At 38.6% G+C, this 283,164-nt stretch overlaps 1 protein-coding gene across 10 annotated transcripts; it reads left to right on the forward strand.

The window, feature by feature from the left end:
• Positions 1-11,397: 11,397 nt before the first annotated feature.
• ARL15 (ARF like GTPase 15) lies at positions 11,398-236,965 on the forward strand. 10 transcript variants are annotated; one of them, XM_075137599.1, is made up of 8 exons: positions 24,920-24,976; positions 35,894-36,002; positions 36,249-36,325; positions 36,888-37,020; positions 89,384-89,528; positions 92,569-92,628; positions 102,592-102,800; positions 231,476-236,965. In XM_075137599.1, the coding sequence occupies exons 4-8, from the start codon at positions 37,003-37,005 to the stop codon at positions 231,626-231,628; spliced, it is 585 nt and encodes a 194-aa protein (XP_074993700.1). In that variant the 5' UTR covers positions 24,920-24,976; positions 35,894-36,002; positions 36,249-36,325; positions 36,888-37,002; the 3' UTR covers positions 231,629-236,965. The 10 variants fall into 10 exon arrangements, with proteins under 10 accessions (XP_074993696.1, XP_074993701.1, XP_074993697.1 ...); XM_075137595.1 differs by lacking the exons at positions 35,894-36,002; positions 36,249-36,325; positions 36,888-37,020 and adding exons at positions 11,398-11,725; positions 24,208-24,298; XM_075137600.1 differs by lacking the exons at positions 24,920-24,976; positions 36,249-36,325 and adding an exon at positions 11,399-11,725.
• Positions 236,966-283,164: the final 46,199 nt, after the last annotated feature.

Below are 283,164 nucleotides of genomic sequence, written 5' to 3' on the forward strand. Positions count from 1 at the left end.
TGCATATTTAATGGTGCAGATCTACTGCAGAAAGTCTGTCAGGAGGGAGCCTTGTCCTGACAGAAATCTAGTCACACGTTTCCCCATCCTGAGTCCCAAAGCAGGTCAACAGAGCCTGAAAAGTGAGAGCCAGTGGTGAGGAACGCTGAGAGATGCCCTGATTCAAGACAACTTGCTTGTGCCCACGAACAGAAGAGCTTTTTTAGGGTTACTTGCTGATATTTAAAACCAGCTATTTGGCACCTCCATTGTCCCTTTGAATCCCTTTGGTTAGAAAATACTACACGAACTTTTTAATGTAGTAATACACTGTGGTTTTTAATACAGTGACTAATTGTGATTATCTCGGACAAAAGCAGTTAACACAGATCTGCCCTTGGCCATAGTAAGAGCAAGTTTGCATTTAATGTAACTGTCAATTAACATCTTGATTAATTCGGTACATCTTCCCAGTAAAAACAAGCCAATGACAGCAGAGCACACTCAGATTTCCACACAGAATCCTTCCCTGCCAGTGACCACCTTCTCTTCTCCAGGGTGAAGAAGCACTTGTTCCTTTGTTAAATGGCAATAAGCCTTAGTCCATGCTTTTGTATGAACAAGTCGTTACATATGTTTCACACCCTTAAAAAGTCTAAATGTCATAGGTAATATACTAGGGAGTTACAACAGGCTTTGCCTCTAGCTGTTTTTTACACCTAATTTTATACAGCACACATAAGCGGTTTAAATAGTGTAATGCCATGCAGCTGGTTCAGTCAATAATGTCCTTAACTCTTGCTACACCGTATTTTTCCCCAAGGGTTATATGCGGTTTACCCTAACTATTATTTTGCCTTGTTTGGGAGGGGAAGAAAAATTTGTCAAAAATTTTATTCTGCAAGGAGCAATAAAAAAGAACATAAACAATGTATATACTGTTATATGTTCTAGCAGCTGACAGAGGCATCTTAAAACTGCTGTACAAATACCACCAGCATCCAAATAGCTCTGCAAAAAGTAGCAACGGCAATAAAGGCTTCCGTGACCTTCCTCCAAACACTCAAGGAAAAAAGGGGCTTGCTAACAAACCGTTCAATCTTTACTCATGGAAATCAGCTGAAATCTGTGGAAGCTTTTCTCACCAATACCAGTGGCAACAGGCGAGTTTAATTTCCAGGCACAGCCAAAGTAAACGACAGTATGTGACCTTGCTACCTGTTTTGCTAGATCTTGCTGGGGGTGAAGCTGGAGTGTGTGAAGTGTGGGCTGTTGGTGTGAGACCTGGCAGCGACCTGCTGCTTATTTTTGGCCGTCCCTTCCCTGCCCAGTCCGTGCAGAGCCAGGTGAATGCTTCCTCTGGGGAGGGTGGGAGCTGACAGCCATTCAACGGGAGGAAGAGGAAGGAAGAAGAGGCCTTTAGGTTTTAATATGGGAGTGGACTGTGGAGGCAGGAGAGGCTACTGGGAAGTGGGCGAGGCAGAAGGACGTCTCCTGTATCCTGTCCTCTGAAGGCATGAGGGCTAGTGAGTGTGTGGAGACTCCACAAAGCCCCAGAACTTCCCTTATGCTTCTCCTTCCTCTTTCTATAATCCCATTCCTTTCCACAGACCTGACTTTTTCCAGCCATCCTTCCCTTTGAAACCCCCTAAACTCACTCCCAGTTCCTCTTTCCCTGCTTTCAATCAGTTCTAAGGAACAAAACCCTCAAATACACTTGCTGAACCCTGCCAATTCTCTTCTTCACCAGAGCAGAACCTGATACTGATTTTTTTCCATTTATTACTGATCAATCTTGAGCTTCTGAGACTTCATAAAATCCTCTCTCCGACTCCCTGCAGGTGCCTACTCTGGCGTGAGAGCTAAAATATTGATTGTAATCCTCCTATGACATTCTGTAAGTCAATGGATTTAAACACGCAGAATCCAAATATTTTATATCACACTTTATCCCAATACCTATCTGTTGCCATTTTCCTATGTTGAAAGGATACAGAGGCCCCACTGTGTGCTGTTATAATCTGTTCTCACTCTCGGACAGTGGTTTCTAGTCATTCTGGAACAGTATTACTGGAAGGATCTTCTGGGCAGGGAACAAGATACAGTAGAGAGAGCTGTCAGAGTGACGGCATTTCAGGGTCAGCTGCCTGTCTCCCAACAGATGGTGTTTTGTTGTCTCTCATTAAAAAATCTTCCATGCAGAGAGTAACAGTGTCAGATCTTGTCATGCTAATTTAGCCTAAGTTCAAAGATAAAATATGTATTCAAAAAATACACAGCTTCAAAGTGCAAAACACATCTTTTGATCGATGTGCTAGCTATGTGACATGTAATTATATCACCTCATTTCCTTTTGCAGTTTAGTTTTGATTGGACCAACACATCTAAGGTACTTCACTTGTTTGCTTTACATTTCCCTCTTGGCCATGGATGGGGTATGCACTACCAGAGTGCACAGACATGACGCAGTATGGCTCAGAGCACTCAGAGTATAAGGATTCTGGACAGCCAGGAATTCAAGAACAGTATTTTTCTTTCAGGTCTGCCTAGTTGTAAAAATGAGCACATAAGGCCTGTGGAAGATCCATATCAATTACCAGGAAAACCTCTGAACAAAAACTCTTTACACAAAGGTCAGGTAGCCAGTGTCTTGCTCCTATTGAAAGCAGGGTTTCTACTGGGAACATAAATTGGGTCTTCAAATCAAGTACCTGGATCTTTGTAAAGAGGGATATAGGCTTTTCTGCTTTTCCTGAGACAGAGGGTCCAGTCTTCCAAAAATAAGATGTTCTCATTATTGCTATAATACATAAAGATTATGCTGAAAATGCAAATACTGGATGCAAATGCTGTTTATGTTTTTAAGTAGCTTTCTGCATGTGATTTCAGAATGGGCAACCATTCTCATTATGAAGATCACTCATTTTGCTTGGGGTTCCTTTCTCATTTCCACTCACACTATCAGAAAGAGTTTCTTAAAAATCTGTTATATAAAATAAATAGCAAGAATTTGACCTGTGAATTTCCAAGAGGAAGTTGAATTAAGAAAAAACTTAAAATTAAGAAGAACCTACTTAATATTCTGCTTCTATAAACATTTGAACTAAGGTCTTTTGAACTTACTGGTAATTGAAGCACATACTTAAGCATCTGTTGAATAAACTTTTATAAGGTGGTATGTTTAACGGCCTGCTGCGTTCAACCTTAGTTACTCATCATAACCTTAGAAAAGACAATAGGTAAACTTGTTTTGACATAAACTATCCTACCTTTCCCACATAAGTGGGCCCAGTACTGAAATCACTTTGTATGAATTCCAGCATTTGTAGAGTAGCCAGCAGTCAACAAAATCACTTTATGGAGAAAGCAATATAACCGGTCCTGAATACCTCCAGTGTTATATTCCACGTGTTAACCTTCCAAGAGCGCTGCATGTGAAGATGGAGGTGGTTATGCAGGTATTTAAGTGGAAGCTCCCAAATCTAGACAGCATGGTGCTTCAGAAACATTTGGATTACCTTCAGTTCACGTTATTCTTACGGTACAGATGCCATGCAGATTTGTGCATGTGAGTTGCTTTTGGAAACCAAGGAGACAACTGAGTGATTTAAAAACCCAAGTTATTTACTTAATAGCCCCAGTACGCAGAGATTAGTGGAGCTGAAAAAGAAACAACACTTTGTTACACACAGTTGCTTTCCTTCTTCCAGACGTATTTTCCAGTGTAGCTCAATTTTCTTAAGTTTCCAGCTTAAAAATACATCTGCTGTCCTAGTGGGGGAGCATGAAGTTGATTTAGCTGGATTCTTTTGGTGTATCATTGCTTCAAAATTTTATTACCTCAGATGTATAGAACTGTACCTACAGAAACATCACAAAATGCCTCAGGAACAGTTACAATTGAAACAAACCCTTTGGAGAGATACGATTTGTTTCTAAGACTTCCTAATTACCTTGTTGGTTTCAATTCACAGCATCTCCTTATTTACAACACCTATTTTTTTCCTCAAGAATTAGTACATTGGCCCATATTTCCTGCTTTTCAACTAAATGGGAATCCTTTAAAATGATCTGCAGTTGATATAACCTTTTCCCTATTCCTTGTCTTCAAAAAGTGGCTGAACCACAATCCTTTTGGTAAATATGTCTGACGGACATAGGATTCTCCTTCTGGACTGGTATTGTTCAAGGCTTGTTGTGATTTCTTGAGGCACTGATATCTATGCCTCAGATTTTGCTTCCCGTCTCTTATGCTCTGATTCTGCCTTTTAATCCTGTTTCAGCTGTATGTTGATATGCGTGCCTTATCATTAGTTACATACTTCAGTTCATCAAGAATATGCAGCAAAGCATTTAAGCATTTAAGCACGCTTTAGTCAGTAAGACTTTAGGACGTGCTTTAAAGAAAAAAGAGCTCCTAAGGATATGCTACATAGCAAAATGCAGGTTTAATTATAACTTGTGTTCACATGCCTGCATAGCTTAAATTAGCTAACATGAATAAAAGAATTGCTTTTGTGTGAACTGGTAACTGGAGTTCAAACTCTAAGGCATGTGTTACTACTTTGTCCTTTCTCCTCTTAATGTACTGCCTAGATGAGGCTAAAACCTGGCTTCATTTCTGCCATAAAGGTATATCTGTACCAACAAATTATTTCTTACTCATTTTGAGCGTTTATTTTATCCCTTTTGCTAAAGGCATTTTGCTTTTCATTTAAGATTCAGAAACCAAGTAAGTTAAAATGTAGAAAAACTTCAACCACCGAGACTTTGTATCTGGTGTTCATTATTTCCAGTGAGAGATGAAATGGTCATTTCCACTGACAGCTGCAATGCTTTGCTGAGCGTATTCGTAATATACGCTATATTTAGACTACAGGCAAAGTTTAGTTGTACAGGTTTATAGTCACACTGACTTCGCGGGAAGACGTGACTGTTAAGGAAGATACATATAAGTATATAAGATGGGTTAACGTGTTTAATATAAATATGAAATACAAGGTCATAAGCAGAACGCAATTTCTTTTGTTTCAGAATTATCTGTTCTTTCATTTCTTTGAGACTTCATAATTCTTCTCACCAATCCATACGTGCCATTATTGAATCTTGCTCTTTTAGAGTGAAGAGAAGACTGATGCTGGCAACACTCAGACCCATGTTCCAGGTCTCTGCGCAGCTTTACTTGAGGCACCACCTTCCTCTCCTTTGGACAGGCAGACCTATGGGGTGGGCATTGTTTATCTCCAGACACGACAGAGGTATTACATAAGTCGTAAGATATTGCCTTTTGCTAATGCAATGGCATTTTTTTCACACCTTCACAAGACAATGATTTGAGAAGTTCTGAAAATATGAAGAATTTTCTAAGACCAAATGGGAAGGTGAAAGGCTTTAAGGACTGGATCCAAAACCAGCCCATTTTATAGTTTGAATGAGACAGAATATTGTCTCTCTAATGTTTTTAGAGGTAAATTTGGAACACAAGTGCAATTCTGACCTAACAGAGTTCTCATCATGTGGTCAAAAACACAGGAAAAGGCTACAGATGAAAACATGTATTTGCATGTTAACGCTAGAGCAAAGATCATAGCATAACTGTATTGCTTCTATTTATTTATTCAGCAAAAAGACAAAACAATCTGAACATGAAAGATAAATATTTGAATATTCTGAAAACAATATTCATACTAGAAACAAATGTATTACAAACATTAATTGGAATTGTAATCCTCATAAAATGTACCGCACTGAAGTCACAAAAACCCAAAGGTTCAGCTCATCCCAGAAAGCCAGACATTATGTGGAACGGGATTAGATTTCTTAGTGTTTGCCGCCTCATTCATTCTCAGCAGGGACATGAAGGTACAACTTCTAATCCATCTCTTGAAGGTATTTCCACAGTGCCCCAAGCAGTAGAGGGTTAAACCAGATCGCAATTGTGAATTTTTTTTTTAAATCTTCACGACACCTTACCATAGAAAAACACTGTTTTCTACATTTCACAAAAAAGAACCAAGCTTTGTTAAGTGTGTATGAGAAGAAACTCTAAAGCCCTAAATCTAGGGCTTCCAAATTCCACAGTTTCTTAAACACAGAACCCCTGCTACCAAGGGGTTTCCCTATCTGTGATCATTTAGTCCTCAAACTCTGCTAATAATTCTAACAAGGTTGCCTGTTTAGAACCAGGACTCTTTAACTATTGTTTTTATTGCTGTGGGACTGTTTCATGATCTTCCATTGAAGAGTCATGAAATGAAAAATGAGTTCACAGCATTACCAACTTGGGCTGGGGTGACATAGAAATGAAAAAATATCATATGTAATTTCCAGTCTGCTCAGCAATAATCTATTGACTAATCTATTCAAATTTCTTCATGCAAATCTTCTTGCATTACTTTACCAACAGTAACATTTTTGGTGTACAGGGAAGAGTAAATAACCTATATAAATCAACTGTAATATTACAATTACTTTATTCATATCCCATAAGTTTAAACTAATTATTTATTAAAATCATACTAAATTTATATCTGTGTAACTACAGTCAGAAACTGGTTTCTACTTTTGACCTTTTTTTACCATTAATCTTTGCTTTTATACTGCCCGTTGTTATTTTGCCAGTAAGGTTACCTAAAGGACAGACAAATATTTCAGGAAACAAGAAAAGGGAGGAGAACAGGTGAAAAATCCTTTTCAAAATCTGCTTGCTTGCTTTCATATCCACGTGTCCTTTTGCAGGAAAAACACCTAACCATAGCACACATGGCAGCATAATGTCAGAAGGCAGCAAAGCATTAGAGCACACAGAAAGAGGAGGAGAAGATTTTTGAGTGAGAGGTCTTGCTTCTCCCATAGCACTCATTCACCTTTGTCTGTAGTATCTCTGCATGTTGACATTTTTCAATTTATCAGATGAAGAGTTCCACATCGCTTCAGGTTTTATTTACTCAGAGCAGCTTCTCCCTTTCGCCATTTTTATGCCCTTCCACATCTTTCTAGGAAATACTTTTGGTGACAATTGGCCACGCACTGTTTTGTTAAAATTTACTGTTAAAATTTATACTTAGAAATCTATTACCATTAGACCATTCAAATATGTTTTTTCCATCAGTTTTCCAGCTGCTGAATCTCAGAACTCCTCTAACTAGTCTTACTTATCTCCAGCTTCTTGTCTGTTCTTCCAGTGAAGTCGGAGACTGTTTTATACATCATTTGTCTTTTTGAACTAACCACAATTTGTATTTTTTAAGGCATCCAATTCTAAATTTCTAGCCATGCCCAATAAAGAGATTTTGTAGCATTTGGGAGCATTTACATTACTGTATGAGTACCCCGAGTCAAAGTGGTCCATATTTTTATGTAAGGCTCTTCTCTACAGATTTTATTATTCCAGAGTAAGGATATGGTATTAACATGAAGCTACATGTTATAATGTTTTGTTTCCCTGCTGCTACCTATCCTATGACTTGCCAAGATGCGAGTTTGTGTATGTCCTCGGTAACAACCTTGTACCATTGAAAACTGAATGTTAAAACATAACACAGTATGAGTAAGGTAGTCTTTTTCAGTATTTTCAGAGATATTGAATGCTTTATCTCTGTTTCCTAACTTTAATTAGAAGTGTAATTTTTTTTTTCTGCAATTAAGCTTCTTAAACAGAGCTATCTGGGCACCTTGTATCAGTAAAAACTGAAGATTAGTACAACTACCTTCTTGCTAGTCAGTCAGTCAGTTGCCTTTCACCTAAGGTTATTAACAAGTACGGCAATTGGGCAGGATAGGGGGATCAAGGGGAGAACAAACCATACACTTTGTTCTCTCAGTGAATGAAATTATTCTGATGTGGCAAAGTGGTTTAGATTGTCCCAATCACTGATATACTGCTAAGTCTTTTTGCTTTAGGGCACCTTTTATAAAACACTGGCCACGCTGTTCCTATGTACCGCTACTGACTGAATAGCACTGCTTTCTGCAGTACTTCTATACAAGTATTATCTTTGCCAGAATCTATTTAACTAATGAGACCAGAAATTAAAGTGGTATGGCTAAAAGATGTACTAAAGTATGCCTGTCCCTCAAGTTGTTTTCCAAGATAATGCTTGCTGGACACCTTGCATCTATGCAGCTGACTATACAATTCTTAAAAAAACCCTACTAATTCCATTCAGATATGTTTGGAAATAGGCATATTGATTGGTATTTACATTTTAAATTCCCATTTTGCTAACATCTACTAGCGAACAAACAAATTTTACGTCAATTCCACCGTCAGAGTTTGTGGACTGCTCGTGCCGTAAAACCTTGAATTTGGCAGGTGGCAATCATAGGTTAAAATGTTCAAACTCATTAAATTGCACTGACATAAACAATAGATGATTAAATGTTGTGCTCAGCACTTCTCAGGGTCAAAGCCTGAGTCCAAGATTGATTATTTTTCATACAAGCTTTACAGAAGTAATTTTTGCAACAGGCACTTGCGTTTCTGTGAAGCAGCTTACTTCACTTTTTGGAACCAGAGTTATTACCTAAGAGCCACCACATGAAGTTTTGCCCCATTAAACTACTTTGATCTTTCCCCTTCTATCTTGACATGTTAGTTCCTGCTGACAAGCTTCTTTATAAAGACAGCTAACACTGCATTAGGTATATATTCCAATATAAAACTGAACAACTTTTTAGATGAAAGAAATCCTACAGGACTTGCTAGAAAAATCTCAGCAACCCAATGACTGCTATGTAGGCTAGAAGACGTGTTGTAGGACTTGTATTCTGCTTACATTCTGCTATTGTTCAATGTTAATCTTTGCTTTATGTCATAAAATGAATGCGCCATAAGGCTACATAATGACTCGTGTGTTTATAGTGAACAGAATGACTAATATCTAAGCTTAGGCTTGGTTTCTCTCTCAACCAAGTTTGTGGGATTTGCGGTGTACACATTAGAATTTTTCTGATTTTGTAAACTGATGTTCTGTTCAGCTCATGAGGACTTGTCTATAAGCTAGAAAGAAAACTGCATGTATAAAATAGTCATTTGTGAATAAGTATTTTTCTTTGTGTGTATAAACACGTTGCATCTTCATAATCAGATCTATCAGATTCATATAAAACAGAAGGGTCTTCTAGTTAATTTTCTCCAGATCTAAATCAGTGCTAACTAAACCACACCTGAGAAATGTTTAGGTAACTCATAAGCACTCTCAGAAATTCTATTGCTTTTGGTTGTGATGTCTGTCCATGCTTGATTATCCTTCCCATTAAAGTGTTTTTCAGTGTCCAACCTAAATCTCCCTTGCTGCAATGCAAGCGAATCACTTATTTTCCCATCACGACATCCTCTCTGCAGCAACTCTCTACATATGGATTCTATTTTCCTCTCAATCAGCTCTAGAAGAAATAATTCCTAGTTCTTTCCCACTACTCTCATAGGAAACAGTTCTGAAATCTCTGCTTGTTCTTTAGATTCTCTTCCAGTCACTCTTCATTTAGAAAAGCATCTAAAGGCAGCAAGTCTCAAGACTGATGTATTACTGCTGCTAAAAAGAAGAAATAAAGGGTTTTAAAGGTTAAGGGGAAAGCACTGCAGAATGTTCAAAATCACACGCAATGACAGACGAAGAACGATGAAATCCAAGTTTCTCGCAGCTCCTCTGTTATATTGAGAGGTGTACTTGAGCTGTTCATCCTGTAGTTCCCATTGTCAAAAGGACATCTCGTGATCAACAGAAAGTTGCCAGTCATGGTTGTGACTGTATGGAAAACAGTCAGAATACTGAATAGCAGGAAGGGCCAAGCCTGTATCCCTCCTTCCATCCCTTAGCTATTAAAATACTAAAATTAGCAAATTTCTTAATGATTCAAAGTAAACAAATTCATTTGTACTCATCTAAATTAAAGTTAATCTGCTATGCAGCTGTGTTTGACATTGATTCCCAAAGTATGGTAAGGAGGGTCAAAGGAAGCAAGTTCTTTTCTAGACCATGAGAAAAATGAATTATCCATTGACAAGAACTATATGCCTTTTGGGCAGGCGGGGGGAACACCTTATCAACACACTCTGCCACTAACTGGTTGTTGTAACCGAGCCTGTTTGCAGCAGGCCTTAATTCATTACAAAAATCAGAGCAGCAATTGCAATTACACTTCCCCCACCCCAGTTTAGTAAATCTAGGCCAACTGCTTACTAATATCCTTACAAATACACATTCCTGTTTCCTCCTGAATCCTCATTTACTCCTTCTTTCCTCTTTGCCTCTTTCCTACTTCTGCAATGCTTTTTATTACACTGCAGGATTTTTTTTAATTATCTCACTTGATACCTTCATTCTGTATTTCCTATCCCACAGCCTCGTTGAGAAGTTTGCTTCCATTTCTCCAGCAAGAGAGGTGTTACTGCTAACGCCACGCATTGGTGGGAAAGCCCACGGGCCAGACGTCGGCTTGCAGTACGAGACACAGGTGGCTGGGGGAATTATGCCACAGGATAAAGAAAAGAAACTTCTTCCCTGCCTACACCAAATTCCCCAGAAGTGAGTTTACTCGGCGGTTCTGCCGGGCGCGGTGTAGCTACTGCGGTCCCCCCGAGCCGAGCGCGTTCCTTCCGCGCTCAGTAGCAGAACTCCCGTCCCTGCCCCCGGGAACAGGCCCGCGTTTGCTCGCGGGGAGGAACCCCTCCGCCCCCAGGGCGCTCCCTCAGCCCCCGCGGCGGGGTCCGCCTCAAGTTCAAACCGGCCAGCGCTGGAGCCGCTTAGAGAGCGGCGGCGCCGGCTGCCCGCGGCACGGCCCGCGGCTGGGCGCCCGCCCCAGCGGTCTGGGCTTGCCAACCGCGCACGGGACGGAGCCCTGGGCCAGGCACAGCGGCTCTGCTGGGGGCGCGCCGCCCCCTCTCCCCCGGCCTGGCAGCCCCCTCCCGTCTGCCCCGGTGCTCAGCGCGGAGCTCAGGAGCGCCCCCCGCTCGGCGGGCGCCTGCGGGCTCACCCCGCTCCTCCTCCCGCAGCGGGGCCGGCTCCAGCCCCCGCCTCGCCCCGCACGGGACAGCCCCGCTGACCCAGCAACGCACAGCCCGGGGGGAGCCCCGCCCTTCTTCCTAGGGCGGGCGCAGGCGGAGCGCCGGCGAGCGGAGCACCGGCCGCCCGCGCCACCACCGCAGTTTCCGTGGGCCCCCCCGGGCGCGTACGCCTTTAAGAGCGTCCACCTCGCGGCCCACGTGTGCGATCAGCTGATAGGGACGTCGCGCGGGGCGGGGCGGGGCGGGGCCTCTCGCTGCTGGCAAGTGCTCGGGCGCTGCGGGCGCCGGGCTGGGGTTGGCTGCGCCGCGGCCGCCCGCCCGCCGCGCGCCCCGCCGCCGCGCGCCCCTCCCCCCCCCCCGCCCCTCCCCCGCCCCCCGCGCGCGCAGGGCGCTGCGGCGCGGCGCGGCGCGCTGAGGTGAGGTGAGGCGAGGCGAGACGAGGCGAGGTGCGGGCAGCGGCGGGCGCGGGCGGCTCTGACAGCGCCGCCGGGGCAGCGCCGGCGCCCCCCGACCCTCCGCTGGCCCTCGGGGCGGCGGCAGCCGAGCCTCCCCCAGCTCTGCACCTTGCGGCGGCGGCCGAGCCCCCCGCGCCGCCGAGGCGGCGGCAGGAAGCGCCGCTCCCCCTGTCGGCGGGGCTCCCGGTGGCCCAGCGCCGCTGTCAGCCGGGCGGGCGCCCGCGGCCCCGGAGACCTCCTCGGCAGCGCGGCGCCCGGCGCCACCCGGTACATGGATTACCTGGTAGGTCCCCCGGTGGGAGCGGGACGCCCCCCGCCGCGCCGCCCCCCGCCCGTCGGACATCTTACCGAGCGCGCCGCGGCTGAGGCGGTGTCCCCGGCGGGGGGGGTGTGGAGGGGGCAGGTGGGGCGGTGGGCGCGGGCAGCGGCGGCGGGCAGCTGGGGAGCGGCTGCGCTGCCTTCCCCCGGCCCGCCGGGCTGTTAAAGGGCGATAAACCGGCAGGGTTCCGCTGAAGCGTGCGGCGGCCCCGCTCATTTGGCCGCTATTAGATTGCTAAAGCCGTGACCCGGGTCGCTGTTTTTTTCCTAAATGCATGAGCTTAGGGTACGCTTGAATGAACTAAATTGTCACCCTGGGCGGGATCAGCCCTGCGCCCAGGCAGCTGGTATTCAGGGGTAACGTTTATTGCTCTTTAATGAATATTGGCTTTATTCGCCTGCGAGAGATCGTATCGCGGGCGCGCACTTTAGGCTGGGGTCGTGGTTAGTGTTCAGGCTCACTGAAGTACACTCGGCAGGTAAACCCTGTGGCACGGCGAGGTAATGAGCTGATGACTTTGGTTTAGTTCGGTACCTGCTTGCCTGGTCTTTTCAGCATAACAGCAGGAGAGTGTAATGGGCCCGTCCCATCACTCAAGTTTTGTTTCTGGGTGCGCTAGCCTATAAACTGTGCCCCCTCCTTCGTTGTGAAGTGCTGTGAAGAGTCAGCTAGGGCAATAAGGAGTAGGGTTCTTCTGGCCACCCCTGCTCGCTGCTGGTGTCTGGTGCGACCAGTCAGGGAGTACTTGGAGTCAGAAACTTGACTCGGCCTTTTTGGTGTCCTCACATGAGATGCGCATGGGTGTAGGTTTTCGAGAGAGGTTCATCAACCAGTCAATAAAATCTCAGAAGATGCTCTTTTTAGTGAATTGATTTGAAGATTTGCTGTATTGAGACCAGAGCTGCATGCAGTGGCTGACTTTTCCTTCTCTGGTGATGAAATTAACTAAATCAGAAATACATTAAATATTTACTTAAATATTATTCTTGTGTCCATGTAGCTTACATTTATTTTGGGGTTTTCAGCTTTATACCAAAAAAATGTTTTAGGCTTTCCTTCCTGAATTCGAATAACAGAGAGAGAATAGAAAATGGGTCCTGTGCGGCAGAAATGGTAGGTAGACTTCTCTTTAAGAACCTGGTTAATGAAATACTGATAATGTGCCAAGTGCAGCCTTGTAGCTCCTTGAGAGCCTGGAGCTGTTTCTTAGATATTTTCCTTTATAAACTTATATCCAGATGAAACTGGCCATCTTATACTTTTTAAAATGCTTGCATTAACCTTTGTGACTGCTACAGGCTGTTCTGTGGAAGGCCAACCACTCCGAGAACAATAAATTTAATAAGCCTTGGAAACTGAGAGCATGTTTTTGTATTAACTAAAGGGGGGAGGGGATTAAATAGCTCTACATTTTTTTTCCCTTACTCTTTTTCTCCAGTTGATCCATTTCGTCTTTTCTGTTGTGTGGCCTTCTTTGGTGCCATCTCTAAAAAAAGTGAATCTTCAAGATAATGATATCCTGAGTGTTCATGCAATTTTTGCTTGATGTTTCTGTTGTATCAGGGAGTATCTCTGAAGACAGACTTTCTCAAGGTCTCATCAGTCTCACAGTGCATGTTATAGTGCCATATGAAACATAAGGGATTCTTTTGATGTAGAAGTTTTTATAGATCAGCCAAGTTATTTTTTATAGATGGTGAAAGCCAAGGGTTGGGAATAATAGTTTAAAGAGGGTGCTGGTCCACTGATGCTCCGGACAGTCCAAGATCATCTATCACTGACCAGCTTTTCTTGCTGGTGTTTCCATACTTCTTGTACAGTAGGAGTCCCTTGATATTTGGAATACTTGTTGCAACTGGCATCAACTCTTTTAAACCAAAGGAGAAAAAAATAGGAAAGTTTTTAATTTTTGCATCTGTGTATAACTTGGAAAGAAAACAAATTTTGTTTGGCAGTTCAAATATTTTCTCATGCATTTGTGCAGAGGACTTCCCCTTCCAGTCCTCATCTTCATCAAATGCAGGAGATCAGTCCTCCTTCGCCTTTCTCTGTTAATGGTGGTAAATGGAATGACTCTTCTTGGTAATGAACAGCGGGTTCAAGCACCTTAGAAAAAAACAATCGATGGTGGTAAGTTAGGCAAGTAGTTGTCTACAGACCACTTTTAGTCTGGAGGACCAAGCTGTTGCCACAGTCTGCCCTAGCGTAAAGATGGGCCTACTCTTTATTTATGCAAGACTTGCAGTTATAGTATGGACGTTAACCTATAGATGTAGAACAACCATCTCATTATTTTCATAACAGCGGTAGCAAAAAACTGTATGTGTTAAGGAATTTTGTGGTTTATGCATTTATGTTGGGACCTATGTGGCCTTCAAAACTCCCTTTGGTGGTTCCTCATATTGGGCACCTGTGTTGCAGCCTGCAGGCAGGTTTTCTCCTCTGCCTTTAGTGTGAAGCAGACAGCAGGGCAAAGGATGCCGTTGTTTCTGGCTGCAGTAGTCCCTTGAACAGCACTAGACAAAGTTTTTCTTAGCAGTGAGGCTGAATGAGGGAGTTTAGTGGAAGAAGGAGGCTGGGATAACTGAGGTTTGCTGCCGCACGGGCTCTGAAGTCATTCCCTCTCCACAAGGAGTCTACCCTCAGCTAGCTCTTCCTGGACTTGCATAGGAAGGTTCTTTTCCTGATTTTTCCTGGATGGGGCTTACATTGATGGAGACTTTTTTCTCCTTTAAGGAGCTGATCCCAAGAAATAGTGGACATCTGCGGCACCTGCTAATATCAGCAGGTTATTGAACATGTTTAAAACCTGGTCAAAGCCAAGACAATTGGAGCCAGCTTGGACTATGGGTAGATACCCAGAACCTGTGTAGGATCTCTCCTACTTAAAAGGATCACTACTGTGATCCTTGATTTATGGTTAATGCCATTTGATAAAGAAGAGTATCTTCTGCAGTGCTCTGGTCTGGTTTTGCATTGTAACAGAAAAGTAGCATTAGCCCCTGTATCTTTAATAGCTAGAAGAGGCTCTTGAGCCTGGTGCCTTTTTTATTTTTGTATTGATATAATTACAGTGTTAGGAGTGGTGTGATTTTTTGTGTGGTTTTTTTTTTTTTTTAATCAACATAGCTAAATCAGGTTCAACCTCTAAAAAAGAATCCATCTTCACTCATTTAGAGACACCTTTTATTCATACAGCTTACTCTCCTTGTTTTGAAGTTAACTCCTTTAAAACATACTATGCGAACACAGCTGCATCAATGTAGATTTGTAGGTTTTTGTGACCACGTAATCCTGTGCAACCTTCTGCTTCATTCTTGCTGCATTGTGTCTGGAAGGATTATAGTGCATACATGGACTTGTGTTGGCTGGCCTATGTTCAGTAGACTATGCTTTATTTAAGAAATGACGGCATGATGCATCTTGTGAAAAGCACGGCATGTGACCAATCTTACAATTTTTGCTTGGAGAACTTGTGGGAAAACAATAGCAATGCTTCAATTTTTCATATGTGGTACTTGCAATGCAAATGTTAAGTTACTGAGTAAACTTTCACAGTATACTTCAGTGGTATCCTCTGCCCTAGATAAGAATCTTACACTGAACAGTTGCATGTATCAGCCTGATCTGTGTAGAGCTTTTAAAAGCTACCTTAGAGGACGATGTAGAAATTTGAATCAGTGTGACCACAAAAAAAGAAAAGGTCTTACGTGTCCCTGAGATTTTGTAAGATAAATTTGATAACCTGTTCAATTTCGTATATTTAGCATTTTTAGTGTGGTAGCTTATCCTTAAATTGTATCCTATACTATCCAATCTTAGTTGCATATAAGAATGTTTCTTGGGCAGGTAATGAAGAGTATATTCCAAGCTGAACTGGAAGATAACACTTCTTGCATGAACAACCATGTCAGCTTTACTGACTTTTTTTTTCCCTGTTCTCCCCCCCCCCCAAAAAAAAAGTTAAGCGTGAACATAAGTACTGCAAAGTCAAGAGAGTGTACACTCTTAGGGTGGTAGAATCCTTGTTGCTTTGTTCGGGATTGTTTTTTTAAGTATAATAAGTTTGGATTTTTTTGGTTCTTTGTACATTTCTTAGCTGTTATGAACTATTTTACTTCTGTATGTGTGCACACAGAAGCTAAAATTTGGGTAGTTTTTGAGTAAATTGAACTAAATTTTCAAATTTTAGATAAATAGGCCTTGAAGTGACTTCAGAGTTTCTTAGTTTCTTAGTTTCTTGACCTCAAGTTCTGGATAGTTAGCATTCTGGCAAAGTCTTTCTTGACTGGGGAAAACTGCATATACCAAGTTGTGGTGTTCTTAAAAACATTAGGTGATATTAAAAGAAAAAAAAAAGTTTCTGAGCAACTTTTCTTTCTTGGACAGCTTACCTTTAAGGCCTTACCTTTTACTTAGTTGGACCCTTTAATTTAATTGGACAGGTTTGATTTGGAAAGTGGTAATACAGGATAGATCATGATCACTTAATCGTTCTGATCCGCTTCAGATCCTGCCTTTCTATTGCTGTTGCCTGTACGTTTGGTATCTGCAGGCCATAGAAAACATCCTTTTTTATACTACAAATGGCGTTATGGAGGCATCTGTTGAAGGTTAGAGTCTTTACTGAGGCTTTCTAAACTAGTAGCTGCTGGTCTTTGAATAAGGAAAGACGAGGGAAGGTCCATACTAGGAATCCTGGATGTTTCCTCTGAAGCACGTACAGGTGTTTGATATATCACCTGCAACATGAGCAACAAAGGTCTATGTAGCCTTGCCCTCTTCTTCTGTTTGCTAAACGTCCCTCTCATCATGTGAATTTTGTCTTTTGTCACATAACTATAAGGATTTTGGGGGCTGTCTGTTGACTTATCTATCAGCTATAAAATCCTTGACATTTTACACCCTCTGTAGAGCACAATGGCTTATATCTTAAGATACTGTCCCTCCTTCAGTTTGGGAAGCTGATTAGGCACAAGGAGAAGGGGTCTGACAGTTGTTTCAAAATAAAGATGAATGCAGGAAAGAAGGCAACTAACAGGTGTAAGATCAACTAGTGTACAGAGTGCATGCAACTGTATTAATGTTTGGATCAGATGTGAATTTTTGAAGTGAATCTTAGTCACCACTACTTACTGTACGTAGGTTAGCATTTCAGAGTGACCACAGATCACATAAACTTGATATTTTTCAGATGAAACCAGATTGGAAGATGCACTCAACTAATGGGTTTTCAGTGTACAGCATCAGATCAGAACTAGTCTGAAGTAAAACGCCTGAAGTATGTAGTATGAATTCTTGGTCTTCAGCACCAGCTCTTGGTCTGCTGCACTACTTGCTGTTACATACATAGCCAGGGTTACTTAATGTGGAGGTGAGAGTGCTGCTGCTTCTTACTGCTTTCTGCATCAGCATAGCAATGTAGGAAGAAACCTGAAACAAGTTTTTTGAGACCCTCACCTAAGGAGATTCTTGTGGCTAGGTTCCTATTGGTATTTCAGCTTTATGAAGCATAATATTCAAATCTAAATCAACTGGAAATGACAAATGGCATCAATTCTGGGAGACAACCTCCCCTGAATGAGCATGCTTCTGATTTAAGTAAGTTTGGGAGTTCAAGAACCTGATCTGGCTGCAGACCTGGGAGAAAGGTACTCTGGAAAAACAAATCCTCCTCCTTGGTAGAATCTAACCAGTATTGCAAACAGTTTTTGCTGAATGAAAGATGTAGTCAGCTACATAGAAAGGGCAATAAAAATACAAGTGGCTTAACTCACTGGAAATTACCTGGCTGAAGATAGATCAGCAAGCAGATACTCTACATCCTTCTGTATTCCTTTGCAGAAGGTAAAAGTCAAATCTTATATTTGCTTATCCTGCAATAGGAAGCATTATTGAATTCCCTGGGTAAACTTTTGATTCAGAGGTAGCTGTTACAAACAGTGAAACTTGATACAGCTGCCTTGGGAACACAAAAGAATGCCTCAATGTGATTGTAATTTCCAGCACAAGATTCTGTGAAGTCACAGGAGTATTGCAGTGCCAGAAATTTCATCCTCTTCAGATACACACAGTGAAGAAACAAGTGAATTGGCACGTTTAAAATCAAATTACTTTACCACTTTGCCTTTTCTGTGATGAGGATTGCATTAGAGTGGTAGATGTTATTATGTCAAAAAATGTGTCCCGGTTTCTGAAAATCTGCTAGTCTGTGTTACGAATAGCCCTATAGTGTCCTTGTGAATTACTGTCGGATTCAATATGTGTTGGGCCCCATGTTGCTCTGCAGTGTGCTGGTCCCGAATTCTTCAGTCAGAGCTCCAAGCTTGAGGCAGCACGGTGACGAATTTCACAAAAGGTTAGAAATGCAAGCTTTTAATAAGTGAGAAAATCTGCATATAGTAAGGACAGAATATTCCTTCTAATACCCCATGCTGATTACCATTTTTGGCTTGTTGTCAGTATCATCAGCTCATGTTTTTTAATACTGCCAGCTTGTGATGTTTATTCTCTTAAAGCCTGAGTTCTGAAGTTTTGTGATTATGTGAGATATCAGCTTTCCATTAACAAAAGAAGCATTTTTGGTTTCAAACTTAAAAGCACAAATGTGAGCCCAAACATCTGTAAAGCCGTAAGGAAAAAAACCATATGCAGTACTTAAAATCTTGTGATTGTTGGGGTTTTGGCTCATAATACTCCGGAGCATGTTGGTTTTGGTTTTTTTCACTGTGTGTGCAGCAAAACTTTCTGAAGTGCAAACTGTCTGACCGTGTAAAAGTCCTTGGGGACATAAATAGGGTATTTGCAGTTGAATAAGAGATTGGCTCATCTCATGCTGGTGCTCTTCAGACAACAGAACTTTTCTTTTGTCTCACTGGCAGCCTGGTAAGGTGACTATATTAACTGCCAAAACGAGGATGTAAGTAGCTTCCTGCTATCTGAGGAAGAGACACAAAGCAGGAAGTCTAGCTGACAAGTCCTCTTACGTTTAGACGCAGTCCTCCCCTATAGCTTTTTGGCTTATAAGGACAAACAGCAGGAAGGACATGAATCTTGAACAATGCTTTGTTTTCATGGTGTATGTTTTGGTGGAGCAGTAGAAAAAAATATTGTTCACAGGACCATATTAGCTTTTGGCATTGGAGAGTTTGGGGAAGCAAGATTGCATCCAAGAACTGTTGATATGGGGGAATTGAGTTTGCAGATCTGGTTTTTTCTTGTTATGACTTGGAGATTTTGGATGGGAGAAGCATCTGTTTTCTACGTTTTTATTAGCTTTTACAGCAGCTACTGCCTAGTCTTCCTTTATACGATTTTGCCTCTAATAGAGATGAAAAACTTCGAAGCAATTAAAAATGAAGTAATCATTCTGTAAACTGTCAATAGTAAGTTTCATTGATGAGCATTGGTAGAGCTTCTCCGGCAGTGAATAAGAGGGAGAAGAGAATGCAGATATTACAAGGGAATTTCATGTTTGTGTTTAGTTGAATAAACTGCATATGCTTTGGATGGGCTGATGCAGAGACAAATATTAAGCATGCATATGGAACCTGGGAAAAAAAAAATCATACTAACCCTTTTGATATTGGTAATAAAATGGCAGATGAAATTCAGTGTTGATAAATGCAAAGTTACATATATTTATAGTAGAAGTCACATGGCAGTAAAGATGCATGGATAGGCCCTAAAATACCATCAGTGCTCAGGAAAGGGAAAGAGGATCCTTCTTTAAAATGTCATCTCAACCCAGACATCTGTCAACAAGTTTAGAGTATTAAGAAGGAAAAATCTCTTTTTTACACTGCTTAAATGCAAGGTTTGCTGTTGTCTTAAATGCTGCATTTCTGGTTGCATCATCTCAGAAAGAGTATTGTAAAACCAAAGAAGGTACAGAGAAGGATGACACAGTAATTGAAAGAAAACAATTGCTTCCATAAAAGGAGGGATTAAAAAGTTACAGCCCTTCAGTCTGAAGAAGAGACAGCTGAATGGTGTGGGGAGGCAATATTATAGACATCTTTGAAATCACAAAGAGAGGGCAAATAGGCAATAAGTCATTTCTCCCAATGGAAGAACTTGACAACGGTTATAATCCAGGAACTGCTTGGTCCCACGAGTATAGTTGAATTCTGGGTCTTACTTGTGCAGTAACATTAGGGACGTCAAAATGAGTAGACTATGAATTTGTACAGTTTCTTGAAAGACAGGCCCATTGGTGGGTGGTATTAAACATAATGTTCAGATGCGGTGGTGGGCTTGTGGAGATCCTGAAGCTGTGATTGCTGGAACCTGAGGTTGTGTCCATGAGATACGATTCCCTGTATGTCCTGGTGCTTATGCTGTGTGCTAAGCTCCTCCATCCCTCCTCATGGAGGGGACAGCTAGATCTAGTTTCAGGACAGGAAATTGCAGTTAGAAAATGGAGATATTCTGGATGGTGTCCAGGAGCGCTCCCCAGTGTAAGCAGAACTGCATTGACTGCACAGGAGGTGAGACTTTTTAATTGAGAGATTTATGAACATACTTAATCTGTCCAGGGATATGTAGCTAAAGGGTTCCTTCTGCTTGGAGGTGCTCCCTTGACATACGAGCAGAGGCTATTGGCCTTCCAACATTTGTATCCTAACGATTTATGACTTTATATGTAAGGCCCACAACGCTGAGTGAACCTCAAACTGAATTGACAGCCTGTGTAGAGTGCAGAGTGATGATGCACTCTACAGTGAGTGATCTCTTCTCTCAGTGCTTTATTCTTGCCTAGAAACTTGCATAATTTCAGGTTTCAGCAAGACTGGAGAAAAGGTCCAGAATTCTTGAGAAATGTCTATGTCTTTCTTGCAGCTATTCATTTTGTGTTGGCCAATCTGAATCTTTCACTGCCTGAACTGTTGCAGTTCTGGGAACAGTCATGGAAAACTGTTCTGGTGAGAATACTGCCTAAAAGAGGGGAGAGCATTGTTCTCTGGTGCATCCATTTGATTACTTCTTATGATGACAAGAGAGTTCTCGGATCCAATCCTATTTCCTGTTCACATATCATTGCCTTTCCAGCAGCATCAGGTTTCTTCTGGTCTCTAAACTCAGATTTATTTTTGTAATGATTATGTACAAGAACGTATTTTAAAAATCTAATTATTCAGCATTAAAGGAGAATATGAAAATATTTTGTGTGTCTTTTATCTCTGAGAACTGTATTAAAAAAGGATTTGGAGAGTTTAAATTAGAAATGTTAATGGAATGTGCTAGAGGGCTGTGACATCTTATGCAGAAAGAGGAGCCTTTGAGTTACCACTTGGAGTTCAGTATACAAGCTTAGCAAACAGCAGTTCTGGTCAAGGTTCCTGCTACCTGTACAACTACACTTTTGGGTACCCACATGTTCTTTAAAACACATAAGCGCTGAGAATTTCTTTCAGGCTCCATACATATAGGTACCTTAAAATCTGCATATTGTTTACACTTGTATTGCTAATTTTCACATTTCTTACATGCTGAAAAAGATGCAGATAAGAATGGAGGCGGAAAAGCTTTTTGCCTGGAAGGTCCAGTAATTCCAAGTGATTACTGGGGTGGCCATTTCTTTATAAATGAGCAGGAGGGTATCTTAATCTTTATTTTACTAAAGGGACATATCACCAGGAAAAAACCAACAACTTCCTTTTCTCATATTGCTTTCTGGTTTTGTGGTCTTGGAACTATATTTAGTGCCGTAATTTATTTAGGATTATGGCAAAGCAAGCTCAGGTCAAGGTGAGTATTTCTGTTGGTTGGCAGAATTGAGGCTACCAGCTCCTGCAGTTCTGGCAGGTGTCGAGCCTTTTGTGTCTTTTCCGAGAAGCTGATTAGGATCCCTCCCCGCCTTTTGCCCACCAAACTTCTTGAGACTAGTGCTTTCAACTCAGTGATTTCAACTTCAAGTGATCAGTTGCAGAACATGCTCTATTAATCTCTTCAAAATTTGCTCTCTTGTAACTATTATGGGTAGGAATTTCATTTAGTATTTGCTGAGGATATAGATATTAAAACAATGAATTTGTGTGGTTGCAGACTAATGTGTGCCTGTATCAGAGCTGTATGAGGTTTTTTTTGTTTTAAACACCAAATACTGAAATTGTTTTGTACTGATATTTGTACTGATAGCTGAATCCTTGAAAAAATGGACAGAACAAATGCTTGTTGTGAATGAAAGGTTGCACAGCTGCAAGGCAGACATCTTTCTAGGTCATTATGAACAGTCACATTTTTACAATGTATGATTAAAGTAACAAAGTTTTGGGCAAATATTTATGTTAGCCATAAGTTTAGTTTCCAGCTGGAGAAGTTATTTAATGTTTGTGAGATGACCCTTCGCCTAACCAGAAGGGTGCATTTTGGCAGAGATGCATGCTTATGTTGTTTGACATATTTGACCTGACGACTCCGTTTCTCACTTTAGACATGTTAAGTGACTTCTGTTAAGAATAAGTCTTTGTAGAATTGTATCAAACAAGGTATCTTTCTTTTGTAATATTTGTAGGTATTTTTTTACATTTTTTTTTCTTTTACTTTCATGCTTACCACGTAAAATCCTTTCAGAAAGCAACAATAAACTGTAAGTAAATTAAATGCAAATTCTCCCACAATTGTTTTGTTGCCTAGTTGTATGGTGCAGAATGAGTTGCAAAGCCAAAGTAATGAAAGGTTACAAGTATCAAGAATAAATTCTCCATTGTAGCAGCAGATTATCACATATACCGTAATTCAGTGATCAGAGTGATAGTCTGTAGGATAGTATCACTAAACTAATTATTTAAATCATTTCCTGACACTTCTTCAGTGATTAAACTGAAGTAATACTGGGGGGAACGTAAATTTTTGGGGAGGAGAGGGGGTGAATGTAAGAGAGAAGCTAATAACAGCATTGGAATTAATGAGCTTTTTTAACACTATAGACATAGGCATTATCTTGGAGGCTTGGGGAAGGGATTAGCTTAATATTTCATTGGGGAAATAGAGGAAACATTCACTGGTACTGTGCGTGATAGTAGGAAGGGGAGGTAATTTTAGGATTCATGCCTTGTAATAGCTTGTTGATTTCAAAACATTAACAGTGGCAAACCCAGCAACAGATGAGTAAGGTAACACAGATTTGGCTTGCTTTATTCTACTGAAGCAACGGTCCACAGACGCTTGCTGGGGAATTTGAACTGCAGCTTAGTTCTCCCATGAATCTATAGCCTGGAAGTACTGAACAAAAATTAAAAAAGGAAAACAATTTATAATGCTGCAGTTGTCTAGACTAAAACCAAATTATATACATTGAGAAACTGTAATGGTTTGCTGCTGCTGCATGTTTACTTCCCTTGCAACCGAAGTAATCTTTTACTTAGTATATGAAGTTGGGTCTGCCATCAACATAGAATCTGTCACAATACCGAAAATACAAATTACTCTGTTTCACCCTGTGTTTAAGTACAGGCTTAAATTACAGCAGACTCAGGTTAAACATTAGGAAACTTTCTAGTAGGGAGGGTAATGAAGCACTGGACTAGAATGCGTGGGGAAGTCATCCATCCCTGGAACCTTTGGAACAAGGTCTGCAAACACTGTCAGGTGGGGTATGGGTACGGTTTATAACCCCATCCCACCACTTTGTGTAACATAGGATTTCTCAAAGTCAGTTCTATTCCTATTTTTCTGTGACTTTTTCTCTGTGGAAAACTCGGAGCACAAGTCATGGAATTGGATGTTTGTTCTGAAAGCTGGAAGGAAAAAAAAAAGAAAAAATATCTTGGCAATTTAAATGGCACTTTGAAGTAGCATTTCCTTGTCAGCAATAATATTCTAGATTGCTTCCAGTAAGAAAAGAAAATCAACCATGCTGTTGAGGTTTGCTTTCAGGTTTTTGTTTTGTGCTTTTTGACTTTCAGAGAGTTCAGTGAAATATTGTTCGTTTAAAATACAAATTTAACAGTTACAGCAAAAGAAAAATCTTGCTACACATTTTTTTATTTTTCGTAATTGACAAGAACTGTTCTTTTCATTTTTTAAATCACAATTCTAATTAAATGGGTAATTAAATTGTTTTTTTGGGAGGAGGGTAGAAAGCAAAGGCTGGGGAAAAAAAAGAGTTTTCATTGATACCTTTTGAAATCTGTAGTATCCAGCATATCACCTTCAACATCTTAAAATACATGCAGATGATGTGTGAACTTGTTAAACATATAGTAAAATGTTCCACTTGATTGGCTTCAATTTTTGGCTACAGTGACTTCTCAAATACCTTATTTACAATAATTTCTCAATTACTCTTCTGAATAAATCATTGTAAGCCTGGTTTATTGTGCCTGACCGTATATAAAAAATGGCAAGCCTATAGCAGGTTTTATATTGGTGGTGGGGAATTGCACTTATTTTCTGGCTTCTTTATGCTATTTAAAGAAGGTGTTTTTCATCTGTTTCATCAGAAATTCATAGTCCATCCTCAGCCTCTCTGGGTGACTGCAGAAGACATAGAATTGTGGCATCACAACAGATTGGAAGTTGAGCGAGTTGAGGGTAAAAACTTTTAATATATTCACAGCTGTCAGAGCAGATTAAATAAAATGTTCAAGACAGTAGAGAGTTCTATTTTGAACATGAAAATCTCAGAAAACTAAAGGAGTATGATTTCAGAAATGTGGTAACGTAAAGTTATATGCAATATTTTGGTATATAGAAAAGAGAATTTGAATGATGATACAGGGATAATATTTAAACATGGAAGCTCTTTACAGTCCACTAAGAAGCCAAAAAGCACCTTACTCTATTAAAATGTCTCTTGCAGGTTGTTTTTAAACCAGAGTGGATAAAAATAAATGGGACTGAAAGCTTGCCTGCAAAATGTTAATGTTGCATACAGGCATTTTGGGGAGCATTAGGTAATTTGAGGCCTATTGTGAAATACTGAATTAGTAAGTACAATTGTGTTGGCAGCTGCTTCTGTATGAAAGGTAATAAGTATCTGCATGATCTGAATTTATATGGCATGTTTTTCAGCTTGTTTAATATAGCCTTACAGGAGAAACATAAAGCAATATACCATCAGGTGTTTCTTTGAGGGGAGAGGGGAGAGATGGGAAGAAAACTAATTCTTAATAAATAGCATTCTTGGTAATGTCTTTATTTTAATTTCTTTAGACTATGTCTGAATGTATCCAGCTCTCATTTGCTGTTTGTAGAATTGGCATTTACACGGTAAGGCAATGTTCTAACTAACTAAATAATTTTTGTTAGTGCTAATGCCATTCAAGTGAGAAGAAGTTACTTAGTTTTTTGGGATCAGGATTAAGTAATGCAGTTAGCAAAAGGGATTTACCATATTAGCTTACATAAACAGACTACAGCATGGTTTTATCCTGTCGAAGATTTACTAATACCAGGACAGAAAAAGTATTCTCCACTTTAATTAAAAAGGTAAAGAAAAATTCAGCCAACCTCTTAAGGTGTAAGAAAATTTGGAATTCGTGTATATCAGTTGCTGAGAATTCTGACCTAATGTTATTGTTGAAGGGCTTGTATACATTTGCTTTTAAATATCGATGATGTTTGAGTAATGTGATATATTAAAACATATTAGCTAAATGCACATATTGTTGTAAGCTTTGTCTGGAGTGCCTTAATGTTTTCCAAATGCTGTTAAGTTAAACTTCCCAAACCTTAATTAAGTTATATAAAAGAAAGATGAGATTTTCTTCAAACATGTGTCCCAAATATGCTAAGTTATTTTTTTTGCTGTTCCCAGTTGTTCCAATTAATGATGAGAACAGTTAGATGAATGGGGTGTTTCGTAGAAATTCGTTGTGTAAGCTCTGCTTACACAATGTATAAGACACTGTTGCTCAAATTCTGGAGCTTTTGGAGTGAGAGTGCTGCTCCTACTGTTAATACTTTTCAGGACGAAGCCTGGCACATACCACTTCCCATTTTATTAGGCTGTACAGTCAAAAGTGTAGGTGACTTTTGAACAACTGTGATGAGGACTATGTACCACCGGTAAGTCTTACCTGAGGACAGAATTGCAAAGCTTAACATTTGCTTTTATTCTTAGAATTTGGTTCCAGGTAGGGTTTAAAATCTGCTTGAGGTTTTTTCCCATGACATTTGCCTGCATTCTGTTTTCAACATCTAAAAGACTATTTTATAAATGGTAGAAAATAACAAATTTGGGTAATATGGAGAAAATCCTCATGGAGGAAACTGCAACTTCCAAAGTCAAAGGCATATTTTCCTGTGGTGTTTAAGTTCCTTAGGAAGACTTTCTCTGTCCAAATTCGGATGTGATAAGAGTATGCTTATCTTGAAGGATCAGAGAGGGTTACAGTATGAGGTTTTAATGGCTGCAAGCTATGCAAACCATCTGCCAGCTCTTTAGAAGGCTATAGTAAGTTGTCCAAATTAATTTGAGAGGATGTCCAAGTATAAATGTGTGTGTATTGCAGAATCGGTATAAGCAGGTATAATGTATAGCAAAATACACCCTCTGACAATAATTGGTTCTGTTTTAGTTTAAATTAGGTAAGTGTGGTGTGTATACTGCAGTGCACTGCTAAGTTGTGGTAGCTGTAGTTATAGTGATAGTTGGATAACTGGTATCTCATTGTGACCTTTTGGACAGCATAATATTTAATTTCATCAAACGTTTTAAATTCCAAAATATAAAGAGCTAGCTTCATTTATGAAAATGCTGAGAGGAACTGATTTCATTGACTGCTGGTAGGAAAGTGAGGAGGATGATGAGTAGGCTTCAGAGCATCCAGAGATGCACTGTTGTGGCCACAGTGTAGAGCGAGGACATGTATCCCATGTAAAGTGCATTTGAAGGCTAAAACAGTTCTTTCAGGAAAAGGCTAGGCGCCGAGAGTACTTGATTATATAGAAATGCCTGCCTTTGGAAAGGCGAGTTTCAGGTGATCTGACTGGCGAGTGGGTTTGGGCAGCTTTGACGTCGAAGTAAAGGGAGAGGCCTGCTGAAGTGAGAGCTATGCGGAAATGCAGCGTGATAGTTCCTCCCGCCGCACTGTGCCCTGCTCATGCTCGGTCATATAACTTGGTTACTGGATTTGTTGCTCAGGTCTGCGAGCAATCTGGCAGCTAGCAAGTACGGTGCTCCCTAGTGATATCAAGAAGCAAAACACAAAACTCCTATTTATATTTCCCATTTAATTAATTCCTTATATCATGTATCGTGTGCTTTATACTGCATGCTGTTTTGCAGATTTAATAGAGGGTTTTTTGGTTAATTGATTGATTTTTATCCAAAAGCTAAGCAGTCTCTCAAATGCCAGTCCTTACCAGCACTATGTGTTCAGTTTGTACTGTATTACTTGGACGCTTCTGTTCTGCACATCCTTGTTGTACAGTGCTGCAAGTATCTTGCAAAGGCTCTTGGTCCTTCGGACTACAGACATCTCAATTGTTACTCTGTTATCAAGCTGTTTATCAGTAACACTTTTGAGCACCCATTACTTCAGCTGTACTAAATAGACTTGCTGGTTTTCAGGCCTGTACAGACTATGAGATGGAGGAAGGGTTTATATAGTTATCTATGGCAGAAGAGCCTGTGCCGCCTTCGGCTACCATGACTAAGAGCAGAAAGCTTTGTTGTCTTGAGCTAGGAAAAACATAGATCTTTGCAAGAGTGCAGAAAGAGATGTGATGCCCATTTTTGGGGATTAAACCAAGTGTACTTAGAAGTGTACACCCTTCCCCTTCTAACGGGGGAGTAGAAAAGCAGAGGTAGTTAATATAAGAACTGTATAGATATTTGTAAGGATCTGAAGTTGAAAGATGTATATCCTAAAATGGAAACATTATCATAAACTTAAATGAAAGCTTTTGGGATTAAAAAACCAATCAACCAGCCAACCAAAATAAAACTCCATTTCCTCTCTGTGTTGCACAGCTAGCACCTTCTGGCAGAAGTACCAGTCTTTTCAGACGCACATTTCTGCTTCTTCCACCATACTGGTGTCTGGCTCAGATGTGTCAGTTGGAAGTGTGGGAACGGGCAGATAAATTACTTCTTGAACCTGCATGACTGTGGAGATTGTAAGCATATGACAGCTTGTGGCAAAGCTTATCATTATATTATCATTAACTTCCTTTCTGTTTCTGATTTAATTTTATTAGCCAGGTAAAAATCCTATGAAAATAATGATGGAGAGTTCAACCTACATGAACTTCAGAGGAAAAATAATCCAAAATTTGTTGTCTTGCAAGACAGTTTTTATGATGGGACGTTTGCCACCTTTATAGATAGTTAGGACACCACCTCAGAAACGGTGTGCATGATTGTATGCCTACATATCTTCTCTGGAAGGTTCTCTGATACTCTGTACTAGGCTTTGAGACTTCTTTTCTTCTCAACTGTTTGCATATAATAGTAAGCTTTTTTGAACAGGAGTAATAAGGTATTTTTTCCTGTCCCAACCCCATAAATGTGACTCCAGGAGTAAGCAAAAAGTAATTTTCCTGTTGTTTGGGTAATAAAACAAGGACAGAAGCAGTGGTGAGAACCATACAGAAAAACTAAGGAGACTTAGTGGAAGCGTGGTCCTTTGCTGGTATGCATTAGGAAGAAAAATACTGGAAAAGAACATTTTCCCTTCTCAGGAAATTAGAAAGTAACAGTTTTCCTTGATTGCAGAATATGTCATCAATAGATAAACAATTAGAAAACACTCATTTAAAAACAAAACAATAAGGATAACAAAAAGCCCTCTGTAGACGTTTTTGCTTCTCAGATGCTGGGTATGGCAGGAGTGATGCGCTCTAGCAGCATTGCGTCAATGTTGGCATCTTCTTCCTGAAGATGATGAGTAATGGGGACTTTGGTATTAGTAGCCTCTTGGCTTGAATTTGCACAGTGAGATGTGGAAATAAATGATGCATTTATACAACTGTGCTTACTATAGTTTATATATGGTAAGTATAGTAAATAATGCAAATGTGCTTTTAGTTCTCTGGTTTACTTTGGATTAATTTATATTTGTCTTTGTTTATAATGATAAATTCATGTCTTGGAATGGTTTGACTGGAAACAGCTGGTGTGCTAAGGAATTTGTCCGACATTAGAACAAAACAGAAATAACGTTGATTCATGAAGTGGTGGAGGGAAAGCTCTTACGAGAAATGAACTGAGGTGGTAACTAAAGCCATGGAGTAGGAGGTGATCAATGGGAGCATGTTTGGAAAGGTTCAGGAGCCAGCCTGTGACTTACAGTATGGAAAGCTTCCTGTGAGACTTTTCCCCTCCCCAATGTGGTTTCCCATTGGAAAATGCAAAGTTAAAGTAATAACAGAGCTTATATAGTGTATCCTGTCTACTCCTCCCTTTCCCATGTCGTGTCCTTGACATGAGCAGCAAAACAAAGGCACAAAAGGGCAGCAGGAAAAAATCCTTTTATGTGCTACTCTTTGGGAAATGTGGACAATTCCATTCACAGTCACTGTTGATCTTGTGGGGGTCGACTGCTGGAAAGGAAAGGTATAAATGTTTTCAACTTCCAGCCTTAAATAAAAGGTACTTGCTATCACCAGAGTCTTGGCAGTAACTTGCGTTTGATGGGAGTATGTCCACTTTGTTGTTGCAAATCTGTAGTCAAGCTGCTTGAACCATGCTGATTGTGGTGTGCATTGCTACCAACCTAAACAGGAGGAAGAGAGGCAGAATGTTCTGATGCATGTGTTGTTCTGTGCATGTAAATGTTAGATATACTGTGATTTTTTTTCTGTAAGACTTTCCCTTCTACCTTTCTGAGATAAAGAAAGAATTGTGACTTTTTTTTGTTTTTCAAATGGAGAAAGTAAAGACAGGTGAAGTGGGAAATCATCAAGGCTGGGCCAGGAGTGAGGATCAGAGTACAATTCTCTACCCTTTCTCTCCACAGAGTTCATTGGTTAAAGAAAACGGTGCTCGAGTTGCTGAGCAGCCTCTCCTTGTGGCCAGGGCCCACATTACCTGCTCAAAGAGCTCAGCAGCTTGGTCCAATCAATGCTGCTGTGACAGCCTTACTTCCCTCGGCTATTAACCAATGTACGCTCTACTTACAGCCCTTTGACAACCTCTGACAACTAGTAATTGATTTCACTGGGAACGTTATGGTTTGCCAAATTAGCCTGTTAATTTTTGTCAGAATGAAATGTCTGTTTTATGAACTTGCAGGCTGGAATAGAGCTTTGTCCTGAACTAGGGACATTATGAACTCGGGTGGTGTTATTTCTGACTAGTCTCTGCTGTCCGTAGCCCCTTCCTGCTCTAGAAAACAACAGTGTTGTTCCACAGACCATTAACTTTAGGGAGGACTAGGAAAAAAGCTCAGATCCTCATTACAAGAGTCTCAAATCTTTTCTGTTCAGACAAGTTGCCATTCAGTTTGTATTTATTTTATGCGGTTAGTTATCCTGTACATAAACACTGTTTTGCGTCTTTCCTTTGGAAGGCAGGATTCCTGATCTTCAATGTTACTGTCTTTCCAAAATACAGTTGTGTAATATACTGGCAAAATGTCATGTTTTGCCTTCAGTGGCTGGTCTGCATGAAAGATAAACTACTCCTGTAGGCTCAAGTGATGCAGGGGGTGATTGTGTGAGCATGGAATTTTCCTGACGGCCTCTGCTAGCATCCTTTTTTCATACAGTTGCAGAATAGCCTCTTCAATTACAAAAATAAAAAATAATTCTTTTAAATTAATAATAGCTGTAAAATGTAAATTGAAGTACATTGCAAAGCAAAGGTATTCAAAATCCTGACAATCTCCTATGAAAAATATCACATGCTTGAAATTTGAGCTGCCCTGTGACTGTGGACTCAGAAAGATAGCAGTGAGGCATGTTGAATTACTAAATGGCAAGTATACAATTAGCAGTATCATTTTAATTACTGAGGGGGCAAAAAGACTAGAAATGGCTCTTAAGTGAAAGTGAATTTTTTCTTTCATATTCTGTAGTCCAGAGGTGGGGACTGTGCATAGCCATGAGGTTTGCAAAAAAGCAAGTTAATTTGCAAGGATTCCTGGGGTCTGGCTGCGCAATTCTAAATTGTGGTGAAAGATTGCCCTGTGATTATGCTAAAAGTTGCATGCACTGCCTGTGTGTGTTTGCAGTCACATCCTCTACTTTATACAGTGAGTTACAAATGAAATCACCTCTGTGCAGTCTTGCAGTGATGCTTTGTTTGCAGCAGTTCTAGCTAGCACAAGGTTGAAGCCAAATGCTCTCAATCTCTCACCATTTTGTGGCAGTGTGTCGGTGACCTGGTTTCGGAAACTCCTTGCCTCCTCAGAACTCCTGAACATCATCCAGGTGGTGTGGTTCTGCATGTGTAAGTTTTTTTGGTTCAGCTGCTAATGGAATTACCTCAGTGTAATCTGCTCATGTTTGTCACTGTCTTTTCTCTCTCATCCCACAGTTCAGTCATTCATTATTTTATCTATTTTCTACGCTCCCATCCTGTTCAATGGTCCCTTAAGCATCATGTTTGTTTTCTTCACCTCACTGATGTCATTCTACTTCATCCTGCCCTTCTCTGTTAGATCAGACTTCTTGCCATCTTAGATAAGACTTCTTGCCACTGACAAAAATAATGCTTTTTATTCTGTACAACTCACTTTCCTTGTACCTCAGACTTGTTTCTTAGTGTTGCTTTATTAATTTCCTTCAGTTTGAGGACAGAGTGCTTTAACTTCTCCAGTTGCTTGTCGCGGTGAGTGGTGGTGGTAGAAAGGTGTGTGTACAGATGAAACATTTTGAGGTAAATTGTATGCTAAAATCTCTTTCCCTCAAATTCCATTAAAAATGACTTTTTTAACCACTGTTCACACTGTAGTGTAGTCAGACAACATACACTTCAACTTCTGGGAGATAATTATTTGTTCCTCGATTCTAAAACTGCATGCATTTCCAAAACATGGGAGATTTCGTTTCTTAACCAGGCCTGTATTGTATTAGTGTTCTCTTGAAGATCTGCTTACTTCATTTTGTTGTCATTGTGGATTACATGGAACATATTCTAGTGCATTTCTCTGGATTATATACGCTTAAGTAATAACCCCTCTGTATAGGGTCATACCTAGACGTCCGACAGAGGTTGATACTCTGTTCGATTCCTAGCGTAGTTTCTGCTGTGACAAGTGGACTACAGGCGGATAGGGAACATATCAAACACAGCAGTGTGTATGTAAACCGTGCAAGTTCTGTGCCATGAGCGCTTCTTGTCTACGTGTGGAAAACAAGGTGGGATTTGTTGTGAAGTTGAATCTGTATAGACGAAAGATCCTGGAATGGTGAAGGGAAAGTGGAACGAGTCTGTAGAGTAAAACTTCACAAAGACACTTGATTATTGACATCAGGGTTTGTGTTTCAGATGCTCTTTATAAGAATTGTGTATTGTTTTTTCTCTGCTTGAGTTTATTGGCTGTGGAAGAGAATGAATCTGCTAAGAGAGAGGCTCACAAGAGCAGGTTGGGTCATGTGGGATGTTAGAGGGAAGTCACTCTTGGTTTCAAGGCTTCTAAAATGCTTTTCACTGTAACATCTCACTTGAGTTTGAACAAGAAGGTCACTCTGAAAGGACTCAAGTGTGGAAATGCACACCTTGACATACCAGATGAAAAAGCAGAAGCTACAGTAGCATGAGAACCCCAAATACCAGACCTCAGCCTTGCAGGCCAGAATAACATGAGAGTCATAAAAAGGAGTTCTAAATCCAAATATCCCATGAATAAGAAGGTAAAAATGTGTGTAAAAAAAAAAAAAAGTTGCTGTGGAATAAGCTATGCTGAGCCAGTGGAAATGTGAGGCTCTAGGACTATCGGATAATAAGCAAGAAAACCACAATAAAAGAAACGGAGGTTTTAGGTTTGTGTTCTGCTGAGCCTGTAATGTAATGTGAATTAATGTTACATAAGCTATCTCCTTGTAATAGTAATCTAGTGGATGGTAAATCAGATGGAGAATACGAATAAAGCTCTGAGTAAGTATGAAATCTGAATGTATTTGGAAATGCCTGTGGAACTCTTCTTCATGATGGTTTTATTATTCTATCTGCTTGTATTCCTGAATCTTGCAGCTAGTGGCTCAACTTTCAAACTTCCTGATGAGACGCAAGCTCATTTTTTTTTTCAGCAGGGTAAACTGAGGTGTAAATGCAAGCAATTTACTGTATTCCACAGCAAGTTCTAGACAAGATCTTGGGGTTCCAAATCACGGTGCCTTGTGCAATTCATGTCTGGGCATTTGAATTCTGACAGTAGCCTTCTGCTCTTTTTACTGTTGAAATTAGAACATAATTAAAAAAAAAATGTTGTGATTGCAAATTTTTTTGTGAATTCTAGCACAGGATTGAGAAAAGATAGGCTTGTCTTGTGGTTCGTTGTGTGTGAGTTAGGGATTTTTCCTTTTACAATTTTGCAGTGTAGGAGACTCTTTCCTGAGGAAGGAAGATGTTAGTAATTTGCTCTATTTCTTGAATAATATTGCAAAGAATACCGTTTGGTTTCATGTTGCCACTACTCTGTCCCCTTTCTGACCTCTGTCAAGCCTTCTTTTCAAGGGTTCTTTAGGTGAGATAGGTGTGCCAGGTAAGCTGACATCTTTTTTCTCTTAGCATAAAGTTATAATTAAGTAACCATTTTTTTCCATAGATGCTAACTGCGATATTGTATGTGAGCAGGGTTCAGGATTTTCTATTTTTGATCTCCCGTTCCCTTCATTGCTAGAATATTTTTGTTAAAGAAAAATTGTGTAATATTTCAGCATGTGTATTGCCTGCTTACCATAACAACTGCTGCAAGGAAGGTCTTCTGCTCTTAATAAGGAAAAAGTATTCAGTGGAGAACTGGAAAGAGAGAGTGCGTAGCAAATGTAGTGCCAAAACTTTTATTTATTTATAAAAGTCGTATATAAATTCTTACTATTATATGCTCAGTATGTTGAACTTTTGCAGGTCTTTGTGTTGCTGTTCAGGCACTAGGCACTGCTGTATTCCTTAGTTCTTAAACTGACTTCAGTTACTTTCTGATGGTTATGTCTGTGTTTTGTATTGAAAACAGATTCCTTATTTGAAGAGCAAGCTTTGATTCTTGGTGGAGCTTTGCAAGAGTTATTTGGTGTGCCAAAGAAGGCCTTTCTGTAAAGGTCTTTTCAATGGCTGTTTTGGATTTGTCAAGGTTGAAATGCCTCCTTTTTAAAGAAGGGATTAATCAAGCAAATCACTTTATAGACAAATGAATTAACGGATTAATGTGTTGCTGATGCAAGATTTCATGGCACAGATTGGTAAAGTATAAGAAGCCTCAGAAACAGAGAGTCTGCCCTGATGGACAAATGATTCGTTTTTTCATGTTCGCATGATAGAATCATAACAAATAGGGCTGAAAGGAGTGAGAGTCATCTAATTCATCCCTGGCTCAGAAGGAGGATGGGCTATGGCCAAAACAGCTCTGACCAGACTGGTTCTTTAGAAAACCCCAGCAGATTCCATAATCTGCTCTGGCAATGTCTTCCCGAGCTCGACTAGCCATTCTTCTACACATTGTTTTTCTAAGATCCAACCTAAATCTCCTGTTAATATCGCTTGCCACAGTTGAAGCTCCTTTTTATCTTACACATAGCAAACAGGGAGAAAAGTCTCTTCTGTTGTTGTTTGAAAATTGATTGTCACATACTTTTTCAGCTTTCTGTAAATTAACAGATGGGTTATTCTGTACAGAACCCCAAAGTTACAAGCAGAGTGAGGAGTTATTTGTGTGGCAGGTTAGAATTCAGAGGTGCTGCTATGTAGCTCCCCTTTGTTCTTTTGCCTTATTTACTTCAATAAAACAGGGGTCAGAAGCAGCTTATTATTTTCATGTTGAACATATTAAATTGCTTGATGAGGATCATTTACTGCGTAGGTACTCTTCTGTCAAGGATACCTGGAAAGTCTCTTAGAAGATAAGCTTCACCAATGTTACCACTTGATTTTATTGGACAATAGAAACAACATAAATATAACTGGATGTTCCTAGAACAATGGGTGAAACCATGAAACAGAGTGAACATTTTTTCCTTTCTCTTTCTTAAGAGACTTACCTGTTGTGACTCAGCACCTTTTCTATAGCAGTTGAGAAGATACGATTTTTATAGTAACAAGATTCTCTCCCCTGAAGAATAGTATACTTTGAACGAAAAAGCATTGCAAATACTTCCATCATTGGATGGTATTTGGTTGACAGGGACCTTGAATTGCTAGGAAATTAGACTTCAGGCTTTAACTTCTTGTATTACTTACAGACCAATTAACTTCAGCGCAGCTGTTTGCTAGGATCTTTTACAGAGAGAGCTCATTCTATTTCTGATTTAACAATAAGGAAGTTCCTATTTAAAACCTGGAAATCTGTTTATAGGGTTGAATCAATATATGTGATTTTTATGGAATGTAGTGCTGTTTCTGTCTACAGCTAAAAACGAATAAATTTTAACAAATTGTAAGTTTGGTTCTGCTTGCATGCCACCAAAGGCCAATGACTGGCTGTTAGCACTAGGGCTCTTGTCAGTTGATTCAGGACAATCTACCTGGTTGGATTTATAGTCTAGTAGGACTACTTCCTCTTTGGCTAAGCTTTTAGAAAGAGACAAGACCTGTAGGGCTTTCAGTGAGAATATATTTTGTTGCTTAAATTAGAGAGGGTGAGGTTAATGAACTTTTTATGCATAAGCATTAATACGGTTATGGTGATTAAACTGTAAATCTAAACGATTGGTGTTTGTTCAGATGTTTCTTGCTTCATATAAAACAAATTAAATGGTTTATTGCCTTGCTGCATTTGAAGGAGTAAACAAAGTACAGATTTCAAACCAATTAAGGTCGCCACTTTTCTACTTACTGTTATTTGCAAGTTTCCGTTTAGACTAATCTGCAGTCTAGAAAGTTTCTCTTCTGTCACATTTGTTTGCTTTGGATTTTATCCAAAAGGCACTTGCTTAAGTAGTTTCTCATAGCTTTTAGAAACCCACATTCCAACTGAAAAAAAAAATTAATTTGTTTATATTAATCTAGGTACATAATTCATAATAAATTCTGTATCTTGTCCACGCAATAAATGAAGTATAATGTCTATTTTAAATTTTCAGATGCCTTCAGTAACCATAGAAAGTGCATCAAGAAACAGATATCACCATCAGAATGCCAAAAATACTGTGAAAAGATGGGTATTTCTAAGAGATTTTTCTTGAAGAACAAGTAGGTGCATATTTTGAAGGATAAGTTCAGTTAGATGGCCTTCAAAATTCCAAATTATGCTTGGCTTCAGCTTTCAGTATTGCTGTGTATTCTCTAATAAAGTTGAGGGGTGGCAGTCAAAAAGGTTGTTAAATAAACCAGTGAGCTAGATAAACTAGCAAATAAAATGGGTATTTTAACATGTGTGAAACAGATAGCTTTCAAATACTTACAAGTTAAGCATCTTTTTGTTGATCTTCTTGGAAGCTATGAAGTTGATGTCATATGCAGGTTCTGACTGTGATAGGAAAATCTTCAGCTACACATCATGGGTATGTGCAAATGTAAGTGGTTTTCTAATGAAAAATCTTGCATTAATTTTTGAGGTCATGCTCAAGATGTTACTTGATCTTCCGACAGTTCTTGCTATCTTTCATAACTTAGTGTTATGTTAACATAACATTAGATTACAAAATTGTTACCAGTTTTCTAGGTTTTCTCTTAATTTGTAGTTTAATGTGGTCCTACTTATCAACTGCATTTGAATTAGAAGTTTAAAAATCTATTAGAAGTTTAGTAATTTTTCTTGGAAGACAGTTTCTTGATTTCTCTTGCCAATTTTGGATTGCTCCTGTGAGCTGAAGGGGCAAACAGCAATACTCATCAAAGAATGTGATTTGTCGGTGCTGTCACTATCAAAATGGCAAAGCTGAGCTATGTCAGATCCAGCTGGTTCAGTATGTTTAAGAGACAAGAGACTCTGGAACTGGTTTTAGAATCTCCTGACTTTGCAATGCTTGTATGCAGTCTCTGAGCAGCAGTTTCAAACTGGTTTATGTGGTGGAATTAATTTTTGAGTGCTGCATTTTGCAGGAAAGTTAATGTTAATTCCCTTGTTTAAAACAGATCCCAACAAACAACCAGAAGTGGAATGAAGTTCAAGAGCAAAGAGAAGAAGCAGCAAGTTGTTTAGGGAGAAGAAGAAAATACTTCCCCCTGCCCCCCATGGTGGAAGTGTGGAATGAATGCTCAAAATAGGGTAAAACCAAACCCAGAAAAATGAAAACCACATAATGAAAACTAATTTCCAAACAATAAATTTCTATTGGCATTTTTTGGGCAACGTTTGTAAATAACTTGGTTTCGGGCTAGTTCCTATACTGTAGAATTAAAACAGAGATAGATTGTATTGTTATATATTTATTATTATATATTATTATAATATTTAATTTCAAATGGCATCTTTATTTAAAATAAAGCCCAAGTATATTTTTAGAACTCAGCATCACACACATTTTTTTTTTTTTCCAAAAGCCTGAAAGCAGAATGTGTACTTCAGAATGGTGGTTTAATAAGATGAAATACATTTTACAATGATCATGACATTAAGATAATTTAAAGAAACATTCTCTGTGTGGTGAGGATTTAACAGTTGTGATTTGGTATTTTTGAGGGTTGTTTGGCCTTGGTGTATTTTTCGGAACTAGTACTTTTTTTTCCTCCCCTCTGCCCTGTCAGGTAAGGCTTGTTTTGGTCTTCTTTACAGAAATACAGTATATGAGTTGTACTTCAAATTGTATTTCTTGTGGTGAAATATAGGATTATTCTAGTTTTGGTCAGCCAACAATACTAATAAATGAAATTACGTATGGAGCAAGAGAGGTCCTATGCTAGTTTGTATCTGATGACTGACTGTATCTGCAGTACCTTCTGTGCTGTAAAAATGCTTCGGACTTATTTTGACTCCTTATCCAGGGTTGTCAGAATGTGGTATGAAATAAAAGTGGTCAGCTTTAATAGTTTATGTCCTCAAGGAAATATGAGTAAATATGCACTACTGCTGGTTAACTAACTTCTGTGCTGGTTAACTAACTTCTGTGCTGATTAACTAACTTCTGTGCTGGTTAACTTCTGTGCTAGTTAATTTATTTCAGTGCTGGCTGTTGTTTTCTGTGCTCACTCCATGTGGATGAGGGGGTTCCACTTGTGCTTTTCATCTCCTGCTCTGCTTTGGCTGGACTCTCTCTATTTCGTCTTTGACAGGAACCCAACTGCACTTGCTCTCAGAAATGTGCATGTATTTTCATTGAAGACTAACTTGAGTAATTAAGTTTGCTTCAGGCTCTAAAAAACCTAATACCTAGTCGTGAGAGACCATGCACATGTATGCTGGAATATCCTTGTAAGATAGTGTGAGAGTGAAGTGTGCTGTCCTTGCATAGTTGGCTTGGAGATGAGGAGCACCTGAATGTAAGCCATAACTTCTTAAGATAGTCTGCCACTTCAAGTAGGTGCTCAAAGTGCAAGCGAACTTCAATTATATTTCAGTGCAGTGCTGCTGTAATTAAGCCAGAAAAGGATCATTAGGCAGTCTCTGTGCCCAGTCCTACCTCTTTCAAAGGTTATGAGTCTTAGCAACATGCATAGAAAAACACTTCTGTAGAGCTATCGCTTGATGAACATAGCCTTCTCTGGCAAAACTTGGTTTTGGCTCAGTCAAAATATTTTCATGAAGTTACATAGACCTATAAACAATAACATGACTATTTTTTTCTATAGTTCAACATCCCCCTTATATTTCTTTGGTTAAAGCTTAAAACCAACTGCTTCATGAGGAAACGATAAGGATGGCTTTATTTTTGTTGGGGAAATCCAGGTTGAAGGTTCTGGGTTGCTACACACTGTGAATTGGAGGATATAAGTATTGGGGCCCTCCCTCATTTAGTAGAAGCCTTTTTAAAGCTTTACACAAAGGGGTCTACAAAACATGAACTAAACTTTTTTTCCTAAATGGCTAAACAGGATGTAGATATAAATAATAATTCAATACAAACTTATTTTGGTGGAGCTTTCTCACACACAGCTTCTTGTACGTTGAAAAATGTAGCTTCCTTTTAGAAAGAGTTCTTTCATTAGTTTCCGGACAGTGCTTAAGATGATGAATTCATTCCATTTAAAAAAAAAAAAAAATTAAAAACTCTTGTTCCAAGGTGGTGTAATTTCTCTATGTTAACAGTAATGCAGGGTTTTTTTTTTAATTTGGTGTTTTTGAAATGCATTGTTCTTAGTAAAAAATTGTTAAGATTTTTCTTAACTCTGCAAAATATTCAGAATGGTTGAGCAAGAAGGTGATCAAGTACTGGAGTAGAGACTTCTCTACATACCATGTTAATAAAACAACTGTATAGATTCTGTCTTTTTATAGCATTCCTATTCTGCAGGTGAACACAAGTCTACTGAACGTTGTCCCCACAAAAGTGCATGCCCATCTATTGTAACAAATACCGCTTTATCACTTTAAAACTGTTTATTTTTGTTTTGTTTAAATGTACCTACTCAGTAGCTTTTCTGTGGTCTGTTCCATATAGCCAATCTGTCTTGCTGACATGCACATTCTCCTTAGCAACAGGGAAATACTTTTTGAAGGTACCATAGACAGAGATTTAAGGCCAGTGGCAGAAAATGAAACCACTTCTAATTCTGGCTATATGCTTGACTCTTTGTTTAGTCTTTATGTTGGAGAGACTGTCCTACCTCGAGGGCAAATCATGGTTGATGTAACCTGAAGGAAATAGTAAAACCTGAGATTGGCTGTCATAGGGGAGTTGGGAAATACCTTTGTATGAAGGCAGGAAAGAAATGCTTGTCAATCTTGTTGATAGTATGTTATTACTTCTTGTTCAGACAGGCTAGTTTTGAATCACTGAGGTGTCTTCAGACTTAAAACACACTCGGCGTGAATTTGGGCTTGGTTGGGTTTAATTTGGTTTTTTTTTTTGTTTTTTTTTTCTCTCCAGGATAGTTTGTATCAAGTTGTTTCTCACTTGGAGTGGTGTTACCACACAACAGGCTTTGTATATTTTTATTCTTTTGTATTCTCCTATAAGTTTTATATTCTCTTATTCTGTAAAGTTAACTAGCTTTTCTCTGAAATGTTTCTTTTTCCACCCGTTTGCCTTTCCTGGTTAAATTTGAGATCATTCTCACAGCAATACTATGCTTGGCTAACCATATAGGTTTGCTAATTTCCTGTCTAATTCCTTCTCCCATGGACCATCTTGTCTCAGCAGAAGTGGTTTCTCCATCTAGTCAGGACTAGTTTATAACGCCTACCTCTTTCATACGAATATCTGAATTGCTGAGGGGAGCCAGGATCACCTTTTCTGTCAGTGCTGGTAGGGGCTTTGTGCTTTGTCTTCTACATTTGCTTCGGTTGGTGTTAGTGAGTTATGTATTTATTTTTGCACGTCCATGGCTCAGCTTCTGCTTCGCTCAGGCTCTTGCTTTGATGGCATAATATATTTCAGCCTTCTACTTCTTGAACTGTGTCTAAATGGAAGGTCTCTTGTGATACTTAAGCTAAGCTGTTTTGTTTGTGGATCAAAATCATGCTTCATTATTGCACCTCTATTGTGTATATACAGGGGATTTTGGGGAGGATTCTGAGACCCAAGAGGTGTATGCATGCAATGTGCAGTCCTCCTTCCTTTGTCTTTTCTATGGTGGTTTCTTTTTCTTTTAATTGTTACAAATTTAATGCTTACTGCCTCAAGTGGGTCTGCAAGACGTTCGCAGCAATTTCTATGAAGGTTCCTTCTGTTCTCCCCTCCCCTCCCTTTTTTTTTCTTTTCTTTTTTTAATGGTCCTCCTTTTGAGCCAATTGCTTGCCTAAGCCCTGAGTTGTGAGGCTCTGTCTTCTGTAAGCTACTGACTGCTAAAAGTTCTCTGTGGCTCTTTAGTTATCATCTGTTTTTTCCTACCACATTTCCTGACTGAGAAAGAAGTTGTTCCTCAAAGACTTGTTCTGGTGTTGGCAAGCTCAAAATTGGCAATTTCTCCTTTTCTGGAGAAATGTTGGTTTTCTGGCTTTGGAATTTTTATACCGGCAGTCTTAAATCTACTGTGGGGAGCTGGGTTATAACTTGCAGCTCATGATGTGTGCAGGGAATGGGAGAACAGGACAAAGTGAATGTTCAAAATTGTTTGAGATGGTCCATCTTAGATCTTTATGTGGATATCTGCTTTTGTGGAAGGTGGAAATCAGTGACTCAACAGTGATCCTATCTAGTCCTGTGTTCCCACTGAAGTGGGAAGAGTCAGCACAATGCTTAATCTTCAGTTTATCAACAGTATTTTCTACCTAAAACTTAAATTGTGCTTATGCCTCTCTCTGAAGTTTCTGTGAGCCCTTATTCACAGCTTTTCAAATATGCACTGTTGTTAGGTTTTCTTCAATCTATAGTGAATAAAAACTTTCCCTGAATTAAGGGCTGTGGTTCTCAGAAGCTGATAACATGTATCCTCAGAGAAAATTTCTATGAAATCTGATAATGATTGTAGCTTTATATTTAAAAAAAAAAAAAAGGAGGGAGAGTGGGGGGAAAATTTGTGTTTCAGCAGCTTATCTGGTCATCTGTGGGATTTGGGGAAGATGCTTATTCTTGTGCTAAGCAATTGGTTAGTTTTATTGTAGCCTTTTCTGAAGCATTGGAAGGAACGTGGAGAATGGTGGACAGTGGTCTCAATGTTCTTAGATGCTTGCCTGATCTCTGGTTCACATGACTGGAGTCAACTTGACTGCTAGATCTGAGAACAAGAAGATGTTTTTTCTGAGGTCAGACTGTCCGGGGTATGTTGCTTCTTTCATTTTCAGTATGTTGGGAGGCGGTTTGCCCACTGGGCAGAGTATTTTACCTGCCTGTGCCCTAAACGTGGAGCTCAGGCGTTGATGATACCCTCATACTGCCATTCTCAGTTTGTGGCATTTGATCGCATCTCCAGATGGGTGAAGTAATTTAGTGTAATTGAAATCTCGGGGACTGTTTTACAGTAATATTTCAGTAAAATTAATGGCATACAGGTTAATGCATTGAATACTGTGGTGATCATTTCCATTTTTTAGCTATGTTTGGAAAATTTGTACCAGAAGCAGTGACGATACTTTTTGTAAGCAAATTACTCAGCTGAACACGGTCCGTTTTTCTGCCTGAGCTCCAGGCATTATTTTAGCTAATGCTTGTGCATTGCTAATTTGACTGTTTCATACCACGTATTGTTAAATTGGTGTCTGCTTCAGTTGTCTTGCTGCTCACTGTGTGTGCTGCAAGACTGGTCACAAAAAACGCATCCTACAGAGCTATTCCATGAAGATTGCATGCTTCTATACCATGCGGATGTTGACTGATGGCTTGACACGCTATGGTTGCAAAGCAGTCTTTGCTTGTTAAAACTCAGAAGAGATTGGCACTCGCAGTGTGTGTGGTTTCATGTAAAATTACTGAGAAAAATCCTGCTAAGTTTGGGAGAATGATTATAAACCACCAATTTCCTATGTGAGAAATGCTTGTGATTGCCCTCTCCCTTCCAGGAGTGTGGGTTTGGATACTGGGAAACTGTGTGGTCCTTCTCTGCCCTTAGTTTTCAAGTGGATGTTCAGCTATTAAATGTGTCGTTAGTTTCTTTTTCCTAATGTCTCCAAGACTTTACCAGAAATTCGTGGAGAATTCAAAAGAAGTAAAGATTACCTGTTGTCCTTAAACTTATACTGGTGTTTGTCAAAAAAATTTGCAGACTCAGTTGGTCTTTTGTATGTGTCTGTTTTCAAATAGTCCTCTCCATTCCCCAGCACTGTCTAGTGAGAGCTTACGTTACCAATGGTTAGTTAGCTTATCTTTAACTGCTAGTAGCAGCTTGTTTCTTCTAGGTCAGGAGAGTGAGAAACAGCTGCAATTTCTGGATGCAGGTGTAAAAGTTCACTCCCTTGTCCTGAAGTGGCCTAGCTGTTGCCAGCAAAAGGTAGGTAATTGTTCCCTGGATATTATAAGTGCTTCTGTAGCTATTGTGAGTTATGTTTTTTTAAATCTTGCTTGATATTGTTGAATGATGGACTCTGGGCATAAAAATTAAAACTAAAATGCTATTGTGTCTTTCATCAGATACTAAATGAGTAGGTACACAGAAGCTGAACAGACTGTGGCGTAAGTTGTGATACCAGTATTGTATTTGAAAGCCGTAATTCAGTACAGGAAGTGGGCTCTTGTAGATGACATTGAATTGAGCGCTATAAAAACATGGTCTGACATAGTCTTCCTATGTAAACCAATTTAGTTATAAATCAACTCAGTTGTGTAAACTGTACACAAAGAGATTTCGTACATACCAGTTCAATGCAGAAAGTTAATGAAACCCAGAAATTGGGTATGTTGCAATTAAAAAAAGAATAGATTAGCTGGGTTCTAAAGGAGAAATCTGTACCCACTTGGAAATTAAGTGCTTTGTGTTTAATGAATTTGAAATAAATGACCTGAATGCATGCTGAGTGAAATAACTACATGTGAAGGCCAGAACCATGGGGTTGTGTGTATGTGTGTCTGTGTGTGTAACTCAGGAAAATATTTCAGGGATGTTAGCTTGACATGCAAACTGAGAAGTGACAGAGCTATGACAATTCAGGAAAGTGGACTGCTGTCACCAAGTAAAGCTTACTAGCCCTTTCTTTTCTTTAGCAAAAAGCAAGCATGGATGCCAAAAATGTGATAGTGATGCAGTTAGATAAATAACCTTTACCTAAAGCATGACAGAGGGCTTTTCCCATCTCTCCTCTAAAAATGCTATGGAAATAAAATACCTCCAGCTCTCTTTAAAAACAAAAAACCTGACAATTTTTAAAATCTCTCGACTATCTGATTTCAGAGGCCACTGCAGGATTTGGAACTCTTTTCTTAGAATAGTGATATTAAAGAGGAAAAAGAATAATTTTTGTAGAGGCGATAAATCAGATGCTTCTGGATTATCTTTTTCAAAAAACGGGAAGACATTACATTTCAGATTTTTTTTTTCCTTTTAATAGATGTTGCACTTTTTTTTGTAGTATGTGGTGGAACATTATACTATAAGGCAGTTCTGGAGTTAAGAATTTAATAGCATTTGAAGGATTAAACGTTTATATGGGGATTTAAATCATATTTGCACTGAACAGCAAACATTTTTAGAGACGACATTAAATCTCAGGTTTTCAAATTATAACCTATAAACAGTATACATGTATACTTCAATTCTCCTTTGTACATTTTCTCTTAGCAGCCACCATCAGGCATAGAAACTTACCTGGAAATTAGCGTTTTGCTCTTCCTACTAAAACAGAATCCCCAAACGTCTGTCCCTAAAACCAATCAGCTTTTGTGAAGTTGCAGCCCATGTATACTTACTGAGCCCTGTTTAGCATTATCTACTGTCTTCCGAAAGTTCTGTCGTAGGAAAGAACCCAGGATTAGAGAAAAAAAAAAAATCTTGCCTCCCCTTTGACAGATGCATCTATTAATAAACTCAGCCCAGTTTTAACACCTAATCAGCCATCACTTTCTGATTATGATCCAGTGCAGAAGATACAGAATAACTTTTACAGCAGTGTCTTTGTAACTGGCAGAGATGTGTGTGATGTTCCGGTACTGATGACAAAGCACTTCCATGTCAACATGCTGACATCTGATTTCTTCTTGTTCAGTAACATCTATAGCTATGGTCATATGCACCTTTGATCTGCCTGGAATGGGTGGAGAGAGGTATGGCTGCCCAGCTTACCTGCTAGAATATAGTTTGAGTGCTCCCATATCTGCTTGAGTACAAGGTCAGCTGGTTTAGAGCTTAAAGCACTGTCTTTGATAGTTTACACAGTTGTCTCTTTCCAGGGAAGCAGGTGAGATTCTTCACATATTCCATTCTGTTGATTCTGACCTGTGAGTGGCATTCGCCACCAGAAGACCCATATATCAAACTCTTCCAGACCATTGGAAACTTATCTATGCCATTTTAGAAACAGGAGTTGTATACAGGAGACATTAGAACTGTCTGGTGGCAAAGCCAAGTTATCATAGATTGGGAAATGTACAAGCAAGTTAATCCTGCCTAATTTGCCTTCTGTGTTTCATGTGTGTTTTGGTGTAGTCGTTAATTACTTACTTTGCTTTGTTTTCCCTCTTCCTTTCCCCATAGGACCCATGAGTCATTCATTGCACAGGATGGGTGGTGGTAATTTAATTAGCTGCTGTTAACAATTGTGGAGAAAAACAGAGTTAGGTGTTGTTGCTTCATGTTCTTTTCTGCTATTTGAACGCTTTCCTGAAGGTAGAATTAGAACACAAAAATGGCCATATTGAGTCAGTCCAAATATGTCTCTTGACCAGCAATGTGTTTTACAATAGCCATAAACAAATGACTGTGGAGGAGTAAGAACAGAAGAAGTGTATGTGCTACTGTTACCTGATATCTTAAAAGTTTCCAACTCTTTTAAGCGCAGGCGATTTCGGAGTTAGTTGTGGTTTATGTCCTTATTGACATCAGTAGATTTTAATCTCTGAATATGTCCAGTTTCTTTGTGAAGCGAGGCAGAATCCACAGCCTCCTTTGGCAATGAGCTGGTGGTTCTTCAGGTGAACTACCAGTTACGTGACAAACCCCCTCTTGTCCTTTTGAAGCGGTCTCTGATGAGCTTAATTTAACGGCTCTTAATCCTTGTTCTGGAATAGATAGTGTGCACCACCCTCTAGAACCTACTCAAAGCTTTGTAAATTTGTCAGACCTCTCCAAAAAGAATTCTCTTTTCCAGAATGAAAACCCTAAGATTGCTTAGACTGCTTCTTGAAGGAAAAGCTATTCCATATTTTGATCATCCTTGTTGTTCTTTTAGGAACCTTTTCCAGTTCTGTTACCCTTTTTGAGATAAGGGGAATAAAAAATACAGTGTTAGGTATAAACATAGCTAGTTTGAAACATAGATTTATACAGTGGCTCAATGATGTTCCTGTCCTTTCTTCAAACACTTGATTTATTTTTTTGAGAACTGTCAAGGACCAAACTACTTTTCATGGGACTATCATAACCCCAATCTCATTCCTGAGTAATATAATGTTCAGCTTAGACCCATGCAGTTTTTCCCCCACCATGTAGATCACTTCGTTTGTTGAATGTCACCTTCCATTCTGCTGTCCATTCAGTCTCACAGTATCCCTCCATGAATCTTTAGTCTGTACTGTTTTGAATAACTGGATGTTGCTCACTGCTCATCTTTGCCACAGCAGATCCATCACAGATCCTTGAGAAATTTTGCAAGTGGCCTCCCTCCACTGCAGGAATTGACCATTTACTCTTACCCTCTGTTTCCTGCCACTTAACCAATTGCTTGTCCATACAAGTCTTTTCTTTTTCTGTCATGACCACATGGTTTTTGTAAGCGTTTGAAGAATTTTGTATAAAGCTTTCTGAAAATCCACCCTGACTATGCTTTTATGGGTCTTTCTGTGGCAGTCATGGCTACTATGTCTGGATACTTCACAAATGCTGAATTTTATTTAATCATATGTCTGTGAGGTTGTAAAATTTCTTCAGTTATGGAACAAAGCATAGAGTAGCTGAAGGCTAAACTGTGTAATAACTTAACGTGCAGTTTCAGACTCATACTAATTTTTTTTTCCTCCAGAATTCTTTTTTTTCCACAATTTTCAGCCTCATAGAACGTGCTGTCCATTCCTTGTATGGATCCATAACATTGACTGTAGCAGTGACTAGTTCTTCTCTAAATCACACTCCAGCGTCTCATGTTGGGTATCTAAAATAGCATTTATCTTTGAAATATGAGGCAGTTTTACAATGTGACAGCAAAGCATTTTTAAATCTTATTCACTGACTGTGCTTGTTTACTCTGTCCAGGATTTGTGTGCAAATGTTGGTGCTGTGTAAATGATTTGTGCTCTTGCATTTTGAACTACCCATATCCATCTTCTGAGAGAATTTAAAAGGAAATACCATGTTGAAATTTCTGGAGAACAGAAGGTAAAATAGAATGTATAACAGGAAGGAGCATGGAAAATTCTCATTTTCCCACTGTTTTATTGTAGTGGAAAAGCTGGGCTTGGAAAGAGGTGGGTTATGCACATGGATTTTTATTCATATCCGGAGTAGAACTGGATTTGATCACTGTGTCCTGACATCCTGAAATGAGGTCTTACCGTCCCCAGCATTGGTTGGCAGTCAACACGTGCTGGGGTGTGCCCTAAAGGTCGTGGTAGCCCAGCTGGTCAAAAGGTTTCTGCCTGATGCAATCTTGCAGCTGCAGGAAAACGATAAATTAAGACTGAACATAGAGTATATAATTGTCAGTAGGTAATAAAATACGGTAGATAGTTGTCTAATCTACTGCTTCTGTGCTGCAGGAGGGAGGAGGCACAGAGTGAGGGAATGGGTAGGAGGAAGGAAGAAGGGAAATACAGGTTTCCTTCAACCAGTAGCCATCCTCTCATGCTTCTGTTCTTCTTGGCATTTCCCCAGGCGGAATCTAAAAAGATTTTTAGGATTTTTATTAACATTGTAGAGTACATTAAGACTTGTACTGTTCCGGTATTGCCATATGTAAAGCTGTTTTACCACATGCACAGATGCAGTTCTTCATTGGTGTATTTAAAGTAGCTGAAAACTTACTGTAACTAGCAAAGAAAACAGGAAAGGAAGAAAAATAGAGTAAGGGAAGGGTAAAACAGGTAGATCTAGAGAGCATATGTGATAGGCTGATTTGTAGGAATGATCATGTACATGCATGTACATATTTGTACAAATATCTTTTTTTTTTTCTCCAGTTGCTTGCATATCTGGGACAATTTTTCCATTGGCAAAAGAGAACTTTCTACAGAGGGTGGCTTTTAGGATCTTCTAGTATAGGCTACATAGCTGACAGTAAAACAGGAAAAACAGGCAAATGTGTAGACTTTGTGCAACTGTGGGAGAAGACAGCCCTTCTGCTGGGTCTTAACATGCTGACTTCTTGCAATGTTGTATGTAGTTACTAACTTAGTTAAGTGGAATTTTAAATTCATGTGTAGATAGAGTCTGTCTAAGTGAAGAACAGGAAGGTCAAATACTAAATTTTATTTCTCATTTCCTCCCTTAATAATTCTTATTTTCCTAGTAACATCTGTTTTCGCCCAGGCTGTGATGGATGTAGGTTAGATACTGTACCTTAGCGTGGATGATGACTCACAAGTGGGGCTGATCTGTTACTATTGCTCTGCTTCTGGATGTTGGACACTGCAGTCTTGAGGTCGATAACCAGATGAGATGGTGATTGTTCCAATGGTGTAACGGTTTCTAGGGTGGGTTGGGAATATAGTGCCCGATAACTGGTAAACCCAAAAAAAGCTTCTTTTACTTATCAGTAATTAAACTGGTTGTGTGGTAGTCATTCTTCTTTGTGAGCCTTCCTCAAACTGTTGAGGATTTGTCTGTTATGGAAATGCTAGGTTGGGGTTTTCAAAGTTACCCTTACGGGTTGGTATTTATGCAGTCCCTTCCACTTGTTCTTTAAAATATGAGACTCCCGTAACTTACAGCCATCTCAGAAACTATTAACCGTTTCTCGCATCCCCTTGTCTGACTGCTGTAGAGCATGCTTGCTAGTTGACTGCACTCTCTCCGAACCTTCCCGCCCTCCTAAGGAGACTGGAGGATTAACAGGTCTTTCATATGCCACTTCTCATCCAAAGAACTTCATACATGCTACTAAGTTTTAGTCAGTTTACTTATACAGGAATCAAGTCCTCCGTTACTGAAGTTCAGTAATCCCTGGCATGAGAACTACACACAGCAGAACTTTTTAAAAGCAAGCATCAGAGTTCTGCTAATGAGTTGGGTGGTTTGAGGGAACTCTTACATGTCCCGTGTTGTTTTTTAAGAGTTGTGATGTACTTCTTGCTGCTGCATTGGCAATTTTGTTTGCTAACACAGGGGCTCTGTTATAACTCTGCATGCCAGCAGCACATCTGCTTCCTGTTTTCTCTGATATAGGTGAATGCAGGTCTTCTCATTTATACTCTGCTTGTGATAAGTTCTGTGATCTACAGAACTGATTTTTTTTTGGCCATACATTTAAAAGAATGAATTTAGGTTTGGATCCAAAAAAACTGTGTGTTTTGTGTCCAGTGCTGATTTTCTTGAATTTGTATTTTATACTGACTGCAGGTGGAGCAGCACTGAGCTCTGGCACATGTGACTTTGTTTTGCTGTTACTGTATTACCTGCTCAAAGAGTCGTGTAATTCTCTTTGTATTTCTGGTGAGCGTACACACAGGCAATGTGATGGTACTTATGAAAGCCCCTCCTCCCCCGTCTCCAAAAGAGTGGAAGGTGATACCATGCAGGCTTTTGGATACAAATTAGTAGGTTTTTCAAACTTTCTGTGTTTTTCTTCCATGACAGTGGCTTTGCAAAGATGCTGTCAGCTTACAGATTGGATTTGTTGTAGGATTCTGGTCACCTAATAAATTAACAGGTAAGATTAGTGTAAATGAAAGGTTAAAGAGCTCACTAGACTTTCAGTTTTGCATTGAAGCTTGACAGCACTGTAGACAGTGTCACGCCACGGTTAAGGTTGGAGGAAATCTTGGGGGTCTCTAGTCTGACTTCCTGCTCAAAGCAGAGTCAGCAAGGAAGTCAGACCCCGTGGCTCAGGGCTTCATGCAGTCTGTCTTGAAAATCTCCAAGAACAGAGACCGCACAGCGCTTCTGGGCAACCTGCACTGCTGCTGCACCGTCCCCGTAGGGAGAACGGTTTCCCTTTATCTCCAGTCTGACCTTGTCTTGTTTCAGCTTGTGCCCCTTGCTCTGATCCAGCCACCGTGACAGAGCCTGGCTCTGTCTTGTCAGTGACCTGCCTGTAGGCAGGCGGAAGCTGCTCTGAGGTGTTTCCAAAGCCTTCCCTTCTCTAGGCTGAAGCTGCCCCATTCCTCAGGGTCCCCTTGCTGAGCAGGTGCTCCAGCCCCTGAGCATCCTGGTGGGCCTCTGCTGGGCTTGCTCCAGTTTGGCAGTGTCCTGGACCTGGGGAGCCCAAACCAGTATCTTATCTAGGTGTGGTCTAAGAAGTGCTGAGTCAAGGAGGATCATCACTTCCCTCCAAACTCCTGGTTGTGCCTCTGCCACTATAGTGCCGGACGCTGCTGGCCTTTGCTGCTGCCAGCCCCAGGGTGGCTCCTGTGCAGCTCACTGCCCCCCAGGGCCCCAAGGACTTTTCTGCAGAGCTGCTGCCCAGGTAAGCAGTGTCTAGCCTGGACCACTGCTTGACGCTCTGACTTCCCAGGGGCAGGGCTTTCTCCATGCTGAACTGCACAAGGCCTTGTTCCTCGTCTAAGTCCCTCTGGATGGCAGCCCTGCTCTCCAGTGCATCGGTTGTTCCCCCCAGCTTGGTGTCATGTGCAAACTTGACAAAAGTGACTCCCCCTAGGTCACTGATAAAGTTGTTAAGCAGGACAGGTCACAGGTTGGGCCCCTGTAGTTCTCCACTTTGTTACTGCGGTCCAGGTAGAGCACAAGCCATCAATTGCTACCTCGAAGCCAATCATCCAACCAATTTTTACCCATCTAAGTTGTCTGTCTAAGCAGACTGTAATGTTTTTCCTCTTGTAGAGGTCTTGCTCTGTGACTTTCCCAGGGACCAAAATTAGACTGATCAGCATGTAGTTCCCTGGACAGTTCTGGCTTTTTTTTGAAGATGGCATGACATTGGCATTTTTGCACTTGTTTGGAACTTCCCCCATCTTGGTCACCATTGAGATCAGCCAGCACCATCTTTGGGTGCAGCCCTTCTGTGGGTAACAGTCTGTCACGTAACCCGTAACTCTGTTCTCACACACTGCTGGAAATTCTCCTCATGGACAGTCTGTGGGTGATCTTTCTAGCACAGTAGTGAGGACAGCTGTTTTTCTGAGGGGGAAAGGGATTAAGTGTCTTGAACTCGTAACGCGGGAAAAGAAGCTAAAGCACAGCAAAGAGGCAAACTTCAAGTATGGTCTTCTAAAACATCAACTTTTTTGGTTTATTTTCTGACCACTTTTTATATTCCCTCAACATTTTTATAATCTTCAATTTAAAGAACGTACCTGAATACGGCTAAGGTGTGTAGCTGATTCAGATACTTATGATACCTCATTGTTGGATTTAAATAAGTGAAAGCCAAGGTAGTTATTGGATCGTTCAGACTTCTTTCACTTCTTGGGAGGAAATCTTTGTGTCTTTACTTTTGCTGTTTTCTAATACTGACAGGTAAGACCTAAGAGACCAGGTAAGAATTTGTAGAAGATATTAGTAAAACTTGCCCACTTTCCTTCTATGTTAATAGAGTGCGAAGTGCTTCCTCTGGTATATACAGTAGATAGGTTTGTACGGTTGTCTTGAATCTCCTGAACATTCCACTGGGTTAAACTGAATTTCTGTAGTTGACTTTTAGAATTCCCTGTGTTACGGATGTGGCTTTGAGTTATGGATCTGTTCTGTTAGGAAGAGCTAGGAGACAACAGCATTAGAAAATTACTTAAGAACTTATTTAGCAAACTGTTATTTTTGCAGATTAAAAAGTTGTACACTGACAAATGCACTCCAGCAAAGACACAGAGAGAATTCAGCAGGTGAGTCTCCTAAGCAGCCTTTGTCTAAATACCAGCTCTCAGTCTTCCAGAAAGTCAGTCACATTTTGGTAGCGGACCACTGAGATTGCAGTTCACAAGTCTTATCAATTTAATGCATTTTCAGGGAGGTTTTTTAAAGTCTGTAAAAAAAACCCAAACAAACAACAAATAAACAAAACCCAACCCAACCCAACCCAAACAACAACCCCAAAAGCCCCCAAAGGATTTTTCTTTTGAACCTAACTAGTGTGGTGTGTCATCGTCGTCCCCCCCCCCGCCCTGATCTCTACCGAATCCATCCCTTTCCTGTGTCCTGTGAATAACCAGTTTGCTGTGTTCTTTTGGAAGCTGGACGTGGGGCTCGTCAGCCTGCTGCGGCGCAGCAGAAGCAGCGTGAGAGGCGAGGTAGAAGGGCAAAAGTACGCTCAGAGCGGAGGGGTCCTTGCGCGCCGCGACTGCCTTGTTCAGCCCCTCGCCTCTCCGGAGAAGGGGAGGAAGCCGCGGAAAAGGCTTTGTGGGGAGAACGGACGCGGGCCAAGCGCTGGGCGCGCCGCCGGAGCGTGTGAGGGGCGCGGTGCCGATCCGCCTGGCGCTGCGTGGGCTGGCGGGGGCGCCGTTCCGCAGCGCCCCACGCGAGGGCGCCGGTGGACCTCGCGGGGCGGCGGGCGGCTCGCAACGCTCCCTGCCTGCCGCCGCGCTCTCTGAAACGGTGCACCAGCCCGGCAGAAGAGCGCGGAGAGGAGGACCCCTCTGTTCTTTGCTTCATTAACACAGTTCACCGTCTTACGCAGCGCTTTCAGATTTGTCACTGTTTATTACTTCAGCATAAGGCTTCTTTCTATACCCGTAAAACATGGGATTATGTGTCTGTAGCCCAGGTGCAGCTGTACTGCTGCTGGAAAACAGTCAGAGTTGTAGTTAATGAGGATTCATGTTTCAGTGAAGACCTGGCATGCCACGTTGTTATGAAAACACTGCTTGCAGACAAACTTAATTTTAAGCTGTAGTTTAAGACATGGAGCCCTCATTCCTACTGGGAATGAACAGATTTTAGATCCCTGTCAGTGGGGAGGGTGTGACGAGGACGTTTTAGTGTTTGGAGAAGGGTGAGAGGAGACTGGGACAAGTTAAGGAAGGTGAACTAGGAAGCTGGGGCAGATTGGGGAAAGAAGGCTGCTTTTGGTTGTTTGGGTTTTGGTTTTTTGGGTTTTTCTCCCACTGTTTTTCCTAATGTTACTCTGCCTTCAGTGCAACCTGATAGCCAAGTGACTTGTGAGCATCTAGAGCAATTACTGGGAGACTGTGTGGTCTGAGGTACAGGAAGCTGGAGGAAGCGGGGAATAAAGCTTGGAAGCAAGAGCACCTGTAAGTGAAGGAGAAAAAGGATGGCCAGAAACTGTGTGTAGAGGAGTACAGAGAGCCTGCGAGGCCAGGGGCAGCTCACGGGTGGCGGTCAACAGCAAGCTGCAGAAAGTGAGAGCTAGCTCAGAGCAGTTCACTTGGGCATGTGAAATGGTTCAGTGTAGCACCTCATGGAAACTAGGCAGTTTCTGCATAGTGGAAGTCTGGGGGGTGTGGGCAGCTCAGCCTGGCATCTGAGAGCAACCTTTCTACCAGCGGCACACAACATTTCTAGCCTTTTGTCCTGTGGGAAGCCAAGAGAGAATCACCTTCTGCAGTGCTGCTGCTCTGCAAGGAGAGTGACAACCAACAGCAATCTTCCCCTTTGCCTAAACTGGGGAGAAAAGGGAGGAAGACAAATGCTAGGGAGGGTCTGCAGTGGTCTGTCTGTTTGTGATTGCCTTGCAGATCTGTATAGCTGTTAGGCTCTGTATGGTTTGCCTTAGTTTTGTTGTGTTCGGATTTTTTAAATTTGATTTTTGTAGAAGCAAAACACCTGTGGCATGTGAGTAATGCATCGTAGAGCTTTTACTCCCTGTAGCATTTGTGTGGGAGATAAGAACATAAAAACTGTCATACTTTGTACCTGTGATCTAGCCGGGAACATAGTCTCCAACATTCAGTAAAAACATAAAAAGCTCCCATAGTGGAAATGTGGAAAAATGTGCATGTGTATGAGGATTTTATGCAATGCCTAATGGTTAAATGTTGGTTTTAAACATTTTGTTTTTCTTAAAATCCGTCTGTTTTTGTCCTAGCATTGCAGCTCTCTGAGTGTGCTTGCTGCTGTGCAAATAGCTAGAACCTCTTTCATTCTTGTCAGTTACTGGATTCTATAGTATCTTATAACAGTGGGGTTTTGCTGTCTAATATTTTGTGTGTGTGTGGAAAAGCCTTTTTGTTCTTTTTTTTGTTTTGTTTTGAAGTAGCTTACTGAAATAATTGATGCTTCTTACTGTTTTCACAACTACTTCATCTCTGGATCATTGTGCAATTTTCCTTGGAGAAGGAACCTTATCCATCTTTTGTTTTCTGTTGCAAGAGTATTTACAGAAGAGAAAGAGTGAAGTTGTCACTGTGACTTTTCAAGGCAGGGTTGTTTTTACATAGCTAATTCTTTGAAATAGGTGCAGGATTTTTGAGGCGAGGAGAAGTTGGCTATGGCACTTTTACCTCCGCAGTTTGCCTTTCTGCCATTTCCATTATCTTGACTAAGCTATGAGGCACTCCTGAAAAAAGACATGCCAGGAAGATAGATTTGACTGGTTTGAAAAAAGAACCAATGTAAATCCCTTCTGGTTAGACAGTTGTGTCCTTGGGGGGGCAGGTTCTGAACTGTCTCACCTTAGGTCTTGGATTGCAAAGCTTATGAAGATGTAGTGCTGATGAGTGCCAAGAACTACAGAGAAGAAAGATTCCAGATATATTTGAGAACAAACAGAGCCTAGAGGAAACCTCAGGATGCAAACAAACAAGTTAGGCCAGCACTGAAATCCAACAGTGGCTCCAAATGAGAAAGAGAATGGGTTTTATCCGGGGGGGGAGGGGGGGGGAAGAGGGAGGGGGAAGGAAGCAAATGAAAAACAAACTCTTTAGTTAACACTTCATTGTTCAACAGTGAGTAAGTTTCCAGACTCGAGGGAATGAGAATTAGAAAAAGTATCTGGGCAGTTCTGAGCTAGAGCCTGAAGAACTCGTTGATTCACTGAAACACCTACCTATTTCATAATCTTATGCATAGCTGTCACATGGTATTTTCAAATTCTTTTCTAGATCAATGATCAAACCTGTAAAATGAGGGAATGGTTAGAATGAGGCTTCATGGGACAGCTGAGCTGCCAGAACCAGCTGGCTGCTGAAAGGGGAGCCTGGCTCCAAGGTTTATGACCCCCTTTTCCCCTTGCTTTGGCATGGGGGATAAAGTGTGTGTATGTGATGGTCGTACGCTCCAAGACCTGTTCAGTTTTCTGCCAGTTTAGCAAACTGGCTTATTTTTTTCACCCTTATGTTAGTTTTCTGACAGTTCAGTGAACTGAACCATCTCATATGAGGGATCAGATTAGCACCAACGGCTGGTGGCACATAAGGGGCAGGAGTATGCAGCTGAGAAGGGACACAGATAGGGGTGAGCCTACCTTTTTGACAGCAATGAGCTGTTAGCTGTCTCATGAAACCTTTTGCTGCATCCCTTTGAGTTAATATAGAGTGAAAAGTGTCCACCCCATGCATGCCCATGAAGGAAGAGGTCATCAAACTTTACTTTCAGTTTTCTGCCAGTTCAGCAAACTGGCTTATTTTTTTCACCCTTATGTTAGTTTTCTGACAGTTCAGTGAACTGAACCATCTCATATGAGGGATCAGATTAGCACCAACGGCTGGTGGCACATAAGGGGCAGGAGTATGCAGCTGAGAAGGGACACAGATAGGGGTGAGCCTACCTTTTTGACAGCAATGAGCTGTTAGCTGTCTCATGAAACCTTTTGCTGCATCCCTTTGAGTTAATATAGAGTGAAAAGTGTCCACCCCATGCATGCCCATGAAGGAAGAGGTCATCAAACTTTACTTTCACTGTAAATGCTCCATACAGCACCTGTTAGATCATTTGATGAACCAACACAGCGTGTGTGTTTGTAGCAGCACTTGTAAGTCCTGCATTCAACTTACTTGCAGCATGGTACTGAAGTTTGGACTTGTATTGTTCTCAAGATTTATGGAAGGTAATGCATGGTGAGGCTAGTTCTCAGGTTTTTGTGGAAAATAGTGAAAGGACAGTTAATACAAAGGAAGGTGATCAAGGGTGTTCTGTTCATATTTGTCCTGTTCCTAATGAATAATGTACTGAAAAAATGTTTATTAACACAAATCCTTCAGTTTCTATGAAAGGGAATAGTGAAGCCTTGAGACTTACTCTGAGAGATTATAAAATTACCTCCTGTGGAGGCCTTAGGGAATTCATTCAGCTGCTGAGTCAAGACTTGACTTACCAACATCAAGTTGCATTTCCACAAGCCTTATTCCTTTGTATCTTCTAGATAACCTTTATCATCTAGATGCTTTATCATCTGTTTCTTCTATCTCCTTTTAGTCACTGATTGTCCCAGAAACAGAGGTAAAGTAAAATGTCAAAGGTGGAATACTGTAACTCAGTGAAGTTTTGTTGCTAGAGCTAAATTGATCTAAAGATTTAAGCCCAGAAAACTAATCACTTTTGTTTATAGAGTTACTTTTCTGCTCACATGATTCCTATATGGCTTATGTAAGCTGTAGTGCTAGCAAAAGGGATGTGTTAGTTTTGCTTCTCAGATTTGTGATGTTTCAGATCTTGCTGTTCCTTCATACCTTGTTGGCTGACTCAGTAATCTCTTCAGTATCCATCCTGGCCCTTTGTTTTTCTGATAACCTTTATCTGACTTCTGTTATCTAACTGCTATAACTCCTAACAACAGAAGCCTTTCCTTATAAGATTATATTCAATGTTCAGAAGATTCTCTTAAAACTGTACTGTTACTCTTGTATGAAAGTGGGTCAGTCTTCAGGAGGCTTCCGTGAATGCTCTTGTACTTCTGGCATTTTCCAAATAAGTCTTGCCTGCGTGTTAAAAGCTTTGTCCTTGTTCATGTGAAGTGATGCATTGTTGATATTAGACCTAGAGGCATCTGGTCCAAATCAGGATGTTAACCAAGGCAGCATTCCAGTGCCAACTTTGCACCACCTGGCTCAGTATAAATTGCTGACAAATTTTCATAAGCTTTTCTTTCTTTCATTTTGGTTTCATGCTCAAAGGAGGAGCCTTGTCTTGAACTGGGCTGTTGTGTCGAGGAGACATGTATCATCAGTCAACAAGGCACAAATTTTGTAAGGAATGTGTGCCAAATTTTGTTCTTGCGTTACTATTTTGTTTTTTCCAGATCATGAACTAGTCTCCGTCTTTTCAGATTAGTAAGTGACAAATGCCATACTCCAGATAGGAATTGTTTGCTGGGAACTGAAGAATGTTCTGTGGCATTAATGTGTGCTAAATAATCCCTAAATAGTGAAATAAAACTCTGCAAGCTAGGAGCATATGTCTTCTATCTGCAAACTGCTGTCTCAAATATGACAACTTGGTTTCAACTTGATGATAAATTGCTTCAGGTAACATATTGAAGCTTTGTTGTGGAAAAAGTGTGGTTTATACAATTTTTATATGCAAGTTACTAAATGTAAACTTCAGGGGGAATTTTCTTAGAATACTGAATTGTCCATTTAGCCCCATCTTTTTCATTTTGCTACACAGAGAGGACTGACAACATTTGTTGTGGCTTGCTGAGAGCTTCATGCCAGGTAGAGTATGTTTTTGGGTTTTTTGTTTTGTTTTGTTTTTATCCACATTGGCTCAATTTAACCTCAGATTTATCTTATATTTAAGACTCTCTTTTGTTTATGCCTGTTTGGCTCATGAGAACATCTCCAAGACTCTTAAAGGGCTCTTGTAGCTCAGAATCATTCCAGGCTTTTCTAACTAAACTGTTCTGAATGTGACCTGAGTAACATTACAAATTACTTTGTGCATTTTTCAGTATTTTTTTTTAATTCCCACACTGTGCTTGGTACAAACATGATATTAAATGGCATAACAAACTAGAAGCTGTTGACATCGTATGTTTTTGTTGCTAGCAAGTATTGTTTGCATAAGATTTATCTCCTGAGAGGAGAAGGGATTGCTTTAGAGAAATACGCTTGCCTTCACTAGCCTAACAATTGGTAATCTGTTCCAATGTGGGTGTGTATACACACTCTTCTCTGAAATGTTTTCTCAGTCGTGAGGTTTCCCTATAATAAGTTCCCAGCTGGGAAAAGGAAGTGTGGTTTCAGCAGGAACTGGTCTTGTCTTACTTCTGAATGACAATTTGGTGACTGTTCTTCCTTTTAAGCTTACTGCACTTAAGGTGAATTTTCTCTACTGCATTGGTTTGAGTAAAAGCTGTCTAAACTGCTACCCAGTAATGGTCATCTATGCACACCATTTCAATTCTTGAGTTAGTGCAGACTTTGCAGACCTGTTTGCATGCACACATAGACGATTTTTTGATCTAAATGAAAAATTTATAGTTTATTACTTCTCTTCTCAAAATGGAGTAGATGAAAGCTATTACTGTTTAAGACAAACTGTCTGCTCCTTGTGTGTTAGGAGCTGGTTCTGCTTGCTTCACTGACTAAAATACTGCTGGGATTCTGTTCCTTTCTCAGCACTCCCAGAACAGTTAGTTCGCTGAACCCCAGTCAGAGTTAGGCACATCTACTAAAACCATAGGGATTGCATACATGTGACCAGCAGCATAAGTTAGCCTTGTACTATTTGACATAAGAGAGGCAAACAGCACATCTTAACTCTTGGATATGAAGTTCTCTGGAGTGATGCTTGCAAGCAAATCTGAATTTCTTCCACAGAAGTCTGGATGCATTTTCTATGGAATTTGGTGAGATGCACGAAACATGGAACAAGAATTTAATGTTTATAAAAAGCTTTCTGAGGTGGACAGCCAAATGAAGTACACTGAAGTCAATATGGTCCATCTTTTGGTAGGCAGTCATTTTCTGTCCTCCAGGCTTACTTCATTTGGCACGTGCGAGTGGAGAGCAAAATGCTTCTGAGCTTGTGTTCAGCTGCAGGGACAAGGGATGTGCTGTAGCTTCTAAACGGTAGCAGGAGTAGCAACCATCTCACTTAAACACCTGCAGGTCTCCTGCCTTTCCTTAACCAGCTCCTGCTGCTGGCTTCATGGCTGGAGCAAGGAGGGAAAGGGAAAATGACAAAAGGGCATTCCTGTTCCCTCTCTGCCTCCTTTCTTTTCTTCTTCCTCTTGCAGAAGTGATTTCTGCTTCTGCATGTTTTGCAGTCCCTGTGACAGGCCAGGTAAGCAGGAAGCTTTTTCTGCTGCTCTGTCCCAGGGGAGATCCCATCACCTTCATGGAGATGTTTGCTTTTCCTCTTAGGCCTGATGTGCACCGGTGTCCTGAAAGAGGTATTTCTCTCTCAGCATAGAAAAGATTGGGCTGCTGTGTTATAAATGGGGAATTGTGTTTCCTTTGTGCTGTTTGCTCTGTCTGAACTGCCATAAGTGAAATAAGCCAAATTCAGCCTATAGCACTTGTAACTTAGTGAACTCTGTAATCTCCCCGTTAGAGTTACTTCTGCTCTGAATGTGAGTTGATCTCCATGTCTGGGATGCTTCAGCATAATACAGGCATAATACAGCACGCAATGGCACTTGTGGAACCAAGCACGGAAATACTCATCTCGAGGACATCCACTGCCTTGTCTCTGTTTTAGTAAAGCCACAGTTGTTAACCAGTATAAATGAATAGATGTAAATCCAGAAGGTATTGTTTTGATTACCTTGTCTTTATTCATAATAAAGTCTATAGATATCCTCTAAACTAAAACACCATATTGGGGTGAGGATCTAAGTATCTAATTATGATTTGAATATTTACAATAGTAGAAAATCCACTAGAGTCTCGGCAAGACGTTCTAGTGTTTAACTGCCTCTCCTTTAATGAATGCCTATTGCATTTTTGATTCTCTTCTGTATGTTTTAAGGAAGATTTTCTTTGCTCTTTTTTTTTATAAGGCAAATAATACGAGTTCCTCAAGCCCTGAATTATCAGAGAATTTTTTCTAATCTTTCACTCACTCCAGTGACTTCTCCCTGACCTCTCTGATTCTATTTTTCTGCATATTTGAACACTCTTCTTTGGGGACATCAGGACAGACAACAGCAGTGCAATGGGAATTATTCTTGTGTCAACTACAGACATCATGAAACCTTTCTTTTCCAACTTGGTAATTCCCTAATCTCCAAAGCAGACATCAGCCCTTTGAGGCTATGACTGATCCTTACAGATGCCCTATGAAAATTTAGCCATGCCCAAAAGCATTTTCAGAGGCATTATTTTCTAGGGCAGAAAATACCGTTGTCTTTTTTGATTCTAGATGCAAATGTGCGCACCCCTGGGCTTCTTGTTACACCTACCATTACCTGTGCTCAGAATAGTCAACATGGCCTGTGATTTGCTTTCTGTGACCTTCTCTTCAAGAAACCCAGTGCACATCCAGTTGCTTGAAACAGGATTATCTTCTGTAGATTTGTTCAAGGAGTGTCTATTCCAAACTATATTGTGCTACTAGATACCTAGTAATGTATCGGCAAGCTGTCTTTTTCATTATTTATCAGTATTCTTTCTCTGTTGTTGATGATCTTGGGCTTCTTTGGGACAGGTGCTGTTAAATGTCAGACGGCATGGGCAGGTCCCATGGGATCACACTGGAAATGCATCACTTGGTGAAAGCTCCTTGTTATCCTGGTGCCCATAAATCAAACAAACTTACACAATTTTAAAAGTGCTTTGTTGGTATTGGATGTTCTAATGGATTAAGCAAAATGTCCTACAGTGCCAAAGTGAGTGTATTGCAGAAGACTAAGAATATTACATAAAGACATACTTTTTTAAACCCAGTTTAAAAACAGTAAGTCTATTGTCTGTAGACCTGTTGATTGGCTTTCATTGTGTAATTTAATTGAATTGTTCATAATCAAATCTTTCATCAGCTATTTCACTACATAAAAATTATTTTTCTTCACAACATCTACTTCAGGCTGACAGGTCTATAATTATTTAGGGCATCCAGTTTGTCTTTTGTAAATATTGACATGGCACTTCTGTTCTTTCTGTTCTTGTGAACTTTCAGTTCTAGTTTTTCAAAGCTTAATGACAATAAGCATTACCGGTCCAGCCAGTACCTATGCCATCTCTTTCAGCACGCTTGTATCCAAGTTATCCAGCTTTGCTGATTTAGAAGTGTTCAATTAATAGCTGCTGTTTAACATCTTCTTGAGTTACTGTTGGAATGGAAACTATTTCATCATCATCATAAGAATGTTGTTTGCTTTTTGTCAGAGAGATGTGTGTATTAAACTGCTCCTGCTTTTCTTTGTTACGGTCAGTAATCCTACAATTTCCATCTAATAACGGAATTTTTTTTTTGGCAGAAGAGGACACTTTAAAAACTGTTTATTTAACAATTCTAAGTACTCATTTCTCTTTCTGTTCTTTTTCAAATTATATAATTTCTTTTCAGTATTAATTACCAGTCAGAAATCATCTTGTGTTGAGGGAACAACTGATACCCTGTTAATGAAGACAGAAGATTTAATAATTTTTGCTTAAGAAAAATGAAATAGCCTAACTCATTTTCAATTTGAGCATCCTGTTGATAACTATTTCTTAACTATAGGTTGGATTTATTTCTCCTAAATCTAAACATAGAAGAAGTAGACCTGTGACCTTAGACGTTCATTTTAGAATGAGAAGAGTCTTGCTTGTTTCCTTTTACTGACTGTAAAGGGCTGTGAAGAAGTAATTCATTCTTACGTTTCTGATTTGTATTTGACTTAGGGTAGGTGCAAAGCTGATAATCTTTCTTCAGATATAAAAAGGGGGAACTACCAAGAGAAGCATCACCTAGATTTCAGTTTCCAAATTTTGCTTTTCTAAAATCAAGATGTAAAAAGTGGCTCTTTACAGATAGTGTTTGCCTTTGTCTCTTGATCACTGGTGACTTGTAAAAAAGGGAATGTAGCTTGTAAGAAAAAGGTAATAATTTGTATATATCAACCTGACATCTGAAAGTTAATTTCTTTGTGTTCCCTATGAATTTCTCCAGGTTGAATTTGATAGTCTAGCAGCTTGCAGATTAAAATCTGTTCCCAGATCTGTTGGAGAGAGAGAATGATTAATGTGGTTAGCACTTTCTGATCAGAACTGTATGAAAATTGATTCTTTTTAGCTTTCCAGTTCATCTGTATTTCTTTTTGTCTACCAGGTATAGAAAATAGAGAGAAGGCTGTGACTTGCTTTTGTGGGTTCTGCAGAGCAAGTATATTTGAACGATCTCTGAAGAACTGTTTTAACGAGAAAGAGGGGTAGAGTGGCTGCAGAGATCTTTTGGGAGAGCTTTTTAAATCTTAAGGATATCACTGAAAGACAAATATAAAAGAGAAGCTACACAGCAAAAATAGAATAAGGCTAGAAGGCAAAATCTTTGGGTGATCTTTGGCTCTGTGAAACAATGCAAAATTAAATGTTGATATCTTGGTTATGTTTTGATAACTGATTGTTCTGTTTAAGAAGTTCCAGGACCACCATACCTATAACATTTCTGCAGATCTCTAGGGCTAGACGGCACCTGTGGCTTCTGAAAGGTCATTCACATTTTGATAGAATCTGTCTAACAAAAACAAAAATCCAAAACACCACAAGACCACAGCAAACCAAAACCCTCTGGATGTGTAACTTCACAATATTGTAATTACAGATTTCACAATTATTGTCACCTTTTTAAAGTTATCTTCAACATCTGCCAACTGTCACCATCAACTCCAAATTACTAAATATAGTAACAGGTAACCTGCTTTTATTGCCATGTAATCTGTGAGACATGAATAACTATGTACTGTAATTACATGGCACTTGCCTTATGAGTGAAGTGATTACATGGCTATTTGTACTATGCAAAACAGTGATAACTTTTTAGTTTTTCATAATGGAGTGGTTCAATTTTTCTTCACAGTATTTACAGAAACTTAATCTGTAGTTTCATCATTATGATTATACTGTGTGAGATGTGTTCCATTAACAAAACCCATCATCTTTTTTCTTTAAGTTATGCGTGTCAGTTTCTAGATCTAAATTCGTTGTTGATTGGAAGAGCATTTTTGGAGTGGAATTCTCAAGTATAATCCATAAAACTTACCAGACGAACTTATTTTCTTTCAATGAGAAAGTCAGTGGCACAAATAAGTCCTCGTGTTTCTTTTTTACTGAATTCTTCATCATATCAAGATTATGATTGAAATGAATTAGGCATGTCAGTAACTCTCTGGCAATTCTTTCAAGCAGCTGAATGAAATATCTTTTTATTAGCTAGTGCATGGTTTATCTGCAAGCTTTATTTTAAATGGAGGTATGATTTGAGTCTGTAGCGTTTGGTGGAAATAAATTTGCTATACTAGAATTTGAAAATTAATGATTGGTGCACTTATAACACTGGGTATATAATTTGTGTAGCCTTGTAACGTTTGCGTATGTGTGAAAATTGATAGCTTTTCAGGATACAAACAGCTTTATGTATGTCTGTACTCTGAAAAGGGCTGAAAAATGGAAAAGGGGCTGTGTCAGTGTTCGCGGTGGGTACAGCTGCCTTGGTGGGAAAGCAGAAAGAAGAGGGCACCGCACAGCTGCCTGCTGACCCCGAGTGCCAGCGCCGCTCCGGGGAGCAGCTGCAGCGCTGCCCGCGCTGCGCTTCTGTGCTTCTTAGGCATTTAATTAAAAAAAACATGGCCTTTTAGTCTATGTTATGTAGAATTACAGAACTACTAGTGGAGTTGACCGGTGCAGGTGTCACCCCTGCGACTGGCTTCTCAAGGTTCAGTCTTTGATTCTGCTCTGTCTGGTGCTTAGGAGGGGCGGTGGTTTTAAGCCAGAGGCGACTTTTTGGAGGAGGTGTGTGAAAGGCTTCTGCGGCGGCAGTGAACAGTAGATGGCAGTGCTGTCCTGTTGCAGTGCTTGAAGAGGCGTGATCAGAAATTTTAAATCCTGCGTAACATGCCCTTCACAGCATGTCTGCTGCTGAAACATTAATAGTTAGGTTAAATATTGTTCTATCTAGAATTAGGTTAGTTCTCTGAAGGCAATTATCCACGTAGAAATTTGGAGGGGACAGGAGGTTATAGGTATTTATTTATGAATAGGTACTAAGTGCATATGTATTCTTTGGTTATCTGTTTTGTACGTGATTCAGACATAAAAAAGCCCAATGCTAGTATGATGCCATATAATGCCATGGCAAATGTAATGAGAAGTCACTGCGATATGTACACTCCTAACTTTTTTCCTTCAAGGGGAATTACTTGCTTTCTGCAGAAACAACTGTTGGTTCGTGATGCACAGTTCATTCCCGTAAATCTCCCACTTCCCTATATTGAAACATCTCTACAGTCTGAAAACTTGATGACTCATAGTTTATCAGTCTTTTGAGTCTTAAGTCAGGGCCAATCTCTGGTGGCTTTTCTAGTACCGGAAATCTTTTTGGAGATTTTTTTCTGTTTATCCATGAGCACACTTTGAACAGAAAGACTACTTGATCACTTTTTTTTTATCCTAAAGAGTCATCTGATTGCAAAAATAAGTTTTCTCTGGCCCCTCCCCGCCCCCCCCCCCCCTTTTTTTTTTGTTGGAATGTTAATCTTCTGGGAAAAAAAGATGTAACTGTATTTAATCTATATCACTAAAAAAAAAGTTACTAGAATTGGCCCTTCTGCTGGCATGTTAGCAGAAAGTTCCTCAAAATATTTCATCTCCGTAACAGTCTGAACTTGTTTCCCTTCTAAAGTTTTTATTAAAAACCATATACAGAACTTAGATATTTAAATTTTAAGACAATTGTAAATTTGCATAGAAGTACTGAATTAGAAGATCATGAGGACTGCAGAGTGTACTTTTTTTTTATAGTTGTATTTCAGTGATGCAACACAGTATAGCTATTGTATCTTTATAACTGTACTCTTACAAGTATATATTTTTTCAAGTTAAACTGAGAGTTTTATTAAATTATTTGTGTTTGGAAGTTTAGTTCCAGTGATTTTTGTGTGTTTGTGTGCAGATTTACAGGATTTTTGCAGGTTCTGTAAAGGATCTAAGGAGTTTATTTTTCTACATTAATTTTATTAAACATTATATTAGGGGTGCAGTATTTTATGACAGTCCGTTCTTGTTAACATGTTAGTTCTGTTTTTTGGGAATAAGGAAATTACTGACATCAGACTATAAGAGTTTAAAATGCAGTTTTGGTAGTTATTTAACTTGCATTGAACTGCTTATGATGGCAGGAATAAATTTTGCCACTTGTCATTTTTTAATTTACAAAGAAAAGTATCTAAGGAGCTAGGATTGTGGTTTTGCCCAAAAGTTTTCGATATGAAATACCTCCATATGAGTATTTAGATTGCTTTCAAAAGATTAGAGAAAAAGACTTAAATGATAGGACGTCAATTTTTAAAGATGGAGCTTGTATCAAAATGGTTGTTAAAACCTGCCTTTGCTTTCTGTCTTGATATATCTTCAGTATCAGCAAACTGGCTTCATACTGTAGTTTTTCCAGAAAGACTAAAGTCTGCTTGTTGTAAACTTTTAAAATTATAAAAAGAAAACAGAGTTAAATGGGAAATACAGTCTTAATGGTCAAAAGGCTGGGAACAATATAGTTGCTGGAAGCTTAGTGTTAGCAGAGGCTTCACAGAAAAAAAAATTTGTGGGTTTTATGACAAAGCTAAATGTCTTGTGCAGGTTGTTGAATTTGTTACACAATGCACTACATTGAATAAAAATTACAAGACCTCTTGAAGGGCAGTAGTTTAAAAAGAACCCCAGAAACTGTTGGAAGTGAGCTATGCAGATAAAAATCCCAGTAATTTTTTTTTTTTTTTTGAGTGGATGAAGCTTTGTCAATTTAAAGTTTGCAGTATGGCTATAGAGTACTTTTTATACCTTTATAAGCTGTGTCATGGGAAGCCATGTTTTGTTTTTTGGAAGCAGAAAAAAAATTGGCCTTACTTTTAGTTTCTGCATAGCCAGACTTGCTCTTCTGTTTGTAATATTTAGAGAAGTTCAATAGGGGGCCCTTGGTGCTTTGATCTAGTGCCATGGTGCAGTCTAATGAGAGAGGGGTTTTCAATATTGTCTGCAATATTGCAAATTCTGCCAGCTCTGTCTTAAATAAGAAAATGCGAGATTTACACCTCGGAAACCTTCTCATATTTTTTGGGCACTCTTTCTGTTTGAAACAGGTAATTACAAAAACCTCCGGATCAATTTTGTAAAGGGGCACCCTGATGGGTGCCATGACTGAAGTGTGACATGAGCCTTTTCCAATACAATGGGTGGCCTAACATTCCTCGGGAAGGCCAAGCTCATTAAATATTCTCTTCTTTTTTTCTGCTCTCTCCCCCTCTTCATGCACTTAGCTTGAGTTGCGCTAAGTCTGAGGTTTCTTCACTGAGGACTCAGGAAAATTGCATAGAGTTCTCAGATTGAATTTTTTATGTGTATGACTTCATGATGGCATTAGCATGTGCTTTGATCCATGTGTGAATGGCACTGGGTCGGCTCTTATTGCCATATCCAGATGGTGTTACAGGGAACAAACAGTTGTGTTTTAAGATTTCTCAATAGACTGTCTAGACTGGTCTTGCAGCAGACAGATACAGCCACCCATCAAATTAGCGTTTGTCAGATTTATGGTAATGGTTCACCAAAGCCTTCCTGTCATTGACATTAAGATTTACGCCTCCAAAGTTATTTTGTCTTCCGCAGAGTGTAAAGTCTGATCGTGTGTATGTGTGTGATTATCTACATGTAGATATAGATGCATATATAAATTTTTAACTAAAGGAGAGGAAAGCAACTGAAGAGAAGTAATTGCTATGGTAAGAGGCAGAATTTTTAAAGTATTTTTTTAAGAGGCTGATTCCTACAGCTGGATTGATCAGGGAAGCTTTCCCTTGCCTGTCCATCCCCTCCCTTCGATGACAATACGGATGTTCTGTTCCAGTCAGTGTCTCCCATATGCCCTTTTTGGAAAGAAAAACATGTATGTGGATTACTATGGCTAGATTCTGCACTTTCATGTTACACTGGAGTAATATGAGCTGCTCCCTGTACGCAGTGGGAATAACCTTTTGACAGGCAATGTGTCCATTCTCAGTGGAAATGTTTTTCCAAGTCTGGCCAGGGCTCCTTTGATCATGCCACCTCAAATGTAGGGGTCATAGCTACTATGCAATGTAAGAACCACTGATGGTTGACCAGCAGAGAGATGATTTTGAGGAGAGCATATTTAAAATAAGCCAAATGTCATGGGGTTTGAGGTATCTTTGTGTTTTTTTTTTTTTTAGGGCAGTAATTTGTGTTGCAGTGGGAATGCTAAGCAGGAGTGTTGGGGAAATTTTAAATTAAGCTGGACATGCTGGTACATTTGATGGTGGAAACGAGGTGGTGTAAATTTCAAATAGCTGAATTGCAGTGGCGAGCTTTGGGCTTGAACATGCCAGAGCATGTTTTGAAAATGTTTTCCTGTTATAAGGATATTTCAAGACCAGCAAAGGGAGTAATGGGATGATGAAAGGATCCAGATGTGTTATAGTAAACTGTATATTTGGGGAATGCTGCCACTTAATGAAGAAACAATTTTACAAAATACTTGAATTAATTTGCAAGTCGTGTCTGTGGTATGTGCTTTGGAAAGTCTCTCCCCTGTTTGGTAAGAATAATTATTACTGATCATGAATAAGAACAAGAATTGGATTAAATACGAAGCAATTTTATAGACAGTTTTATTCTCTGCTCTTGCTATTTTTCTTGCTTGAAGGAGCTTTGTGACGTTGGAAGAAAGTAAATATATCTGGTAAATATGTAAATAAAAAGTAATATATAAATATTAATTGACGAGAATCAGCTCCAGGAAGTCAGAGCTGGTTCTCCAGCAGGCAGTTCACTACTCCTGCAAAATACGCCTGTGTGCCTTGTGCACTGTTTTGGGGGTTCACAACCTCTCTGCTACACAGCAGCAGTGTACCACTGAATCTTGGAAAAAGCAGCTAGTTTATTCTTCACAAATCCATGGTCAGAGATTGTGATGGTGTAATCTTTGTTTATTGGGTAGATTTCTGTGATTTATGTGTCCTGAACATGTTTGACTGTTACACAACTTTCCTCTGTGCGAGTTCTTCAGTGAAAAGAATATAAGATATCAGAGAAACAAATCTTCAACAACAGAATAAGAATTCTTTTCCTTTATGCGGAGAAGGCTAGACCTGTTCTTTTTTCTTTTCTTTTTTTTCTTCTTTTTCTTTCTTAGGGATATTATCTATGGCTACTGGGACTAATAGTTTGTCAAACTTTGTCTCGATATTGTATTTTCCCATATCTCAGTGGCAACATCATTTTCTGACTGTCTTTAAGGAGAACAAGAGAAACATTCCTGGGTTTGATTTTTTTCCTGTGCTCCAATTTTATCAAAATAAGCATATGTTGCATTGAGATATTTTAATTAACCAGTTAATTTTCCATATAAACTTAAAATTAACTAATATTAATACAGCATTTAAACAGTTGAGTAAGCATTTTAACTTCACTGTAGTTCTATTCTGCTTTTAACTGGATGTTGTGAAACATGTACCTACATACAGTAAATACAGGTGTGGTTTTTTTTTTCCCCCTAAGACTCTTTAAGTTATACTTGGTTACTTTTTATTCCTTGTTCATAGTGCATTAGAAAACCTTACCCAGCCTTGGAGGCTTTAGATGGGATATTTTTCTTTGAAGTTTAAGAATTGAGATTTTTCTTTAAGTGTACTTCTGGTTTTATTTTGATATGGTGAAAACTTGGGATGAAATCTTACTCCATGCTGTCTTAACCTGTCTCAACTAACTAAAAGATTTTACATGGACAGTTTACATTTTCAAGAATGATTACTTCTACAGCAAGACAATAGAGTATTTATATAAGCACTGCTCACTTGAATGAACGTCGCTTACTGATTTTAACATAACTTTCGTGCTTATTGGAAGTGAATTTATCAGAGGTGGGCTAAAGGGTGCACACTGTGGCGGGGTTTTTTTGTGTGTTTTGGTTCCTCCCCACCCCCAAAGTCTCATTTTGGGGCAGCCTAAACTTACAAAAAGTAAGAGGGGCTAATAACAAAATATTTGGCCTGGCCAGCTTCCCAGCAGGATGGCGTGTGGTGCTACCCGAACTCTCAGGCGTGCCTGAGGCTGGTGTATTACAAACCGTTGTCGATTCTGAGAGGCAAAGACCCTTGGTGCCACAGCGAAGGACAGTCTGCTGCGTGAGGGTAGAGAAGGGCTGGAGTGGAGAAGGAAAGCTTGGGAGCTGCTGGTTGGTGGTGCCGGGGACTGCCATCGTAATGGCCAGAGACGCTCTCTCCCAGTATGTCCTTCTAGAAAGAGGTGGCCCACCGGTGTTACCTAACTCTGGAGATGCGCCAGCAGCGAGACTTAGGACTTTTTGTTGGGCTTTGTGCTTGGGGGAGTCACTGTCATTTTATTTTTTTGGAGGAGATTTTGTTGACAAGTGATTAACTAGGAAAGAAGGTGCTGCCATCTCCCCTCTCCTCTGAAAGTGAGGAGAGAGAAGTGGGAGCGGTGCGGAAACAGTCCGTGGCAACTGGTGTGCGAGGCATGGAGGCAGAGGCGTGGAGGAAGTGGTGAAAAGCAGGTGAGCAGCTGAGAGAGGGGCCTGGTTTTTAAGGGTAAATTGAGGCCGGCCTGCCCTGCCAGCCCAGAGGCGCCAGCAGGACCTGCAGCTTGCCTGCCCTGACAGCGGAGCTGGGGCACTCTGCCGCGGGGCGCTGGCTGGGCCACCGCTCCCGAGACCCCGGGTCCATCACCCTCACCCCAGCTGCAGTGCAGCCTCAGGTTCCTGCCCCCGTCCCTCGCGGCCTGCGTCTGTTCAGACCTCGAGGGAAATGGGGTGAGGGGGAGAGTGGAGCTGCTTGAGCTGACCTTGCATCAGAAGAGGAGTCCTTTAGAGCCACAGCCTAATTCCCCTGTCAACGCACACCGCCCTCACACCCAAATTTACGAGTGTTTTAAATCCCAGCTAGCTGGCCCAGCTGGGAATATAAACTAGACCTCAGGTATTGTTTTAACTCAGTCTGGCAACCTGCCCACTGTGCGAATGAGGATACCAAATAGATCCTTCAGGGCTGTCCCACAGCTCTCCCAGAAACACAGGCAGATGCTTGAAGATTCCTTTCCAATTAATATGGGAGAAGGTTCTCTTCCCCCCTTACTGTAAAAACAAAGCAAAAAAAAAAATCCCGTTGTCATACACCTCTAGAGATGTTTTCACTGGTAAGGAAACAGTAACTTGGGCAGTGGCTACTCACCCTGTGAGTAAGCTGATGCAGGTGCGTGGGTTTGAGCACCTGGGCAAAACTGGCAGTGAATCAACATGCCTACATTGGAGTGAGCAGTCTGTGGAGGTCTATTCAAATTAATAAGGTGTTCAAGCTCTTTTGAGGGCCCTCCCCACCGATGGTAGCTTTGTAAGGGCACTGTCAACTTACAAACTCTACTGGTTGGAAAATGTTGTCACCTAAGACTTGTGTAGATGAAAGATCAGAAGAGAGCTCTGTGGACTTTGTATTGCTTTCACAGGGCAATTGAGGCTGGAAGGGATCTTGGAAGGTGTGTAGTCCAACCTTGTGGTCAAAGCAGGGTCAGCTTGAGGTCTGACTAGGTTGCTCAAGGCTTTATTCAGCTTAGTTCTGGTCTTGAAAACCAAGTGGAAAAAACCGTCAAGGATAAGGACTGCAGAGCCTCTCTGGCACTGCTGCACTGTTCCCATGGGGAAAAAGTATTTTCTTACATCCAGTCTGAACCTCTCGGGTTTCAATTTGTCCATTTTTTCTTGTCCTCAGTCCATTTATAGCTTCAGAAAGTTCCCAGGGCATTTATCCAGATATCTCAATTGCTTTAGATCGTCTCGAAGATTATTCTGTGTTTGTACTGTGAGATTTCTTTTAGCAGAGGGTGCAACTCAAGACTGTAGTGTGATTTTTGAGCGTTGGCACATTCAGTATGCCACATGTAGTATAAGTACAAAATAAATTTGAACAAATAGAAATTTGTACTTTTGGCAATATCGTCGACTGAAACATAAGGAAAAAATGTGACACCTGATGCATTTAAATTAACAAATGCCTGTTCTGAAAGCGGGAAATCAGAATGGCTTTGTAAGTAACAAAGGGAAATGGATTTTTTTTTTTTTAGTATGTGCTGCATTTAGGGCTCGGAGTTGAGAGACTGATTTTAATTTCACATAGGAAACTTAGGGCATCGACAAAGACGCTAAAAAGCCAACAGAACCAGAAGACAGCAACATGTTAATATGCTACTATTTTCACATAGCAGGGCAGCCTGAAATTCATGTTAAAATAATCAGCTGTATGAAAACAGATGTCTTAATCTTTTCTGCTCTCCACGTAGATTTTTCTTAATGACTATCAAGTAGGTAAGTGGTGTTTTCAAGCTCTGTTCATAGATTTCTCTTTTGTTTCTTACGGCTTTTTGATAGTAAGTACATGCTGAGCTACAGTGTAGTGTATGCACAAGTTGCAGCTTAATTAAATTTGATTTAAAACCAGTTTAGGTAAGTAAGAACTAACCTGTGTGTGAAGATTCACTGACTTAAGTTAGGCTAACTTGCATCATGTATATATATAATGTACGGGAGTAATAAGAATCCACTTCTTCATTTATGTTTGCTTTCTCTTTGTGCATTATCTGTAAGGGCTTAAGTATCCCTTGTTTGAGTTAAGCTGTCTACTATGGCCTACTGTCTACTGAGGCCTGCTATGGCTGTGTAAGGTACATTACTTGTTTTATTTTTAATCAGTAAAACCCCACTTTTGAAAAGGGACAATGTTTTATGTTCTCTTCCTCTGCCTGGTCTGGATGTACTGGAGCTTTTGCTGTATTGCACAGGATCTACAACGGTTGCTTTCTAAAGCCTGTGCCTTAGGTAGTTGTTTTTCTGCGATGGTACAGTAGCATTCTTGATGTGCAGAGCTGCATATGAATAGCCAGTATTAAAAATCTAGCATCAAGGCTGCAAAATATTTTTTAATACAAGACTTGACTAACAAATGTACTGTTTACTGAAGTGAGTAGCTTCTTTAATAGAGCAGAAAATTAGGAGTAGCTGGAACAGGGAAGACACGGGGAATCTAAACTGTGGGATGGTCTCTGCCTTGTTTTATCTACTTACTTATTTTACCTCTGTTGTATTAACTGCTTTCCAACTGGCAAACAACAGAATTGCGTAAAATAAATGTCACCTTTTTTTTGGCCCCTCCCTGCTCTTACTTCTATGTAAAGCAGTATTTGTCGCATTTTTAGTAAGCTTTCCATGCAACTTCTTAAATTTCATTTTTTGTTCAGATAAAAATTTTGCAGGCTTACATGCTCAAAATACATGGTAATGCTATACAAGTGCCTACTGAAACTCAATGTAGTGCTCTGAGATGGCGCTTTCCATTTTTCTGTTTGTAGGCATTGAAACCGTTCCTATAATCACAATGCTATCGCGAAGGAAATTTTGCTGAACTAATAATTGTTTTGCAGTTGAGACACCACCACAAGTATTTCGCTGCTGAAGTCAGCTGCTGTGGAAATGAGCCTCCCTCCCCTGATTTGGCCCATACCAATGATCTCTCAACTGCCATCATCACAGAAATTCATGGGGAAACGGATCCACTCCCACTCATTAGCATGAAATCAAGCACCAGATCTTGGAAAGAATCTGGTAACAGACCAGCAGGCAGCCGGGCGCGGGTGAGCAATCTCCACGCGCCGCTTCGCAGGGCAGGCTGCCTGTCGATTCGGTTGGAACACCTCATCCATGGGGTGTAGCACTTGTGATACTCAGCCTAGGGGTGATGAATACATGGATAACTATGCTTGAATCCACATTCCTGGAGAAGGGGTGCAGTCTCCTGGACAGCCAAAGATGGCAAGAGTTTTTAGCTACTGTTACTATGTAAGCATCCAGGAGTACTATGAATAGTTCCCAATTAAAAAAACAAACCAAATTCCTCCTCTGCTTTTCAGGGTGTGTCAGTCCTTTCAGTAGTCTGATGTGGAAGCTGTAGCCTACCAGTGTCTAAAATTGGCAATTGCAAAAGAAAAAAAAGATATTGCCCCCCAAACAAAAACAAGCAAACCCCCATGAAGGAATGAGGCTACACCATAGGTAAGGTTCTCTTGTTCTTCATACGTTGGTTTTAGTGGGCCCTACGTACATGTAGTGTGTGTTGATACTGAAAATGAAAACTTGGCCTTTACCATGCAGTACAGCTTAACGTGGCATGATGTGACTAGGAGAAGCGCAACAGGGGAATAGCGACTTTTCAGTACTGAAACACTTTTCTTCAGGTGTTCGGATTGAAGCATTGACTGAAGTGAATTAAGCATAATTTCTTGTGTTATTAGGCTATATAAAAGTACAGAAAAAACAATTGGAACTTGCTGCAGTGTTCTAAAATCTCTTCCTACAGACTTATGCATTAAAAATTCTATAATAAGAATATTTGAATATTAGCTCAGCTGGTAAAGATAAAAGTTTAATCGCTAGATGGTACTACAGGAGACTTCACCGTCATGATACTGAACGTCTTTAAAACTTCTAGATGCTCAGATTTCTGAGTGAAACTTTCCACCTTGCCACAAGTCCCAAGTTCCATGTGTTGAGAATGGGCAAAGTTGCGTGCCTGTTCACTCATGACATGGAGAATATCTAATCCAATGAGTACGAAATGCTAAAAGGTACGGCTGACATTTCTGGGACGTAATAAACAGTGTAAAGTGGTTGAAAACTGCAGGATCGTTATGTCAATATTTTTTGAGGGGAAAACGTAGTTTGAAAGTGTAAACTGAGATTGCTCCCTGTGACAGAACAGAAAATAAAAGATTTTGCTCATTCATTTTTGAAATCTTCTCATTTCTTGTCTGTTTTGGAAGGGGAAGATTCTGCAGTGTTAGCTAAAGCAGTATTTTTTCCTATGCATGGGCAGTGTAGGAATCAAGAAAGATTAGGACATATGTTTTCTTTGTCAATATTTGTTTTCAATATCAATTTATAATGGCAAAAACGATGACATCAAATTCTTTAAAAACAAATCCATGCAATCTGGTTTTTGTTTTCACTGTCCTAAGATATCGGTGATGAAGCCTGTTTTTAGTAAGTAGGTAATAAGCCACTGAAATAGCTTTAGTTGCTGAGATTCTTTCTTGGAAGATTGATTAAATTTTTGTATATACTACAGTAACAAACTAGATCTAGAGTGCAACCAACACAGGAAACATTACAAGCCAATCAGTCTTCCACTCATGATGGTTCTTACACTGAAACTAATGAATACGGCAGAAATTCGGAATGCAGAATAGGACTGGTATGACTTTTCAAACATTGGAATTTGTGGAATGGTAAGCGTTAGTGATCTTGCTTGTTTTTTAACCCTACTGTAACTGGCAAAGTATTTCTTTTAAAGTTTTCTGGAGTTCTTACTCTGCTGACCAGAGACACAAAGTACACAGACCAAGCATATGGAGACGGTCTTATTCTGCTTTAGAAGGATTAATAGTTTCAAGTTAAGATCAAAAGAATGTCCAATATGTGTAACATATCATGCATCTTAATTTATCTTAAGCAAATACCACATATATAACATTCAAGTCCTTCACTTGGCATGTTATCGATGCAGAGGAGTTAAGAGTTTAGATTTTGTCTGAGCCACAAGGTAGTGTTAATTCTTGTTAAAATAAGTCATCCACAATAAGCACTTAAGGGAAATTCAAAGCTATTACAGCAGATGGCCTGCCAAAAATCTTAAGTCATTTCTGACAGTCTAATAATGTTAAATTCTTTGAACGTGTAAAAACGGGAAAACTTGCAGGTCTAATTCCTGAAAATGTGGGCAGCACAGAATTGTATGAGAACGCCGATAAATGAGTTGCACTGCAAATTCACACAGTTCTTTGTTAAGTGCAGTTTGATTTAATAGAGTGTTTAATTGTTGATAGAAGTTCAGCAATTCCTCAAGGGAAGAATATGTTTTTGTTCACCCTTAACGAGTGTCTGTGTGGCATCTGCAACGTAATTTTTTTTATCACTGTTTTTGTCTAGTCAGGTACCACCAAATTATTTTTAACCAGAAAATTATGAAAAGGACTTCGCTCTTCTAAAATTCCACATATGAGCTGTTTTTCTTTTCCAGATGAAACATGCATGATCGTGCAATGGTGCAGTACCATAATGCTGCTTGTGTAGACCTTTTCAGTTTCTTTTTACTGCAGCCGATCTTTCCCACAGCATGACTTTTCTGATCCTTCTGAATCCACATAGCTTTAAAATTATGGAGTGAAGTCCAAGTCACATGCTTTATACAGTTAAATTTTGCTAAAATGTCTATACTTTTACCCCATTTTGTATGCTGGTAGGTTCACTAAGGAAATTCTTAATTTCTTGCTTCAGTATTATTTCAACTGGAATCTGTGGTATATCAAGCTGTCCCTGAAGGATTTTCTTCTGTGTTTATCTGACACACAAGAAAAATTTTTCTAGGAAATACCACTGAATAGTATGGTTGATTGGAGTAGAAAATATGTTGCTATTAGGTTGGAATGTAATGCTTAGCAGAAGAGAAAAGCAGTAGACAGCAGGAAGAAGAATCATGATACATTTGTCATTAAAATACTTACAGTGTGCCTGGAAGTCCAAGCAGGTTTTAATGTTTTTACGATGGACTTCATATGTATGCTTAGTGCAAAAATATTTACCTGGTTTCATACTATTCACCACTGTGCTTATTGCTGTCAATGTGATTTTTCTAATGTGAACATTTCCAAATCAATTTATGGTCTGTTGGAACTTTATCTTCATCTTATTTGTAGAAGATTATTTTTCCTAGGATTTTTATTGGGATAGGACTTAACTGTTTTTACCATTTAAGGCTGCATAATGTCCCCAGCTGAAAAATCTTCAAACATTTAGACTACAGCTTGATAATTCATTTTGATTCCTGTTTCTGGGCAAGAGTCAAATATGAGACTTCTAAGCTCAGCTGTGTCCTCTTACAATAAACTACTTTAAATTACTCTGGTTTCCTTGTACTAGATGGACATTGCAATCATGTTCTTGTATTTTTTGTTGCCTTTAAGAAGGAAACTAGCACTGAAATTTGCATCTAGTCATTTTTTTAGACCATGTTTCTATTCTGAAGGACTTTTTTCTTTTGAACTACATATAGGTTGAATCAGTCCCAAAACCAAATTCCAAGTCTGAACAAAAAAATAAAAAAAAGCCATATAATTATTACTTCTCTTTTTATGGAATTTAGATTTTGCTGCTTTACACACATTGCACTGTGGTTTGGATCACATTGGACTTCAGTGGTATTTCAGTAGAAGTAATACATTAGTAACAACATAGTTTTCCCCCTTCCTGCTAGTATTCTTAGGTCTTTTTTCAGCTCTTTGGCTGAATTCTGCTGTTCATGCTGACATTATCCTTAACTTTGTGAGGTTAGCTACATTTAAAAATAGTTTTAATAAAATTTGCTGGCTTGTTTATAAGAATAAAGTTAAAAAATAACCCAACTCGCTGCTAGTTTGTCAGTTTAAAAATTTAGGCAGTGGCACATTAGTTTTGGAAATCACAGTTTGCCTCATAACAATCAAAGACCTTTCACTGTTTTTTAGGAAAATACATTTAGATTTGTGAACTTGAGACAGCATATGTTCACTAGAATTTCATATGTTTTTCTTCATCTTGAACTGTCTGCCTAAGTATTCTGTTCTTTTCCATCAAAGTATCTCCAGGTTTAGACAGTGCACTTAATTGCTTAGAAGATCTAAGGTGTTTTAGTTTCCTGTGGTAAGGAACTTGGAAAATTCAATAGGAAAACAGTAGCTGTTAACAAATTTTCAGATTTGAGCAGTGTAGTTGGTAGGGACAGGAGAATTTCTGCTTCAGCATTCTGCCTAACTGGATAAGGCTTGAGGAATGGTCAGACTAATGCTTTTTTTATATGTTGCTCCATATTTTTTAGTTTGATTTCCTTGGCATTCATCAGTTGAGGATAGTGACCTGACACAGATTGCAGGTGTTTCGGCTCCTCTGTTGCAGGAGACATAGAGGCTTATACTTTACATTGGGCACCAGAAATTTTGCCTCTTGCCAGAGAACTGCAAACAGCATGTTTTTCTCATTTATAGAGGCTTTATAAACTGCTTGTACAAAAATGAGTAGAAAACATTCTTTTGCAGTAACTACTTCCAATTCTAATCTTTTTGCTCTCGACCTGCAGAGCTGGAAGTGACTGGAGACTTGGAGGATCTCCTTTTTTTCAATTCCTTTGGTTCAGTATCTATCCAGAAAGTCCCCTCTACTTCCTGCTCGCTTGTGCAAGTCCAAGGAGGTTGTATGTAGAGGTGATGCCCCACTACCAACTCTTATTCGGTTGGGCTGTGGAGTTTGGGGCAGAGTTTTTGCTTTCTACTGCTCTGCAGAAGTAGTGTTTTGATTGGTAGTAGTATACCAGCACCTTGTGCTTGTCCTTGCTCTGCAAATGTACCACGTGAAGGTTCATCTACATGCATGATATGCATGATGATTCCACCTAGGTATGAGATAAGGATCCTGAGCAGCCCACTAGGAAACCAAGGTTTAATGTCTCTTAATTTCATGAATGTTTGTGATAAGACATTTGTTCTGAAATACTTTTTTCTTCAAATGTCCTTTTTCCCCTGCTTGTGTAGCTTGCCATTTCTTCCCGATTAAGCATTGATCTCTTTAAGGCATAATTTGTGATCTTTTGTAGTAATAAACTTGACAACATGAGCTTAAGAATTTCTTGCAAGGATGTGGAAATCTGATCATTTACATATTTCTTAAAGAGGAATATATTATTATTACTTAGGAAACTAAAATACTTCGGTACTTGTTCAGTTATTGTGATCTTTATTTGACACGTTCTAGCGCAGTTAGTTTCTTCTTAAATCCTACACTTCGTAATTTTATTACCCAGTAACATAATCAAACTGTGCTGCACTCCTTAATCCTTGTATAAAATGGTATGATATATACTATGCCTTATCATATCTTTTCATTGTTAAAAATTGGAGAAATACTGGTGAGCTGTGAATGCTGCTTCTTTAGTGAAAAATCTCGGTGGCATGAGAACTGTGTGCATTTCTTCTCATACTCTCTACATGCCTTGTGCTTCAGAAATACTGATCTAATGATATGTAGGTAATGGGCACTTACTAAAGTTTCACTGTAAAAGTTGTTTCCATATCATACCTTTATATTACAAAATCCTAGCTTCCAGTTCTTCATTACAATTCTTTAATAATCTTAGGGTCAGTCCTTAGGGAAGTGAATGTAAAAAATTAAAAATGCTTTAAACAAGAAGGTTGACTTAAAGCCAGTGTTCTGTTTTTACAACTAGTCATATGTCTTAGTCTCTAAAAGACAGCTATCTTCCATTTCTTAATGTCTCACTTTGAATTATGCCACCAGCTCCAGATTGCTTATGTTTCTCTGATAGACTCTCATCATTATGGCAATTCTCCCTGGTCCTCAGTGAAATTTTCTCTCTAGCCAGCAAAAGGAGGAGTTTGCCAGCTTGGCAAGATTTACGCTGGTCTAAAATAAATGGTAAAATTTTTGTTCCAGTAAGAAGCAGTGAGTCAGTTCTTACTCAGGTGTCTGCAGCCTCCTTAGAAAAAGTATTAAATCTCTCACAGCTGTGCGTTAAAGCAAGTGAGGGACTGAGCACCCCAGAGCTGTGCTCAGTTATCTGAATAGCATGTTGAGTTTATTTCTGCTTGGATTTATGATTGTATTTCATCAACATAAAGTATATTCTTAAGTAACAACCTGTTGCTTTTTTAACCTAAGAGAATTTTTATGGAACTATTGTGTAATAATTACCTGAAAAAACAGACACCCAGCACACTGTCAGTGAAAGCAGTAGCATTGGGAAAGGGGTGGCACAGGAAGGTTTCAGGCTGAGGGCTTTTACTCCCTTTTAAAAGCATGCATTTGCTAGAACTGCCTGGATGCTGCACCTACCCAAACGAGAAAAATTTGAATCCCCTCAAAAGGTTTTCAGCAGCTCTGAGACTAAAAGCTGATCTTTCTAACAAAAAAAAAAAAAATTCTGGCATAGTGATACCTTCTTGTAGTTCGAAGTATTTCATGCCCCTTAACTGATAAAAAGTGGTTGTAGTTTCACCAGGAGAAACTTGTTGGTTTGGGCTGTCTGCACTGCAGAGAGGACATGCTGACATACCCATGAGTAGACATAGCTGTATGGCAGGCTGTTTTGTGATCAAGGCCACAATAATCTGTGTTTTCACAAAAGATAAAGCTGGTTCTTGCCAGCTCCCATTTTCCCCAAAAAAAGATAAAATTCAGCTGTGGCTTTTCAAAGGCAGCTTAACCTTTAAGTGTGTCCAGAATTTATCTACAAAATATTCTTTACCTTTTCTCTTTTTTTTCCTGCCTAACTCAAGTAGATGAATAGGTATTGGTCAATATTTATTTAAAAAATCCTTGTTTGAAGAGATTAGTGTGGTGGTTGTGTGGGGTTTTGTGTTTTAGTTTGTTTGTTTGTTTTTGTTGGCTCACTTTAATGGTGCAAGCATATGAAAACAGCTTATATCTGTAGTTGACCCATTGCTCTGTATGATCCCTTCCCTGTCAGCTGAGAATCCCCATCTCAAATTGAGTTGTGTTCCCCAAACATTCAAGCACTAGAAGCAGAGCACCTGTTGGGTTTCTCTTAAAGGCTGCATAGTCCTTGATCCATGTGTGCTCAGCAGTGACAAATTTTGACTGTTGCTAGATGAACAAAATAGCCAATAGAGTCTTCATAAGCAAAAAGACTGGTGACAGCTGATAAACTTGGTCGTAGGTGCAGATATATGGCCAGAAAAAAAAGCCAGACTTGCAACTGGGGAGAGGAGAAATGCAAAATGACTGTGTTGGAGCATGAGATGTTTTCAATGGCTGAAGTTTCTCAAACCTAACTCATTAAGAGTTTGATTGAGGCAAAAACTGTTTTACATTCAAAGAGGCTCTCATTGATTAAAATTTGAAGAATTTTTAATGGTACTTGAGATTCGTGTGCCTTCCTCTAATTGTGTATTTTGGATTAATGTTTTTGTGTGGGTCGGTCTTCTGTTTCCTCCCACAGTAGTAATGTGCTGTGCTAGCCAAGTAAAAATCTTACGCTATATAAGGGGTAAGAGAGGTTCCCGTATATGTTACTGCATATTTCATATTCCCTAGGTCTTTTGGTCAAAATAGATATCCTCTTAGAGGTTCTTATTTTTATAAATATAGCATACTGAGAAAGCAAAATGAAAGGGCATGTTAGAGCAAAATCATTCATAGGGAGCCTAATGAATAAGAGATGCCCATAGCCTGCAACTATATAATACTACAAATTCAACGATGGAGATTGATAATGCCATGAACTGGTAATAGAGCACACCCGTTAGGTCTCCCATTTGCATCTCTGCCATGCTGGTGTAATTCTTACTCCATGTTCTAGTGTTGGAAGGCAGTCTAGTCTTCAGTGTTGCAAGCAGAAGAATTCTTTGGCCAGAAGACTGCACTGCCTGCAAAATCCAACTATCCTTGTTCTTCTGTCCACCTTCTCCTTTTATCTAAATTCTCCCATTACTTCTTGTTAGACTGCGTGTACACTAGTAATGCTTCTCACCCTTGTATTTAAACGTTAACTGCATAGGCTGTTTCTATTTTAGTAACTTTGGTTACATCAGTCCGCGCTGGTATCTTCTTTCCCTTGCCTCCTGATAATTACAGAGTAACCAAACATTCTTTGGTTTGCTAACTTCTTGGTTGGGTAATGCCTAAATTTGCCATGGTGTGCTTCTTGTACTGTATGAGCAAAGAGACAATTATTAGCTGGGACCCCTGAGCAGGTAGGTTTAAAAGTGACAGTTGAAACTGTACTTTTGTTTTTAATGTACTGTCACACTATAATAATTTTGTTTAATTTTGCAAAATAATTCTAAAACTCTTTCAGGCTTTTCCTTTGTCAGTGGGTCCTTCTCTCCTGTTCTGTTTTTTTTGTACAGATTTTCTTACTTTGACTGATAGCCACAATCTCTTTGTACTTACTATTCTACCTCAGCTATGAACATGTTCAGTAAGACCCGACTTTATAGAAAATAGTCTGGTCTGCTGTCCTTAGAGATTTCTCCTCTTTTTTCTCAGATTTGATGGTAAATGTTAGTTTTGAAATCTTTCATTAGAAAGAACAAGACATATCCTGGGGCTTAATCTCAGAGGAAACATTGCCTTAAGTAAACATTAGATACGTCTTCTTTTTCCCTCAAACACACTTGGAGTTTCTGTAAGTTCCTTTGCTTTTTGATACTTAGAGACATGCACACAGCCCTGGAGCTGTTTTCTTTTAGTTATGATTATGATGCCCAACAACTCTGGAACCGTGGACTAAAGCTGGGTGGAAAAAATTCTCTGGAGTTTGTCTGTTTCTGTAATGTTACTGATACAGTGGGTGGATGAATTCAGTTCTTGTTACTTTTCTCAGGGATGTATTAACTGGTATCACCTGAATCCCCCTTGAGATCTTCTGGCTATCAGTGCATTGAGGGCACACTTGTTTGTCTTACTTGGCCATTCCTTGTGCTTTTTCCAACTATGTTTCAAATGAATTTGTGTTTATTTTAACTTAATTGAAATTTTTTTGAGGTCCTTTTTGCTACATAAATCCTATTGTAACTTGCAGAAATTTCACTTCACACTTGATGATGGGTTTTACTCTCCCACTGTACTTTCAATTTGCCTAGCAATTTCAGAGTAGGACAGCAGCAGTAGCTTTTCTTTTTCTTTTCTTTTTTAATGTATGGAAAATTCATTTACCTTCCTCTTCATCTAGCGTACATCTGGATTTCTGTTTGCACCTGAAGTGGTTCTTTGATTTTGTTTCTTTGAGTTTCTTTGACCCATTTGGGCATGGGATTTGGATATATCACTGTACTGTTTCCACAAATCATCTTTTTTATATGGTTACAAAAGTAATACTATGTGTGCCATGTATATCAAATATGGATGTCCAGGGTCTTGTGTACCAAATAGTTTTTGGGGAGAAGAAAGAAACAAAGTGTGCTGTTGCATTTAGGTGACATGTAGTCAGCTTTAATTAGAAAAATCAAAGAACACCAAGTGGTCTGTATGCTTCTTTCTGGTTTTGTGATCCCATGTGAGCTTATAGAACACAAGTAATTATTCATGCTATGCTGAAGGGAAGAGAAGTGTTCTGTAAGCCACCTTGTAACACACATGAATCATGGAAAAGCTTTTTATGATTTGGTCCAGAAACTGTAACTTTTAGCAAGCCTGAAAGCTCTAAGCTTTTTTTTTTTTTTTTTGGGAGGGGGGTGTGGGGTGGGGGATATTAAAAAAATAAATAAAATCTATATATGTCTTTCATCCTTACTAGAAATTAGAAGTGACAGGAGGTGCTACATCCTTAACTTTTGCACATTTCAGTGGTGCAGCTACTGCCTTTTTTGCTGGTATTTTCAATGATTCTTCGGGCTTTTTTAGTATGGTTGTGTTTCCTTAGGTTGTGAAACAAACTGTTTGCAAAGGCTTTCGTTCATCTTTTTTGTTGCCTTTGTCTCTTGCTGTTAAATGTGAATGGACTTATGGGTTGAAAGAGATGCGTTACTCTTGTGCAGCAAAACAAATGGAAGGCAAACTGTCAGAGGAGAAACAACTTGAGCAATAATTCTACACTTGATGACACTTAGAAGTGTCTGACAACCCCCTTGGAGCTTAATTTGACACTGCAGTGAAGTGAGCGATTGTCTTCTCCTGTTCAGAGTAGCACCTGTGCATATGTTTGACTGTTTTGCTGGCTCAGCATTGCTTTGTCATAGCCATGTGCTATTTTATTTTATGTAGGCTTTTAAATCATACTACTACACTAAATATCTGAGTACATCCAGAACTTGATACTGTTTTTCTTCATTCTTTCTTCAAGCACAGTGTGAATGGAGTGGAGAGTCATAATTTGGTTTTGCTCTTCTTTCATTTATAGGGAGTGTGCAAGAGATTAAGGTCAGAGAGGCTCATTTTCCATTTTGGACATGAGGTTTTGTGATTTGTTTTGCTGATAGTAGGGAAAGGAAGTTGCCTTACAGCTTCTTCCAGGAAAGTTATATTTTTGACTGCATTTACCGAATTTTTGTGGTTCCTAAAGTCCTGAACTTCTGGATGAAGCCTTCACCCCAGAGCAGTCCTTCTGATAATCAGATAAAACAAATGATCTCCTGCTTTCTGTCCAACTGCTGTACAAACAAAGATACTGTCCTTTATTGTTGTGCAATGTGGCAACCGGCAGCTTGACCATCAAAAACTGAGTTGAAACATTTATTTTATCCTTGAGATAGTGAAGACTTTATTTTCTTGAGAAATCCAAAAGTTGTTCTGAATTTTGGACAGGATTCAACCCACTGTGATTGTATTATCGTCACTCAAAGGAAGAATGCATCGTGACCATGAAGTCTTTTGAAGTGATATGCTCCGAACAGCAGTGTCATATCTGGCTTGTCAGAAGTCAGACAGTTCTTTCTTCTTGACCTTATTTCCTCCAAGCCTTCTCTGCTGGTAGCAGAGTTGTCAAATATGTCGAAGAATGAATAGGGCTGTGTCATTTGTCTAGTTTTGGTACTTGAAGCTGTGTCTTATGTCTTGTTCAACTGGTGACTACACAGGGATGTTGAATGTCATTTGAGGTGTGATTGCTCATTTTGAGACTCCAGAAGTGTGGCTCCTCTGAAATACCGAGAAGTTTTTGACAGGGGTTGCTGAATAATTTCAACCAATGAATCCAAATGTGTTTCTTTTCTTAGTGGTGAAGGGATAATTTGAGATTCCTTCTCCAAACAATATGTTGCTATATAAGTGTCCTGTAACATTTCTATAAGGTAGGACATCACCAGGACTCTGTTGCTCTGTAAAACTGCCTCACTTCATTGAGAATTTGTTTCCCTCTCTCCCATTTTATATTATCCTGTCTTTAATGCCATATATTTATCTGTCTTCCTGCAGCACAGGCTGATAGAAAATTGAAGATGTGGAGGCGCGCGTAGAGGAAGAGTGCTTTTGGGTTCAACCAGCGGGTTGACCACGCACTCACGTTGAATGAGAGGATTACTTTGTCCTTTGGGGGGAGTGGTGCAGTGGGTTAGCAAGCCTTGAGCTGGGGCCCCTCTGTTGGAGTTTGGATCATTAGTCTGTATTGGGGGGAGGAGCTTGAGTATAGCGGTCACTGTTTAATGAGGTTGTGGGCTGTCAAAGAAGGTCATGATTTTAGTATTTTCATCTGCGCTAAACATCACTTCAGGAGAGCAGTGGCTATGTGAGTATTCATTCATCTCTGTTGGTAGCCACAAAATGAACAGCAATCTGTTAGGTTTTGTCCTCATTACTGTTGTCATATAGATGAAGATGAACCTTATCAATCTGATGTTTTGAAAAAATGAAAGCAGTGTCACTGGTTGTGTGTCTTAAAATTGGTAGTTTTTTCCTCCTCCTCGCTTTTCTTGTAGTGGTAAAACCACCTGTGCAGCAGTATGGAAACCGAACAGTCTGCAGCTTTAGCTCACAGGATCAAATGCATAGATTCTATTGTACTAATTTAACATTAAGGTATTCATACAGTTAAGATTGAGTTTATTTAGATAAACTCCTTTTTTCTCCTCTCTTCTAGCTGTGTATAATTTTATTCAGGTGCCTTGAATATTTTATTTGCATTCAGTTATTCCCCTGCTGTCCCCAGTTGTTTGCTATCCTTAATATTATAACTGTCTACCTTGGTTTTTCCTCCACCTTTCACATTATCTCTTCGAGGTTTGCGATTCCTTTGCACTAGTGTGATCTCATACATCATCAGAGCCTGCTGTGTGTAAATCTGACTTTTTTTAATAATGTCCTTGGGTTTTCATCAACAGCTTCAGGTGATTAACCAGTCCTCTGGATAGAAATGTGTGCTGGGTACTAGAAGTCTGTTTGTTCAAAGCTACCTTAATGGAAAAATAAAATGTAAAGGGAAACCATATCCATAAGTATAACCAAGAGGGGGAGGGGAGCAGAGTTATGGTTGAGCTTTCAGCCTTAATTCTGCATTTCAAGAGGTCTGAATGCTTGGTTTGTTAGCATTAGTGTTGCACTAACTTAGAGTATTTTTGCACGAGGATGTGTGTGTTTAATCAACTAAGCATGAAATCCCTTGCTTCTGTTTGTCCCTTTTAAATAGTGGCAACAAAAGAAACAGACAGGAGATGGGTCCAGAACAAAGCAGAAATAATGAAGTATTTCACCCCAAAAAGGAGAGTGAAATGAGAAGTACAGTGAGTAGGCAAAGACAGACTCAATGGCCGAAGGCAGTGTAATGTGTTGGAGAGAGTAGTAATTCAGGGACGTTTGCTGCCCAGAGCTTCAATCTGTGATCTCTGAGAGGCACATATATCAGAAGTGTATGGCCACCCTGCTATGGACACAATATTTAATGCTTTTCCTGGAAGAAATTGCCGTAGGGCTTTAAAGGGACACTGTCTAGCATGGTCAGCACCAAATAACAGATCCACCACTGATTCCATCCTAAAATGGGAATCATTTGGTTGGGATAGAAATCCCTAAGTAGGAGTAGGACTGGCTAACTTCTTCCCTTAGCTCTTGCTTATGATTATATGTGCATATGCAGCTTGCATGCACACATACAACTAAAATGAAAGTAACAGTGGTGCTGAATATTGCACAGTTTTCTGCAGACTGCAGCACCTAATTACTCCCAGTTTCCTGGATAAATACATCCTTTTTTCCAACACTGGCTAAACACATACATTTTTTTCAAGATACTGTATTGTTTTATTTTCAGTACTTTAAGATCTGCTCGTTCATTTAAAAAAAAAAAGAAAAAAAATTAACTCCCAACTCTCCCTACCTGCCTGCTTCTTCTCCCTATCCGATGGCTATAAAGAGTTTTGAGTGTCATGTTCTCAAAAATCATAAAACCTGACACTTTGTTTGACATGTCTCTCCCTTTAAAGTAAGTAAGGCCTTACCATGATAGGATGAAAGGGCTCAGAAAAATTTTGTTCCTTTTTTGTTGCTAGTAGTGAGGCTGAAGTGCATGACCATACCCCAAACAACATTTCAGTGACTATGCCAGCTAGCTCTGCTTGACCCTACGTTTGGGGTAGTCAAATGTTTTCTTTCTGTCCTCTCCAGCACTCCCTCTGAGTGGCCTCATTTGGGTTTGGAGTTTGTTTTATAATACCTAAAAGGCAGCCTTTTATTGGACAGTCACTCATCGAGCAAATCAGGTTTGCCAATCAATGGAAGAGACTTCCAGGTCCATATCTGACAAGTATTTCAAGACCAGTTAGGCTCTTAATTCTAATTTCTCTCATGCACTTTGGGTTGTCCAAATGGAGTGGAAAGTACGCTGGTTTTGGAAAGGACTGAGCCGCTAGTTGTGAATTGAACAACTCTCTCAATGTTTTTGATCTATTTGTGTTTTGGATTTCAGGGATGGCTTCTTTAGTTACTAATACACATTTCTTGCAGTTCTGTGCATTTCAAACTGCACTGTAATACGTGACGACATCTGAAATAATGGTGTAGCTCTAGTCCATGCTTTATAAAATATTTCAGGACGCATTTCCTGTCCATAACCAAAAGCAGAATATAGATTGTAATGTTATTTGCATGGTCAATGACCTATGAATTTTCTACTCTCCACAGATCTTGTGTAGCTACTAGATGCAGCTGCCAAAGTTGTGACAATAGAGGTTTAGTCTCTATAATGGATGCTTAAATAGCCCTGACTTTGTTAGGGGCCAAGTAACTTTAAGCTGCTGAGAGAACAGGAAGGCAGTGATTGGACTGTTTGTATAGTGATATTTCCAATGGAAGAGATGTTCATTGAGCTTGAGTAAGAAGGATTGTGAAGCAAGTTTATAAAATTTAAATACATTATTACAAGTATCCCCTGTAGAATTTCTCATGTCAGCTAGTGGTAAGTGCTATACAGCAGCTAAATTTCAGCAGCTTTTTGAAGCTAGCATATTTAAAGTCTGTTTGCGTTCCAACCAAACAAAAATATCCACTGAAGGAAATTAGCCTTGCACAAGGACAAAGTCATGAACATAACAAGGATAGGGGAATTGTATCAAATAAAAAATGAGAGTGGTCTGGAGGGAGCCATTTCCCTGTCTTCCGGGATTCTGTGTCTGCTGTATCTCAGGAACTTTCATACCTAACTGTGCTTGCTGGTGAAGGATGAGTGGGTGGGTGGTGGGTCTATGTATGCTGCTTTGGACTTGCAATTTGACCTGGATTTTTGATCATACATTTAATCAACAGCATGTAAAGATTGTCTAGACTAAGTTAGACTTAAGGAATCTGCACTAAAGAGGTGCTGAACTTCACAAAACCAGCCTGCGGAGCCCCTCTGTCACCCACAGAGCCTCCATAAGTGTTCTACAAAAAGCAATTATCTTTGACAGAGCTGCAGGTTATTAAACGTTGTCAGGGCCACAAGAGTCGTATCTGGTTGCGTAAGAACTGGTACAGTGTCTGAACAGACAGAAGCACAGACTTTCATCAGCTCATCTATTCCTTTATGTTTTTCAATATGACATCAAGAAGTTGTCGCAAAGATGCCATGCTGACAGGGACAGATTGAATCCTTTTTAAAGACTGGCTGCAAAGGGCCTGACACACAGCCTCAGGAGCTCTGGCAAGCTTCGAAGAATTTTATGTGGCCTTCAGCCTGATATCCATTAAGTGGAAACTCTGTTTGAAGGAGTTTGTGTTGTGCAATAAACTCAGTTAGTCTTTCTCACTTAAGTAACCAGAGTAGAATATTTCTGTGGCTTTGTAGAATCTGTGAGATAAGTGTAAACTGACATCAGTGAATAAAGCTAGAAGGCATTTTTACTCCATTTAGCTACAGACACATGTATAAGGGCAAACCTTGAAAAAAAAATTCTTGAGTCAAATTTTAATAGAGGCAAAGCTTTTTTTTTTTAAATCTGTTGCCTTTGTTCACCTTTACTACTACTGTAAATGTTTTTACTCCTAAAATCTTTCCTATCACATTTTTAAAAGGTGTTGAAGGAATTTTCGTAACTTTCCATGAACTTATCTTTTGCTTCTTTAAACCAATAAAGACCGTTCCGGCAGCCTGTATAATAACTGACCATCTATACGGAAAGAATCCAATAAAAGTTCTGCATTCAGTGAGCTGTCGTTTTATAATCACGTTCTCTTTGGATGACTACCTGAAAGGAGGTTGTAGCGAGGTGGGTGTTGGTCTCTTCTGCCAAGTAACTAGTGATAGGACAAGAGGAAATGGCCTCAAGTTGCGCCAGGGGAGGTTTAGATTGGACATTAGGAGAAATTTCTTTACTGAAAGAGTGGTCAGGCCTTGGAACAGGCTGCCCAGGGCAGTGATTGAGTCACCATCCCTGGAGGTATTTAAAAGACGTGTAGATGAGGCCCTTAGGGACATGGTGTAGTGGGCATGGTGGTGTTGGGTTGACAGTTGGACACGATGATCTTAGAGGTCTTTTCCAACCTGTATGATTCTATGATTCTATGATTCTATGACTTGCTCAAAAAGCCAGAACCCACTATTTGCAACAGTGCCTTACTGACATCTGTTCAGTTTCGCTGCTCCTCCGGTAGTGCTCAATGAGAGATCCTGGGTAGTCGCATAGACAAACTACGTTAAGGTTGTAAAGACTGGATTTCTGTACCTAATGCGGTGATTGGCTTGTGGTTGAGATGGAAGAAAAGAACTGGGACTGTGTAAAGACAGAATGTGAGGAGAGGAGTGATTACACAAATATGTTTTCCCTTCCTTGTTATAGCAGATGTATTCCTCTGATATGAAGGTGGCAGATATTGGGGGAAAAGGTATTTTTGTATATTGGATATCAGTGGGTAATTGTACCCTATACCTTAAATATAAACTTCCTAGTTTTCCCAGAATGGTACATTTTTAGATTTTTACATAAAAATTTTCCATATTACATATAAAGAAAGGTCTGATAAACCTTAGTAAGGGCTTAAAGGACCTTTCGGATAAGCTTGGCCTACTTTGGGAATACTGTTCAAGAGACATGAGCAGAACTCTAAACCGGCTTTGTGTAAAAGTTTTTTATTCTTTATATTGTGATTAATTTATACTTCTTCAGGGAAAGTGAGAGATCTGCATATTTATGGCTAGAACTATGTCCAGCAAAATTTATTTCTTTACAAGCTGTACTCTTCAACAGCTGATATTGTAAGGCAAAACATGACAAAGCAAGCCCAGGAAGGACATAAATGGAGCAAAGTTCTCTGATTCTTCCCAGTGACAACAGGTAGAGCTTGGCCAACAGCTGCTCAGGAGCTCCGCTGATGTTCACACTAGGTATTGTATGAAATTATCACAGGAAGCAAACTCATGCATACCCAGCCGCAAAGTTGAGTAGGGCATGTGCCTATCTTGCTGTATGTGCGCTGGTCATGCGATTTAGGAAATGGGTGTCACTTTCCTCAATCCAGCTCTGTGAGGTTTAGGTGAAAAGTTAACAGGTATACTTATGTTTTCTTATAAAGCTGTTCTAGATTTTAGTTGAGGTGGTCTCAGTCTATTAAGTGTTGATTTTGTCAAAATAGTAAGTTGGAATAATAATTTGCTTCTCTCCAGTGCCTTTAAATTCATAAATTTGATTTTTAGAACCGTTGAATAATTTGCAAAAAAAAGTAACTTCTTCCTTTTGTTTTTGTTTTGTTTGTTTTTCCTTACTTGGCAGTGTTTTAGAGCACTTTGCTGCAAGGGACCGCCACCACCACGACCTGAATATGACTTGGTTTGCATAGGCCTCACTGGTTCTGGCAAGACAAGTCTTCTGTCACAGCTTTGCAGTGAAAGCCCGGAGAATATAGTGTCTACCACAGGTAGGATGCTGCCTTTATTCCATGGTGTGCTGTAACGTTGCCCAAATGTAACTTTTGAAACATATAGCAAAGGTGGTAGGGAACTTCAGCTTAGTTATCTTGCTTTTGAAAGTACCTAATGGATTGCTTTGAAGCTACCATTACTTATTCTTTCAGTGTCTGGTCATACATTATGGAATATCCATGAAAACATACAATGTATGAATGTACTGAAAATCAAAAAATACATTGTGGTGTAATGAAGTAGAACCATTGGAAACAGTGTAGTGTAGACACACATGAAAAAGTTTCTTTCTTCTCTTTTTACTTTTGGTTTTTAAGCAGTCTTGTAATATGGACAGAAAAGAGGAGAATGTGCTACAAAATAGAATGGGACAGTGCTGCTCTGAAACTTAAGTTGGGATTTATTTCTTCTCATACTTGATCAGTACTGCCTTATGGTATATGCTAGCAACCAAAAGAATAAATGTAATGGAAATGTTTACTTCTGGTGGTAGTCCTTTCTTTTTAGATCAGCAAAGAGATTTGTTTATGTAGTAAGGTGTCATGGTTTAACCCGGGATGCAGCCAAACCCCACGCAGCTGCTCGCTCACCCCTCCCGCCCTGCCCCCGCTGTGGGACGGGGAGAGAATCGAAAAGGTAAGAGTGAGAAGAACTCATGGGGTGAGATAAAGACAGTTTAATAGAACAGAAAAGGGAAAAAAAAAAAAAATAATAATAATAACAACAACAACAATAATAATAGAATATACAAAATGGTGATGCACAATGCAATTGCTCACCACCCGCGCTGACCGATAACCAAGTAGTGATCGCTACTTCCTGGAACACGCCTACCATTCATATACTGAGCATGACGTCACATGGTATGGAATATCCTGTTGGCCAGCTGGGCCAGGTGTCCCAGCTATGCTCCGTGCTCCCAGCCTCTGCTTGGTAGGGCATGGAAGCTGTCCTTGACAGGGAACTTAGCAACAACTGAAAACATCAGTGTGTTATCAACATTCTCATATTAAATCCAAACCACAGCAATAGGATGAAATTTAACTCTATCCCAGCTGAAACCAGAACATAAGGGTGGATTGAGATCAGAGAATCAATTTACAAAAAGTTTCAGTGGCATTGAGAAGATACATAAAAACAGACACAACAACCGGAGTGAGTGTTGTGCAAGTAACTTGTGTTTATAGTTCCATGGCTTTATATTGTAGTTGTGGTTCATGGGCTTGAATTTTATGATTGTCTCTTAGCAACCCTAACTGCTTTTCAGTGTATCTTTGTTTAAATTACAAGATCATAAGGTTATTTAATACAACAGTAAGTAAACAATGTAAAAAAGGGACAAGAAAATACTGCAATTTTTTTCTGCGATGAATAATTAACGCATTGCCTTCACAGCGGTGTTATTGGGAATATTAGAGATCTGCCACTTCATTGTGTGAAGAAGGTGTCAGTGCCTAACTCAAAAAGTTAGAAAGAAATTGTAGAGTAATTCAGCCTTTTTTTTTTTTTTTTTTTTTCCCCTCTCCTGAACTTTATCTTTAGAGTTCTCCTGGAATTAGTGCAAATTATACTTCAACACTTTAGACCCTGAAAGAAATAGTAACAGCAATGTAAATAGCAGTATAGATCTATCAAAGGAAATAATGAAAATATGATTAATTTTAAAATTAAATTCCTTACATCTTTCTAGAGAGTTACAACAAAATACCATTATTTGTTAGGCAACCTGAGGAATGAAGATGGACTCTGGAGAAAACTAGGCAGCATCCAAACCAAAAAGATGCATATCTAGGCTATTCAATTTATAATAAATCTACCCATATGTACCATATCTGTGCTATATCAGAAAATACTATTGAGAATCCAAGAGTACAGTGTGACAACTTCTCCACTCAGTTTTCAAACTATAACCTGTATTTTTGCTTTTCTCATCAACGCCACTCAGGTCCATTCCAGTTTTTCCTCCTTTCTAGGAAGAGTTTAGGATTTGTTTTAAGACAACAACAACAACAAAAATATTTCATAATTATTCCCTTTACATTTTCTTGCACTTTCCTCTACTGCATCTAGCACTGACCATGGTTGGAGTACTGGAATATCTTATTGGTCTGATCTGGGAGAAAAAAAAAGGTTGTTTTTGTTAAATGATAGCTAATAAACTTAGAGTGAAGCATGTTTTTTCAAAACTTCTTTACTCAGTTCACAGTTGTGTAATCATGTTGAAACTGCTTGTGCTAGAGGGAAATAAATTTAATGTCTATCTGGACATTTTATGCTGAAAGAGCAGACATAATTTTTCCTATATAAAGTATTATATACACTTACATGTATGTATGCACTAAACATGCAGAATTTATTATATAGTATATTGATGGATTGCTGGGAGCCTTTCACATTCCCTTTCTCTTGGCTGTCTGAACTTTCCATTAAGGGAAAACATCACACTTTTTTTTAGTTTTATGCATATAACAGGCTAATAGAGGATTCATAGATGCTTCTAGTGTGCTTGTAACCATTTTAATACATACAGTTAGGTCTGTAAAAGGATCTTTCTGTTAATAACATTTATAGACAGGATTAATACTCTAGGTGTAACCAAAATCTGTGAAGTTTAAATGTAAGAAAACAGTGATTTGAATTGCACATTGTCTTCCACGTCTCCTAAAATTTGCAGGAGGATCACTTCATACTACTGGTAGCCTGAAATCTAAACTTTAGTTCCAGATGCATTAAAAGGCGGTTTTATGAAGGTATATTCCGTACTAACTCCTTACCAAATGGTAGATGGCCTGGATGGAAGTTTTGTGCTGAATGTTGTGTGCGCCAGGTATTTAATAGTATCATTGCAAATTTAATTGCTCATACTAATTTATTCCCCCCCCCCAACTGATATTTTTAAACATCATATTGAAACAATTTCACATGCAAAATCCTGGTTCTTGATGAAAAAAAGTAGTCTTTTCTGAATATATGCATTTGATTTCAAATGGCCTTTTTAACAAATAATTTACTAATATTATTTATTTCTGTTCTTAGGTTTTAGTATAAAAGCGGTGCCATTCCAGAATGCCATCTTGAACGTAAAAGAACTTGGAGGTATAGCGTTTATTCATTTGATTATAAAAACATGCAGTGTCTAAATCTCATCTGTTAGTTGTTTTAAATTTAAAAATGATAAATCAATGTGGCTGGAATTTAAAACCTGTGTTTCACCACAGCAGATAAAGTTGAGAAAAATTGTACAAATGCTGACTACAAAGAACAAAAAGTAAAAAGCAGGAGGAGCAGAAGGCGGATAAGTGTGGTGTATTTCCTTAATGTAATTTCTTGGGTTACAATGGTTAAGTTATACAGAAATACAAACTGGACTGTAATTGTAGTATGGCTCATGTGGCAACTCAAGGAAGTGTGTTCCCTGTGTTTATTGTATGTATAAGCTTTTACTTATGAGCACTGGCTCAGGTAACTGTGTGAACGTTTGGCAAAACCAATACATTTGCTGCACCACTGGAAGTGTTACAAAGGCAGCCAACTTCCAATGAGTTATATTCTTCGAGGTCTATTCTCTTGTTGGGTTTGTTGGGCTTTGGAAAGATGGTTGTTTTGTGGTTGTGTTTTTTTCATTGTCTGTATACAGGCAAGCAGTTTGGCTGCCCAATTCTGACCCTGAGTCTTAAGTGATGAAGAGGTAGCGCTGTTAAAATAAAGAATACACTCTCCTAATGAGAGTTCTTGTGGAGTCTAATTTCATCTAATGTTCTTCTAATTAAAAAAACATGTAGATCTTCTTTATAGTCTAGAATTTCTGTAGATCTTCTTTATTATCTATGTAAATATAGTAGAATAACTCTTGAGGATGTTCATTAGATTTTCAGCAGGGTTGAAACCTCTCTTAATTGCTCTGAGGTAGAAGTGAACTTGGTTCTTGAAGGAGGTTTTGTAAGATCAAATCAAGTTTCATGATGGTTGTCTTATCTGAAACTGTTTCAGGAAGGCTTTGAGATAAGCACATATTAAAAGGATAGCATTTCCTCGTTACTACCATTGGTCCATGGATTTAAACATACATGTTCTTGTTTGAGCATGTATCTTGTAAAAGAAGCAGAAGTTTTCTTTGGTAAACGGACCTCTCCACAGGGATCGTGTTGGTTCTGAGTGTGTTATCTGCATCATGTGCACTTAGGTCACTTTTTGGATTTTTTTTGAAATAGAGTGAATCATTTGCAGCCCAGTTTATACATTCTATGAAATACACAATTCGTATAGGTAAATGCAGTTTTTGCATCAAGAATTGAATCTGAGCGTTCTATAGCAGATCCTCATTAAAGTTTCTTCCTTAACCTTTTCTGATGATACAACTTCTATTTTATGCAGGTATGTGTATTATGAGAAACCTTATCTCAGTGGAGTGCTTTGATGTCTCATGACAGGATGTCCTGAAGTAATCCAGAATATTTGATTTGTTTTTTTTCACCCATATATCTCTTTCCAAAGACAGAAGGATTGTCAGAATTTTTTTACTCTACCTTTTTATTTCTTTTCCCTTCAACTATGGGTGTTTACAAGTCTGTACTTAGAAATGGTATCATCTGTTTTTTCTATGAGATACTGGAGAAAAATGCTAATTCTGATAGCTTTTCATTGCCTAGGTAAGGGAGCTAAGGCAAGCTTCCAAAAGTTTGTTTTTCTTCCAAAAGCTGGTGGTCAGTGTTTAATTTTCTAGTTGAGAGATGTGTTCCTATTTGATGAAAGTAAAGCCTGAGCTTTTTGGAGTATGCATGGTTTCTCTCTTGCTGCTGTATGAAAATAAAGCAAAGAATCTTACATATTTAATCACTGCTAAATTTCACTTTGGAATTTCTGCTTCTGGTGTTGAAGAGAAGCCTATGTTTTTGTTCTTATTCCTAGTTTTTGCCTTCAGTTGTTATGGTATTGTTATCTAAGTTCTCTTTACTGTAGTACACAGATCTGGTCCAGATGTTTGATCTTGGAAACTTGGAGGAAGGTAGAAAGGCATCTGTTTTTAACAATCACTGTCCGTTGTTGCATGCTATTCAAAGGGTGAAGTTCTATACAGTTTTAATTTTTGATGCTCTGTTTTAAAATTGTCTTTTAGGTTTAGGTAACTGAAAGCTTCCTATATCTTCATACAGCAACGTATTAACAGCCGATATTTAAAAAACTTAAGCAGAAGTCATACTGTTTAAGGTTCTTATATTCAGCAGCCAAGCAGTTATGTGAAACAGATGCTGACTGTGCAGCATCCTTTTTGTTTGGTTGAAGCAGTATTCTTCCTCGAGGTTGAAGATGGTGCTAGTTTTTACTGTGCTGGTTGCCTTCTGGAGGTGCTAATGAAGCCAGGTTTTGTTTCTTAATTTCTGTAGGGATTGTAAATTTTCAGGCAAAGCGTATAGAAGACAGTCTCTCTTCGTTTGTGTTTTCCTGGTCTGATTATCTCTTCATGAGCCTTTAGTATTAGGGACATGGAGCAAAGTTTCCGGTGCTCTTTTTGCAGAAATTTTTCTTTGAAGTCCATGATACTAGAATATTTTACAAAAATCCTAGTTCTAATTTTTTTTTTAAATTGTGTTTCTTTCCTAAGCCAGGCTGCCTTCCTACCAGAAAACAAGGTTTTTATCCAATTTCATAAATGTTAAATGTTTTGTTTAAAAACATTGAATTTGATCCTGAATAACTAAGAATAAATATATCCAACATAGGCCTGCTTGAATTACTTGAAAAAGAGGTCTTGCTTTATTTACTGACCAAATGAACTGACCGTTCTCTAAGTGCCTATTTTGATATACCAATAATCCCTTCCTGTTCCCTGAGAAATTTTAAAAAATTACCATTTTCTTTCAAAAAATTGAGTTCATAAATTAATGTGTGTAATTTAGATTACTGTGAAGATGTGCTGTGCCCTAGTCTATATTCTTTCAGAATGTACTCTTACCAGGATAACTGGAAAAATATCTCTATATCTTGCAACTCAGCTGAATAATGGTACAGAAAGAAATAACAAATTTGATGATTTCCTGTTATGGTACAGCAGTCTCTGGTGGGAACTAAGGATGAAATTGTGTACTATGAACATACACGAGAACGGGTAAAGACTGGAAAAATAAGGCAGATGATAATGTTTGTTGTTCAGAAGGTTCTAACAGTGTTTTGCTGAAAGAAGTTTGGAATGCTGAATGCTGAGGTTTATTCTCAAGTCAGGTAATGAAGGTGCAAAGGCAATAGGATGGTTCTAACAAATTCCAGCCTGGAGACACAGTGCCTGAAACCACCATTTATTTACTGTGTTTATTCAGTCATTTGCTGTTGTAATGCTGTCAGAATACGAAGTCGTGGTGTCTGTTGTGACGTAGATCTTTATTCAGGCCTAAATCAAGATTAGAGGTCCATTCTGGGGGTCAACTGATAATTTACAGTTGTTTTTTTAGAATAACTTATTCTGTTTTTTAATTTAGTTTGCTATCTTGTAAATGCGAGCTTAGAAACTACTGGTGAGATGCCAAATACTGAGCCTGGTCAAATTTAAAAGAGTGGTTCTGGGTGTGAAGAGCTCTTTTTCTTCTTACCAAGTTTAAAAATACTAACAACATGTTATAGCGCTTAGTTACATTCTCTGTTTTATGTACTAAAATATATTGTTATGTGTTTGTGTTACGTTTTTGTAATCCACCCAAAGGCCTTTTTTACAAGCACAGAGAATCAACATGTTGTGTAGTCATCTTTCAAACTTCATATAAGACAATATGTGTTAAGTGCTTAGCATGAGCGGAGTGGTTAATATCAGGAATGCTGAAGTCTCCAGTTGGTTGAGCATGCCCAGGAAAAGCGACATGAGAACTGTCCTCCCCACTGCTGTTCCTTCTTAAGCTTCATGACCAAAGTCATAAATTCACACTCTTAGGCCGACTAAATTAATTGTCTAGGTGAGAGCTTGAGAACAAATAACTTTAAATAGGATTGGTTAAACAAAGCATGTGTATTTTGCCTTAATTTGGAAGTAAAGAGCAGAAGAGAGAGTAGGAGGGGGAGTCACACTGTCACGCGATGCAAGTTGAATGGGAAATATGAACCCCTGGAGAAGATGGCAGCAGTTGGCAGGTAGTATCTGCCTTGTGAAAAAATGAGGGAGCAGGGAGAAAATAATGTTGAGCTATTAATTAGAATTTAAAATTTGAATAGTTATGGGAAACCACTCTCTTCCTTTGCTCTGTGGAGGCAGAGGGAAATACTGAACACCCTTCTAGCAACATAGCCTGGCAGAGCGGCTAAAGTTTCATCTCGTTAGTGATCAGAAAGCCGATCCCACAAGTAAATGCCAGCCTAAGTCATCTTCACAGGGATGAACTAATACAAAGCAATAAAATCTCCGTACTGTAATTGACTAAAAGGCAATTGACACCTCTACAAAATCTGGTTGTGGAGTGCATGCAATGCCATCTGTGACATAGCTGTGTCTAACAGTTTACAGAAGTCTTAGCAGATGAAATTTTTAGATGACCCTGATGAGCTGTCCAAGCTGTGAGTCGCACAGAGACATTCAGCTTCTGAAAGCATTAAAGTTAGATCTGTTTGCTATCAGTCATACTCAGCCTGCTGTTTAAATGGTGCCTAAGCCGAGGCTCTGTCACATAGTTTCCTCATTTCATAGATAAGAGAGATCATTTACATCTGCTTACAGATCTCGTTAACGTGAGTCCTGAGGAGGCTCTGGTAAGGATTCAGCATTAGCAATCTTTCCACTGATCTTTGGAAATACTGTTCTTTTTCTACAATTAGCTTTTTACAGTGTGAATAGACAACCCGCTTCCTATCTTACTCAAAACAAGTAGGAGCTATGCAAACAACGCCTATCAAAGCTATGTACAATATGATAAGCAAAAGACAGAATTTCCTAGTTACATTTTTTGTGGGGAGGGGGGCTGGTCGTTTTTGTTGATGGGATGTTTTGTGGAGAGAAAAATAGAACCTTTGGTTTGCTAAAAAGCCTCTGTCTCCTGTTGGACTTGCAACTCCATTTTATTCAGGCTGAGTCAAAGGGTAGCAGCCTAGTTTAGCATCAGAAATGATACCTACATTTTATGAACTCCCCCCCAAACAAAGAAACAAAGGTTTTAGTTTTGATTCTAGACAGAAAAGGCCTTGATCCTGTCAAAGGCTAAAGCAGATTCAAACTTCTGTGAGCCAGTCAGCAGAAGGGCTAGACAGACACAAATACACAGCTGTGGTAGACTTGCTGCTTTCTTTATATGCCTGCTAGTCTTAAGTGCCATAGAGAAAGATGTGTTTTGAGCATTATTTGAGTTTTCCTGCACTGTTACCAAAGGTGTGACTGCAGCTCAGAGGAGGAGGGTACATCTGAGCCTTGCTGGGTGCTAGCAGCAGTCGTCAGCCTGGGGAGTTGTGCCGCTGGTTCTGAGATCCTGGCTGTTACTGAGTCCTCCGGCAGAGGTGAAAGAAGGACAGAGGTGGGGTAATGGGTAGAGAGGGAACTAGCAGATGTTTTTCTTCTTGCCAACCATCCTTTGCTAGCCCTAGAGGACTTACTGTGTGTTTGTGCCTTCTTTTCGTAAGGTTTTCTTGGGGCAGGAAGGTAGGGTGTATTTAAAAATTTTGCAAGAATGGACAAGAGATTTCTTTTTCCCTTCCCTTCCTTCTTACGTCCCTACCCATGAGCCAGTCTTTCATGCAAAAAGATTTTGTGGCGCAGTGGACATATTCCTTGGCATCTTTTCACCTTTTTGCCAATTAGAAACTATCTGTTTAATATTGGTAGAGGAATTATCTATATAATTTTTTAATCAACTATAAAACCTTCAAAATAGGTAGGTGTCTTTTTTTTTCAGGTGAGTGGATGTTATATTTAAAGTGCTAGAAAAACTGGTTGCAGCCTGCATTCTTCCATGGCCCCAGGTTAACTGTTTTTGGGATTTGAGACTATAAGTTCTCCGGAGCTGTGATGTATTTTGAGGTGAACAAGAGCTTTCATGTGTGGGCTAGACTATCTTGAAGCAAGGGCTGTGTGACATTCATTGTGCTCTCGATGGACACTTGCTGCAAGTTTGACAAGTAACAAATTTGACACCTTTAAATTGCTTTCAGTGGATTTTTTCTGTAACTCTATGTTCTGTTCTCCTGAAAGTACTGAAAAGGAGGGAATTGAAGGTAGCCTCAAACTGCTGTGAATGAAGATGTAAACAGAAGTATTCATAGTTGAAAGGAAGATTTGCAGTTCTGCATTTTGCATGATATTTACAGGAGTGCATAATTGTGCAACTTGTTTATTAAACGGCACGTAACTCCCAAACTCTTCCCCCAGCTTCCAAGGGGCATTTGAGAGGGTACTATTGGCACTGATACAAATCATAAATGTGTTAATATGGACACACTATACCCTTGGCTGATAATCAAAAAGAGTTTATTTATTTTATATTTATAAAATTACAAATGAAAACGTTCTAAAATTTTGAACAGTTAGTTGAATAAACCTGTCCTGTAGTAATGCTGAATGATTGGGGTTTTTAATTATAGCACCCTGTCATTTCTCTGTAAGGAAGGTTTGGGGTTTTTTCCCTTTTATAAAGTAATTCAAGCCTGTGTTTGACTGAATATTATCTTTTCTTCTCTAATGAGTAGTGAGATTGTATTGTAGTGTGTTTCCCTCCCCCCCATTTATTTGTAATTGGGATGTTTTAGTCACATCACAGGACTCAACCCACTCTCGTGGGTTCATTGCAGAGGGAAACAAATCATACGGCTAGGCACGAGTCGTGGCTCTTGCCTGTGTCTGAGGGAAATACTACACTGAATGTCACGTTTTAGTGAACCTTTTGCATAGCACGTTCCTTAGGTCTAATGTGAATTGTTGTTACGTTTTTCTGGTGTTTTGGAGATTTTTACCTGAGTTACTTCTCATTCTTTTTCCTTTTTCTTTTTTTTTAACTCAGTTTAGGCATAAAGTGGTTGAAGAAACAGCCACATGCCTGCAAAGCTGTTAGAGAAACACATGATATTAGGCTGAGAAACCTAAATGCTTATCTTGTGTGTTACTATTGTTTGACATTTTTGGTACCAGTTAGGTTTCTGGTTTTATCTCAGCGGTCTCTGAGAGCCTGAGGATGTTTAATGGATGCATATTACACTCTGGATTGCTGAAGAACTCAGACTTTGAATTTCCCTGTCTTAGAAACCTTTGGAATAGATGGATAATAATAATTCATAGGATAGTCTGCGCTAAACTGCACTTTTAAAAACAACTACTTGCTCTGTAAGATTGAATTTGTCATGCTGTAAAGTGCGATGGCTGGATTACTATTCACAGGCCAGTGTTTTCTGCTGAGGGTAACTCCACAACATACTACCTAATGCTCTGGAGAAAGAAGCTGAGAGCAGGTTATGATTTCTGGATATGAAGAGTTAAGGCAAAAGAATGTAAGCTTATTTGTCATGTAGAAATTGTGATTTCCAGTTGCTGATAGGTTATTGATGCCAAGAATTATTTTTCAAGTGCATATATGCCAGAAAAACGAGTTAAAATGATACCCCAAGGTACAGACTTTCTCAGTCTTTTTTCTTGTCTGCTTACTGCAAATTTTTTTATTCTTAAACCTCAGGCTGTGATTTCCTCAGAATTGAAGTGTAAGCAAGTTCAGAGCAGGTCATTATTCTAATGGAAAATCCTGAAGGAAATACCAAGTTTTGTTGGACATTATTAGTTGTTTCTTACAACTATGCCATGATGACTGGCCAGGACTGGAGAGAAAAGGACTACTACACTTCAGTGGTGTTTCTTTTGGGACGGTTGATTTAGAGAAAGAAAGTTGAGCTGCTAAAGAACCTGAACCAAAAAGACAGGACCGTAGGGTCAACAAATCAGCGTACTGCTTTTCTGGCTCTAGTGTCCCATGTAGGGATCCATGAGCTGCTTTCATCCATGTGCCTGGATACAAGAGGTCAAAAACTCTGCAGTTCACCACACAATTTTTCTCTTTAGAAATAGTATGGTTAAAAGATAAGACTCAGGGTCTGGCAGCGACACATGATTGAAAAGTAGCTGGCTGAAGCTTAGAGTAAATAAGACAGATGTTATGTTGCTAGGAAAAAAAAAAGACCTTCAAAGAGCTGATCATGGTGTTGGCCTTTCAGTTCATTGAAAATGATTCTCCACCAGTTTTTAAAGTAATGTGATACTTCAGATGCCCGCGACACTGCTGTGTGTGGCTATGTAAATAGTATCCCTCTGGCAACTCTCTGTACTTGGTTCTGACATAGACAGCTGTTTGGAAGGGCTGGGACATCAAACAGATGCTATGAAATTCTTTACAAGTACAATTGATAGATATTCTGGTGGTACAGAAACATAGAATTAGCTTTCAGTGCAATCCCTCCTCTGTATAAGTGATGTTGATCTTCAGAAGTTGATGATAAAATAAATGAAACACTTGTCCTATTTGTGCATTGTTACTTTGAGTCTGGTTAAATTAATAGAGAAATTAAGCAAGGTCTTGACTAAATCCCATGACCATTTACCTTTAAGTAATCAACTCTTTAAATTTCTTGCAGAAAAAAACTGTTCAGTATGACTTCAATATTTTTTGTAGGAAAAAGTGTGTGTTCACAACATTCATTAGCCACCTAAATTGTGCTAGGTGCAGAATACAGAAACGGGGTGCTTAAGGTTCCAGTGTGGACGGTACAGAGAAGACAGTAACTCCATGGGGCAAGTTTTGATTACTTTGAGTTGGATGCCTAAAGCATATAGTGTAAATTCCTTTTTAGATAATTATTTCTTCACCTTTATTTAATGACTGTCTTTTCTGTTGCATAACGTATAAATTAAGTGAATATTTTAAGTATCATATCAATGTTATAGTAATTATGTTGCATTAAATTCTCATTTTGTGCCTACATGTTGGTCAGAAGTTTTGTGTAGTTTTGTCTCACTAAAAAATGGAGTTTTATTATTATCAGCACTTGATGTCTACATTAAAGTTCACTTCTTCCTATCTCAAAGTAAGAAAAGTGTCTGTTAAGGATACCTTCAGCACATTTCTGCAAATCACTGTCTTGCAGACATGTCAAGTTTTCTACCACAGTATTGCTGCTGCTGTTCACTTTTTAGTGTTAGTCCCCATGAGTGTAGTGCCAGATTCAGACATACAAAGAATAGCCCATATGCAGTCATAGTTTAGATAGTTTGACAGCTGTCAAATACAATTTTTTTTCCCTACCTCAATGTTACAACATATGCTGCTCTCCAGGGGAAACAAAAGCTTTCTGTAGATAACCTTATTGCTTGGCTTCTGTTGAGATGGCTGAGTGCTGCTGAACTGTGTCCTAAAAATTACTGTGGCATATAAGCCTGTACAATCACTCATGTCTACTGTTGGGCTCTTCCAGAATCCTTAGTGTGGCTGACAGAGCAAAAGTAGTTGAAATGAGTGCCTTTGCATGTTGTCACCATAGCTCCTCATTCACTGTTCAACTCTCTGTTGTATCACCATTCTCCTTATTAAGTGTCTAATTACTTTAATAGGCTTTCCTGACACCTTTTTTCCCCAATTATGAAGTGTTTGCCTCATGGTTTGGAGATGAACTGAACGACCTTATCATGCTCAGAAATGAGCCACTGCCGTGACAGAAGCTACGGGTTACGGCAAGGAGCTACAGGGCTAAGTAAAAAGCCATGGGCGGACGTTTAGATATTAGTACCAAGGTATTTCAGTGAGAAGGTATAGGACTAGACTGTGTGGCACTGGAAGCATGGTAGTTCTGCCAGTACTCATTAATGAAGCAGAAATTTTCAGGGATGAAGACTGCATTGAGTCAAATTCCTTTCTTATTTAAACAATGTTAATTTGAAATTTTGTGTGTACTTTGGATTTACGGTTGCTTTTTTCTGTTTTATTCTTTCAATGATTATTTAGGAGAGAAAATTCAGTCCATTGCTTTGCTTGTTCTAAGTGGAAGGGTTATCTTCAGTTAAAAATGTTAAATCTCTTTAATTATTCTTGTTTTAATTAGTTCTTATTATTGTCTTGAAAGGGGCTGACAATATCAGGAAATACTGGAGTCGTTACTACCAAGGATCCCAAGGGGTAATATTTGTATTAGACAGTGCCTCCTCTGAAGATGATCTAGAAACTGCTAGGAATGAACTGCATTCTGCTCTCCAGCACCCACAGTTATGTACTTTGCCGTTTTTAATACTGGCCAATCATCAAGACAAGCCAGCAGCTCGCTCCGTACAAGAGGTATGTTAACATGGCAGCATCTTGCCTGTTTGTATTTACTGTCTGCACACCACTGCCCCAGTATTACTTATTACCCTGACATCCTCGCTAAGGACTGGCCTCAGTTACTCTGCTGTAAGTACGCAGACGAAGAACAGTCCCAGCCCCTAAGAACTTTGTCCAATGCACTCTATACAGGCTTACTTGTTCTGGAAGACAGACAAGTAATACTTGGATACAAACAGTTCTCCTGCTTTCACCATATTTTGCTTAAGGGGGAAAAGATGTTTTTAAACTACTCTTATCACAAGCTGCTGGGACAGTGATTTTTTGTTTAGCTTGGTTTTTTATTTGCTATTAGTTTTAATCTTGCACTACTCCATTACTCCATTCTTTGCAACTGCTTAAAGCAATAGATTGCAGCCATAGGTTGTGTTTTATGTAAAGGCTTTTTTCCTGAACTGCTATGTACTGATGTGAGGGCAGAGTTGCAATTCCTGTTCTGAAGTCCTTAACTTGTTCTGATTTTTTTTTTTTTAAGGAGTAATGTCTTTGTCTAATTTGTAGCTGTCACATAGTAAATTATATAATTATCTATTCATTTTACCTTTTGCTCTTAAGTTTCTGAAAAATTCATCTTACCTACATTCCTATCATGTCACATACTTTTGAGGACATGCTGAAAGTTACTGATTCTTCATGAGAAGCTCTACTTACTCTTCTGAAGTTGCAGGAAGAAGTTAAAATTCGGTTGTGTCATTCTGTCCATAAATGTCATTTAAAGGACTCTTCCTATTAAAGATTGTATGTGAAATCTCCTGTTTGCTCAGTGAGTGGTGTTTTTTATTACAGCAGATACAGCAGAGTGAAAACTGTTTCAGCACCTTACTGTGTTGCTGCTTTGTATTTAAACTTGTTGCTTTCTTAGATGCACTTCTTTGCCTAAAATATGATCTTTCTGAAGAATGCCAATTCAATTCAATGCAAAACTTACTGATCTGTAGGATAACTGCTATTTGTACAGTATAGTTGTATTTACTGCTTTATTGCTATTTATGCCTCCTTTCTTAGCCAAGAGAAAGAGGATAAAAAATTAAGCTTATGTGTTAAGGAGAAGTGTAAATGTGACTGGAGTAGAGGGATGTTTTTAATATTAGAGGAGGAGAATAAGTGAGAACTGTGTAAGCTACACTATAAAATGTTTTATTAAATTGTTGGTCCCTTCCTCCAAGAGTCCGTGCTGGGGGCGGGGGGGAAGCAATTTGGATTTAGTATGTCAAGTTACATAAAAAGGTAAACTGAAATGATGCAGGGATAGAATTACAAGTTCTAGGTCTTGTTCATCTGAAAACAGTTTTAGGAAGAAGTAATGAATATTTAAGGAAATGTAATATGCGTTTTTATATATCAGTTTATTAATTTCTTCTAGTCTATTGTGCAATGTAAAAGCAAAGCATATATTCCTAAGGCTTCCACATAAAAAATGACAATATCCTGAGACACAACTGGTTTCACTTTATTCATCCAAATAGACCCAAGGTGTTTTGATTTTTACTTTTTTCATAGAGCAATGCAGATTACAATTTCCATCAAAGGAAATGTTTTTTTCGCATGATTTAAGTATTTTTTATTTTACTACTTTTTTCCTCTTAAAGTGGCCAGATTTGGTTTAAGGTTAATTGAGGATTTTGATTATAAATATCATGTAAGAAATGTTCTTTGTCCGGTTTCATAAGAGTGGTGAATACAATGCCAGTTAGTTTGCTTTACAGCAAATTATACATGTAACTCTCCATTTTGCAGTTGAGCCCACGTGGGTAGACTTTTGGGCCTGAACTGAATCTTTTGTGTATTTAGAGTTAGCATTTCTTCTCTTTTATTGGCAGTACCCTCATTTTCTCCTCATCCATCATTACCAATTGCTTGATATCTTGGTAGAGGAGTAGATCTTTATATGCTTAGAATAGCATTTAAATATGTTTCTACTGCATGCTCTTTAAAAAAAAATCTTTCTGTGTGTTATCATAGCAAACAAGTCTTGATTGCTACTTTGAGTCTATGTGAAATGCTGAATACAAGAATTTTGTTAAATGTGCAGAGCTTATGCATATTTTCAGGGGAAAAAACCCTGTATCAAGAGCTCAGTGTATGTCTTTGAAATTCTTTACTTAAGAATAGTGGAAAACAAAATTATAAAAAACTGAAGGAGAATGTCACAAAGTTGTTATTTTGTCCCTGAAAAAATGATGTCCTGGCCTTGCTGTGTATGCAAAGTGGGAGCCTTATTCGGTTATTTTTGCCGATGTTAAAATGGAAATTTCTTGCTTTCCTAAAGGATTTCCTGTACTGTTGTCCACATTATTGAGATGTGAAATGAAAGTAAAATGCTGAATCATAAGACCATTCCTTATTTCAAAAAAAGCATATTTAAGGATTTAATAAAAATAATGTGTTGAACATTGAGAGTTTTATTAGACATTTTTGCAGAACTAAGTCCATTAATTATAGGTATTTCCTTGCTTTTCTATGTGTCAGAAGATAAATGAATCACAGTTGAAATTTAGAAGTATGTATGCATTCTTTTAGGCAACAAATTGCCTTTCTTTAATGGATATGAAAAGACCCCTTAGAGTATAATTAAAGAAAATGTCTGAGTTGAGTGGTATGTAATACGAATTGTAGAAAAATATTTATCTACAACAAAAATCCTTCACAAAACTGTACAAGCGCCAAGCAGTTTGTGCAACAGATGTTAGTTACATTTATTGTTGGGAAGTACAGTGGTTTCAGTTTTTCAAAATTTTATATTTTATTTTAATGTGTTTTCTCCATCTATTGCTTAGGTAGAAATGATATGGTAGAAGCTGCTGTAAGTATTAAGCAATGTCAAGAATAGTTCAATTCAAAACTATAATGTCTATTTGTAAGAATATCCAAATAACTTGTTTACTTTATGAAATGTAACTTAACCTAATTCATTTTGCAGGCATGATTGGAGAATATATTTTATATTATTGAAGTGATCAGGAAAAATTACAGGAGAAGCTAAATTGAAATACTAATCAGTAAATATAATCTTTTTTTTCTGTGTTCAGTTGGTGGTTGGCTGTTTCCTAGGGTTTTTTTTTTCATTTTAAAATGAAATCAAGAAAGTAAATTTGATATTTCATTCTAGAAACTATAAATGAAGACGTCATTTTAAATATTGTGTCTCTTATTTCTCTTATGTCAACTTCTATGGTGTTTATTCCACCTTCCCATGTCAAAGATATTTGCAAGTTGTTGTTCCTGTGACAGTAGACATATATAAGTGTTTTCAAATAGCTGCTAAGTGATTTCAACTGAGCCATGCTGAAGTAAGACTGCATATATTAACCAGACTATAAAACTCAAGACAATCATATTTGAGTCGATAGGTGTGCTGCAAAATAACCTTATTTTAGATTAAAATTGCAATAATGAAGGATTAATCATATATAAGTCTTTTCTGACTGCAGTTTTGGAAACCTCCTGAATTAGGAAATAAAAATAGTTACAAGTGAAAGATAAATTTAGTTACAAAACAGATGGGAGTGTGGTGGCATATCAGTTTGGCCACTGTTTCCAAAATACAGGATGCAATTTTAAAACATATTTTTTTTTAACAAGTGTCTTGCTAACAGAATGTGCTTTTGGTTTTCTCTCACAAAAGTGCTTTTGATTATAACAAGTGTTTTTGATTAATCAGATTTCTGTTACAGGCTTAAAATATTACAGGAGATTTATGGTGATAAAAGCACTGTAAATTGTTTTGCAAGGGAACAGCAGCATTATTATGATTACCAACTTGTTGATTTTTATTTTGGAATATATGCTACTTTGTGTAATACTATTGGAAGCTGGATATTGCAGTGGATTCCTGTGATTTGAACCAGTATACAAACTGAGAGTCACTTTCCTCCCAGGTCAGAGCACAACAGAACCCAATCAAACCATGAAGCTTTGCCAGTTCAGTAGTGAAGCAGCTACATGTTTAGCAGTGCGTTGGTTTTGGGGAGTTTGTTTTTTATATTGAAGGCTGTTTTCAAGATTGCAGTTGGACTAGATGATCATTGTAGGTCCCTTCGAACTGAACTATTCTATTTTAAGATCATATATATGAAGACATTCATAGAGTATAAACTTTTGGTGGGTTTTCTTTTAGTTATCCAAAAGTGCAGGCAACTAATACATTTCTTTCATATCTATAAATTGCTGACCACTAATACCAGGGGAAATCATTGAAGATGTGTTCTAAATTCCCGTTTGAAAAAATGCTAGAAGTAGACAGTGAAACAAAAGTCTTCTCAGTCTATTTTAAGATTATATTATCTTTTTAAATATTGTTGTCAGGAAAAAAAAAGGTGAAAAGGTTTTGTAGTGTGCTAATCACAAGTGCTTTTTTTCTCTTGCATACAAGACCTTACTTAAAGTTGCGGTACTGATGGGCATGTGAAACTCCAGAGGAAAGTCTTTCCCATTTTTCTTTTTTCTTCGATAGAGCAAGATTAAAAATATCTTTGAATTAAAAACAATATTTTCAAAAGCAAGTGTGAAAGGTTGATCCCATGTTTACATAGATTGTGATGTATTTATCTATTTGAGAATATTATAAGGCATTTGGGTTTTGAATCACAGACGATGTTTAATTTGGTTTTCTGCTAGCAGAAAAGTGGAGGGTGACTCTCCTCGTGAGAAGAGCCACCTTAGGAATGTGAGAGCTAATATCTGTTACACTGCCAGTTTCTTCTCTGTTGTTTATGTCTGGAAATAATTTTGTAGATAAACAGTGTCTTCTTGATGCCTTAAGTGTCTTAAAGCTAAATCACCATTGCAGGAGAATCTCCAGGTTTGTCAGCATCTGCGGAGGCTCTTACTGGTGCCAGGGAGCTGGAGCGCTCTAGAAACTGCGCTTTCTGGGGCCGCTGATGCTTTACGATCTGAGATGGCTGCATATGACAGGCTTAATTCCAGGATGTAATTACTTCTTTTTATTTTGGCATCTTCTTACTATTTTGCCATAGTTCATGCCTTTTGTAGTTTCTGCAAGTTAGGGGAAAAATGGTTTCTTTTTGACAACCGTTTCAATGTACTAGTTATAGACATCGTTACTCACAATCTGAAAAGCTGCGTTGAACAGTGACATGTGAGGAAGTGTAGCTGCAGAGGGTAAGCAGCTAACAGTTTTGAGCAGATAATGCCTCCAGCAGCAGGTACTACAAAAACTTAGCCCGAAACCAAGAGTGAAAAGGGAAGTGCTCTCTGCAGTCTGTCCCGTCTTCACCCTGGTCAAGCCTCTCAAATTAGTTCACCTATCTGAATTCTTAAAGACCAGCTGTTGCAAATCTGTGTACTTTATGAAAGGCACATCCATAGCAAAGTTAAATTGAGGGCAGATTTTTAGTTCCTCAAGAAACTGTTTCTGAAATGATTTATCTTCAAATTGCTGCAGCAAATAGCCAAAATATGGATTCCTACCCTGTTTTGAGATCATAGTGACCTTAATGACCTTAATATTTGCAATCCCCTCACTGCAAATACTTCTTCTCGTCCAAGGTGTATCCCCTGATATTTGAAGATTGTTTTGGAGCTGGACTCCGCTATTTTGAGTATTGGCTGCTTCCTTCACAACTGTGGCCTTTGCGGGAACTGAGGAGTTATTTGTCAGACTTCAGTTATGAACACATTTGCAGGGAGAGGAGGACATTATTAAACTGATGTTTAGGAAATATTAGTTTTGCCATGTTCAGAACAATGCAGAAATAAGTCCTATTTACATGTGTCATAGGAACTCCCGTTCTGATTAAGGAATTTCTTCAGACCTGTTAGGAAGATGATTTAGATATAGAAAGATCCTAAAATAAAATAATGTGAATAAAATACAATATAAAATATAAAAAAAATTAAATAAAAATAATCTGTGAGTAGATGCTGTTTGTGAACAGCAAAACAATTTCATATAGTTGCAAGATTGTGTTCAATGTAAATATTTAGCAGGTAGTGTTTGCTTTAATCATTGCATAGTTAGAATGATCATATAATAGCAAACTGGGTAGTAAATATTATTAGTGCAAAATGCAAGTGACCGTATAAAGAAATTAAAATGAGAAACTGAAATCTTGGAAGAAGCTGGATTTGTCTGTTCTCTTTGAGTCAGTGGCATGGGAGGAAATAATGGTGAGCAAAGAAGAAATTCAGATGATCTGAAAAGGAATTGTAAAGTCTTCCTTGACAAAGAAATAAGTCTGCAAGGAACTGAGTTGAAAGAGTGTCCCTAGAAACTTCGAATTGGAATGACCCTTCTGAAGATAGAGACAAAAATGCTTGAGCACACCTGTGAATGTGCACATACTGCATAATGTACAGGGAGCTGAAGAACCTGAGTAGAGTAGCTAAGACACAGGAGTGGAAGCATTGTCTGCATACACCAGTTTCATGACATCAAACTGTCCTTAGAGAAGTAAATCTCTTGAACGGCCCTTGCAGCTAATGGTGCCAAGTACAGGTCTGCAGAAAAACTGCATGTTTTGGAGTAGATTTTGAAGAGTATTGCTGTGTATAGTTTCAACACCACTAACGTGATTTTTAAAGCACTTTTTGTGTCTGCAAATGGTTGTTTTATATGTATATCGATGGGGGTACTTGGAGTGTTTCTTTTATCAGCAGTATTGGCTTGCATGCTGGCCTCTTTGCCTATCCCATCCTTCAGGTGTGACAGTCCGCTTGTGTGACCATGTGATGAACTGGTTGGGGCATAAAAATTACTTAACTACTCCCCTCCTTCCTCCTGGTCTTATTTTCAAAAAGACTTATTTCACAAGACAATTGGACAAGTTAGTGTACAGACACAAACAAGAGGTGGGAGGAAGGTGAGAGTGGAAATGGTACTGGTGCAGAAAAACAGTGGTGCAGAACTCTAAAACCCAGTGAGACTTGGACCTTTCTCCCTACCACCTTTCTTACTCACCTTTTTTTGCTTATCCCACTACAGTGAACCTCAGTAGAGGAAGGTTACACAGGAAATTCTGGGAAATAAGTTTTCCCTATTACTTAACAACGAAGGTTCTGGAGTGGGTGTGCAAGTACTTCTACTGGGGTTGAGAGAGAAGTAAGAAAGAAGCATTTATTTTCACTATGTGCTTTGAAAAATAAACATCCTTGTTGTCTTCCTATCCAAGGAAAAAAAAAGAAAATGCCATTCAAAGAGAAGGAGTTGGTTGCGCTTGCAGAACTAAACAGAGTGATTGTGAAGGTAGAGCATAGGCTGTATAAATAACAAGTGAAGTGATTAGAGAAACTTTCAAATGCTTTCAGATACAAAAATCTGTATTCATCTTTTAGTAAATGTTTTTCGTGAATAATTGTATACTTACGAATGCTTATGTAGTATTCATTAAAGACTGCTGGAGCTGAGAAGAGTGCAGCTTTTTAGAGTTCTTTCTGAAACCTTTTTTGCTTGGTCAAAAGTTGCTGGGCTTTAGTAGAGAATTAAATGAAATCCTGAGGACTGTTGGATACACATCCGACTACATGATCATTATGATTCTTTTGGGCCTCTGTGATACTCCTGTTCAGAGGAATTCCTGACTGCTCAAAAATTTAATTACTATTTGAGACATTTTGCATGAGCAAGTGAAGATGTATTTCTTTTAGAATAAATAACTATTTCAAATGGAACAAAATACTAGCTATATAACTGCTTTCCAAATACAATTCTACAATTTTTATAAAAAAGGCCTCGGGATCAGATAAAAAAAAATGGAAAAGTATTTAATAATGCATTGGATCAAGTTTGTGAAAACTCTGCTATTGTATAAGTGATTTAGGAAGTGTCTTCCTTTCAGACATCCTTCTTATATTTATTAGAATGAATTCTTGAGTGCAAGAATACAAGCTGCTGCTCTTTAAAAGATGAGGACATATCCTTCTCTGTTTTTTTTCTAAAGAGAAAGTATCAGCATGTCGTTAGTGCTAAAATAAGTTTGCTGATTGAAGGGAAGTTAACTATATTGTGAACCTTCTATTTACCAAGCAAGAAGCTAGTTGAGCTTTTTTCTGTATCATTTATATTTAGTACTCAATATAACAGAAGTAAATTTTTAAAAATTTTTTTCAAGTTGATTATGATCACATAATCTTCATTACGTTATTGTAGGCATGAAGTATATGAAATATATTTCCGGTCTCAGTCCATTTTGCGGGAATTAAATACTCACACTGCATGGGAGATCATGATAAGCATCTTTATTGGTCATGCCAAGGACATTCAAGAATAACTGAACAGGAGCAAATCTATCCATTTCATGTCCATGTAGGTATTTAAAGTTGGAATTTAATTATGTGCCTCAAAAGTAGAAATTTTCAGCTGCATCAGCACTACCTGCACTGTGAAGTAACATAGATCAATAATGGCTGTAATTCCCAACATCTTGAAGAGCTTGCTGGGAACATGTGTGTGCAGAGTTTCTTTAAACCTGCGTCAAATAGAAGGTGCTCCGAGTTCAGCTTGGGTGTGGGATGCTTTTGGTGCCTCTTCAAACTCAGCATTTCTGAAGATGCTCGGGGGGAATTTCTCTTGAGTATGAGCTGTAGCATGAGGGAAAGCAAAACTGAAAATCTATGCATCATTGGCCCATCAGAGGCTGAAACTGCTTTAGATGGGTGAGCATAAAATTCCTATGAGAGGGAACGAACCATGCAGCTCTGGATGTGGAGATGATGGCATACAATGAGACTTCACGAAACATTGATGCGTTTCCAAGTGGCAGGATAGGGGAAGGATCATCTTTGCATCAGTGTTCTGGATGCATGTTACTGGGACAATGCTACGGTTGTCAAAGACCAAGAAGGAAAGACCTAATATTATAAGGTGAGATTAAATCCTTTGCTATCCATTCTCAGTTCTGAACTGTTTTTTTTCCCCCTGGGATTCCTTCAAGCCATTATGCTTCTGGAAGAATTCGTCTTCTGGAAGAATTTCGAGTGCTGTGTGGGTGTGAGGGAAGCCAAAGATTAAAGATTGTGCCCAGGTTATGAGCTTGTAGTTTTTGAGAATGGGATAATCCAGAGATAAGGAGTAACAGGAGGAATGGAAGGGGACTGATGACAAATCTCGTGCACCTCTTTCCCTACCACTTCCGAAGACTTTACTGGCAGTAAAGCAGAAGAGATGAGTATAGACCAATCTGGGGTTGAAACAGAAATGAAGAATGGAAGGGAGTTCAGCAAGTTCAAAAGCAGTGAAGGGTCCCACAGTTCAGGGAGGATGAGGATGGAGTACTGCTGAGTTTTTGCTTAAAGCAGTCCATTGGAGGCCGCCTTCTGTAGGGGTGTATGCTGAGAACAATGTCCATTGTTTCTTCAGAAATCTCTTCTGCCCGGTGCATAATGACATTTCGTTCAAAAAGAGGAAACCATTCTCCCATCCCCTTCTTGCAGTGATTCAGCAGCAGATGCAGACATACCCCTGAAGAAACATGAATTACCCACTCCTTAGCATCTGGGAACAATCGTCTTCGTAAGACTAGAAGCAGAGTTTTGAATATAATGACATTATTCTAATGATGATTTGTTGATACTGCAGCATATCATTAGTCATGCTGGAATCTTTATAAGCGTAAATGTTTTCTCAAAATAGTTTAAATGTTTAAAAACCTATTACAGCTGTCTGACATGAAACAGTAACTTGTTCTGCTGGAATCTGAACAGCCCAAAATTTTGAATTAGTCTGGAAAAGAATTATTGGTGAAGGATCATACAGATAAACTAGGAAATGTATTAAAAAAAAAAAAAAAGACAAAACTTGAGGAAATTTTTTTTTTCTTGAAAATGTGTTAATGTATTATTCAGATTTACATCGGTCATTCTTATTTTTTTTTCTACTGTTTACAAGAATAGAGTATTAAGAGTGCATCAAATAATCCATGGTGATGCATACACAAAATTTCTCTATATCTTTTCTTTTCTGATCTTCTCTGTTATCTTTGGTTTTTCAGAGCAGAAAGTGCTCAGATGCAGAGTTGCAAGGATCAGAAATACTGTCTTAAAACTAAAGACTCGATACATGTGTGTAGGCCTTTTTAAAGTTAATGCATGCTGAAGTTGCTTGTTCAAGTAGGCATCTAGCAAACTGTTAAAAAAACAACAAAACCCGCAACCTGCATTAGTGAATGAGCTTTTCTTAAAAGGCTGTTCGTCTCATCCACACATGTATAAAGGAGGATGATTGTTATATTTTTGCTACAGTTGCATTTTTTATTTAAAATTAAGTTGTCCCATCTGTTTCTCTGTCAATACAGGTTTGTTCTGTAAACTTTTTCCAGTATTTTTTCATAATGTATTATCACACCATTTGCATTCTCATTTTGTTTTTTATGTTACTGTGGTAATAAATGCTAAGAAATTATTTACTGAAATTGTATGAAACATTTGAGTATTTTAAGGATTTCTTTCCTTTGATTTCCTATAGCTCTGTTCTATTGCAGTAATACCTTTGCAACAGACCATATATTAACTACAAATCTACTACTAAATATTCTGTTTCAATTTAGATACCTTTGTTCCTCTTTCCTATGCCTTTACTCGTGGCTGAGGATAAAGGGAGTAAGAGAGTTAAATTTGAGTTACTCTCTAGGGCAGAAAAATAAAGCTCTTCAGAGTTGTAAACGAAAAGATGCTCTGTCAGCAATATGCAGAAAACATAAGCTGCAGCAGTGTCTTCATTGGTGGCAAAATGTATGTTTGTTGTTTTAAAAATACATAATACCCATTTTGAATAAGCGGAGTTATCTATGTGATTTTTAAAATGCATTATATAGGTTAATCTTGTCATATTTCATTAATTCTGGGTAAGTTGAGACTATCCAATCTTGCTTTCAAAAGCAGATGTGTGCACAGAACTTTGTTAAACAGCCAGTACTCTTCATTGAGTAATTGATCTGTTCTGTGTATCAAGATTCATTACTTACAGATAAAGTTGTTATTTTATTTCAAATTTTCTTTCTTCTGTTTTGGACTTTTCTGTGGTTTTCTTAGTTGTCTTTAATAACTTGCTGTATGTCCTTAAAAGATGAACAGATGCTACAGAAATAGTACTGCACGTTCTTCAAGTATTGCACATGCCTGCACATCTATGATGTACCAGAAGAGTTCAAACTATGTAATTTAGGTTGACTACTTTTTCTGTGGACATACTACCTGTATCATTTCTCATGAAGTTCAGAATGCATCATTTGTTTCAATTAAAGTAATAATTGAATGAAAATTGATTTTAACTACATTTTTGAATAATTAAATATTTATACGATGGAGAGAAAATCCCCAGTATTTTCTGTTATTATTTCTCTTGCTAGTTTTCTTAAGATGATTTTGAGATTTATTGAAATCTCACTCTTAGCTCTTAAAAAATAATATTACTCTTAGAAAATCTTCTGAAAAACAAGGTATTCCATTTTAAAGCCAAAATGGATTGTTGTTAAGGGGGAGAAAAAGCTTAGTATCTTTGTATTCTGATTTATTATACAGAAGGCTGTTTTTTAACAAAAAAGGGCTTTTTTTTTTTCTTTTTTCCCTCCACTATTCTCAGTCTCTTTTGATCATTGATCTGGGTGACCCCACGCTCAGGGTTTTTTTCTTCATTTGACATGGACAGATTTTTGAAGTATAGCTCTCCTTTGGGAACCTCGGGCAGTTCCACTTGACTAACCTGTGATCTAATGAGCAGTAATGCAGGGTTACAGTGACCATTTTGTTTGCTTTGAGGGAGGATGGCTAGACAGAGAGTGGGAGAGAGGCGGTGTCTGTGGAGAAAAAAGATGCAGGGTGATCGAACAGTGTGAAAAAGACTTGTTAGCCCACATTAGTGTGCCTGATTTACTTCACAACAGGTCAGGAAAGGCCAAAGGCAGGGTTGTCATTAAATTGCAAAGTTGAAAATCCTGGTATTCAAAAGCATTCAGATTTCTGAAAGTTGTAAATTAGGAAGTTTGTGGTTCATGTTGAATTTGCTAGGAAGATACACAGAAGTACCAGCTTCTCTAAACATGAAAGGTACATTATAAAATCGTGCTGTAAATATAAAAAGAAAACCAGCTTTTTAAAGTACTTTCATGGTTGCCTGTTTTACAATGAGACTGGGCGCGAAAGAAAGGCCAAACACTAACAAGGTCGTTGCACTTTCTTTATGAGCCCTGGGCACCCCTTAATTATGTGCCCGTGCTGCTTATTTTGAAATCTGTAGAATGTATGTGTGTGCGTGTTCATATAATATATAATTTTTATTTGTATTTATTAAATACAGACATATATGTACACATATGCATATATATATGTAAAAATAAAATTCTAGCACCAGTTGCCCAGGAATGTAGATTTCGAGTCTTCTGCAGCATATTATGGTTTTTTTTTCCTCATATCCTTTATTGTTTCTCTTGGAGTGAACATTAAACACTAATCTTCATGCCATTGGTCGTGAAACGAACACAGATTTATCTTAAATTTACATTTACAAATGCAGAGACCAAAAAAGCCATTGTCTTTATGTTCTGAAGAATTATTTTTCCTAATAGTAAACGTTGCTTCCTAACACTTGAATTGGACTTGACAGCCTGTCTTTAAGACAGGCTAATATAGTTCGTCGTCTTTGGTTAGTATTTGCAGATTTTTTACTGCTGCTTCGCAATTGCAGAAAGAAAAAGTTGGAGCTATGTATTTCTGAATTTACATTTCCTTTTCTGTTTCATTCACTTACTTGGCAATGGCCTGAATCTCCATGATTTGAAGAGTACAACTACCATGCGGAATATCCTTTTAAGCTGTTGCATTGATAGCCTTTAACTCATAGCAAACTCCTGTCATTGCTATTTCTGATCTGGCTGGCTTTAGTAAAAATCGAAGTGCAGCCTTTTAGCTATATTATCATTGTGCATTGAAGCAGTAGGTAATAAAACAAATGGGTGGTCCTACGGGTAAGGTACGTTTTTCTGTGTGCTACCAGAAGTTTCACTAATTGATTCTTACTCCTGCTGGCTGTCAAAAATCAGTTTTCCACAAGTGGCATACAACTGTGTTAACTTTTAGATTGTACTACGTGGGCAGAGTTTGTTGTCTTGATCTTTGTGTGTCTCATTATGACTAGTAAATATACAAAATTAAACGTCTGAGAACAGCTGACCATAATTAAGAGAATTTTTCTTATCTGACGTCAGGAATTGTGCTCCCCTTGATCATTCAAATAATTTCATTGACATTAAGAGAGTGTCTCCTTGGTTAAAAGGAAGAGAAGACAAGAGGATGTCAGGCTAATTATGTTTGACATTAACTTTTGGTTTTTGCTTGCATTGGGTTATTAATATGTGGTGCCAGATTATTTTTGGTTTATCTTGATCCTTTTTTGTTTCCAGTGAATGTATGGTATAGTTTTACCTCCTGATAAGCTGAAGTTTACATGACAGTTGAATGTGGGAAACAAAGTACGTTTTCTATATACAGTGCTGCATTTCTTGATGACTTTCGCAGAGTGTCACTCTGGGTTTTACCACATTGTAAAATTCACTTATTATTAGAATTTTTATATAGAATTAATTTATTTTGAAACAGCGTAGTGTCCAAAGTAGTTTAGTTGTTACTAGACTCAAAGACTAGTCTCAAAGAATTTTACAAGGGTACATTTCCATTTTCTCAATACTTTAACTGATGTTTAGTTGCAGCAACTTGGTGGAGATACATTCTAGCAAACTCCGCACTTGAGTAGCTTTCTCTGTAGCTTTAGGTCATGTTAGTCAATGGAAATTTATTAGGGCATAAAATGATGGGAAAATTTTTAACAAATCAGAATACGGAATCAAAACACGCTTAAGCTTTACTACTATTTTCTTTCCATTGACTTTCTCAATTCCCTAAATAACTTTGTGCAGTGTCTATGCATTCTTTATTAGCTCTTCTATTTGATTTAATTATTCAGTTACTCAGTGTGTCTGAATTAAGTCATCTCTGCCAATCAGCTTATTACAAAGCATTTGGTCAATGAGAAGAGACTAATGTCATCTCACTGGATTAATTTTTGAGGGTGTTTGTTTAGGAATCAAGACACTGGAGCAGTATTTCAAAATTGGTGTATAAACAAGTAAATCCAAGAGTAGATTAATGTACTGATACTGCCAGTCACAGGCAGTGGAAGAGTAAATATTACTTACCCATCTGAAGAACATGGTAAATTTTCATATATTCTTGTTGGCTTTCTTGAAAACGTGAATAGTTTTTGCAGCTTGGTGTCTGGACAGTCTTTTAAAAAACACAAAAATTTGCCGTCATGTAAATTGTTTTCACATAAACTTGCCAGGTATTATATGAAAAGATTGAGATCTTTTTTGATGATAATATTGTTGCTTGGTTCAGGAAGACTGTTCACAAAAGAAGAGGGGATATGGCCAAATGCGGGCTTTTGGAAAATTTTCCTTCCAGTTCATAAAGGCTCTGCAGAGGGACCTGGACAGGCTGGATCGATGGGCCGAGGCCAACTGTATGAGGTTCAACAAGGCCAAGTGCCAGGTCCTGCACTTGGGTCACAACAACCCCAGGCAACGCTACAGGCTTGGGGAAGAGTGGCTGGAAAGCTGCCCGGAGGAAAAGGACCTGGGGGTGCTGGTTGACAACCGGCTGAACATGAGCCGGCAGTGTGCCCAGGTGGCCAAGAAGGCCAATGGCATCCTGGCCTGTATCAGAAATAGTGTGGCCAGCAGGAGCAGGGAGGTGATCGTGCCCCTGTACTCGGCACTGGTGAGGCCGCACCTCAAATCCTGTGTTCAGTTTTGGGCCCCTCACTCCAAGAAGGACATGGAGGTGCTGGAGCGTGTCCAGAGAAGGGCAACGAAGCTGGTGAAGGGCCTGGAGCACAAGTCTTATGAGGAGCGGCTGAGGGAACTGGGACTGTTTAGCCTGGAGAAGAGGAGGCTGAGGGGAGACCTCATCGCGCTCTACAACTACCTGAAAGGAGGTTGTAGCGAGGTGGGTGTTGGTCTCTTCTCCCAAGTAACTAGTGATAGGACGAGAGGAAATGGTCTCAAGTTGCGCCAAGGGAGGTTTAGGCTGGACATTAGGAGAAATTTCTTTACTGGAAGAGTGGTCAGGCCTTGGAACAGGCTGCCCAGGGCAGTGGTTGAGTCCCCATCCCTGGAGGTATTTAAAAGACGTGTAGATGTGGCGCTTAGGGACATGGTGTAGTGGGCATGGTGGTGTTGGGTTGACGGTTGGACTCGATGATCTTAGAGGTCTTTTCCAACCTTAATGATTCTATAATTCTATAAATGCCTTTTAAGAAAGCATTTCTTGTAAGACAGAGATGTTAACTTTTGATATAGGTAGTAAAATGCAACATAGAAGTTTTTTCTGTTTATCTACATGTCGCGATACATAACCTGCAGCAAAACGTTATAAATTCGTGCAGGTTAAGCTATAGTTCCTGCAGATTATCCACTGTAAAATCCTTAATGGTGTGAAGTAGTTATGGTTTAATCCGCATCATGGATGGGATGCAACCATTAAGGTTTACCAAAATATGAGAAACAAAATATAAAAGTAGTTGCAGGTGCTCTTTTACTAAAGAAAATGGGTGTGCCTTCTTACATTTCTCTTAAATCATTATTTGTGTCTCTGGGCTATGTTTGAGAAATAATATACCTCTAAAAATGTCCTAAATGCAGTAGCTAATATGTTGTATAAAAATAAGGTGTTATGCCATGCCAATGGGCTCTGACAATTTAGATTTTAGTAACTTTAAAATGGGCTTAAAATGCTCCCCACATGTATTTGGCTACCTCTCCTTTTGGAAGTCATTCCTTCTGTGCAATAGGAAAAACATCCTGCTAAACTAAGAAAACGAATTCAATAATGCCACCCTTCCTTGCATAAATAAGAAGGTCGGGGTGGTAATACTATGGTCTGGGAAAGGAAGCAAAAATGCATGCTTGGATATCCCGTTGCCGGCTGTTGTAGGGAGTGTGCTTGCCAGCAGTTTCTGGCAAGCTTATTCCTTCCAAACCCTTTCCAAACTCTCCAGGCATTTAAAAAGTCTTTTGCCTGTTAGTCACCTTTCACTTACTTGTAGTGTAGAAGGAATGTTTATTGACTAAAGAACTGCCTGTTTTGAAATCAGGAACACTGAATTAAGTTTTTGTTTTGTAACACGTTAGTTCGTTGACATTTACTTGACAGCACTTTGGAGTTGGGAAGATGGCTGTTAGTAGTCAAACTGGGTCAAAGCTTAAAGGGTCTGCTCTTGCGGGTAATAAGGCCCAGGATTTGGCGGATTTTTTTGTGCATGTGGAAGGCAGCAAATCAACAAATGCCTGACTCGTATGCAGGGGGATGGATGCTTCAAAAGTGAGCTGTGTTCAAAGGGTAGGTCAGCAAAGCAGCATCTCCATTTTTGGTAGAACCTGGCTGAGAGATAATTTTAAAAACTACTATGACTGGCAGTGGGGCACATGGAGCCTCCTTGTGTTAGTTTGATTTAGTCATGGTCTGGTGTTTGAATCCTCTTCTGTGTACTATCGATCAGGATGTGCATGGGTTGGAATCTCCATAAGGCATTTGAAGACAAAATGAATAGTGTGTGTTAAGTATCTCTCGATAAAAATGTCATTTAGCGTCTGCAACCGTAACCAACACTCTGCTGGGGAGGAGACCGGATAGCTGAGGACTGTGCCCTAAAACACTGTTGTAGAAGCCAGTTCGGGCAGAGAGAGGTTTGAGCAAGAAAACAGATATAATGAGAGAAAAGGAACTTAACTAGTAGAACTGTGGCTAAGGGGACATTAGAAATCTAGCTGCTTGGATGCAAAGTATTTTGCAAAACTTTCCTTCTCAGGAAAGTTCAGATTCATAATTATATTTCTGTTCTTTCCACTCCATTTTATTCTCAGACACAGAAAAACTGAATTAAAGAGAGACCTCGGTTACACCTGGAGTTATATCTGCGACTGCACTGCCTCTTCCTTCGTGCTTTTTAGGCAGAAGACTGTCTGGATCTTTTCATGCATCTTGCTCCCCTTACTTAGGACTTTAACTGAAATAGTGGTGTAGTATTGGAACATATCATCTTTTAATGTATTTGCTTGTCGTCTTTGAGGTAAGGAAACAGTCTGCTATTCATTTTACAGAAATTTAAGCACTGGTAGACTGTCAGCTACAACCACAAAGCTAATGGCCATCTAATTATTGGTGATTCCAATGAGAGTTTGAGTCTGAAGCAGTAATTAAGAGCTTAATGCAGAAGTTTGGACAAACAGAACAGAAAACAAGACTATGGTGTCCCAACTGGTGCTATCACCCTAATCATTGAATATTTTCCAAGATGGCTGTGATTCAGCTGACATCACAGTGCTTTTATATGCATAAACCCTGATACATGCAAATTAAAGAACTGTGGTATCAATCATAAGAACTCTGGTCATAATGAGTCCTGCATTGTTACGGTCATGGTATTGTCTTCTCTGACTGGAGAAGTTATGCAAATCATTTAAGCAATAAACTGGTATGACAGTTTTGTGGTCCTGGACCTTTACAATTATTTAAACTTCTGCGTTCTGAAAAGTAGAATTTTAGTTATCTTGAGAACCTACAACGAGTAACTGAAAATGCTTGAGAATACAGTATGTGTTGTCTGGGTATTGTGATCAGGCAATGAAGGAAGAGTTGACTTGTGCTGCTCAGGATTAGCGTCAGGGACTCACTATGTTAGTCATTTGACTAAAGTACATTGAATGCTGGAAAAGTGTGCCAAAGCTCATTAGGTTATTTTAGTGTGACTAAAAAATAATATTGTTTTTTGAATTAAGATTGGATTTAAACTTTGAATTTATATTCAAATAGAATTTTTAGTGTTCTTACATAGCCTGTCAATTTGTAACGTGTTTGACAGCAATAGCTGCAAGTTAATTGAAAGAGATAGTGATGTTGCTCCGACACTTGAGCGTTGTGTCATTCAAAACCTTTTTTGGCCCTTTGAAAAAGGTTTTGATTTATTTGATATCAGTCTGGATTCTCTTTTATTGTAGTAATTGGAAATAAATATAGCACTGTCAAGTTCTGAAATGGCATTTCTGAGTTATCCAAGACATAGATAATATACAGTATCTCCTAATTAGTTATCTGTTATAAAGAAATTATTCTGCGTACTTCATTCATTTCAGTATGTACAGTCTGTTTCACTACCTTCTTATTAAGGATGTCTGACCTAGAAACAGTTGAGTCGTTCTCTGAGTTTAATGTTTTTTGAGATCTATGGTGATTTAATATTCTCTATTTGTGTGATCATTTTCCTGCTTGTTCATTCAGCTATGGTGTTAAAGAATGCAGAAATAGTATTCCTATAAAGTAATTTTTAGATATGTGGAACATGCATATTGAAGTGGTCATTTTGCTAGTACACCCATTGAAGACCATGATTTCCTCTGTCTTGTAGATAGAATTTAAAATTCTCTGTTACTGTTTAGATTATTTCAGTTGTTTCCATTTCTTTTGCTTGACTGTATGTTCTTAATGGAGTTTTAATTCATCTTGTGTGCAAAAGAACTTGTTCCTATTTAGAAGTATTTCAGAATTAATAAGTAAGAATGTAGGTGCTAATATTCAGAATATAAGCGTTAATACACAGAATGTAAGTGCTAGTAGGTAACAGCTCTTTAATTTTGTATTAATAGGCAAAAAGTAGTCTCAGGTAGTTTGTGTAGTGGAGTTGTTGCAAGCTTTGATAAAATTCTGAATTTTTCCAGACATGAAAAAGAAAGCTTTAAATCTGATTCCCAGTTCTCTTTTTTGGAACTTAATTATTGCTTCATCAGTGAATTTGTTCTTAGTTTAGACTGATGAGGCTCTTCAGGAGTCAAATTTATGGGAGTTTTATGAAGATTGGTATAAAGTATTACTGCTGAAAAGTGTGGCAATCCTATACCTATTAAAGGAATTTGCAGCCTGAGCACAAAAGACTCAGCAAGAAACTAATGTAGTTCTATAGAAATGGAGGAAAACTCTGCCAGAAATCCTGCAAAACACGGGATTCCACCAATTTAGCATTTTTCAACTGACTGCACTCTGGACAACTGCCCTCTCTCTACAACAGTGATAGATCTGATCAGGACCATCAATCTCACAACCTCTATCAAAGTTTTCTCTCTTGCTTTTTCAGACTTTGCTTAGATGGCCACTTTGTGCAGTGCTCAGAAATAGAGAAATGTTTTCTTATCTGCAGCTGTTGTTGCTGGGACAGATGTGAACAATTATTCATCACCATGATGTTTATAATTATCTTACTTGAAAGCACTCTGAAAGTCTTAATTTCTGGTGATAAGAGGAAAATGGAAGTCTGTTCTTGTTGAGCAAATTTCTACTTTATGGCTATTGAAAATAGTTGTGTTTCAAGAAGAGTTTGTGTTTGTCACCACATTATTTAAAACCTCCCCGATTTTAAATTGGATTTCTATATAGCTGCCCCTTTAGTAGAATACTTGCTATTCCTACAGATGAAGAGTTATGGATACCACCATCATAACCTTTCTGTTCATGAGTTTTGAGGCACTGAGGATAATTTCCAAAATAAAACTTCATCATCATAGTTTTCTGTGCCCAGCATGAATCAATACCAAAAACCGTCAACACCCCATACTACTTCTTGTTTAAATTGTGTGCTGGGTACTGGATCCTACAAGGTTTTACTGTGCTATGGTACTATATTTTAGGGCCATATCAGCTTTTTTGTATTTCATAGCACTAGGGAAACATTATTATTTACACATAGTAGCTAAAGTTTTGCCTTGAAAGGGCCAAGCCACATGTCTCTTGCAGTCTGTCTCTGGGGCTGGCAGGTTATTGTTAGAAAAGACAAGGTTTGGTTTTGTCATGCAGTAATAATCTCCTGCTTGTCTTTGCAGACCCAAGTATTTAATCTTAAATTTAACAGGCAAACAACAAGGGAGAAGAGATGAAGAGGAAAAAAGCAAACTAAAGTCCTAGAAAATTCCTCTTCTTTCTTCTTTTTTCCTCATGAAACTAGTTCTGCAGAGAAAAGAATATTTACAGACAAGGTGTGCCAGCTAATGTCACCAAGCACTGAGTGGGAAGAAGTATGCTAAAAAGCAGAAAATGAGAGCTGTACTTGCCTGTTTGCCTCCCCAAAAGAATTGAAATTGTCGGCACTTGGGACTTCTTGTCAGAAGCTCAGAGCCTCACCTGTCTGTGGTGCTCTGCAGATCTGCTCCGGTGACCATCACCCCTCACAAATGTGTGTCTGAGAGCAATTAAAATTTTACCAAAGAATACTGAAAAAAAAATTAGGTACGTGTGTGTCATGTAGTTAATGAATTCTTTAAAGATAAAAACAAAGGCCACCACAGAAGCAAATTAAAGCCCCTGGGAGCTGACATGGTTATTGAAAGCTTTAACAGAGCTGCCCTGCCATAGAAACCTGCTTTCCTATTGTCATTCATTTTGGTCTCTGAAAAGGAATTTATGATCAAAGTTTTGTTTGAGCACAACGTAATGGCACAGTTAAGCACTCAGATTAGATTTTGGCAAAGTTAGCCAGGGGTTTGGGTCTTTTTTTTTTTTTTTTTTACGTGACCCTCATCCTGTAGTGAGAAAAGTGTTTTACCCCTTAAAATGTTTACCCCTTAAAATAGCACTTTACCTGGGGTGGGTTTTTAAGACTACTTTTAATCATAGCTCCATTAAAAAAAAAAAAAAGTGAAAGAATCTGTTTACGATATTTTTCTTTAATTGCATTAGGTCTGTGTTTCTTGTTTTGTATCTTCTACTACTATTTCATTATAAACTCCAATTTAGAGCATCTTTTGTGGGTGACATCTCACAACGTAAATTAAATAAAAACTGTGTATATTTAAAATATTTTAATTCATAAGATGCTTCTATGTATAGTTTTCAACTTGGTGACTCTCCAGCAAAATCATTGAATGCCCGCTGTCCAATTTTTCAGTTGCTATCAGCAGAAAGAAGTTATGTTTTTGACAATTAATATACCACAATATTCCTTTTCATCATACAAGCTAATTACCAGTTGTTTCTTTTGATAATACATACAGTTTGCTTTAATCCAAGGGGGGCTTTTGGAGGAGAGAAATTAAGGTAAAAAAACCTGTTACTTACAGTGGGAGAAGTCATTAAAATTATTGAGATGTTAGGAAATACAGGTTCATTTCTTGTCTTTGCTGTGGACTTGCTGCACAAGTCTACAGTTGACTTTGTGGAAGTGGGTTATTTCTGTACTCCCGCTTATGTCCATATAGAAAAGTTACATAAATGCTCTAGGATGATAATGACAACATGTAGTTTTGAGTAACTTGGAGACCCAAGTACAGGTGGAAGAAACTTTGATTTCTGTGATAGAAAAACAAAGCTCCAAAGATCATGATGGTGAAATGAGTTATGTAAGCTGATGAGAGGTCATTTAAAACATGGGCAGGAAAAATCTGAGTGTATACAGTTCTCTTAACATACAGTCATGCTGGTGTACGCTGAAATTTTAAAAGTAGCTTTAGAAATGCTGTCTCATAGTGTGATCAAAGCAAAAGAGCAATCAGCCAATTTAAGTTTTCTGTCTTGAATGCCCATGGGGAATAGGAGTATTTGCCTAGTTCTGTATATGAGGTTTATAAAAAGAATGCATTAGAACCTAAATAATGGATTTAGAAGACTGCCTTTGGAGAGCCTTGAAAGAAAGAAATCACAATAGAGGTCCCCCTCTGCTGGTAGAGAGTTCAATGTTCAAGACATTGCAGTGTATCTAGACACTGAGGTAAAGTCAGTTGAGCCTGAACACGTTTATGCAATAAAAAAGCATAATCTACTGAAAGCGTTTTAAAGTGAAATACAGTACAGCTGAAGTTATCAAGTTCCCTGTCTATTCATTTTAGCTGGCACATAAATAATTCACGTCAAGTGCCCAACAGAGAGTGTACACTGTATTGTCAATTTGTATTATACCTAACGTGTGGCACTGCTCAGCTTGTTGTTTACCCATTTCAGTGCTGTTTAAGAATTTTGTCCTGTTAAGCAATCCTTTGCACTTACACTTTTTAAGAGATTTTAAATTCAATTTAATTAATAATCTGCTTAGAATATTGTCCTATGCATGCTTGTCAGGAGAATGTCTCAAGTCCTTCTTCCCTGATGGGAAACGGTTGTACCAAATTTTGCATGTTTACTTTGAGTACTCATACTTTTAGGGATACTGGAGACAAGAGAAGTAGATTATTCATGGTGAGAAACATGTACCATGATCCACTAAGAAGTGAACCAACAGGAAAACACAAACGAACAAACAAACAAAAAGCCATCTTAAGTGAATCTCTCGAAGACTGGCGTGGATTCCTGCTGCCTAGTGTGTTTGTCCTGAGACTGGTTGAAATCTGTTGTCCCAACAGCCCCAGCAGTGTGATGCTTTCTCTACCAGACGAGAGATGGCCCATCGGGAAGGGAAATAATTCTGCTGTCTCTTTGCTGGTTTCTTCCAGCTTTTCTTTTTTATATTTGGCTAGGTTAACACTCACTTTTAGCTCAGATTTAGTATTCAATAAGACGGTGAATTAATTCCTTACTTTAAAATGTAAAATGTTGTGGCTGGTTACTTACCTCTGTGTGTGTGTATAGGGGTGAGTGTGTGAAATAAAGTGTAAATGGTGACTACTTTCATAGAAAACATGCCAAGGTTTTAGGTTCTGAAATATATTCCAAAACTGTTTTATTTTCGTATGGCAAATATTAACATAACTTTGATTAAGTACTTGGAATAAATATTGTTATATATCTTAGGTAATTTCCATTTCTCATGAATATAATTAAGGCTCTGTTACAACTGTAAATCGAAACCTTTCTATAGTTCATGTATTCATATACTAATAAGAATATGAAAACGAGTTACTCTGTTGCACACAAAACACACAAAAATTAACTTTTTTTAATGAAGTCAAGCATTTGAATGTAAGAGTTAAATTTACTTATGCAGGCTTAATGTTCTCTCTGTACATGTAGCCAGCGTAAATGAGACAGAATGAGGTTCTATTCCCCTCAGAAATATAAATCCTAAGGGGACTGTGGATGAATCTAATATGATCATTCAGCTAAAGCTGAATGGAATTTCTTATAGCGAAGAAACAGCACCATCAGCGCCTTCTATTAAGCAATGGGCAGTCTTTGAATTCTTACAACATGGTTTTGTAGCTTTTTTTACATGAAAAATGGTAGGCAATGTTAATACTGTACCCCTTCTTTCCCTTCACCCCTGTGTTTAGTATGAGTTGAATGATTTTAAAGCAAGTAGGCTTTTTGCCACAAAATCTGATCTTGATTTTCATAGTTTTTAAATACTTCAGGATTTATAAAGGCCTTGTTGGTCATACTCTCTGTTCTTTTGAGAAAAATAGCTCTGGCTTTTTAATCATCTAATAACTGGTGGTGTCTGTGGCAAATATTAATCCATATCTATTGGGGTTTTTCTGTTTTGTTTACTTGTATTAGATGTAAATTAAGAACAAGCATGACTTCTCAACTTCCAGTTTTATGCTTGCCTTTCAAGATGGTGTAACCTCTGTCTGCCACTAATCTGTTACTTTGTTTTGGCCAAGAAAATTAGACACAGGGTGGCGTATTTTCTCATTAAACTATCACTAAAAATAAGCAATTAATGTTACAAATGAGGTTGTAATTGCAACTTTTCTGATAATTTCATTTTGTTTAATTTTCTGTGAACTTACCAAATTGTTTTAACCGTTTTCAGCTAAGTTTTGAGGCTGACTATTGAGAACTTGATTATATGTCTACTCTATATACTAAATATTAGTATACACTAAAGAAGAATAGTTGACTTGAAAATTTGGCTACTCCTATATGCATGGCGAGTTCAAAATTATCCCTGTTTATACAGCCTTTGGCAATTTAAACAATGTGTTTTGTCACCTGCTTTGCCGTCTCATGAAGCGCTGGAACATTTATGAAGAAATAGAAAATATGACTTTGAATTCTTGACGTCTTTTAAATAAATGCACATATTGATAGTGACAGATTGCTAAACTTGGCGTTAGACGCTTAGCTTTGTTTCTTGCCAAAAGTAATCCAGATGTGCATAATTTATCCGCCTGCCATATGTGCACTGACATGTCTTTCTATAATCAACTGTCTGTTGAGTATTGTTAAACAGTTAAATGTTCTTTATCAACTATCTTTTTGAATAATGCTAATAAGTCCTTTAAGGAATCAAGGAGCAGCAAGACCATAAAAACAGTTCTCTTAAACTGAAGAAGGCAAGTTTAGGTTTTTGATTGTCCAAAAGGCATGCATGTTCAGAAAAAATTCTGAACAGAATAAGTAAAAGAAGCTTATGTAAAGACCATTTTAGGTGGTGTTATACAACTAAGGAGGATTCGTATTTTATGTAATCTCGTTGTGATGGACAGATCATTGTGACAGTGTAAAGGAAGTTGCTCTGGAATAATAACATTAATTAATAAGGATTTTTTTTGAATGAGGTGCTTGTTGAAAGGAGAAAATGAACTTAACTTGACAAGCAGTAACCAAACATGTCCTGCTATTAAGTTCAGAAAGAGTTGTAGGAGGACATTGTGTCATTTGGAATATTTCATCGTATCGTCGGAAGAAACAACTCTATTTTATGGCATGTTTTGCACTGGGTGTTCGTTCTTCAGCTGAACTCAGAAAGGTTATTGATTAGTGGTATTACGTGACCTGAATGAAAAAATTCAGATGCAAAAAGAGTTTCTGACAAGGAGTTTGCTATCCCAAAATTTTGTTTGCAAAGAAAGCACTGATCCATAGAAATACTCCCCTTTTGTTTCCTATATGCTTATCCTTTCACCCCATTGCCATAATGTTACCAGAATATTAACATGGATAATCTGGCTTTCATCAATCTCTGAGTCAGATCCCAGTGTTCACCTTGGAGGTATATAGGAAGGTGTGTGGTGGTCATGTAGAGCAAAATGCACATGGTGTCTCATGGTTCTGAGTTTCCCCAGGGGAGAAGGGTGTCTGGCTCTGTCTGATGTTCCTGTGCATACAGGTAAGTATTTATCCCTACAGTTATATAGATATCTATCTGTTGTACATAGGCCTGTCTTTGTAGCAATCTGCTTTGGTTTTTGAACTCCCCCCCAGCAGTTGCATAACTTGTGGCATGATTAGCAGCTCTTCTTCATCATCCTGGGAGGTCTCAGTCATGACCTTTCCAACTGCTAATCTTCGTCATTAAGATGAGTATAAGTGTACATAAGCTATTGAGAGCACCAACTCTATGATGCTTATTTCCATAAGGTCATCCAGGTTTGAGCAACTCATCTTGGTTTGTATAAGGGAAGAAGTAGAATGCCTACATAATGTCTGGAAATTGGATTACCATGCTAGACACAGTAATGCAGCAAACAGTTCTTGCTGCTATCCTGTTAGAAACCATCTTTGCTGAAATCGTCGAAAGATGCTCCCTCGTTTGTAGGAGCATGCTCCTAGTTTGTAAACTTTGGTGTTTAAACTATAAGATTTCAACTTACCTCTCTGTCCAATGCATGTGATCTAAATGGAGATAGCAATTCAGTGTTTTGAGATGTTACACTGCTGTGGTTATCAAAGATACAAGCCATGTGGATATGGTATGGCATAGTACCTTCATGCAAATGCTGGCGGTAAATATAAAAGTTGGGAGGCTTCTTCAGGGAAGTTTGTTGGGTGTTGGTGAACAGTTCAAAATCTTCTAAAGGGACCTAGTTAAAAATGCTTGTTTGTCATGGATTAACATTGATCCATGCTGCTTGAACTTCTGTGCTCAGTAAACCATGCTACAGCTACTCTACTAGGATCTTTGCCCTTTCAAAACAAACAAACCAAACACCAAAATCAAAGGTCTCTGGTGTGTTCTTAGCTACTTCTGGGAATGATCATCATATTGAGCTGTTTCCTAAAGTATACAATTTTTGTCTAATTTTTTAAGTTACTTAATGTTTACTTGTCTAATGAAAAACTAGTAGCATGCAAAATAAGAGGAAGCACATTTTCTGAAGATACTATCTTTGTTCTTGATATGAAGGTGCAGCTTCTTGCACTTGAGAAGCACTTTGGATGACTGTCTGTTCCCTGAAAGGAAACCCAAACTTATTTCAACAATTATTCCTTGTAATGTAAGTCTTCTTCAATAGTGTAAATGGACATTTTTTGAAATCTGGATGCTTTGGGGTTAGGAAATGGTCTTAGAATTTTCAGCACATTTTTTTTCTCATTGATTCTTTGTATTTTGCCCTTTGTTCTAATCCTTAGTAAAACAATGGGTGTGAATGTCTCCTCCCCCTCTTATTTAAAAAAAACACATACATCACCAAAAACCATTGTCGTCTGTGATATTCCTTCAGGCAACGTATTTCAGGGATTAATTCACTCCTTTATTAATCTGCATAGTACTTTACCTCTGCTTTATAATAATTTCCTAAAATGTACTCTTTGTTATTTGATCGCTTCAGTTTCTAAGAGAACAGTATCTTTGTAAAGAAGTCCAGGTGAGAAAGTACGTGTTTTCTCTTTAGAAAATACTAATGTAAATCTTAAAGTATATATTGATGCTTGCACTTCGTGAAATACCGTGATATTTTCCATTGCTAATATCGTAGCTAGTTTTATAAACCTCTGAGAAGCCTTCAGCCTCCACAAGCCACTGACATACATGGCTTTTATGAAAAAAACTTTTTTGCTCTGATTACTTAAGTCCTGAATTTGCTAGAGCTGTCATTGTTTGCTGCAGAATTATGCTCCAGAATCTTTGTTTTTAATTTTATTTCTTAAACTGTTTCTGTCTCAATTCTGGGAGCCAGAAACTCTTTAAAAAAAGTAGAGTGTTTAATAAATGTTACCACATTATTATATTACATGACCATCTGAAAATTAATGATTATGGCATTTTGACATTCTTATCACTGATCATTTAGTCAGTATCAGTGACATCTTGGCCACTTCTAACATGATAGTTTTGTCATTCCAGGTGTTTTCTGGTAGGCAGATGAAAAGGGGGAGTGGGGAGGAGAGGAAAGATCATTCAAAATTAACCTGGATGTGTGCATGTATGTTTACATACATCCTCCAGACAGTGCTGCAGTGAATGTCAACTGAAATATTGTATATCTGTGCACTGTACTTTTACAGCCCAGCAGCATTTAGTAATTCTAGTTTGTCTTCAGTTACATTTACCAAAAGACTAATTAACATACTAGAAAAGTGGTTTTGGCCAACAAAGAGCTAGCCTGACAAGTGAACTCTCTCATTACATTTCCATCTATCTATCTCACTAAAGTAGACAAGAGCCTGGATTGACTATAGTTTGAAAGGTTAGTTGAAAAGATTAAAGGTGACTTGTAAATGGAAAATGGCAACTTTGTGCTTTTGGATTCTAAACACATCTGGTCTAGTGTTCCTCTTGTTGAGTGGTGGGTCTGCCAAGACTTGTTGCAGACTTTGTAGAGCAGTAATAATAAACCTGTTCAGAGAGTTTAAAAGAACTTGGCTTGCCATATGACAGGTTCTTGAGTAGTTCCGTCAGGAGCCAAGTGCACTGTAACAGACCCCTTTTAAATTGTTGGCTTACATGAAAACTGGAGATGTCTGTGTTTTCTCCTTCTCTCCCCCTCTCCCCTGAAGTACAAAAGGCAGATGAATTTATTAAAATGCTTCTTTAGTGCATGTTATTGAGCTGTGAAAGAGACCAATAGGTAAACATTATTGTAAGTTTGCAGATGCACTCTCATTATGCCTGTAGGCAAGATAAATTTATCTACTTATGTTAGAAGAGCCTTTAATCAGATAATCTGTTATTGCAAGTAGTTTAGATCATGAGATGAGTAGTTTTTAAACAGGCCTTCACAATATGTGTAGACTTTGCTGGTCCTGTTCTTCATCATAAGAAACATAAAACACAATCAAGTTTAAAGAACATAAGCAGTATCCTTTTCTCTTTTACCTTCAATACAGTCTATGTAACTGCAGACATATACAATATTTCTAGATGAATATACAGCCCATAAAATATTGCTCATTAGATTACAGAGAACAGATCCAGATGTTTGGATAATAACATCCTTCTAGAGAAGTGAAAAAGTGGCAGGAGGATTGAAATATATACAAATAACATCTCATGAAAAATCTGGCCTTATATACCTAGAGGTAAAGGAGATTGAGATTATAATAGAGGCCTAAGCTTGTTAGGTCCAGCATGCATTTTCATGTGCTGAAAAGATCTGTGCTTTTACAAAGAATGAGTTGACTAACTGTGAGGTACACGTTCGTGCTGGTCTTCAGGTCTGGTCTTTATAGTGGTCTTACGGAATCCTCACTTTACACAAGGAAATCCGTGGTGTAATATGTGGAGACGTTGATCACCTTTGACTCCGACATCCTCTATTGCTCTACTGGAAAGGGTATGCTTTTCTGAAAGCATCTTCGTCCTATTCAAGATGTGGCAGGAAGTGAATGACATACAGGGATGCTTTAAGTGGTTGGGCACAAATTTACTCTGAGAAGAAATCCTATGTTCATGCTCCTTTCTTGCATACGGGCCAAAGCATTTAATGGGTTGCAGTGCAGGGTTGTATAGTTGAGCCAAAAACTTTTGGGGCAGAATCACTTCAGTCTAGCTGTGTGATTCATCTTGTTTTTAATCTTCTCTCCTTTCCTCTCTGAGTGAGGGAGAGGTCACTAAGGAGGGGATAGCTCAGAAGTCATCAGAGAAATCCCAGACCTATTTATCTCTGACAATCAGTCTTTTTAAATTTTTTTTTGGTTTTTTTTTTTTTTATTTGAAGTGGTTATTGCTTACAGGAGATTTAAACATCTTAATTTTCCCAATATTTTCAAATCCTATTGCTTTCAACCAAGCAGTATCCCCTTAATGCTGGCAAGGAAGTGTTTTGTGTGGGGTTTTTTTGTTGTTGTTGTTGTTTTGGGTGTTGTTGGCAGTTTGGGTGTTGGGAGGTTAGTTGTGGTTTTTTTGTTTGGTTTGAATTTTTTAAAGCCACTGGAAATTCAGCTAATGACAGGAAAAATCACATTGTCATGCCAGTAATGACTGTTTAACATTATGGCATCCTGAAGGAAACTACTTTCCAGCTTAAGACAGAGGGGGGACAGGACAGCTGGGAAAGGAGAGAGGAGAGAATCACAGGAGACTTTAGAGGATTAAGAGAATGCTTGAGGACAGATCATCTAATCTGCTTATCCCAGATAATATAAAAGTGAAAACACAAGGGGGAGGAGACCAAGCAGGAGTACTAATCTATAGCAATTGCAATTAAAGGGAAAAACTATTCATGTGTCTCCTCTCAGAGATTTCTAATGATTTGGCAATCTATAGTAATTTATTTTTAATACAGTAAAAAAAAACCAAAACCTTCACTATCCATTTCCCTTTGATCACATAGAAGAAATTAATGTTATTAAAATATCCAGGAAAAGAAAGACCAGTTAACAGGCCTCCTATTCGTCCATCTCTCTAACCCCAAAACCTCAGAGGAGTCCTCTCAGTAAAATGTAGAGTACTGCAGACCTCATTTGGGCAAAGTGAGCAAGATTTTGCACCAAGGCAGAAATGACAGACATGAATGGTGGAAGCTGAATCCCAAGTTCCAGACTTGTGAATGTAATCTGGTCCATTCAAGAATTTTTTAGAGTAAGATTAAATAAATCTTTCAGTATGAATTTCCCCTGAATTTCAATAATATTGGCTTCTCTTAACATTACTTATAATGGAAATCTGCTCTTCTAAGACAGGTTCTCACGATGTAAAAGTCCTTGGCTCAGGTTTTAGAAAATGATGGGGAATAAAGTCTTCTGAAGGGATCAGTCAATTGCATTTGTTGCAGTTGTGCAGCTGCTTGGCTCCTCTGCTCTGCCCAGCTCCGACAAGGAGAAGAGAAGCAGCACCTGACTGTGAGAAAGCATCTTTGCTTAGGTTCTCTTGCAAGAATAAGGATGGGATACAGAGCTGAACTAAAGGATTTGGGTCCAGTGATTAAAGCCCAGACTAAATGTTTCAGGAAACTCTAGTTAGCTTAATTGCTGTATTATCTTCGACTTCTTTCACTGTGCAGCTGAACTGGGGGGGGAAAAGCAAACACCAAAACCCAACTTTTAAAATAGTTTGTCTCTGCTCTTCTGGCTTTCATTTGGGTTTATATGTGTGATGGTAAATAGATAGGAGACAGGATTTTTCTGGTGGTGTTTTTGACCCTGTGGTTCTTTCCCCGGGTTCCTATGTCCTTTCTGCTCTCCCTCATCCTCTTTATCATACTCTAATCTTACTGCTTTTTAACTGAATATTCTTTATTTGCAGAGGGAGTATTCTGTGCTCAGTGAAGGTCAGTATCAACACCAAAGTAGTATCACTTTCGCAAGGAGAAGTGCAGTTCCTTCGCTATTTTCTTCTGGCTGTCTCCTTTGTATGAGAGCCTGCTATAGTGCTGCTGTTTTGGTTGATTTTGTGGAGATGCAGTGTGTCAGGATGGGGAGTGGGCAGATATTTCCGAGGTACAGAGAGCAGGCTTGTTGGGCTCTAAACACAACATTTTTTAGAGAATGTTTTACAAATTCTGCAGATCTCTAAAGAACTTTGCAAATCTAATGCTTTATCTTCAGTATTGTAAAAAGCAAGTGTTTGTAATTGGCATTCTCTCGGTTCAGTTGTATCACTGTGAAAAGTAAGGTGTCAAAGCGGTCTGTGAAGAAAACACTACTGAAAGTTACTAACCTTTACTGAGAATGTTAAGAAGTCTAGTTTTATAGCCAATGCGTGGCATCATGGTTACTTCCATTAAATAGGATAAAATATACTTAAAGCTAAATGTGAGGGTGTTTATTAAAATAGAAGGTGCAAGACAAAGCAGTGTGACTGTTTGCTATCCAGGAGAGTTGCAAAGCCTTGGAAACAAGTATTTTGGCTGTCCTCTCTGCCACGCTGTGGTAGTCTTCACACAGCCTGGACTTGTTTAGGGAGTGATTTCTTGCGTTCTTGGCTTTTATGTAGATAAGAAAAGGGAGATGGTGCGCAAGTGCACAAGCATGACCAAGCCAAACAGGTAACCCAAATACAAATATTTAAGAAATAGCCCCTAGCCCAGAATCTTCTGTGCAAGCTAGGTTTTGAGATTTCATTTCTCTGAAGAAAAGGACTTGACCAGGTCGAGAGGCAATTAATAAGATATTTTAAGTTTTTGAAATCCTTAATACACTGGGGGGTGGAAAAGCTTTATTTTTACGGATTTAGATTTTTTCCCTCTTTTTAAGGTGATCTTGATCTTCTCAGCCTCAAACTTTTTTCTTTTAAAAATACGTTTACCTCTAATTTATTCGTCTCTCTCAGTTAGGATATCTTTAGTCTTGCTTCCTAGGACAGAAATCTTCATTGAGCTGTCCACTTGTTTTGAGCTTAATTCTAAGAAATGGAGGGACAGAGGTGTAGGCATGATCTGCATTAGTGAGAAAAAACGCGTGTTCCAGTCTTGGAACAAGACTTGGTTAGTAAGGCAAAAAGGGAGATGTTTATGTATGAATGTAATGTTTCCCACGCGTCTTGGACTAATAAACCTACAATCATAATCAGGTCAGGAGAACAAACTGCTTTTAAAGATGTAGTTTCATCAGTCGCCCGAGCTGGAACAGGGGTTGTCATTGCCTTGGCAGGCTCCACATAGCGATCAGCCCTGCCCTAGTTGCAAAGCTAGTGCGCAGTTTAGAGCTCAGTAAGGTGTACATGTAATTCATCTTACTCCTTTCAGAAACCATTCATGTGCAGTTACTGTGACTGGAGACATCTTACCTCATATAGCCCTTCATTTGCTTTGACTAGATCCCTTTTATCTGTTACTCAATCTGCATCATGGTCAATATTGTTTCATTTATAATTAAGTGTACATATATTAATGCAATATTTATCATAATTTATTTATCATAATTTATCATAATTATTCATATATGCATGTACATTAATATCAGTAGAAAACTAATTTTTAATTTATTTTAATCTATTGATTAAAAAAATATACAGGTGATTTTCATACCCATGGCATGTTGCATAGTAGTTCTGCAAACCCAGTCTCATTGGTTAAAGCAGTGGTTTTGTGACATCTCAAAGTTTTTCCAGTGTTTGAAAATTTCAGTGTGCCCCACATAAGAGAACTTGAGATGGCGTTTAAAATGCATTATGTGAGTTAGCTTCATTTCCATATGATGTAAAGCTAAGAAAATAAAAAGCACTCAGAAGTCTCATGCAGTAACCAGTTTTCAGTATCCCGCCACAGAAAAGTTAAGATCTCAAGATAGATATCTTACAAGGTAAAATAAGAAATAATGTGTAAAATCAGCCAAAGATGAAAAGTATGTCTACACAGTGTTTTCCAGGCAGCTGCAGGAAGACTGTAACTATACTCTGAGCAGAGCAGCGGTCACACAGTCGTGTTAGTGTGGCACTGAGCTCAGGAGGTCCTGGCACTCAGCACACTGCTGCAGGTACTCTCCTCTTGGTCTGAAGTCATGACTTACCTCTGCATGGTTGAAGCCCAGGCAAAGGAAGCTCAGGTCTGCCTTCAAGAAAGATTTTGGAGGTACCTATATAATGGTCATTGTGATGTACTGGCACAAAATACGTATTATAATTCGGGATTAATTTTCTGTGCATAGGCTCATGGAGCAGAATTAAGATCACATTAATTTAGGCATGTCCTGACTCAACTGTAAGATGGAACCACTGTATTAATTAATGTCGTTAGCTTTATACATACTAGGTGGAGACTTTTTCTACTACTGGTCGCTGAGCCTGTAATTAACAGAGAACAGAAGATTACACTGTATTCAAAGAAACAAATGTTCTGCAAAGTACAGAACTGGCAGATGAATGGCAATGCTGCTCAGCACTCACAGTGCGTCACTTGCGAAGTGAAACTCTTCTGTGGTCTGAATGTAGGGCTTGGTACCGTGCTTGCTACTGCTGTCCAGCCCAGGTTCAAGATGAAGATGTATTTTACAGAGAGATTGCAGGGTGACTGCAGTTAATTTTTTTATTATTTACTTCTCCGAAATGCCTTCTGGAGTTAAAGAAGTAGCTGTGCGGGAAGCTTGATCCTTCATTTTGGAATGTTAAAAGACCACTGATGAGGTTTTTTTGTTACTGTTTTTCTTGGTGCTTTCTGGAAGTTGTCGTTACAGTTAGAAAAAATTCCTATTTGCAAAGAGTTTTAATGTTACTGGGCTTGTGGTGCGTTTAGCAGCCTTGAGAATATTTGCACAGAGGTGACCAAAATCTGGAGATGCACATCTAGGGAAGAAAATGAGTGTTGTGTTACATTAATTGATCTAGTTTGCTGTCATGAGCATCACTGCAAACATAAGTGCCTTCTGATGTGATGGGCAGCGTGCAAATAGCTAATTGACTCTCATCTCTGTTAATTAATGCAAGTAAATCTTATAACGAAGCTTTGAAGAGATCATCTGAACTAGATGAAAGCTGAGGCTTTGCTCAGTGTCAGGGCCTTGATGTTAATTATTAAGTCCTGTGACCTAGCAAAAGGAAGACTCACTGATAAGGTGGTCTTAATATAGGAACTTCTATTGTTGTGATATTTTACAATTCGCGTGAATTGTATCACCACCTGTGTTTCACTATTGCTGTACTTCACCGCAGAATTTAAAATGATGAGACCAAAACCTAAGAAATGGCACCCCTGTCTTGTGCTTAAGACACAGTTTAAATACAGAAATTATCTTTTCTAAAATAAAGAAAAATTAAAATCTTAGAATAGTGTATTTATAATATTAAAATAGCATTTTTTGAACACAGAAATTAATCTTCTGTTACTGAAAAAGCCCTTGACTTCCCCTCCCTCGCCTCCCTGAAATTTGAGATTAATCTCTAACAATGTCAGACAGTAGACTGATCATATTTCCATTCTGTCAACCCTAACCTTCTAGGTGTAGGGAGTAATATTTTGTAAGCTAAGGTCTCAGTTAATTGGGGTTTTTTCTGTGTAATTTGTTTATTCTATAAAAATACACATTCCAAGTTCTATAAATGAGTAACATAATGTTAAAAAATTGCTATAAACTGCCCTTCCAGTGTCAGATTTCAATGATCAGAAAGACTAAAATGAAAACTGGAACACTCTTAGTCCCAAATAGACATTGTGATGGAAAACATTTTTAGGCTTTGATGAATTTAAAGGGTTTAGATATTTCCCAGAGGTACAAACTAGTAAGAATGAGAAAGACTGAGTGTTGTAATATGAAGGGGAAAGATTGTAAGTCATCTTCACTGGAAACTCCTGATGATACGTGGTGTTTGCTCTCTGTGACCTAGTAATTTGAAACGGGAATTTTTTGTGAGTCTGGTTGTGTCTTCTTTATAGGGGTTTAATTGGTGCATGCTAGACAGCGAACGGTTAGGCTTGCAGCTCTAAAGTTAAACGCTTTTTGATGGTGTCTGTCTGATCAGGCTTGTTGCATTCTTTCACTAAAATAGACTGACTTTGTTAAATTAGAGATGTCCACGTGAGATACTCTTGGAGTTTCAGGGTTTTTTCAGGGTTTTATATTCACTGCAGATGTCAAAAGAGAAAGTTGTTCCAGAAGAATTAGAGAGTAAGAACAATTTTAATGGAGTCTGATTTTTGAAAGCATTTATTTTTAAATCTATTCAGAGTAATGTCATGATGTAATTTATGAAACTGCATTGCTGTGTAGAAATGACCTTTGAACCTAAGTTCTCAACAGGCATTGATAGAAGGTGGGTTAAAGGACCCAATTGCTAGCTATGGAATTGGTCCTAATTTTCAGGTATAATAAAAGATGAATTGCATATTTTGTTAGTCTGGGAATTGGAAATATGCCATAAAATCAGTGCTTGCTTCAAGGTAACTTTAATACACAGAAGTTGTTTATTCATCTTAACACCTGTAGAAGATGAGAGTTTTATTTTCAAAATAACTGTAAAATGTATAAAAATAATCTGTATTGTAATATGTAAAAAATACTTTTTTTTTAAAATGTTGATTAATAGTAGCAGGCAATGCTCATTAAGGTGGCTAGCAATAGCAAACTTGTGTAGAATAATTGTAGATAATGTTTGTAATTAGAATGGTTTTTCGCACACTATTTATGGTTTCTATCAATTATTACAGATAAAGGGCATCACTGTAGGAGATTTTTAGATGTTAAAAAATGCTAGAGAAATTTGCCTTCCAAGCATGCAAAATTTGCCAAAGAAAACTGAGTTTATGTAAGTTAATTAAGCTAGTTTGCGTGGGATAGATTATAACCAATGACAAAACAGAGATCTGCCAAAATGCAGCAGTGGAATTTCCTAGTATAGTGGATGATACAGTGCAGAGACGTGGAAACTCCTGCTTTGTTCTGGTTTGTCGTAAACTGTATTGTGTATGAAAACAGCGCAGCCTTAAGAAATGTCATCAAATATGGCCCAAGTTACATACCTGAACTGTATGCAGAAGGACATAGAAATGCGCCCAGCAAAAACGCAGTTTTGTGAAATGCATGCTTTATGTTAGTCAGTCATGGCTGTGAGTGTTTCCTTTTGTTCCATGATGTGAGATGCACCCTTTACTGAGGCTGTGGCTTCATCAGATCTAGGAGCTTACCGTGTGAAGGTCATGATTATTTCCTAATTGTTCCTGGCTGGTGACTCGGGCATCGTTTGTCCCCAGTTTATTCCTGAGACCTGTTTGCCAGGCTGAGGAAATAGGGTAGGGTAGGACAACTCTCCCAAAATAGGATAACCATGTCATCTGATGTGGGAGAGTAGAATAACCATGTAAGTTATGAACACAGGGATAGGGTCGTTTCTCTGCCTCTCTGCATTGTGTGGATGGAAAGCTAAGTTTTTAACTAGACCCTCTCCTCGGAGATACGGTTTTTAATATGCCATTCCTTAGCTGCCTTCTCACTGCAGTGACAAAGTAGTATCTGCTTCCTCAGCTTTCGGCTCCAATTTTGCCTGGTTTTATTTAACATGATGTTGAACTGTTTCCCCTCTACCAGCTGAAGATGGTTTGATGGGTTGCAGTTTCTCTCTGTGTAGGTGCAGACTGGACCTGGGAACATTTTGGATTTCCTTAGCTATGTCCAAACTAAAAGTTTTACAGAAAAATATCCTGATTAACTTGATGCCAAAACTAGTGAGCTGATTCCTGGACATTGTTTGGTAGTCGGTGTTCCAGGGATCATTCCCAAAAGGCAGTTTCTGTGAGGCCACTCTGTTTTGCAGACTACGGGAGTTTACCACCCTAGACATGTCATTTTGTACCGGTTGGCCTCAGTTCCCTGTAATATACTCATGGACACGTTTAATTTACTGTTACTGATGTATCTGAAAAGTTTGTTGTAAAGGAACCATTTTGACTAAAGAATTACTGACAGTGAACAGGTAGTCACTAGCAACTTCATCTGGTTATGTGACAGACAGCTCTGTGGGCGTGGGTGAAACTGCTTATGTGTGCTAGATTATCTAGACAGCAGTGCATATAGAGTGCTGCTCTTCTAACCTACATGACTTTTGCATGAATGGTGTTGTCCTCTCCGCTCTCTGTCTGCTAACACCTTGCGATTCTGCAGATGCTCATAAAATATATGTAGCTAATAATTTTATTTTCTTCCTCTTTTGGAAGTCACAGTATTTGCGGCTGCATTTTCATTTGCTCATTTTAGTTCAAGTTTTCCCCCTTTGGTTCTCATATGGTTATCAGAATTCATGCATCCCATTTCAGATGAGCATAGAAATACCGATTTATAAGACCCCTTCATACAAATATTTACTTTTTAATTAATCTATGAAAGATGTTTCAAATACATTAGACTTTAAGTATAAAAACTATTCTAAAAACTCTTGAAGATAATTTCTTTTAAAATATCAAACTTGTGACCATTCTAAACAGCTTCTAAACCAAAAAGAGTGAATGTGCATAGACATTTGCTTTCTTGTTTCTTACTTATAGGAATACAAGTAGCAGCAGGGCTTGAGCTCCTCTGTACTTTTGCATGAGAACTAGGGTTCTGTCCCACTACTGTCACTGCCTTGGCTGTAAAGGAACTGCTGGCTTGTACTCTTAAACTCTAAATAGGACCATTGTGAGTAAATTGGTCTTTGAGCAAGTTTTATATAAGCAAGAGTTAAGTCTTTGGTGTAATATAGCACCAGTTAGAAGTAAACAGGCTATGATTTCAGTGCTAGACACAGCCTTAAGGCAGAAGAAATTACACTGTCATGCAGAGGATATGTAGCTGCTGCTATTTTGGTGTTTGATTTCTTCATTGTCACATAGTTGAAAGCTATCCAGGAGAGGAAGAAGTATAAACTGACAAGGGAAGAAAATGACCAGCTTATGGAGGGTATAGGACTGAGGAATAGCATATACACTTAACAGTCATTTGTACTACTTGCAGCTTGCTTCTATGTGTCAGTTCATTCTTAGTGAAAGTATTGGCTTCCGAGAATAAAATGCTTCCAAAATTGGCAGTCAAAGATTTAAAGGGTTAAATGTTGATGAAATGTTTTAGTAATCCATCATGGAGTTGGTTATCGTCTGACTGACGGAAGTGCACTTCACCCTGTTAAAAAATGTGTATTTTAGTAATAGCTATGGCTTTTAATATACAATAGTTGTCTCGGGTTTTGAAGAAAATTCCTGGAAGTATCCAACATTGGAAAAAAGCTGTTTGTAACAGCATATGAAAATAGGTAGACATCACCTGCACCATTGTGTGTTTCTCCAAAAGAGTCAGGGTTTTTTAGTCCTAAATTTGTAAATTTGGAGATACGCAATTTATTAACAGGTTCTTTGAAATACAGTGCTGCTACTACTAATGAATGAGCGAATGGCTAACGAACTTTTAGGAACATATCCATAACAAGTTCTAAAAAACATGGGAGGTATTAGCACAAGGCATATGTAATTGAAGCCTTCACAAAGTATTAAAATATCCTGGCAATAGCTGCCGGTAAATCTTACTCAGGAAGTGAAACATCTCTGACCTACCCAAGAATGAATTATAATTGTATGCAACAGTATTCAAGATCACCTTGCGTATCTTGCCCAGATGCTTTCAAACATGTCAGTGCCAGGACAATAACCGCCTACATTCTTGCATACAAATTGACCCCACGTTAGAGAGGATGCTGGGACTGATTTGTGAGGAATGAGTAGCAGGGCTTAATATATGTACAGCTTAGGTACATGTAGACTAAGAAGGAAACAGCTGTCTGTAAATTATTGGAGAATATTAAGGAAGGGAAGGGATTGTTCTGATATGTGTAGTGATTGAAATTAGCATTGATGACACTAAACAATGGGAATACTATCATTATTTTGTGAGATTCTTCTCTCAAATGATACTGAAGGCATTGGAAGAGAAATGGTATGAAGCTCAAGAATTACAACCTTTAAAATTAGAGCAGGACAAGTACTAGAATCTTACTGTAAAAAGTCATCTTGTATTGGGAAGGTGACTCAAAACCCGTGTTCTTCAAGATACTTTGCTATAGCTGTTTGGACACATTTTTATTGCCTTTTCTTCAGTGTTTCCAAAACACAGATAGAAATGAATCCCAGTAGTTCTGCGAGGGAACTGAAAACTCTTCCCTTCAAACTGGGGTGGAGAGCCAAGAAGCTGGCTGGGGTAAGGGGAAGAAGAGGTATCATGACAAACTTACGGGCTTTCCTAAAGGAAAGTTGTTCAGGATCTATGGTAACCGCTGGCTGAAGCTGGCATTCTGCTCAGTGCCACAGCTCCCTGGTCCCAGGCAGCTGTGGTAAAATCCCACTGGAAAAACCTCTGCTGCTTTCATTAAGAGCAATATAGGGGATAGATTACCATAGTTTATTCCACCACCCTAAATTCCTTGCTTTTTATGTTACCAGAAAACCTTATTATCACCAATGAGAATATTTCTTAAAAAGTAGATTTTTAGCTCTGAATTCTTCAGGCAGATAGATATTTTATTTTTATTCTTTTTTAACAGAGTGTTTTGTTGAATTTAAGGGAACTGGACTGACCAAATTCATTTTGTTTGGGGAACTGGTGTTAAAACTAGAACAAAAGGAAAATCTGCAGGAAATCTTGCAGACGACACCAAGTTGAGCGGGAGTGTTGATCTGCTGGAGGGTAGGAAGGCTCTGCAGAGGGACCTGGACAGGCTGGATCGATGGGCCGAGGCCAACTGTATGAGGTTCAACAAGGCCACGTGCCGGGTCCTGCACTTCGGCCACAACAACCCCAGGCAACGCTACAGGCTTGGGGAAGAGTGGCTGGAAAGCTGCCCAGAGGAAAAGGACCTGGGGGTGCTGGTTGACAGCCGGCTGAACATGAGCCGGCAGTGTGCCCAGCTGGCCAAGAAGGCCAATGGCATCCTGGCCTGTATCAGAAATAGTGTGGCCAGCAGGAGCAGGGAGGTGATCGTGCCCCTGTACTCGGCACTGGTGAGGCCGCACCTCGAATCCTGTGTTCAGTTTTGGGCCCCTCGCTACAAGAAGGACATGGAGGTGCTGGAGCGTGTCCAGAGGAGGGCAACGAAGCTGGTGAAGGGCCTGGAGCACAAGTCTTATGAGGAGCGGCTGAGGGAACTGGGGTTGTTTAGCCTGGAGAAGAGGAGGCTGAGGGGAGACCTCATCGCGCTCTACAACTACCTGAAAGGAGGTTGTAGCGAGGTGGGTGTTGGTCTCTTCTGCCAAGTAACAAGCGATAGGACGAGAGGAAATGGCCTCAAGTTGTGCCAAGGGAGGTTTAGATTGGACATTAGGAGAAATTTCTTTACTGAAAGAGTGGTCAGGCCTTGGAACAGGCTGCCCAGGGAAGTGGTGGAGTCACCATCCCTGGAGGTATTTAAAAGACGTGTAGATGAGGCCCTTAAGGACATGGTGTAGTGGGCATGGTGGTGTTGGGTTGACGGTTGGACACGATGATCTTAGAGGTCTTTTCCAACCTGTATGATTCTATGATCTTGCTTGAACAAAAATAGCTAAATAGGTAATATACTTATCAGCATCTCCACCAAACACTTTTCAGTTGTAGTTGTAATGTCATATAAAATATATCTTTTGTAATGAGGGAAATCATAGGGTGTGCATTTTGAAGTCTTTCAAAATTATGACAGGGAGAAGAATGTTACTTTATGACAAGAGATGTGCTGAGTACCATAGAATATATGGTCTAAATGTTTTTTCTCTGAATTAACAAGTTAATCCCTGTACTTTAGTTTTGGAATGTGTTCGTTGGTCATCTTAGTATATACTCAGATTTCCATTAATCAAAATGGTTAGGAAAAAAGGCAGTTGGTACTATTTTTTGTGTGGAGGCTTAATTTTTCTCCTTTGTCACTGGGAACAATTAGTTGCAGGGAATATTAAGAGAGATCCCTGTTCTCCAATTCTCTCTCATCAATTGTTACTAGTAATTACTATTTAATGATACAGCTTAGTTGTCACCTTTTTGTCATAATTTCTCTCGTATGATAGCCAGATATCCCATATAATCAAAAAAGTTTAGTCAATGTGAGTGAATCCCATTCTGATTTTTTCCCAGGGATCGTACTTTTTGAATGTATCCAAGTCAGAGTTCCATATTTTTACTTTAAATCTCATACTAATCTGAAATGCGGTAAAGATTTCACTGCCTGCTATTCTCTGTTTTGTTAGTGGGAGACACATGCTGTATCATTCTGATAGTTTTACAAAGGCTGTTAAATTCTTTCATTGCGGCTCAGAAGATATTTTGCAGCAAACTGTTGTGACTCCAATCTGCTATCATATGATTATTGGTTTTAAGCCATAAAAAGAATGGGTTATATCTTCCAGTCATGCTAGTGTTTCCTCTGACACCTCAGCTCTCTGGAAAGAGGAGAAACAGAAGATGGCTTCCTTACCCCATCAGATTTGGACCATCCTTTTTTGTTTCACTTCTGCATCTCATGCTGTCTGATGAACAGGGAGAATATTTTTATCTACAGTTTGACCACAGCTTAGTAAAAAAGTAAACATACGGGATAACAGTTTTTTCTCCAGTGTTTGAGAATGCTACTTTCCTAATACCTACTTACAAATGACTCATTTCTATGCAGTTATTATTTCTATCTAACCAGATTTTCTAATGAGGTTGTATATTTCTGTCATAGAAAATGAACTCTTAAATATTTATTGACTCAGCTGGAAAAAATGTTGTATATATATTTTATACATGTACAATAATATGTATATAAATGATGTTTTTAAAAAATCATAGTTCTAAGGCCATCAGCATGAACTTACAGTGAAACGAATTACATCAGTCTAGCTATTAGCCTTGTCAAGCGCTGTCCTTCATAATCATTTAACATATTACAATTTTCAAGATGCTGGTGATGTATCCAGGCTAATGCTTTTTCTCTACTTTCCATCATTATTCTGTCACTTAAATGAAGTCAGCATTTTGTATGTAACTTTGTGCTAAAAAAAACAGACTTCAAGCTTTAGCTTGAAACAAAGATTAATAAATACTTCTGTATCAAATTATGTGTTTCTTACTAAAGATTATCAAAGTGTCACTGAGCTGCATTCAGTTCTGCTTAAAAAAGGAAAGCAGAGAAAAGATGGTAGACAGGTTTTGTAATGGCTAAATAAATAGGCACATAGTGTTACGGTATATTTAGGTTACACCAAGCTTTATGAAGTAGATTGGATAGTCCAGTGTCTTTCCAAACAAGAAAAGTACATCTACAGGTTGTATGGATACCTGTTTTAATACCCTTGTTTCCTCACAAATGGTGATACCCTCTTTTAGATGTACATAAGTTTGTTCCAGTAACTGTCCTGTTTTAGGCTGAGAAACCAGGGCATAAACAGAGTTGTTGAGATAACATCTCAATTGCTGACCTTTTTTCCATATTTACTGTTTCATGCTACCATTTAAATAAGAAAGGCAGTTCTAATGTTATTACAAAAAATAAATTCATATTATATAATAGCATGAAATAACATTTGGGAAATTCCTCAGCTCATACAGATTCTGCTACAAAAATCTCAAGCCTTCTCCCCTCATTTTACAGGCAACTTGAAAGTATTTTTCACTTGGCATAATTATGAGGGTGGAGTCCTTTTAACATCATGATGAATGCATTCAGCTGTTGTTTTGGGAATTTAGTGATCAGTCTGTTTCAGCATCCAGAAACAGAACAACCTATATAATGACCGAAACGATTTCTTTCGCGGCATTGAGGTGAGGTCTTAGTTCTCAATTTCAGTTATTAAGATGTATTTGTATACATTATAAAAACTGTGAAGTGCATTTTTAAAATGCTTAGTATAAAATGGAAAGTCCTGCACACTTTAGCAAAATTTTTGAGTAAAAAAAAAACAACAAAAAAAGCTTTGAATAAGAACATGCTGATTTAAATAAATTCCAGGACAAATTGAACTAGAACAGTCCATGTTCAGGACTCAATCCTTCTGAGAACGGAGTATTTCAGTTTAAAAGTCCATACAGCTATTCCCCCAGAGTACCTCTTATATGAAACGCTGGAGCTCAAAGATTTCAAGGTCCCGAGCTGGGGAGTATGTTTACTCCTGAATCTGTGTTTTGTAGTGATCACACTTAAGGAGAATAATTGACCATATGACACACTCACAGTATCTTGAGGAACTCTATAAGGTGTCTACAAAACACAGTCAAATAACAGTATTTCTGGCCCATACTGCTGGGAAAGAGAACTTTCCGTATGTCTAAAGGTGCATCTTCACAGCATATGCATTGTTTCTGGGTGCTGTTAAAATACAGGTTCCTGAATAGTACTGAAAGATCTGTCACAGTTGATTATTTCACTATTTTTCATTACTGGTTTAGAGGATTTCAGGTTTTTCCTGTTGTGTTGTCCTAGTGTGGTTTGTTTCTTTTTATGTGTGCAGAGCCAAATGTGTGACAGCCTGGCTGGGGCACTACTCGTTACAGCTCTGCCCTGCCCCACACGTGGCACAATGGGAGCAAGGCCTTTCTGAACATGCAGGTAAACAGTAGCTTTTAAAGAAGTACAACCGTGATGACATTTAGGTTTTTAGCTCTTCCACAGAAATACCCAGCAGCAGTATTCTGGGATCATGTCTGGAGTTTCCAGAGGGAACTACCACTCTTCTCCATAATTTTCAATCATCCGTACAGGAAAAACTACTGGAAGAACGCGTAGCCCCCTCTGCCCCTGCTTTTTTTCATTTTCTTTTTGTGGAAGGTATGCTAGATGACAGCTAGCATCTTTACTGCCAGGAGTTGGGTCTATCGTAAGATAACTGCAAATTGATAAGAAGGGGCAAAATTGTAAAAAACTGGAGATAACAGATCTTAGATTTTATGCCTTTGTTTGGTCTGGGAGTAGGATTTTGGCAGCAGGATGTTTGCACGAGAAGACTATGTAGGATGGCAGATAAAGATAGTACGGTGCTGTAGTTATCCAGGTAAGAGAAAATGGATTGACGAGAGGTTTGTGCAGTCTGTGCACAGGCTACTGTTGCCACGGGGCACGATCACTTGTGAATATGCATCCCTCTTACCTGTGGTTAGTTTGAGCTTCTATTTGAAACTAGACTTCTAAAATGGTTTGGCTGGTTTATGCTGAAGATCCTGATGTCAATCTCGGAGACAATTAAGCTCCTGCGCATATTGTGGAAATAGGCAGCTGGGTGGAGAAAAGTCAATCCCACCGGTGCCCTTGACAAGGAGAGGACTGCAGCCAATGGTCAGAGCTGTACAGAAGGCCTCGCTCTGTGCACGTGGGAGACTCACCTTGTAAGTGTAACTAGAACAGCTTGGGTTGGGTTTTTTTGTTTGTTTGGTTGGTTTTTTCTCTTAAATAACTTGCATGAAAATAGCCTATTGACATGTTTGTTTAAGGATGGTTTGAAACTTTTCTTCTCCCCCTCCCCAGTCATCCCCTAAAAAGTAGCTTGTTCCAGCTTGTTTTCCTGCCTTTATTCTCCCATCAAACGTATTTGGCCTGGGCCTTTAGTTAAAAGTGTAAAAAGCAGGGTAGTCTCTTTTAAAGCCTGGAGTGTTGCTCTTTTTGACCTTGGCAAAAAGAAGATGCTTTGAAACTTAGTAAGAGGAGGATTTTTTTCATTAACCTTTTTATTACTCACTACATGTGTTTCCAGACACAGCCCGTGAAGTACCGGTCCTAGGGAGGTAGGAAAGAAGACAAGGTGACAATCTGTGTAACAGGAGGAGGACACCGCATTCCCCAGATGCCCCATTTGGGCGAGGGGAAGGCAGGTCAGCTGCCCGGCTTCATCTTTCCCTATCATTTTTGGGTTTGCCTGCCTTTTTTAAAAGTCTCTTGCTCCTGTTGATTTCTTTACAATTTTAATAAACTGTGGCATGCTACAGGAATTCATCCCAAATACTCGTCGTTTATTGCTGTACAAGCCTGCATCAAAAACACCTTGTGAAAATCCAAGCTTGCTTCTGGCAAACGTGGGGAGGTTTCTTCAGCAAAAACAAAAATGTGAACTTAAATACTGTAATTAAAATGAACTGGATAAAGGATGCAAAGAGTCTATAAAAACTTCCCAGTCTTGCAGTATAAATAGTAGCAGAGTAAGTACATTACTCCTTTAAATAAATAAGGAGTAATAATAGTAAGGGAGTAATGTTTTTACTCTTTTAGTCTTTGTATAAGACTCTGTGTACAATCTTTCTTCCTTTGCAGGTTGCTTTTAGAAGTTTAAAGGTCATCCAATGAAAACTAGTTGATTTTGGATTTAACATGTTACATTATTGTGTAATTACTTTTACTGGCTGTACTTCTTGGACTGGGTTGGTTAGTTGGTGTCTGTTGCTTCCAATTTGGAAATACATCTATCCCTTTTTGCTACAATATTTGGGAGGTTTTTTTACAGCAAGCTGGGACGTACTATAGCTGTCAGAGTGCGAATAAATGCAAAATTAAAGCCTATTTGATACAAGAATTGAGTGACAGAAGCTTCTTCTGTGCGTACTTAAAAATGAAAAATGGTATGTTCTAATAGTCTTTTGACAATTTGATTTATTACCAATTTATAGGTTCTAAAAGGATTTGGCGATTAGAATAACATAAGTGTATTTCTTGTGTTACGTTAGCCTGAAGAATTTGACATTCAAACATGTGCATGGATTAGGTTAACTATTTCTGGACCTTCAGCTGGAGGATAGCAGGGATGGGATTATTTTCTTCACCTGGTCACCTCATCGGTCATTACAGGTGCCTCTCTCTCTAGTTACAGGTGCTGAAGCAGAACAGTGTTACCCCTTTGCTCACCCTCGCAGTTCCTTTTCCAGTTTGGGTAAACAGTGAACAGGGTCTTGCTTTTTGATCTGTATTAGGCCTCTCCTCCTCAAACTTGACAGTTAGGTTATAAAATTAACACAGGAGCTGGGAAAAATACTACTGTTAACAAAATGCCATTTTTTTATTCATATTTATAAGTGAGAGGCAAGAGAACTCCATAGGTAATAGCTACTACTGTATTTTTCTTGTTTCCCTGCTGATTACTTATCTATTTGCTTTTGTGTGGGTTTGTATCACAGGGTGCCTGAGAATACATTATCCTGCTAGTTAAGTAAAGAACCTGAATTGTATTACTATTGTTTTTAAAATCAAATTCAATTCTGAATTGATCAGCTGCTTCATTATACACAACAGACGTTATTAGCACAGGTCATTGTGTGTCTTCACAAAGGTCGATAGCAAGGAAAGTTCTACGGTGAGAGGTCAGCTGTTAACGCTGAACTATTAGGTGTGCCAGGAATACAGAGGCTTTTCTGCATGTTAACAATATTGTAAATTTTAAAATACATCAATTACCACTTCAGTCAGAATTCCCTACATTAGTAGCCTCTGTAATAGAAAATATTCAAAATATGGACTTGTAATACAATTATAAATATAGATGCAACATATAACTTGCAGCTTAGCTTTACCTGAAGGATTTGTGTCCAAAGCTTGTTTAAATTACAGTTCAGTGTTAAATTAGATTTTCTGTGTCTAGACAAATATTTGATCTGCTCTATTCGAGGCTTTTTCTGCTCTATTAGTTTAAGAGAGCCCTCCCCACAACCATCCCATTCATGGGCGTGCATCATACAATCAGGTAAGAGGATCGAATCTGAAGTGTTTACAAAAGAATAATAAACATACTAAGGTGATGAAGAAAGTGAAGGCATTGTTTCATTTCGTTAGCAAATAAAGAGTTTAAGAATGTGTACTTTGTGCTAAGATCAGTCAAGCACAGATTCTTCTGTAGGGTTTTTCTCCCCTATGATTTTAAACCTTTAAATTCCGGATACACTTGGGGATACAGCATGGGACTACAGTCAGTGTTAGGATCTCAGGCAGCGTATAACTGTTTATTGGGCTTGGACACTTGCGTTAACTTTTACAGTGCTTGTATAAGAAAATGGCAAGTTGATTTAGTGACTTTGGAAAAGCTCTAGATTGCTGGTATTTCAAGATGATGTACCTTTCTTCTTGGCGCTAAGTTTCCATGCAAAAACACATGCATTAACTGATTCTATAGATGTCTCATTTGCACTTTTTGTTAGTGGCTTGATAACTTTCTATCTGAAGAATGACTGTTATACTTCCAAAGTGCAATATCTCAGTATTTTCAGGATTTTGGAAATCTGACGGTAAAATATCAGCTGGTTTTGAGGATATTTGTCTGAAATGTGCAGCACAGATATAACATCTTCCTTACCTTCCTGAAATAAGATGCTGTTTAGGATGGTGTCCATTCACAGTTTTACATTTAGAACTATTAATCTGTTTTCCTTTAGTCAATATTTTTACTTTTCTTATACACATGCTCTGTCTGGCAACAAATAGCAGTCTCAGATGCTGTGGACTACTGGAATGCTCTGAGTACTGAGTATATTATGGTCCCAGGTGGGAAAGAATGGACTGACAGGTGGAAAATACTAAAAAAATAAAAAAAATTAAAAAAAAATGTGAAGACTGAAGCTGCTGGGAAATACGTTTGCTCAAAAAAGATGTAGGGCTTGACTGTATCTCTGCTGTGCACCTAATCTAGACTGCATGAGAAGTATTGAAGAAACATAAACCCTTACCAAAATAGTATCGGTGGAGAAAGCATGAGGGAGAGAGCAAATTAAGAGACAAATGTTTGTTGGGCCCCATTGTGTGCTGGTGGAAAACCTCTGTGGATCACGCCACAGACTGCGTTGCGACCATCTGGGAGTAGAATCAAACATTTTGGTCCCTGAAGTATTTTCTATGGTCCATAAAAGCATTTTGCTGTTTAAGTTTAGAATCTATTTCTGGGTCTGTGACTTGATCATAGAGGTTTATGCTTGGCATTTGCTATAGGTCATTTTAGAAAACTTCTGTTACATTAATGTTGGGAGAGGGCAAGAGCAGGAGTTCATATTGTAATTGACCTTAATAAAATTAAAACTAGTGAAAACAAAGTCTTTCTAATCTTGAAGAGTATTTCCCAGTGTGTTCTGTAAACTGTTTATATTTTGTTCCTTACTGAATTTTAAGTTGAGTGAATTTTGAAATGTATTTTAAATAGTGGCTCTAGACTTGTTGGTATTCATAGTAGACACATCTAAACATAATTAATCCCCTTTTGACAAATACCATATTCTGTAGTTGAGCTAAAGATACTCTTTGCTATAGAGCCTTAGGGATTACACCTGAATTTCATTAAGGAAGTCTAAGTAATATCCAGAGGAATCTCCCCATCTAGAATTGCTTCGGACTGGTTAGGACAAGATGGGATGCAGCTCCCCGCCCCCCTTCCCCCCCCAGACCAGTTGTATTGTTTGCTTGTTGTAAGAATAAAATAGTATTGAGATGAACAGGATATTGTCTGTGAATAATTCAGAGAGTGAAGACAGATCTATTGTGCTGGAGTCGCATTTTCAAGGCACGATATGTTTTATAAGCATTTTTTTTAAATAAAATTGTCAGATTTTAAATGAATACAAAGAGTTGATGTACAATACAGGATGTTGGGAAATAGATTAATTATAAGAACACCAGTTAAAGCTTAGTCTGCTTAGGTGACTGAAAATTCATGGGCTTTACTCAGTGATCATATTATGGTCCATTTATCTCCCAGAGAAGAATTTTGATATTATAGGCTCTTCCCCACAGATTATTTGTTTACTATCTATTTTTCCACAGGATAGGTTCCTGCTTCCTTCATCGTCTGTTTCTGTATAGAAAAATTAATAGGGGAAAGATGCGAAAGCGCTCATGGCTTCTATTCTATGTTTTGATTTGCTTTTTTTTATTTAGGGAGAGAGAGTCATGGTCGTCTTAGGAAAAAAAGGAAGAAGGAAAAACTAATTTACCTGCTGCTGTGCATAACAGAGCCCACTTTAAGAAGTGTATGACAGGTGTTAAGAGTATTGCTTGTGCTTTATGTCCTGCCAGATTAGAAACATGAGAGGAAATTTTTGTCTTATCTGAAACTAAATGCTTGAAACCGATTTTGAAGTATTTGTTACTAAACTTAAGTGCCGCATTTTTGCTTTGTACCGTATACAATCTCAATCTGGGATTTTACATTTTGAATTTGGAGAGCTGTCGAAGACCAATAGATCAATAGTCTGTTGGACGCTTTTAGAGATCTGTCCAAAGCTTGAATTATCTTGACGCTTCCTTTCTCACAACCCCTTTCTGCACAGCATAGAACAACTTTTGTCTTTGTCACAGTTTCCTCTTGGGAATTGAGTTCTGAAACTGCTTAAGCTCGCTCACCAGGCATTAAAGTACCTGGATTTGAAACTTCTAAACAAGTTTCTTTTCTGGGAACACTTACTCCCGGTGTTTGTCAATGTTATAGCTTGGACTAGACACAACTCTGGGATGATGATATCAGTTGTGCAAATGTATTCCTCCAGGCAAGACCTTTAAAAGTTTACAGAAAGATTCTAGGTCTGTTTAAGGTTCTAACTAGGTCAATTCAAGGCTTGTATAGAGAAAACATTTTTTGAAAATCTTAGCTTTCTGTTGGCTTGGCCAGTAGTTCCAGACTGTCATTGCAATAACGAATTTCCTGTCATTAAGCTCATTGCTTCTTTAACTAAATGGATTTTTTTTTCCTCCCTCTGAATTAAAATGCTTTGCAAAAGTATATATGGCAAGTAACAAAAGTTTATGTAATTAAGAGCTCTACTGTATGAAGTGAGGTAGCAATAGTGTCCTGCAGACTCAGGTGAGCCCTGTTTATGTCTAGTACTGTACATGAAGTTTCAGTTATGAGGTGCTCTATACAATTAGTTGTTCTAAGTTGTTATCTTGATAGATAGATTTATTACCAGTAAAACAAGTTCACATTACAAGTCTTCCACGTTTAAACAACTTCTGGCATTTTTACAAATGTTTTATCAGAACTGTAGAACTGGGATTTTACAAGATGAAGACTCATAAGGGTTTTGCAGGCTGGTAACGGACTGTTATAAGGGAGTTTTGCTGTTGTTTTACCATGGAGATGGTGTCTGAATTTTTCAGGGGAAGTGCAAATTTGCTGTGCTCTTGATAGTTCTTTCAATATTAATGCTTCCTGGTTTGAAAAGCTCTTATTTACTTCCAGCTACTTCTATTTACTTCCCTTCCTGCAAAAGAAGGGTAGGAAGTAGGAGGGAGTCTTTTGCTAGCTCCTTAAAAAGTTTTGGAGACTTGAGCAAGTTATAAGCTGTTGAAAATTGTCATAGTCTGTCGAGCTTTTCCTTTGAACAATGTGTTCCTGGATTCCTGCCAAAATCACTAAGCGTTATTAGCACAACACTTGAACCATCTTAGTGTCTTGCGTCAGTATGACACACACAATTTAAACTCCAGACAGGACACAGATAAAATAGTGGTGGCTACGGCTGCAGCTGCTTTCCTCCCTCTGAATACCCTTTGGCCCAGACAAAGGTGTCCTGGGGCAGGTAATCAGAAAAGCATGAGATCAGGTGTCGTGTCTGATGACTGATGTTAATAATCTGTGCTTTCATAATCGCTCGTTACTGAGGAAGGAATTCTGACCTACCCAAGGCTACTGTGTTGTGAATCCTTTCCGGCGTCCTTCTTCTTCTGAAGATGCCTAAACATCTTTTGAAGCCTGGCCCTAAAACCAGGAATAAAGCCCCAAATAGGAATTTCTCACCCTGTTTTGCACCGTGCATTGCTCCCACTGAAATCAACTGCCTTTTGGTAATTGTGGATTTCAGTGTGGGAAAATTAAACTAAAATTGAGGGCTTCTGGCTTTCTAACTGAATGATAGAAAAGTAAATCTCTGCTGATTAGCCACAGAGTGTCAGGCAAATTGCATGGTTATGCTTTCTTCATGTGGTCTAACCTGTGGAGATAGAGAACTCATTCTCCAGAGGCTGCCCACTTGCATGGAATCGAGGAGGCATCTTTACAGAAAATAGGATTTGATGTGTGTAATGATTTTAGTATCTTAATGGCAACTAAGAGGGCAAAATGCAGACTTGCATAAGCAGCCTTACCTCACATTTTCCTCACTTCTGAGTGCTTGATTTTACAACCTTACTGAAATTTTGGGAGCAGGGGATGATAATTGGTGTGGAATTGTGAGGTTAACATATGGAGGGACTTCACTGCTAATGGCTGCAGACTTGCTTTTAGAGAAACAGCTTTAAATTTGTTTCAAATGGTGAGACCAATACTTCTGGCAGCTGGTTTGATGCACAATCAATAGGTACGGACAGCAAAGGAGTAATGTTCAAGCTAGCAGCAATGGACTCTTGGAAAAGTTTTTTAGGTTAGAGGAAGAGTAGGCCTGGCAGTGCCACTTCTGACTCTGATATGGGTGTGTTCATTCACAGAGCACATGCCAGTTGGCTAGTTTGGGTTTGCATTCTTGCATTGTGCTTTATGTTTTCTTACATATTCAAATTAATGAAAATCCTATAGGCCAGGTGAAATGGTTTAGTGAAATGGATGTGGCCAGCAGGCTGGATGCTTGACATACCTCCTTCGGAAGAGAAAGCTTCCAGGTCTGAAAGTTAGGACTGCTATGGTAGTCTTCTGCACTTTAGCAACCAGGCTGTATTGTGTAGAATACAGCCATTAGAAAAATTCAGAAGCCTTTAAGAGTTCGGGGTGGAATGAGGGAAGCAAGAGGCTTAAGCTGGACATGTAAAAAATGTGTCTATTTCTCACAAAATATAGATGAGTGGATGAAGGTGAAGAGAATGAATAAACAGCAGATGGAAATCCTGCAGACTGGAGCAGGCCAGAAAAATAATCACTTTGTCATTGAGTATGACTCCATGTATTTTTTTTCAAGACTCCCCACGTCATGCCTTTGAGCATCTTCTCTAACCAGGTCATGAAGAGCCTTGTGATGATGTCCAGAACACTTTTGTTTTCTGCAGCGCCCCATTTGTTGTCATGTGCGGAACATTTTCCTAATAAATGATTTTACGTTTTTTAGCCTTACCATCCTCTGAGACTGAATAATTGATTTCCAGCAGACCTGCTTTTTGTGTGCTTAAACTTAGGTTAGTATGTGCCAAAATAACAATGATGTGCCAATATCTCTTGAATTTTTTTACGGAGAAAGAGAAACACTGATTGTGTTGCTTTTTTAAATGTACGTGGCAATATATTCAGTGATATATCTGAACCATTAATAATCATTGCAATTCCATGTTAAGAGTTGCAAACTTGTAATTAAGTGAAGTAAACTCATTTTTATGTAATGTTGATAATGCTGGCAGATAAGGATAAGACAGGGTATTGCATGACAAATGAGGGTTATTTAGTGATATGTTCTATTACTTTGGCTGGAGTTGGCTGCCTGGCAGAATTTCTTCTGCTTTTGAAAAGGGAGAGACATCTTGCTTACCTATTCTCTCGTTCTTTATTTGATAAAGTGTGAAATTACATTTTGTTTTGTTTTGTTTTCCCCTGGGAGTCTGGAGTTTGCTGTTTTCTGTCTTAAAATTATTGGATGCCTCTCTTCTGATGGATGTTTCTGCACAGTTGCACATGTTTTCTATCATCATAGAACAGATTTAATGCTTAGTGTTAAGTTTTGGATTAGCAACGTAACTACTATATTAGAATCAGTAATTTCGTCTTATGAAGGTGAAGAAAAAGAACAATTGCAAGTCGAGACCTAAAGTTTATATAAATGTTTCTGGAATTCTAAACACATCATTTCCTAGATTGAAACAGCAGGTTTCTTAATGTTTTTTGTTTCAAAAAATACACAAAAAGCTGGGGAACTTTCTTTTTAATTTGGATGAAAAATTTCCTTGTACGAAGGAAAGATAATAGTGAAAACCCTCAGAATAGGACAAAGGAATGTTCAGACTTCACATTTTCTATACAAATTCTTGATGTAAACCTTATATTGGCCAAGCCTTCTATAGATGAGAAGTATAGAAGAGTTTAGAGGACTTGGAATGCAGAATACCTGGATCTACCCACAAAGTTGTTTCCAAAAGACTGAAGCATTGTGGTGGATGATGTAACATTAGGAAGTATGCCAAGAAAGGTGTCACTTAAGGCTTGTCTACATGGAGAAATAACCCAAAATATCTATCAAGGAATAGCTCTTCTGCAGTCGCTCTCTGAGAGGATGTTAAAAGTGCCTTTTTCACTTCACTTTGAAAGTGGACTAAGCTAAACTACAGAAAAGCTTTTAGTAAGAGTGTCCGTGGGGGAGTTTGGATGGAATAGCTGTAGTACTTCCACTTTTTCACAATCCCTTCCCCACATAGACAAGCCGCTACAACAGTTTCGACCATTTCTAGGAGAATTTTCCTTTTGAGTTTGTGACAGCACAGAGCTTCCAAAAACCTTTTAACTGTATTTATGAAGTAATAAAGAGATAAATGAAGGCTCTCAAAAATGATATGAATGTAACTTAATGCTGGGCATGACCAGTTAAATATGCTATACAAACATTGATCATAAATTTCTACCTCATACATGGTAGCAAAATACAGGGAAATCAATTCAACCTGTACAACTTTTGAGATTATAAAACTCCTGTATTTTTGGCATGGAGGAGGCCAAAACTTTTTCAGATAAGCTAGATGGAAAGTCAGGTTCTGGAATCCTTCAGCCTTTAAGGCTGAATCTGAGTAACAAAGCAAAACACATACCATGAACACAGTCAGGAACAGTAGTCTAAGGTATTTGAGCACCAGCCTAAGAAAAGTGCTGTTGCATGTTTGATGCTGAAAAAGGTGGTGCTCAGCAGCATCTCACCAGAAGAACTGAAACTGTGAACAGGATTCAATTTATCATCCTTGCCGCTACCATCTCAACAGGTCCTTCTAATATTAGAAAACGTAGTTTTGTAAGTGCTTCAAAAATAATGTTTACCACTCTCATCAAAGAGGCCTTGTTAGGTAGGTATATATTATTCTAATGTATCATTTTGCATGTTTGCAATAAGATTAAATTGCTTTATAGTAAAACTCCCATGTTTAAAAGCTTTCAACTGTACATACTATACTAAGGTTTAAAATAGGATTCACGAGCAGAAGATAGCATAATTCATTATGAATCCTTTTTAAAAAGTGGGTTAAATGCATTCTTCTCTGCGTGAAGGAACTTCCTTGTTAATCCAGTACCAGATTCCCATACTGTTCTCATGCTTTTCCCTGCTTCAAACAGGGTATTTCTACCTCTTCCGCAGCAGAGAACTCATGTGCCAGTAAGAGTTCAGTACGAACAGGCAGCATTGTGGAGTTTCCCAATGGGACGATGTGTCTTTTTAATGTTATTTAGATTCTCAGCTCCTTGGGAAAGGTACAGACCCTAGCCCGTATGTTGAGTACTGTGTGAAAAATACTGGTGTGTCAGAAATTGAGGAAACCTGCAGGTTTTCGTGTTCGCAGCGTGTGACCTGCCCTGGCCGAAGCACCCAGCAGCTCCCGAGAGGGCCCTGCAGCGTGCCGAATGCGACGCAGGCGGCAGGGTCTGTCAGGCTTCCCCCGGTGGAAACCCCTCTGCTGCAGAGAGCCGACAGTTGTTCTTGCCTACTTTTTACATGGTAAAATATTTATCCTCCAGTTTTGTTTGCAAAAGAGTTCTGCGAAATGTATCACTTGTATATAAGAGCCCGTCTTAGCGGTAGGACAGGAAGGCTATTAATGACTGGGAAGTTGTCAAAGAGCAAAGCTTAGTAGAGCTAAAATAGTAAAGAAATTGATCCCACTCCTCCGCCAGTTTAGTCTGCGTGTATTATCTGAATGCGATGCCGTTCATAGTCAAAACAACATGGGCAGCTATAATAGATTAAAACTGCTTTTTGTCTTTTTCTTCTTGAAAGACCAAACTTTTCTCTTGCCGTGTTTGTGACTTTCCTTCAAGAACATAGGGCTAGACTTTACGGTTTGTTTAGCTATGAAGGGATGACAGACTAGGGGGGTGGTAAGGGGAGCTTAGTTTTGGAATGTAAATACATGTAGAGCTCTTCTTTTGTTTAGCATCTCTTTAAACTAAGACAAAAAAAATCAGTGAATGAATGAATAGCAGCATGGTGAAATACCTAAATGTTTGAGTTAAAATTTTTGGATGTTTGAAATCCTATTTGGATCCTTTTCCCAGATCGCAGTGCATTCATATGCACTCAGCAGGAAACTTCATGGAGATGCACATTTGGGCAGAAGGTCTTTGGCGGTGCCTTTTTCTTAACTTGTGTCTTTTCTTCTTTTGAAGAAAGTAATGGCTTAAGTCTGACTGAAGAACAATCTTTTTTGTATGTTCCTTATAAGAATTTACTTATGGTTCACAGATTTTACCCACCATCTATGTCTGCAGTCCTTTGGATTTAAAACAGCATATATCCCACTGCAGACAACAGGAAACGCCAAATTAAAGACTTAATGACATACTGCTGAAAGAAGACAAAAGGTGACAAATTATAAAACAGCCAGCTAAACTTTTAAAGAAAAAGCTGAAAAAAATCCCACATTCAAACAGCTTGAAAAGTATAAGGATATTGTTACACTTGCAGACATGTTAATAGAAATTAGACTGCATCATGCTGAATATAAACTTAAGCATTTGAAAAGAACTAACAGGTTTCAAAAAATAGTAATTTCCTAGAACAATGAAAACAAGCTTCTGGGTTTTAAAAAAAAAAGTGAATACTTTGATATGTTTTAACCTTGTTGTTATTGGTGACTAAACCACAGACTCCATTTTTGTAATTGTGAAACCAGTGAATGTGTGACTTCTACCCTTTAAAAATTATTAACCTCTGTCGCTGATGCAAGTGCAGTTGTGTTCGCTTTCCCTGCGGTCGCGCCCTGGCTGTGTGCTCCAGCCTGGCAGCCTCTGGCGTGATTTACAATGGGTGGAGCATCTTTTGATCTCCTGTTGAGTTTCTGGAGAGATGGTGGAAGAGGAGTGAGATGAGTGAAAAAGAGAAGGGAGGGGGAAGTACACAGATGAAAAAGCAAGGTGGCAGACCTTCCCTTTCTGATCCCAGTGGCCTTGATCCTCTAATTTATTTAATCATTCTAATATTTACATTCTTTCATGGTAAACATAGTATGTTTTAGTATCCTTGGTGTCATGAACTTAGTTTTGGACTGTAACACTTAGTAACTTAACATGAGGTGCTGCTTCTGGTTGGGAAGTGGCTAGAATGTGAACAATGGTAGTTTTGAGGACAGTTGCATTGCATTTACATTTACATTAGGTACTGTTCCCAGTTTACCTTAAGGATTTGTACTTAAAGGGTTACCTACTCAGTGGCTTACTGATACAAGTCTGAAATCAGATCAGAGGGAATCTGTCAGTAACTTCACTATAAACAATCATCACGATAGGACTGTGGTGAATCTTTTTATTCATATACTCCTAGAATTATTTTTCTATATTCCTGTCACTGCCACTGCAATATTTAGAAATACATGGCACCCATTTGATTGATAAATACTGTTGATGCATTGGGGTTTTTTGCTTTTTTTTTACGCTTCGGAAAAAAGAGGAATGATTGCTTGGGGATTCCTAGTGGAATCAAATTGCATATTAAGAGAGAGGGAGAGGTCTTTGTTCATGACTCCACTTCTCATGAAAAGAAATGTTTAAATAGGAGTATTTGCAGGCTTATGTGAAGTATAGTATTCATCTAACTCCACTTATGATGATAAATTCCATTGCTCACCTAATACTCAAACAAGCATCTTCATCCTCTGTATATGTCTCTATACTCCAAAGAAACTTGCCATTTTTTTTTTGGGGGGGGGGGGTTATATATATATAAAAACTCCAGTCATCTGCCAGTGTGCTGAGAATATTCTGACCAGCTTCATCTCCTTTTTAGATATTGTCTGCATGCATCTGTTGTTTGTGTTGTTACACGTGCATTGTAAGCTCTGGGGCTGAGCTGCTGTTTTGTATGTGCAGCATCTATTGCAATGGGTACAAGACAACAGATGTGCATCGGGCAATGCAGTAAAACAAAATAATGAACAAGTGTGTATGTGTCAGATGAGCCGCTGTCATTGTGAATGTGCAGCACTGAGAAACATCGTGGGATGAGTGAAATAGAGAAGACCAAATAAGTTATTTTATTTGGCATTGTTCTTGATAATATGAGAGGCCAATTTTATTTCTTTGGTTTAAAGCTGGACTGAAACATTTACCCCACCTCTTCCCATATGGAAAAAAGTTTGCCATTGCAAAAGCACTGCTTTTTGACTGCTCCAGCAGTTAGAAACTTGCTTGATTTTTAGTTGGGCTTGCTTTTATAAAGTGTCAAAGTCCTTTTGATGTTCGTCTTTTAATACAGTGCTCCTCAAAATGTTTTTAAGCTGGAGTGCTACCTAGACTTTTTAAAAAATACGCGGATAGTCAAACTCAAAGTATAGTCATTGCTTGATGTTTTGTGCTCTCGAGGGTGTTATCCAGGCTAGTTTTGAAGAATTGAACAGCCACACTGTATTTATGTGCATCGTAGGAGAAATACAGATTTGTGAACTCTCTTGGGCTGGAGCTGAGTTGTAATAGATGTCTATACAGCATATCGTATAGTGGGGCCCCAGTCTCTAGTGGGGTTTATAAATTCTACCATGATAAAAATAATAAAGGAGAATCTTCCTGAAAAGATAATTTAGCCTGAGGGTGTTGCCTTTTTGTGCATATATACAAACACACACACACACATACGCGCGCGCGCTCATCTAGTCAGTTATTAGCAGTTCAGCCAAAATTTTTGTTTTAATACCTATGGAGCTATTAATTCCTCATTTGAAATAGAGGAAATGTGAAAATTGAGAGGAATACTCCAAATTTAATTTACAAAAAGTGAAAAGCAAAGATGAAATATGGGAACTGATTTTAAAAAAAAAAAGTTTGTTTCTCTTATTCATATGACAAAAAATATTAATCGGAGTATTCCCTAGTGATTTGCAGCATCTGGTAGAAATGGAGCAGCAGCAAAAGCCTGGAATATGATAATCTTGCAGAAGAAATGAGTAACCACAAACAGTATTTAGCAAGTGAATTTTAAGTTTTAAAATGTAGGCTTTCTTCTTGTATAGTTCTGCCAGAAAGCAAAAACAAACAAGCAAAAAATCGGTAATCTGAGACAGATCTGAGACAAGCTACTGGGAAGGAAGTTTCCTGATGATGAACACTACCTTCTCACAGCAACAAGGAAAGGGCCACTAGTCCCTCGAGAAGGAGACAGTGAATGTAACTGGGTTTGAGGTGGTTGGTTGGCATGGAGAGGAGGAAGGAGAAGAGAGATGCAAAGAAGCAGTAACAGGATGAGGGGTGTTCCTTCTTTAGGACTTTCCACCTTTCCATTTGCGGTTGGAGGAAGATGAGAGCCAGCTGTTGGCTCACCTGGGTTTTTCAGGAGCCTCTGGCTCCTAAAATTAAACTTCATGGGTGTGGAGAACATCTTTTTGTTACATTTAGGTACTAGCAAATAGAAATAGTTTGTAGGTTCTGCTGAAAAACAAATAATAGTTACACCCAAAGCTAATTTTGTATTAAAGGAAAGTACATACTTTCTGAGCAAGTTCAGGTACAATATTCCAACCATACCAGCATAAAATTAGCTCTCTTTACAGCTATAGTTTCTCTTGATGCAAATATTATTTTAAACTTAGTTTAGAGTCTGTGGAGAGTGCCTGGTGGTTAGTCCTAAAAACTGTCCTGTATTTATGCCCAGAAGCTGGCTGCCCAGTGTGTTACAGCCGTGACTTCAAAAGCCAGTTTGCAGGAGGGGGAAACAGTGGTTTTACTCCTGTGCCACTTCAGCCTTGGGTCTGAACTGCAAAGCTGCCAAAATTGCTAGTAATCGTGGTAGTGTGAATCAGGGGGTTTGTTTCTTTATTACTGAGAATGCCAGCTATTCCAGAAGTTAAGCAAGGCCCTCGATTAAATTTGCACAGGCCATCAAACTATCATCAAATGGCATCAACTTTTAGTAAGATATGGTCAGAATTATCTTCTGCAATGCAATCCCTACAGGCATCGAAGGAATGGTGCTGTGAAGAACAGACCTGCCACTGGCAACGCTCCAGCCCTGCAGATGTGAGGCGGAGGAGGTTCTGCAGGATTAGGGGAGTGGAGAATATGCTGTGTTCAGCCTGAAAACTCTACCCTGGTTTACAATTCTAGGTTGCTCAATATGGATAGAGGCTGTCAGAAATGAAGAATGTTTCACAAAATTGTTTAGGCAAAAAGTGAAAGCAAAAGATGAAACAAAAAGTTGAACCATGTTTGCAGTAATGTAGAAAACAATCATAGTTCAGCCTATGTACAAAAGGGCTTGTAACTTCTCAAAAATGCTTAAATAAATAAATAAAAATCCATGATCTTAAGACCAGCCCCATCAAAATTGTCAAATGTGTTTTGAATGAACTATTTTAATGGTCGGTTTGCCATGTATTTTTTTTCATGTCGTTGAAACACGTGGTGCAACGGACATTTTAAAGTGATTTATTACTGTTATCTTGGCTGCCACCACTATTCTGTGTTGAGCCAGTGGGATTCTTCACCACTCCACTGAAGTTTTCTAACCACTGAAATGCAACATAACACAAAACCTAACCAAACATCCATAGCTTAACCTACGCACTTCTTGAAATGGAGAACCCAGTTCCTCACTGCCTGGTCTGATTTTCTCAGGGCATGTGGTCGGTTTTTTGTTTGTTTTTGTGTTGTGTTTTTGGTTTTTTTTCTCCTGGTGTTGGTCCTATGGCACCCTATATACAGCAAAGTAAAAAGCAAAACACAACAAACACCCACCCCTCCAAAAAAAACCCCTGCGCTTATTTTTGTTAACTAGAAAAGTCAAGGTCTTTATTTTAAACTTAAGAACTGTATTGTTTTATAAGTAGAAAGCATTCACCTAGCTTTTCGCCAGGTTGCTTGCTCTCCTGTATGAGCCTTACAGTACCTTTCCCTTGTGATGGCCTGCTCACAGGGATGTTCGGTTTAGCTGCCGTTCTTTTGGAAGTTCGTACCCTGCTCCCCAATTGCTGCTTCTTGAAATTTGCCAGTTACGCAGCTAGCAACCTGAAGTAGCCATTCATTACTTGGTGGGTGTCTCTTTCCTCCCAGACAATATGTTTTCCTCTTGTGTTTTCACTCTTAATACGCTTGTATAGCACTTACCAAAACAGATCCAAACAACGTGATGGGTGTTATGTGTCAATGATAGTCAAAGTCATGGTGCTTAAACCGCTTTGCAAAAGTTTGGGTTTCCTCAGTGTTCTGAGGTGTATTTGGAAACAATTAGGTCTATTTTTAGGAAAGAGATCCTTTGGAGTCTGAACAGTTTTTCTTATTCCAGACTGAAAAATTCCAACAAAAGCAAGTTTTCTATTGAGTGGTTTAAATAGTTCTGGGAAATGGCAATCTAGATTAATTTTTTTTTATTCCAACTTTGCTGTAAAATCATCTGAAAGATACTGTTACCGCAACACTAATTAAATACGTAGTGTAATAATCCTCAGACAAATGCTGAGTTTTATAGGTAAATTTGTATTATTGTCATGTATCTACCAGGACACAGATTTCAATCAGGGTTGGGGGGCGGGGGAAGTCTTGTCATGTGTAGTATGTATGTTTTGCTGAAATCATTTGCAAATAACCGCATCTGTTAGCTATTGGTGTCCCTGCTTAATAGGCAAGTTTAAAATAATTGCTTATACTTATGTGCTTCTGATTCTTTCTTTTGCAAAACAGATGAACCTCTGTATTCCAAGAATTGTTCCAAATCATATTTTCTGGCAGTGCTCTTACTTTTAGTCATTGTATGAATTAAAATATGCTTTCCAGCTCTTGCCTAAGTTGTCAGAAAAAAGTCTCTGTAGAATTAACATGCATACAGTTTTTGCAATCTTCTCTTTTTCTTTTTTTTTCTTTTAAGCAATGTTAAATTTGCTTGAGCAACATCTCTTGTTTTGACTAGTGGAAGATCTAAAAATACACTACTGTATTGACTGAACTAATTACATTTCAGTTCTAGCCACTACCATCTGGATCTCTTTCTTTCTGGTTACATTTTCATTGCACAGATTGCACACGAGTGATTAGCGCCGTGAGCGAGTTGTCCAAATTTTGTTCTGGGTGTTAGCAGCAGCTCGGCAGAGCCACATGCAAGTTGCTGTGCCTTTTGTCTTCCTCTGTGGATACTACATTTCAGTTGGAGGGTCCCCAGGTCAGCAGGGATGTGGAGAAAGTGGGGAGGATCCAGCGGCAAGCTGCCAGGGTGGCCAGGGGCCACCTTCTTACCAAGAGAGGCTACAAGGGAGCTGGGCTTCTCTAGTCTGATAAGAGAAGGCTAAAACACAATCAGAATAGTTGCTCGCTTGAGAAGCAGTTAGAAAGATATACTATATATACTATAGAAATCAAACTTTTCTTGGTAGAGGCAGGTAAGGAGCTCTAATAATAATAACTAGAAGTTGTGGCTTGGGCAGCTCAGGCTGGACATCAGGAAGGAAATCTCCCCTAGGAGAGCATGGCTGCACTGGGATAGAGGGGTTGTGGAGTCTCTCTTCGGAGGTTTTCAAGACTCGCGGAGATAAAGCCACAGCTGGCCTGCCTGGTGATGGTTTTATTCCAGGCTCCTGCCTGAAGTTACGCCAAGTGAGCTCCAGAGGTCCTGTTTGCCTTTGCTGGGGTTCCTTGATGGCCGTGAGCAGAACCTGGGTGGGATCTGTGATTCCTACCAGTGAATTATAGGCAAAATTTTCTGCTCAAGGCAGGTGCTCTGCCAGGCCACGCATTTCAGCCTTGGTAAAAAGCTATTACAGAACTGAAACTTTCTCCCTCAACCTTTTCAATCCATGCATCACTGAAATTGAGAATTTTACATGCCTCGCTATGGTATATAACAGATACCCAAGTGGTACAGTTTAGCTGTGACAAATTGCAGGCCAAGGCGTGTGCTGCCTGAGGGAACCTAGCTGAAGCTATCAAGTTGAGTTCAGGTAGAAGGCCCTCCTGAGCTTGGGTGAAGGGTTCTGTTCCACAGGTGTACATTAGGCAGTAGTGCTTGCATGAAGTCTTAGGGTAACCGTTGGCAATACTTTGCACTTCTTTTTCTCTTCTTTCTGCTGTTCCTAAGGTCATTTTCACATAGTCTTTTCTGTCTCAGTGTTGTAACATATAGCTTTTTGCCATTAGCAAAATGTCTCGGGATAGCTTGTGGGTAAAAGACTGAAACTAGAGAGAAATGGGATGGCATGACTGTGTCCCCATCAGTGAAGAGCAAAGGTCTTTTGATTAGGAGCCTAATAACGTGTAAGCTAGCATTGCCTCTAAGAAGTCTATAGAAAGCTTTCAAAACACAGGAGGTGTTTAAATTGTACCGGCCCAAGTCACAGGATTTGCTGTAGAAAGTGTTCAAAAAGCAGTATTTTAAGATCCAAGGTCTTGCAAACCACCAGTGTTAGCAAAAACGATGATATTCTCCCAAGCGACTTGTAGAAAAAGAACTGATATAGTCGCCTTGGTCTCCGTTTGTTTTATAATACAAACTAGTTCCTTCAAAGAGACCTCAGCGTACAAGCTTAACTAATCATCGCATTTGGACAGCCATCTTTCCTCCTCTTAACTCTTGTTCTTCAAGACGCCTGATTTTAGGGACTAACATCTCGTTAATGGATGCTGTTAAGACTATTGCTACATGCCAGCTTTTACTGGTATGTCAATTTGAAGTCTTTAATATTAGTTGAGTGGAATTGTTACCTGAAGATGTGTTGCAAGTAGACCTCATGACCAGAACAGGCAGTATTTGAGTTACTAAACTTTATATCTTAACAATGTAAACTTAGTCCAATTTATTCAACCTTATTGACTATCTTTTGTTCGTATGTTCATGTGATACTGTAGTACAGATAATAAGTGGTCATATTCACTGCAGAAATCTTTTTTTTTTTTTTTTTTGTGAACCAGCCAATAATTTAAGAATAAGCACATTTTAGGGGAGGCTGTCAACAGCAAATAAGGTACGAAGCAGTGCTGATCAACTGGGAGCTATGTACTACGGTGAGGTATGAAGAATTCTCAAACAATTCCAGTGATGCATGGGTTGAAAAGGTTGATGGAGAAAGTTTCAATTACATACTGGATTTAAGGAGCCAGCTTGATTTTTTTTTTTTTTTGATTTTTTGATTTTCATTTTTTCCCCCAGCCCTGTCCTTGGCCACTTTTTCCTCATTCCCAATAGCTGTACTAACACTGCTGTTGGAGGCGGAGGGTGGAGATGTCTTTGCTGTAAACAGAATCACTGAAATTCTGCATCCTTTGATGCACCCTCCTCTCTTTTCGAAGAGAGAGATGTTTATTCTACGGTGGCTCCATGATCCATTTCACAGTGCAGCCGCACTGTGCTGTCACGCAGAAAGGGTGGGAACTTCTTCCAGTCACTCTGTTGCAGAAACTGCAGAAACTTCTCTCTTTCCCGAGAAGTGAAAACTTGAGCTAGTTCTGCTTCCACACTGCTAGCTGTTTTCTATCCTATTATACTACCCAACTGTTTGCCAGTCAATACTATATTAACATCTAATACCATTTTCCCCTCCAATTATTTTCCTTGTGTTTACAAAGCAAGGCTAAAACATTATTTTTTTCATTTTGTATAGGTCTCTCTTCTGTGTTTAGTCATTGGGCCAAAGCATCTTCTCTTCAAGAGGGATCAAAACCAGTTTGTCAGTGATAGCACAAGGTTTATGACCTGCTCCATGGGGCATAATTAAACATGGAATTCAGCCCCTTTTTAAGAATAACTTTGACACATCTGGTTGAAACAGTTTTAGTGCAGCGAGAAGATAAGTAGAAGTTTCTTTGCACAGTAGATTAGTTTCAGATGAGGTATAGTTCCCCTCAAATTCAGGTTCACATAAAAAGTACACCAATGGGACAGCCACCCAAGAAAAGTGCATAGTCATCCATTGAAAATGTGAAAATAAATGGTAGGCCTGCAGTGCAATAAAATAAGAAAGAAAAAACCAAAGATATTGTCACAGCCCCAGAAGGAAATGTGGGGTAATCGCCCAGAAAAGGAGAAGGACCAGGACTGAATTCTTTTACAAAATCCCTATTCTTTCCCTGCTTTCTTTGCCAGAGCACCTCTGATCCAGTTTTATTCCATGTTCCCCTTCAGTGTGTTCGTGTTTTTACAGATATAGCACATTTTATGACACCCACTAAAGTTATCTGCTGTGAAATTCAATTGTTTAAATACGTTGTCCTTTTGTTACCCTTTTCTAATGGTTTGCCAATACATACTGCTTTCTCATCAGATGCCGATAGTCCCTTTAGTAGACTTTACTATTCTGTAAAATGGTGATGAACACATAATATGGCTGATAGGTAGTGAAGTACAAAGTAGTAGTTTCAGTTGTTTCACTTTGCTCTTGAATAGAAAATACGGTCTGTGTCTGTTTAATATTCACTAGGCTATCCTGGTGTTTAAGGCATGTTGCTGGTAGATACCCTTCTGAACATTCAGGCATATTATTACTGCATACATTTTAGAAAAATGTTTTTACTCATTTTAAAAGACAGTTAAGATATGGGGGAGAGGTTTAGTAATATATGTGTAAATTAAGGCAGTATTTGTGAAGACCTTAAGAAATTTAATAAGAACTGTGTTTATTTGCATTAAAAGGTAGGAGACCTGGTGTGAATGGCTGACTGCTGGGAGTTAGCAGGCTGGCGTAAATAAAGGATAGCACATTGTCATGCAGATTAATTTTTGTGTAAATTATTCCTAGGTCACATTTTACTGGTTAAATATTGTTTGGCTGTATGTTTTCGCGAAGTACACTGGTTGAGAACCTAAGAAATCTCATATTTAGGCGGTCTGTTATAAAATCTTTGAAACAGCTCAAGAAATGTCTCTCTCACTTTTTGCACAGACTGCAGAAATATAGTCGTTCTTGACCAGTCTGTGTGGGGAAGTTGAAATGATATAAAATACATTGAACAAATACAAGTATCTTTAAATTTAGTTGGAAGTATGTACAGTTTAAGTCACTGTAGGTGGTCTCAGTAAAGCCATTTCAGATGCGGAAAAGGGGTAGTGTTTTCATTCCCTTGTGTTATATGTACATTATCATGGTTCAAGTTAAACTATTTCCAAAATAATTGGAACATGAGGAAGTTGGTTACTAGCAAAGTTAATTCAACCCGCCTCCTGCTGTAAACCTTTTACTCTCTAGAGAGGATACATTTTGTTAAAACAAAAAAAAGTAAAAAGGAGACATAAAGTAGAAATGTGTTGTTCTATCGTGTAATTAAGTAACTGACATCTTTTTATGATAATACATTTGGGTGGTCTGTTGTTGAAACACTTGATTTGTTAGGAAACATTACCATTTCTGCAAGTAATCTCTCAGCCCTAAATATTTTGAAAAAAATTTGCATTGCGGTATTTCATCAGTGCATTACTCACCAGTTAAACTCTCTGAACTGCTGTCGCTTGGCATTGGAGAGGGCTTCCAGGTTTTTTTCTATCAGCAAAAACTTCTGTAAATTATAATATTGCTTGGCAGAGCATAAAGAATAAATACTAGAAAACCAGATGATTTAAGAGAAAATAAATGGAAAGACTTGAATCTGATTTTGTTTTTCCTTGGAAGAAGAAGTCTCTGTAGTTTACAAAACATAGAAAGTTTGAAATTGCCTTCAGCCGCAATGTTTATTTAGGTGTGGTGACCCTTTTGTATCCTTGTTGTAGTTTCCTCTCAATCAGCACAATTCTGATTGTCCCCACTGGACACTGTGGAGATTTAGAGGCTTGCTTGCTGCAATGAACCTCAATGATTTTGAGGTTAGGCATGCTGCCACTGAGTCTAGCATCGTTTTAACTGCCAGTGGTAATGAGCTGCTGAGTTTTTCAGATTAAAAGAAAACCAGCTTGAATCTATTTAAATATTATGCTAATGTACATAAACACTAATAGATTGAATAACGTTCCTGTAACCAAATCAATCTACCCAAAACCAATTTTTGTAGACTCAGCTGACTGCCAGGTTACTCATTCTGTGCACAAATGTTTAATCTTTAGGTACCAGCAGGAAATAGCTAATGCGCTCGATACTTCCTATAGTTTATAGTTGGTGAAGGGTCAATATTAAAGTGTTTCTGTGATGCAGTTGGTGAAAACAGTCTATGATGATTTTTCCCAAGCCTGATTTGCAACACTGTTGCTTTACTGTTCTGAAGTCATAAACATCTGCAGAATCAATTTTTGCAAAAGAAATATACTCATGGAAACCCACCTGGCCTTTTTAAAAAATACAAAAAAAAAAGAGAGAAACAAAAATAAAACCAGAATCAAATTATATTTATTTGCTTAAAGATTTTAAAGGTCAACATTCTTCTCAGTTTATTTTCCATGTGGTTCCACTGCTATTAAGTTACAGATTTTTGTTATAAAACAAAAACGATGATTAGAGTTGAAGTAATCTGATGCTTGAGTTATTAGGAAGTTTAGGACACTGTTAGATTTCCTTCTTTAGGACATTCAGGAATCATTATGCTATCATCCCCTTATTCCAAACAAGAGCAAAGGTGGGACGTGAAACTAGAGCCCTTTGCTTCCCTCTCTTTCACTCTGTGCACGCTGCTGTAGCAGCAGCCAAGCTACGTGGCGTGAGCAGTTAAATGCTGTGGCTGTGTCCTGCAAACGGGGATTTGATCGCTCGCGCACGAGGCCTGGGCTCACACAGTGGGTACGACCTGACAAGAGTGCTTAGAAAGCTGTGGAGTGATTGTGCATTTCGTTCACAGGTGGGAACTCTGCTCAAGAGAGGAGTCTCTCTAGGGAAAGAGCCAAATCCTCTCTTGTCATGGCTCAGAGGCATGCTGATGCCTCCTGCTAATGCTCAAGTTTCTGCTGACTGTCTAGACAGTTTCCATTCGGTAACTCTGCTTTTGTTTCTTATGACGCTCTGTGTCTGCAAAGACCATGCTCATCTCTGACAAGAACATTCTCTGTGGCTTGATTAAGTTAAAGTGATCAAAAACTGTAGAGGCAGGTTTTCCCTATAAGGTTTGTCTTGAGTCCTTAGTCATATGCCTTCGGCAAGTTGTTCATCATTCTTGAAGTTAGGAATAAAGATTTTGATTTAAATAGGAAGATCAGACAGTGCACAGCTCCTACCATTCGCAATAATTTTGCCTGTTCTGAGGGGAAAAAATGCCAGTGCTGTAAACTCTTTAACTATATTATTTCTCAACCCGGTAGAACTTCAGTGTGTCCACCATGTATAAGTTTACATTGTAGAGCCTGATTTATGATGACTGTTTCAAAAAAAACCCACAAACCCCCCTCCAAAAAACCCCCTCCAAAAAACCCCACCCAATATGAATTATTCTTGGCAGATATCTCTGCAAGCTGATAATAAAGTAAATACCAGCAGTTCAAGACAATATAATTCTGTATTGGAGAAAACGGAGAAATATTGATGCCTTGTGAAACAAAGTGTTTGCTTTAGCCACTGCAGACTCTTTAGTTCATTTTTCTAAAATCCTGGACTCACAGGACTCCTGATATGGATGCTGATTGTAACTTCCTTTGGGAATGGTACTATTGATTTTCCTTTAAAAGTTAAATTTTTGACAATAGTAGATATATCTTTATAGCTTTGTTTCCTGGTACCAAGAGAAGAAAGTGGGCTTGTTGTAGCAGAAATGGGCCATCTTTATTACTGTCTTCAACTTGAAAATATTATTGCAACAACTATATGAAAATGGAGCCAAGTCAGGTTTTGTGTGGAACAGCCACAAGCTGTTTCAGTAGTTACCCCACAAAACATTGATTGCTGGCCCTGAACTGCAATGACAGATCCAGCAGTGTGAATACGCCTCTTTACTTTCTGAACAAAGTAAAATGCGCTAGTGTAGTCTACTGATGAAGACAGTTTAAAGTAACCTTTTCTTTGAGCTGAAATGTACCGGAGCTTAGACAATTAACTACTTTATCTTGCTAAATTGAGTGTGTGTGTGGGGAATGGCAGTAAAAACATCTGCAGCACGGTAACTTTATATACTGCTACAGCTGTTGAGCAAGAAGATATCTGATTCCCCTTGGATCCATTTATATCTGAGATTTGAAAAAGGAAGGCACTTGTACCTGCATCAAGTGCTGTGTAAGAGTTGGGATATGCCATGTTCCAGCATTATAACCTTGCATCCTTCAAATGTTTTGTTAATCTTGCTATGGTATCTTGGATCTAGATAAAATAAAATCACTTGTACAAATATAAGGTCCCTGGTCCTGTTTTGGATCATTCATAGCAATTTCTTTTTTTAATTCTAAAAGGAATGTTATTACTATTTTTAGTATGTTTGAATTCCTTCATATGTTTTAATCATAATTCATGTAATTACACGTGAAATGCTCCAAATACATGGTTTTTTTCTTGCTGTGTGCTAGGATTTGCTGTGATTAGATGATTTTTGAAACTTAATCAGTCTCCTCTTTGGGTCACTTACATTAGTACTGCATAGAAATATTTATATTTGCATCAGATGATTTTCATGTTGCCATAGGAATGTCTAAATGTGAGTAGATGTGGAACAACACTGTGTCTTTGAACTGCATGGGCAATATTGCTTCCTAAGCGGATGATGGCACGGTTTTGCGACACTCTGAGCTGGAGCAATGGCTGCTTTGGTGACCTGAACGTGTAAAATAATGCGTAGCAGAGACCTGCAACCCTGCTACATGAAGTTCGATCTCTCATTTTCACTCGGCACTTCTTTGGCTCTGTCAGAGTCGCTTCAATTGCTTGAGCCAGGACAACAGCCCTCCGATTGAGCTCTGCTCAGCTTGTGGATGCGTGAGTACAGCGAGGGCGTCTGTTAGATGGAGGGTCTGCAGAGACGCTGTTGGGCGAAGGGGGTTCACTAGAAATATATTGCAGCTGCAATGTCATGCTCTCCCTCCCTCTTACAACTTTTCAAAGTGAAATAGTGAAGAGAGGGGGAAAGTGGGCCTCTCATGCCCTTAGACCAGAATGGCTTCACGTCTACGAGCTCACTGGCACGCTGCTCTGAAATTGGTTTGAGTCGTGCAACGTGCAGCACCTGGGTTAATCTGCAAGGAGGCAAACATATCGAATGGGCAAGTAGTAACGGGTTTCCCCATAGCTCAAATGAAACACGGTTTCAGACAAAACTTGCTTATTTAGTTGTGTCTTAGCTGATGGCGGTAAGCCCTGTTCTGTGACCTGCTCCTCTTTGTTTCACGGTCAGACTGCTCTTAAGGTTTTGTCAGGTAGTTCAGTGGATGTTTGCCTTCGTTCAAAAAATCGTGGGGAAAATCAGTTTTATTGGGGGAGAAAATGTTCTGATCAATTATAAAACTCCAACTGCGGACTGTAGTGTGGACAGCAGTGTACTGTCAAGGATCGTATGTATACCAAGGCATGCAGCAAAGGATTAAACAGACATGCAAGTAAATCTCTCCCATAAAAAAGATATTGTGTTATATTGTATATGACCTGTAGCCCAAGACACTTTTATGAACTGCTTATCCACTGCCATCCCAACCCTACTCCCCTGTCTGGTACCAGCACTCATTATAAATCATCAGTGTTTCTCTCTTTCTCTTAATATCTTCCTGCTCTAGTTGCATTCTATTTTTTTATAATCCTTAAATTAATATTAAGAAAAAGATTTCTAAAAAAGACTTTTTTTTGCCTTCAGATTATGCTTCATTCAAGTGATTACCCTGATTTTAAGGATAGTCAGGGTAAGAGAACTGCGCTAAGAACCATCTGTCTGGACTTACTAAATGACCGAGAGGGTGTTTGTCTGGGTGATCTGCATTTAAATTGTATCATCTTATCCTCATTATCTTTTTGTGTGATTGTCTGGGGATTTTTCTGAAGGATTCCTTTAGCATAAATCACAATGTATGATTTCTGATACCTCATTTTTGTCTGTGTGGCTTAAACCAGAAATACATTAAATTTGGTCTTTAGAGTCCTCTTGGGTCATTCTTTTTTGTGCCTTTATGAATTAAATCCCTTTCTCCCTCTCCTCTTTTTTTTCATCCCTGGATTATTTGTCCATTGGAAAGACCTGATGTCTGAAACTTACAGGGAGTGTGTGTTCCCCAGGCTTTCAGAGTGTATTTGTGTTAACATATTAATGTGTTTTTTCTCATATAATCTAATGATGGTGGCATTTTTAATCAGTTTTGAAGGACCATTCTGAAACAGCCTGTGAAATTCGAAAAATACTCCAAAAGGAGCTGTCTGACTAAGTCTGAGATACTCATTAACAAACATCCATAAATTCATAATTGCAGACTGGCTTCCTTGTTTACCATTTTTCTTTCATAACGACAATGAGACATGACAGCTCGTCCCAGCGGATTACTGCACTTCTCGGCTGGTTGATGTCACTCTGCCTTTAGACCTGCATCTTGCAGAGCAACCAAGGGACTCACTGATCTTCTGCAAATGTGCTACCTGTCACGTCTTATTGTCTTAAAACAGACCCGTCTGATTACTGAAATGGAGAAATATTTGTGCGTAAGGGTTTAAACTCATCTTAAAAAGACTGCCTCCGCTTCTGTAACAGATCCAAAATTGAGATACGGTTTAAATTAAGAACATAGGAAAAATGTTTCCGTTTTAAAGATTTCATTTGTGAATCTGCATTCCTTTATTTTGGTGTTGGAAAAAAAAACAAACCGTGACTTTCAAATAGATTGAGGTCTTCCACTCTAACAGAAATCTTCTCACTACATGTTTGTTACTTGATTTCTACTCAAAATTAAAATTCTGCTGCTCAGTCAGTAATTTTTCAAGGTGAAGTGAAAACCCAGTTCCAGACTTTCTCAAATTTAACTGGTTTGCTGTAAAATTTGGTCATAATTTCATATCCTGGTAAGTACAATGACTTTTTTGGCCTTTATATTAACATGCTTTTGTACATTTATTATGATTATTAAGTAAATGCTGTTTTTGTGTTATAAATTCTTTGGACTGATCTGGACGTCCCCAGATACTTCTCAGTTGGCTGCTATGTTCTGGATTCTGGACAGAATTTTAAACTGGTGTTTGGATCTGCTCAACTGTGCCGCTTAAACTCTAATTATCATTTTTGGACTAAAAGAGCAGGCAGAATTTTTCCCCGAAGGTTTGGATGTGTTCATCATTCAGCCTTAAAACTGTTAACCTTGCAAACAATTTGAATTTGATTACTCTTCTGCAGAGCTGTGTCCTCCAAACAAAATTAATGGCAAAAACGCTTTTGAATTTTTCTGGGAACAGAATCGGGCTCTTACAACCTTGTTCACTGTGCTTGTTTTTCTGAAATTGTCTCAGAATTGGTATTGCCAGTGTATGTGCAATGATGCTTTGGCCTTTGGGACACATGGCCGATTAGTCCAGCAATATGGTTCTACCAGTGAAGAGCAGGTTTAGCCACCTACCCGTGAGGATCCCAGCTGTGCCAGGAGCCCCCTGTGCGGTGACGCAGACCCCCGTGGCAGCCGGGCTCGGGAGGCACAGCTGGAGCTTTCCCATGCTAGAAGGGGATCAAAATTTCTTGTATACAAAGGTGGCATCAGCTTGATCGGTGACTTGATGAACTCTCATTACTTGGCCAACTCAGGAGGAACCTACATCCTGCTCCGGCATGCTGAGACTTGTCAAGTTTCTTGCTCTGAGAATCGTGAAATTGTGAGTCCTTGCATATTAATCACTCCTAATGTATTTGATCTCGGTGCTGCTTGCCGTCTCAACGTCACAGTCTCGCGTGCTCTCTGTAGCTCCCATCAGGCTGGACCAAGTTGTTCGGGCGATGGTTTAATTTCCTTGTCAGCCGCGTTGGCGCCTGAGGCCGTGATACCCGCGCAGCTGGCGGAGGGGTGTGTGACCCCCAGGGCCCTGTCTGGGGACCCTGCTGGGGCACGGTGCCCCACGCCAAGCCCCGAGCGCCCATCGCATCCCTCCCCGCCCTGTGATTGCCCAGGTGCACCAGGCACATTCTTTCTCACAGAGGCTTGTCTGTCGCTGGCTCCTGTCAATCAAGTGGTGTTTGCAAATTCTGCATGATCCTTGCACAAGTACCTGGTATTTCCTCCCCTTCGCCTCCCTCCCAAAATATTAAATGCTGGATCACTGAAATAGAAGTAAAAACCCCCAAACCTTATCACTGGGACAGGAAGCAGTAACTTGGACTAGTTTCTGAATATTTACCTTTATTACTAATTTAGTAATTAGTAAATAAGTAGTAAGGTGATGCACACTAGTCATCTTGGTTTGATACCTCACAAATTTCAGCCACCGTTTTTAAAGGAAAAAAAACGCCTTTGTCTGGAAAAGTGACATTGTGAGCCATTCCAGCCCCATCTTCAATTACATGAGGCTGGCTTCTAAGACAAGAAGATGTAATTGCAGAAAGACACAAAATATCTCCGTAATTACCAGTTTCATGAAGTACTTGAAAATGATGAGAGGGAGCATATTGCAAATCTCTAAAAATAAATAGTTTGTAAAGTCATAATCATTATAAAACAGATTTATTTGTGAAGACAGTATTACACGTTAAGGGTAGTCTATCACTTGCAACGTGTAGTACATATGTGACTTGAAAAAACAAGCCAGTAAGAGATGTATTAATGACGAATTTTATTTCTGTTCTGTATTTTAATGGATGTAAAATTGTAAAATTAGGAAGGAATTGATAATCATTTTTTAAATTTAATTTATTCCTGAAATCATTTTTTGCAAAGAAAACCTAGTTTTTGAAAACATGAGCCTACTTGTATTTTGTGAAAACAAAGCAGAAGAATCCCCTTCATCAATAGGTAATCTCTCATCTTGACCACCCCACCAGTTCTTGTTTTACTTTTTCTTTCTTTTTTTTTTAACTTTAGATTCTATTGCTGGCTATATTGGAAAACTACTAAAATACTATCATTTTCCAGATAATGTTCTTAACTTCTTGGCATGTGTTCCTTCTTTCAAACCCCTCAGGATAATCCGCAGCTCCACAAAAACATGAGTCAAATACATTACAAATTTCCCTTAGAGAATCAACATCTTTTCCAGCTGTTTGGATGGTCTGTCTAAAACCTGACCAGACCTCTCATCTCCCAGTATTGTTTTGGGCTTTTATTTTTTGACTTTGATTTGTTCAATGTTATAATTTCTAAACTGAGCCAATAATTTCAGTCTCTTTGGTTTTCTTTACAATACTTACACTGGACAATAAAATGATCTATTATCCAAAGAAGATTGCATTGTTTTCAGCTATTTCTATTCACTAGTGCAAAATTTCTTACCCATGTCAACAAACCCCCTTTTAAAATCCTCCCCAGGCAGTTTCATATATTATTTATGGATTAAAGTATCTCCCAACCATATTCCTGAATAGACTTCTACTTGTTTTGATTGGTTTCAGATAGGTGCACAGCAATTATGGAGGCCATATAAAGCTCTTGGTAGATGTTCTATTTTAAATAAAGTTCTGGCAACTGGGTAAGAATGCATTTGTGATCATTCCAGCTAATTCCTTGTGTATTTTGTCTGGCAAGGTAGCATAAATCTAGTTGTAACAGCTTTAAAGATTGGCAAGTTACCTAGTAAGCAGCCTAAGGTGGGAATTGGGCCTCAAAAGTTTTCCATCTCAATTAGCAAAAATAAGCTTAGCCCCAGCCTATCTACCCAGGACCATTTATTTTCTTCTAACCCTTAATAAACCTTCATTGACTGTGGAGAAAGAGAATTATGTTACGAGAATCCAGAGTTGGACCAGTTAATATCCGTGAACAGTATGATCTCCTGCTCTATTTTTCATTTGTTGCCTGCAAGGGGAAGAAAGCAAGGGAGGTTATAACCATAGTAACACTATGTCCCAAATCTCACAATATATTAGATCATACTTTTAAAGTGCGCTATTAAATATGATAGCCAACGATCAGGAAAGTGTTTGTCACTTGAGTTGCCCAGGTCTCTCTCAACAGAGGTACTAATTGTGTGGTTTTGTGCTCAATGACGGACGTTAGCTGCTGGTTCCTCCTGAAGATGGGGATTAACACAGCAACGGCTCTTTGACGTTATCGGCCACAAACTGCTCCAGCGTTCAGCAAGCTGGGGGCTGGCTTGTAGCTGTAGGACATGGTGCTGCTCTGCGGGCCTCTGGCAGCCCTGCTGAGGATCTCAGTCTTATGCCTGGCCCAACTCTGAAGACCTGACCAGTCCTGCTGGGTGCTGGGTCGCCGCGGGTACATGCCGATGGGCTTCAGCCGTTCCTTTCCCTCCTCCTCCCTCCTGTCTCTGGTTGCTGGCCCTCTTCTCCTGCAGCTGCGTGGGGGGAGCTTGTCCCACACCCCCAGCTCCCTCTGCTCTCCCTGCTTGCCTCCCTGCCCCGAACTTCCCCACCACTGCCCCTGCTGCAAGTTACCACTCATGGCATAACCCGTGTGGATGCTCACCACCCTCATACCGTTTGTAGGCTTAAAAAAAAAAAAAAAAAAAATTAAAAAGCATTCTACTGGTGTTGAAGCTAGCCCAGATCATTCTAACTGAACCAAGTAAGCAAACAAGTGCTCGAGCAGTTTTGCCAACAGATTGCGGGGAGAGGAAATCTCTGGCATGCCAGGGGAAGGAACTGACACGTGGTGATCACAGCTGGGTTAAGAAATTGGTCATCTTCTCGGGGAGCTCAGCTGCAGGCAGCACCAGCGGCACAGTCACCACCCCGCGCACGGCACCCGGCTGCCTTCTGCAGCCCCCGGCCCCACGGCGTGCTCACCGGCTGGAGAGGATGCTCTGTAGCTGCGCACTGCTGCGTGCAGCCGCAGTTTGCCACACGTGGAAGTTCAGCAGCTTCCAGTTTTTGACCGTTGTCTTTCAGAGATGTTTAAAAAGTTGGCACCTGTGCACTCGCCTCAAAAACAAACCAACCAACCAGCCTCCAAAAAACAAACAAAAAAACTTCAGAAAAAAATCTGGCAAACTGTAATGAATCCTTTCCCTCACCTCCCTTGTCTGCACGTAATCATACATGCTTGCTTTTGCATCGTCTATAGGCGACTCAGCAAAACCTGGGAGTGAGTTCAAGAACCACGCAGATGTCTCTCCATAGTGCCTGTGTTCTCTGAGATGTCCTATATACCATATTTTAAATGTGCTGCACATTGAGCTTTTTGTGTGTGTGTTGTTTGAGTTGGAGACATGAAAGAAAAGATCATTTTCTGAAAGAAAAGCTGTTTTGGGGAGAGCTTTTTGCATTGCTAGTGAGTCCAAAATGAGCATGGTCAGCAGGCCTGAACATGGTGAACGTTAATGCTTCGCTTCTGCTAAAATGTTACCTGCAGATATCCTCATGACGCTATTTGTGTGTGTGTAGAATTATGTGTGGATCTGATATAGTGGGTGTGTGTTTCTAAAATGCAATATATAATGGGTTTTGCATGCAGTGAAAATTTGAATCTCCTTGTCAATCTAGACACCCTAAATTATACCAGTGACTATTCTGTGAATTTAGGAGGTCTAATAAAATTTTATTTAGTGCTATTCATGTGGGGATTAAGGCTTAACTGTTATTTATGGTATTCTTTAAAAATAGCCTTACCTTGGTGGTGTTTCAAAGGAGTACGAAAATCCTTAGGGCCCAACATCCTGCAGTGGGGAAACTATTCGGTTAAGCTGAAGAGGTCGTAGTATTGACCTGTTTGTAAGAAAGCGAGCACTTGCTATTTGATCAGACTTTGAACTCGGAAAAAGTACTGTGCTGTATGTTTTATACATATAGGTATTCTCTGGCTCTTAGGGCTGTGAATGGCTATTTGATAAAAGCTTTAGCATTTGCAACTCTGACTGTAGAAACTTTCTTGTTTTGTGAATCCAGCTGGTTTACTGGGACATAAGTTAATATTAGTCTTTCTCATTAGAAAGACTGCATTTAGCTTCTGGCAGTGTGCAGAAGTCATTATTGTCACATGTTTCTAATTTCTGAAAATTAATGTTTTTAAGATAAACATGGAAAGAAAAAACTCTGGACACTTCATTAACAGGAAAGTAGTTGAAGTTCTGCCATAAACGCTTATGAAAAACTGTATAATACTGTTTGGCCCCATATAATTTCCTGGGGAATTCAGATCCTTGAATAAGTAATAGTCCTTTTATAATATTCTGTGACAGACAGAGCATGCTTGTTATGTAAACATAGTTACTACAGATACTAGGACAGATGTGTTTAATACTATAAATTGATCTTACTTGAGCATAAAATTGACCGAAGTCCTTTTGAATACTTTCTAATACACCTAATGCTTATGCCAAAAGTGCAGAATTTATCTGCATCTTTGACCTTTATTAAACCTTTTTGTGTTGAGTATATGTTTCTGAGCTATGTCTCAAGTTGCAAGTTGCTTGCTTTAGAAAACCAGCCCATAAACTTTTCTTAACATATAATTGAATCTCCTTTTCAGTGCAGAAGAACAATAATGCTAGGTGAGCATTGATCAAGATATTAAATACTTGAGGTGGTACATTTCTTGTGACATCTTATAAAGAACATGGATTCTCCCATTTTCGCTGTGTGGTCCTTGGTTCTATGGAGTGTATGTGCGAAGCACATTCTGAAAGAAATTGCTGGTATAATGGCACTTGCCATGAGGAGCAGGAAAAAATGAAGCTACAACCACACAGTCAAACCTCCACCAAAACTGTTGGTGTTACTCTAGCTCTTATTAATGAGCGATTGCCTCCCCTCCTATTAGGAGGATGGCGGTGCTGTCTAAGACTGAATATAGGTCTTTGTTCTCTCTACCCCTGCAACTTCTTCAGATTGTAACTACTGGATAGTTCCTTATCTTTGTGTCTGCATTTTGGAGTTTCTTATTGCTACAGTAGGGTCTTGAGTTTGCCTATGTCTATGTAGGCACATCCTCTTGGCTAATGGCTATTATCTTTGTCAATAGCGTCTCACTGATTTTTATTGCTTTTTTGGCCTTAAATCTATGTTTCTGGTACAAACTTCTTTTGCTTCTTATGAGCTAGAAAGAAAACCTCAAACAATATTAAATATCTCTCAGGTTATTAATAATTAAAATCAAGGGCAATCTATATTTTACCAGTCTTAAAATAATACTTTCTTGTGTCAACTATTTTGTTGATGAGACTTTTTAATAGATTAATTGGGCAACCAGTGAACCTTGCCTAACTGTGTAACCGTGTGCTCTAAGAACGGTGTGTCTGCAGCTTTTGGATTAATTGTAGCTGTAAACATGCTACTGGCAGATGTCTTTTTGGTTGGGACATTGCACCTACTGCATACTATTTCTTCTTTCAACTTGACTGCTGTATTGGGGCATGGTGGTCAAGAAACTTGGTTGCTTTGGTCTTGGTTATCTTGGTTATGATAACCTTGATTATCATAAAGTTGAAAAAGTCCCCCAAATTATTATGTTGAAACAGTTCTTTGTTTAAAAAAGAAAAAAAAAATTTGTTGAAACTGAAATATGTTGTGGGAACCTGTCAGTTTTAATGGTACAGCTATTGCGAAGCTCAGTATTTTGTTTTATTTTATATTGAAAAGATTGTTTTAGTGTTCTCTGAAGTAAGGTAGTATTGAAGATGAAACAAAGATATTCAAATAATAGTTGAAATGTTACATTTTGAAACCTAAAAACCTAAAACTATCAACTTTTTCAAATCAGGTGGGAATGGTAATTTTGTAGCCGAGACTCCCACAGTCTCAATTTTTGAATTAACTGTCATAAAATTTCCAAATATTGGAATAACTAAAAAAAAAGAAATTCTAGCTTCTGACAATACTATTGTGAGCTTCTCGATTTTCCTACAGTTGTACACTAAATAAGACACGATCATTATAGAGTAAAATATATTCAGTGATAGATATAATTTTGCTTTCCTCTCTGAACCCAAATGTCCCAATGTGACTGAAGATTTAATTAGAGGAAGTATGATAATGAAGTTCTCGAGTTCTGTAGAGAAGCTCATTGCAATCAGTTGATCAACTGAAAGCATGGAAGAACCATTTATTGGTTTGGTTTGTTTTTTTTTTCCCTGTATGATCCTTTTTAACTTAGTACAGGGAGGAGATTATGAGTTTCAGATAAGTTAATTTAAGACAGTTGGGTTCTGGGGTACCAAAGCAGTTATGAACTTCAGTGCTTCCTCTATTCCTGGTATTTAAACAGCAAGGTTTTTTTACTTCAAATTTCCTAATCCCTAAAACAGGCTTTTAGATTCTTGTCCCAGGAATGTGGTGAGAACTGTCATTATTAAAATATGTGATATTTCCTTCTTTATTACTGTCATGTCACAGGTGAGATTTTGCTTTAAAACAAATATCCTTTGAGGAATTGTTTTTGAATGTGGTTTCCTAAAGAAAACAAAGCTCATGTGATGGTGCTTTCTGCATGTGTGTGCCTGCCTGTGTGCCCTACTAGCAATAACTTTTGACTTTTGTCCAACTTCAATATCTCTGAGCGCTCTCCTGAAAAACAAGTTCACTCCGTGCTAGATACCAAAGAATCAGTGCAGGACACATATCTGTGCTTTAGAGAAAACCAAGTTTTACTTGTTCAGCTCCTTGTGGAACCACTTGTTTCTTATGTAACATATGCGTTTAATTTGTTTCTTTTCCAGGTTGAGAAAGATTGTTCTTTTTAAACTGATGTTTGCATGACTTCGTCTTGGTCCAGGCTGGATTGTTTTGATGGGCAGTTGTGAGATGACAGACTTAGTTCTCGTACAGGTGTGCAAGCCAGGAGATCTGGCCCTGTTTTTATATAGACTTTGTATGATCTCTGTTCCCAGTTCTCCTGTATGATATTGGCTTGAAAGTGTGGACACTTGTCTGACGTTAGTGACCATATCACCTATACTTTGGTTCTTTTGATTTCAAAGAGGTATTTTAGATTCTATAATTTATTTCAGGATGTGTTAGTTGATATCATGAGCATGATTCTCTATTGTCTCCAGCATGACTGGCAAGCCGCTGACATTTCCGTCCTCGCAAGCCCAGTTATCCAGCCATACCGGCCTCCAGGCTTCAGCTGAAAGCTGAACTGTGTTTCTTTTGAAACTTTCTCCTTTGAACTGTGTTTACTTTCTCCTTTTCAGTTCAGCATATCCCCTGCGTGAGTCCTGGGGAAGCTCTCTGGTTATCCTACATGATTGTTACTTGCCGGTTTTCTCTCTTTTTTGTAACGGCTTTACCCCAGACGCCCTGGTCTTCCACCTGGACAAGGGTGATATTTCCCCTGTGCCCCTGCCTTCCCCGGGGGCTCTGCAGCGGCCCCGGGGGGTCTCTGCAGCGGCAGCCAGGCAGGCTGCCACGCGGCTCCTCCTCCTCACCTGTATTGTGTCACCTCTCTTTGCCACGGCCGAGGGACTTTCCTTGAAGAGGAAGCGCTTGTATCATTATGCGGACGCTATTTTAATCCGCTACCTAAAATATAAAGGACTGATCTTTTGGAGTTAGGCTTTTAGCCTTCCCAAAAATAAATTGTCTGTCTTTGAAAACCAAATAATATTTCCTTAATTAAAAATATATAGCTTTAAACTTTGCTACACTGTCAGTAAAAACTAGGAGTAGGACTTTCAGACCGCATTTAATACTGTCCTGAAGCTTTTATTCACTAAATTGTCAAATAGTAGGTGTTCAATGATTTATTTTGATGTCTTAAATTGAAATAGCATAAAGTGGTAACTAGTAGTATCTTTGAGGAGAGGTTAGGGGACTTTTTTTTCGTATTACTCACATCCGTAGTACAGCAAAGGACTCATCAGGCCCTGTTGTCCTCAGGCACACCATCTTTGTTTCAGCTCATTTCATTTGTAATCACCTGACAGGAATATTTCCACAACTTTCTGAGTTATCATTCACTTTCATAAGGAGATGGGTAAAGGCTTTCTAATAAAATTTTATCGTTTGACTCTAACTTTAAGGATGTGTTTCCAAGGTACTGTTGTTCAGTGGAAAAGAGACTCGCTCTTTTAAATGTGTGCTGCTTGTAGGCCAGGTTCTGAATCCAAGCTGTGCTTAGCACCTTGATCTCAGGCTTGTTCGGTTTGGTTTGGTTTCATTACTTTTCCACCACAGCTAAAACGCCAGTGTTTTGTCTATTAGGAAAAGTGCTATGAGGTTCTGCATGGAAAAGTATGTCTTATTTTGTTTATGCAGATAGGTTTTATGGATTATTTCCTCTTTTATCTACCAACTGTTGTTGACTCCTGTTCTTTCTGGAGGTTCTTCCCCTCCAACCCTCCCAAATATTTCCTTTTTTAGCAAATACATTGTGCAGCTTTTTTTTTGTGTGACCCTGAAGAATCCAGTCTGTGTATTTGCCACTTGGATAAAAAGTGTTTGAATAACAATGACAAGAGTTGTAAAAAATACAACTGACCAATACATTCTGAGTGCCTAATATCTTCTGCTGAAACTGAAAATGTTTTTGTTTTTCAAGAATCAAAATAAGATGTCCATGGAAGAAAGTGGGAAGTGTTGTGTATTCATTAACAAAAGACAATGTTCCATAGAACTAAATGTAAAATAAGTTCTTAATACATCTAGCTTTGCTTGTTTAACTTAGAACATAAGCTACATATTTTGAAGGCAGACATAAATTAGAAAAAGTAAGTGGTCTGCATGGCATGAAATAATTTAAGATTTTTATTTCCCTTCTTTTTCATTCTGTCATTTAAATAGGTATATTTTTATGTGACATAGTATTAAGCATAGATTGACGTAAGTATTTCACACTATTGCAAAGAAAAATGGAAATTTGAGAAGAAATCTGTAGTTACAAAAACTAAGTTGACCATTTCAATGTCAATTCATTCATTCCAATTCATTGCATTAAAACATGAACATCTTCAGATATTGATTGCTCTGATGTAAATTTAACTCTGACATTATCAGGAGTGGAATGTATATTAAACCTTACTCCCTGTTATATCAAATGTGCTTTTTAATTCTTACATCTGGGATCTCTTTTTTGTTATAGCTGTATCCTTTACAGTAGTGTTAGTAAAGTAGTCGTAACTAAGTATTTATTTGGATGAGGATTAGATATTGGTATTGGGAGAAATGCATTACAACTGCACGTGACATTGTAGTTCAACAGCACAGAGGCTGAGCATGGCTTCAGCACTGGTGAATGGTCACATTGCTGGTCAAAGAAACGTAATTATCAGAGGAATAAGCCTTAAATTGGGATGATGAAGTATTTTTTATCAAATTGCAATAAACTAACATAAAGGACGATTGTTTTGTGACATGGCAGTGTTATCCTCTAATACCTGTGGCAATACGTCTGACTGAACTAAAACCATTTTAGTGTTAGTCTGCTGTCTTTATTAGAAGAGAGTGGGTTTCTCTGTGAAGCTTTGCAATTCATTTAAATTAAATTACAACTATGATGACAAGTGCCTTGTTTGAGTGCTTTTATGGGGTATGTGCCCTTGCACGGTGGAAGGATGCAGAAAGCATTGTGCTCAAGTAACTGAGATTCAAGTAGTCAAATTGGCATGAAAATTTCAAATATTGGGCAAAAGTCATAGCAACAGTTAGCTACCATCAGAATACAAAGCTGAACTCGGGGGTCTGGTGTTTGTTCCGTGGTTAATGGGCACCTGTGAATCCCTCTTTGGGGAGCATGCTGGTGGGCGAGTGCCCGACGAGTTGCTTGTGCAGCCACAGTCATCAAATAGTGCCATCAAATTTTGCCAAAGGCATAGAAACAGACCTGTAAAAGATCAACCCTGGATCAATAAAGACAAGTGATGTCAAAGAATACATGGAATCTGAATGGGTGTATAATATTGCAGGAATTCATCTTATTTTTAAGCTACGCTATGACTTTTTGAGTATTCAGGTGTTTGAAAATAACAGTCCATAGAGCCTTACTACTGTAACAGATGAGAATAGATAACTTTTTGTGACTAACACTTTGTTTGTTGGCACATTATCTTTTCAACTTGCTAGGTCAGCGTTTGCAATGGCTAAGAACTGTTTGAGGGAACTTTCTGGTTTTTACAAAAAGGAAGGTATGTAAACACGAAGGGCCAATGTGGGCCAGCTACTAGTTGGTTTATATCCCTGAGACCTTCCTGTGAACTCCATGTAGCAGGAACTTCTGCTGAAGTACTGCATGAGTAAAATCTCAAGTTACTACTTTTTGGATCCACCGTTGAATGACTGACAGGAAAAGGCAAACAATGCCAAAAAGGGAAAAGTAAAAAAAAATTCCACAGACTACCATTTTCTTTTGTCCATGTGTCTTCAATCAGGTTTAGACAAGCTTAAACATCATTTATTTCCCCTAAAATTCACTCTCTTAATGAGGCAGGCAGAGGCAAGCAGAATTACTGAGTTGGAGGACTCTTAAAATGTCTTTGATGCAAGATACCTTCTACTTACCGACAGAGTTTAATTTAAACAAATTAATTCCTTTCACATAATGGAAAAATCAAGCAATGATTAAAAAAAGCAGGACCTTCCTCAGAAAATCATTAAACAGTTCAGGCAGGTGAAATCAGTGGTGATTGTCCAAAAGTTAAGACCAGGCAGGTGCTGTGGGTGGCTTTTTTGTTCACTTTTCCTGTGAAAACTAGGGCAATTTGCTTAAAGCAGCAAAAGAATTTGAATTGACTCTTTCAGACAGCTGCTGCAGAAGATGTATTGGAGAAAAGTGTAGAAATCAGAGGCATTAAAGAAGATCACAAGCATCTGACCGTGCTTCAGAGGTAGTGAAAATACTCAGATGGCAGAGATGTGGCACAAAGAGACCTGGAAGAGAAGAATAAGTTGTTTTCTGAACAGTTCTCTTTATATTATGGAGGAAAAAAGCTCTCGGTATGTTTCTACTTATTTTTGCAAATCAGCTTGTTACTGTGTTAGCAGACTAGAAGTCACACCCAAACACAAGATAGGATTTACACAAATAGCTGCTCTTTATGAAAGTGATGCTGAGCATCCAGTTATCCTACAATGACTGTTAAAGCTGTAAAATCTTACAAGTTTCCCCCAAACTTCCCATTAGCTCTTTTCTCTTACTCTCTCCTAATAACAACAAGAAGAATTTGGTATTTTATCTATTGTCAAAAATCCAGTTAAGCACGAAAGGCTTTCGGAAGGAACACCTTAATATTTGTTGTTTAATGTTTTATCAAACTCCATGGTTTGTCCCTGTGGGAGCTACAAAGTAGTGTATATCAGAAGTGCAAGGATTTACAGTTAGTGTGATCACCCGTGTTAGGTGGAGGTGTGTGCTGTTGGGGAACTGTCTCTATCTTTAGGTTTATGTGAGGGCCTATTCTCATCCTATAGTTTTTTTAGTCACGATGCAACACAAAGGTCAGATAACACAACTGAAATTTCTTAAGGGATTTCTAATTGCTGCTTATGATAACTTAGAGGTCTGGGTCCGAAACAGGCAAGCTTTTGTGCCTGAAGCTAACTTCATTAGAAAACCGTAATGCTTCTCCAGATTAGGATGCTGCTTTGGTTCCTTTAATAGTACATCCAAATCTGACGTCCTGGTCTTACTGTTTTGCTTGATTACGCTCATGTCATCAACATTTTATTAAATAATTTGGCTGGAGAGAACATCACTTTAGTACACAAATAAATATATATAATCATCATTGCATTGCACAATTTTATTACATATTGTGATATTTGAGGATGAAATATTTTGCAAATATAACTTCTTCCATTAAAGAATAATATGGCTCGTAATATTCCATTAGTTCTGCAGTTCAACTATATAAACCACAGGTGTATTAAATGAACAGAGCACTTCCACTTAACACTTTCTATGCAAATTATGCAGTTGTTTTTTTAAGGTATTATGATATGTAAAGAGGTGTCTGCTCCACTATTTTGCCTTAATGCTTAATTCCTTTGCTTTTGTAGGCTTAAACCAGACCCTTTATATTGCTTTAATATATTTTTTGCATGTATTATAAACACACCCACACATGCATCAGTTCAACATTCCAGCAAGGCAGCTGATTTTAAAAAAATGTTGTTAAACAAGTTGAAACTGGTTGGCACATATCTAAAGAAAGATATCAAATAAAACTGGCAACTAAAGAGAAAGGGAAGTTGATATTGGCACTTCATCACAGAGGTCTCTAGGTAAAACATATGCAAAAGCCCTTAAAATGTAGTTCTACTTTGAAAAGTGACTATGTAAAAATGTCACCTTACTGAACAGATCTATTCCTTGTATATACTCAGTATTGCATCTGCTTGCCCTTGTAATAAAATACGTTTTTTTTTCTTCGATTGCTTTTCCTGTTAACTTTATGGTATCAACACAAACCTGGTTTGCATTTTGACATTTGTGCTACCAAAGGTCAGTCACTTGACACAGTTTGCAAGGGATTTTAGGTGCAAGTTCTCTGATGGATGGACTACAAGAAAAGATCATACTTAAGCTGTCAAATTCCAGCCTGAGTTTGAATTACTGGTACCTTAAACTTCATGTCTGCTCTTTTACCTTTTTGAATTTAAGTTATCCCAGTTCTTTTGATAGTAATGCTCAGATTGAAGTTTTAGCTTCAGTGGGCTAGTATTTCATGACAGAGCATAGAAAATGAATTCTTGGAATTTAAGCCCGTGATTGTAAAGGGCGTAAATCTGATCTAAAGAGCATGGTATAGGAAGAAGGAACCACTCAGCTATTTGTAGAATTACTTTCTACATCAGGAAAATACTTTCAGGTACAACTGGTACAAGTATTGCTTATATTACATAATTACTGGGGGTTTTTAAAGGTTTAATAATGTAGTATTGAAAGTAAGCTTCCAGTCTTGTCCTTTTGCCTTAAGTGTAAAGTTGATCATAAGAGTTTTTGTTAGTAATTACCATTTTGCAGAATTCATTTGTCAAGGTAGGAGGTTTTATTGTATCTTTTTGTCATGATACACACTTTATTAGGCATGCTGAAAACATAATTATGCTTGATCACCTACTTCTTACACCTCTGAACTGATCTTGCCATAGTGCAGGTATTCATTTGTGTATCTTCTTAACTTGTCTGTGTGCTTACTTAAGTTTCTTGCCCTTACCAGATGTAAAGTAGCACTGAAATATGCAAATAAATGAGAGGCATCTAACTATGAGTTAGTCAGCACTCTTAAAATCTAATTATCAGTGTTATTTGTAAATATGATTACCTGTCCTCCAGTCAACCTGTGTTTCTTTGCAACTTTTATTTCTTTTATCTGTCCTTGTATGATAGTGCTTCCCTTTTAAACTATATGAAAGAAGAGAAAAACATGTCCAGGACTGACAGAGACATGACGAATTTCAATCTGGACAACTGACAAAAGTGTTATTACAGCACTTGGATAAGCTCCGAGCTTAAAACTTGAGGTTAAAATACTGCATGAGTATCAATATTGCTATTTTCAATCCTGATTAGGAAATGGGATGTTCCAAGAATTTTGAGTTGCTTGATGTGAATAAAAAAAGGCAAATATAGGTGAATTAGGGCCTTTAGTTTTGTGTATTTTTTCACAAAGAAAAATTTCTGAACAGTTTTAGATTCTCTGGGCATTGACACATCGGCTGGCACAGCGCAAACACGCTTAGGTGACGTCACAACTCCTGATGGGATCACAAAAGGGTTCAAAATTGCCTGGAGAGTGTTAGAAAGGCTTAAGAATTTGTTTTGTGATATTCTAAAAAAGCTAAAATGTAACCAGGATGTCTGTTTTTTTTCTTGGCATTGTAAATCTGTAAGTTGGGGTGGTGTGACAAATACTGTTCTTCACATCTTTCTGGTTTTAGTGTTGTGACCCTGGAAGCGTACCTAGTATTTGGCTCCTGGTGTGATCGTATGCTCAGATGAGCTAAAAAGCCGTGCGCTTCCACCAAGCTTGAGAAACGCGGCAGTGAAGCAATTGTATGCGTGGCAGAGGACATTGGCCTTAGCACCTTTTCTTTTTTTCTTTTAGTGAGATGCTAGTAGTCAGCAGTTTGCTGCTGATCAAAGCCATCATTTCAGCTAATGGAAGGAGCCATCTACACGCAGAACACTTCTCTCAGATATGCCTTTTGTCTTAGTCTGCTTTCCTTACAGCTCTTAGAAGGTTTTCTAGTTGATGTGTGTGCACTGAAAGAGGCACCTATGTGCTCATCTCTCCCTTTTCTACACTTGTGATACCATAGCAGTTTGTTTGTGAAACTAAACAGCTCTTTTTTATGGGTCAGGCTAAGTACTTTGGGGTAAAGGTACGGATTATTCATATAATAATCCATACTTTAAAGGCCATACTTTAAATGTGTTTTGTGGCCTGGCTTTCTGTTTATGTGATGTAGAGAATACACCAGGGAATTCGTGACAGTCATGATTTTTTTTCTTTCCCCCAAACAAAAAACTAAATCTGGTGAAAATTTTCTAATCTGGTGCTTGTTACCATGGCAACCTAAAACATGGCTTTGTGTGTGTTTGTGCTATAAGCTGACTTGAGATGCTAACGTTAGCAAAAGTATGTTAAATTACTTTGCTTCCGTTCTCCCTGCAGTTTCTCTTCCAGCCTTCCCATGCCTCACACTTACTTTTGAATAGTATCTGACTGTACCTCGAGAAACAGGAGAGTTGCACGTATCCTTCAGCTCCAGTTTTTTGGATCCTCAGTGAACGGGGTCCCTGAGTTACCAGTTACGAGTCATTGTAGTGATTACTTGAAGTGCTGCCTGAAATGCCTCATGTGTGTTATGCAGATTGTCAAACCAGGTGATCTAATGATCTCTCTGAATCTTAAATCCATGGACTGCAATCTTAGTCAGCACGTCAACACTTCAGGGTTTTTACGTATTCAATTCAGTAATATCAGAAGTCTGACATGTCATGTTTTGATACACTGGACTTTCACTGGTTGCAAAGAGAAAATGTCACACACAGTTTTTGGTGGGGTTTTTTTTATTGTAATGTGGGATCTGTTATGGCTATGCCAAAAATCTGTTGATGCAGTTTCTGTTGCCAATGCTTTGAGTCAGGGAGGGGGAAAAACTCAAAATAAAAACATATGTCATAGAATTTAGGATTTAGATCTAAATGCCAGCTTCTCATGATGGCCATAGGCATTATATGTCTGTAGAAAAAAATCTACACCCACCACCTTGAGTTATTATGATGTGCATATTTTTCAATCAAGATACGGTATTAGCAGATAAAGGATTATTCCCTACTTTTCATGTCCGCTGTAGAGCCACAGAAAGAGACTTGGCAGAACAGTCCCTTGTAAGGACTAGAGAGCGATAATTATGTTCTTTCTGTTCATAATAAAATGCATCATACTGTTTTCCTAGCTACTTTCAGCTCTTCAAAAACAACGAAAACTGATAGCAATTATCTTGAGCTGCACTAAAGTAATTCTACTAATAATTACTGCAGATTGTTTTCTTCCAGTCTGATATTTGGAAACTGTTTTCTGGTTTATACTGTTGCTTTGAATAGAAATTGGCTTCAGGAGAAAGAGGGAAGAATACCGTGTTGGGTCCAAGCTTAAGTAAAGCCTACACAGTCTAAAGTAATTGCCAGGTTGTGAAATCGGAAAATACCCATTGAATGTCAACGAAAAATAGGTATTTAGTACTCTGTAGCTCCTGAGAATATACACAATTCTGAACTATTTATCTTTTCTGTTCGGGCTGGGCTTGGTGGTATAATTTTTTGCTCTTTCTGATTTACTTCTGTCCATTCTATTCAACATCATAATCAGGAATAGTTAGTTACCATTCAGGACTGACTCCAAACGTGTCTGGAGAAAGTCAACTATCCATTTAGACTGGATCCGTATTTCCATATAGTAGGGGGCCCAGATGATGTACTTACTAATATACTTGGCAATTTTTCCCCAGGGATGGGGATGCCTTAAAAATATATATGAAAATTATCTAAACTGAATAAAGCTTTGAATCTTGAAAAGCAGCCGCTGGGAGTCAGCCTGTAATTCAAAGGAAATTCAAAGTGTGGTAGTAATATTCAGATCTATAAGGGCTTGTATGCCAGCAATGTTTTATGTCCTGAAACTGCTTTTGATTTGGTATTACAGGCAGGCAAGCTCTTTCAGTGTGTGAGCACTCTTGTGTATGCTAACTTCAGTTTCTGCAGCTTCCTTCGCTCTGTTCCCACTTGATTCCCTTGAAACCTTGGGAAATTCGTATCTCATCACCAACTGTGTTCTTAAAATGCAGGTCTCCTTTCTCCGTTCTTAAGTGCCCTAATAGGGCTGCAGACCACAGATCTTACATTTTGTACTTCTTGCTTACTTAAGTAATCTCCGGATAAATCTACCCCACCACTTTTTTTTTTCCCTAGAATCAAGCAACAAATTTTATATTTGTCATGTATTAAATGGCTTAATGTTTAGACATGAAATAGGAGTAATATTATAGTTTCACTTTGAGACTTAAACTTTAAAAGCCCTATTCTTCCTTTGCAAGATACTGTTCTTGGGAAGAACTGTGCTATTACAGATATATTTAATGAGCACACCAAATAACGTCAACAGAAACACTATTGAATATAAGCTTGTTTTTTTAATATGATACAGTGGTATATCTTCTTTCTTGCAATGTTTTAAATTAAATGTTAATTCATTATAGTCTGAGATAAATACTGTGGTTGACTGCTACTTTCACTTCTATTTCAGTATTCCTAATTATCACAAAAACATAGGAACAAATTACATTGAGTTTTGTAGTCCGTATTTTATTGACTACTTTACCAATACTGCCATGGTCAGACTTTGAACTTTTTCACAGTTTTTCTTCTCATCGGATTCTTTACAGTTCAAATACCTTTTCATTTGTCCAAAATTTGAACAAACGTGATGTTTTTATACAAAGGTAGAGACTTAGATTTTTGGATGCCAATACTTTGTCCCCTGACATCTTTGTGTCGATTGGAGGGATTTTGCTTTCTTAATTATTGTTATTTTTATTTACTTATTTTTTAACTGATTACACCTAAAGACTGACACTCTGAAAGTAAGTTGTAAACTTCTGGAAATTTTCCTACAGATGCTCAAATGTTATTAATGATCAAGTATAAATTATGTAGATTTTCTTATGCATTTTAGTTGATCTTGTTCAGAACTGCGCTTATATTTACACCTTTGCTTCATTGTTGGGGCCAGGATGTTTGCAGTAACTATTTCTTTTAAAAATAGTCTCTCCACCTTGTTCACCTCACTAGAATAATTTATATCTGGATACAGTATTGGACTAAGGTTGAACTTTTTTTTCCTGAACAGACATGAGATGTCTCGTTACTTCTATTTACTGGTAGTGTCTGAATTTTTTAGCTGAAAAAATTAGTCAGGAGAACATGTAAAATGTAACGAGGAAATAACTCTATGCAGAGGCCCAAGAAAGAAGATGATGATGACTAAAACTGAAGGGGGGAGGATTGCACAATTAACATGTGGTAAGCTTGTACTTTTAAGTGAGTAGAAATAACAATGTCATGAAAGTGAGTAATCCCTTTACAAGCTGTCCAAAAGATGTTGACAATATATGGAGATAATGGAAGAGTGGGTAGGATCAAATAGAAAGAATAATCTGGAAGAAAATATGATAGGCTTTCTGGGACATGTAAAGATAGATTTTAAATCTGGTAAATACAATTGGGAAGTATGAAAATATAGATAAAACTTCTGGGGAGTTGGGGGAAAAAGGATGTAAAGAGATCTAGCAGATATCATCAAAAGGAAAAAAACAAGCAGAAGGAAAACTTATTAAAAACTTGATTGAGGTTTTACTGCTTAATAATGGAAGGAGGGACATACAAGAGGGTGACTCGCTTCATAGATATACAAATCCAAGAAAATAAACTTTCAAATTATTAAACAATATAGATAAGCAGACAAAAAAGTTGGAAACAAGAGGGGAGATGAGCAATCTGCAGATGCTACCTTAAAAATGAGAAGATGAGAAAAACCCTGGAAGGAAGTGTTCCACAAGGTGCAGACTTCTAATGGACTTGAGTCTTACGGTTGATCTGACGATTATCTGGAGCTTTTCCGTAGTTAAAGTGTGTACACTGTTACATCCCTCTGTGGATTCTCCAACTTCTAATAAGGGCTTGGATCTGGGCTGCATTCTTTTAGAGAGTGGGTCCATTAATGGGATTACAGTCCTCTGCACACTTGTTCATTTTCATGAAACTTGGAGGTTTAATATATTGGATGCATGTCCCCTCTGCCAAATTACTAGGGGGACAGAGTCAGACAGATGAAGTCGTTTAGTGCATCAAGTCTCTTTTCCGCTGGAAGGAGACAGAGAGAGGGAGACAACTAATTTGCCTTAGATCCTTATCACAGAACCTTTTTTAAGTGTTCAGGGACTGGCATTTCAAGGTAACTATTGGTTGATGTAAATCGTGAAATGGAGCCCTGAGAATGTTGGCTCATACACCCCAAGCCACAGGTACACAGCCCAAGTATATCTTCTATGTTGGAAAGTAGAAAAATGCATGAAACTATTTAGGAGCTATAATAAGTTGTGTTTTGGTTGAGAAAATCAAAATCTATGACTGCGAGTGTTATAAAATCACCAAGTTCTTAGACATCTAGATTAAATGATTATTTGCTTAAGTGCTACAGAGAACTGACTCTAGAAAATAAACTTAACGTCGTTAAATTTCCAGCAGAGATTGTGCATGGGAAAGTTAAGATGAAACATGCAGAAATTTTCTACTCTTACACTGTGGGGTCATGCACCCATAATAAAGAAAAAATACCGTGCGGGAGAGGAAGAGAGAAAGATGGATGTAGATATTTCATTGTACTGGAGCAACTGTGCGCAATAATGTAATTAATATCATGGAAGGACATAAAATATATCTTCTGAGTGAATAAAAGAACAGAATGGTGGAAGATCCACACCAAGAAAAACCTTAATTGTTGGCAAAACAGATGTATATTTATGGTAAATACACTGGTAGTCAGGTAATTCTTGGATAGAATAAAAGGTAGGCAATTAAAACAAGTAGAACAGGAAGTACCTTACAAAGACAAACTAGAAAGCAGAGTGAATAACTGCTCACGTAAATCTCCGGAAGCAAAAATTGGAGCAGTGTACTTTGAGCTAGTGCAGGATTGCATTCTTAGTTCAATGGTCTAGACAGCTGGAGGCCATTGTAGACTTCAGCCAATTAAACAAATTAAGTATGAGACATAGGATGCAAAGATTAAAGTTAATTATGGAAAGAAATGGATGAAGCAGATTGTATAGACAGAATTTCTTCATTGCGTCTCATCCGTTGAGCCTCATAGTGGTTGTTACTTCCAGCAAACTATTCTGTGGTTATTTTGCTTGAATGGCACATCTAGTTTGATCTGCCATCTGAAAGGTAACAGGCTGCCTGCCTCAAGTGTCTGGAAAACAGCTACTACATTGAAGGTGTGAAGCAGATGCGTGAATATTACTTAGCAGTGTGCAGAATAGAATCCGGCATTGCACAGCTACTTTGTGTATTCTACAAAAGCACAGGTTTGTTTTCCTTCAGAGGAACTCTCTTTGAGAAAATCTGCAAGGTATCTTTTCAGCAGTTTTGCTAATTACGTAGGTGAGGCAGAAGCTGAGAGCAAATTAACTTCTACCTCTAACCAGCACAAGAATACTGAGATGAGAGTAACTTAAGAAGAAGCAAGAGATTACAAAATAATATCCTAAAGCAATCCCTCTAAATATTCTAGAACCTTACATACTAGCTTTCTTGATCAGATGTGGCAGTGTCTTAAGATCTGATCCTATCATACAGTACTTTGTATATAGGGTTTTGTAAAGGGTATCTTCATTTTTCTCGTCGTTATTTGCCACATCAATGACTTTTGTTGTAAGTCTGAACAGTCTATTTTAATTGAAAGTTTAATTTAAAATATAATGTGGGATTGTCATTTAAATGAAATATAACAATTGGGTATTAACATTAGATGAAAGGGAGTTTAAAGGGAAAGAATCTAACTGGATGCAATTCAAACATTTTAAAAAGAAAAAAGTTAATTAGGGACAACCAACATGAATTTGTGAGAAGGCCAGCCTGCTTAGGATGTTGTGATGGCAAACAAAGAAAATTGAGTGGATGTTTATTTTGACTTCCAAAAAGAATGTTAGAAATTAATCACATCCAATACCGTTGGCTAAGGTAAGAAATCTTGTTGCCAATGTAATACGGTTTGTTAAATAGAAAACTGGCTTACAATGTTAAGCAAACCATAGCAATAGAATATAACAATTATTTTAATAGTCAGAAATTACTAGTGCTTACTGTAGGGAACGATTGTGGGTCATCTAACTTACAAACATACAAAAGTTTCCATTATTGCATCACTGTGGTTATGAATTCAGGAAATGAAAACGATATGATTTATAAAGTAAAGTTACTTGGCTGTGCTGTACTTCATGTGTTTGTTATAGCATTCGAACAGTCTTTTAGTTCTGTTGATTCGTGGACAAATCTGATTTCAAATGTTCCTTTCCTGCAAAACATTCCCCCAGGGAGTTTGAAGAAGTTCTTTTCTCTTAGGGGAACTCTCCTGGCATCAAAATCCAACAGGAATAGAGAGCTACAGGCTTGTTGCTGTCATAATCCTATCAACACGAGCGTTTTTCTTTTAAGATGGTCTGAGCAGTCTGTCACTGTATTTTGGAGGACTGGTTGATGCACAAAAGTAAGTTGGCTGGCAGAAGCTCAATCAAAAGAAAAGAAAGAAAATACTAGTTCTAGTTTAAGGAAAACTACCAGAAAATTTGGTGAAGTATTCATTGCTGTTGGCAATGATCAAGTAGCATCAATGGCCAAAAAACATTTTTCCATCTGTATTTTTGTAGGAGACAGAGAGTAGAGCACTGTTTAGTGCAGACTTTTGTCTGTTTGTGATTAGATATTTGCAACATGCATTGTATTGAACTGTATTTTAACCCACCTTCATAACCCAAAGCTGGTAAGGAAGATGGTAGCCTGCTTATTTAAGTGGCTCTATCTCCAACAACCCCTTTCATTTAATACAACAGGTGAGTTTTTCTTGTTGTTGCATGGCTCTGGAAAATGGGGTGTGAAGAAGAAAAAAAAAAAATCAACAAATATACCGAGACTCACGATAAAAGCGTAAATTAATAATGCTGTTGGTGTTCTTGGAGTGGTATTTAAAATATTGACTTTGGCCTATGGAACATCTGAAGACTTGGAACTTGTCTAGGCAGTTTATTCTAGCAGTGAGCAACGGGGGAGCTCGAACAAAAGATCTCCATTTAGAGGAGAGCAGCGACTGGCAATGTTCCATCAATATTGCACTTCAGTTTTCTCATTGCCCTTATTTTTATCTTACTGAATTTATGGCTGGAATTAGAAAAGCTTGTAGAGATTTTGTGGACTTTGGGGTTTTTTTCCTACAACCACACTGAGAGTTGTATGCCACTAGCAATGCTGAATCTGCCTTCATACTGGATCTGCAGAAAATTTCTACAGATTGAAAACTTTTTATACATCTTTGCTCATATTCATGGTTTGTCATGTATTTATTTTGCAAATAAAGTTAAAGATCTTAGCTTTAGTCCAGGTAGTGTAAAACCAGTTTTTATTTAATGCATTGTTGTGAACTGCAGAGAGAGCACTGTAGTTGAATGGAATCTCAGCTCAGGAGGTTCATGCTTATTACTAAAATGTACAATTAGTATTAAAATACACACCTAACAAGAAGCGTTCGAACATTCAACTCGATCTGAATCGAGTTCAGATCAAAAATAGCGTGTGTTACCTGATACAACTTTTGGAAAACGTGGAAAAATCTAACAGTTTAAAAACGTAATCTTTTGCTGTGTTAGAGCTGAGACATACTTACGACTTTTAAAGAAATTATAAAGAAATAATTACTTGTAGCTGTAAATAGCCCCAGCTTATGAGGATGGCTGACATTGCGCTTCCCTCACAGAAGCTCTGGCATTGAAAGAGGTGCGTAACAGTGGATAAGTCCTTTCAAAATCCGTAATACATGTCCTCCGACTCCTGCATCCACACACCTGGGTATGTTCTGCAAGTCTTCTGAGATCTGGAAAGTCCTTTCATCCTTGTAGCTGAGAGTCAGACTGCAGGACCCAAAAATGTGTGTGCTAGAGAAAAGCATGCCTATGTGCCGACTTGAATAGCCACAGTCACAGTGTGTCACCAAGTATACTCCAAATTTGCTAATAATAAAAAGAATTGTAGATGTAGCAAGCAAGAAACTGTTCAACTGTATTATGTCAAGTGATCTAGATATCCAGGCCAGTGTAGAGAAATTGCAGCTTCATTAAGCATTCATCATGTAAAGGCTTGCGGCATAAAGCAGAAGAGCTATAAGGTGTGGTTAAGTTACACTTAAAGGGTACAGGCTTGTTTGTGGTGGTATTTAATCTGCTGACTGCTTGTAGTCAAATAGAATTTTGCTTATTGCTTCTACTCTTGGCAATAAATAAAATATTGAAATCAACAACTTGTTACTACTTACATCTCTCATGAGCAGCTATCTAAGTGACAAGCAGACATTGCTTCTGGGTGAGAGTGGGAGGACGGAAAATAGCTCACTGTTGCAGTATGTGGAAAAGGAATCCAAAAGAGATTTGAAGGTCTACTATATGCCAGCAACACTTTTTTTTTTTTCTTTTTCTTTTAACAGAGAGGTTAGTTAGAAAATGAAGAATACCACTTAAGCATATTATTTCACTTGATGTGCAATCACGGTAAGATGAAACATGGTACAGACAAAGTGAGATGAGGTTTGTAACATTGGCATTTCTATCTTCTCTCTGATGCTTCAGCTTTGCCTTAAGACAGCAGACTTCCTTGGGCAATGATGACAGCAAGGCTTACTTTGAATGCCAAAGACTGTAATTGCCATTCCTAATTCAGCTAAGGAAAGCATTGTCTTCATAGGCCCAAATACTTTCTAGTGGTTTTTGTCCCCATTTCTAACAGATCTTGAGCCAGCTTTTTAAAGTCAAGTGTTAGAGTATCTGATTTGAGATACAGTAAAATCCCTTGCCATTAGTTAAGATAAGAAGCTATGTCTTTTAGTTAATCAAATAAAACAGAAATGACTGTACTGTCATCTGTAAGTAAATACATGGAACATTTTGAATAGAAGGGGATCCTCAGTGTGATGGTGAGGGAGTTAAATACAGAAATAATGTCCCATACTCCAGTAAGTGCTTGGGAAAAAAACCAGTTGCAATGGAATATGAACTTGCTAATGTCAGCTTACTCATGGTCATAGTCCATGCACACTTAGCCTTCAGCAAACACAAAATAATTTGAATAGGCTTAGTTTCAGAGGATGTAAACTATCTTGAATTTGTCATGGGCCAGGGTAAACGGATTGTCGGCATGATGCTCTGATATATAGTAACTCTTTGTTCCGCAGTGAATTGTTCCTATGTCAAAGCTTCTGCAATTTTTAAAACTAGACCAGATATCTTGCTTAAAGTTTGCTTCTAGTTCAAACAATAATAGCTGAGGTTTCTACAGAAGTTCTGTGGATTTTCTGTAATACCAGAAATTGTCAAAACTGACGTAACTGTCAGTCTGTTAAATCGATGATTGACATAACTGTCCTTTCTAGCTCAGTTACTTTTCCAGAAAGCATTTTAAGGCCAAGTCTAGTTAACATTCTAAGTTAAAGTTTTTAACATTATTTTATTTTCGACTATGCAAGACTTAGATTTAGTCCATGTGTTTACATTATAAAACCTCTTTCTCTGAGTATTAATTAGTAAATTAATAAATATGACCCTGCTCAAACATAGAGCTAGATACTAGAAAAAGCAACCAACTTACTTGTAAGAAATTGCTTTCTGCATGATTACATATCCCACTGTTTTTAACCCTGAAGCAATACAAATTTTTAAATTGAAATTGAAGCAGTAAATCTTTCCTTAGAAAGATGCACACTGTACTGTGTGCATCATTACTGAAACTGTTTTACTTTGAAGCACAGAAGGAACACTTAATTTTTATTTACTATTATGAAGGAAACCCTTTGATTACAGGGGAAAAAAGCTGACAAATACGAAAATATGACTGTGATTTGGGCAAAGTTCCAGAGATGGGAGAGAGTGATGCTTTTATCTTCAGAGGGTCTTTGACTGCTGCATTTATTCCATTAATAGCTCCAGTATGGCTAATGTCATACTTTGTGCATTTGGCTCTGTGTCTGGCCTTTGTATAAACTGCAGGGGAAGGTATTTTGATGTTTAACTCTGCTGGGAAATATGGTGGAATAATATGCTGTCTCTTATTTCCCTGGATTGCATGGAACACCATGGTAAAGTTCAGTTTTTGACAAACGTGTTTTTTCAAACTTTCATTCTTCCCAATTTGAATATTAAACCCATTGCATTAAGAATATAATTGAACAAAAGTCATTGCAAGTTACATATACTTATGATTAGTTTCAACTATAGTTTCAAAGGCTGCAGTGAAATTATTTGACCAAACAAACTTGTACAGTGCTGGCCAGTCTGAAGAAAAGGTCAGATCCTACCCGTATATAGAAGGAACTGAGGAATGAAAGCACATAACTGTGAGCTTCAGTAAAGCCTATGTGCTTTGTGATCAAACCCACCATCTACACATGCACTCAATCTATTCTCATTCAGTATTTATTATTAGGTATAGCTTTGCCTGTTGAATGCAGAGATGTAATAAGCAAATGCACTATAGTTCCTATTCAGCTCTTTCCTGTCTTAATTTATGCCAAAAAGATGAGTGGAGATTGTCTATGGATATATATATGTATATATGGGTTTAATGCTGAATAAAATCATAATGACTTGTAAATTAATTTTAAAAAACAGGTGAAGAAAAAAATCTGTCAGCTAAAATTATTTTACATTATATACTTTAGTTGAAGTGAAAGGATTCCATCTACACACACTAATTTATGTGTACTGGAGGAGGATAAATCACAGGACCTGGAACTTACATGTCATTGGCCATGCCAGGATTTTGGAATGCTCTGCAGATGTTAATGTGAAAATATAGCCTACCTAACCTTGCCTTCCAAAAACAAAGATAAATGAGATCACTGTGTAACTCAATGAACTTCAGTCTGATCTCATTGCGTTGATTCTTAGCCATATGCTTCATGGTGATACAAAGGCTTTAGAAAGAACATTGCTGAAACATGCCACTGACTCCTTCCAGTACATGAAAAGCTATTCTGTTTAGCTGAAGATTATACATTCAGGTTTTTATTCTACCGTACCATTTTCAGAAAAGGTGTGTTCTTCACAAGTTGTAATAACAAGTTTGTTTGTAAGGCTTTGAGTTTTCAAATATTTTGATGAATGTAAGTAATTCCTACTTCTGAAAGGTAGGTCAAAATAAGTGTTATCTACATGTTACAGACAAGGAAATAGAGTTTCTAGTTGCCTTTGCTGGGAATAGAATAACCAAGCAAAATTAACTCATCCAAAACACTTCACAATGGCACAGCAATGGTTAGATCTACAGAACTAATAACCAGTCTTTTAAAATACAGAGTACTCACTAATTCCGTATCCTGAAGGGTGCTCCTGAAAAATCAAGGTCGTCATTTGTAATGATTCCTAACTGAGCTTTTTAATTCAAAAATGTATTTTGTGGTATAATAGGATCTTGTTTTGTGCAGGTATCTCTTCATGGTGTGATTTGGAAAAGTCATTCTGGAGGGAAAAAATGCTTGTAATTCACAAAATCTGTGATGTGAAACTATGCTGAAAAACCCATATGAAAGTTATGGGAAGAGGTTAAAAAGCATGGAAATATGCCAGGGGAAAGATGTGGATTCTTAACACCATTTTAAGACTGCTTGATAAGAACAAGAGTTTTGCTCAACCACTTATGTCCACCTGGAGCTAATATTTTGGTCAATGTGTATTTTGTTTTGCGTTAAATCATCCGAATATAGAAACACTTCTGTGCAATAGAAAGGACATACATTCCTGGTTGCTCTTACTTTTGGAATGTTAATAGGACTTTTTGTTTCCTTCTGTCAATGCATAAGGTTAATGTACAAAAAATTTAGTAATATGAGAGATCGATCAATACTTGCCCCCATGGCACCCTCACTATCCCTGAACATCTCTACCAGCCACAGATTTTCAGTCTCCTGAAGTTTTTGTGCCCATGCACCAACCAAAACTAGAAAAGAATTGGAACCCGGGGGACATATGGTCAAGGAATGTGGTGAGCAATCCTGTGCTTCAGTCTTGCAAGGATACCTCCTGCAAAGCGAGCCTTTTGGCACTCACTCACTCCTTACTGAGATCCAAAGTAAAATCACATGGCTTTTTTTTTAATACCTTAATGTTTATAATCTGGTTGATTCCAAGCTTGTTGTTGGTGAAAACAAGATAAGATTTTGTCTGGATTCTTACATAATGCTTTACATAAATTCAGTTTACTTCTGTTATCCATCGTGTGAAAATAATCCCATAACTGACCCAGGGCTGACTGCTAAGAAATCCAACAGCAGTCTGTAAATTTAAAACATTTTGGTTTGTTTTCCTTTTTTTTATATACCCAAAGCGAGAGGAAAAACAACCAGGAAGTTTGGGAGGTCTGAACTTTGCTGGCTGCCAAGGGTGTGTTGTGTGCATGAGTTCCACCACTTTGGTTTGTAGCTCAGCTGTGGATATCTTTTGGTAGCTTCAAGTGATGTTTAAACTATTTATGGTCTTTCACACTATGCTGAATATCCTGCACTCAGAAAGTCTCTGAAAGTCAAGTCCAACAGGCAACTATCCAGAGTACAAGGTTAAAGCACATACTACTATTGTTTTTAACCAAAGTAACATTAATAATACAAGACAGAATGGTATGTGATAGAAACCTAGAAGCTGCCACTTCTAATCGTGTAGCAGCCTAACTGCTAGTGGTTTATACCTGAGGAATGTTTCCTCCTTCCCTGCAAAAGCACTCATAAATGAACTGCACCCTATCACAATATCACTTCTTTTGGCTCAACCTTGCAATCTTCCCCTGAAGCACAGGGATTTTTATACATCTTGATGTTTTAGCCTCCCAGTCCTTTTGGAATTTTTATAATTAAATTGTGTTGGTAGAAATCTGCAGTTGGCTTCCATGGATTAATATTTTCACTAATGATTTTTAATCTCTCTTTAATTTTTATTTCAGGACATCATGTAGTTGGTTTGCTCCCTTGTTTAAAAAGAAGAAGACAGACCTTTAATGCCATTCCATTCTTTCACATTTTACCTTATTTTTCCTCTTAAAATTTGAAAACCAAAGTCACAACTTCTGATTCCCAGCTCTGTTTTGTTATATGGATGTTTGTCCTTATTTACATTAGACTATGAGAGGAGTGTAGCCCCACAGGAACATTTGCTATGTGATGTTGGTTTGGTTAACTTTTTGCTCTTTTAAAAGAATTACTTTTTATTGTTAATCAAAACTGTACTCCCCTCCTACCATCTAGCATAATCTTGTTCAGAAATAATTAGTTTTTTTGAATCTGATTTTACAAGGGTTGAATTTATATTCAAATACTACATAGGAAATTTTAGTTGTATTTTCTTGTTTATGGGAGCTGATGTCTGATGCAGTTGAGTAACAGGAATTGCCCATATTCCAGGGTGTTTTGCTCTCGGACTGAGAGTTTTTCTGTGTTGCCACATCCAAAGACTTCCTTCGCTGGGTGAAAGACTGGCTGGACGGCCGAGCCCAGAGGTTGTAGCGAGGTGGGTGTTGGTCTCTTCTGCCAAGTAACAAGCGATAGGACGAGAAGAAATGGCCTCAGGTTGCGCCAAGGCAGGTTTAGACTGGGCACTAGGAGAAATTTCTTCACTGAAAGAGTGGTCAGGCCTTGGAACAGGCTGCTCAGGGAAGTGGTGGAGTCACCATCCCTGGAAGTATTTAAAAGACGTGTAGATGAGGCGTTTAGGGACATGGTGTAGTGGGCATGGTGGTGTTGGGTTGACGGTTGGACTCGATGATCTTAGAGGTCTTTTCCAACCTTAATGATTCTATCATCTCCTCAGATACTTTAGCATCACTTCCTGTATTCAGAAAGTGTGTGGGGTTTTTTGTATTTATAGAAACATCTCATCATGGACTTGCATTGTGGCAAAGGTGACTTCTGATTATTGAAAGGATTTTAAAAATAATTCTAAATAATTATTTGTTTTGGAAGATGATTAGCACTCACATTTTATGAATATAGGTACAATATGGGTGTTTTGATTTGCAAGACAATGCAATGTGTTTTACATTTAATTGGGTATATTTTAAGTCTTTTTTATCGATCAAAATTTAGAGCAACTTTCTTAATTTGGTAACATTCTTACTGATTTGCATTAATCCTCATTTCATTTTCCCCACACTTTGTTTGTATTCCTATACTATGTTAATATAGGTATTGTACATAGGTGAGCAACACAGGTATACAGAGTTGCTAGTGGTGAAGCATGAGTATACAGAGTGACAGTGAGGTTCACATAGTCATCTGTACATTGGCTTCACTAGTCAGTTCATCGCTCTGATTAGCATTACTTTGCAGTTAATATATAAAAGGTGTATGTATGATGCACAAGTTAAAATGGCATAAATTAGATTGTGTTTCAGATAAAAGCTTTAATTTGGAATTGCAAGACTGGAAATGCTGCTCACATGAAGAGTGTAAGAGCTGCTGCACTGGGTCACACCAAAGGCTAATTTTTTCCAGTGCCCCTTTCTGACCATGGTTCGCCTGGACTTCCATTGTGCCAGTGTAAGAACACTTGAGGTATACAGCGATGCTTCACCCTCCCAGTTATCCTCTCCCAGTTTCTAGTACCCTTTAGGGATTTCCTAACTGTGCGGGTTGCATTCACACCTTTCTACCTAAAAGAATGCTTCTTCCATGAATTTCTCAACTTAATTGGTGAATGTATTTATACTTCTGGCATGCATAGTGTTCTGTGGCAGTGAGTTTCACAGTTTGGTTGTACTTCGTGTGGGGGAAATATACTCCCTTTGAAGTACCCATGTTCATGTGTAGGTAGGTAGTTTCACTGAGGGAAATGTAGACACTTAGAATATTAGCTGGGGAAAAAAATTACAACATGCAGTCTGATTTAACTAGATCAGTCTGATGTGGTTGTATTTGGTTTTAGATGTCTAATTTTCCTTCAGTGAGCTTTGTCCATTTGTGACATACTGTGTACGGCTTGTGTAACAGGAAACAGATGTGGTGAAAAACACTGAAGAAGTTGCTTCTCACCATAAGTTATGTTTTAAAGTGCATTTTCTCCTGATAAAATGTTTAGTAATTCCAGTTACAAATAAGAAGCAAGAAATAATCCTAGGCACCAAACACTCATCGTATTACATTTTTTGGCAGATGGAAGTGAAGCAAATGCTCAAGTATGTGGGCTATCCTAAAATTGGCAATTTATTAGGAATATTACAAACATTCCAGGTGTCTTCTGATACAACAGTATATGAAGTCATTTATTCCTCTATACATATGTGTAAGTTGGTATTATGTATAATATGACATCTGGGAGTGAAAAAGGGAATTGTAGGAGGAAGAGAATTTTCCGTCTTAGCTCTATGAGAAGCTGTTTTTATGCAGATAGATGTGCATTTGTGTATGAAGAAGAAAAACACTCTCCTTCCTGAAGTAATAGGGCAGGTTTTTTTAATATCTAGATACATGTATAGAAAGATATCTGAGAGTATGCCTACAGTAGCTACATTGTTTTTAATGTTCTCACCTCTCTATACCCTTTCATCCTGCTGCAATTTCATCTGATTACAGAATCATCCTGACGTTGTGTCAGGCATAGGTGATTGCGGGTGGATGATTTTTTGTTGTCAGTGTTGCCACACTGAGAAGAGGTTTTGTCTTCCATAGAAATGAATTCTCTGGCTTCCGATTGTTCAATGAATTATTTTGAGAAACAGTTCATTTGCTTTTTTGGAACCTGTACTAAGGTTCTGCCCTGTGTGCGTGGCTTCCATGAGTACGTGAGATAGGATCTTGGTGGTATGTGGGAGAGAGGGCTTACGCTTCGGGCACATTTCTCTCTGTAGGTTTCTGTTTCTCTGCTAATCTTTTTCATCAACAGCAAATGCCAGTGACCAGTTATACTCAAGTCCTGCGTGGACCTGCGTCTAAGCGTGTATAATCGGTTTTTTTAGTTGTAATTGTTGGTCTTACATTATCGGTTGGTAGCATGTAGGATGGTGTGGTCTCCCTTTTAAGCATGCTATGGTTTGTGTTCAGTGTGAGCTGCATTCTTTTTGCTCTTTGTAATAGATAACACTTACGTTAGTTGGATGCATAATTCTGTTTTATTTTTAGTTTTTGTGTGGATGCATTTCAGCTGTGGGGTGATTTGGCCATCTATGGAAATGTTTTCTTTGCCTGAATGATTTACAATCATATTCCCAAAAAAAACCTCAATTGAGAGGAAAAAATGATTCAAAATTGTGTATTACAAAGAATGTCAGTACTTATTTTTCTGTTTCCATGTTGAAAACTAGCTGTAGAGAATACTTTTTAAAGTGGCTTTCTAGCTACTGAAATTTGGTTTCAGGTAGCTGCAATGCTGGGGCTGCATACTGCTGTAAAACAGAAAGTCACCACATGGTTTTGGGTGCTTCCATTGGTCATTTCATTAGAATAAAGTAGTGACAAATTTTAATTTGCTCATCAACAAAATCTTAAAGCAAGTCAGTCCAGCCTAAAGTTATGTTACATAATTTATATTTAGGTACTTCAACAAATGGCTTGATGTTTCAGTGATGTTGAAGTTCTGAAACCCTGAGCTTTGCAAGCTCTCAACACCTCTGAAGACTGGCCAGTGCTCAGGTCAGCATTCAAATATGGGTTAGGAATCTAACTATAGGCATCTCATTTGAAAAATCTGGCCTAAATTAATTCCTGACTATTTTTGGCATTCCATATTGGTGAAAAATTAATATCAGTCGTGATACTGTGCTGTTGACATTCCTGGATGTCACCTTCTTTCTGCACCTTCCTCTGCAGTGTCTGTGAAAGGTGTTCGTCACTTAGTACCAAGTATGGAGAGCCAATAATGGGCGATCAGGCAGGCTGAAGTATATGCAGATACTTCTGTGGTCAGGGAAAAGAGTAAGATTCAGCAAGGATTCTTTTGGGGATCAGCCGTTAGTAATACTCCTTAGTGTTTAAGCCTTGATTCAGCAAAGCTCTTAAACAGGGACTTACTTTGAGAGATGATAAGGTTCCCATCTCTGGTCCTTAAAGCTCTTCCATGTCTTTTTAACTACTAATGGGACAGTTTAAATACTTGAAGCTCAGCATGTGCTTAAAAGCCTTATTGAATATGGGAATTTTGCTTAGTGTTTTACTTAATCCTAGTCTTTGCTAGTGATTCTTGGAGAACGGAATAGGATCAGTTTGGGAGGATGTGCAAGGCAATGCACAGAGAAGTATATGGTTGAAGTAATTGAATGCTGCTCTGAGTGCCTTTGTTACAGAATTTTTGTCTAATGCCCAATAAATCAGTGAAACCTAGCATTTTTGAGTGGTTCCTTATTGTATGTTCTCCCAGTTCTCTTTTCTCGATACGCAACTTGAGAGAACTTTCCTATGTTAAATATTGTCAATCAAAGACTCAGTAGGCACTTCGTTTGAGTCTGGAAAGAGATATAAAATGCAAAGAACTTTGACAAATGGGACAATGAATATTTGGAGCTTGGAATAAGTAAAAAATGTTGGCCTTTGTATCTGTAGCTCAGTTTTTTAAGACAGTTGATTTGTTCATTTGCAGCTGGTATTCTTTTCATGCAGTTTCTATGTATGTTTATATAGGTTTTTTCTGTGCAATATTTTACGTGAGCCTCCTTAGTTAAAAAAGATGTGGTCTCACATATGAGATTTCTGAGAGTTTCCATGGGGATATTCCCACCAGAAGAAGCCCAGTCTCTTAGGTTGACATTTCTCTCTTTTCATCTGAGAGCTCTTTATTCTTAGTTGGGAGCTTTTGCACTCAGCCATATTGCTGTTGCATGAGCAGTTTGTAAGCAAGCATAACCTGGCTGAGCTTCCCACGTGAATGGTTGCAATTGAACTTCTATTTGCCCTCAAAGGGAGCAGGGGAGGATACGGTCTTTGTGAACAATTCTTCCTTCATTATCACAGCATTTAAGGTACTTACTGAGACTCAGCAGTCATTTTCACAGTCTTTGCTTTGGAGCACCAGGGCCTTCAAAAGAGAAAATAAGCTCCTCTGAGATACCTGCCTATAGATAAAGAAAGCCAGTACGCAGAAATAATTGCTTGGGTAGCACAGTAGCTGTCTGGTTTCGGTCTGCTGGCTGTGTTGCGCTTTCCTTTCTGCATCCCTCAGTAGTCCTGGGGTGGACAAGGTCTCATCCTGATTCTCCAATAGGGAAGCCGGAAGAGCCACCAGCTGCAGCAAACAGCCAGCCCTTCCTTCTGGCTTGCAGTCCATTGCTTGAGTTTACTTTGTGACCCATGGTATTTAGTTGCTTTGTAAGCCAGACCTTAAACTTCTGTTGTCATTAGCACCAAATTATTTTTACCTTTGAAAGGAGAAGGCTGCTGCCATTAAAGAGCCAGGTAGCTTGTAGTGTTAAAGGACCACAGATCTCTGGATTGGAACAAGACTGTTGTTGTCTGAGGTATGACCTCCACTGTGCTTTTCTCCTCACTTGTCCCAGATGAAGAGCTTTTCCCATATTTCCTGACATGTGTTCAGGTCAGCTAGCAGTGCTTCAAGTCTTTATTGTTTTTTAGTCTACGGATCAACTTTGCTGTATTGCTTGTAGCTATTAAGGAAACACCTGTCAACAGCAAGAGACTCTGACTAGCAGCCAGCAAAGTTGTGAGTAGTTTTTGTAAGTAATTCTGTGTTTGGAACTGCTGGAACCACTTTCAAGAGTAAAAAAGCACCACTGAAAGTAATTTGCATTTGCAATCGAGGTGTACAGAGCACATTGATTTCCCAGACTCTCATTTATTGCTTACCTTGATGCTACCAGTCACCTTCCTTCTGTCCTTTAGCAGACATCACAAATGCTTGGAGAAATAGTTTCCTTGTTTTTTTCCTTGCTTCCTTTTTCTGGTTCTTGAGCTATCATTAGTGGTGATATTGTATGGAAATAAGCTTGGTTATGCTGCCTTTCTGTGATGTTCCAGAATTTTATACTGGCTTTTTAAATGTTTTTTAAAGTAGTGAAACAAGACATTTCACTGTTCCTATACTTCAGTTCATATATCTCCAATTTGTTTTAGTATAATACAAAAGTTTTAATGGAACTATTGGTCATATTTTTAATTGGAAAAATAGGCGAAGTTTGTGATACTAATTAGGTAGTCATGGTATTCCTTTATATCAGATGTTCTCAGTGCAGTTTTGATACTTCCATGATTAAAGTATTATCAGAGGGAGACTGTGGTGAACCTCTTATATAAAGAGCATGAAGAATAACACCAAAGAAAGGCAATGCTATTTAACTAGCTTCTTATAGGTGTCTTTCCGTATGAAGATTTCATATCTCAGTTGCTTCCATATAAAATACCAATGGGAAAGTCCTTCTGTTGACGTCAGGTGGTGCCTGGATCTTTTTCAAGAAAACGGTTTTGAAAATATTTGAGGAGTTGTTTGGGCTTTTTTGCAGATTGGTTGATTTCTGTGTCTTTGTGTGTGTGTTTAGGGGGAGGATGAGGAGAACATAAGGGAAGCTCAGTATACAAACATCTTTCTTACTCTGATTTAATTGCCAAAATAAGTTCTACTACCTGGTAAGTAGGAAACAAAAAGGAAGCATATGTTATAATTCTATCTGTGTTCTTCTGCTGTGGAGTTTATTCATTTTTATTATTTAAAGATGTTCTCTCTCTGGCAGTAACCTCTCCCCTTCTCTGTATCATTTTTATAGTGTATTTGTGAAGTTGACTCACATAAATGTGTGCATGCTTTACTGACCTAGAATGGATTAATCAAATCACTAAAATAACCATTGCTTTAGCACAGTTAGGACTTCAAGTTTTGTTCTAAGAGGTTCTCAAGAAATGCAAAGAAAATGTGTTTATGTGATACCGCTATACTGTTTGGTATAGTTTGATGAAGCGTCATTTAAAAAAACCACGTTAACAAAAACGAGTTGTCCAGTGTTAAACTGATTCGCATGTCTGTTCTCATTGAATGTCCCAAAGTTTCACTTCTAAAGTGAAAAGGCACTAGTTTGTCATAGCTGCTAAAAAGCACTTATTTGTCATAGCTGTCTGCCAGAACACATTTAAATGATTTGAAAATAGGCTTGGCGGAGTGGCCGCAAGAGGGGTGAATTAGTTCTGTGTACGGCAGCGGCAGGTTGGCCCAGCGGACTTCTTCTGACCCAGAAGGATCCTGAGTCACTCCAATCTGTTCTGTGGGAGATGGAAGGCAGTATGACCTGGCTCTTGGACACATTTTCAGCACTCGTGAGAAAACAGCCTGTGGGCTAACTGATGCTGTGGTTCTCCATGCTATTCCTGGCCTTGTGGGCTGTGGTGCTGCAGCAGATGGTTCTTGTCCAGTTGGGTGGATTTGAAAGATCAGAACAAGGTAAGCACAGGAAAGGCACTCAGTTGAGGGGGAGAGGGGAAGGAATGAAGAGGGATAAACAGGCCATGTTTATTTTCTCCTTTTTCTTTGATGTTTTTCCTTTCTATCTTTAAATTCTGTATAAATATATATATAAATATCTTAACAAGTAAACAGTAAGACCGTTTTGTCGGGGGAGGAGGACAACAAAAACCTACCATTAATGTTTCCATACTCAGCTAATGTTCTGACCTTCTGTTTGTATTTACTTGGAGACTCTTCAGTTGTGTTCGTGAACTCCTCGTCCACAAACTTCTCAAATGTGGCAGTAGCTAAAATGAATGAATATTAGCTTTGTAGCGTCACAGAACACAAATGGGAAAGCCAGAAAAAGAGCCTGGAACTTCTTAAAAATCCTTGGTTTTTTAAATACAGTCTTTTTGGTATTTAAATACAAGACTTTCTACAACCATAAAATCTGGCTTCTCAGGACTGAAGTGTTTGAGGAAATATGAAGCCTAACTTACAAAATACTTTATACTCATTTTATAATCTATTATGAAAAAAAGTAGTAATTACATTTCTGAGACTCGCTATAAAATTCTTGACTAATGGGCCAGACATACTTCGAACTACTTCTTTTTGCAGCCATTGACAGAGACATAACTCTGGCTTGCAGCATTCATCTTCTGGACTGGGCAAGTTTTCTGTGCATGGAAGAGCTATTTTTACCTTGTTTAGACAGAGTTTGGTGGAGGGAGAGTTAAGTTTTTAGACAGTTTGGGATTTTAAAGTGGGTATTCTAGATTCCCAGCAGTGCTTACTATGTAATTATTGTCATTGATAGCCTGGAAGCATTCGGTAATGTTTTGATTCCTTTAGAGAATCTCCATGTTCCAGAGAATATCAGCTTGAGAAATACAGATAAAATCTAGGCTAAGTCTAGTCTGGTTCTTTTTTTTTTTTTATTAGCTATAAATACTCTACTGTCTGCAGACTTTTTCACCACTATGCATCTGACACAAGTCAGTTATATTGCTGTACACATTTAAATGGTCTATTACTAGTCTGCTGCCAGGCACTAATAAAAATATATTAACCCTCTGATCAAATTTTATTATTTTTCTCATTTTCTTTCTAGACAGTTTATGGTTCCACAGGATTCTTTAATTCAGAGTCGTGATGCACTGTTAATAGGCTTTAGTATCTTGTCTTCTTGGCTCCATGCCAAGCAGAAGTCTCAGTTATCTTTTGAACAGCTATACGTGTGGCAGATACATAGCACTGGGACTCCTAATACAGCTGTAAATGTGAGGAAATGGGACAAAATTTCTTCAACATATTGCAGTTCTTTATATGTAAATTCACCCATAAGAATAAGAGAGATATATTTGCCAACAAAACATCATTTGTATAAACTTGGTCTCACTCTATTCTAAACCCCTTGAATTTGCATATTCAAACTTATCTGGAAGGGAAAAGAAAATTAGCACTTTATATGGTCATATCACATTGATGTGAAAAAGTTGAGAGATGTGGATAAGAAAGATTACTGTATTTACAACGTATAATTCATTATACTAATACATACTGGGAAAGAGATTAGTCAAAAAATTCTGAATTTTCCATAATTCCAAATTACTGTAATTTACTGCTTCCTGATATTTGATCTAAAGAGAGACAGGTTACCTTCAGGGGAAAACCAGCCCTCTACATCTTTTTCTGTTGTTCCTGCCTGGCAGTCTAACTTTTGGCTAGTTAACTGACTGAGAGCCTGGATGCATTCACTCCTTTATAAGGAATTTACTGAATAGCTAGATGATAAGCACTAATAATTCCCCATGTTTTCCAAAAAGACAAGGACCTAAGGGAAACCCAGAAACATGTCACAGCTCCTCACCAACTCACCTGTCTCATTGCCTTTCTGGGGTCACAAGATGTGACAGATCCAGGTGCTGCCAGAGCCCATTTGTAAGTGAATCTATTTTAGGCTATTTCAGGAGACAGTTTCTGTGCAGAAATGACAAGTTTCCTGAACTTCTCCAAGGCACAGACTCAGAAAAGAACAAGTCTGAGCTCGTGTCAGTTCCTAAAAAGAAGTGTTGTTTTTCTTCTGGCTAGCCATTACCTGGCTGAGCTTATTCCAACATACTTGGGGTGGGGGTGGGTGAGAAGAATTAGAAAAAATTGCTTGCGGGTCAGAATTGAAGTATTTACTCACTGGAGTGGGACTGCTCACAACTGGTAATCAAACACTTGATGAAACAACTTGCCAATTTGAGGATTTTAATCCCTACTTTCAGCTTCCCATCTGTAAGACTGGGAAAATAATACTTACTTAGCTCACAGGGATATATGACATTTCCTTCATTAATATCTCTAATGTCAGATGGTATTCTTGCACAAAAGCCTTCTAGAATCCAACAATTCTTTTTGAGAAAGAGATCTGGTATCCCTATTGTAATTTGTATCAATCTAGAGCTTATTTATACCTGCATAAGTGATGCCTGAAGTAGATGTACCCTTAAAATGAAAGAAAGCAATGTAACAGTAAATAAACCAAATTTGCTGAACTCATAATACTCACGGGTTATGTGTTTACAAAAAAGAAAAAAAATCCAAGATCTGAATTTTAATTTATTGAAGACATGCTTTGAATGTTTTACCTTCTTTCTAACTATGGTATATGATTCTAGATATTCTGTTAGCTGAATAGTAGATCCTTTAACTGGGTATGAGGATGATAAATGTTACCATATTGTTTTATTAGCCATGCTTTCAGGGAATGTCATGATGATGATCTGCAATTGGTAGTGGTATTGTTGAACTAGCATGAATCATAAAAACTCTGATCACGTTGAAGCTTTTTCAGATTAAGGTGGGTCTGAAAGACAGGGAGTAGTATGGTATTCTTTTAACACCTCAGTACCATTTGCAAAATACAATTTTTTTTTAAATGCTGGATTGTGTCCCAAAATGTGGGCTTTATGGAATGAGAGCTTTCTGGAATGACTTCTGAAATGAATGGGAAACACTGGAGGTAAATGAGTAACTGTAATGGAAGGTGGAATTGTCATACAATAATGCCTCATATCAGCCTCTTGCAATTACCAATAAACAAAACTAATCTGAAACTAATAATGATCTGAACTTTCTGCTTTGAGTTCTACATCTTTTCCTCTGTCTTTCTTTCGCTGCCTGTTGCCTCTATCCTTCACCATTTCTTTACCTGTTCCTACCTTCCTGGACTTTCTTTTCAGCTGAATTAGGGAAGAGAGAAAACATTAAAAAAACCCCATGTAGTCCCCTTAGCTCTTTGTACTTCCATTTCTGCTAGCCAAACTTTACTTAATTTTCATGTATGCCCAGAAGTGGAGCTCCAGTCACTACGGGTTTGTGGAGGGCTTCAGTCCTGCAGCATTCACTTTTGTCCATGAGCGACATGGACAATTCTACTGCTACAGTGAAGTTTGAATAGTAGATGAAGCAGACTGAGCTCACGGCCAGTGAACGCAAAGAAAATTTCCCCCCCTTGTTCCAGCTGGCCAGTGAAAGCAAAGAAGGTGATCCTTTACCCCTGGAGTCTGGAGTAAACTTTTTCCTGTTTGACTGCTGCAGATATACCGAATTCTCATCCTTCATCCTAGCTGCAGCTGGATATTCGGTTGTCGCTGGGAGCCAAAGGTGGGCTCTCAGCTACCCAAGTGAAAGCTTTACCCTGCATGTGTATTTTAGATAAGTTCAGTCAAAAGTTTGCTGTGACTTTGACTTTGAACTTAAATCAGGAAGGAAATGGCAGGTCTTTCTGGGAAAGCCTGATCAAGAAGCTGGGCATAACTGTACAGCTGCAATACACCAATACACTCTACATACAATTGGCTTGCCAAGCCACTCTCCATCATTTACCAGCAGTCCTGGTTAACTGGGGAGGTCCCAGACGACTGGAGGCTGCCAATGTGACGCCCATCTACAGGAAGGGCCGGAAGGAGGATCCGGGGAACTACAGGCCGGTCAGCCTGACCTCGGTGCCGGGGAAGATTATGGAGCGGTTCGTTTTCAGGGCGCTCACAAGCCATGTCCAGGACAACCAGGGGATCAGGCCCAGCCAGCACGGGTTCATGGAAGGCAGGTCCTGCTTGACCAACCTGATCTCCTTCTATGACCAGGTGACCCGCCTCGTGGATGAGGGAAAGGCTGTGGATGTGGTCTCCCTGGACTTCAGTAAAGCCTTTGACACTGTCTCCCATGGCATTCTCCTAGAGAAGCCGGTGGCTCACGGCTTAGACAGGTGCACTCTTCGCTGGGTAAAAAACTGGCTGGACGGCCGAGCCCAGAGAGTTGTGGTGAACGGAGTTAAATCCAGTTGGCGGCCGGTCATGAGCGGTGTTCCCCAGGGCTCAGTACTGGGGCCGGTCTTGTTCAATATCTTTATCAACGATCTGGATGAGGGGATCGAGTGCTCCCTCAGTAAGTTCGCAGACGACACCAAGCTGGGCGGGAGTGTTGATCTGCTCGAGGGTAGGAAGGCTCTGCAGAGGGACCTGGACAGGCTGGATCGATGGGCCGAGGCCAACTGTATGAGGTTCAACAAGGCCAAGTGCCGGGTCCTGCACTTCGGCCACAACAACCCCAGGCAACGCTACAGGCTTGGGGAAGAGTGGCTGGAAAGCTGCCCAGAGGAAAAGGACCTGGGGGTGCTGGTTGACAGCCGGCTGAACATGAGCCGGCAGTGTGCCCAGGTGGCCAAGAAGGCCAACGGCATCCTGGCCTGTATCAGAAATAGTGTGGCCAGCAGGAGCAGGGAGGTGATCGTGCCCCTGTACTCGGCACTGGTGAGGCCGCACCTTGAATACTGTGTTCAGTTTTGGGCCCCTCACTCCAAGAAGGACATGGAGGTGCTGGAGCGTGGCCAGAGAAGGGCAACGAAGCTGGTGAAGGGCCTGGAGCACAAGTCTTATGAGGAGCGGCTGAGGGAACTGGGACTGTTTAGCCTGGAGAAGAGGAGGCTGAGGGGAGACCTCATGGCGCTCTACAACTACCTGAAAGGAGGTTGTAGCGAGGTGGGTGTTGGTTTCTTCTGCCAAGTAACAAGCGATAGGACGAGAGGAAATGGCCTCAAGTTGCGCCAAGGCAGGTTTAGATTGGACGTTAGGAGAAATTTCTTTACTGGAAGAGTGGTCAGGCCTTGGAACAGGCTGCCCAGGGCAGTGGTTGAGTCACCATCCCTGGAGGTATTTAAAAGACATGTAGATGTGGCGCTTAGGGACATGGTGTAGTGGGCATGGTGGTGTTGGGTTGACGGTTGGACTCGATGATCTTAGAGGTCTTTTCCAACCTTTATGATTCTATGATTCTATGATTCTGATCTGTAGCAACCACCTTTAAGATAGTGCATTTTTTTGTTTGAAAGCTAGTGTCAAAAAGTCATTTTATCAGTCCCTGGATCAAAACAAAGCAGACTTTCCAAAACCCAGAGTATAATGAAATTATTGAAAACTAATTGTCACACAGTTACCTGTGGGGTACTTTTGCAGTACAGACAGCTCTGAAAAGTGAAGCTTTCAAACATCTCAGCTGTGCATGGCTGTAGGGAGAGTTTCAAAAGCACGGGTGTCACTACATCCAATTGCAGGTTGGCAGTAATTAGCAGCTGGCCTAGCTGCTTACTTGCCATTAAAATCTGTGCCTTTTTCGTTAGTTCTCAATAGGGTGAATAAGTTGTTTTGGTCTGTCAGACCAGGTTCTGCTCTTAGCAGTAATATTAATGAACTGCAACTTTGTAAATGTCATGGGAGAGTGCTGCTGTCCAGACTCCTGCCCCTCTGCTAACTTGCAGGTCAGTCCTAGGGAATGACGCACTGTTAGTTTTCCAAAGGGACTGATTTCTTGCCTACAGTTCTCTAGTTTCAAAAATTGTATTTGTTCTAGTCTAATGGATTTGTTAAATGGTCTCCTTTTCATGGATTTGTAATAGCAAATGTGCTTTAATACATTTTTAATTAGTTGATGAAAATTAAATTATTAATTTGAGATTATCTTTTGTGAAGCAGATGAAATTAGAACAGGAATAATCAAACATTAATTATTGAAAAAGATTTTACTGATAAGCTGTCTGCTAAACATGTTATACTGCAGATATGTGATAGGGAAAATAAAACTTCCTTTTCTGTAACTTCAACTCCAAAACAGGTAAGCTGTAGCTAAATCACTTGATACATGGTCCTTAAACGTAAGCTGCAGGTGAGATTTTCAAAGCAAATCCCATCTTTTTCCTGTGAACTGTGTTTTTCTTTTAATTGGAGGAACCCTCCTTATTGACATTGAGTTAACAGAGAGATGCAAAATGCTTGTTCCATGTATTTTTTCTGTGATACTGCTTTAAGGAGTAGATACCTTTTAATTGCCTTACTTGTGTACAGAAACAGAGTAGTTCAAGATTTATTTAATATATCTGACATTATAGCACTATAAAAACTGAGTAGTTTATAGAGGGTCATAGTCTCTTTTATGGTACAAGATTGGTGGCAAACCCCCTTTTACTGCAAATACTGACAATAGATTTTAGTTTTGGGGTTACCACCTTGTTGATTCTCTTTGCTTTCACCTTGACTTCCCTGCTATTTGCAGTTGGCTGTCAGTGCAGCTCTACGTTGTTGTTGGTTTTCAAAAATCATCTGAGGAAAGATAGTGTGTTTTGCTTGATTTGTACATGAGGAATCATAGTACACATACATTGGCAAGGGATTCAAGAAGTTAGAGTGTAAATGTCAAATACAAGGATTTTCTCTTGAGCAAAAAATCACTTGCTGTCCAGTAGGACACATAAAAAGCATTCAAGTATGAGCAATCTGACTAAACCAGTGACAGAGAATTTAAAGTGTTTTCTGAACTGAAAACTATTGTACTGGATAGCCAGAGAGCTGAGCCATCCCCAGGTGGACTTGGAAGCATCCAACCCAAATATGAAAAGGAGAGTTAGCTTCCAAAATAAATTATTAGGAGTAGACATTTGTAGTAGACAAAGCCAAATATGTTTTCCCTCTTCTGCTTTTATATCAACAAATGATGGAAGTTACTTAGTTTATACTGAAAATGTTGGAATGTGATAGTCAAGCAGAGTTGTCACACCTGTGTTATGCTTTCCTGGTCGTCTAGACATTCCAGCCTCCGTTCATTCCTGCGGATCTGAATCCATCACCTGTGCTTAATACTTATGTCTGTTGAAAAAAGTAAATACTCCTCCAAATGGTATGTCATGTACATGCTCTTCTAACTTCAAACAGGCCTTTAATTCTCTTGGGTTATGTGAAGTATATTGGTGTCAAGATAGAAAGATTACTTTCAAGAACCAGGTGTTCATTCTCTGAGATTTTTTTTATAGACCTACCCATACATCTCCTGCTGTTTTTAGCTACTTTAGAGTGAGGAAGCATGTATTTTTGACTATGGGTACTGGAAGCTTTTCAAACATATCTATAAAGGATGCTATCCAATTTGCTGTAATAATTGTCCATTTGTATGTCCTTCTTTGTTGCAATATGGCTTGCAACAGCTAACTCGATTTCCTTCTCTTGAAAATGAATCTTATTCCATCTTCGAAAAGATAAATTTATTCTTTGTTCTTGAGACACTGATGCCACAGTTCACTCCTCTATTCCGTACCTCAACCATCTGTCATCTTTCCAAAGCTTCAAAACTCTGAAGAGAGAACAATGCACGTCAGATGTGAGAAGAGTGCTGTCTCAGTAAGATTGACCTGATCGGGAAAATTCCCTTCTTCTTTTCTTCTCCTCCCCTTTCACCCGAAATGACTCCTTTAGGAAACATCCAATCCTTCTGTAGCTCAGTGGATCAAAGTGCTGTATTGTTGGATCTTAATCACATATGAATGGCTCCAGAAGGGATCAGAGCTCTCTTTGTTCATTAGAGGCTTCTAGGCCAAAACCAGTGCCAGCAGCCATAAAGGAAATATGTAAACCGCTATTTGGTCATTCAGTGAACCATGTCACTCTAGGCTTGACCTCCACTTCTTTGCACAAACTTCCTTCTGCAGGAAGGTGGCCTAGATCATGGTCCTAAAATATATTAATGCTAGCAATTGTACGGAAAGGGATTTTTTTTTCTTCTGTTTGATGTTCTTCTACTAATTTTTCTCCTCACAGTTTCCTGCTTCTGAATATCTCAGCTTTAAGTACAAACTAGGATTCAAAATGTTCCAGATTTTTCTGTATCAGATAGAGGCATGGTCTATATCACTATGGTATCACAGTGTCTTGCAGTCTGTAGTGTTTAAAAAAAAAAAAAAAAAAAGAATCCCACAAACCGCTGTTAGCTGGGAGAACTGGTGTTGCCCTCTACTCTCCCCTCTGATTTGGAAGGGTGCCTATTGTGAGGTTAGTAGCATGCAGCCAAGCCCAGTGCACTATGGAGAGGTCTGAACAGTAGCTGTTTCTACCGGTATAAAGAAATAGCTTTACAATATGTTTGAATGGGCAATGAGTAATTAAATTAAATAGTACTATTCCCTCACAAAGAATACTTATAAGAAGGAATCTAAAAGCTTTTTGAATTGTGCCTGTTAAGTTGTTATCTCCAACAGACAACTCCTGTTTTACTCTCTCCCTCTTCTCCTCACTTTTCCATGCAGTCAATCATTCACTTGTATATATTGTTCAGTTTCCACAGGTGTGTGATTACAAATAACTTGAGTCTAACTTGCAGTGGTAAAAATGTACTATGCACAAGTATGTGCCAATGTCTAAGTGTAAGACCATAGATGTGTTTTTTCTTCCTGTAAAATGGGTTTCTGTTGCACTGGATGTGTACGTATCTCCACTGATTGGGACTGGTAATAGGTAGATGAACTGTTCATGAAAAAAAATAACTTGACCAAGTGTTTTTACTTCTTTAGCTCATCAAGATGTTGGGAGTGCTTAATGAAACAGTATTGGGTGTGACATTGACAAGACATTTTATTTCTCCTCTTGCTTCGGTTGGGCATTTTTGTGCAGCCATTTTAATGGTAATGTCACTTTATCTTTTTATATGATATAAGTTGAGATGTTGTTGCATGTAGACTAATGTGTAGTTGATAGATAAAGTGCAATCCTGTTTCTTTCTTATACTGTTGTAGCAAGTGTGAGTAAATTACATAACTGATAATAAACTTACTGTCATCTCTGAACGTTAGTAGTGAAAGGAAGATAGAGAATGAGAAGTTGCATGTCATCCAGGGTATTTGTGCACAAACACGAGTGTTGTTTATTGGGTTATCTGTCTGTTACTGCCATGCTTTAAAATGTCATCCAGTGAAGAAGGAAAACCAAATGACTTAGCTGATCAATCATATACTGGAGATAATGAAAAGCAAATAATTGAACTGTTCATGTTTACCCTTTAGGTTAGAAAATTCACTGTGCAAAGTAAATGACTGTGTGTGTTCACAGAAATAAGGATTGGTTTATATATGACTTGTGAGTGTACAGGCTATTTTAGTAGAACACTTAGTAGAACTTCAAATATAGTTTCATTGGCTTTCTATCTTCATATACTGTATCCATAAATACAGACAAAGCTAAAAGGGAACGAACTTAGTGTTTTAAGTTGCACTTACGGTAGAATTCACAAAATTCACGAATGTTAACCTTTAATAAAAAATGGAACATACAAATCCTACTAGAAGCGTTATTGTGTTACATGTGTTTTGTATAAAATAAGCAGAACTGCTCTCTCCCCTCCCCCAAGAATAGCTGAAGATCCAATCAGACCACCAGCCAGTGGATTTTTTTATAGGATCCAGTTGTACTTGTTTGTCCTGCATTTATCTTTAATCTAAACCCAGTTGATTGCATTTATACCTCATTTTTACTGATAGATCCTGTTAATCCATTTTAACTCTTATCAAGGGAACAAATGAACCATTTTTTGTTTCCTGAGACAAATGTCACTGTTTCACCTTGATTTTTCTGAGCATTGTCCACTTTTCACTACACTCTGCTTCAAGCACCGTCAAGTCCATTTGCAAATTTGTGCTTTCTAGTTGGCAAACATCAAGCTGATACACTACCAGCTTGGCTGGAATTTTTTTCTTTTAATGTGATGTCATTTCTGCTGTGATGGATTAGACATCTTTAGAAGCAGGATGTTTTATTGCTTGTAAGTCATCTAAAGCCATTTTATGTGGTTGATCTCTTCACACCTCTCTCTACTTCCCCTCTCCAATTCCTGCTGCACTGCCTGTGGTCTGACTGACATGATGATGACACTGTCATTTCTATTAATCTGTCTACAACTGGGCTTATAAAACTGGGCTGGTGGCACTCTTCACTGGATGTTGAGTAAACTGCTGTACAATGTGCAAACACTTCTTTATTTGAAGTCTGAGAGTTTGATTCTTCTTCAAAACAGTTTTGCAGTAGGCAGCATACTATCTTTTCCAGCTTTTCTGGAGCAATGTATAAAACACTTTATTTGTTGTATTGATTTTTTAAAAAATTGTTAGTGCTTCATCTTGTAATGATGTCATTTCTTTTTTGCGGGGAGAATTGGAAATGTTCCATTAGTAAGATTTAAAATTTTAGCTGTTACCAAGTAGACTTTTTATGGTTTAAGTCACTAAAGCATCTGTGAATTATTAACAATGTACCGTTAGTACACTTATTCATTATAAACCAATAGAACCATTTTCCAGTTACGGAAGCAAACCTAAAACATTACTTTGCAAATTCTAGTCTGTTCAGTAACCCTGGCATGGTCTATCTGTCTATATTTATAGGACCATGCTAAACATTCAAATCTAAAATGTTATTGAAGAACATATTTTTAGCTTTGTTGTTGGTGGTTTTTTTTCCATATATTCAACTCCATGGCCTCCTTGCAATGGTTTCTTCTTTTTCTTTGAAATCTGGACCACTGTAAAGATGAAAACTGAGTCCCTGAGCTGGAGATTGAGCAATATTCAGTAGCCTGTTGCTAGTTATCCCCTTCTCATGCCACCTGCTGCCTAAAACGCATAACAAAATAATACTACTAAATCTGTCAGGTGTAAAACCACAATATAGTGCTACTTTCAGACCATAGAAAAATAGCAACTCAGATTTATTTTTGGTGCTTATGGCTGAAAGATGTTCTATTTATTGTTTTATTGTCTTTGTACTTTGGAGCTGTGGTGGAATAACACTAGATTCTATACCATACATCTTGGCATACAAATGGCAGAATAGATTAATCGTATTAAACCTTTCAATTACTGCCCTAGAAATGACTATTTGTTCTTGATGAGTTTCTCATTCAAGTAACCCTCAACCTTATAAAATACTAAACTCATACTGAAACCTGCACTTTATAATGCCAGATTTTTTTCCCATTTTCGGTTTACACTGTTAACTTGTATCAAGTTTAAAAATAATGCTTTAAAAGAATCAATTTCATGGTGAATGCGTCTAGTCAAACAAGTCATTTAAACAACATCTTACTCGTGTGTAGCAGACCGTTTTACAAGTAACTGAGAGTTTTACAAGCCTGTGTTTCAGACGGGATAATTGGTTGTTTCTTATATGTGAGTTTGGAACTTAAACTCATTAACTTCAATCTACAGAACCTTTCCTGGCCTGGTATGGAGTACTTAGTTAAGGTCTTTTTAGCTGTAGTCATATGTAATAGTTCATTATCAAGAAGTGGTAAAATGGTGCAAATTTTGAGTATGTTCTCAAAAAGCTAGTGATATACATTATAAGCTTTTAGCTTGTCACTAGTGATCAGCAAACTTACCATATGGTGTCATTTCTAGTGTAAAGAAAACTCAGTTAGTAATTGCAAATGTGCAGAATTAAGACTCGTTGAGCAGCAGAACCCCAAAATTTAAAGAAGTGCTTATACCTTCATTAGACCACAATTTTGAATAGGTAGGTTACTCTGTAAGGTGAGTGGAGAGTGCTTAGAAAAATCTGTGGCATTAAGGGATTTTAGTCAACTGATATTAATCTTCTCATCCTCTTAAAAAATTAATGTCAACTATATGTTTGCTATATACAATTTCCATTTCAGTGAGAAGCTTACCCCAGGTGTAATGCTAGGACCTGTTGGTAAAACAGAGTTCAAAGGTAGAGGGAAGGAGCTGCCCGTCAGCTTGCAGAAGCTGGGTTTCCCTTTCTGCTGGAATCACTTGACAAATACCTGCTTTTGTTTTTCATTAATACAATCATGAGAATTGGGGCATCACCAGGACATACTCTTCCTGCCTTCGGGAAATAATCTGACTTTTCAGTGACACTGTAAAAGCATTCCACAGTCGTAGGTGTACAAAGGCAAGCCTTAATTCACTTAATCAAAGTAACAATAGCTTTATTACAGATCCTGTTTTAAGCATCTTTAATATTATTATCAGTAGCCCTCCTTCAAAGGCCATAAATTTTATAGATGCTGTCTGTCTGCCCTAGAATTTGGGCATTCTTTGGAGAGGAGTGTGGTTTCTTTGGGTATGGGTTTTTTTTATGTAAAGGTTGATATCCTGCCTGAGATATCAGTGGATCTTTCTTCTTTTATGTATATGCAACTCTTGATGTACTGCCTATTATTTCATCTTTTTCCTTGAAGTGTAGGTCGGGATAATGTAGGGCAAGTGGTATCTTGATGCAGTAAGTGAAGAATATTCATTGCTCTTTTGCTTGTCCCTTCCCATGGGACCTTTTTACTAAAAGACTTCTCAGACAGGTAGAACTCCCTGCTGCAACCTACGGTAGTGGAAGCAATAACGCTGGAGCTTGGAAAAAGAGAGATTCTAGCCTATTACCTTTAAGTTGAAGAGGCAAAAGAACCATACCTTTCTTCAGCCCCTCATTGTATTCTCCTATCTTCTCAAAATCCTTCTGGTCATCTCTGGCTCTTCCAGTATCATTGCTCTGCATTAGTTCACTGATACTGCTTCCCAATACTGGAAATAGTTCAGTTACCTGGCTTAAAACATCCTCTCTCAGTGTAAAGTGCTCCCTTTTTTCCCTATCTATGGTTGTTTATGCATTTCTTATCATTTTAGAGCTAGTGGCAAATTGGTTTTGCACATGGGTGATGTCTACACTCCTGTGTACAGGACTGTGTCTGATCTGAGCTGTGTAATTTTCCTCTTGGTATCCTTGTACTTTGTGAAGGAATCTGGAAGGCCCTAGTCACAGAGCATGAAGGATTTCTGCCATATTTCTAGGTGGAGAGTTATTAAATATCAGGAAATGGAGATGAGTCTGGAGCTGCTTGGAATACTAGTTTAAAGCGGTGGCTTGCTGTGAGTTTGGAAGCATCGGTGCTTCCAGAGGCCTGGACCTAGGAAACCCAAAGCACAGATTTACCTCCTTTAACCATAGGACAAGGAGGAAATCCTCAGAAACAGCTCCCGCAGAAGTCCCTGGCGCTGGAGGAACTGAGGGGTCACAGATCCCATGGCGTTCTGGCAGCCAGGAACTGAAGCTGGCGATGGCAGCGTCTCTGGGAGCACTTTTTGCTTTGGAAATATTGTATGTTAACTTTTTCCAAAATGGATTTATTTCACAGTTCCTGTTTTCGAATCAGAAATGGTTGATTGCAGTTAGTTCTGGGCTTCCATTGCCTCTGTGTGGACTCCGCATAACTAATAATACTCCCATCAGCAAAGGACCTGAAGGGAGGTTGAAACCATCCTACATGTATACACTCTGCTCCATACCTGGTAAGGAACAAGAGAAATAGGCACGACTGCTGTCTAATCTCCTGTGCATGAGAGCACGCATCTTGTAGAACTGCAGCTACTGCTGAATAAATGGCTTTTCTTTTGTGTTCGTACTGGCTGTTGGCTTGGAATGGTTTCAGCAGTGTAAATGTGGGGAACCAACCACAAAGCCCTTAGAAATCCTGTTCATTGCTGTCGATACAAGAATACATTGCTATTGATACAAGAATACATGTCCATACAGTGTTTTGGTGCTTTGCAGAGGTGGGCATAGTATACAGATGTTATTTATTCAAGTGCTAGATTTATATACCTGTTCAGGCAAACACAGATGAATCATCACATATGCACCTCTCCAGAAAATACTGTTTAACTGTTATCTGAACAGAAAACATGCCATTTACAGAAGGGATGTCATAATAAGGATTGGTCTTTGGACTTCTCATTATTCTAAAGGTTATTTTGACATTCAGCATCACAGGTAAACTTTTTTGCGGGGGGGGGGGGGGTAAAAACTCAACACTTGTGTACCTGTGTCTCAGGTTTTGTTACTAATTGAAACCACAATCTGTAGTTAAAGCTGACATATTTTGCTGCTGAAATCAGCGTACTCTGTTGTTAGTATTATATTCTGAAGTAAACCATGAATATCTGCAGTCTATTTTTAAAAAAAAAGCTACAAAAACTCTGCAAGGCTCTGAAAGATATCTGCTTAAAGGCCTTGAGTGTTGAGTTTCTACTAGTTATTTGTATTCCTTAAGTTATTTAACTGAAGATGTAACAAAAAACCAAAGCTGAGTGAGAGAAAGTAGACGGGAGATGAGTGGTGGTATAGTAAAAGCTTTTAATAGGTTTCTTGTAAAATTAACTTTGGATATGCTCCATTTTAATTTTTTTTAACAGATTAGGGCAGTAATAGTAATTTAAACAAATTATCTTAAGTTTAAATTGATCTTAAATTCAATCAGTTATTTTTGGAATATCTTAAGATATTTGGATACGCTAAGAATACACTTACATAGAAAATTGTCCTTATATGCAGTAAATTGTCATTTTTATGTCTCTGTAGTATGTGGGGGGGAAAAATATGATTTTTAGATGTCCTACAAATATCTGACTTTAACCCGGGCTAATTTTCAGCATTACTCTTTAGGATTTTGTATTCTAACACTTTAACTATAAGTATGTAGCTGTTGCAACCCAAAGTACTTCAGAAAACACAGTGGGTAAGAGAGAAAGGAATAGGAGTAGTAACTTAAAGGGTTAGTTGTAGTCTTGTAAGTGTAGACTTGTAGGTCTTGTGTTAAATCTGGTGCCTGACTTCAACTTCTGATTAATTCTTTGGAATAAATTAAAGAATTAAAGCTGTAAATATTAAAGGAAATTATTTTACTGTGCTTTCATTGCATGCATTTTTGTACAATGCCTCCTTCCCTGTTCTCGTTGTTTCACTTGTCACTCAAGAAGGGATGCTGTTTTGCTCACTCTGGGGTTGGATACTGTGAGCCTTGTCTTGTTTTTCCAGCCCAGCACTGGTTGTATGATTCTTCATCTGGAAGTCTGTTTTTTTTCTATATAGATATGCTGCTGCTGTTCTCATGTTATCTCTATGTCTTCCAGTTGTAGGAAAAGCCCATGCTTCTATAAACAGAATATGCTGGGTGTATGAGACATGGAAAGCAAAGTATAGGTGTATGGTTTTGGCAGTTTCCCGATTCTTACTATTTCTTTTGAACAAATTAATAGAATGTAACCAAAGAAATCTAATACGCCATAGTATGTTGTTGTATGGTAAAGACTTGTGTGAAAGAGCTGATAGATGCTAGTAGCACCTCAAAGCCTATCTTTGCTTTCATCCACATACATGCAAATCTCAGTAGTATTTTGCACCCTCAGCAGTTTTCTGTCCTCACTCTCATCTGTCTTATTTGTCCCAGACCCATTATATACATGACTGTATTAAAAGAATACTTACCCATTTTAAAATCTTCCACTCTCTCCATCCTGATGCAATGATGCAGTATTACATATTTTACAGTAAACACCCCTCTGTATTCACCTTCCAGCTCTCTAGCTCACTCCCCTTTTTCTTGTCTCACACTTGCATTTGCCAGTACTGTGTGCTCTCTGTTTGGAACAGCGTGTCTATGCTGATTTGCCAAGCATCCTGTTTCTTCATTCAGAACAGTTAGGTATCTTCTTTAAAATACATTTCTTTCAGCAATCACTTGCAATGTGAAAAGCGTAGTGTCTTGTGGCTATTGGAAACAAGAAGGATGGAAAAGTGCATCTGTTCCACAAAGCACTATGTAAATTATTTTGTGGAATATGTGTATAAGTGTATTGCTCCTTGTAAAGACTTATGAGCCAAAAATATCTGCCAGGTCTATTATAAAGCTAAGTACAAAGCTCAGTTGGAAGTGTTTCAGGTAATCTTTTGTAAAAAGCAAAATTAAAAAAAAAAAAGATTGGAAAGCTGTACAAACTAGAAATACTAATTTTTAAAGCATTCATCACTACCAATGAGGAGTTGTACAAAAAGGCTCCTGATGGTTTTGAAATCTTATCTCGAGAAATTGCTTACCCTGCCATCACTCAGAAATGCTGAAGAAGACAGTCTTGGGTTTTCTTTTGGTTTTACTTCAGCAGGTCATATTTTAAAAGCCAAAAAAAAGCAGCTCAGTTACATAATTCTGATTATCATAATATGTAGTTAACTGTTTCACTGCAAATTTTTAACATTGCAGATACAGGCTTTGGATTCAGTGGCACATAAAAGTCAGCCGGCAGAGAAATATTTAGCTTCAAAGAACTAGAATTTAAGAGCACTTCTATGGCTGCTAGTGTTGTTAACCTCAGCTGTCATTCCTGGGAATAGCCCTGTGCATAGGTTGCTCCAGACCACAGCGTATCACCATCCCTTCCCATCAGCTGAGGCACGTTCATTCCTCTCCCTGTTACGTAAGAGGTATTCTATATGGAGTCAATAAATATGAGGTATAGGTGTTTTAGGAGGAGTGCTTATGAGACATAGGTGCGTTACAAGGATCCCTCTAGACATGGATGAGATCACTGTTACGAAGAAGCATATAAGCAGGCACACGTGAAGTATCTTTTCAGGAGGAGATGAAGTGTCTCCGTAGGAAGAATAAATGCTATGAAATTTCTGCTGACAGTTTTGCACGTTAGAGCAGCTGTTCTGGTCAGACAAGAGGTCCTTTTTAGCCAAGTGGGGTGTCAGAGAGAGAGGTTTCCAGCAGATTTTTAGGGAAAAGCATGAAAGTATTAACTCCGGTACAACAGTGGATTGAGCTAGTTGATTTAAGATGAAGTGGCTACCGATCCATTCCACCCATTCTTACAAATCACTATACTTGGAACAGGACCAGCAGAAAAGCATGTGTAGAGCTCAAGAGGCTGTGCAGTTTGCAGTCCAGCACACTAACATAAACTAGAGTGGATTTCAGTTTACTTTCTAGCATCAGTGGTGATTTAAGCAATGGGTTCCACTCTATGGTTAGTAGGTCAACATTTGTGGTTTCTATTTAATTTGCTAGAATTTCCTTTCTTTTGTTTTCTGTTTTCTTTTTTTAAACACGACTTCTTTTACCTCTAATACCATCCTTTTCCTTATTGCAACTGTTGAAAGCTTTTTTTGTTTCTTTTAAAGTCTTCTGTAGCAGTATAAATATACTCTGAGCCTCTAATTATGGTATTTTTTTCTATGCCACCTGCAAGCATTTTACCTTTTTAGCTGGACAGTTAATTTTCTTTAAGTTACTCATTTTATGTAGTTTCCCTTTTTAAAACTTAATGCTATGTGATAGACTTTTGACTTTTTCTTTTCTCCAAAGATACTGAATTTGTGCATGCTTTGGTCACTGTTATAGGCAACTCTTCTGTTGTTCATGGGCTCAGCAATCAAAATTGCCTCTCTGCAATCTTCTAAACAGTTGCTCCAAAAGGCAGATTTTTATGATGTCTGAAAAGGTGATCTCGGCATCACAGCTCAATGAAACTTTCACAATGTGAATATGGGAACCCCAATCTCCCATTATTTGTCTGCATTTCTTGTCCATGCAGATTTGGGATAGATGAATGAACTATTTCTTGTGGTTAATACATGGATTCAGCAAATTAGGTAATTTTAGTTTCATGCCTCCACCAGTCACCCTCTTGCAGTACTACTTGCTTAATCCTGTAAAAGTCTTTGAAAAATTTTGACTAGTGGGGATAATGAGGTGAATGTGTAGCCTTTGATTAGATATAATATACATGTGTTGTTACAATTTTTTTTCCCCAGTAGAATTGTTCAGTAAAACAGCAATGGATGAAAAAATATTTTATCCATTAAATTCTCCAAATACAGCCTGGTAATGTAAGTGACTACCTGAATTTTGTACTTGCTTACAACAGATTAATCAGAGTGGATTGGAAGCCTTCTCGTGTTGGTGAAATTTCGTATTAAAATTCAAATGAAAAATAATACTTTCAATCAGCTTCTTTTCATGTTGAATAATAGATAGAAAGACTCTGTATTCATATTTTACAGTATCTAAGTTTTCCTATATGTCTTATGTTCATGTGTGTTGTGAACCGGCTAGATGAGGTTCAGTAATGGAACATATAAAAGCTTTCTGCAGGGCCTGGTTACTCAGCTTACGTATATCAATTTAGTAATATCAGTTCCACTCTGCTATGCTAATTTACACCAGCTGAGGTTCTGGGCACCAATCCTTTTATTGTGTCTTGACTTTTCTAGCACGTAGGTCAAGCAACATTTGATAACCATATGCTTCGTGTATTGTGCTAGTAGAATAGGACTTAGAAGGTGGAGTATGGGAGGAGTGGGAATAATTGCAAATGTGTATTGTTAGATTTTATTGACTTCAGAATGTGGCATAAATACAATGTCAGCTTCTCTATAAAACAAGGCCCCCATATGGAGTCAAGACATACAGTGAGATCCTGTAAAATAGTAGTAAAGTCGTCTTAAAATTACGTGGATTTAATTGATTGTATTTTCTTCTAAGGTTATATCTTAAAAATTTAACAATCCCAAAGTAAACACTTAAAAATGCAAAGCCAGTATGTAAATGCATGTCAATGTGTCAGACACCTGAAGCCTGTTTGAGTCTTTATATTTTGCTTCGGCATCCATGAACAGGCAGAAAGCTTTTCACCATTTATGCGAGAGGGGAAGGCAAAAGAGCTTCTCTTAGGAACTCACCCTTTTGTGCTAGTGCGACTGAAGGGAGCTGTAAAATAGTTACTGCTGATTATCTGATTATGCAAGAACTACCTAGGTGAGTGAGTATTCAGAGAATTTCAGCTTTCTTTGGATATTTTGGTGATTAGTGTGCATCCTCTTAGGAAATCTGGTAGGGAACGAGTGTGAATGATGGTCGTCAGGACAGAAAGCAACTAGAGAAATGAAAGCGGATGGAGAGCTGAGAGCATTCCAGTGGAAAACTCAACTGTATAAACAGTGTTGGACATCTGATTGTGTTGGTCTATTTTCATGTACCTGTTTCATCTCTTGCATGTAAAAAAGGGTTCCTTTTTAAGTCTAAAAAAACTTACTTGTTTTTAGAACTGAATGACATCTTCTGAGTTAAAGGGGGGAGAAGTTATAGTAAATTGGGAAATATTTTTGTCTTTTGTCTGCAAACGTCTTTCTGGAAATTTCAAAATAGTAGAGCCCGCTTGCAAAGCTCTGGGCTTTAGCAAACTGCATTGTGGTGTGAAGTTTAAATGAGGAAATATAGTAACATACCACAGAGTGTTCCTTGGGTTGTGGAAAATCACTTCTGTGCTACCTCTGGTTTAGTTATTTGTTATTTGTAAGCCAATTAGTGTTATTTTTCTATATTTGAATTAGAGGCAAGTCATCTAGCAAATCTTTTTTTCTCTGTAGGCATGAACAAAATCGCTGTTACTTATGTGCATATAGGCAGTTGTGCTTTTATGCCGTTATTAAAAATACCCATTTCAAAAGCCTCTGCTTAACGATCACTTTAATTTCAGCATTCATCTAGGACCTATTAATGCAGATACGCTGAACTGTTCCTTAGGTGTGGAAAATGATGACAGTACATTGCTGATTTTGTTACATTTTAATTACACACCTAGAAATAGGAAAAAATAAATTTTAATCAACGTTGGGCATCCAAATAAATAATTTATCTGCAAAATTTATTTCATTAAATCAGTGGACGCTGTTTTACTGCTGGAATAGAAATTCTATCTTGGCATCTGCAGTTACTGAAATATAGCTTAACGTCATTGTGTTTTTCTTGGCTAGAGGCTACCGTGGTAAGCAATGTCATATTTGCCCACAAACGCACAAGACTCAGTGCTAGTCTGCTTACTGCCATCATTTCCTCATGTATGTGTTTCTAGATATTTAATGCTCTTAAACTCAAGAACTCTCCTTACAATGTAATGACCTTTTCCTAATAATTTCTTCGTATGGTATAACCTTAATTCAAGAGGCTATGTAAATAAGATTGCGGACAGACTTCAGTGAGCTCAAGGGGCTGATGGCAATAGTCTTCCAGTAGAGGGGGTGTGGTGGACATCCTCTGGGTTGTGGATCTGAAACATCTCAAATTACTCAGCCATATTTGTCAGCTTAACACCAGCAGGCTGCTCTGTCAGCTAGCTGCGCTGACACCTTGCTTTGTTATGCTCTGTGCAGCTTTTACTTCCTCCCCTTATTTAGCAGTCAAGGAGGCTGTTGCTGAAACAGGCGAGAGAGCTTCCTTACCCTGCTTCTCCAGTGCTATGATTGGTGCCATTAATTCAGTATATTAATGGGGGTAAATTCAATTTGGTGTCACTTCAGCTGCTGGAAACATTGCAATATATCCCTTATAGAGATTAGTATTTAGGTTCTGATCACATACAACCATGCTAACATATCAGATACTAATATGGCACAGAGATAGCAATGCTAAAAACTAGGTATGCTGATATTAAAATACTGGTTGTTGAAGTCCTGTTTATTTCAACTTGTATGTTTTCTGAAATTTGTTTGAGGGGAAGCGAATGTCATGTACCACGCTTCATTTTCAAATGTTTGCACATTGTTATTGATACTATTCTGCTTTGTTGGAAATAGATTTTGAAAGATTTCACCTGTATCTTAGTTGGGGAAGCAGAAGTTTCCATCTCAAAACCACCATTTTTTTTCTGATATTTGTTACTAAACACCCTGCTCGAAATTTCTTTCTAAAAAATAAGAAACCCTTCCTGCCACCTTGTCACAGTTGAATTCTGATTTATGTGAGTTGATACAACTACAGTTGGTTTCTTCTATTAGAATACATTACTAGATAAACAAAACTGTTGTATAGACACTATAAGAGCTGCAAGAGATGTTGCAGCTTGTTTGGGCTTTGGAAGCCTTTTTTTTTCTTTCTTTCTTTTTTTATTCCCCCTGCACATGGAGCCTTATATAGTGTGGCTCCAGTTGCCTGTCTGGGGCCTCTACTGCCTACCACAATACGGGTAACTGTTCCTGTTGTTGTGCATATTTGTGGTGTGGCACAGTCTGTGATAAAAGAAAATTAAGAATATTTGGCAATAATTATAAGGAACAAGAATGTGCAAACTAAGTCAGGACTAAATATTTCTGTTGGTATGTTGACAATAGCAAGAACTGATGGATATAATGTTGGATGTAAAAACTAAATATCTATTTTGACAAGTCAAACATGAGCAGACATTTTAATCAAATGGTATTGGATCAAATACTATCAAAGACTAAAATTTTTATGAAAACAGTAATCTGTGGACCAAAATAACCTGCAGACTACTGTCTTCTCCTAAGAGGCATCAAAAATATGTTTTGATATTGTACCTGCTATTTTGAAAGGTGATTGGAGTATACTTCTAAATGAAAATCTTTTCTTTCTCAGTCTTTCTGTGGGTCTGTGTTTCTGCCTTGACAGTTGGTGTAATTAGCGTCAGTAATGATTGGTCTTTCCAAGAAACTGCATCTTCCTCAGTTATTTGGTCAAGGCTTATAATCACCTTAAAACTTGGAATTCTATATTACATCATATTCTTATGCCTCCTTGCTGCACAGTTGCTGCAGAAGTAAAAATGGAATTAGTTTAATTAAAAGGTTTCCTTTATAGGCATTATTAGGTATTGTTAATAAGCAGCTGAATTCTGCTGGGACGTGCTGGATTTTGAACTAAGATGATTGTAGAATGTCTTACACATACTTATTATTATCCTAATCACATTTGTATGCTAGTCTTCTATGTTTAATTTTAGAAAAAACTTACTGATTTTGGGAAAATTTTTATTTTTCGGTGTTCTCAAGGTCATTAAGAAAGCCTCTGCTATAGCTCACCTTTGACTGGAATGTTTAGGATTTGTGCATTTTTGACAGTTCATTTGTAGTTAGAGTAGTCCGGTAACAAATTCTGCATCTTAAGTGTTTACTAATGAGAGTATGATGAAACATACAGCTTTAACATTAAAATACAAACATAACCTAAAATTTCTTAGTTAAGTTTTGCTATTTTGGCTGTGTTTTTGAACACTTGTTTCGTGTGCTTTGCTCTTTGCCTTAAGTCCGTATAATTCTTCCCCAGACCTCCCATGCTGTTAAATGTATGGGTAGAATGGTAACTTCCAAGCAGATCACTCACCCCTAAAGAAAACACTTTCAGGTCACGTCATATAACCTGTATTATAAGAACAGCTGTGGGTAAGATTCTAAAAATGAGTATCCTGATCTTTTTACATGGGTTTTTTTGATGATTTGTTTTGGTTTGGTTTTTTAGATGAGAGACAGAGAGTTGTCATTATAATATTAATACACTGATCTCTTTTTTTTTTTTCCTTAACAGATTAAAAAATATTTTGAACTCGAGCCACTTGCACGTGGAAAGCGCTGGATTCTTAAACCCTGCTCCTTGGATGATATGGAGGCAGTAAAAGACAGCTTCTCCCTTCTAATAAGCTTGCTAGAAGAGAGAGACTTCGAACCTTCAAGAATGTGAAACGCAGGAGAGAAGAGTGGTTCTCCAGGCATCACTGTACCTGCATGTTCTGCTCACAGCTTAATTATGGTGTGGTATCAAGACTGTGCTGTGATATGTTGTTCATACACAGTTAGTGCAGAATGTCCTTTTGTTAAAATAAATATTCTGTGAATCAGGTACACAACTATTTCCAGTTGTCTACACTACTGAAATAGAGAGTTCCTCTTTGTTTACCACTATTTCTGCACACTGCATGTTTCTTTCTTGTGTTGCGATCATCCTTGATAGGAAATTTTACACGCACAAAAATAACATAGTCTGCAAAGGAGGAATTCTACCTCCTACCTTGGTTTTTAAAAAATAACTAATGTCTGAAGGATTTGTGAGACTAATTTGTATTAGCTTGTTTACTGACCCTGCAGTATGGAAAGCACAGCCACTGAGAACCTTAATAGGATACCTTACAGGCAAGCAGTTTCATGTTAATGCAAAAGGTTAGTCCTGAAGTTTTACTAAGTGAAAACACAGTGGACAAGTTAGTTGATTCCTCTTCTAAAGTCACAGTATAACCTTGTCAAAGGCAGAACCGTTATTTTGCTGAAGTTTCCTGAAAGGTAAAATAGCGAACAGGTATGTGCGGATAGCAGTATTTGGGAAAAATAGGTGACATAAACAGGTGGTCTAAGTAACTATATTTTTAGACAATATACAAAAGTTGGATAAAGTAATAATTTTCATTGAAAGTAGTTTTCCGTAAGAGAAGCAAAGCAAATGTCTGTTAATTCAGCTGTGCAGGCTTTATTACTAGTTAGAAGTGTGACAGATTTTAAATAAGGATTGCTTCCTTTATCACTCATTCACAGAATACTACTGTTATCATAACATTGCCAAACCATCTATACCATAATTAAGGGCCTTCCAGCGTTTGTACTATAAGCTTCTCTTTTCAAGGGATTATAACTTGTTCTTTCAAACTTCGTCTGGGCTAAATGTTACTTAGAAGACAAAAAAGTATTCACTGGAAACAACATTTGTAATACATTTGGAAAAATCCCATTTGGTTCCAGTCACACAGTGCATATTTCCTCTTTCCAAGTTTTCCCCATTGTAGGTTTGCAGTTTTTTGGCTGCCTTTTGTTGATTTTTTAAAACCTTATAAGCTGATTTTGTCCATTAAAGAAACATGCGAGGCCACTGGTTCACCATTAAGTCAGTCACAACAGGGTATGTGCAGATCAGTCACTGGCCTGGTGCACACCTTGAATGTTGTGCCTTGTGCATTCAGCTACCCTCGTGCATGAGCGTCTGCAAACACAAACTGTAGTGATGTGTCAGTGGTTCCTCCTCATCGATTTTGCTTGTGTTTTGAAACTCGTAACTCCTTTTTTCAGGGCTTTAAGCATATATCTTTCCACTTATTTTTTAAGTTTGAAGTTTATTGTAGTTTCTTACTAGTTTATTTGGGAATAAGAAAATAGCAAGGGTCGGCTTTTAAAGGCTTATAAAAGCCATTTCTCTATTACTTGCAATTATACTCTTCGTTAAACAAAATGTTTTTAATAGTTTTTTTGTGTACTTTTCAATTTCCACGGATTTCTTGCACTGCTCCCTTAGAATTATTTCTGCCCAAATGCATGGCCTGATGATCACTGTTTCAGCTTGCTTCCTATTATCAGAAAGAAGCTGGGAAAACTGGTAAGCTCCATGTTTAATTTTGTGGTAGAATAGGCAGAAAGCCTGAAGGGCATTTCTTCTTGCTTTGTGTTTCTTCTCTTTCCTGCCAGGTCAATTGCCTCACTCCTAATGCTCTTGGAAATACCCAAGAACTGGAATTGTTAATTTTAAAACACAGAGAGGAGGCCTATGTTGGTTTAGTTCTCTCTGCACAGTTTAGGTGGGACCCAGCTGCCCAGCAGTTTCTCTTGTGTGTGTTAAGGATGCTCCTTTCCCTGGATTTAAAGAGGAGCTGGATCTAATTTCCAAACTCTCTCTTAGCTGACGTGAGCTTAGAGGCTACAGAGTCCCCAGATTTCCACAAGGTCCCCAGGTTTCTGTCCTGTTTAGGGAAGATGACAAGTAAGAAGCGGTGAGGAGGAGTGAGAGAATTATTTCCCAGAGAAAGCAGGCAGTTTGGGAAAGCAGAAAGAGGGATTCAGAGCTTTTACTGCTTTTTCATTGAGTATTAGATAGAAGATGAGAGAGAAAATCTTTTTACTGTTTTTCCCCTTCTTTCCCATATTAAAGTTATGGATCAAAAGGTACAGCAAATGAAAATAAGCCCAACTGTATTGCATTCTTAAAACTGTACTTAATTGTACCATCAGTGAGTCTGGTCCAAAAACTTCAGAGTTTCTGAGTTACATTTTGGTCGTGATTTTCCAACTATGCACTGTTGGAAGGTGCTACATGACAAACTTGCAAAAGGCCCAAGTAGTCGATGAGAATATGGCTTTGGCATATGCCAGTAGCCACGTAGACTAGGACCTTTTGATGCTTAATGCTTTTTCTTTAGGAAAGTGCCAACTGCACAGGAGCAGTGATTTTTTTTTCAGAATGATTTTGAATATGCTTTTTCTTGCTAACACAGTGATCATTCCTCACCACAGGTTGAAACAATACCTCATAACTGCTTAAGGCTAAGACCAACGCTTAACTTTACTTTGAATGTAGTTCTTCTGTGGTTTTGTGTTGTGGATGGACTTAATGGATGTGTACCTTTTTAATGTCTATAAACACATTCACCTTTTTATGGAGGAATTAAAAATATTCATAGCAGCTCATGTCACACTTCGTTGTCTAAAGTGTTGTTGAATGCTCTGGCTGTGGTAGAATATGTAAGAACTGCGCAGTTTTTATTCAGATGACCAATCTCAATTGTTTCTTTTTTTTTTTTCCCTAAATCTTTTCATATGTGTTCATCATTTAGGTGGAATAAACTGGGCACTAGGCTCTATTTTCCATGCACGTTCATTAAAGAGTGAACACTGTCTTTTTAAAAAAGATACTGTGCTTTAATGTTCTTTAGCCATCTGTTAAATTACTTTGTGTGTGTATGTGTGTGTATGTGTATGTGCCCACATTGGGCTTCTTCTCAGACCTGTGGCTGTCTGCAGTGTCTCAGCCGTCAGAATGAAAACATTATCAATCAGTATCCAACAACAGCTGGTTTTGACAAGCTTCTGTCTGCTGCCTAATGCTTTACAACTTGTCAATAAGACCTCTTTGTCTGCCTGCTCTGAGCTGGTAATCTGCTTCCATGTTGTGTCCTGTACTTCTAGCATTTGTATGGAAAAGAAGTTAAATCTTAGTGGGTTTTGATATTTCTTGCTGTATAATGCTCCATGTGTATCTTAGCTTGCCTCTTGAAATGTGCTATACAAAAATCTGTGATGTATTATTTCATTTAACTTCTTGCATATCATTATATTTATAGAAGTTGCAGATTTTTGTACCGTATTAGTTAATACAGTTGCCTTTTTGTAATGGCAATTAATTTATATTACAGAAGTTTGTATCTTTACTGTAGTCAAAAGTATTAGTTAACTGCCATATTATCTTGACTTTATACTAAAAATACAGTGTCTATACACAGAAGTTGACCCATTCAAGTGGACAACTGCTGACATGAGGAACTTGTACTGTTTGTGATTTATACATGATTTCCACTATCAAAAAAAAAAGAAAAAAAAAGAAAATAAACACTGTATAGAGTTGAGTTGCTAAGTTTGGATTTCTTGAGTAGTAACCAGTTCGGGAGTATGGCGTACTACCTTGATTTGGAATGTTCAAGATAAATTATTTACTCCTAGATGAAAACAAATATTACTGTATAATCATGACTAAATTATACATAGTTACACATTTACACACATATATATAAAAAATAGAAACTTCCAAAAACTGGATGATTTATTTCCACAGCAAGATGATGTTACTCTGGAAATGTATTTGAAAGATATTGCAGGTTTATTGGTGGAACAGAGATTGGAATAATCTTTATACAATTATTTCATAATGTTAAACTGAGGGACATGTTTATATGACTAGAAATTATTTTTAAATAAAGTGACATGGCAAAGTATATATGCCAAAAAAAAGCTACAAAAGTTAAGCAAAGGCGAATACTATGGGAAAAATAAAAGCTTGCTGAGACAACTCAATGTTATCCTTTCAAACACTGAGTGGAAGAGACTCTTACAATGGAAGTTGTAGCAGCTGATGGAAGTACAGCACTGCTGAGCCAGCCTGGAGTTGCTGATTCAGCTCCTGAGGTATGCTTTTTTCATTTTATTATTTTTAAATCTGCCTCTTATCAAGACTAGGATGGACATGAAAGATCTGTAAACTTGGAATATTTTTTTAATTCTTTTGTTTCATATAAATAGGAACTGAAAATCTGCTAATCATGCCTCATTTGATAGCTCTTGAAAGAATTTTCATTAGCTCATTAGCCCTTTGACCTAATAGTTCAAACAAATAAAAACATCTGTTTGTGTCAGCTGTAGGGTTAGTCATCCAGGGCCTAGGTTAACATGAGGATATCCTACGTGAAAACAAAAACCATACCTTTTTCAGTATCTGCAGTTGAAAAGGACCCCTGAAATCAAGTAGGGCTGCTGAATTCTGTTAGGTGAAGAGACTGAAAAAGATCATTACCCTTCTCAATTCTCAGCCCTCCAGGGTGAACTGACTAACTTCATTGTGTGGGTTGGACTGAAGATCAGGTTAATTTAACTAGTTCTGAGACATTTATGCTTAATGCTAGCTTCTTATAATGTATTTTAGCTTTTATCACAGCTGTATGTAGAGAAGTCAAAGTATGCTGTATATATTGCTTGTTCATTCACCAGTTTTCGTAGGAAAATGTAGTATCTGGTATTCTGGGGGGTTTGGGTGGAGTATATTCAAGACAGCGTTGTTTGTGGAGTGTATGTGCATCAAGCATGTTCAGCACTTCCATTTATGATGTCTTAAATATGCTTTAATTTTTTAGACTGAAACTGTCTAGAAAAGGCAGATATTCAGTTGTGAATATTGGTGCTAACAGTAGTCTGTGCAGCTCCAGTTATCTGTGGCAATGAGGTGGGGAGAACAGAAGAGAGATATTTTAATCATCTGGTTGTCAGTTTTACAGTAAACCCAACAGAAGTGTTTAGCTAAAGGTCCTGTGCTGGTTTGAGATGATTACAGAAAATTAAGAATTGAGCGTGTGAAGAGGAGGAATGACATAATCCATGCCCAGCCATACTACTATTATGGGAATAGAAGGACTTATTGCCTGAAAATAGCCTGGTTTTGGTAAAGACCATATTTGTAATGAAAAGCTGTTGTATAGTTAATTTCTAAGCACAGAAACATTTCCTCACACATGAAAAATCTATACATATATTTGAGAACCCGCCCAAATGCTAATAAGTAAGAGGCATGAATTGTACTTACTATGCTTGTGTGCAATATAAGGAAAGCCATTCACAATTAATTTTCTCAATTCTCACTATTAGATTGTGAGCTAAAACTGACAAAAAATAAAACCAGCAATCACAGCATTTCTTTTTTACCTGTCACCTTGAAAAAGTGAAATGCTCTCGTTCATTTTTATTACTATGCCATGTAACTATAATTTATTGCATTTCAGTGTGCACTGGAAAGTATTTGCATGTATTAAGTAAAACAAGACAAAAATAAATCCTTTTGTGGTTTGGCAACTTCCATGTATGAAGAACTGCCCTCTTTCTGAGGAGACATTTACCATTGGAGTACAGGAGCCTCATATTATAGCTTTGTTATAAATTACTGCTAACTGAAATGCTAAATCATGGAAATCTCAAACAAAAGATCTGATACTGTTTAAATGCATAGTCCTAAAGATAATGTGGAGGAGAGAGCAAAATCATGACTTGCATATACATGTTGCAAAATCAAACCAAGTTTAATGGCCAATCACACAGCGAAGTATTTGGTATTTTAACAATGTGACAGTATTGGATTTGGAAGATTGATAGATTTTTCAGGATCAAAAGGGCATTTTGTAAAAAGTTTAATTTTATGGTTACATTTTGGGCCTGTCAACTTTGACACAGTCCCTTTAAAGCAGCAATTCCTGCTGTGTGTTAAGGTTAGCACTCTAAAAATTTCTTCTATAGAAATTAATCCATTCTGCATTCTGTTAGCACATGCTAAAATAGCATTTTCTGTCCTGTGTCACCTTATCTCATTTACTTGAAAGCACATACCCATTTTCCACTAATACACATCTTGCTATTTGTTGAAACAAAAACTTCATGTACATCTCATAGTAGGCTTTGTGTGCTACCATTCAATAGTATATCCTCAGAGAAACTTATACACCCAAATTACGGTATTGTTGTATATCTTTCAAAGACCCCATTTCTGCCAGAATCAAACTTGTGTATTTTTAATGCTTATAACAAAAAATGTCTATTTGCAAAACTACATCAGAATTATTTTATTATAGCGTTCCCATGTATGGTGTCTTTGTAAGACATAGAGATTCAAGATGTGAATGGGATTGTACCATTTAAAATTAACACCAATTAAACTGCAGTATCTGGGAAATTGCTTTTTTTTATTTAACAGTGGAATGAACAATGCAATCTCATCATTGCCTCAGTATTTACCTTGCTACAGAGAAAAAATGAGCGCTCATTGTCAATAATGTAAATTATAACAGCCTTAGTCCTTCTTTACTAAATTGCTTTGTTTGCTGATGAGATAGTTGGCAAACCTCTCTGGTTTACACATGTGTGTCAGTTAAAGTTGGAAGCCTTCCTTCAAGTATCTGAAATTAAGGTTAATTTAAAAAAAAAAAAAAGCTAATTGCCTTTTCTAAAAATATTTTTGTACATGATTTGCAGGAGTGTGACTGATGCAGAAAAGTTCACTGTTTACCTTTAAAATATAGAGCATGACCTTTTGGTTACAGTAAATACAGTACTGCAAGTCTGGTAAAGTCATCACATATACTAAAGGTATTGAGACCATTTACCTCACATTCCTCCCTATTAGCTTCCACAATTAACATGATCCACAGCTGAAAAAATAATTCTAGTTGTCAGTGATAAATGGGGTGAAATCGTCAATCACTAAAGTCGACAGTATTATTTTAAAAAGATATTGCAAACAAATGTTTACCTAAAGATAGCAGTATGTTGCTGAGATTTTGTTCCTCAGGGTTCTCTCATTTCATTCACATGGCAAGCTGACTTTAGTGCTCACTTCCAGACTGAAGAGAGCTTTTTTCTTTTCTTTTTTTTCCTGTAGCTTGAAGAGTACCAAACACTCAAGCACCAAATCTTTAGCAGAACCAGGAACATTCCTGGTAACGCTCTGAGATCTGAAACAGAACTTTAGCTTTTTGTTTATTTGTTTTCTTTTCTTGGTATGATGTGCAGACCTGAGGTTTCGGTTCAGGCCTGTCTCCACTGAGAGGTGCTAGTAATATAGGAGTCTACTATTATGGGCTATATAAATATCTTGTCTATTTTTAGCGCTTGCTTTTGATCTCTGAAGAATTTTAATATCAAGGACAAATATTGTGTGATGGTTTCGTATATGGATGTATTGGTGACCTAGACGTTAAAGAAAATGCATACAGTGTTTGTAGAGAAAAAGTCCCTTACTTGTTTTTTCCATTCTCAATGCTGAGGAGAAATCTTCCATAAAACTGCATTGGGATGGTGAATCGTGTTCTTGCTTGTGAGAGATTCAGCAGGCAGTTTTGGGTCAAATCAAATGGAAGAGGAACTGTTTCTTCTTTTAAGTTTGGCATTTTATACTTCCTGGATACTGGTGATTAGTGTGTTCTCAAGCACTTCATCTGTGAGAACCACTTCACATCTAACCTGATTAAGGCCTGAAGGAGATGGTCACTACTAATCAATGTTTCCAGTTACTGATTTGATCCTTTTAATTTCTATCGGCATGTCAGGTTTAAAAAAAACCCTTGGTGTTCACACCTGTTTACACATATCTCTCCTGCGTCACGCAAGTGTGCCCTCGGAATGGTGACTGAGGCAGGTCTGGAGTTCCCCTTGCACTCAAAAGGATCAGTTCACTCCCAGCTGTCTCCAGCTGAGACACAGTGTTGTGGCCTCTCTCCACCAGAGTGTGCATGAAGACCCACTTCTCACCATCTTTTGCATTTCCACATTTGCATATTTTGGATGGGAACTCTGGTTCATGTGATAGCTGATCTTTGATGATGGATTTATCTTTTAGTAAAGCAGGGGCTATTACAGGAGAACTAGCTCTGGGGTTCTGTTCTATGATTAAAATTACAGGTTACAGTGCAAAGAGTAACTAGAAAATGTAACTGTTAGTCAATGAGTTTGAGTATAACTAAAAGCCAAGATCAAGGATGTCCTGGTCCAGCTGACTGATCCTGAAAATGAATTCTCATTTGCTAATCTTGAAATTAAACCCGAAAAGGTTGCCAAGAATAGACATTGTCCAGTTCAGCAAGAGGGGTGCAGAAGGTTAGCCCAACGTAATTGGAGATACAGACCACCATTGCGAGTGGCACTGAGACCTCCGTCCCTCGGATGGGAAGCAGGAATAGCCATCTGTCTGAACCTATGACCTGTAGACCGTAAGATATTTAATAGGTCCACCACAGAGCTGAGGGGAGACGTCAATTTGGGGAGATATTGATAGTGGCTCTACCTTTCCGGGTCATGCCGACCCACATCTTCCTCCAGAGAGGGGTTTAAATGCCCAGCAGCCGCTGTCCCCCGCTGCTCACCAGCGACGTGCTCTATCATGGAAGCCCTGCCTAACTCCTTACAAACTGCACGGAGCTCAAGAGGCACAAGCCAGCCATGCCTGGCTTATTGAGATAAGCACTTTTCAAGACGATGAAAGAAATACTGAAATGGGAAAATCGGTAATGGTGGCATGCCTCCACACCTGTCATGCTGTGTTACAATTTCAGTCTTTGATTGTTGGTCCCATAAAGGTGTCGGTTTTTTCATGTTATTAAAGCAATTACAGTTATTATACTAAATTTGTCCTTTCTGAAGGGAGCAAGAACAAATGAGGGAGGATTTGCATACAAATTGAGCCTGGATGTGGGGGGAAATCACAGCAGGCCTGCTCGGCAGACAGATGAGGCGGTGAGGAGACATTATAAAGGGGCATGGGCAGGAGCCACCCTCCGTTGCAAGCCTTTGCTGGTCACCCTCTGAGGAATGTCTCCAAATGCCTGCCAGATTCATTTGAATGAGAGACGGTTTGGCGCCCTGTCATCCCGGGCAGATCAAAGCCCGCTCCTCAGTCGGCAGGAGGAGACGTGTGGAAGGCCGCCCCTCCCCCGGGCAAGGCCTTTCCTCCGGCGCCACACAGACCTCCCTACTGCTTCTCTCGGAGAAGTACCCCTGTGTAATGGCAACTGTCCCCCCCTGTGCTTTCAGACGTACCAGCCTGCCTCAGTAGCAGGAGCACCTGCGTCCGAGCGTGGTGGGTTCCCCTTGGAGCGGGGCTGCGCCGTGTGTCGCATCCCGGGAAGGGCGTCGGGTCGCCAGTGCAGGTGTTTGTAGTCCAGGAGAGCAAGGTGAGGCGGGCAGTAGGCTTCAAAGCTGGTCTAAGTGGCAACAGAGTTGGCTTTTGGGCATGGGACGCCATTTGCAATGTCCAAGTTTCCCGCCGTGGTTGTGTTTCTTTACACAAGGTTCCCCTTGTGTTTCTAGCGACAGGGGGAGGGTGTTTCTCGCTCACAAAAATGCTATAGAAAACCTAGGAAATATATTGATTTTTTTCCCTGGGACTGAGTTTTATGCCCCAAGTCACTGCTAAACAAAGCGTGCCCCACGAAGATCCGTGGCATGAAGGAAACACAAGCGCGTGGCCCTCTCCGGGGACTGGGTGAGCTCAGAGCTCGCACGTTGTCACCACAGCATTACCACTGCTGGGAAGTCCCTGCTCACCAGCATCCTGAAGCAATACAGCCTTTTGACTTCAAAAGCGAGCGTTAGTAAAGGGGGAAACCCAGATGGGATCAATGAATTTTTAAATTTTAGTCCTGTCTACGGACCTTGCTTCCTTGACTTTCTGAGCCTCTTCATGGATGTGATACTGTTTTGCTGCTGCTTCGGACATAGATACGGGGCCTTGGGGTGTATTAACTTCTGTGAAGTGCTCAAGTACACCAGAATGTGGGATTTTCTAGTGGTTATGGGGCTCATGTCTTTACTGGCGTGTAAAGATATAGTCTATAACCTTTGTGCTGGCCACCTTCCACCCAGAAGTGTAAAAAGTTTTTAAGTACTTTGGGTTATTCCACAGCTGCCTCTTTAAAAGAGAAACCGCTGGGTTTCTCTTAGAACTGCTGTTCTACGGCAACTAGAAGTTTTGCCACTTCAAGCAATCAAATTTGGGAAGGTTTATGATCTGGTTTAAATGTTGAAAATTGACCCCTTTGTTAGGTTTGGACTCGTTTCAGCCCAGCAAGCCTGGTATTGAGTAATTGATGTGTAAATTAATTTTCTGATATCACTAGTATCTTAATAGAGTATCTGCAAAATACATTACTTGCAAATGAACCTTTGGATCATTAGGTTGTCCTCACTGACACAGCCCTGGAACACACTGTTTAAATAAGGAAGGATGTTCTTGTACTTTATTTAAAGTAATCTCATTTGATGCTAAATGAGATGCTTTGAATTCCTATAGATGTAAAAAAAATGCAGTCTGTTTCTCTTTTTCAGGGAAAAAAAATTGGTTTTACAGTTGTTTTTATAAGTGGAATAATGTTCTGAAGTGGTGTATCTCCATGGGTCAGCATTTTCAGCTGTATTATAGGGCGAGAACCAAGTTGCTTTCCTGACTTAACATTTACAACTCAGGATATCAAAACCGATAAAGGTATGTTGCATTGTTCATTGAAATTAAACTGGCAAAAGCCTGTCTGCTTGAAGGTATATATTACTCTTCAAAAAGTCTTTAACAGTAACAAGTGTAGCAGACATCCTAAATTAGAACATGCGGGTGATGTCGGATCATCTCCTTAACTACTTTGAAGAGTTCTCTGTGTTTCTGTGTCAGACCTGTTTCAACTGTAAAAGACTAACTGGTTAGAGTATGAGCTACCAGAGTTGTGGCTGTTGCTGAGTATCTACTGTTTAACCATGACAACTGTTCTGCCTTTCAGTCGTCGTTCAAGATTGATCCAGAAATATTCGTTTATTTCCATTGTTAAAGTTAAATCAATGATGTAGAAGTTACTGTACTGGCATTCAAATACAGGATTACCAGCTTTTTACTTGGGTATCTTCCTCCATAGCCACAGAAGAAATAATTTCCTTTTTTGCACTATGCTATTTAAATTTGATAAATCAAAGGATAATGAGGCAGGAAAGCTAACTCTCCTCTTCCAAGCAATTAAGAGAAACCACTTGGCAGGTAAAACATCCTGCTCTAGAAACCCTGGTGGACTCATTGATTTACAAAGATCTGTTCAGTTCTCGGTTATTAAACTAGAGGTATTAAGATTTGAAGGACATCACCAACAGAGCTTAGTCACAAGTAATCAAATTTTTCTAATGTCATATTTTTGCTGACTTTTTAAAACAAATAATCAAATCTTTACTTCTGACCACTCCATGGGTTAATAACCTAATAATAAAGAAAATAGCTCAGGTTTCTGAAATTCAGTGATGCTTGTGAATATATTTTTCCTTGCAGTATTTGATCTTTAAAGAATACAGAAATATTTTTCTCCCTTTTTTAAATCAATATTTTTAAAATGATTACTTGCTTTATTCATTGCTAATTCTGCCCTGATGAGGATTTTTTCATAGATAGAATAGTATAGTATAGCCCAGTTGAAAGGGACCTACAATGATCATCTAGTCCAACTGCCTGACCACATCAGGGCTGACCAAAAGTTAAGGCATGTTATCAAGGGCCTCTTAAACACTGACAGGCATGGGGCATTGACCATCTCTCTAGGAAGCCTGTTCCAGTGTTTGATTACCCTCTCAGTACAGAAATGTTTCCTAATATCCAGTCTGAACCTCCCCTCACGCAGATTTGAACCATTCCAACGCATTCTGTCACAGGATACCATGGATCACTCCCATAAATAGCAAAGATGCTAATTTTTGGATTGCAACTGTACGAACTTGTTCAGAAAGCATTTTCCAGAAACCTGTTTTGTCTTTTCGTCTACATCTGTTGCTCAGTACTAAGCCTCATATTATGCCCTCTCCAGCATTCCCCTTGCATACAAGGTTCTCGAAAGCAAACGCTTTCAAATACATTTCTGCGTTCCTAGTGAAAAAAACAGATCTCAGAATGTTCGAATAATATACAATATGTTTTTATTTAATGCAAAGAGATGCAAGAAAAAAACATGTTGACCTGTCTCCAGTAAGTTTTCTCAAGAACACGGCAAAATACATGTAAACTCCCTTGGCCTATTCAGCCTTCCCAGATGCACCATTCTCCTGGGTAGCTAGACAGATGTAGAGTCAAGTGGGCGTGCAGATAAGCATGTTGGATACCACCATGCTGTACTGAGATATGTAGGCTTCCATATGGTAAGGTAAATGCCATCATTTTTTCCCCATTTTAAAGTTTCCTATGAGGAAAGTCTAGCCCTATTTGTGGTCACAGAACAAGGGATAAATCTTCTCTATATGCATTTTATAAAATAGCTCTTTCATTTCATCATTTATGGAACATTATAGCTGGAATACATAAAATGTTACAATATTTATTTCTCATTCAGAATTGCTGGGGGTTTTCATCATCTGTGGAAATGACTTGCTCTTACTGAACAGTGTCTGATCTGCTTGTCTGTATTCTGTGGTTACTTTAACACCACAGTATACCAGGTTCAGTTTCTTGAACTAAAAGATATAGGAAACTCAGAGAGAAAAATATTACCAAAGTAACTTGGTTAAAGAGTGCTGTAGGGAAGATCGATGTGCATGCTTAAAATGGCACTCGGAGAAAATGTTGTGTTGAAAAACAATTAAAAAATATTACATTGATGTTTCGGAGAATGTAAATGTGAGATTCTGTTATCAGAATTGCTTTAATATCAGACATACTTACCTATAATTGACTGTATTTTGAAACTTTCATCATCTATCCTCATTTCTCTATCTGCTTTTGTAACACATCTTTCCAAACAGCATACGGTCTGAATTTCATTCTGTGTAAAATTCCCTGTCCTCCTGCAGTTATCCCCAATTTCAAAATTAGGGCATAACTGGCCCACCTTCATGCTAAAGCAGTTGATCAACCTTCTTACAGGGACTTACAGCTCTTGTTTTTCAGAGCTATGGTGCTGATGGTCTCACAAAACATTGGGATTATACCTTTTCCCCTCCATCTGTGAATTCTCTTCATGTCTGCAGCATTTACACAGCATGGAATGAGTCTCCAGTGGAAAAAAAATCTTCAATGGATGAAAAGACAGAGCAGAAATATTTGGAGCAAGGGGGCATTTGCACAGCAGTGACTGAGTGCAGGCTAAACTTGGCAAATCTATACAAACTGACTAGAGGGGATGATGGGTATCACCTTCCCTCGCTTAGGACATATTAGGATGTATTTCAGAAACAGAGAACTAGTTTCTTGTTCCAGCACTTGCAAAACAACCCCCTGATCCTTGGTCATGGTGTCCTGGGCTTGGCTCTTGAACTCAGGTAGAAGAGGTGAATTTCTTCTCTCTGGCTGGCCAGATCCCTCTGCTTGCCTCCTTTCCCCAGGGCAGCCAGGTTTACTTTTCTGTTTGCATCTCAAGGCCATCATGCAGTTCTCTAAGTAGGTAGGTCTAGTGCCTACTCAGAAACTTTGACTTGTTCAGAACACTGATCCTCATCTTACCTATTCAGGTAAAAACATAGACAGCCAGTAAACTTTCATTAACTTCCTGCTTTCCTTCTTGATCTTCAAGACCCTAAAAAAGGCCCTAACATCCAAAGGACCATAGCTCCTTTTCGTATAGCCCTAGTAGCTATGAGGCCCAGGAATGCCTTGAGCAGTGACCTCTGGGTGGCTGCGGGCAACACCTTCTCAGTGGAAGGTGGTGTCTGTGCACAGTTCAGCACATCACAGCTTAGCTCCTTTAACAACATGGCACAATGCCAGTAGCTCTGATCGGACCATTGCCAGACAATATCTCAAAATCATTCTGGGAAGTGTTTTCTTTATTGGCTATTTATCTCAGATTCCCTCTCCCCCTTTCAAGCAATTGAAATCTTGCTGGGAAAAAGGGCAGGTTTTAGAATTTGACATATAACTTAGTGTTGGGGGTATTAAGGAAGTGGTGTTGTCTTTCAAGGCTGCCAGTTATGTCTGGAGCCTTCCACAGAATCTCCACTGCCTGTCTGATTGGAGCTGAGACCCATCGTGCTGCTGACATTCAGGCCATCATCACATGAAAAATTGTTTACAGGTGTATGTAACAGTTAAAGTATGCATGTTTTTAGCCGGTGACTGCTACATGACCTGTAGCTAAACTATCTTGCCATCCAGACAGAACAACAGTTAAAATAGATGAAGCTGTGTCAATATTTCCCCATTTTTATCTAGGTTTTGTGGAATGCCCTTGAATGTCTGTCTGGGCAGTACTAGCTGTTAGCTCTCTAGGGAAGATGTTTTGTCTGATATAATGGTAATTAATCTATTTCTATCACTTCTCCTCCTCACATCAATATTTAATCAATGCCATAGTTTTATGTTGTTGGAACATCCTGACTTATCATCATTATTCTCCTATGGCTCTTTCTCCTTTGTTATCCAAATAGCTTTACAAGCCCACAGAATTAAGCCTCACAACATCCTCTACAAAAGTGAGGACTTTTTTCCTTCCATTTTGCAGAAAGAGAGATCAAATGCAGAGTGATTTTGACTTGAAGATCATCTGATCTCTGAAGCAAAGCTGGTGTTTGAACATAGGCTCTCACTGTAGTGCTTTCCCTATGCAACTAAGGCCTCCCAAAGATAAGACCAGCAAAGCAAGGTTGTAATCCTTTCACATTAAGCTTCCCAAGGCACTTCCACTTTGGTAACCCAACCAAATTTGTCTGGTAACAAGGCTCTTGATTTCATTAATCACAACTAACATGTAGTCCTGTTGCACCTTGCAAACAGTTATGACTCTCTTCTGCAGCTGTTTCAGAGGAGACAAGGTGGTGTCCCAGCATGGCTTGGATTTTAGTTTTGTCAGAGTCCTTTGGGATAAAAGCTAAGTTTTGCGTTGGAGTACTATGGTTTTATGGAGGCAGTGTGTGTACAATAGTGTAATTTACCTGATACAGGAATTGTATACTTACATTTTGGCTCATATTAAGATGATTGAATGATGGCTTTCACGAAAGACTAATTTTAAGGAGTCTTTTGACTAAGCAGTTCATAGATTTTGGCTTTGTCTTTTTGATGTGTTCTGTACAAGAAAGCATTTATTGGATGTAGTTCATTTCTTTCAGCTGTAGCTAAACAATCACATGTATCTTCTGAACAATGTGAACTCAAACCCAGTCAGCCACAAAGAAAGGATATCTGTTCACAATTTAGAATCTGTTCCATTACATATTTCAAACCCTCACTATTGGATTAAATTATACTACCAACTATCTCAGATTTATGGAGAGTACATGTTGTTATTTAAATGTATTATTCATTTCTTTACTATAATACAAATCAATTAGTTTCTAATTCTCAGACAATATGAAGTTCAGATTTACATATAAGCTGACTTATGGAACTGTGTACTGTGGTTCTCAAAGTTCAAACTGATCCTATTTAAACCAAATGGGTTCATTTGGCTATTTCAGCCTCAAATATTTTGAACTACGTTAAATTTATTTACAGTTTTAGTGGAAAAATAGTGACAGGGATTAAAATTTTTTTTAAAAAGTAAATTATTTAAGATCAAGTAACTTATTTTTAAATGGAAGTATACTTGCAAATAAGATATGCCATAATTATATATCTCTTCTGAATATGATATATCCATCTGTACAGTTATCCCTGACTCACCAGAGCTGAATAGCAATTGAGCAGTGGTAATATCACACAGTGAATCACCAGTACCACTTCTTGCAACCCATACTTGGTTTTTCATTAGGTCTGTATCTACCTACTGGTCTTCATGATCTGACAGGACTGTATACGGATGTATTTCAGCAGATGCTTGATTTAGGAACATGTGGTGAGAGTATACGCCTAGATTCTTTCCAGTTTCCTTCTGGAGTTGTTTTGTCCATAGTACTTCATACAAGATTAATTTCCATCCATCTTATTTTCCCTGTCCTAATCCTTTCCAATACAATGCTTTGGGGTGACAAATGCAGTCATTAGTCTAATGCCTAATGAACCTGCAGACTCCATTTGGTTTCTTTGGTAGTGGGTTTATGGAAAGAAGTGTATTTCTGCCCTACCCTCCTCCCTTGTTCTTCGTCTTCAGACCTTGGAGTTAGCCCCAGTGTGGTAGCCTCAGTTTCCACTATGGCAATGTAGAGGAACAGTACTGGGAAGCAATGTTTGCACTGAGCAGTGTATCCCTTTCTCAGAGAAACCCATCTAAATAATCTACCACACTGAAGTTTTATAAACCTTTGTCTTACTTGGCAGTTTTCAAGCTAAAATAAACTGGTTGACTGATTAAATGTAGCTTTATTGTAAATCTTCTAACAGTCATCTATCTTCTACAGCCTGCACACATCAGGGCAGCAAGCACAATCACAGAGCCTCACCAAAAGGAGGTATGTTTGCTGCAGATTCTAAACATATGAATAAATAAACAATTTTTGTGCTGTATCATTTCAATTTTGTGCTGTTATCATTTCAATTAAGAGGTTGCTGTTTCTTTTGTTCAGGGAGACAAAAGGAAAGAAAGCCAACACATAACAGGCAGTCCCTGGTTTGCAGTATTGAAATAGTGAAGCATGTTTCACTATCTTGACTGTATCGGTGCACTCAAGCTGGATAAATGTACTAAGAGGCCTCTGACCCTAAATAATGGTGTTAAAAATGCCTTCTTCAATTACATTGAATACGAACCAACTCTATTTTTAAGAGGTTGTATCTACTTTGTCTGTATTCAGACCCGTTTCTCCCCCCACATCCCCCTGCCGCCTTTCCTTGTTAATTCATTTAAACAGGGTTTCTTTCTGCTCAATTTGCATTCAAATGGCTGTCAGGGGAATTTATGGAAATAATATAAGTGCTTTTATCATTGTGTATTTAGTCACATGTGCTAATTTTCAAAAGATGAACTTGTCTAGCATCTTAGCAAAAAAAAAGAGTAAGAGTCAAGCACCAGCCTTGTTATGACTACAAAGCCAAGAATGCCCAGACCAGAGTGGTTGAAAATTAAAACCAAAACCAGAAGGCCCAATTAATGATTTCTTGGCTCAAATGATATATCTTTGCCTGTTGTTTTAGATGGCCCATTCCACCCATGGTCTGGCAGACCTTTTCTGCTTCTTCCTCCTCCTTTGGTAGCAAAAACTACTCATCTCTAAACCCAGCATACAGTGGCTTCTCTTTCTTCTTTGTCTTTAGCAGTGAAACACAAATTTACTGAGTTTTGGAAATTTCACTTTGTGTGCTGTTTCTTTTCCTTAATTGGTGTTACAGCAATAGTGGGGGACATCTCTTTTTCTCTTGATTAGCAGGAACTCCACCATGAAACATCAGTGGTTACCTGTGTGGATTGAGTCCCTAAAAGCTGAATCTGCCCCTTTTTCTTCTCAAAGTGGCAATCAGCAGATTCCCCATCCCCCACTGTATTTGGTAACATCTTCAGCAAATTCACAGTGAAGACAAACTTGATTTTGACCAACCCTGGCACCAATGGCTTATCAACTTGAGCATGTAGTTATTTCTTAGGCAACATGAGATACTTTTTGGTCTGGCTTGTTTCAGACCCAAGTAACTTTACTTGTTCTTTTTGGCACTTGATGACAAATATTTCCTCCTCCTTTTCCCTGAAAAATCGCAGAAATTAGTACAAAAAGAGACTTCCATAAAGCATTTAAATTGCTAATAAAAATAATTGGTGGCAGGAGTGTGGTGGTTTTTCAGACAAAATAATAGAGGTTTCTTTTTTAAGATATTTTTCTGATCTACTATTAACCTACCACAATGGCAAATTATCTATTATACTTCTACATATTTTCTAAATCAAAGGGAGAAATTGTGCAGAGTAAACATGAAAATGACACATAACAACCTCCTGAGTTGTTAAATCATTTGTGTTACTCTGCCCTTCTTATTTAAAAAGTATATATACTTTTTAATATATAATTATAAAACTATTATATAACACCAAAAAAAGTGCAATTCATTATGTGAGTGCTAGTTAATGATTTACTTGTGAAATTCCTAAAAGGGAGGAAGGTCAAAGGGGGAGTCACAAAAGCTTTCAAATCTGCAGATCAAGAAAAGTAATGCTATGTCCAAATATATTTAGTGAATGATAATGCAAACCACAGACAAATATAGAGAAGAGGAGAAAATAAATTCCCTGGCTCAAGCTGGGAATTTATTGAATAGTTAGAGCCAGAGAAACAATAATTTAGAGGGGAGTATTTCCCTGGATTCTGCGCTACTAATAAATCATTGCTGGTCATGCAATTTTTAGTGGTCCCAACAATGATTACATCTTGCATACACTGGTCACACTTAGAAACTATGTATTTTTCTTTGTTCTACTCTCTCTATTACTAATGCTCTGGGTGCTCTCAGGTGCTGAGGAATAACATTTTCTGTATACAAAGAAAGAGGCATGTGTCTGTCTTTATGTACACACACCTATGCGTATGCATACACCACCCCTCGGGTCCAAGGGAAATGTTATATATGATACAATTTTTTTTCAGAATTGCTGTCACGAAATATTATAAGATTTTTAAAAATAGGTATAAATCCTAAAATTTAAATTAAATTCTATTTCTGAGCATATTTTCCCTGTAGAGAGGACAATGAGCAACAAAACCTGCCAGGAGCCCTCAGCTGATGTGCAAATGGGTTGCTTTGTGTTCATAAATGACTTTTAGGATTCTTTGGAGAAAGGCAGTTATTAGGGGGAAAGTATTATCTCATCAGACTTGCAGTATACAATGTCTTTACCTTAAGCAATTGTGATTCCTTGGGATATGAACATGGGTAACGAATGCAGTCGTAAACTGGGGGAGCAACCTCTAGAGGTGGGTGCTGGTAAAGCACCAGCCTTAAGAGCACAAAGCCTGCAAAGTGATGGAGAAAGGAATGAGAATAGCTCACTTATTTTTTCAAGGGAAGGAGTATATATGCATCTTCCAAGCCATTAGGAGACCTTTCACTAACACAGTTATGAAGGAAGGTTATGAAAGTTTGTAATAGTTGTTGGGTCAAAAAACCTTTCTTCCAGAAAAGACAAAAGGTGAAAATACCCAATACCCATCAGGTCAAGAATAAAAGAAGTTATCAGAGACTAAGTGGTAGAAAGTTTTAAAAAGATCCTTATGAACATCTGTGAAGGACACAGAGTACTTTCTGGAAGGCAGAGTTGTTCCTCCATCCCTGTGGAGCTGGTGGAAGGACAGCCCAGAGACTGCAGATGAAAATCCTGGCACCAAGCGGTAAGACCGTTGCTCAAGAAGAGCCTGCCGAGAGGAACAGCGAACCAGCAGCCAAGCCCCAGTGGAAATGGAGAAAACTTTCTGCAGACTGCAGAAGACTCTGCCAGGTGTGCTGCTACTAGGGAAGCCACTGGGTTGACTGGAACAAAGCCTGGAAGCAAGATTTGATCTTCCTTTGAAAATTCACCAAAATAAAATGTCAAGGCAAATCTATTGCAAAGCTGTGGCTGTCTTGTGGCTGTTGTCACAGTGTTGAAGAACTGTTATTGATTTAAGTATTAGCAGAGCAAATCACAAATTAAAGGATTTTTTTTTTAAGTTTGTCTTTTAAGCAGCTCGCTAATGTACTTAAAGTAGACACTGGGTGAGTGATCTTCTAGAGCTTCTTCTAGGCTGAAGATGTGTAACAACAGAAATAACAACAGAGTTATTGACAATGGAAAACAAAAGATGGGGATGGTAAACAACATCTGTAGTTTCTAAGCTGAATTGACTAGGTGCAAACTTCTAAAGAGCTGAGGAAAAAAAACCAGTAATCTTTTAAGTTAGAAATGTGTGAGTATAGAGCAATTTCAATGCCTTTGAGTGAAATGTCGCATGTCCAGGTCTGTGCAGTACGGATAAAACTGAACTGAAGATTATGCCAGCCCAGAATCACCCTGTTTGCACCACTCCCCCAGTCATGTGGAATAGCAATCAGGTCCTACACTCAGATTCATTACAAGTGGCAACCTGATGTGGTTAGTTGAAATAAACTGAAGAGAGTTGTTCTGCTGAAGCTCAAAATGCTTTTCTTTGTAGAAGCAAATCTCAGCTAGACCAACTAATAAAGACAAGTGGAAGACATATCCTATTTGGGCATCTCAGTGTTAACTATCTCCCTTGACAACACCCATTTCAGAAATATTGAACTATTTAGTGTCTCTCAAACATCTGGACTTTCTACTTGTTTCATAAGTCTCTAACAAAAAATAACTGCACATCATCCATCAATCCACGACCACATTCTTTTCTCACCCTATCATGATTAGATTCCTTGGGAGGTTGTAGGGTTTTTTTTCCTAATGCTTTTCTCCCAGTTTTTCTTGGACATCCTTGTATTATTAATGGGCTCGATATGTGCTCACTTTGAGGCATTAGAAATTAAACTAGTGTTTTTAGTAGTTGCTATATAAGCTGGAGAAATGGGGACTTTTGGGGACCTGACCTGTTTCCTTAGCCACAACAGACCCATTCTGGAAAAACGGAGACAGATCTCATTCACAGTTTGAAGAAAGTCCCCCTCCTATTGAGATGCAGAGAGCAGTGGTGCAGTGTTTTGTCCAAGACAATTTTTTTGATAGGAACATCCAGCTCAGATGCACTATTGCTAGGGCTGTCCTGCTATAAGTGAATGGAAACTCCTAAATATCCCCTCTCTAAACAGGTAGATAGCTGCTTTCTGTAGACCAAGATCCATGCAGAACAGTCGCTCCATGGAAAAAGAGCTGTACGGCCTCCATGTGGACCTTGTCTCAAAGAACTGTTCCTGTAGTGAAAGCAGTCAGTGTTTACCTGAGCTACATCTATCATGAAATTAAAGAGTAATTACATATCCTGTGGCACTGTGGAAGTGCCATTCTCCTTCCACTTTAGAAGTCAGTAAATGGATGGGGAAATATGCCCCCTTCACATGGGCTGGTAGTGGGGAACGTTTCTCGCAGAAGGAGGAGGGCGGCCTGCCATCATGTGGCTTTAAGCGGAGGCTGAGCCCCTCTGGCCAGCGCACGTTCTTCCCCAGCTTACGCTGCTGGGCACTTTGCCTTTCTCCCCCACCTTTGCACCAGTGTCCTTTTTCCACATTCCAGTTTTCAGCCAGATGAGTTCCCTGACCCATCTCAGTGTGCAATTGCATGCGTGCAGTTGGTGCAAGACAGTTGTAAAATTAGTTAGCTGTGAAACTGCTGAACTGGGAGCAGGAGGGAAGGGAGAGGAATCCGGCCTGAGACCATTTGGGGCTGCCACAGCAGAGTTTCTCATACGCTGAGCAACATCTCAGAGCCGGCCGGTTTGCTGCCAGGTAATGCAAAGGGCCAGCTGATAGCGGAGTCTTGTTGTTTCATCTGTCAGGCTGCCAGTGGACACACAACAATTGCAATCTTCACCGCTCCTCCCTGCCACAAAGATTAGGGGAGTTAGTCATGTGGAGCTGAGCTGCGAGACTGTTAGGAGAAATGATAACAATGCACAAACATTAGACTGGTGTAAATATTAAGGAGAAAAAGGATGGTTCAAGGATGTGTGTAATTAATAATAATGGGCCGAAGAAAAAACATCTGTTTATATATATGACTATTTTTATATGACCTCTGTCTGGAACGCAGCAAATAAAACTGAGGAGGAATCCACAGTCTCCTCAAACAATATTACAAAGTGAGACCTTGCTCCTGAAAATAAATCAGTATGTCAGACTTCAGCTCATTGATTTTATTTGTCTGAATCTCAGGCTAATTAAGAAAAAACAGTCTGAAAAGCAGGCCTGCTTTTTGATCAGCCTGTGAAATAGTCCTGTAGGGGGAAATTGAGAGATGTTTTGTAAAGTTAAAAATCCTAGAAACCCTGCTGTGATTATCAGGTAATTCATCTATTTTCAGTAATAATCCTGATAATAGAAGTGGTCTGAAAAACTGAGTACGTCTGACAAAAGGAGTAAAGAATGTATGTAAAATGTTATTATTTTCCCTTCTGACTGGTCTTTCTACTAGGCAGGAAAAAAAATCAGAAAAACATTGGCAACAATATCTGGACAAAATAGCTTTTTATCAAACAATTAATCAAACGTGCTTTGTAAAAGCCCAGACCACAGGAAGAGAAGCAGGCATCTCTCCCTGTCCAAAGACTGGAAGGTAAGAACCTGCCCTCTCCGTGTGACATGAGTAATAAAGGGGGAAGGCATGGTGGACTGGGGAGGGCAGAGGTGTCCTAGGTGCTGCTGACATGTCCCAGTCAAACATCCAGCAGCTCTTAACCCATGGTGTAGTCTGTTAGCACTCACCACTCCAATGCCAGACCAGCTCTTCAACCAGATACTTGCTTTGGCACCAGAAGCTTGGGGTGAGGGGCTGCACATGAAATCCAAGTATTTGCTGCTCCCCACACATGGTAATTCTAGGAGTTGTGGAAAAGGGACACAGGGTCTGAACCATCCTCTGAGGATACAGGTGGGGGACAGGGTGTGGAAAAGAGAGGAAAAGGGAGTGGTGAGATGAGGAGGAAAGAGACAGCAGAGGAAAGATGGGAGGGCGGTAAGAGAAGGGGAAGCATATCAGCAAAGGAACAAGACACAAGTGGACAAAGGGAGGAATACTTTATACCAAAACCACACTTTAGGCATATGAGATACTCTCTGTGTCTCTATCTTACTTCATCACCGTGTTTATCCATGTTTTCTGTGCCACGCTGCTGCTTCTATGTGCCTTTGCCCAGCAAATCCTTCTGAACAGCCTGCTGGGCATGCACCATGCTTGTAATACACCAAGGCAGTTGCAGCTGCCCTTCCAGACTGTGCTCGGGAAAAGGGGAAAGAAAAGAAATTGTGTTCTGCAAGACCTGATGTTGTTGCTAGTACTTGAGCCAGAAAATAGGTAAATGTAATAGGGATTTAATATCTTGTCAGCACTAATTAAAGTCATGCCTTTGCCAGCAAAACCATTACAGACCACCTTTTCAGGCACTTACAACTTGGCTGTAATCATATGTAACAAATTTTCTCTAGTTATAAAATAAAAAGTCATTGTGGGGCTGTTGAAACAATGGAAGCTGGGGTGGACAAAACGTGAGCGTCAGTGGGGGAAGATGAGAAGGTATGGGAGGAGAAATAGCACCTTCTCAGAACACCTTTAAGATATTGAATAGTAATTAGAACAGAGATAAAAGTAAGCTCAAACTTAGGCAACTATCTTAAATTAATAAACTCTAGAGGTTGCTGTAAGATTTAATTAAAGGCTGCTATAAACAACCATGATTTTCACTGTCTTCTGAAACCTGATAACCACAGGCTTTGGCAGAATACCAGAAGAACCAGTCTCATCAGTGGGGATCCAGAACTGCCTTGCTTCTGCTCCTGGAAGATAAACCACCATGAACTATGAAGAAAACTGAATGCAGCAGATTGTGGAAACTGTGCAATGAGATAAAGGGAAAGAGGCCCTCCATCAGGTAGGTAGCTCTAGAATTACGCGGGGACTGAGAAAAGAATAATCAATACCTTTTATTACACTACAAAACTACTATAGCAAAAGGTTGAGCAATGGGCCTTTCCCTGCCTTAGCTTAAGGATTCTTCAACCAAGGTTTGTAAGCGAAACCAAGGAACTGATCCTTCTAGAGGCGTGGAATAACAGGTATTAAGTATAAAACTCATACAGTTCATTCTGCTCTACGTCTCCCCTCAGGTAAGGCTGCAGCTCACATACTTTCACAGTACTGAAAAGAGCCTCATTATAAAACAATTGCAACCTGACGCTGAAGTCCAGCCTCTGACACGACACTGCCTCTTACTTTGGGGAAGGTACTTTTGAGCAGTGGGAAGCTCTTTTTCCACTGGTTAAGACAGGCAAGTGACTTCCTCTCACAGAGCATCTGAGAACCCGCAGCAGTTGCAGTGGTTTATCTTAGTAGCCACTGAAGTAAGAACAGGGTCATCCCTGGCTCATCCACCTAATTCGGTGTGGATCAGAACCTTTCTGTCATATTAGTCATGCCACACAATATGAAATGCATGCTGGCTTCACACTAGCTGCAGAAGGGACTATGCCTCATGGGGCACAAGGCCTGTGGTTACAGCATTAGCACAGTAACACTCTGTGGGCAAACTGGGCCCAGCAGTGTGAGTTCGCACTGCATCGCAGCTTTGCAGTGTGTGGGATTTCTGGTCCAGTATGAGAAGCGTTGCAGCTGGCTCCAGCTGGGCCATAGTCTGATCTATCGGTATAGTTCATCTAATGCTAAAGAGATACACGGGCATAGTAAATATATATATATATATAAAATATATATGCAGAGAGAGAGAGAGGGGAGGAGAAAGAGGTTAATGAGTTAAGGATTTTAAAATTAGACAAGATATGATTCACTGGCAGATGGCCTCAGTAAAGTGGCCAGCCTAATTAAGTGTGTTATACAGTATCATCAATAATCCATTAGAAGAGCGGCAATAGTTTATGTGCAGCAACAATTTGCTAAAAGAGGTCCATGTATTTCATAGCAATGGAATTTACAATTTCGTTCAGAGGGGAAAACAAACAAACAACCCTTCTAGTTTTGAAGAATAACTTTAAAAATACATGGTGTAATCCATTGCACTGTCATGTGCTTGACTCCAATAAGAATCTGAAACAGTGCCTCTAACTTGTGTGAACTCATCCAATTAATCATAATCCTGGTCCCCCAGGCTCAGGGCCCCTGCGCTCAGCGAGGCAAAATGGCTACGTAATTTGGCATTTCGTCAGGGTGCCACCAAATTCAGCATTTCCTCGTGGAATTCCCTATTTTGCTGCAGGCAGTTGCTCAACCTTTTGTTTTCTGTCTTCTGACTTGCCTCTTGCCTCCTCTTCTTTCCCCATGGGAGGAGGTAATTGGATTACAACGCATGCTCCCTCTGCTCCTCCACGGAGCCAGGCAGCAGGGGGTTGGAAAGCAACCATCCGAGTCCAGCCTGCGGCCAGGGAGCGGAGAGCCAAGCATATTGGATGACACGCTGGGCCTCGCAGGGAGCAGAGCAGCCCTGGGGAGCTGGGCAAGGGCTCTTGAAACTGGCTGCAAGAGCCCTGCTTCCCTGGCACACACGAGAAAGGAGGTTTAAATTAGGTTCCCAAGACAACATCATGGGAGCTGAGACCTGGGGTATAGACTAGGGCCCTTTGAAAGCACAATAGAAAAAATTCCACCCTTGGGAGTAACAGGATGAGAGGGTGGTTTTGTAAAAAATCAAGCGTTGCCAAGTCCTATAACAAGCACTGGTCATCTTCCCTCTTCTCCCAAATCTTGACACAAACTATTATATTTTAGGATAATTACTTTGGGTTTCTTTATTTTTTTAATATCTACATAGATGTTTGTGTTTGTGGCAACCTGTTAATTGTCTCAGAGCTCTCTCACATGTATGGAGCCAAGGGATATTTTGGCTTGTGTTGCAAAAAAATTAAGGGCTGCCTGGTAATGGACAGCCTCTCGTTCTTCCTGAGCCCCCTCCCCTCCAAGTTTTTACTCTTTCCTCTGACAGGCCCGCACTTGCCCATCCTCCATCTTAGCAACTACACAAATGGGCCACAGCAACTGTTCTCCCCCCGCCCCAGCACCTCCAGTGTGACTGCCCCGCTCCTGCAAGCTGGATCTCCCGCCAGGACTGTCAGTCCCCTGCTTGGGAGACATGAGATGTTGCATTAGTGTCGCCTTCTCTCCCACTGAATGGAGGTCAAATGTGCCAAAAACTTCTCACAGCCACTGGTTCCCTTCCAGTGTTTGCAATGTGCTGCCTTCTCTCACGCAGGGAACCTGAGGAGACCTAGAGGACACCACCTGGGGTTTCCTCAGCTTCAGCTCCTGTCTGAAACCCTGCTGCCCACCTGGGTCTATATGATGCCACGTCTTGGCTCCAGCATGCTTCCTCAGCTATGGCTTCATCATTCCTCCTAGTCTTGTACTGTTAGCTTTCATTTTTATGTTAGGGAACAGCAATTTGCTTTGGAAATCCTGGAAACAGCTAACATGTTTTAAACTATTTAGTTGAAATCAACATTAATGAGTTTTTGTGAGGATGGAGCACAACGAAAAAGAATACTTTGGGGTCATGAAAAATGTCTAGAGATGGTAAAATGGAATTTAGTCCCATTTTGCCAAGAGAAGGCTTTTTCTTGTGGAATTCTTGCAATGAAGCAATTCTGAGAAAGAAATTATTATTGACTACTACATTATCTTAGCTTTGTGAAGCACCAGGCTATGAATAGGCCCTTTATCCTCATAACTGCACATTAATATTAGAAAAAAAAGTAGTTCTTGCACCACAATCACTTTCTCTCCTTGTCATTTCACTATGACATAATGAAATTGGAATTGAAGGGACAGGACAGGATCCTGAGGGTCATCTCAGTTCTGCTGCTTCAAGCTCAGAATAATAGCAGAAGGTGTTTGCAACAGTACAAGTTTTACTTTACATTTATTAACATTTAGGAGTTTGAAATCAGCTTTTAACAGATGGGTTTTTTACTGTAAGTAAGTAAACCATTATTGTCAGGATGTCATGTCTCTTCTGGGCAGTAAGCTGAGGTTGCACAGGGGCTGTGAGGTGCACACGGAGGCTCCTTCCCCTCAGCCAACAACTCTGTTGCCTTCGGCTGTGTAGCTGTGAAGTCCAACTCAGCCTTGAAAGTCTCTTGTTTTTCTGTAGTAGTATAAAGAGACTAAAGATCAGACTTTGTTTTGTCTGCCCTTAAAACTTACCACCAGTGTTTTTCATCTAAGCATTCTTGGTTTGTGATTGCATCTTCACATGGAATAGCAGCTTTCCTGCTTGTAGAAGGAAAACAAAAGTGTCTCTGTTTTTTGTTTTATGCACATGTGTTTGTGTGTATGTTTGCACACATCAATGGCTATTGGCTGGATATTGACTCTCCTCCTTACAAGACACTGCGCCTGGATCATGCTAGGAAGTAGGCACAAACACTGCACCTAAAGAGCAGGAAAGGGGACTCACAAGGAACCTAGCAGTGTATTGTGTTAGTGACCCATGATTTCAAGTACTTTGAACTAGGCTGCAAATCAAAGAGTTGTTGCGATGTGTTGCACTAAGAATCCCCAGATAAGAAATTCCCTTTTGTGGCCAAATGTGACAACAAACTGTAGAGCTGTTTCGTATAAATTACCTAAGGTTTGGCTGCATCTGCTACTCTTACTTTGATAAAACACTGGTATGATACTAACAAATGATAAATTTTCCAGGGGAAGGATATGCACTTAATTAACAGAGGTTGCCTAGTCCTAATTCTTACAAAGAATAGAAGCTCTAGCATGTTTCAGGATGTTTTATTTGTAAAATCTGGGTCCTGTAAGCACTTGTGCACACGCTCACCTTCATTTCTGCCAAGTCTCAGGAACTTAATGGATGAAGTTAAATGTGTGTGTAGAATTTGACCACTGCTCTTAAAAACCTCAAGCAAGGTTAGCAAACAAAGCCACATATAGAAAGATTAAGATTTATTCTGACAAGTATGATATAAATTTGGCTGGATTGCATCAACAGAAAGAATTTTGTTCAAGAGCCTTCAACAAAATTTTGTAAATGTCTTTAAAGCCCTATATGTTTTTTTACAATGCAAATGTCATCCTTCTGGGCAAGGGGGAAGGGAGATAATGTGAAGACCCTTTAGTTTCTAGGATGTCATGCTGCTTGTTTTTCATAATACATAATATTGCAAAAATAACCTCTTTTTCATTAGTGTTTTTTGTTCATTCCTGAATCTATATAAACTGAACATATACTTGATAAAGGAATCAATTTCCTATAAATCATCATAACCATAATCTCTTTACTTTTTTCTGCAGTTTTTTAAAGGATTAATGCTGAAAAATATATGAAACAATCTTAAAGATAAAGTAAGGAATTAATCTGAACTTCAGGAAAACTCATATTGATATGTTTTGATATCTATACATGTAATTATGCTTCATTTATTAAAACACAGTCATTAGACCAGCACACAAAAAAAACCTAAGCAGTTGGATTTTATGAAGTTTTTACTAGCTTGATTTTTTTAAAGAACTTTTAAAATTTTTTAAAATTCTTTAGATTTTTTTTTTAAAACATTGGCAGAAATTGTACACTTACAGTGAGATTAAGATGTTAGCACTTCCCTGCAGCTTTACTGAAACAAAACCAATCAGAAAATAAAAGCTGCTTATTTAAAAACAGTAAGGTATCTGAGAATTTTCTTATTAAAAATAGTAATAAATAAATAAAATAGCAGAACTTTGTGATGCTTTCACTGAAGTGATCCATCATTCAGTTTATATCTTCTGTCTTCCTCCAAAGGGCATAGAAATTAGTCGGCTGAAAAAAAACCTGGTGAAGTGACTGCTATTCCCGTGGCTTGTTACAAGTCTTTGTGTAAGATCACATTTTCTTCCTATAAAGTGCCACTTAGATCTGAGGAAAAATGCTGTAAAAAACTGCACAGAACAGAGCAATTTTTTCCCCAGCTGAATAGGTCTACATAATTGGTGAAGTCATCTCCTACTAGCTGATTTTTAGGTGCCAGTTGAAATACAATGATGGTGTTGGTGTTTAATCTGGGATACTTTTCCTCACTTAGGAGCTGGTGTGACACAGTTTAAACTTTTCAAACTTAACTGTGATTATTTTTTTTGTTGTTTGAAAAAGAAAAAAAAAGACTTTATGATAGATACATCCTGTGTCAAATTGGCTCAGTGCAATCTATTTTAGACAATTATCTAACACGAGGCAGAAGATAATTTTTGTGGCAACAAAGCACACCTAAATTTTCAGATGCTTAAAAAGTTCAGATGTTAACTTCCAGTTCACACACTATCAGAGTTTTGCTTATGTTGCTGATTGTAGGCTGAGCAGCTATGTCAGCTTTGTGCTATTCCACTAATATATCTCCAAATTAATTTTTATTAACAAAAAGCGGAAAACTCAGATTTATAGCACTAGAATCAGTTTGGGATACGAAGCAAATCTTACAAACTATTGGGGACTTCTATTTTTATTTGCTACTATTTCTAGGTTGCCATAAATGGTGTGACATGGGTGAAAGATAAGGAAGAATTCGACTTGAAATTCTGGGATTAAAAAAAGAATCACGTCTTTTGCAAGACAGTCACCATCTGATTTCACTACAGATGGAGGAAAAAACCCTTAAGTTTTAGTCTCCCATGCCCCCTTTATATACTAAAAGGGAAAATGCATCATGTTTGCTGAGTGGGAGACGTATTGCATTTTTAAAGAGTACATAAGGGTTTTTTTCTGCTCAGCGGGGAAAGTATCTAATACATAAATTGTTAACTCTGCAGCAAATCTTCAACTTGCAAACAGAAATCAATCATTCAGAAAAAAAATCAATGCAATGTCTCACAGACAGTGAGGTGATATTAAATGACAATATTATCTAGAGATGTTTCTATTTGAGTATAAACATGTCTTGGTTTCATGGTAGCTCTGGGAAGCAGCTGGAAGAGAGTAAGGGATACTTGCTCCTCCTCACTTTTGGTGTTTAAAGAGTACCCTAACCACGTCGGGTTTCGTTGGATGGGGCTACTAATTATTTTGTAGTCAGAAAGTGCTCTATAAAAGGCATAAGAGAGTAATTCAATGCAGTTTCCTTTTATCTGCCTTGCCAATTGATGTCTATACAGAGCAAGCGGGGCTCCCCAAACACGTCAGTCTGCTTCAGATACACAAGATTAAGTAGCAAGTGACATTCAAGAGCAATCGGCCCACCCAGGAGGAGTGAAACTAGCGGAAAAGCTGTCAGATTCCGCCTTTTCTCCATTAATCTTGAAGCTTTTCAATGCTGCCAGGTCGCATCTCCATCAAACAAGCTGGGAAGAGTGTCGGGCTATTTTCTTTCGTCTCACCCTCCCCTCCCCATCGCCCCCCATTAACCCCTGCCATGCCAGGTTCTGCTTTGGGAGCAGCTCTTGTGCTACTCCCAGGAGGTGGGGCAGCACGTAGGGCTGGATGGAGCCTGGTGTGGATTTTGTCTTAGCAGGAGGCCGACATTTAGGTGGTTGGAGAAGAGGATATCAGGGATTTCTTCCAAGATGGAACTGTTTTGAATGCTTTTGCAAGAAGGAAGGAAATAGCAGGTGCATTTGTCTTCTGCAGACAGACCATATAATGAGGTTCTCTCTCTCAGGCTGGCCTGGTTTGGGGGTGAGGTGTGTTTTCCCTAATCTAGGTTAGAAGGGGAAGGCATTTACCCTTTCCTTCACTTAGGGGTAAATTTTTGCTAGTTATCGTTGAATTGGCTGCATCAGGCAAGATCCAGGATTTGACCATGGCACAAATATGTATCTCATTCTTTCCCTGGGTAGTTCCAATAGCGCGTAGGACACATTGTGTAGCTGTCACAGAGGAGGCGTTTAGGCTGGCGGCAGCCCTCAGAAGTTGAATCATAGAAGCAGAGGGTGGCTGAGTGGCCGGAAAGTGGCACAGATTGTGAAGCGCACATGGCAGGCATAAGTGATAATACGTGTTGGAACTAGAGCCAAGTGACTGTGTTCCTCTGATATGAGGGGATGGGTCTGACTGAAAGTAAAGAGGCCTCTTTCCTTCAGTTCCCAGGGATTGCATCCTGAAGATGATATTGGGGAGGGTGTGGTTTTGTGAGGGAGGAAATTATTGTGGAGGTGAAATCCAGCTCCAAGAAACTAAATCTATGAACATAAGAATGGCTGCAGCAGGTTCAGTGATCCATCTAGGCTGTGTCTGACAGCAAATGTCTTGGGAAGGTTATATGAAACATATAGGCATCATATAGTCATAGCTCCTTGGATCGTCTTCTAGTTTGCAGTAATTTGTAGGTAAGGAATTTCCCTAAACTGAGGTGGGTCTTTCTTCCTCTACCTCCCCTTTTTTCCTGTAATAATATAGTTGTGGTGTTTACTTTTCTCTATTCTTCTCACTCAAGAAATCTCTTACATTCCTTTTTCTACAAGTGATATTTGAATTTCTGACAATCACAGACATAGGGACAGTGGATTTGTTGCTACCATACACCAGAGAGTGAGAATTAGGAAGGAAGTGTGCCCTGACACAATTTGCATACCAGTATTCCCTTCCTCATTTTCAAGCAGAATCAAAGCCAAGAAGAAATGATCAGAGGCTGCAAAGTAAAATGATCTCAGGTCTCCAACACTTGAGGTGACGGTTGTAGCCCCAAGGTGACTGAGTACCAGGAGAGGGTGGCAATGGTCACTCTCCAGGAAAGTTTACTTGTATTTTAACTTGGTAGATGTGCTCTGAGAGTGTCCACCAGATCTCACCTTGAAGGTTAGAGAGGGGGACACTGTTCTTAGTGATTCACCTGTAAGCTGTTCACCTCCCAAATACCTTTTGTTACTCTCTCTGTGCTGCTCCAGCAAAAAGGAAAGAAAAGGGATATGCCTTAGTCTGCAGGGTTGGGTTTTTTAAAAGGAATTTAAGAGAAGTTTTTTACTAATGCGATCTAGGTCACTCCTAGTTTCTTCCTGCTAGTTACTGTTATACCAGATGTATTTTATTTAAACATGCAGAAGCTGCATTATAAAATACATTCTTCAGTTTCTACTTAAGTATGCCACTACTGAATCTGTTTCAATATATATGGTTTCTTAGGTTATATTTGTAGATAACAGGTCTTCATAATTTTTCTAGAATGTTGCCTTTAACGGCTAGCTGCATGTGTACTTCATTCTGCTCCTGCTCTTTATCAGTCTCCTGACTGAGTAGGCCAGTGGTTGTAATTGGTCATTCTTCCAACATGGTGCAACACTGCCTGCATGGTAGTCTGTGTAAACTCAGTCAATTTTGTATTCAGACAGTGCAATCTCCAGCAAATGGGCTATTAACACATTTAATGGTTGTGACAGAAGCAGGAGGTATTGCAAAAGCAGTTGTGTCATTATCAAATGTGCATGCAGGACAAATAGTATGTGATGTACAGAATAGTGGGGGGAAAAAACAACCAAAGGTGAGAAAAGGCAGAAAATGGATACTTAGGAAGTAATAGCTGTATGGCACAGAAATAGTGGGAGAAACACCATCACTATGACTTTGTTCAGACGACACTGAGTAAAGGAAAAACATGCTTCACAAAACAATAAAACACCCCCATGCTGGCTGCAAGAGCCAAATGCCCCTGTTCAGTATGACAGCAAAAGTGAGACCTGTCATTCTAGGGAAAGAAGCAGACATGGAGAGCTCTGTACATCTGAGAGGACTGACAGGCTTAGAGACTTGAGACTTCCTACTGGAAGGCTGAAGTCTTCCAGAGTCATGACGTGGCAAGTAAACTTTCACCCGTTAAAATAATGAATTTTGGGTAATCAAAATTTTGTACGTCAGAAGAGGTAAAGACTTTAATATCTAACTAGGTTTAATCTCTGATTGACTGGTTGAGGCTGGATAGCCTGTTGTGCATTGTGAACTGGTGTAGTGTGGTGTCGTTAGCAGGTGTGATCACACAGGCCTTTATGAACGATCATCACATTAAAGGTGAGTCCTTTCCCCTCTGGCATTGTGTTAAACATGCAGGCAGAAACATATGGACGTGCTGAGATAGTCACCAATGTACTTACTGTTTACTATTCTTTGGTTTGTACCCAGACGCCAGAGCAGGAAAAAATAATGACATTACAGTGTGGTGTAGGAGCTGAATAGACCACTTGAATAGGACACCCTTTCCCAATGATCACTACTCACCCACGCACCTGGCATTCACCAGGCCCACACAGCCAGCATGTCCCACTCCTAATTTTACACAATGGCTAGACATGAAGTTTTTCCATTATGTTCATCTATAATTCAATGACATTTCTCTTTACTAACAACTACAGTAGCTGTCTGTTCTCCACAATGGATTACTGCCAATATACAGAAATGAATGACCTTAAAATGTCTCCCTAAATATCTCTCTGCAGTTTCTTTTCCCATGCACAGTCTCCACCATACTCCCCCTCTTTCAAACTGCCTCCCCATCCTGACTGAAAAATAAACTGTATCACCCTTCTAAAACAAAATTTTTCTCACACCTTTCTCTTTCTCTCCATGTTCTACCTCTATTGCCCATGTCCTTTTCTCACTCTTTTTTCCCTCCTGTTGCTGTGTCTATTTATTTCTTGTTTTGCCTGTCTGATTCTGTGTTCCCAGATAAGGATAACTGATTTGTTCTATAGCCGTTATGGCATCTATAGTCACATTATGCCACACCTTTCTATAGTTGTAACTACTTTTGTACTGCTAATTGCTCTAGTCTTCTTTCATTACGTTTCCATTCAGACCTTTCATCATATACCACGAAGTTTAAGCTCCAATGCCTTTCCTTTCAGTCATTTGAGTTGTACTTCTCCATATCTTAATCTTTTTTTATAGGCATAAGTTAAACACAGGGTTTGGGATGTTTTGTTTGTGGCTGCTGGGCCATGCTAGTTAAGGCTGCAAGACCTTCCTGACTCGCAGCCTCAATGGTACTTCTGGGTGATCCTATGGGATAGCAGTTTATAATTAATTTTGGAACAAGTTTCTCTCCAAATTTCCATGCAAAATCCCACCTTAAAAAAAAAGGTGGGGAGGCAGCCTTGACATCATCTTCACATTAGTGTTAGTGCTCAGATGTGGTTGCTGTCTTTGAAATAGCTCCTTTCCCTCAAATGTAATACGTTCCATTTCCACCATTTTATCTCCCTGGATAGAGCTCAGTGTTGCATAATGAAAAACAACTAGAAATTCCAAAGGTCATGAAAAGAAGTTCATTACATTCCTGCCTCTGTTTTACTTTCTTCCTCCCCTGTTTCACTTCCTTTTTCCTTAATCTTTCTATTTACAGCACAGTTCAGACACGTGTAGGTTAAAAAAAATGATTATTTAATCTAAAACTACAATTTGTGAACAAAAAGATGTTGCTTTTACAAAAATGGTCGTTTGAAACCTGCACTATTTTTTTCCAGAAGCACAAAAATGACCTAGAAAGAACTAGATTACTACTTTATTCTCCATCTCCTTCTAGTGTTTCCTAAAAGAAATTCCGATCATCAGCTTTCACTGGATCAACAGTTTCAGAAATATGTTTTCCTGATACGGTGAAGTTATTATCTAATGTGTATGACTAAAATAACTGATGTTCTAAATAATTGCCAGCAATCAGTCCTTGAACCAGACCGACTCACAGATAAATATAAGTGAAAATGATGGTGAATTTAACATCTAATCTAGCTATTTATTAAATTCAACAATGTTTCTCTTGTCATTATCAGGAAAACATAAGTAAACTTTTGACAGAAGAAAATATTTAGGAACACTGCGACACCATTAATATTTATTTCTGTTGGGGATCATGATGTTCTCGCAATGATTCTTCGGGCAACATGTTCCAAGAACATTTCATTTCTTGTGGAAAAGCTCAAGGAAAGTTTGATTCCTGACTTTCATACACATACAATATAAAGAAAGGGGATCTGAATGTACTTTACAACCTCAAAGTCAAACAGAAAAATGAACGTCATGAGTCTGCCTGAGCAAGTAATAAAATTATTCAGGTGTTATTTGTTTCTCTGAAAGGCTCACTTGTAATGCTTAAAGGTTGAAAAAAATTAGGATACTTTTTTGTCTGTGTGGCATAAAGTAACATACTAAATAACTACTCTAGAGGAGCTTCTACCTCTGCTTGGGTAGTAAGTCAGAAAAGGACTCTGGGAAAGTGAGTGTAATTTTGCTGAAATATTCTAGATCAACTCATAAACAGATTCAGCATTTTGAAGTATTAATATTAGACCTTTTTGATCTGCAGTGAGGCTTTTTGGGGAGGGGGGGATAGGGTGGGGTGGTTTATTTTATCTTTATGAACCCTATAGCCTTCCTGTGATTCACATAGATGCTTATAAAGTCAATTAAGACTGTTGTTTCAAGGCCAGGAAGACAAGCAGCCAAAAGAGGTAAGAAAGTGTAGTAGAATGTCCAATAGGCTTCTAAATCTCTCCAATCATATATTCAGCTGGACTTTAACATCCTTTTATTATCAGATTTAAAAAATATTTGTGATTTTTCATAAACTGTTTTATTCTTTGGGCTGTTTGGAATTCTTAGCTCCAGTCTACTTGTTGCTGGTAATTTTTTTTTTTTTTTAATTATCTTTTAGAGGTTTTAAAATAGTCTTTCTTGTCCAATCACCACTATAATGGTGATGCAAACAGAAACTGTGGACCACAGAATGCACAAAACTGAGCAGAGTCTGGCAGCTCTCTAACACTGGGAGACAAAACTGAAGTCTGGGTTTGAAAATAGATGTTTCCATATAGGTGTCATTGACCACTTTCTTTTACGTTTACATTTCTAATCCCTCCTCCCCTCCCAGTTCTAAAAGAGAGCTTGTGCAAAGTAATAAAAGAAAGACAACTCAAAGCTACAGCCTCTGGGGTTTCAGAGCAACTGCTATATATTGCATTACAGGAGCCAGGAGCTACGACAAAACCTCAATTTTCATGTTGGACGTATTTTTTAATAGAAGAGTATATTGACATTACTCTCTTGGTAAAGTGGAATTCTCTGTGTCACTCTGTAGTGGGGACGTGTGATGTGTTCAAGAATCCACACAGGATTCATACTCTACACACGCAGCAAAAGTTGCAATGACTGACTGACTTAGAAATCATAACTTATCTACAGTACAGCGGTAATGTAGTAGTAGAGTAGCTAAAATGATAGTCCTCAATTATGTGTGACTTTTTTTTCAGAGTATATGACAAAGAAATGCGCCTCTCCCCTCCCAAAGGTATTTTGTGTTCTGGACATTGCCCTTCTTCCTCATCAGTACACATGGCTGCTTTAATTGTTACTCGCATATAGTCAGTACAAAGAATAAGAGCATTTGTGGAGAATTTTTTTGCAGCAGGTTGATTAATTTCTGAGAAAGTGGATTTTTTTATACCAGAAACTGTGACAAGATCTTTCTTGTAATGGTGCTGTGCAGTGGCAGGACGTTCAACAGAAAAATTTATAGTAGACTTGCAAGAGAGAGAGTGTGTGTGTATGTATGTGAGGCAATGAAGGTTTTAAAGAACAATATTGTACAAAATAAGAATAATATAGATTATTCATTCTACAGATAATATTGTCAGGATGAAAATAATTTGTTGTTATACATTGGAAGCTATGTGTGTCGTTACCTTGTAACTCTTCCTTATGTGCAGTGCATGTTGCTGCAGGCTCATCTCTGTACGCTCTGGGACAGCCACTGAAATCCCTGTAGAGGGCTACTGCACGGGTACACCAATGCACAACAACTGGCTAAACCATTTAAGCCTTAAAAAACCATGTCTATGGAAATGTGTTACATGTTGCTTCCATTCTTGCAGGCCTCCATCATGTTACACCCTCCCTATTAAGACACGGCAACTAAGATTTAGCAAGGTTTATAAAGCTCTGGCGGGAACAGACCTCGCTGCCCTCGGGTAAGAGGCACCCTTGGTTCTGTGTTACTACAGAAAGTTTGCTGAGCCCACAGCCATTGATGAATTCTTCCTCTTGGTGGGAATTATCTTTGGCATAGACCTTTTTTTTGATCTTAAGCGCTGGTCAGGTACTTTACAACAATAATGCTGACTGGCATGAAGATTCTTTCGCATTAAGAACTAAACACATTCAGACTGATCCTTGCCTGGTTAGTTTAAGATCACCCCATCCGTCATGAGCTTCTGCCATGCCTTGGCAGAAAGGCATCAGATACACCTAGCAATAAAAGACACCAAGTGGAAAAGAACACAAGGGATAGGCAGTGCTCAGCTGAGTTATCATCCCTTTTTCAATCAAAAGGTGTTCCTTCAGGGCTGGTTTAATTTTCTACATTAGCCATAAAGCTTTTAATTCTAGATCTTATTTGAAACACAACATCCACTGGGATAAGAGAATTCAGGCAGTGAAGTCATGGAGTGAGATCCTTACTGGCTTACCATGCTGGATTGAAGGGATGTGCCTTTCTCCGTGCCATGGAGAAGGCACTTACAGGATGTGTTTCTTATTACACCATTCTGCTATTTTTTTCTGGTCTGGGGGCTTCCTGAGAAATTATCATGGCTCACAGTACCAACAACTACATTTTTAACCAGCCATGAAATGCTTAAGGAGAAGAAATTCTTGCTGGTGCACTGTTTTGAAAAGCAATGCTGTCTTGGTGCTTAGGCCAGATGCTCTCTGGGCAGATGATGTAAGAGCAACAGGATACACTGTGATGAATACACTTGCTCCTTCTAGTCCACCAGTCTGGATGCTCTTCAAGATACTGTGTTCAAAAACACAGCAGCAACTTTGTCATTCAACAATGAACAGCCTGTTTTGGTGATTTCATCTGTACAAACTTTGTCTCACTTCTGGAATCCTTCAGCTTGCTCTTAATGACAATGGTGACCTTGGCAGAGCCTTGAGGATTGTTTAGCTTACAGTATATTTTATTCTTATCTTTTTATTTCCATTGTTTGCGTGCTACTATTTTATATGGCAGCCTAGGGTTGTTACTTCTGACAACTCAGAATATTAATCTTCCTCCAACAGCTCTTCTTGTGCAAGGACCAGTAGTTTCCTCTTCACTGGAACACCCTAAGAAACAGCATACTGTGAAAAAAAATAGCCGTTGCATTTCAGTTTAAAAAAAAAATATCAAATTTGTGTGCATATATACTTCATCATGCATTTATTTTTCATTGTTTTTCGAAGTGTTCAGTGTCAGTATCATGAAAAAAAGTTTACTACCTTACATCTATGATAAGCAACCACTTAATATCGTGACACAATTTTTTGAAAACATGGACACACAAAACAAAAGTGTTTCTAATAGCATCTGATTGATTGGTAGTTTCCAAAACCACTTTAATGCCAGAACAGAATGGAACTTCTTGTAGCCATAGAGGTTTCAGCTCTTCACGCACTTCCCTCTCCCCTTCCTTTATCCAAGTTAGAATATATATATGTATACATGTGTATCTCATCTGGCATTTCCCTCTGTAAAAAAATACCTCTAGTCATTACACTGCAATGTATTTAAAATTTTAGTAAAGCAACTGCCTAATTAAAATAGCTATGTGCTACATAGTAACCTATTCAGGATATCACTGTCGTCAGGTTTTGAGAACCAACAAGTTCAAAGGATAAATTTTGCCACAGGACTTTGGAATTTCAAGTTAAAGCTCATATTCTGTTTGGCAGTCTGGCAAAAGCGAACTTTGCTTGGATTTGGATGAAAATTTGATGAAAATTGACTTTGGTTGTATTCTTTGCTTTAGAAGTTGTTGTTGTGGAGGAAGCTAAAGTCTTGATCCGTTGGAAACAGGCAGTTTGATGATTTAACTGAGTTGTTAATATTAATTTCATCCAAACCTACAAATTTAGTTGTGGTGTTCTTAGCTCTAAGGTTAAGTTATAGTTTGTTTAGTTTGATTAAGGGAATATGCTTTCAATGAAAGTTTACACTTTTTATAATAAATATGTCTTTCTTCAGTCTTTAAATAAAGAACAGAATAGTAAAGCTATCAAAGGCATATCTTAACACATTGCCTTTCCTAAACAATTTGGGCTTAGCAAATCAGCATTTGTTTCAACAGTTGCAATCCTGATATACATTGGCCACTGTCACATTGCAGTCTGCAGTCTTGATGAATAACTTCCCTTTCTCCTTAATCTGTCTTATTTGTGACTACACACAAATAATCATCAGATTAGCAAGCTGTGTTGCAAATGGAAGGTAAATACTAGTAGTCCAATCACCACCATGGGCACTGTCGTTCTAGTAAGAAAACAACTCCCATTTGTTATGTGTTGACTATATTCAGCTGACTTTTTCCTCGTTGTTTTGAAGTTTATAAGACAAAGTTTGTAGAGAGGGGTGATAACATTTTCAGGCCAACTGATGACAGAATTTTCTTCAAAAAAACTACCAAATCAACAAAGAAAGTGAAAAAACAGATATCTATCTTCACTACTTTTAATGCTCTAAATTTCCCTCTGTTTTAAGATAGATTTCTTATTTTTGTATTTAGTCTAATCTAGGTCCATGGAAATGTCTCCCATATTGAAATAAAATTGCTAAAACCAAAGTATTTCAGTGCCATCAGAAGGCAGTTAAAAACTATCGGCTTAATCAATTCCACGTTTGATTGCAACTTGTTAATGAGTGAGAAGTTATTATTTCCTTGAAAACAACAACAAAAGCCAGAACAGTAATTTCTTTTTCCCAGTGCTTGTCTAAAAATTTTCAGTGTCCCTGACCAGACTGGTATTCCAGACTCATTAAAACCCAAGTTCAGAATATGATTTGTAAATCACTGCCAACTTTCAGACATTTTCTACTTTTGAGAAAATTCTTAGGCTGTGATGTTTCATAATTATACTACCAAATGCTGGTTTGGGTTAACTGTACTTTGTGGCAGAAACACGTTTCTTCCATTTCCAGAGCATCACCAGCTCTAATGACAACAAACCAATTTCTATTCCCATCCTGAATAATGTTTTGGCTTTGCATTGGGTATGATTTACAGATGAAAGGAAACTGGCTGAATAGAAACCTTCAGGTAAGCCTTCCCTTTTGTCTTCATGCTGAAACGAACTTTGAGTATAGGAAGGGGCTCATTCTTTATGTATGGCCCTGCAAAACAAAAAATGTTTTATAGATACATTTATCTTCTAACATTGCCCTGGAGACAAAGTTGTAGAGAAAACTCTTGTCAAAGGAAAAAAGTGCCAGTAGCTATAATTGTGTATGCTCAACTTGGTCATGCTTGTTTTGCTGTCTAGTAGACTAGCTGGTCTTAATAATATTGCAGACAACTATACTCTGCTATGAGATTATTAGTGCTCTGAAAGTGAATGGCATCCAAAGCTCTTACCACTTACTTTACAAAAAGAATAATTTAACACAGCAATGGCTATGAAAATGATTTGGGAAATGGCAAGCCATTGGCATGAGAGGAGATTAAAGAAAGAGTTGGATGTGTTTAGTTTAGTAATCAAAGGCTAAAAAGGAATCTGATTGGGTGTTTTAATTCAGAAAGCACTTACCAGAAAGGGAATATTGGCCAAATAAGTGGAAAGGTGTATGAACTCGTTATAAATAAAACTAGTCTGGAAATAAGAATAGAAAAATCAGTATTTCAGAGATGAGCCATTCCGGACTGGTCTTTGAAACGCAATAAGGACCACAAGGAATACAAAGTTTCATGCTAGCAACTCACAAGTGTGTAAGTGGGATCTGATGACAGGGTAGAATGATCCTGCTGCTGAAAATTAAAACTTGTGATTTGTATCTTTAGGTGGTTAACTTCTTGTATCTGTAACAGAGGCTTGAAAAGAGACTGCATTTCCATATATCTTTTTTGCACCGTATTTTAAATACTTTAATCCTGCCAGCTGTTTACCTGCAGGGGCCGGAGAGATTTACATTTGCCCTCAGTGCATAATTTGGCTTTTGGGGAATGAAGGTAGGCAGGGTTACTTTCTTTTGAAGCATCAGATAATGGCCACAGAAAGTGATGGAATATTGGGGCAAAATCGACTGGTATTTTCATGATATTGAAAAAAACCTTTCCTGCCTCTGCTCAATTGCTTAGGAAGACCCAGATTGTCAGGTTTGGAGTCACGTGGATTCGTCTCCCCAAATTCAGTGTGCTGACAGAATCTGTTAACAGTCTTTTCTGTTTTCTGCCTTTCTACATGATGTTAGGCAGTGCTTACTTTCTAGGATCTCCCAGGCATTTTCTCTTCACAAATGCCCTGCTATCGCTAAGGCCATGGTTGGGACATCAGTGACGTGTTTAATTTTTCCTATTCTACTCTTGCATATTATCCTCCGTGATAATTTCTTGTCTTTATACTGAATGTCTTGGATTAGTTATAGAGTGACAGAAACTTTTACACAAGGTCTTGAGGTTTCATGGGTAAGTGCATGGTTGCATACTTAGGGCAGTCAGGGGAGACATTTTTGTAGACAGCTGTGGAGTATGTATTCATGGTTGGCTGCGATTGATTCCAGGTCCCTCCAAAAACCTACGTTTTTTAGTATTTAAGTTTACCAACTAGTTGTTGAATCTCTGCGACTGTGACTAGTTGGAATATGTTTGATGCCCTAAAGAACATTATACATAGGGAACTGCTCCATATGTCCTTTACCTGAACATAGTGAGAACACGCAGTTTACAGTGGAAATGTGATTTTTTTTCTTTTAATGTAGGCACGCCTATGCTCCTGTAGTAAAAACTCTTACGCTCTGTTTCACTGGTTCATCAGCTAGAAGAGTAAGTTCTAGCTTCTGGGGATGCAAGAATATAATAGTCATTTCATCTAGGTTTCCATTCTACCTCCATCATGTAGGCAGGTTGGCAACATAGAAGGATTTGGTCTTTGGATAGTGATGCTGAAGACACGATGTTAGAGTCATAGCCTTCTATGCCAGATGGCATAAAAAACATCTCTGTAACTTACCTATCACTATTTTTTGGTACCATTCTCAAAGCAGCATAAAAGACTGGACAACCTACAGTAGGGACCTTGCTCAGCTTTGTAAGATGTCACTCGCCACCTCCTATCCTCTGTCTTGACACTTGGAGACTATAGGCCACTTCGTTTACTGCTTCCAGATGTAAAAAGTCAACCTCTAGTTCTACAAGTAGATTTATGAGTGAGCTATTTTTTGGAAGAAGAACAGTAACTCCTACTAACCCAGCTCATTCTATATGTTCATCTGCACCGTGATGGTGCTGCCGTGCACACAGCAGCAGGAAACCCTGTTCTTCCTAGAACATAAGAAATTCTGGATAGGGCTAAAAGCGCTTTTCCAATGTATTATGAATTCTTTGTTAAACATACAGACTGACCACAACAGATCTGCTATTCAAGAAAAGATCAGTCTTGGAAAACCACCATGAACCACTCTGCTGAAGCTAATATGATATCCATTCACTGAACAGAATTGTGAAGATCCCTTAAAAGAAGAAGCATCTATGTATCCTTACTTGTTTGTTATTGAGTGCACAGCATTTATTTGGAATTACAGCTCAGCTGTGGATAAAATGGGATGGGATGTAGAGAGAATACCCAGGGCTGGTTAACAGCATGCAGACATCAAACCAGTTGGATGCCCTTAGGGGAACATTTGAACACAAGCTTATTTGATTAAGCAGCATTTCAATCTTTATTTAGCTAGATGGTAAGCATCTCTTCCTATCACTGGGTTAGCATTTGCAAGGTACCAACAATGAAATACATAAACACTTACTCAAAGGAGACCAAACTGTTGCTTGTCCTGTTGCTGTTTTATAAAATCTATTTGTGCAATAGATCTTCACCTGTTGTACATATGCCATACATGCACAGTCAGGATACTTAATCCTGAGCTGTTAGGTGGTCTTCAGTGGAGTCCCAGACATTTACTTCACTTATAAATCTGTTAAAAGCTTTATAATAGCAGAGTACTGAATACATGTATACAATACAATGAACAGTTAATTTGTGGAAATAATTCAAAGGAGAGAGAAAAGGTATCATGTATTTTACTCTTGGACATGACTTCAGTGGCAGGAGGTAATTGCTTAGTGTCTGACTGAAGATTAAAGTACCACTTTATCAAAATAAGCATACAACCCAGACTTGTCCCGCAGGGAGCAGTGTTTCATAAATGCATAAACAGGTGGCATAGTGCATACTCCAAAGATGGGAATATTTCCAAAAGATGTTGCAGAAGCTTTTATGGAGTAAATCTTTATCTGATTGGGGAGAAAGTTCTCATATAGCTATCTGTTAATGTAGAGTATTTGAGTTAGCAATCCATATGGATTTGTTCCGGGAGAAAATCTGCAGCATTGCTTGCAAAATGGTTTGTTCTTTTACTCTTTCAACACAGCCAGTCACCTCATTCAGTTTGTGAATGTTTTGGTAAGATGCAAGTCATCGAAAAGGGTTCTAACCTATACAGTATATGAAGACTTTTAAAATAGTAATTAAGTGATTGACATGGAAAGCTACAACTATTTTAAGGAGAAATTTTGCTTGGGGATTAACGTAAGGTGACTTCTATTGGTTCTCAAGAAGAATTAAAATACTCATAAAAGGTACTATATTCACACAAAGATAATTCAAGAAACAAAATTAATGAGTCAAAAACCAGTCCCTGTTCATTTCACCCATAATGCTAGAAAGGAAGGGCTCAATAACTGCAGACTACACACACAGCAATTTTTTTGAGACTATAACAAGCTGGATGGATTGCTGCTAAGTTAAATACAAAGAAACCTTGATACTTGATCAGACTCCCCAGGTCTCAGGGAAACAGGAGGAGAGCTTATCTGGATGAACATAAGATTGCAAATTTTTTTATCAGCATCACTCCAGGTGAAGGTTGTGAGAACAGCCTTATATATACTGTAACAGGATCCTTCCACCAGACATGCTAGAATGTTTTAGTGTCTGAACCAGGATGCCAGGCCAGAAATTCTTGCATATAACAAAGGCAAAATCTGGCTTCAAGAGAAATGGACGTGCCCAATGGCACATGACTAAGTATTCTCAGATACAGGCTTATTACTGCCCAGGGATTTCTATAAAGTTGAAGTGAGTTTTACTGATTCCTGTTGATGCTCTGAAATCCAAAGTTTGCAAATTCTATTCTGCAAGATGGTATTAGAAATTATATTTCTTTTTCATTCTAAGCCAAAATTTGGCAGAGATTTGAGAGGCAGCATATTCTGTCTGTGATCTGGCAAAGAAGATACTCTAAATTAACTAAAAGTGGGTGGGGAAATATTATCCCTGAGGATCTTGCCTGGAAATAAAACCTGGAGCTTTTGAAGTTCCTTGCAAAGAAAAATTGAAAAGAGAAACAGAGTAATAAACTAGAGCAAATAACAGTCACAGCAGCTACCTAGGAGACATAAGATCCAGACTGAAGTTCTGGCCCCAAATCAGACATCAGGGCCTGGGTCATTCGCGTATGAGACGTGATACCCTAACAGTATCTAGAGTCCTTGCTTAGTCACTTCTTTGGAGCGGTCCTATTTTGTGCAGGTAACTGCGTATTAGTTGGGTCAGCAAAAAGGAGAGGAATTCCTTAGCCTAACAGTTAGGGGATGTAGCAGCAGCAGGTGACCGTGCCTTCCCAGACGTTGTACTTTCCTGCTATTGGTTACGCTCACACAAGGTCAGTGGTTTGGATCTTAATTTATGCCTGGCTGCAAAATATTTCAAAACTAATATTTACTTAGGCCGGAATTTTCCCACAAATCACAAGGATTTCAACAACTCAACATTTCCCAATACTACTTAATTTTTCACAGAATATTGCCAAGCTGCCAACAGTCAGAGAACCTTTTATATGGCTGACAACTCAAAGAGCAGGACCCTAATAGGTTAAAAAATTTCAAGATGTAGCCTAAAAATAAAACCTTTTTGCGCTACCCTAGTACTAGATTAATGATATGCCACAGATAAAAAGAGTTAAGCACCTAGACACGACTAGCAATCCTAATCACAGATGAGACAGTTGGCTACACTCTGCCATTTTATGCCCTCAGGAGATGGTGAAGGTCATTTAGGTGCACAGATGTGGGATGCTGAGCCTGCTGGCCAAAAAAGAAATTCCAAACTCCAGAAAACGTAGCACCAGGATGGAGCTCACATAACCACATCACTCAAAAACTGACTGTGAATCTTTAAGGCAATGCCTATGGAAAAGAATAAAAGGCCCAACAGGCACCAGTAAGAACTGGATTTTTGTTTCTGTGACACCATTTGTTTTCTATTATGGATATTTGCGTCTTAGGTTAACATTCCTCTGAGATAAGACCTCATACCTGATAACATTCATCCCCAGGCCAGGCCACGGATCTATGTCCCTGGCACCATACAACTATTTCTGTCTGGAATCCAAAATACTGCAAAGAACCACATCACTTTGTGTTGAAGTTGTTTTTTTGTATAGAGATCTGGTCAGAAAAATTGTCCAGGAAGAGAAAAATGAATCGTGATCCTGGAAAGAGACCCTGAGCACGTATGAGAGACCATATGGTAATGATCAAAGTCGAGGAAAAACAAAAAGCTCCCTTCCACCTGCAAAACAGAATTGTCTGAAGATAGTGAAATGGGAATGCTTTGAAGATAAGCCATCACATAGTGTGGGAAAAGGAGGCAAGAAGCGAAACCTGGTATTGAGGCAATTTCCTAAGGTGCACTCTGCGATTGGTGAGTGGGGGAGCCAGGTGCTGATTATTTTCTACCCTGTTCTAACATGTAGAAGTCAGCAGAAGTGGTGCTAATTGTATTTGTTACCTGCTTTTCCTCACAACGTGCCTTCCAGTGGATAGAAAGCAGGCAGGGGAGGAACTGAAAATGATGTCAGCTCTTTCTTTCAAAATATTGCAGGTAGTAAGTCATCTGCCCTTCCTGAAATGGGATTCCTGTATTGTCTTCCATGGTCTTCTCCTGGCTCTCTACTGGAAGATAAAGGCTTAAGTTCAAACACGGGCTCTGCAGTTTCTCTCTCCTGTGCTTCTTAATCAGTCTGAAATCCGAAGGTAGGCACTGATGGGAAGTGAGGATGCTATTTTTGAGGTCACATCAAGAGAAGTGAGTATACCTAACTCTCTCCACTCCTCTATTGCACTCACTGGTAGCATCTATGCCTCCTTCAGAAAGCATATGGAATCTTGAGACACAGGCAGGACTTCGATACTGAACCAAACTACTAGTCTGGAGAAAAAAAAAGTAAAAAAGGCATTTCTTAGCCATTCTTTGTAGCAGAGGTGGATGCTTCAGCCATCATTTTTAAAGGAGGCAGAAAAAAAAAACTGAAGGAACTTGAGATAATACGACAAAATAAAAATATTTATGTAGTTCAATCTTAAGCTGTGCAAAGCAAGGAAATTCAGATATAGAGATTAAATTCAACAGTTTCAACATCCCTCAGTTAGATGACATTTTACTGATCAGAAATTATCTCTCAGACATGAAGAGTGGTACTGATGACTGAACTTCAGGTGTTTACAGTGGAGATGGCAGTAGCTTAAGTAGTCTCTGTTTATAGTCATATAAGTGTTGTAAGTACATAAAGGTGGTTGTGGCGGTCTAGCCCAGGTCCTATTTCTGATGGGGAGTGAATGCAGACAGCCATCTAGCTCTGCAGGGATGCCTGCCGAGTCGCGTACAGCCTCCAGCCATTTGTGCTTTAGGGACTTCTATGATGGAGGTGGCTTCTATGTGTTTAATAGCCCTTAATGATATTTTTTTCCCCAATAACTCGTTTAGTCTCTCTTTTGAGATATGAACATTTAGCATTCACATCACACCCATGGCAATAGACAAAAAGGTACTTCTAAAGCTCAGTGCATCTCACTCTTCAGATTTCTACACTAGCTAAATGAATTATTAAAGAAAATGAATATTAAAGGAATCCAGTTTAAGTGTGGATATCCACATTGTGGACAGGTGGGTGGTTCTCACATCACCTCACTTTACAGCAGATACTGTTAAAATGTTGGCATTTGCAGTTTTACACCAAGTTACAGTGATGGGCTGCAGAAAAGTTGTTTCCAATTTACTGTTATTTTTCAAATTTGGATTATATTCACAGTGGCAGGTTTTGCTTTTTTAGAGCCTACTTATTTAAAGTAATTTTGTTTAAATAATTTTAATTACATCGTTATTACACTTGCGCAAGTGCAGCTCATGGAATCTAGTTACTGCACATTCTCAGTGGTGTGGTTCAGTACTCCCTGTTGAGGCAAATGTACCTTTTAATCCCAAGTTGGGTTTTATGTACAGCTGCAAAGAGCAGTTGCAAACTAAGGACCATGAAAGTGGAAATTAAAGAAAGCTTATTTAGTTGAAGTGGTAAAATACTTAGTAGTTTCTTTCACAGTGTCTTAGTGAAGCTTCCTCATTTGTTATGAGATACTCTGTCTGTTCTAGTCATTGGGTATTTTATATATTTGAAGGCTATACTTTAGGATGTTGACTGGTAAAGGAACTTTGCTATCAGTACCCCAAAAATAAACTGGAAATCTGTCTTGCCAGAGAGAGAGAGAAAAAATGCACCATCAGAAAACTAAAACTTGAATATTATTGATGCATGCAATAGATTAATGAATAAGACAGTCTGCAATGTAAAGGGCACTGTAACGGCAGCACTTCCCAGCCATGCGTATCACTCAAAAATATTTTCTCAAGCACTGTGCAGACATCCCAAGTGAAGCAATAAAAGTGGTCAGGTGGGAGAAAGCAAAAATAAATTTAATTTCTGAGCAGCTTTGTAATTTTGACAAAACATCTATTTAGCAACAACATCGGGTCATATGTAAACCAAAATAGTGAAACATCCAAGAACTGATCTTTCTGATGTGTAATAAGGAGACAATTTATTAGGCACTGCTTGTAATAACCAGTATGTTCTGGTTTTAAATTACAGTATTTCTCAGTTTGATGTTTTACTTCCTTTAGCTGGTTAAGGCAGAAGGCAGCAATGACAAGCTTGCATTTGATTAGAAAAATCATCTCAGTAGACTGAATACAACTTTGCATATATATTCCTGTAACAGACAATCAAGGCATGCTAAAAGACAACTGCTTTACTTGATAGACATGCTAAGAATTTTCTCATCTTGTCTGCCTAATACAGAGAAATTAAAATATCTTCCAGTATTTATAGGCACAATACCAGAATAAACATTTTTCTTCGTTTCTTCTCACTTAGCGATACCTTTTTAAGAATAATTGTACTTATTTATCAAGTCAAGGCATTGTTTTACTGGGATGTTTTAGGAGGGTAAACTGTACATGTAATATGAAAATAAATCTTCATTTAAATAGTTCTGCAATCTTAGACAATAATTTTGAATCTGTGGAATTTAGCCATACGTAGGTATCCGAGTATGATAATCTGTTTAAAAAATCTGATGATCACTGAAGATCATGATGGTCAGTAGTAAATCTCCATCAGCTTGGACGTGGAAATTGTTTGTGGTCATTTCTTCGTTCTAAGCAATGTATTTAATTAATCACAAAACATTGGCAAACACAATGGCACGAAATATTTGAACGCCATACTGGCAAATAGTACTAGGAACAGCCATTCTGTGCCAGATCAGGAAATCCACCTTAACAAATCCAGCTTTGGCAGTGGCTGATTGTGACTGCCAAAGAACGAACATAAAAACAGGGCTACTCCAAGGATACCCTTTCCCAGCTGTCAGCAGCCTTTAGCTCAGGGATTTTTCTAAACAGGATACTCTCTTATGTTTAATGCAAACTTCCATTGCATGCATTTCTTGTGTCGGATTTGAACTAGTGTAAAGCTGGTTTTGGTAGTCAGAAAATTGCCAATGAATTTCAAAATCTGCTATGTGAAAATGTACTCATTTATTTTTAAGCTGCATCCTCATGAGTTTGTTGATCTGCCCCTGTATGAAAAACAGTGAATAAATATACACTATTCTCTGCATCACTTGTGATTTTAGAGGCCACTACCAACTCCTCTGAAGAACACGGAAGTGAATTATGTCTAAAATAGCCAAACTGACGCATCATTTTTATATCATCTCTGTTCACAGCACTATTTATAGAGACTTCGGGGGGCCCCCCCAAAATACAGTAAACCAAAACCCAAAACCTGTCACCTGTTATTCAGGTAGAGAGAGTTTTAAGAAAAATGTTTAAGCCACAGATAATAGTTACACAGTTTCAAATTTGAATTCCTTCAGGACTCTCACAAGACTACTGTCTGACCTTTGTATTTATTCTAATCAGCTTGTCCAAAAAGGTTTTCATTCATATTTTCTGTGCAGGAGGGGTTCAAGACAGGAACCTTTCTACCTTCCCTCATGATGAATGTGCATGTGAAGAATCAACACATTACATGCAACTGAAATCCACATTTTAATACAATTTCAAAATAATTTGCCTTTTTTTGTTCTATTAAGTTGCTGTAGGCACATTTATTTCAGCAATCTTGGGATGTTGGTGATATACTCCAGCATTAATCAGGTACTTCTCAGAATATAGGAACAAGAACAAGGACTTCCCAAAGTAAGCTGCCTTACTAGACATACCATAACTTACTATACTACATGTCTAAAGTTATTTTTTCAGGTTATTTCAGGTTTCTTTATTTGTACTTTTTTTCTTTTTGGAATAACAAAATATGTTGGCATGCCCAGTAACCAAACATAAGGTCAGACAACTGCATCTCTGGCAAAACCAAACTACGCAAGTTCCTGGTATGAAATTACAGGCAAAAGCTAAAATTAGTCCAAATTAGCTTCTCCTTTTCTACCACATGACAAAACTTTGCAGATAAGAGTAATTAAATTTTCCATTTCATAGTATCACTTAATAGTCTGATTTGTTTTAAATTATCCATCAAACTGCACAGTTAAGGAATACACTGCTAGAAATCTGAAACCGTGCTTTTCGTTTCCTGACAGTCTTTAGGTTCCATTACAACATCATGATTTTGAGAGTTGCAGGGCCTTTGTTATAATAAAAAAATTGTTCATTGGAATTATGAATGCTGCCAATCTTCAAAATAACTTGGCATCCTGCAAATGTCTTTTTATCACAACAGAACTATGTAAAATATATCAAAGCATTTGCAGGTATGCACCCACATTTTGTTGGAAGTCCTATACTGCAAAGCAGATATTGTTATCTGTAATAAGCAATAGAACGGGAAGCGAACGGAAAGCTTTTACTTCCAGCATTTCAATTTGGCTTAGGTAAAAGAAACACCATAAAATATAAAAATGAGGACCATTCTGAGCATTCGGAAGACAGCTAAACAGTTGGTTTGGGTTTTGTTTTTCTGTGGTTCATCACTGAATTGATGTAAACAGGCATACATTTAACAGAACAGAATTCATTGCAACTTGGAGAAAAAGTGGCAGGAAGGGGGAAATACAAATGTGGGGTAAAATAAAAAAAAGGGGGGTTATTAGTAAAGTTAAAATTTCACCAAAACATTCCTGGTTTTAAACAGAAATCATAGCACTGGAGTGGCCAACCTTTCAAAACTCATGTATGAAAATTTTCATGTGGTCAAGAGACATTAAAAAAAAAAAGTATGTGCCACATACCTTGTAAAGCTGGCAGGAGTAAAAGCAGTAGCATATGGAAGGAAAAAGATTATAATGTTCCTTCTTTCTTTCTTAAAAGGAGGAACTTTCACCCAGACTTGACAGGAATAATCCAAATCTCATTGTGACATGTAGCTGGCTGAGACATCTATGACGGACAATAACCCTTTTTCAGAAATCTGGTGGTACTATGGACTGATTTGCTAGAACTGGGAAAGGACTTTGTCCTGTAGCAGAGTTCTGCCTCCAGAACTTCACACAATGTATCGCACAAGTCCAAGTGTAAACTACTTCAGATCAGCCCATTAATTTTTTAAGACTTTCCACAATAATGGAAGCTGTAAAGAAAAAAATTGTAAAGAAAACCTCTCAAATCTACACAGCTCAATGAAAGAATGTAAACATTACGCCTATGTAAGCCTCCTCTGTAATGCTGGCATGCAATTGTCTTGTAATTCTTTAATACTCTTTTGGTTGTTACTGCCATGTAAGGTGGTAAGATACCTCAGACGCGTACAAACCCCACTGGGTAAAGAACATGTTCTGTTTGTTCAGGAGCTTTACACTTTTTCTTCCCCCACTAATGATTTTGATACTTCCAGAGGTTTGAAATATGAAAGCTTGAAAAGCTTTGATTAGTTGGATGCAGCAAAGCTACATCTACCACCAAGGTGAATCTTAATCTCATTCAGCATTTGTATTAGCCTTGAGTCCTCAAAATCTCTTTAGATCTCCATTTTCAGATCAATGGTTGAGGATACTAAAAAAACCTAATTATGGTAGTTTGCCTGTTGCGCCTTTTGCTTTGACATATTCTAGATTTGGGAGCAATTTTACCTGCCATAACACACTGCAGAGTAGATAGAAAGGGAGTTGCCAATGAAATATTCACTTCTGAAGGTACTTAACTAAAGACGGTCAGATCCTCTTCCACAATTTCAGTTCCAGCCTAGTGCTGTAGGATTCTGATACGTTAATGAAAGGGTAATGAATTTTAGTATCTAGTAGATTTTTTGATCTCTAAAATATATTCTTGTTGGCACTGGTCCTCTGCAAGCTCTTGCACTCAATTTCACTTGTAGGGCTTGAAGACTATAGTGACGATAATCAACTC

This window comes from Calonectris borealis, chromosome Z (assembly GCF_964195595.1).
Source record: "Calonectris borealis chromosome Z, bCalBor7.hap1.2, whole genome shotgun sequence".
NCBI lineage: Eukaryota > Metazoa > Chordata > Aves > Procellariiformes > Procellariidae > Calonectris > Calonectris borealis.

Bases quoted from the DNA above. Each gene is read 5' to 3' on its own strand.
- ARL15 (XM_075137595.1), top strand. From the start codon at position 24,923: ATGTCTGAATGTATCCAGCTCTCATTTGCTGTTTGTAGAATTGGCATT. The intron at 24,977-89,383 runs GTAAGGCAATGT...CTTACTTGGCAG, and splicing joins GTAGAATTGGCATTTACACG to TGTTTTAGAGCACTTTGCTG. The intron at 89,529-92,568 runs GTAGGATGCTGC...TTCTGTTCTTAG, and splicing joins GAATATAGTGTCTACCACAG to GTTTTAGTATAAAAGCGGTG.